This window comes from Venturia canescens, chromosome 5, assembly GCF_019457755.1.
Source record: "Venturia canescens isolate UGA chromosome 5, ASM1945775v1, whole genome shotgun sequence".
Taxonomy (NCBI): domain Eukaryota; kingdom Metazoa; phylum Arthropoda; class Insecta; order Hymenoptera; family Ichneumonidae; genus Venturia; species Venturia canescens.
In genome coordinates, this window is record NC_057425.1 from 15,259,680 (window position 1) to 15,548,037 (window position 288,358).

Genomic DNA, 288,358 nt, shown 5'->3' on the forward strand with positions numbered 1-288,358 from the left:
CGTGTTGTGGGCCGTAATATGATTTTCGGCTTATAACGTTGGTTTCCACGAAATAAGATCTATTTTTCGTCAAAATTGTACTGGAAATATTTCGTCACAGGTCTGTCCTTGGACTTTGGTGATTCTTTCCCTTGTACTCTAATATGTTTCGTCTATTTGGAACCCAAGAGCATGGAGGAAAGCGTGTTGCGGGTCGAGATATGATTTTCGGTTAATAACGTTGGTTTCCACGAAAAACAACAAATTTCTCGTCAACATTGTACAGAAAATATTCCGTCACAGGTCTGTCCATGGATTTGGGCGATTTTTTCTCTTCTATTCTATCTAATATGCTATGCTTATTGGGAACCCAAGAGAACGGTAGAAAGCGGGTTGAGGGCCGAGATATGATTTTCGGCTTATAACGTTGGTTTCCCCGAAAAAAGACCGATTTTTCGTCAAAATTATACTGGAAATATTTCGGCACTGGTTTGTTCTTGCACGTCGGTAATATTCCCCCTTATTTTCTAATATGTTTTGTGTATTAGGAACCCAAGAGTGTGAAGAAATGCGTTTCATGGGCTGTAATATGATTTTCGGCTTATAACGTTGGTTTCCGTGAAAAAATATCTATTTTTCGTCAAAATTGTACTGGAAATATTTCGTCACCGGTCTGTCCGTGACCTTTGGCGATTTTTCTAAGTCTTCATACCAAGAAAGAACTGACGTAAAGATTTCCTTAATAGAACAGATTTTATTTATCCCTTTTCTTCAAAATTCAAATGAAAGATAGATCAAATTCAAGACACGAAAAATCCAACAGATTTGCCCACTTTAAATGTCGCTTTTGCATTCTGAATCTAGAGATTTCGTCTCATGCAAAACGTGCCCCCAATGAAATATATTTCCAAAGTTTGCAAGCGGCCGCTGAGGTTCAATTATCCACAGTTTGATAGTTGCTGAAAAAAAGTACCCGTAAACTTCTAACATTTATTATGCCAGAACTCAAAGCAGCAAAAAAAACTAAGCGAACTTTATTTAACAGAGCAACAGAATTCAAAGACGTTTAACGTACCTGCATTGGTTTTGAAGGAAAACCATTTCAGGAGAATTTAGAAATTAATTTAGAAATTCGAAAACTCAGGAAGGAATAGAAAAAGGAACATTGAAGTATTTAGAAAAGCTGAAGACTTTTGTAATGAATTTTCTAGATTACATGATATGGTTGGAGTAAATGATTTGAATGATTGGCACACATGCTGCAACACAGAAATATCAAAGTTTAGAAGTATTCGCTGTATATCAGTCATACAAACTTCAATACTATTTGAAAAGAAACACTTAAAAACTTGCTGAACCAAGTTCCATTACATATTACCATAATCAAAGATAAGGGGTGATCCGTAGCATATATATTTATCCACAGAAATTTCAGAGTTCGCAGGTATCTGCTGCGGTTCAATGTATCTACGCAATGAGCTTCGAAGACAGCAATTTCAAATCTATCCATAAATGAGCAACTGAAGACTTTTATAATCAATTTTTTACTTCATATATATGTTACGGTTAGAGTCAAAATGTAAAATGAATGGCACAGTATATAAATTGTATAGTTTGCAGATTTTCGCTGTATTTCAATGATCCGAATCTACAGCATTATAATGAAAAGTTGTCAAAAGTCATGATGTTGCATTAAAATGACATAGCGCACATTGCATTCAGAAATTCTGTAAGTTTCTGGGGATGTTGGTAGGCATTATATTTGATCACATCCAAAACTGAGCAACTGTAGACTTATCGGCATGAATTTTTTTTATAATAATTCCATATCTGTAGTTTGCAAAGTGGAAATACTCAACATACATGTCATTCCATAAGTTTTGTTATCAAAATTTGTGTTTGCACACCGCATTCCGAAGATACGACTTTTCATATCATCAGCAAAAAAAGCATCCAAAGGCTTTCTGGAACAAGTTTCCAAATTTATCACTCGACAGACCTAATGGGAAAAGAATAACTATCCAGTATACCAAGACCAGAAATTTTTTTGAAAATCTGATTTACAAAATGTGCAATTCAAGATTATGGTTAAAAACCTCTCGAATCATGTTACCACAATGTTATCATCATGAAGAAGGAGTAGAAAATCATAGGTCACATATTAGGGAACGAATTAATAATATGTATCGATCCGCTGCAAACTGATGGGGTGAAAACAAGGGGATCGGAGAGGGCAGAGCCAAACTGAATATCAAGCAAAATATGGGGATGTTTAAAAATAATGATGACACAAGAAATAAATTAGAAAACATTTATTCAAGTAAAGTTTCTAATATCATTCTAACAGTTCCGTGTGTTTTTGTTCTATTTATTCGTATGTATAACCTATTTACACATGATATATAACCACGCCAGTGACGATATATTCGCACTGGACAATATTTCTCGTAATCTGGTTTAATTGAAGGATTATTTCAGTCAACACTTATTTCCAATCGAACGAAATAATGAAATCTTGAAAAGTTTCGTTGACATATGCATCGCGCATTTTTTATATTCTTTTTCACACACACATCACAGACTACATTTACGCGGCCGCTTTGATACCGGTTTAATATATCACAAATTTTAACAAAATAAATAGTAATATGCACTTCTTTAGATGACGAAAATTATTTTTTTATTTATCCCGCACGCACTTCGTAATGTCGAAACTCTGTTCATGCGATCAAAAACTGACACATGGTTTGTACATATATATATGTATATCGATCGAATTTATGACTGCTGTTACCAGCTGTGCTGCGCCGTGTGCTACGTTATGAAGTTGACGTCAGATTTCCAATCGTCAACAACTAATTTCAACAACCATTCACAACGTCTAAAAATGGATGTCGTCAGATCCAACCAATCAGAAACTTGATAGCATCAAAGTGCCTTTGATGGTGTTATAATATAATATACAGACACATCCATTTTTGAATGTGTTGGTAACTTTTGCATAATCTTGAGCCCGTGCAAAGTTTTTTCTCAGCAATTACGCCACCAATAATGCTGATTTTGGGCTCATTCGATAGAGAATTTCTCAATTAGCTGAAAGTTCAATTTTCAAAGTCGTACATAACTCATAGGCTTCGCAATTAAAGAAAATCACATGCCAATTTTACCCCCACCACCGCGAATCGTTTTATTCAGAGAAAGTATAGTCTCGGCGAGAGCCTCGGGCCAGCAGACGACAGGGCTGTCAATGTACTTGTCCCGAGACTCTACCGAGTCTCTTGAAATTGGTTAAACACGTATTCCGAATAAAATATGTTTTAAAATCAAATCCATGGCTAAAAATAGCCAAAGTAAAATTATTTGTGGGGACGGAGAAAGAAAATTTTGTTCTGATTATAGACTACAGTTATATGAAGAGATTGAAGCGACAGGCGGTGACTTCTACTGGATATAATCGTCATAACCCAAGATTCCTCTGCGCGCGTTCGAATGTGATAATTTATTTATTTATGTTGGTATGCTCACGTGTAAACACGTACGCACGTTTATGTTCGCCAGTGAGTATGCTGGTAGTGTAAAATTGTCGGCGGAAAAGGCTCGTTACACGCTTAAACGAAGCAACCAATCGTTACTCAGCCAGTTTACGAACATTACACGCCGTTGCCTATCAGCGCGGGATTCTACGAGAGAGTTGGGAGATTTACTTCCAGAGCAGTAGACGTAGAACATTTGAAATCCTTTCCATTCTCCGTAACCTTCGAATCACTTTTGCTATTATCTGGTTGAGAATTTTGATTTCTTTAAAATTGAGGCAATAAAATATGGTTCTATCGAAGACAATCGTGGACTTCGTAATTTTTATGCGTTCGGCGAAACAAAAAAAAGCCAGAGCAAAGTCACCAATTCACTCAGATAGTCGGCAAATTCCAATATTTTTGTTCCGAACCATGACGCGAAAGGCTAACAGAAAAATGTAAGGTATAACAAAGAAAAGTGTAACATAGGAATGAGACGTACATGGGAAAGGTGAGAAGCCAAAAAAAGCACAACACCGAAAGTAAGGAAAGATGCTTTGATTTATGGCTTGAGGTCCCCAAGGCATTCGCAACAATGTGGACGGTCTTTGCTTTTTTGGCGTTTATCCACATATACTATGTGTACATAATCTTATGAACTATATTTGTATACGTATACACACCCCGTTTACTCTCTTGTTAAAGCCCATTCGTACCATTTCTACTCCACGGGTGGTTCAATTTCCAATGTCAGTTTCCAACCCTTCTGCGGCCCACAAACTATTCTCGATCGACCTCACTAATCATCGGAAAGTTTGGAACGAAGAATAGCCTGTTTTGCGGATCGATGAGCGGTAGCCGTCAGAGAGCGAGAAATAAAATAAAAAGAGAAAGAGAAAGATCGAGGAGGATGCGCGAGCAGAAGAAAAAAGAGAGAAAAGTTCCCGCGCGATTTTCTCCGGCGACATAAATCACGATGGGCGCTGAAGCGGATGGTGTGGGGCCACTGGAGGATTCTCTATACTCGGTCACCCATCGTTCTCTCTATCTCTCTCTCTCTCTCTCGCTCTTTACCAAAAGCTCAATGCGCCGTAAAGTATTCCAAGTTCCAAGAATCGAAGCTGCGCGTACATGCATTCATGCGCTCTATATATACATGTATAATTGTCGGGAGACGTCAGAGCAGTTCACACACATTGATCCGCGAATATATATTCGCTCATACTATATAATATAGACGAGAGGCGAGAAATTCTCTGAAATCTTGATTTTTAAATCGTCGTTACTCTTCACGGAAATATGTATAATAGAAGGTTTAGTGTGCTAGGGGTACGTGTGCTTGCTGACACATGAAATATGTTATACTGCTTGAAAGATTAGGAGAGTAAAAAAAAAATGGCTGGAATATCGTTTGAAGGATAAATTACATAGATTCAAGGAATAAACTATTTGAATCGATGAAACATAAATCAATTCTTGAAATTATTTTGGAAATAGATTGATTCACCACAAGACCGGGAAGGCTTGGACGTTCTGTAGGAATAGAACGGTGAAATTCAATTATATGATTAATTGTGTAGATTTGGAAAGAAATTCATCGGATCAGTGGACCATTGATTACTCTTATTACATTATTATTTTGAAAAAATATTGATATTCAATAATACGAAAGAGATTTGAACGTTCATCAGATTGTTCAGGTTCGCGAAAGACAATCAAAATATTGCTCTCTGCTAAACCTCATAAAAACGAAATACTGAACTTATTTTCTTCATATAATAAGTTAGACGAAATGAAATAAAAAGTTTTGCACACAGCAGAATGAGGAATTAGTGTGCCATCAAATGGGAATAGGCAAAATTGTGTTCGACAATGTCTGACACTGTGGAAGAACATTGTGCAAAGTCATGTAGAAAACATGTAGAGAAGATGACGTGATCCGAGAAGGACAACTGTAAGCGCAAACCTTTTTAGTATGGCCCTCACGTAACGTTCGCTCGCGCAGTTAATAACATCACAGGAGGTGTTCTCTATCCTTTTCACTCTCTCCTCCCTTTCTTCATCTCTCTCACCCCCCCCCCCCCCCTCCCTCATTCTCACGTCTTACCCCTTCGAATGTTCTTCCTTCCTTCCGGGTTTTCTCCCTGAACCGAAACCCGAGTATTTTGCATACCTCCGAACTGCTCTGGCGACGTTTCCTACCGAGTTTATACTATGTCGCGTACCTCAATCGAAATCCCTACTCATTCTCCCCTCACTACTATTCTTGCTTTCTCTATTCCAGCTATATTTCTCACTCTATTCCCATTTCTCAGTGGAGTTGAGAGTAGAACAACTAACTCGGGTGTTGAAACCATGCGAAGAAATCGAAATTAGTGAATTTTTTGTCCAAAAATTTTGATTTTTCTATTGTAATCTCTAATGCACTACAAAATCATGTAGATTGCTCGTACTTTCTACATAAATTTACTTCAACAAAAAAAACAGACCAATTAGGGGAGACCGGGGCAAAACGAGATACCGGGGCAAAACGGGATATCCAAAAAATGAGAGAAATTTTTTTGCCTTTTTTTTTCAATTTTTATACTTATCCGAAAAGAACATGAAACATATTTTTTCCAAAATATCTTGTTTTTTTTTGGATTTTGATTTTTTTTTTCAAAAAATTCGTTTTTTTACATCATTCCAAAGTGAAAACGTTTTTGCACAGACATACAAAAAGTATTTTTATATCTGCAATTACTGCCTCATAGATTACTGTCTACGACAGTAATCGCAGATATATGTTTATACGGACCATCATGTGTGGTTACGCCTGCATATGAATCATGTGTCCACTCCGCACAATTTTGGCATTGAATCCATGATTCAGTGGATAAAGAACACAAATTTTCACAAAATAAACATTGGCAATCTTCTTTATTATTCATATCATTAATTTTAAATTAAATTACAGTGGGTGCGTTCGACGTACGTTAGAGCGTTGTAAGCGCTGTAAGCGCTGAGATCGCTTTCAACGCTTACAGCGGTAAGTCGGAAGTACTCGGTTACGGGTGCAAAATGCACCGAAGGTGCATTGAATTAAAATCATAGTAAAAAAAAATTTCATGAAATTTTGAGAGGTACCCCTTTTTGCCTCGGAATTTTTTTTTTTTTGAAAATTGAAAAGAATTCCAGTACATTTCTTAGTTTTTGGGAGTAAAAAATAGACAGAGCTTCTCAAACTTCTGAAAAGTTCAATATTTCCTTAGGTATCCCGTTTTGCCCCGGTCTCCCCTATATGTGTGAACAGTCAAGTGGATTCTTGGAACACCTAAACAATTCGAAATATGAAATGTACCGAGGAAATGGAAAATAAATATTCGATGGTTTAACGATTTTTTGTGCGTTCCGGAAATTTCCCATATTAACGTTCCTGTGTGTGAGCCTTAAATAAAAAAATTTATAAACCCACGTAATATAATTCCGCGACCGCAGAAAATGTACGTAACGAAACATGGGAGATGCTATGAATGTGCATGTTCAGGTACGAATCACAAGTTCGAAGTGAGTATGAGAATGACCTTTGCGGACGACTCGTATTCGTGGTTATAGGAATCCAATGGCGCTGAATCAGTTCTATTGGATGGCTTAGCAGTGGTCTAGCTTTCCGCGTAAAAACGTGGCGGTTTCAATTTTTCGCCATCGTTGACACGTATATCAGAGTTATCAACGTGGATTTGCTTTCATTTCAACGATGAACTTGATACAAAGTTCGGGGTCGTCGGTATTGTTTTCTGTTATGCATTCTTTTCATCGATTTACTATAATCTTTCGATTTACTATTTTTTATAGATGAATTCCTTTTCCTCGGATCCCTCACTGTAATTAAATACAGTTTATCGAGCGAGTTTTCTATTGCCGTCTTGTTTCGTCTTCAGAGAAGTAGGAAAGTGAGGAAAGAAACGCTGAAACGTAAAAGGAAAACGAAAATAAAAATGATAATGGAACATACTTACAAATCACTGTGACTAAAATTGAATTGGAAAAAGTATGTAAATACTGAAAAAAATGTATAGCAAACTTCGTAACCATAAGGGAGTGTCGCTCATTTATTCTGTGTGTCTTTTTTAGCGAGGTATCGCAAATTGTTTTGCGGTTTGCGTTCGATTACTTGGGTAACAGTTGAATGGAATTTGAAGTTGGACACAGTTGAGAAAAGTTCTGATTATGATTTCCATATCGAGTAATTGCGTTGAGAAATTACGCTGATCGTGAAATCTGGAGAATTTGAATGACGGCGTGAAATGTTTGTAAAAGAAAAAGATAATTGGGTTGAAAGTATAATGATTGAATTAGCGGTTTGTTAGACGAAGTGCAAAATCCCTCCTTCTGGAGAAACGGGAAGAACTTTGTCACTCGGTGCACCATAACGCGGGAATAAGTTCTTTGAAGTTGTAAAACAATTTTGAAATGCATTTGAAATCGTTCTCAAGGATGTGGTAAGTATAAACAGCAATTGGAGTTGAAACTTGGGGAGTACAGATTGTTGAAGAGTGCGGTGAAAGTGAATAATCGAAAACGTGATAATCTCGAGATTATCTAGAAGGATATACGGAGGCGGTCGGTGATGGCCTTGAAAGTTATCAAGTGCAAGGTAAAGTCGGATGATTGCAGCTATAAAAAATGAATCGAAGTCTCTAACTTTGATTCGTTAACGGTGGAACGTCCATGAGGAGTCGATAAAAAAAAACCATTTGGTCTGTTAAATATTGAAACGATAATACTGGCGTTATTCAGATATTGTGTTGAAGTTCCATAAAAACTGTAACGCCGATACGTGATACGTTTTATATGAAAAGGTGTATGTGTCTCGTGTGTGTATGAATAATAAGCGTAGTTGGAATATCGTGGATGATGTATGTACGTGCGTGCCGGTACGCGGTGGCGGGTGAAGATAATCCGTGGAGGCGTGTGCGCCGCGCCACTGTCGCGACGCCGACGCCGGGAACCCGACAGACTACCGTACCTGAGACCTTCACAGCCCTCGCCTAGCTTTGCTTTACTTCAGTTCACGTTCAGTCGACCCCGTGCATCGCGGCATGTCAGCCGCCGCGCGACCATCCACGATTCTCATTTTCGTGATATCGAATGTGTGTCGTCCGTTCGTTCGTTATTTAAGATTGGAAATTATAAGATTTCTAAAATGACATCGATCGGAGCTTACACCAGTTCCATTTGAAATATCATGTTTTTGACAGGTGTTTTAAAATAATTTTCAAATCAAAGGATTTCATTGAAAAACGGAATCAACGATTGGTGGTTGGAAAAACTTTTCAACATAAAATATTTTGTTGATTTTAGAAGAACGATTAATAAGCTCTTATTGTTTTTATTTTCGAACTGTCTCTCACCGAGATCCGTTTTTTTCCTACTTCGTTCAACTTCGTTTTCGTCAGGATCCAGTCATCCGTTTTATTCATTTGAACATCCCCAGTGAGTGAGTGCGTCCAGCATCAGCAAAGAGAATAATGAATCTTCTCTGGTCATGCTTATTTTCACTTCGTGAAGTGCGCGTTCGTGAGCTTTTTTAAGCCGGAGCGTATGAGGGTGAACAACGGTACGGGAGAAATCGTTTTGTACACGCGATAACCAAAGAAACACCTGTGGAAACATCTGTGACCTTGAAAAAAAAGTTTAACTTTCAATGAAAGAAAGGCCGTGAAAGTGTGTACCGGAAGAGGGAAACCAGTGGATTTGTATTCTTGAATCGAATGATCTTTGTCACATTTCGTCGTTACAGAAAGACTTTTGAGCTAAAGAAATACAATGTTGATTGAGGGATAGGAATATCTGGGAACATCCAATTTATACAGGACCGGAACCATAGTGTTGGTCCGTAGTGACATTCAAATCCGGCGACCAGTTATATAACTTGTTGAATCGCCGGCTTTCTGAACCCGTGAGCTTCGTTGTTATCACTCCTCGAGGATGCACAATATTTCTGAAATATCTCTTTACAGAATCTTTAATCAACGAAAATCCACAGAATTTATAATTAAAAGTATCAAATCGATTTGAAGGTTGAGCAGAAATACGATCGACTTAACATTAGTCAAAAGATTTCAACGTGTTTCTCAGTTGTTTGGTATTCTACATTTGGTCACTAATGCTTCGATAAACTCTCGACAGGGAAAACTTTCAGCGGCAAAAACATTAAGAACGGAAAGGGGGAAAAGCCTTTGCAAGTCCAAGAAAAGTTTGCCCGGAAACCCTGTTATCGAGTTCCACAAATGGACTCGTCGAAAAGTGTGGGGAGCTCTCAGTGATCCTCTCAAGAATTTAATTCCTGATATCTTAACTATCTTTTCCTAAAAGTGAAAACAAGCCTAAAACTCTTAGTTAGGGTGAAAAGAGATATTTTGCAAAATTGCGTCAGAGACTCGAATTTAAGGTACAACGTCACGATGGGGGTTAAATTCGAACTAATTCTGTTGGTGAGCATAGTGAGTTTGGCTAATGCAGGGAGCCGAGTAACCCGGAGCGATCCTCTAATCGTCGAAACAACGTCAGGATTCGTGAGGGGTTTTTCGAGTAGCGTTCTTGATCGCGAGGTTCACGTTTTCTACGGCATACCATTTGCGAAGCCACCGATAGGGCCATTGAGATTTCGTAAACCGTTGCCGATCGAACGGTGGCACGGTGTTTTGAATGCGACGAAGTTGCCGAACAGTTGTTGGCAGGAGCGTTATGAGTATTTTCCTGGTTTTGAAGGTGAAGAGATGTGGAATCCTAATACAAATATCTCAGAGGATTGTCTTTACCTGAATATCTGGGTACCGCAGAAATTACGCCTTAGACACAAAGGTAGCGAACCACAGGTGTCAGAGAAGACTGGATTACCGATGTTAGTCTGGATATACGGAGGTGGTTATATGACCGGAACAGCAACGCTAGACGTCTATGACGGTGATTTAATGGCAGCGTCGAGCAACGTTATTATAGCCTCGATGCAGTATCGGGTCGGTGCATTCGGTTTTCTTTACCTGAACAAACATTTTGGCAACAGCGAGGAAGCACCCGGGAATATGGGACTTTGGGATCAAGCATTGGCGCTTAAATGGTTGCGCGATAACGCCGCTGCGTTTGGTGGTGATCCTGACGCAATCACTATTTTTGGCGAATCGGCTGGTGGCGGCTCAGTGTCAGTTCATCTCATTTCACCTGTCACAAGAGGCCTTGTCAAACGTGGAATATTGCAGAGCGGTACTTTTAATGCACCTTGGAGTTACATGACAGGTGAAAGAGCCCACGAAGTCGGTCGTGTTCTCGTTGACGATTGCGGTTGTAATTCAACGTTGTTGAGTGAAAACCCAGCTAGGGTTATGGCTTGTATGAGATCGGTTGATCCGAAAACCATTTCGGTACAACAGTGGAACAGTTATTCCGGTATTCTTGGCTCACCATCGGCCCCGACAATCGACGGTGTTTTTTTGCCTAAACATCCATTGGATATGCTGAAGGAAGGTGATTTCCAGGATACCGAAATACTTATTGGGAACAACCAAAATGAGGGTAAGTTTATATGAGAATTCAGTAATAGGAAATTATCACGAAAAGCACCGATTAATTTCACTCGCTAACGATACAGAGGTTACGCACATGTTTTTCTTGATTCGGAATCGGAGCAAGTTTTTCTAGTGATTTCCCTTCTGTGATACTGTGAAGACCGATTAGATTTGATAAAAACAACAAAAAAAAACCTAGTAACATCGTTTGGAATTTATACACTTTCGATGTACGTTGAAGAATTATTGCGAATTTTGCTGCTCACGTTTTCGAAATAATACTTTTGATAATCCAGTTGCTTACGACGATTAAAAATGAATTAATCAATTGGTCGACAAATAACTTACTTTTCCTTAGTCTTTTGGTGGACAGGAAAAAATCTTGTTTGCTGTGAGTAATTGTGCGGACAATCTATTAATTAATACTGCAACGAATCGAAATATTTATGTCAGCCAATGAGATAGACGACTCGAACCGAGATTACCGTGACCTTGAACTCTCTTTCTGGGCTGATCTTCGATATTTCGAGAGGTGCCATCGTTCTAGCTAATATAGACGAAACTAAACGATAGCTACATTCGTGCCATGCTAAGATATATAGCTCTATGTTTATACGAACAGTAGAAACCAGGTGGAAACGTGGTGAACGTCGAAAGACGGTTATATAGTTGAGTGGATGGATCCGCAATATGCCAAGGGCCATTAGTTTCCACGATGCTCCATTAAAATTAGCTTTCCCGTTGGAAATTAATTCCATGTGTTAGCACGGCCAGCTCGTAGGTGTTCGAACTTATGAATATTTCACAGTGTCACCTATTCTTTGTTTTGCTTACTTTTTATTCCTGGATTGCTAAATTAGCCGTAATTGCTCCTAACAATAAACTCAGACATTTTGGGCCCGGCTGGGCAATTACAATTTTCGACCCTCCCTACTTTTACTGCGATTATTTATCATAAACATTATTTTTTTCGTTCTTCTTTTATGAGAGATTTCTTTCAGTAACATAGAAATGGTGGTATTTTGCTCCACCAATCAAAAGATATGACGCAATGTCAACAACTACCTCAGAAATCCTTCGAATGTTGCCTTGTCACATTGTTAGGTTACCCTTATAGTTTTTTTTTCAAATTCATTCTTTCGAATCACACGCACGTTTCTTCAATCTTTGCGTGCTTTTCTTTCATGCTCTCCTATACGCTCGACGAAGGCACTGCCTCGTGTATGCCTTGCAGCAAAGCTTGTTTTGGTTTAGCTTGAGCTTACAAACAAAGCTTTCATGGCAAAATAATATGTCACACGTACACACTCACTTACGCACACCATTGGTTGGTGGAACGCATCAATAACAAGACTACCCAAGGACGTACAGGTTTGCGAGACGCAAAAGGCCGCCGACGAGTAAAGCTTTTGCGTCCCGCCTCGGGCCAATGCGGTGGATAATAACATCACATTGCTTCAGTTTTTCTCTGTGTCACATTTACTTCGATACGCCCTCGTGGAAAAGCTCACGCACTCGCGATACTCAATTTGCTGTTATGAGACATTTACAGAATTCTATGAACGTAATGCAACTTTAATTAATCGTATAGCTAAATGAAATTCTGTCGTGAGCTCGAAAGGTATCGTCGGGACTCACTTTCGGCGAGATGTGGTCGTATGGCGGTTGTTCACTCAGAGGCTTTATTATTTTCAAAGACGATGAATTCGCATACGATATATTGTCAACAATAGTTACCGAAATACTGTGCGTTGGCTAAATTTTTATTCTGGTAGGTTAGAGTAGACTAGAGTAGCGTGACTGCGGAAAATACATAATCCTCGAGGACCATCACGCGAAACGTCAATAAATTTTCCATATTCCTAACATCCGATATAATCGGTAATATTTACGCATTTTTGTGTCTACGTAATAACTACTTATTATTCAATTAATGAACATGAATCGTTCTCTGCTTTTTTACGATGAATTTTTATTTCTCTATCGAGTAACTCGGTCCTGTATGATTGTGCAGGTGACGGATTGTTTCACTTACGAACGAGGGTGATAAATTATTAAACCCCGAAATTGTAGGGGTTGAATGCAACCAGCCTATTGGATGAAAATAAATAAATTTCTTCCAATCTTAATTAACAGATCCATTAAATATTAGTTGCCTCGAGTTCTGGCATACGATCGAATTTGTGGACGGGTGAGATATGGTGGCTTCGAACTTCCGTTTGGATTTACATAATAGAGTTGAATAGATTCATCAAGGGTTCTCCTTGTTTTTGAGCAATTAACCGTGTCGCGTGCCACTATAAATTCCTATTTCAGCTACGATTCGTGCCAGCCGGTTGTTAATCGGCCACCCACCAACGAATAGTACATTTGCGTAATACATAATAGAACGAGCAATCAACGCCTGATACAGTTTCATTACTGTGCGTACTCCTTTTTCCCGGAGACATTCAGCTATGGATTTGATCTATGGATTTGAGAATAGCTTAACCGGGTTGACCCTGGTGGTATAGTTGATGAGCAAGAGAAACGTCTCGTATATGTAAACTATGAGTCTACACATGTATAACTGACATTGTTCCAACTGGGATGATACAAGCGCTTATAACTGTCCGTATAACTAACGCAGGAGAGTAGCGCTGTTTGGGGATCCAACAAGGATATTCTTCATTTTCTGGCTCAGTTTGTAAACTGTTTTTATCATTTCCGAGATTCGTTAGACCACACGCGAAATGAGAGTGCTTGAGGATAAACGAGTCTGGACTGTGGCAAAAATTGATGAAGTTGCAAACGACATTTCAAGTCGTTTATCCATAAAAAAGGAACGGAATTGTGAATTCATGGGACCCACACCTTTTCTCCCAATTCCGGTAATCTTCAATTCTTGACGATCGATCCTCCTTCTCTCAACTCCATCCAACCTTGATACTACTATCTGTTTTATCCCCCTCTTACTCCCTTCCTCCTTCTTCTCTTTTTAACATTCAATCACTCGGGAAACGACAAGCTTTTCTAGCGAGCTTCAGAGATCGAATGGCAAGAGTTTTTCACATCTTCCGGTTGCCTCTTGGCTCAACTTCCGCACTGTAACATAAGCTCTGTCCAGTAGTACACTATCTCTTTTTATCTTATCCCCTTTTCCCCTTTTTTCCACTCTTTCTCTATCCCTCTCTGTGTTTTCTCTATTTGCAGAATTTCCATTTCCTGCAGAATCCCAATCTGTTGAGCATGGAACATTTCCGCTGCATATATGCTAACCACTGCTCCTACCGGGGTACATCTTCTTTTGTAGCTTTTCTTTTTTCATTTGTTGTATACGCAGCGAGTCTCTTGAATTTTTTAAATATGGATTGGAGCGCGTTAACATCAAAGTCCCTAAATACTCACACGAATTTCCATTATTATTATTTCATTTTTTCTCGTGCGTTTTGATTAACGAATACTTTAAGTTTTCGAGCAATTAGGAATTTATTTTTGTCATTTATTGTTGCGATCAAAGAATCATGCTTAATGAGAAATTCCTGTAAAACATGAATGTCAAACGAAACTGCGTTACCGAAGCATCTCAATCGAAATGTATGTAAATATCTGTATCGAGAAGACGTTCTACTTAACCTCGACGTGCAGTATGAGCTTTCCACCAAGTGAAGGGGTTCGGCAGGTGGGTGGAGAATCGTAGAGTGCATTCCACGAAAGCAATTACGTACTTCGGGCGCTAGTTCACATTTCGATTGGCTCTACTCTCTCTCTTTCTCTCCTCTCTCTCTCTCTCTCTCTCTCTCTCTCTCTCTCTCACACTCTCCTGCTTTCTTGTTTTCTCTCTCTTCTTGATCGGCATCCTCGATGGAATGGAAAATTTGAGATCGCATTCCACCGTTCTGTATCCCCATTCCTCAATTCCATGCCTTGGATCCATACCTTGTTGCCACGCGCCACATCAACCAACTTTTTATTGCCGTCGTAATTAACACTGTTTTATGGACTTTCATTCTCACTTATTCGTTTTCATTCGATATTTTCATCGACATTCATCTCCCAGAAACAAGGATTTGTAAGTAAAAAAGTACACGTTTTTATTTAGGTTTATGTTGCCGTATGCGAATGCGAAAGCAAGCGTAATTTAATCATACGCACATTCATTGTGTAACTTTTTGGTAATAATGTATTTTGTTCCGTTGCAATGTAACGGATGGAAAATCCACGCGCCTTCTGCTAGACCCGAGCGTCTCGAAGCGGAAAATGTGATGAAACTCGATTCCCGAGCATAAGGAACATTTTACAATGTTTAGACTTTTTTTCATGCATCGTACAATTTTCTACATATGAGATAGAAAAGGAAAAAGAACAGAAACGTAGATCGTAGAAGGCCCTGAGACGGTAGTTCCCTTGAGTACGTATGCCATGAAAATTCACAAAGAAAGAATCGATCATGCAACAGATTCTATGATGTTGAGTAAAAAAAAAAAGAAGTTCTCATACGCTTCGAGCTCCGCGATGACGATATATCATGACTCACTTCGTGCCATTCAGTTTCTTACGGAATAAAAATGTGCTCGATATACCCTTTGATCGCATTCTTCTCCGCCTCCGTTTTTTCCGATTTTTTTTTTTGAGAAAACTCTCGCACGCTTCTGCACGTCATAAAGAATGGAGGATATTAAAGAAAAGGAGGAGATGAAAAAAGAGCGAAGCCTGCGATCGTCAAAGAAAATCTTCTTCAATTTCTATATGCATGCTGCCAATTTTAATATTCCTTCTCGTTTCATCATCTCACATTTTGCGAGAAAATATTCGGAGTTACCGAAATCTATGTCTTGAATATTTTAATATCTCAATCAAAGACAACCTCGTGAAAGATTAAAGATTAAACTTGATACTTGTATTCAGCCTCTGGTCGTCTCGATTGAACCTGTAGGTACAAGTAATTACAGCTTCTCTTGTTATGTTTTTCAAAAGTCATCCTGGAGATGGAGATTTCTCAAGTCGAATAATCAGCCCTGTGAATCTTTCATAAGCAGATTCGTCCCCTTGCGTTTTTTAGAACTTGCTTCGGCTTGTTTTTTTTCTACGTACAGAAGAACTCCTCCTCCGTGACAAGCGCCATCATAAATCACGAAAGTCTTTCTTTTCGGCATTATCTCAGTAGACACTTTATTCTTATTCTTTCACTTGTTCGCTCGCTTCTATTTTATTCATCTCAATTTGCAATGCACCGATATATTATGAACAATCTCCGAAATGTAACTTATGTTTGAGATTGGAAATTTTAAGTTTATTAAACCTTTACACGAGGTCACGAAGAGTTTTCGGAACTCGATAGTCTTGCGTAAAACGTGTAAAAGGTCTCACTCATTCCGGCAAGTCGAATTATGACGATAAGCACCAGACTGCAAAGATTCGTTTATATATATGCGTTTGTGGGTGCCTTTAGGCATAAACCCTTAGTGGTCACGTATGAATGTAATGGTTGATCGTTTAGCACGTCGCTGCGTGCATCACGTAGCCAGACATCTCGAATCGTCAACGTTTACACCGTTCGTTCACGCAAAGCATCTTCAGCTTTTGCTTAAAACTCCGTCTCTCATTTCAATCGTATATACGATTTTACTATCATCTCATTTTTCTTTTTCGCTCGTTAATCAAGCTTTCGACTAACGACGATAAATGTGCCAACTTAAACTCTGACACCTGCTAAAACTTTCGTTGTTGCAAATCTGAGAAATATGTCTCTTAATTGTGAGGCACATTCCAATACATTCCTGAATTTGTCTCGATTTCGAATTTACCTTGCGACGGATTGTTTTATCTTCTTTGTCGCAGTTACCAGTAACATTATTATTATAAGTTTCTTTATTATAATTATCATTATTATTATCGTTATTTATCGAGGTGGAACAATTTTATTTTTAGGGTTTCTGAATTCCAAAATTCATTCGAAGAAGTTAATGACCAACTTGCCAAGTTCTCAACACAAACATGTCCTCATTTTTTTACGCTATCAATAGCAAATCGGAAATGAATTAATAATCTATCGATTTACCGTAACAACCGCAACTAATTCGAGAAAAAAAATTAATTGATTCTTTCATGCGTTTGAGCTCAGCACACGTTGCGGGCAGTTTAGTTTCCCGCAGAATGGGCTTTTTTGTTCTCTTCTTTTATACTGACCTCGATCGGAAGACGAATGTGTCTGGTTCGCGCTAGGCCACTGATGAAAGGATAGTCTTCGTGTATGTGGTCTGAAGAAAGCTCCGAAGCCAATCCCTTCGCCAAATTGCGCGGACATGTCGTGCCCGTCTACTTCCCTTCATTCTCCATCTTTTTTTCCTCTTCATATATCACAGACTCTTCGTCTTCTTTCCCTTAGAGTGTGTGGCACAACAATGCTCCACAGAGCTGTTGTTTCGATAGGACCTTATTAAATCCTGCTCGTAGTTCACTTCGAAGTTTTACCAAGATTTGTTGCGAATCTGATTGAACTTATCGCGTTTTTAGGATTAATGGAATAGAACGAAGTTCTATAGTATTCGGTATATATTTTTGAGACGTTTCTAAAGCTCAAAAAGTATAATTAATGATTCGTGCATGAAATCCATTATTCGAAACAATTAGAGCATTGAAATTTTTGCATCGATTATTTTTTGACAGGGTGTCAACGCGTCATTGGGCAGTTGAATCCCACATTGTTTGCGTTATAAATATAGACATGCGTGAACAATGAGACCTTGCCAATTTTTCAACCCATTCCCAAGTCACCGCACCGTAATCGACGAAAGAAAAGTTGCAAAAAATAAATGAAACGGATATGATTCGAGAGAAAGTAAGCTTTACTTTGACTAGGAGTACAGATTTGTTTTCTCTAAAGACTCGATTAATCAGACTGACGGTCGAGCTCTCTCTATTCATGCGGTTTCGCTCTCTTCTCCTCTGTTGATAGTCCCTTTTTGGTCTGTACTATTTCAGCTGGGTAAGACCGAAAATCTGTCTTCTGCTTCCCCTTGATTGTTCGCATCTGTTGAATCTGGCTCTCCGCCAAGTCTCTCGCCTGAGTAACAACGTTTTGGTCTCGGTTGGATCACTTTCACGAACGGAACTAGCCAACCAGCTGGTTCTGGCGGTGAAAGACCTTTCCCTTAATTTATCACCATATGAAACCTAAATGTCTGTCGGTTTGAGCTTCGGTTGTGTCAGGAAAATGACAGGCTTCATTGAAAACACTAATTTTCACTTTTATTCCAAATAGTTCATTCTATAGACTCGTACGTCGACGGAATTAAAAACGGTAATGACAAACTTGAAACTCTTTTCCGTAAATTTCAGCAATTTATTAAAACTTTATTGAAGATTAATGTACAGTTTTTTCATCGTGCAAATGAACCTGATAGTCGATAAATGATTCTCACAGCTTTGTTTCCTCTCGACCGTGACTGCGATGTAACTTTTTCAAATATTTTTCATGAAATACGAAAACCATAGTTTTGCCTTCATATTCATAATCCCTCTTCATTCGTCTCCTGATATATTTGAATGAAAAACATAAGTTTGAGTACTGCATTTTTATTGTTTCCCGTATATTTGTCGCTTACGATCGTATATGTAAGCCATTAAGGGACCATCATTGTTTCATTACTCGGTATTGAGAACTCCGACGGGTTTGTTTTTCGGAATAACGCCGACATGTTGAACACGATGTCATGTGCACAAAAATTAGGGGAACGATGTCAGAGATGGAAAAAGAAACGATAAGATGAGGGTGAGCATGCATGGAAAAACGTCGAGGGGAGAGATTTCAAGAACGTCGAACGGCTAATTGGGCGTGAAATCAAGCGTGTATCCATCACACTGGAAATGATTGATTGTTCTTTCTTTGCGATCATAAAACTCCGTACGATTTTTTTATCGTCGATAACGGCGCGCTTGGTCCTGAATATTAGTAGACCCGATTGAATGTATATTTAAAGAATATAATCGTTAACTATTGTGGAGTTTTCATCAGAAAATCATGGCAATTTTTTTATTTCATTCATGCATTCAATGAGACGAAATTTGATCATTTTCTGATGGTTTCAATAAATCCTCACAGTCATGCCGATAATAATCGAGTGTCGTTTAGCATCATTTTCCGTCTCATAGACGTAAAGTGTTGCAAGTCATATATGGATTCAATCACTTTTTGTATTCTCAGAGCAATCACAAAAAAGGAACAAGATACTTCATCATCATACTCGATGTTCCGTTCGCTTTACCCCCAATTTGCATGTTCATTTGCATGGATAGAATGGAATCTGGATAGCTCGTTTATGTTATGTACACATGATATTATCTCTTTTAAACAGCCATTGCACGATTGAGAATAATTCAATGGCTGTCTCGCACGATTAGAGACTCAAGTAATTGAGACCAAACCTTTCGGATTATCTGTAGACATATGAAAACTGCTCCATCATTCAATGAAGAGCAAAAATAACAGGTATAAAGAAAAAAAGAACGATCGATTAATGTTGGTTTTGAAATGTTAGATGTCGCAAAAAAAATACATCTACACTATGAACCTTCGTGATAAAAAAATTTGACTGTCTTTTTTAGTGGTTTCATAAACAAAATTGGCTATGGGAGAAGGGGGGGGGGGGGCGGAATTCGCATGCTTTTCCTTCCACGTCTTATTCAAAATCTTAGCCTTTGAGTCGTTATAATGTCTAGTAGACACCCTTTGGCGGGCGAACTATGATGCGCCTAATACCCTCGACCTACAGCCCTCTTGCGTAACTACCCTAACTCCTCCCGCTCTTTGGTACTTATACATCGTTCTATGCTAAGGTTACTATAGCAGCAATCATCATCCCCTTTAACTGGCTTCCCTCTTCGTCCTTATCTTCATTTTACACATTACACCCTCTTCGTTTCTTCGTGTACTCTATAGACGTTTTACTTCGGTTCGATATTACACACGAACGAAGCTACTGAAAACGTACACCTGCAAACGTACACATGAAGAAACTACGATGTTGGTTCAGTGAGACCCGTTGCCCCAGTTGCGAGAGACTTGTATGTCGTTGCTACCTCTACTACGCTTCAACAACGTACAAGGCACTTTGTTTTCAAACACGTGCCCCCCCCCCTCTCTTTCCCTTCTTTTCTTTTCCACTTTCTTCACATACACCTTTCTATACGTATCTTCCTATCTGTCTATATATCCGACCACACGAATGTGTGCGATCGAATATATGTGGAAGCTCCTAGCTGCTCACTGGAATGTGTGATGAACCCTGCAACGCTTCCCTTCGACGTGTCTTTCACGCTGCAAAGTCTACGAACTTTTCATCCGCTCTAATACTCGACCCGTCTATACGCTTCGATACAGGCTTTTCCGAAATGAAATGTCAACACTTTCGACTCCGTGCTAGATGCAGGTTCTCCTGTGGAGACGAGTGTTTTATGTATAGCCCAGGTTCTTTTGTTGGCTCTCTTTTGAGATGATTAGACAAATCATTTTGTTTTAAAATTCCATGAAGATTATTATGACCGATAATCAAAATAATAAAAATAAATTATGCATGATGCATGCCTATTTCGTTTTCGCTACTGCCTTTAGATCTCTGATTTATATCTGTGGCTTTATTTCATTAATTATTCGGTTACTCGCATTACAATGTTTGAGCGAATATATTTTCGAGACTTTGTGCGAACAAGAAACTTCCTGCGACCGCAAAAGTCTGCATATAGAACACACGAGAAACACCTTACGAGGTATTAAAGTTCATTTAAAGAAACGTTTATGATATGATTATCCCAGATTCATCTATCATGGAAGGTTTCTCTTGTTTTAAGAAAAATTTAATTACATTTCTAAAATAGGGCGCAGTTCATTTATTTATAACATTTCTTCCCGGCCTCTGATGACTTAGTCTCTCTAAAATACTGAGAAGGAAAAGATAAAAAAATAACTATATGGATTCAACAAGATTCAGAGGCAATGCGTCATATCCCAATTCAGGAAGGGACGAACTTTCACATTTAGTCAAAGGAGGACGATTCTATTTTAGAGCATACGAAGTATAAATACGTTTTGTACAAGCCTTAGGGAACTTCCAGAGATGCTATGTGTAGAAGGATCGAATTTTATATGTATAAGGCGTGTAGGTGTGTGTGTATGTTTGATGAAACGGCATGATGAGGGATGAGGGATGAGGACGACAGAAAGACCGAAATATAGTCACTTAAAAATGGAGTACTGTGGCCTTTCACGAGCTGTCAACTCAGTCGTTCAAGTCTACGTACACAAGTCTAACGTCCAACCGAGATAAGTTAAATCCTAAATGACATGAAACGATAGGCATATTTCGAAAATTAAATTACAATCGATCAATCAATTTCAAATTTAAAACTTTCATGAGAAAACTCTGATACTTCGCGATCGATGGAGCTTTCAGATGAATTTTTTGTGTTTTTTTTTCTTTAGAATTAGGAAAGGTGATGGATCAGTTGGTAAGGCGCATTGAAATTTCGAAAGCTGATTTCTACCGCACCGTTCAACTGATTGTGTTGAAATTTCAACTGTGAATACAGTATTATGCCACAATTACGCTGACATGAGGGTTTTTTGAATTTTGATATTTTTTTGCATTTCGTATTATCATCTGAGTAATTGTAGAATAACTCATTGTCAGTAAATATCCATCGATTCAAAATGCGAAACACGCATTTTGAGTTTTGTTGCATCAAAATCGATCATGAAATGAAAGAGAAAGAAACTTTTAAAAATTTATTGAAAAAAATTATCGACATTAGTTTATCGAAATGTGCGCGATCATCACAGTTTCTGAAAAGACAAATGAAGAAGCATAATAGAATGTGACGTTTAGTATACGTAATGGATTTGACGGAAAGTCTTGTTGTGCTGTGATTTGCGACAAAGAGTGTAGTACTGCGGAACAAAACAAAAAATATACAAAGAAACTCGATGTCGAAATGTACGTCGGTGGACACGTCTAAGTCCTGGAATCCGGTGTATTTGGTGCGGATATTCTATATAGATTTAAGCTCGAATCCTGCGCTTCGAACAAATTGATCGTCTGTGCGAGGGTGTGGACGCCGAAATGGAAGAGAAGGTAGAGCGAGAGGGGGAAAAAAGCAGACGAAGATGGGAAATTTCCAATAATTTTGGTCAAAATTTTTTTATTTCTTAATTTGATTGTTTATCGGCGACTACCGCTTTTTCAAGCGAGAACCCAGCGGTTTTCACTGCTGGAGAGTTCAATTCACATTGAACTACCTATATTGATGAAAATCGTTAGAGATATACGCAACGACAATCGTTCTCCCGGATAAACGATATACATTGTTTACTCTATTTTATCGCTTTTTCAAGTGAAAACCTAGCAGTCTTTACTGCTCATCCATCGTATTCGCCTAGTGCGTAACGTTGAAACCCATTGGAAGACTTGCGCTGTGATATCTGTCGGTAGTCTGCAGTAGCTTGTTTCGAGTGCTGCAGTACCGGCAGGAGAAGAGGGGGCGGCAGCGAAGGCTGTCATCGTGTGATCTATCACCTTATACACGTAAAAATGAAAAGAAGGTCGTTAGGAAGTAAGGTGAAAAGTAACACTGACTATTTATTGTTACTATATTTAATGTTAAAATCTCAAACGGCATATTCTGTTAAGATTTGACAATTTTGTTACAATGCGATTAGAACTTTTGCCATTCGACTTCGATAAAGCTTTTAAAGTAGCCTTGTTGTAGAACTACAATTTAGTTCCAGATTGTTGGGTACCGAAGGGAAAGAGGAGACCGATGAAAGAACGAAAATGTCTTAAAACACTCGAGGGACTTGGGATATTTAGTTTGTTCAAGCTATAAAATAATAATGGTGCATCGAACAGTTTGTAGTAGTTGGGCGTCCGAGACAATTCTCCTTTTCCGTAGATAAGTTTCTCAGCTAGTGGGCGTGAGACTCACTCGATTGTCTCTGCGCCAAATCTGTTCTATTCACGTTCTGTGTTTTCTCCATTTGGTGCTCATCCATCACAAGACCTTATTGGATAAAACTACTATTTTCCTACTTTTTGATTTCAAGATATTTCACGGAGAAGTCAGCTAGTATGGAAGAACAATCTCTGGAAATGTTTCATTAGCTTTTGTCAAACCCCGTTAGTGAAAAAATAATATGAAAAATATTTCGAGACATGCTTATGAGACATGCCTTGAGAGAGTGTACTGGTTTTGTACATAGAGAACGTCTCGGATGTATATTTTCAATGGATTTGTTCGTGTTATATTAATGAACGAAGAATCGTAGTGTGTTTTTCATTCTTGTTACGGAAATTTCTTGTCCCCCCCCCCTCCCCTCCCACTCTTTTAACTAAAGAAAAACAACAGGAAAACATAGAAGCTCTTGTCGATCTCTTGACAAGAACGGCATACGGAGCGAAGTGCTCTTGAGGGAGAATCATCCTGAAGATACGATTAACGGGAAGATGTAGAAAGGAGCGTAAAGGGAAAAATAAGAGGGAAGAAAGAAAAAGAAAAGGTAAAAGCTGTTGTGTTTGTCTGAGACGCAACGGAGCACATCGGAGACTTGATAATTCGCATCTCTTCCATGTTCCTTCTAGACAGCCATAGCGGCTGCGACGAGGAACGCTATTCTTTCGATTCAAGTTTAACTCACCGTTAACCCGATAAACAGGTGAATATCGCAGGAACAAGTCCTCTCGTCAACATTTACGATTTCTACCAAGTGCATTCGGACGAAAGGCGTGAAAACGAGTTCGCGAGAGGAGTAAAATGAAGGAGATTCCAGAAGAACACTGAAAACTCCACACGTTGGATCTATGCCAACTGCTTTATGTTTTATTTCCTTTCCAAATATACGTAGATCAATCTCGCAAATTAACATTTACATTTCTATTTCAAAGTTTCGCTTTATGAATTTAGAAATATTAACAATCATGGCTATCAAAAACGTTAATAAACGGAAGACGTTATAGTGAATACCGTCAATTCTAAAGGCGTGGACCAGGTCCGTTGGTCGTATTTAATTTTTTTTGCGATTCATATTCCAACGATCAGAACATTCGCTATATCTCAACATTTTTTCCAGAACTCTCGAGACTATCTTATCCTCTGAGAAAAACAAATAAGTTGAAACTGTTCACCTTTTGTGTATAAATTGTGGACCCATGGTGTCGTTGGTTTTTCTTTCTGTATATATCGCAATAATCGTTCCGCTCTTGCTTACTTACTGTGAATTCTTGACTCGAAGCATTTTCCATTGTTTGTGTTTCTTCTTTTCCACTTTTCCACAAAAACAAGAGCATTTTATTTCACTTTCTTGGATATTCAAAGCAAGCACTTATCTTTTTTATAGTGAATATTGCAAATAAAATCCAGGATAAATATTCTCACTTGAACTTTTTATCTTATATACACTTTGTCAAGTGAGCACTGGCTTTTCATTAAAAGATAGTCTAACTTATTATTATGTGTTTACATTGGAAGAAAACTGTGCAAATGATTCTCCAGAAGTTCTATTTATTCGTGTACATGCGATGTAAAGGACTTTTTTAATTAGATAAGTTGTTATAACTCTGTTAATACCATTTTGAGAGGAATGGATTATTTTTCCGAATCGGTTGAAGCGAGATCTGTAACATTTATGTGTAAAAGTGTATATGAAATTTAGGGCATCCGAAGCATTCAGTATGAATCTCAACTTCTCGTTGGAGGATAATTATATTTCCTAGGATTTTCGTTAGAAGCACGTATTATGGGTGGGAATTTTGGATGAGAAATTGGGGCTACGAGGTCGAGACTAGAGCTTTTTGGGTTGAGATCTCATTAGTCAGGGAGTGGGACCAATGAGGACTTTTGGCTTCTACCGTCTTTGACCGGAATTGCTCGAATGTTCCATGAGGATAGGTAACCCGCCAGGGCTGGTAGCTTCTGCCAGTCGTGATGGGAACAATGGGAAGTAATTCCCCAAACCTCACTTGGGAATTCATCGCTCGTATTTACGGCAAGTAAGACAAAGACAGAAAGAAAATGAAGGATGGAAAGAGGCTAAGGGTAAGAGCGAGAGGTACAAATATTTCATGGTTGCCACCTACCGAATGCTCTGGATGAGACTCACCCGGTCACGGTTCTAAAATCGTTATTACAATACGTTGCGCCAGATGCGCGCACCGCTGCACGATGAAACAGCCAAAACTTGGTGCTCTTGTTCTTATACGTGGAAGTTCTAGGACGTGGGAAAAAAGTAAGTTTGAAATGAGGGCACAACATTTTGAGGGACGGATAGTAGACGAGAGATGAATTAGATAAAGAGTGGCTGAGCGGAAAGTATTCTGTATCTTTATTCGTTGCCCAGTTATATCGAAAAAAGTGATCGGTCACTTATACCCACTCTGGACTCCCTACTTCGAGTCAAGATCAAGTTACACTTGGAGTAGCATTTGAAACAATATTGCAGTTAAACGAGAACATCTTGTTTCGCTTTATTCAAAATCATTAGCAAGCTTAAACCGCTTCATTCAGGTAGATAAGAGTTGTAATTAATCGAAACCGAGAAGCATGCGAGTCACATGAAAACTTGAACGAAAGCGTGATCATTTGATCTCATTCGTGAATTCTCTTCGATCCTACTTTCCGATGCAATTGAGATTTTATGGCTTTAATCAAGACTTTGAAACTTTCATACGAGCAATGAGAATTTCCGAGAGCAGACTCCCAGCACCGGAACAAGTTTTTTATTGAGCATCACATTTCGGGTTTTACAATTTCCATTCAATTACTCGATTTTGCCCGTTATATAAAAAAGTGACGTTTATTTCGAACTATGAAGAAATTTTCAAAATGTTTCATAATTTTTTGATAGCAATTCTATATCAATTTTCATGACCACAAGGATTAGTTATAAAAAAATAAATGAAATTCCGCACCGATCAAAATGCCTTATCCGTTGTGTGGATCACACAATAACATGTTATCCGGGTGATGGATCACACGATAACATACGTTGTCGTACCCTCCCCTCCCCTGTCGGTACTGCAGAACTCGAAATGAGCTATTGCGCAGACTACCAACAGGTGTTGTGGCGTGAGGCTTCCATCAGGTTTCAATGAAGAACCCGATGAATGAGCAGTAAAAACTGCTGCTCGCTTAAAAAAGCGGTAAAATAGAATAAACAATTTGTACTGTACGAAGGAACGATTTTCGTTCCGTAAATCTTCAACAATTTTCGTCGTCGGTTAGTTCAGTGGGAATTGAACTCTCCAGCAGTGAAGATTATCGAGTTCTCGCTCGAAAAAGGGGTAGAATTCGATAAACAATTTATATTGTTTATCCGGGAGAACGTTAGTTCTTTCCGAATATATCCAACGATTTTCATCGATGGGTTGTTCGATGAGAATCGAACTCTCCAGCAGTGAAGACCGCTGGGTTCTCGCTTGAAAAAGCGGTAGACATCGAAAAACAGTCATATTGAAAAATAAGAAAATTTACCAGAATTATTGAAAATTTCGCATTTTCGTTCGCTGCATTTTTCTCCAGTTATTTTCTCCCTTTCGCTTTATCTTCTCCAAAATTTCGATATCCACATGCTCGCAGCGAGTCCCAGGGCTTCGCCACACCGGATTCTAAGGTTTTGACGTGTCCACTGATATACCTTTCGACATCGAGCACGTTCCTCTGCATATTTTGTCCTTTATTCTTCAGCACTACACTTTTTCCACAACAGTAAACTACACAAGAAGACTTTCTATCAAATCCATGATGTATACGTCACTTTCTCTTATGCTTCTTCGTTTGTCTTTTCAGAAGCTGATGGTCACGCACATTTCGATAAACCAATGTTGATAATTTTTTTCAATAAATTTTTAAAAGCTTTTTTCTCCTTCATTTCCTGATCGATTTGGATGTAATACAGCTCAAAATGTATGTTTTTTTATTGCGGTTGGGCTGACATTCGCCAAATGACGATTCGATGGATATTTACTGAATTATTCTATAATTATTCGGATGGTAATACGAAATGCAAAAAAATTCAAAATTTCAAAAAACCCTCATGTCAGTTCAATTGTGGCATAATACTGTATTCACAGTTTAAATTTCAACATCAGGTTTCGAAATTTCGATCTACAAATACCGACTGATCCATCACCTTGACTCTCGTTCGTCATGAGAACGGAAAGAGGGTAGCTAAGTTGCACTGGTACATGCGACGGAAAAAATGCATGTGCAATATACAAACGAGACTCTACCGAGTCTCTTGATTATATGTAGTAACGAATTTTTCTGTAAGGAAGTATATAACGGCAACATTGCGTATTGTGTAAATGTTGGGATGTTGTTTTTATTTCTTTTTTTCGTTCCAAATAAGGCATGGAGCTGCGAGCTACTCTGATGAGTAGCTCCGCAGGGCCGTCGGTTTCGAAAAACCCGAAAGAAAAGCGGATGTTATGTCAGAGACTAGAAACACAACGCGTGGTAATATTTTTTGCATAAATAGCGAAATCCCTTGACGCACATAAAAGCAAACTTATGTACATAAAACGAGCACGCATTATTTTTTTTTCTCATTTCTTTCTTCTTTTCATGGCTGCGTTCAAAGTATATGTATTCAGTTAGAGAAAAACGTTTCGTACGTACTACTGAGAACCAGCACGTGATGTGAAAAGGGAGGAGTGGCCGAGAACCTTCGCTCCACATAGGAGGGTCAACTCGTCTTGGTATTGGGGAGCCAGGTTGAGTTATGTTTTTGTCACGTTTAATTCAGGGTGTAGTAAACGAAGCTCAAGCAAAAAAAGAAAAATAAAATTTTATTGCCAACAAAAAATAACAGCGTAATGAATTTTGAGAAGGTTTTTCGGATTTCAAGTCTACTACTACAATTATGATTAGTGATTTTTGTTCTAGGGTTAATTGGTTGGTATTAAGGAATATTAATGCTATGAAGGGTAGATCGGTCGGTATCTCGTTAGTGTGAGTGAGAGATACGGTTACAAAATTTGATAGTAAAAGTTCTCTCGATCGTTCGTCCGATAGACGTAAAAAGTTTTAGCGCATTTTTGTCATTGTCGTAGGCTAATAGTCGTGGGATGAAAGTTTCAAAATCGAAAAATTTCAACTGAAAAATCGGGGTGCGTTAGGTGACTGATTGGTCGCGTGATAGGAACGAGGAAATTTCATTGTAAGCGACAAAAATAAAAAATTATGACTCAAGCTATTAATGACGGATAGACAAGCTGAATTTAAAAATTATATGAGCAGACGAATTAAACTCTGTAAAAAACCCACAAAACAAATGGGATACATACGAGTAAAAGTGTATAAGAAGAGTAGAGAAAAATGTAGGAAGAAAGTGGGGGAGAGAACGAGGAGGGAAAGGGGGGGGGGGGGTTGAACGTTGTCAGAACGTGTATAAAGAGAAATGTGGATGCAGAGATTCGAGGATACTGGGAAAGAGAAGCCTTTGTGGGGTCTGGAAAATGCGTGCATTTTCCACTCACAGGGGCGCGTGAGGATCGTGGGAAAATTGCACTAACGAACGGAACGAGAGTGAACGAAGAGCTGAGCTTTCGCATGGCTAGGCGTGACGGAAACGCTTGGACGCGTACCCAAAGTGATCAAAGTCGAGCAAGGCAAGTAAAGAGTTATGTAAACGTATATGCATACGCATACGCACACATTAATTTATTACGTGTAAAAACATAAGATAAAAAATTGTGAAGAGTATTTTCCAAATTAAGGCCTTTCCGAAATTCCATACTTTTTTATTGTTCTCCGCACTATTGTTGTCGTATATTTTATCAGTTCGGTACTTTCCACGAATTTCTTTCAATTAATTTTAATGGTTTCGTTTTGACGATGTATGTCCATTGTTTCAAGGAATACTCGTACCGTAATTAAATGATGTTCTTTTATAAACGTTGCAAGACAAGTTTTTTCCACATGATTTGTTGAACGCCAACGCATATATTATTTTTTGTTATTTCTATTATACTTTCGACCGTAATTAAAATATTTTCATTTTTTATATGATGTGTTTTTCGCGATTCTGATTGGTTCGTTATGATCTTATACGTAGTTCGCGACTCTTATTAGCAATTGACACATTAAATTGATCGTCCTGCTACATTTGTACCATGCTTTTGAGTAAAATTTTTTTTTGTTCATTTGAGTTTAACATTCATTGAGGAAAATTTCGATGTATTTAATAAATACGATCTAAGACGGTGATTTGGTCTGTCTTGTCCAGCCCGATGTGGATCCGATCTGTGTCGACATCAGATCGGATTACTAATAATTAAGTCACTTGAAAAATGCTGTAAAGGAAAAACGATGTTTGAAGAACTGTAAAAAAAAGCTGACTTCGTTATGCAGCTAGAACAATGGTGTAAATTTTCCTCGTATATTTCGCGTGCATTTGAATCACTTATTTCCAACCCTTTCAGTTCGTATTTATTTAGTTTCCAAGATGGCGAAAAAATTGAGGAATAAAGTCATAGGGAATAAGCAGATGAAAAACCGCTTTATGCCGAATATTTGAACTGAGAATTGCGATTAATATTGATTCGTTTTTCTAACGAACTAGCATACGCTTTGATCTCTTGTCCATTTTATTTTATATATGTTTTGACTACATTTATCATATCATTTATTTGTGAAGTTCCATTTCTCTCTTTTTTAATTCGTATATATACACAAATAATAGCGTTTGTTTATTTTATCATTTTCGCTCGGACTCCGATAGCCCCCAATATTTTTTATCAGACATTATAATTAATGTGTGCTTCTTATGTGGCTATTAAATACGTTTTCCCCACCGTATATATGGTGCCTTAATTCCCTAAAGTTATGGCTTCTATATAGGGTACAATTAACTGTGGTATCCGGAAATGAGCTCTTCTAAAGTTGCACGTGACGATACCGAGCTCGTTGCGCTACAGGTGCTCACCCTCTACCATTTCCTCTTCCCCATCGAGCTTCCATCGTGACACGCGTCTTTTCATTTTCTTTTCTCAGGCCTCGTCTCGCTCTTTTCCTTGGCCATTCGGTCTCCACGTACTTTTATAAATCGATGCTTTGCCAAAGTCGTTTGTCGAGCGCGAACACGGAGCAGTTTGTAACGACCATTCACGAGCATGAATATTTATTGCACCGAGAGAGCGTTTGAGATCAATTATAATAGAAAATGAGTGTATAAAAATAATGTGAAAGGGAAAAAATAAAGAAAATGTCGCTGGATAACGGTACAAAAATGTACTTTTTCCTGCGTCGTAATTTCACAGCGCAGCAGATTGATTTCCCCGTGAACTGTCACGCATATGTGGGTTAAGGGTGAAAAAGCTTGACCGATGGTGACAATTTAAAACGATCGTAAGCACGGAAACCTCTTTTAGGTTTAACATCATTTCAACTCTGCCGGAAATAACGCACACAACTGTTATGGCTATAGTTCCATGTCCTCTTAAATTTTCAACTCCTTTCTTTCCACATTTTTTCTTCCTCTTGTTTTTTTTGGACCCTTGCCTTGATGGGTTAACAAAAATCCTGAAATTATGAGAGCAAATCGTTGAATTCCAGATTTCACCACGAATTAGTCCGCAAAAGACACGCAAGAGAAATCCTGTTTTTCTTATCTCATTATTTCACCAATTGTAAAAGAATAACTTATAGGATCAAGGTCGTTTTTTTTTGTCACACTTGTAAATGTGTGAAAAAATCAGATATGCAAACACGATAAATCATATAAAGGAATGAGTGACATATTGAGAAAAAAATAAATACAAAATAAAACCGAACGCGTTTGAGACAGTTTTGACTTTTGTCGGAAAGTGTTATAAAACTTGAGCCCAATAAATAATCAAATGATGAAACAGTGACGATAGCATGGACAGTTCTGGATGAAAGATTTAACAGGCGAATTCATAGTGAACCATGCATGAAATTGGAGGTAAAACAGATATTTAATTGGAAGAGATTATAGCCGTGAAACCGTGTATTGTTTGCACATCCAACCAGTAACAAAGCGTTTCCACTTGTGCTCGTTGGTTGGCTCTGATTACAGGGTAATATCAGAGATAAAAAAGTAGGAGTTGAGGTGGAAGTAGAAAAAAAGTAACGGGGAAGGCGAGAGTGAATGAAGGAGGGCTTATGTAGGCTACGGAAGTGTTCTCTCGGGTGTTCAGTGAGCGTAAAATTTTTGCAATAAAAAAAGATACTTCTATCCCACGCGATTATTCTTGGTTCACTTACTACATATGTAACGACTAGAGCGTTAAGCGAGGGTGGCTCCTACTACTGTACTAGGACATACACTATTTTATAAACCTGAAAATAGATATAATTTTTACGATAATCACTGCGGTTTTTCTTTACAGTAGAAACTTAAAACTTTGAGTAGAGCCTTTGGGCAGTGTACCAATGCATCATTGATTAGTCATCAAACATCATTATTCCATGCATCTCAATCATATTTTTTCCATTCGCTTAATAGTCTTTCATTTTCATGTTTACTGAACTTGGAAATGTTTTTTCAAAACGCTTATCACCGCACAGAGTGATTATTACCGCCGATCGATTCTTGGCATCAGCGGGGGAAATAATTATTTCATACCGAAATTTGTCTTCCGGAATGTATTTGCAATTCATTACAACTGAGAGAATAATTTCTGCAGATCTATTATTGAAGCTATGAAATTACCACCCATATTTGTTCATTTAATTGATTCTCAACGAGTTCACCCTCATTTATCAAGGTGTCTGATCATCAACGAACTGTAATTTCGTTCTGTCGTCATTTCATTGAAATTTAATGATGAATAATCTCAAATTTTGATAAGGTCTTTTTTTTAACATTAATAAAAATGCAGGTTCCATCTGTGTCGTTTCCAGGGCCTATATAAAAATACGAAATTATTAGTGTCCCGACGTTAACGAGGATGAGAGTGGCCGATATTTCTATGTTATTGATTATGTCTTTGATTATGAATTTATTCAGTAAAAAATAACGCTAATTGAGTTTTGAGGCCCCATCTTTTTCGGCTTGATAAATGAGTCCCATAGATAAATGTAATTCTATGGGACTCGACCATACCTCGTCGATGGTACAGCAAAACCAAGTAAAAAGTCCCACCGCAGTGTCGTTGCAATTTTAATTTACAAACTCTTCCGCTTTACTGTTCTACGTAAACCAGGAAGAGTGAGCATGCACATACAGAGCCCCAAACCGTATAGAAAAAACTTGGCCCCATTAATAATTCAAACAATTTATCGCTCTTTCCCTCGCACCAAAAAAAAAAAACGTAACTTCAAAAGTTTTGTAATTGCGAATAAATCGAGCTTGAAATCGAATAGTCAATGTTTGTTCTCTCGTTTCCGGTTTCACAATAAATAAATAAAAAATTGGACGCGCCGGCCCTACACGTATTCCAGTCGTATTTTCAATCATTTCATTTCCCTTTTTATAACTTTACGTGTATCTGTAAGTTGATGAATGCAAAATGGCAGACCAATTATTTGTAATGCACTTTTCATTTGGAAGCAAAAATTATACACTTTTTCCAGTCATGTATTATTTCGTCGGATGTGAAATTTCTCCAGATGCCTTTTGGAGTAATAAGTTTTAAGGAAGAAAGAAATAAAACATCGATTTTCATTTCACAAGGCAGTTTAACATATTTGTACATTTGCCATTAAAGTGTTTTGAAAGTATTTTCGTTCCGAGTTTTTTCCCCCCATTCGTAACTTCGTGTTCATAGTACATTTTTTCATTGTTTTCTTTTCGTTTATTGTGGGGATAAAGACTTTTTACACGCGAGGCAAACGCCCTGTATGAAATTGTTACGAACGAGTTTTACAGGATCGAGCGATTCCTGGCCCGATTTCCGTTCTTTTCCTGTCCCTCGCACCACACCTCTCTTGACAAACCACCCTCATAAAACGTGATCCAAAGGGGTAAACAGTCACGAGGCACGCCAATCCAGCATAGCCAAGTTGGTGAACGAGTGATTTACTATGATAACGTTACTTTCTCTTTTTGTTCTTTCTCTCACTGTCTCTCTTGCCCTTTAAGAATACCCAAGTCTTACAGAGCAAGCTCCCCAACCATCAATTTCGTCTCAGGAGCTGTTCGATTCGCGATCACATTCAACGACACGAATCTCACGTTGCTTTCTTCTTAAGCTAAGAACTTTACGCGACATCTCCATTGGGATCACTCGTATGCCAGTCACGAAAAAATCCGCTTGTGAAAATTGTCGAAATATCTATCTGTCATGTAAAACAACTTTTACTCACTCTTACATCTCTCCTTGAACAATTTCATGGACGGAAAACATCCGACATGAAAAATAAAAAGCTACTTCATAGTTTTGAAATCTTCCTCAGGTCAATATATAAGAACGGTAAATAAATATTTGACCTTTGTCATTTATAGTCTAAAAACATATATTTGAGTTCACGATAGAAAATTCTTATATTTTTTGGTATGTACCTCAGTTTTTTTTCCTAATCGTGCATTATATAAGTATAGACTGCAACTTTTTCTATCGGATCGGGAGAAATGTTTCTATTAATTCAAGTCCAGCGATGCGGTTTCGAGTGGTTACTGAAGTTTCACGGGCAATCTAGCGAGAATACACTACGTTTTTTTTTTTTTATTATTATTACACACAATTTGATCCGGATATTGAACAAGTGGTTGATACCCCGTGATTCAATCTCGTGGCTCCATAGTTTATCTACCTCGTGTGTCGCAAGTTCTCGGTCATGGAGCGTATCACATTCAATTGAATAATCACCCTGTCCATTTTCGTCCTGCAAATGACTTGAGAAACTTTTTCACATGCTTATACAGTCCATGAATACAGATTACTTTCATCCAAAATATATTAACTCCGATTTCGTGCTGGGTCTTAACAATTTCCAATTACAGATCCGAGTCGTTTCGCTTTTCTGACAAACTCATGAATTTAGTTGTTTTGTTTTTCAGTCATGGAACTACGGAAATTGACGAAATGTGATAAATCTTCTCTCAAAGTTTCTGATATATAGTTATAAAAAATCATCGTTCGATCCAACGTTCCTTCTTCTTCTTCATTTCTTTTTATCAATATCGATGTGTCAATAATTGAGTTGTAATTAATCTTCTCAAAGTTTCCGAGAAAATCACTTGCCCGACGTTCCTCACAGCAGAGCTACTTCACCCTCGACTGATCCACGTGCCTTCGGCTAATTGGTTATCTATCCTCGAACATTTTTGTAAGCATGTTTGTGAGGCTTCCCGGATATTTGAGAATTCAAAGACTATAACGACCTCTAGACGATAAGTGCACTCAAGCCACTTTAGCCTGAATGAGATGTTAATCGAATTTGGATTTTTTATCGGTCTATCGACCGCAAGAATTTGTTTAAATAAAAAATTCAAATGTGCAATATTGGATTCTTATAAATTTTACGTTATTTTTTTTTCGGTAATTCACTGAAGAATTTTTTTCCCAAAAAAGTGAATTCTATTAAATGATTGATGGTATGTAATCAGAGTTCGGGGCGAAAAAATCAATAGATAAACGTCGTGTATAGAAAGACGTGAGCATAGTACTGACTCCTATATATACAGGTTCTTCCGATAATCGAATTGGCGTTGACCTTGCCACGGATTAAGTGATCTGGGCATACAAGAGTCTATTTTGCTCGATGGCTATACGGGGATGTATAGGATAACTTAGGCGTGTCATGTAGGACAAGGCAGAATCCTCTCTCTTCGAAATTTTTATCCTGCGCGACATCCCCAGGGACGAACCTGCCACGAATTCAACACACTCTCACTGTAAATTTCAGTCCACCATTTCAACGAAATTTTCACTCACTCGGCAGATTCTTTTCTTTTTTTTTTCATTTTTACTTCGGCCTCACAAGCTTTTTCGACCTCACATGAATTTCCCAATTGAAATTCCAACGTTGGGGAATTCTGGTTTCCGCTCATTTTCGGCCCGGCAGCTTAAATTATCGTGATTATATATATACCTCATTATTTCAACCACAATTCGGGAGAGCGTTCCGCTATAAAATTCCTTTCTAAATAATTTCGACGCACTCACGATTTTTATTCTCTGATTTGTGAATTTCCCAAATGGTTGAAATGAAAATACGATTTCATGAAATTACCAATGTTTTCTCACGATTATTCCGGAAGCAAATGCTTTGTTTTAAGATACCGTTTTACTTTTCATAAAGCGTTTAATTCGAAAGAAAAGATAAATAAAAATAATAATTGAAAAAAGGATCGATGAAGTCACGACTATATATTTGTCGAGTGTTAATTGCCTTGGGCGCTTGCACAGTTCGTAGTATATCGACTGAAATTTCCCGAGTAAATATCCAGTCGTTGTTTGCTATTGTTTCTGATTAAATCAACGAGGACCTCTCGCGCTCGCCAGCTCCTCCTACCGTTGCCCATTTTATCGTGTCCCATCGTTCCTTTTACCAAAATAAACACCCGCGTTACATTCAATCTGGTTATCTGGGTATCCGGCAAAAATCGGAGCTCTGAATAACGTTTTCCGTTTTCTGGGTCGACTATTTTATCTCCTTTCATGCTCACCCCTCAATCTCGATTTTATTTTATTTGCATTATTGAAATTTCACTCAAATTCAATTCGTATTTCAAAATTTCGAAAAGTTCGTGTATTTTTTCAACGAATCAATGGATTCGAAAAACAAAGTATAATGGTTGGTGTTGTTAAACGTCCCTTTTCAAAAGGTTGATCGGTATATATGTTTCGGGTGGGTATCAGAAGTTAGAACGACTAAAATTTTGAACAGGCATTCTGTTGGAAAAGGCTGTTCAAAAATTGAAATTCATTATTAGTGAACGGCGGACGAATATGAAAGAACGATAGAAAACATTAATTTTATCAGTCTGGTCATTTTATTTTTGGCCTTCGCATTGATTTTATCGGGAAGGATAAATGTATGTTATTCGTTCGGATTTGTAGCAATATAGTGCTGTTTTGAGAATAGTGCTTGAAAATAATATGACATTTCCATAAAATATTTCCGAATGAATAACATAACCTTATTCGTACGGTTTGCAGATGACCAGACACAACCTTTCAAAAAACACGCAGGCAATATCGATTCAAACGTCAAACGTCAAACGTCAAAAGTCTTATGTTGGAAATATCCATATTTTCAGTGATAATAACTATTTTTTTTTTCAACGGAAAAAGATGTTCTAAATTTTCGCGGGGGTGTTCCGCTTTGCCCTACTCTTTTCTATTATTTTTATTTCCTGATGTTCCGCTTAGGAATCGATTTTCCATCTGACCGGGCCAGAGATTATTCGTCATTGTAATCATTATAGTGTATGGTTGAAATCAGTTGCAATGATAGTGGAGAATTGGAAAATTCGGAATTATGACTTTTTTGGCATGTTTATCCTTTAAAAATATGGTAAATTTTAATACAACTCTCAGCTTTGTTAATTTTTTTTTCAGTTTTGTTCTAGCTCCGCCGGTCCTAATATCTTTATTTATTGAAACCTGGCTTGGCCTTTTCTCGAAATAATAAATGAGAATATTTCGACGGATTAAATATTCTTGAATTGAATAAATTTACTTCGAGAAGTTTCTTCGTTTATTTTTCATATTATGATGAAAAAGAACTTATTTCTACGCTGAATTTTTTGACTTACCTTTCAAATTTTTCGTCTTCGATTCCTTTTTTCCCCCGATCGTCAGTTTTGATCATTCTCAAGTTATTCGAATTAACTGAATCATTGTCGTTTCATTGAGTTTTTTTCAATGATAGACAATTTTCTTTTCCAATTCATTTTAACATTATCATTTAATGAGAAATCATTTGGCTTATTGGCCAATGGTAAAACAATTAGCCCACAGTTGCAAGGAATGCGACATAAAAATGAAAAATCAGCCGATCATGAGATCCGTCAAAAGTATGATCAATTAATTTCCATGTTCACGTCACACGAAGGACAAAAGCTTTGTGAGAGGGAAGTGAGACTTTGCCTGTTTCCAAAGCAAAAACAGTAAGATTCGCCTTCAATGTGCAAGTATAATCTGTCCTTGCGGCATCGCGTATCATTGAAGAAAGTGGTTTTCTTATTGGTTCGAAATATGCAAATGCTAATGCTTGCAATTTCAAAACTATTACTCTGAACAAAAAAATCTTTCTACGGTTTTTTTCGAAATCGCGTCCCGAATTGCAAACTGCAACGCATTATGAACAAGTGTATTCGGTTTATCTACGATCTTAGGCGTGATGTGCACATTACTCCTTTTAGACTTTGATCTAGCTCCGTCGAAGATCGACGCCTATACTTTCGGGCTATTATGATGCATAGCGTGGTCTATGGGCGAGCACCGAATTACATAATGGAACTATTTAATGAATTCGATTCAGGGATTAGACGATCGGATCGACGTCCTAGTGCTACTTTTCAGATCCTGGTATTTAGATTCATGTGGCGTATCGCAGTTTCTTTAGCGTCTCGGGCTGCTATCTTTGGGACTTCTTGCCTAGAGAGATTACATCGACGTCCTCTATAACTATTTTTAAAGCCAAGCTATTTGATTATTTGCTACAAACTGAAATTATCGAATATCGTCAACGCGTGAGCGTGAGGGAGCATACCAGTCAAAACTATTGCTTGAGTATACTGATGGCGTTGCAAATCATGTCGTCAATCAATCTATCAATGTAGTGTCGTAAATCGCTATATCATCATTGTACTCTATACACCCCTTGTACTCTAAAATTAAAATCCGAATTCTAATTTTAAGCATATCATTTGAATCGTGCGCAATTTGTTACAACTAGTAAACACATTAGTATAATGTAATGTTAGTATTAAGTAATCATAAAATTGTAAACTTTATAATTACGTATTGCCCCCATGGTCTCCAGGGGCATAAAAATAAATCAATCAATCAATCTCTCTATTCATCTCGCTATTTTTAATTTTACACAGAATATATGATGATGTGCGCAATTAGTGGTTCGAACTCTTCACCGAAGTGTTCATAGACATTGACTTCGTATTTCAGTGCGCGGTCGAGACTTTTCGTTGCATTATGCAACAAGTAATTCCGGGCTCTTCGGAGCTTCCAATGTCGTCTCTATTCTTCCTCTCGTTTAGGCAATTTCGTTCGCCCACGAGCGACAACTTTTACGAAAGTGAACGCGCGCACGAAGGGGAAAAGATGCTTTCTTCGCTTTTTACGTTTGCTTAATGTATATTTCACGACTTTCACTGAACTTTTCGACTTCGCAAAGCTACGATTTTTTACAAGTTCGTCAAATTAATAAAAAAAAATTATTGAACTTCCTTTTCCTACCTAGAATGTGATATATTTATGTGATTTTTAAACCGTGAGCATGTCGAAAAAATAATTCCAAGTCGTACTTGATATAAAAATATACCTGTTTTTATAATTGTGTGGTCATCAGGAATCCAGTTCATCGGGGTGAGCTCGTTAAAATGTCAATCTTGATCGAGCGGAATTCCATTCGGTTCTCTTCTCCTTCTATTATCCTTCTCCGCAACTCTTTTCTTATACACCTTTGAAAAGCGAGACGAGAGTCCTCTACTTGAGTATTCCTGAGTTGGATGAAACTCTCTGAGGGTTGGGAAACCCGAGCATGCAGCTCTAAACGATAATGAGGCACGAGGGGCTTCTCTCCTTTTTTGAAATACCGAAACTTTCCCTTTAATAATATAACCTTTTTAAATCTTTCTGATCTGGAGTCAATACCGCTGAATAAACTACTTATATTTCATATCAAAATTCAGACCTTCTGCATGGTTCAGGTAGAAATAATTGAATCTAAGTAAGCCTAAACGCACGTAGCCCCGGATTATCAGATCATCGTGAGGAACAATGGAAGCGCGAGTCTCCGAGGAGTTATTCTTGTACACGCCTCAGACGTAATGACGAGGATTTCAGATGCCCCGGAGTCTACCTCTTTTCTTTCTCTCTCATTCTCTCATCTCTACTCTATGTATCTCTCTCGTGCTCATTCCTTCCAGCAAATCCTTTCCGGTCCAGAATAGCTACCACATTAATTATACATACAACTGGCATCGATTTCCTTCGTGTTACCTCGAGAAGAAATTTCTATCCCTTCCCCACCCCCCGCCCTTCTCACCACCAGTCGTCGTTGTTATATTTATTTATGAATTTCACATTATGAGCCAAAATTAATTCAATTAAAGCAATCATTTCCATCGTTATTTATCCAGATGAAAATTGGTTTAAAATATTCGAATTATTTCGATTTTTTCGTCAAATTATTACTAAAAGATCGAGTCATTACTGATTTTTATTCATTATTTGCTTTTTAGTTGTATCCAACGATAATGAATATATCTTTAACTACGTTTTACGATATTCGTTGAATCGGAAATTCGTCTTCTTTTTGTAATCGTTCACTTTTACCACGAGGATTCGTTGAAATCCAAAGCGTTCCGACGTCGTCGAAGTATCTATACACAAATCATGCCTCGAAAACGTTATTTTCACAGCAAAAAGATTCAATATCAGTCGAGAATATTGGTATCCTTTGTGCTCGGAATAGAACGCATATCCATTAGATCTCGATAAAATTTTTATTTGACCACGATAATAGAGATAATTTCAAAGTTTTATTAACTGGGAGGGCTAATTTTTTTCAATGAACCTAGCTAATGCCACGAAGGGAACATGTAAAATTTGTTCGAGGACAGTATTCCCGGAATCAGATATATGCTTTCCATTTTCAACCATAACATTCGAGCTAAGTGTATCAAGAGACTCGGTAGAGTCTCGGGACAAGTACATTGACAGCCCTGTCGTCTGCTGGCCCGAGCTCGCCGAGACTACCTTTTCTCTGAATAAAACAATTCGCGGTGGTGGGGGTAAAATTGGCTTGTTATTTTGTTTAATTACGAAACTCCTGAGTCATCTGAGGATTTGAAAGTTGAACTGGAGATTAGTTAATAAATTCTATTTCGATTGCGCCCAAATCAGCATTATCGGTGGCGTAATTGCTGAGAAAAAACTTTGCACAGGCTCCAGATTATGCAAAAGTTACCAACGCATTCAAGAATTTATGTGTCTGTATTTACAACACCATCAAAGGCACTTTGATGCTCTCGAGTTTCTGATTGGCTGGATCTGACGACATCCATTTTTAGATGTTATGATTGGTTGTTGATGGTTGGAAATTTGACGACAACTTCAGAACGTAACACGGCAGCACAGCAGACATTTCAAAAAGACGTAGCACGGTAACAGCAGACATAATTTTAATCGAAAGGCGAGTGTCAGTGTATGACTAGCTGCGATTGCAAAAAAAGTATAGTTAATAACTGAGTGAATAAAAGAAAACACAGACGTTTCTCAGAAATTACAGTTCAAATCAGCCACTTCAAAACTTTTGGATTTTTGATTTGGTTCAAAATTTTTCAGGTTGTTATACCCATTGAAAGGAGCTCTCTTGATTTTTTCCAGAATTTTTAGTGGATTGGATAATAAGTTATGATTTTTGGAAAAAATAGAGATTTTTTTTTCCCCTATAACTTTCCAAAAAATGGGCCGAATTGAACTTTTTTTTTTAAACTTGAGTGTTTTTTTCTGTTCTTTTCAAAGATATTAAAAAAAAAATTATTGATGTAGATTTTAATCAATTTTTCGCAGTTTTAAGCAAAAAACCAATAATTTCAGGCAATAAGACACTTTCAATTTTTTTCGAAAAAATTCTCAAAAAAACTTCAACTAATCCAACGATTTTTAAAACTAGTTGCGTTATGGGATCTCGTTTGGTTATATTTTTTTCGTAATTTTGAAAAAAAAATTCACCAATAAAATCTTAGTTTTAGGCCTGGACATTCAACCAAAAGTGATGTTTCATACGTGCAATACCATTTTGAATTATCGATCTTATTTGACTACAAACGAAGTGTCGAATAGCAGTTCGACAAGTTTAATAGAGAAGGTAGTCATAAGCCATTGATGAGATGGAAACTATCGGTGGGACAATTCCGATCTGGCGAGATCAGTTGTTAGAATAAGGTAAGAAGAATGGGGCATCGGTTTCCAAAATGTTTTCAGGCGCGGTTTTCGGTTTTTTTATTTTTTACGTTTTATTTAATTTTTTTACACTGTGAAAAATAATTGCAGATTTGTAATTCTTTAAATATGATGTTTTTTCATGATTTGTGAATTCTTTTCGAATTTTTCTATTGATGTTATTTACAGTTGGTTTCATAATTCTTTTTATGGAATTTTTTTTACATTTTTCGTGATATGATCAGGCAACGAGGGACCATCAATGTACTTGTCCCAACCTTTTTTTCCCTAGAGGAATTTTTCAGATTTTATTTAATCCTCAAACTTAGGGTGAAAAGCCTCAGAATCTATCGGAACATGAACACTAAAGAAAATAAAAAGCCTTTTCGAATTTCAAGGTTGTTCTCAATGGTTGTAAAAAATGTGGAGCAAGATCGTTACACTCTGTTCGCTGGAAATTCTTTTCAAGACATACGACGATTCTCGTCATAAAGTACGTTTATTTGTTTACGTGAGAGAAATTACAATGGTGAACCCATGAGGGTTCATTTCAATTGAACTTCCTCTCAGGAAGTAGATCAAATAAACATGAGGGGCCTAATTTGCCTTCTCTTTGCGTTTGTTGGATTCAAGTGCGCTCGTAAAATTTGTCGGTGTTACCTTTATGTGTACATGGGTGTGTGCATGTATGCGCACGCATGCGCGGGGTAGGTACTTTTGTGGATAAGAACCAAAAGTTTTCAAAGAGATTTCAGCATCCTATTAGTTGTTGCATCGGAGTAGTAAATATGTGGTGGATTTCTTCGCTCAATGTTCATGCCATGTTCAAGGAAAAGAGTCAAAGGGATCAACGGTGCGAACGTTAGATGGGTGAGGAAATAAAAAGAAAAATAAAGGGAGAAAAGAAGAAAGGAAAGCAAGAAAAAAAAGCAGGGAGTCAAACGTCCGGGACTCGCTCAAGGCATTCAAAGAAAATCGCCTGGATTATATATATATATATATATATATATATATATATATATATATACATATACACGGATAAGAAAAGTTTCTTAACACTCGCGCGGGCAGACTCTTGCCCGGGTACAATTCCCAGGAGGCTGGGAGAACGACCAGACCGGAAAGAACCTGGACTCGTCTAATTTTCTTGTGGTCATGTTCACCTTCCGCCTCTTTCTTCATTCCCTTCTCGAAACCACACTGGAGCCGAGTACATACGGACCAAGAGTTAACGAGGTCACAATATCGCACGCGACGTTAGTAACCTTTTACGATATATCCTCTTTTTGAACACTTTTTTTACTTCATTATCTAGGAAAAAAAAGTGCTATTGAACTTCTTGATTAAAGAAAAATTTCCAACACCCTCTCTCATTTACCTTCCGAAGACGTTGCTGAAACTTGAGAAAGTCGGATTAAACTATGTACGCCAGTGATACTGTGAATAAAGTTACTTATCATCGCTATAATTTATCTATATATATATAATATTATATTAATCTTATATATATATGGTATTACCTTATCTATATACAATATACTATATTAATATCATCATCGCTAAAATTCAAGGCTTTAAATGAGTTCCATTAGTTTCTAGAACTACTCGAGTTTTGAAACGCGTAATTATTCTGATTTTCTGAAATTAGGTATCCCATCAATATTGACGAGAGTTTTGCAATTGAAATTATGTTTGCTCAAATTTAGACGTTTTTTTTCATTTTTTTTTTAAGTTTGAATATTTTTGTGGAAGGAACGAATTATTGGAATGGGGCAAACAAATTGGCGCGAGTTTTCTTCGCGATTTGCAGAAGCGACAATTCGAAAAATCAGAAGTGGAAAGTTTCGTCGTGAATATTAGAGTGATCCTGCTTGTCCCGTTTGAAAAAAGTTCTGCTGTGAGATTCACGAGCATCAATGAAAAGATGTTGGTACTGAAAGAAATCCCAGAAGGAAGGCGTCGATGGCTTCCGGAGTTTTATATCTTCAACTTTAGATTCTGCTCATTTTATCTTTTTCTTTCCCTTCGGTTTCCTCGTCTTCTACTCTTTTGTTTAAGAAATGGTACTTTTTGAATATCAGGAACGGAACGTAATGATAATCTTTTGCTATTTTGGGAGTTTTCGACAAACAAATGTTTTGCCGTTTCAAATCAATAGAAAAATAGGAATTACCTATATTCTTCACAAATTCGAAATTAATAAATATTTCCAAAAGAATTTCTCGTTCATTATATGAAATAAAAAAAAAAAAAAAAATCATGCAACTTTGTACTCAAACTATCTACCGAAGGTCGTGCATACGAGAAGATCAGCGTTGAAAAAAAAATATAGGTACCACAGGAATCCAAACAATTTATCTGGCATAGTCGAAAGCCATCAGGCTTTAGAGGAATATGCACCTATATCCTGTTTGTAAATCAGGCAAAAAAACGTCGAGTGGGTGCAAACGTATATATTTCGATTCGCTTCCGCGTTGAACTTCAAACGCGATCCGTAAAATCTGTCTTTGTGACAAACAACAGGATACATATCCGTTATTGGGATAAAGTATGGCGATGGAAAAAAAAAGAAATGGCGAATCGATCGTATCGAGTGGAATTGATGAGAAATCGCTTATATTCGGGATCTGAATTGTCGTGCATTAATATCGATCGGTATCGGATATGGTATAGGATAGAATGAATCTTTGAAAATCAATCAGTAGGAAATGAGGCTGAAATGAAAGAGACGTTAACGAAAAGCAATGGACGAGTTCAGATCAGTATTAAGTTGGTTGTCACACTGTGAAGGACGAAATAAAAAGAAAATTGGAAAAATTCAAGGAAAAAATCGGTCCCGTTGTATCCGAAGGAATCTGTGATTATTAGCTAAACACACGGAACTGGAGAGCGCGAGGTAAAAAGAGACGTGGAGAGGGTGGCGAAGGAGACGCGAACTCATAGACTGGGTGCGTGGGCGAATACGAGACAGATCGATGAAATACGAGCTCAGCGGCTGTAAATAATGTCCGACAGGGGAAGAGAGCTTTGCATAGCGTTGGAAAACACGCCGCAGAACCACGAGCAACTGAAACAACACCAAAATATATAACGTACGATGGGTTTGTGCTACTCGATATCCAATACAAAATGCTATACCGAAGCAAGGTGCATTGACTATTTTAAAAAATGGAGGCGTAACGATGCAAATTAATTCTGGATACAGTCCGGTTTCGATAACTTATTCACCCTAAAAATGCCGAAACCATATTTCCTGTTAATTTGAATTATCATCGATTCTTTTTAGTGTTTATTCGTTTCAAATAAAATTCTATTTGTTTTATTTCGATTTTGAGTACCTGGGCTGGAGCCCCTTCAAAAAAAGGCTTTCAAGCCAAATGAACTCATTGATCAATTGTCGATATTGATTTTTACAATAATTACTCGGTTAGTAAACATTAAAGTATACGAAAAAGTAGAAGTGTTTATAGAAATTATTTTATACGAAAAGTTCACTGATTTCGTGTTCTTACGATTTTCGTATAAAAATTCCAGTTGAAAATCTAATGTAAAATTTTCTATCGGAAATGTTACTTCAATTATTAGACATAAAAAATGAAATGAAATTCGTCTGAAATGAGATTGGAAGACGAATAAAAGTGATAAGTTCCGAAGGGCGCACCTATTTTCAATTTGACGTAGCACGAAAGTCGGGTTCACTGGGCGATTCTCCGAGCCCGATAACCCATAAGTGTGCAAACGCAAATCGGACAGTACTCTCACGAGACAAATGCAACCGTTACGGAATACGGAGCTTTGTACACGTATGCGATATGTTACCATAATCACGCTACTTTACCGCTTTACATACGCGTACAACGTGATAAGAACATGATAAACATAGCTCTTGTTATAAATCACGCTTGCATACATGTAATATTTGAAGCCTTAGAAACAATGACGTTCTTCTCTAGCGCTTATGAAACAAACGTAAGGGTTCAATGGTTTTTGACACTTTATTTCTTCATGGATTTTCAAGTAATCGAAAAACATTTCATTTTTGGGATTTCCATTCTGTTAATTTTAATGAAGAATTATAAATAATCGGAACATTAGTAGTAACCGTTACAATTTCGAAAGAAGATCCTTCAGTAGTATTATTGGTTGGTTCCCAATATATGATGAAACTCCATCATCGATTTGTTTTTTTTTTTCATCGCATCGTTTACCGAGTACAGTTCTCATACTTTATTCGCAATATGAAATAATAGTTCGTAATTACTTTTTTCTCCAGATACGAATGAAATTTCGACGATATCGCTCTAAAGCGGGGTTATAACTATGGTAAATAAGAAACGAGTTCGAAGGGAGTAGTAAGCTGTGGGGTCGTTAGACGGTTTTGACCTTTTCCTCGAAGTGGTTTTACCTCTTTCATCGCTTAGCTTTTTTATGTTTTTTAACGTTCGATACTAAATCGTTTGGATTTGTTCTCTTTCTTTCTTCATTTTCCATTTTGACGTGGTGCATTCGAGCACGACCGATGACCTCGAGACCTCGAGAGGGTTGCTCGAACTTTAGACCCCGCATTTACCCATAGAATATCGCTCGAATGGTGCGAGAGTTTTACTTTCTTTGTATATATATATATATATGTGAATGAACCTTTACGTAGTTAAAAAACTTTGCCCAGTTGGTATGTGAACTTTCCAACACGCCCACAGACATCGCATCTAATTACTAAAAATTTCGACTTTCATTTTTCTAATTAACTTTACTTATATGCATAAGTCGTGAGCGTAATATAAGGTCCGAAAAATTTGATTACACAAAGATTTTCGATACATCATTATTCACGTTAATATTTGCAATGGAGATGTATTGATTATACGGCATTTAAAATTGTTTGCAAATTGAGTCAACCAGTATGACTGTCTCACTTAAAATGCTATGAATCAAATTCATTCTTTTACTCAGCCTTGGGTGTTTACGGTATTTCTATGACTTCCATTTTTCGAACTTAGAAGCTTTCACGTATATACGTGGAAGAGCTCGAACTTTGGATGTGAGTAGTCTTGCTCGCATTCTCGGTCATCTACATGTCGATTTAACTATAAACGTTCTATATCGAATGGTTGACGTATCGAGTTTATGTAAGCTACCGCTTGCGACAAGCATTGCCAGGTACGAGGTCTTGCGAACCAGAACCCATAATTTCCTCATTAACCACTCAAACTCGTAGACACCAATATTGGCGTTTTAGGACTCTCGAAAAACAGAGAGAGAGAGAGAGAGAGAGAGAGAGAGAGAGAGAGAGAGAGAGAGAGAGAGAGCGTAAAGCACCATATTAGCATTGTAGGATGCCTCATTAGTATCGGTCGCGTTATTTCGAGGAAACTCCGTTTCTCCATCGTGAGTGTTATATTCATTTGATTAATTGCCCGGTGAAATGGGAACAATTTTTTTTGTTCCTATCATTAACTCAGCCATATATATGTATTTTTTAATACACTAGCTCAGGCACGCGCTACGCGCGCGTTTTAGTTGGTTTTTCTATGAATTAAATTCTAGATTAAATTAAATTCTATGAAAAATTCTATGGGTAAATACGGACACGACAGTATCTTTATATTCCGAAACCCCCACTTTCACGCACTTGAACTCATGCGATAGCTCTATCGATGTTTAGTGCGCTCACATTGTTCGAGGCGTGGAGTGATTTATTTTCTTCGAGGTAAGACCGATTATAAAATTTCGTACATTTTGATCTAATTTTCGCCTATATATTAAATTGAGGAAACTACGACATAAACGGTTTCAATGTTGTTAAAAAAATTAATTTAATATCCTTATTCCATATAAGAATCATTAACTCCGTTCAAACTTGGGCTTCCCAACTGTTTTTTAATTATTAATTAATTTGTGAAATTTCGCAGTGTGGGGTAATTCCGAACGGCTTGTTTGGAGGAATTTCTGACGTTCTGTTCTTACCCCATGTGGATTGATTTTTCCAAATTTCAGTAACGTCATAAATTCATATGAATGAAAACACCAACGTGTGATATTGAATGCATGAATGTAGCAGTGAACGATGTGAAAACAAAAAGTTATTTTTATTTTAGAAAATATGAAAATTCACCATTGGAAGACTTGATTATGTGAATCGAGTGTGAAATGTGAGCTCACAAAGTTGCACAAGCAAAAGTGCGAGTCGAAAATATGTTTTTGATATTTGTAGCAATTTCTAATGCAATTTCGATTCAGTCCAAGGGTCGTCCGAAATTAACCCGGAGGTTCAGGGTATATCCGAATTTTACGGAGTGCTGCTTCTTGCTAAATATCCAGTAAATTTTTACGAGGATTCTATTTCATCAATTTCTTACACAGTTTAATGTGATATCGGCTAGCCAGATTCAAATTCGCAAATTTTTTTCCTTTAAATCGTATTTGAAGTTAATGGAAACAAGCTACACTCACTTTCATTTTTTTCAAACTTGCATATTTGTTTCTAAGCTCGAATGGTGGTTAGGGAACCCCGTGGTTGGTTACATATATGGTATTTCTAAGCATAAAAATTATAATCCGACCAGAAATAATGTCATTTAGCGACTCATGACGGTATATCTGTCAGATACACTATGCCATTATTAGTATATGTGATCATCAAAAGTCAAAAGCTATATGAAAATAACTTTATATTCAGACGTATTAGAGGACAATTAGAATAGCACTAAAACGACAATAATAAAACTCGCAAAATTCGATATATTGTACACACGGATTTTTTTTAGTTAGGAATAAATTTCCTCCGATATTCTTGATATTTTCATGTTCAAACAGACATTAGATAACGTTTTTTGAATAAAAAAATAAATAAATAAAATGGATCAACTATCCTTGTCAAATCACATTTTCATTTTACCAGGGTGCATCCCATGCGCTGAAGTGCGCGAATGGTTTTGTAGTAGCGCTGTAGCGCTCCTTTTGTTGCGACAGCGTCTTGAAACCAACCTATTTCGGAGTAATTCAATAAGAATAAACGCGAGTACAGAGAGACGGCTTCATATTTTTCGATTTCTAGACATATTCCTCTACTTTTTTCGATACTGGGTCGACAGCTCCACAATTTGTCGAATTGTGTGAATAATACCAGAAGATCCTGACAATCTGAGAAGAATTGATTTTCTTATAAGTCTCTGCCATCATAGAGTAACAAATGACTAACTTTCATGTGACTTTTTTAGATTTAAAAACTTAGAACAATTTCATAATGTTAAAATTTGGAGTTACTAATAAAATACTTGTCCTGCGATTGATATCATAAATTTTAGTGCTGCACGTAACTCAAGTGGTAACTTTTTTCAATTCATTAGAAAATACTTGACCTCCAATTGATATCACAAATTTTAATGTTGCACGTAACTTAGATGGTTTTTTTTTTAAATTGATCTAGTTGTTACAGTAAGTGAAGAAGAACGGGGCATCGTTTTTCAAAATGTTTTCAAGCACGATATTTCGGTTTTTTATTTCTCATGTTTTATTTGATTTGTTTTCACTTTACAAAATAATTACAGATTTGTTTTTTTTTTAATGTAGGGGAGCATGGGGCAAAGTGGCCACCGACTTTTTGGGGGCATTTTTGAATTCTGGGGCAAAGTGGCCACTCACGGAATTCCGATTTCTGGGGCATAGGATCAGTGAGAATTCTATGTTTTCTGAGAAATTGATAGCTATTTGAGGCAGAGGGTGAGAATCATTTTGCGAATTACTGATAAATGTCTATTTTATTTTGATTGACAAAAATCGCACTTATAACGGACTTCATCTTCATCGACACCTGCACACAAGGTGTGTGCCCATTTTAGGCATGTTTCGCAGCGAATCCAGTCTTCCGAGGAATGCGAATAAAGTTGATCGCAGAAAATACAATCAACGTCCACCACAGACAAGAATTTTTCTTTTTTGATGATCTCTTTTTTCTTACTCACCAGATTTGCGCGATACGATGGACTCGTGATAATGGCGGTTTTCCCACGATTTGCCCGATAAGAACGGGGTTTTGCCATGGGTAATAGCAAAATTTATCCAAGTATTCCGACTAATTTTTTTTTCATCCCATCGAAGGAGGGTCAATACTATGCCTCGTTTGTTTTCGGTTTATCGCAGCCTTCAATGTTCCATGCGGGAACAGTTAATTACAACGCCTATTTAACGAGAAGTGACAATTATCGATTTTCACCGCATTTGAGGGGGTGGCCACTTTGCCCCAAAAATTTTTTTTTCAAAATTCGAAAAATAAGGTGGTGGAATCATTTTTGGGACAAAAAATAAGTAAATGACAATGTGCTAACCGACAAAACTCGTTAAATTCCTTAAGTGGGCCACTTTACCCCATACTCCCCTAATATTTTTTCAAGACTGAATTTATTTTTGAATTGTTCTGTTGAAATTATTTACAGTTGGTTTTATAATATTTTTTATGTAATTATCATTACATATTTATCTACATTTTGATACAGACAGAAAAAAATACCACAGATTCATTAAATTAATTATGCCAAAACTAAAAGTAAAAAAAAACAGCGTACAAAAGCGAACAGAACTCAAAATTGTTTCATGTATTTGTGCATTGGTTTTCGAAGACAACAATTCCAGACCTATTCAGAAATAAGCAGCTGAATTTCAGTAATGAATTTCTTCGTTTTCTATCATATATTACAGTCGGAACCAAGCAGTGAAAAGATTGGCGCACCTGTCCCTTCACAGAAATATCTAGAGTTGCGGCAGCGACTCTGAGACAAGTACATTTATGTTATGACGAGTCGTTGCCAGAGAGTCTTTACAGGAGCGATAGCGTTTCCAATTGTTTTCGAAAATTTTCAAAATTTTTAAAGTTTACAGGTACTCGTTGCATATCAGTAATGCAAACTTTGATACTATGGGGAAAAACATTTCAAAATTTCCTGAATCACATTTTCGAAACTTATTAAAAAAATAGTGAAAGACATGGTGCATGTTGAGGGAAGCAAAATGGTGTAATTTTGTATGTCTCCATGGTTATATATGCAGACCAAATACTTGATTGCATCCAAAAATGATCAGGCCTAGACTTACAAACATGAATTGTTCAAACCATAATGCCAATCGCAAACACGGCGTGGAAATACTCAATATACATATCGCTTCATCACGTTGTTCAACTTTAGAGGTGTCCATTGCATTTCGAAGATACAAATATTGATATTACAAGAAACAAAGCACCCCGTGACTTACTGAAATAAATTTCTAAATTCATCATGCAACATCTCAAGTGAATATCGATACATTTACATTGCCCAAAATTTTTTTCAAAACTTGGGTGTATTAAGAAGCACTCATGAACACTTTTTGTTATAAATTTTTCAAATTGTGTTGTTGAAATCAATGTGAGAAAATAGAAATACACACAATACACATATTGTCTAGAGAATGAACAGAAATTAGTATGGATACACTGTAAGCTAAGGAGGTGGGAAAAAGGGCCCGGAGGACACGACCAAACTAAATGAAAGAAAATATAACAACAATACATTGGATTGGACAGTTCTACTTGATCAAAATTTCCAAAATTTATTTGAATTCATTTACATACAACCACGTATGTTTTTCTTTAATGTAATTACACAACATAAAATTCCTGTTTGGAAAGAACGTTTGAGAGGTTATAATGAACGAACATTTTTTTTCTTGCAACTCCCGTTAAAAAATTTGAAAGAATAAGAACTGGCATTATAACAAAATCATGTCATAAATAAACGTAAAATCAAGATATTTGTACAAGGAGAAATTTCCTAATAGTAATATATATATTCTATATCAACAAACACTCGCGAACAGATTGCGATCGGAGTAAACTAACCCGCACTGTTTTTACAAAACTCACATAATACTGTAAATTTAATACATTTTTTTATTGTTGTATAAGAACTTTGAATCGAATTCATATATCTCGCACTATTTTTCCGAAATTTTATTATTAGATGGCTGTTGGTATTCGTTTGCTCATCATCAAAAACTGACAGATGGTTGTACAACCAGAATAGAAGCACCGTGTATAAAAGCACCATAATTCTGCTTTATTTAGTTATTTCTCGCACTTTGATTTAATAAAGGATTGTTGCCGTTTTATACACTTATCGAAACCTCAAAAAGTTTCGTTGACATGCACCGGGTTTCAGGTTAATCACGTTCACATCATCACATGATATCATATGATCTGTGTTGTGTTAGTACAGTCGGAACAATCAATGAGAGCCCAAAGGGTTTGAGTGGTCGTTTTTACAGACATGCATTCTTCAATGCGTTTCGGAAAACAACCAATGACAAACCTTAGAGAGCCGCGATGCCTTTGATGGTGTGTATAACGTGAAACATATTTTTCAACTGTGCAAAGTTTTTTCTCAACAATTACGGCTTTGATCGTGTTGGTTTAAGGGCTGCAAAATTCCAAAGTCGAGAGTGATGTGCTCCCCGAGTTATTTAAATGGGAAACAGAGTATCGCGATGAGCGACCTCTAAAATATATTTTAAAGGACTGAAATTTGGGCAGGCGTCATATTTTATGCTACTGGAACTATTGAAGGATGTTCTTTGAAGACAAAATAGTACATTACACACCTAGTGGAGTGTATACTATTTTTCATCACACATGCACCGAAAATTTAACCTTCCGATTTCGGAAAGTTGAACTTTCGGCGCAGGTGTGGTGAAAAAACTGTTTTCTTTGACTCACCCTAATGTCTATAAATCGAAAAATATGGAGCCGTTGACCTAGACATCGAAAACCATAGAAAACAATACTTAGACATCAAAAACAATGAGGCTGTCGACCTAGGCATCGAAAGCCATAGAAAAGTATGGCTAGACATCGAAAACTATGGAGAAATATACCTAGACACTAAAAACTATGAAGCTGTCGACCTAGACGTCCAGAACCGAAGAGAAATGTACCGAAATATCGAAAACTATGGAGAAATATACCTATACACATTAAAAACTATGAAGTCGTCGACCTAGACGTCCAGAACTGTAAAGAAATGTACCTATAGATATCAATCACCGTTAAGCGATCGACCTACGCATTGGAAATCATGAAGAAATATACCTAGACCGCTGTCGACGTACATAGCGAAAACTATGAATTTGTTGACCTAAAGATCCAAAACCATGGAGCTATCGAGTTAGACACCTAAAACTGTGGAAAAATATACTTGAACATTGAAAAGTATAAAGCTGTCGACCTCGAGAGTGAAATCTATGGAGCCGTCGACCTAGACAGCAAAAACTATGGAAACATCGTCCGAGACACCGAACGCCATGAAGTCGCTGACCTAGACAACGAAACCCTTGAACTTGTCCGAAGTGGATACTAAAAATCATCACAAACTCCACCTAGATTTTGACAAATAAGAGCCGTCGATGTATCATTGAATTGAGGAGAAATCAATCTGAACCACAAAATTTTGAGACCTACGAGATCGTCTCCCACTCTATGTATAGTTTCTCACATTCCATCCCGACGATTTATAATTCAATTCTTCGTAAAATCTGTGTATTTTTAGAACTATCCTACGATAAATCTATTATTATTCGTAATTGATACGAAATAAAATTCAATTCGCAGTTCAAGTGAATGCGAATAAAATAACAAGCATAATATTACATTTGAAGCTGAAATATATTTAAATGAAAAGTGATTTCTCGTTTTGAGGTAAAAAAAATGGAGACTGAAAAACCATATCATGGTTTTTTTGTCAAATATTTTTTTATTTTCCCGTGCTGCATGTCTCTTTGTTCGCATTTATAATTGGGTCGCATATCATTAAACGGCGTTGATACCAAAATACGTGATCTGATTCGTCTTGAAATTGTCCAACTTTTTGAATATATATCACTCCCATGCATATGAAAAAAGTGTTATCTGATAGAAACGCGTATTTATGCAACTGTCAAACCGAAAGCAGGACTATGAATTCGGGATCTCCAAACGACCAATCACAGCAAGAATAAAGAGGCAACATTTTTGAGAGACCATTCCGACTTACACCCACTGTTGAAAGTACCCGATGAAGGTGAGCTGAATGCACTCTTCGGTATTCGGGATCAACAATGAGAGGCAACGTGGTGAGAGTGAGTGAGCAATGCGGTTGTGAGGATTCGACCCAGCGATGTCCGTGCGAATCCAGCGAAGTCGTCTTCAGGAAGGTAAGTAGATAAGGTAAGTATATAACCCTTTGATTGATTGATTGTTTGATTGATTTTTTTTTAATTTTTTTTTAAATTTTTGCTTTTTAGGATTTTATGCCATGCCTCATTATGGCCAAAGTTTCTTTTTTTGTTGTTTTTTTCTTTTTGCTATTTTTAAATTTTTTCCCGGGTTTTCATAGTTTTTCCTTACTTAACCTTTTTCCCCCTTTTTTTTCTAGAGCTCAGGTATGTCGGAGATGAGATTCACGACTTCTCGATCTTGAGGGGTCAGTTGAGGGAATTCGTGGTTCGTCTCAGTGGCTGGTATTTCGACGAGTACCCGCGATGTCGGTGCCCGTTTTGATTCCTCTGCCTTGCGTCGTCGGATGAGCACCTGCGGAAGCTGAGAATCCGGGGAGAGCGTTATGTCGCTGATGATTTTTAAGGGTCTTGCCGGAGGAACTACGCCTTCTGGGGACAGAAAGGCGTCACGTTTTTGAGACGTGAGCGGGGGTGGAGCCGGGGTTAGTGGCGGAGCGGCTTCCGTGGAGAGAACCGAGGTGTCTAGCAGGTGTACGAATAAGGCATCGAAATCCTTTTTTGTCTCTACGGCCGTGATAAAATTTGGCGCAAGCGGTTTCGATGGTGGGTGTAGGAGAGGAGAAGGAAGTTTAAACTCGGAGTCGTTGTTGTTGTCGAGATTTTCTTTATTTGCGGATGGTTCTCTTACTCTGTCGAACTCGATTCGGAACACAGTGGGATTAGCCCGGAACTTATCAAACGATTCATGATGAATTCTTTCGCGTCACGGATCGGGTCCTGTATGGGTGATATTAACTATTGTAGGTAGTTGTAATTTTTGCTGCCGTAAGAATTTTCGCTTACGATAGCTATTATTGTTTTGCTTAGGCATGAGATTTTTGGGTGACTGATATATAGAATTAGAAATATGGCTATGGAAAGATATGCGAGAAAAAGAATTTTGGGATATGAAACTGAGGTTGAGTTGTAAATTTGCGATAAGGCTGAAATTAGCGTTGAATCTGGAAAAAAACTATAAAACGAAAATTCTTACGATCTGAGGTGGGGTGTGACAGAATGGGAGTTAAGTCCTATTATTACTATAGGCCCTTGGTGAGGGACTTCCTTTCGGGAGTATTGGGCTTTCTTTCGGTAGCTAGAATGCTTCCTTTCGGTAGCTTGGGGTTTTGCTTCCTTTCGGGAGCTGGGCTGTTTCACCATAACAGTGTGTGAGTGTGTACAATTGACGTGTCGCGATAACAGTGTGTGAGTGTGTACAATTGACGTGTCGCGATAACAGTGTGTGAGTGTGTACAATTGACGTGTCGCGATAACAGTGTGTGAGTGTGTATAATTGACGTGTCGCGATAATGGGCCTGCGGGTAAGTGTTTAAAACTATCGGCATGGTTATCGTAATGAATTAACATCGTTAATTTTCGAAGCTGAATGAATGGCAAAACAATTTATAACATGTATTTTTACTATTTGTTTTAGATCCAGCGGAGCTTTGAGTCAGTGGAGCGACAGCGGAGAGGATCTTCTCCGGATGGAATAATAGTGAGTATCTTACCAGTAGTTTTTTCGAAACACCGTTTATAATTAAGACTAGGATGCTAAAATACTGATACTGATTACTTTTAAGTTTTACTTTTTAATTATAGGCTAGCGGGGCCAGATGCGCCAACGGAGTCCTCGGAGACACCGGAGTCATTGGAGACAGCGGAGTCCCCTGTTCAACCAGACGCAGTAAAGGTAAGTGTGTGTAAGTGAACTTTAGTTACTTTAGCTTGTAGAATTATTAATAATTAAATGTTTGGTAGTTTTAAGGAATAAAATTAATTAATAGTAAAGGTTATTTGTATTTTTTACAGGTCAACGCACCCAGCGGAGAGGAACCTTCAGCCATGGGAGACTGCGAAGGAGCCCTATTTCCACTAGCGGAGTCTGCGGAGGGACAGCGGAGTTCACTTTTCAGTCAACGGAGCCTGTGCAGCAAGGGTGAGTTAAAAGTAAATAACTTTAAAGAATCAAATTCATCAATAACAAAAGTTTTTGTATTTACAGGTCAGCGCAGCCAGCGGAAAGGAATTTCCAGTTTGGGGGGGACTGCGGAGAGACCTTTTAGCCTGCGGAGGCTTTCAACAGTGTGCGCTATATTACTCCTTACTAATTCTAATGCTTATATTTTAATTTATTTTATTTACACTTACAATTGGGCCTTATATTAACTAATAAATGTTATTTGTTTTAGATGAAAAAAAAAAAAAATGATCGATGAAAAGAAAAGTTGTAGTCACGGAGTGACGTACAACACCACGGATCATTATATGAACAGTAAATCTCTGCCCCCGTATATCCCCCGTAACGGGAGACATTTACCCTTTTGGTTTATGCTAGCTCCTATACATTTTCGAGAATAACTCCACTTTCACGTTCTTTCCGCTTTATTCCTATATTTTTGGAAATCGAAGAAAAACTAACCCGCATTCGTTCGATAGCTTTCATGAAAATAATCTTCCATACCCCCCTCTTGTAAATCGTATCGCAAGGAGAAATTATCGGCTCGCCGAGCCTCTGTTCAGCAGACGATTGTCAAAGTACCTGTCCCGAAACTCTACCGGGTCATCTTTTGATATGCAACTCCATTTCTTTTTCAAATACACGTTTTTATTTCACGAAGTCCATACAATATATTACGGTCTTGAAAGGATGTATATTATTTTTTAATATTAATGGTTAAATTTTTATCATTTCGACAATTGATTATTCATTTTTGAATAATATGCATCATTCATTAGCTTTGATCCTTTTTTAGATTATTTTACGACCATAACACAATTGGATTGAAACGCTTACCATTTTGATTGTATTAACTCTTGTAATAATGAGAAAAAACAAAGATGGGGAACATTTCCATCATGATCCATATCGCCCTTCGTGCTTTTAATTTATTTCTTTTTTTGAATAAACGCTTGGTGTTCCGACGTGACACGAGAATATTTTTACACTTCGCTTAAACCAGATGTAAATTGCATTTCGCTTCCACGGTGGAGTTAAATTTAAAAAAAAAACCTATTTCCAACAAGAACTAATGTTTATAGCAACGACATTTGTAAGTGGTTCAGAGAATAATGTCTTTAATAGTGATTTTTGAAACGCTGCTGTTTCTTTCAAAACCAAATTATTAAATTTAAAATGTTCGTTTTCATTTTTCACAATATACTAAAATCGAATATTGCTATCCTCTATCCTTTTCCTATTCAAATAGGTATCTTTTCAAACTATGATTATCAATAGTTTAACATTATTTTCAGTCGGTAAGCTTCAATCTACACGATTATAATACGCTTATCCTCTTCTCATTCGAATTTTGAGTTGATCTAAAATTTTCATTATTATATTTCGTTATATCTCGTATGGGAGAAAAAGCAGTAGGGTTCTTCAAATTTTTACCAAATGTGAATGGTCTCGCTTTTTTTGACTCCATTATTGGTTGGGTCAATTAACGCTGTATGATGTTTACCACCCTGTCTGAATATACAGAACATACATCCGATATGCTCAACTGTATATATACGTCCATTTTCACTGAATGTAAGTTGGGTTAGGTCTTTTCGTGTGTGTGCGTGTGTGCGTACGCGGGTGTGTGCAATTCAGTTTCGTAAAATATACAGCCGTTCGATGAAAAACTCGTTAGCTATTGCAGAAAAAATTGATAAAGACATTTGAACTTTCACGAGCGTGTAGGCCGCCTTTGTTGATTCCAATGATTGCATTTTTTATAGAATTTTGATTTTTATCAAACAAAAATTGCTGCTATGACATTTCACTGAATTCGATGTCAAATTCACCGGAGAATTGTTCCCATTCATTGTTCAAAATTTTCATCCCACTAATTAAATCTATGAAATATCAACGAAATAACTGATTGCACGCTGGAATTTTCAGAAATATTCTTTACTATTATTATGGTTCTAATCGACAATACATTGAAAAACAGAAAATTCGTTCGATTTTTGTATCGATGAAGGAAATTTGTCAATTGAACAAGACTTGGAATAATAAAGTAAACTTATTCAAAAATGTTTTCATAATAACTCAAGGAGTGTTTATTGGAGCCAGCAAGTTGAGTGTTTGAATGAATAAAATATTTGCTTAAAAAAGTGCTGTCGAATCAGCAGTTTTTTTTTTATGTCGGGCTATGGAATTTTCAATGAAATCGGAGTCTTGTTGAAAAAAAAAATTAAAAATAAGAATGTTCAGTTCATCGAAAAATCATTTCTCTAATAGTTTAGGAATCTGAACTGTGCTTCAAAATACTTTCAACGTTTCCTTTGTCGCTCGTGAGGTTTTTTCGGCGGAAATTTTGATTGGTACAAGTCGTAAGTTGCGCGAAAGAAAAAGTTCGGAATTCTCACGATGTAGAATGAGAGATCGTGTCAATGACAAAAAGAAATTCAAGAGAGAGGGAGAGAGAGAAAGAGAAGGTGCATCAAAAACGTGAAAGAACGGTTTGTTCCCCTAGAATAAAATGATAAAAAGTATTGTTAGTATGAGAAAGCGAAAAGGAATGGATATATAAGAATGTGATTCGAGGGGGGTGGTGGGCTAGAAGAAAAAAGTTAAAGAGCGGAGGATGTAGGAACAAGGTTGGCAGTGGCTCGCAGTGAAATAGTCGGTTATGCGGGAACGCGAATGGGCGACCTCTCCCGTTTTACTAGTTCACCTAGGGTATAGAGCCAACAAGTTGTCGGTGTCGAATCGATAGAGGCCGGCGAGCCTGGGGCGCCTGTAGGCAGGTCAACTCGTGCTTTCTGCCCTCTCTATCTTACCCCTTCTTTAACGCCTTTATCCTTCTTTCCTCATTCGTTACTTCATCCTGTTCCTTTTGTTTTTTTTCTCTTTTTTATTCTTGTACCCACGCTTAAGGGTTGTCTCACAATGACTTTCCATTTTAGCTGTTTACAAATCTTGCACGAAGAATGAAAAGCATTTTTTCACCCATTACTAAAAATCATGTCTGTGATGCGTGTCTGGGTATTTAGTTTCCGAATCCACTGGTATATTCAATCAGAATACCAAAGTAGTCAACACATCGAGAACGTCAATTTTTGTAATAAATTTTGATTGGACTATACACTGCGATTCTATATCGACTATACTTTATTAACTCAATAATTTTAATTTACTTTACTCACTTCTCTTTTTCACCTGTATTCAAATGATTCAAACAACTTTCATATTGCTCGATGAATCAATTCATTCATCATTTTCATCGTTTAACTAACATTTATACGTTTTGGTCTATGCTGTTTTATTGAACACTTTAAAATTTGAAGTTTACCACTTTTTCGGTGAGTTGTTTTGATCTATAAAAAGGTAATTCGATATTGACGAAATTTCAGTAACTTCACGATTTTTTGTTTTTATTTGTATTCATAGCGTTCATTCTTTCATATTTACACACTGTTCACACTGTCATATATTTACTGTTTCGGTCACGGAAACATCAACTTTGTACTCTGTTTAATTGTGAATTTACCTTTAACCGTTCCTTCCTTTACTTCATTTGGTTCTTAACTCGCCAATCTTTCTTAGTTCTCTTCCATTGCAGCAATTTTACCAGTTTCTTCTCTCACTGTAAAAGTATTGCGCGTGTTACCGAAACTACTCGAGTCTCAAGCCTTGATGTCCAACCAAGCCTCGACTTTATCTACTACCGCGTGTCCTCCTAACCTAACTAAAGGATGACTACACTGGTCGATTGTGGTTTCTTCTGGTCTTATATATTTTCTTCCGCTTCCTAAAGTTGATATAATTCGCTACTATCTCCTACAGACATTCTTGCCGTTCAATCTATTTCAATTATTTATTAGATAGGAAGAGATATTTGTATGTATATACATTGGTAAGGTAAGGGCAACCGACGAAAACTCTAAGGAATAAATTCGTTTGTTAAAAGTTTTTTTTTTCATCTTCCTTTTTCACATTTAGGTTCATAAGAATGTACTTCAACCTCGTTATGCTTCGCTCATTCATTTTAAAGTTTTCCGTTCTGTTTTCATCCGTTTCTATTTTGCCATTTCGTAACCTCGACTCTATACGCTTTTATGTTTTCATTCATTTCTATCTCCGGTCTACTCCAGACGTTTCTCCAAAAGTCTTCAAGCGCCTTTTCCAGATCTCTATTTTATTCTACGCTCTTGGATCTGCATCAACCACAAGTGAACTCGGACTTCGTTGTGTTGTGAAATCCTTCTCTCTATTTCACTGAATATCTCGTCGTTATTCGTCGAGAGTTCATGGCCAAACGAGAGCTTGGTTCCAACACTACGACAGAATTCGATACGCTAGTGAAACCGTCATTTCCACATTTCTGTGAGTTTCCAAGGGATCTCTTGATTTTTTTAAGATATTGATAACTAAATTAAAAAAATTATCATAGGAAGCGCATTAATCGGATCCTCTTACGGGACTTTCATCATTTTTATCTGACCAATTTTCTACAAATAACAACCAGTTCAACTTCACAAATCAGACGAGAAATCGACCAATCTCGAGTAAAAATACACGGCCCGTCTTGACTTGTTTTGCCAAAATTTTTCTTTTTGATATTTGGCGATATTTGGCCTCCCGCGACAAAATTTTATATTGAAACATAGTATTTCCATTCGGCGGCGTCGGCAGATTGAATTTCTGTTGGAAAAACGTAACTATTATTCGACAACATAACAGACCCTCGTTTTCATGCTTTTCTTTTTCTTGTTGTCCTCTTTTTTTTAAGATCTTATACGCTCGAGACTTCGCCAAAGATGTTTCTAGACGGTGAACGAGAGCTTTCTCGACCTTTAGACGTTTATATAACGTCGACGCTTTTCATACAATCCTCCAGATCGTAAAAGCTTTATATCTAAAGTACGCTCTAACCGTTAAATTACGTGCATCGTTTTACTTAGAATTTCTTTCGAGAATATTAAACCTGTTAACATTATTTCATAAATTACAAAACCATTTTATGAAGAGCGATTTTTTCTTGTTCATTTATTACTAACCAAATGAACTATAAATTTCTATACAACAATATAATTTTGTCATATGTGCCTATAGTAATCCATTTGTTCGTAGGATGAAAAACGACAAAAGTTTCATTGATAACGCTTGGATGGAGATTCACGGGAAGATTTTTATTTACAATTGAGGGTAAAACTGGCTTAAGAATGGGATAGGAAAGAGGGAAGAGGCGAAGAGAGTTACGTAGTTCGATATTCAAGGTATGATCTCATCACGATCGCGCGTACCAGGCATGCACGACCCGCCTAATTGGACTGGCAGCCTTAATTGGGCCTCGAAATACATCGCACTCTATCCACGTGTAAAATTCATTTCTACCCTCAGCAAGTCACCTTCCTTCCTCTGCCTCTGACATGCATATACATACACGCCGCCGCGTACAGACAGATATACAACGAACGTACACAAATTCATCGAGTCACTCCGTCACGTGATTAATCTCTCTATGAAATAATAGATACCATTATTACGAACAGACACAAACTAGATTTGGGATCTTGGGATTCCATTCACCTCGATATTCCATACATTTAAAGATTGCCGTTTCCGATTAGCAATGCCTGACGATGAAATTTTTGCGATACGCGTCAAGCATAAATTAACTTATCGGCCCCATCCTGAGAACTTCTCATTAAAAACATGACCATCCGACAAACCAAATTTAAAAATAATCCTAATTTTTAAAAAACATGATTACGTCACGAGCCCAGAAAATTTGTCTATATTAAAATGTCATAGATACTTTCGAGAATTGAATCTGTCTGATTTTTGTGTGCAGTCATGCTCTATTACGGGATGTTCTGAATACTGAGACTGTTCATATTTTTTTGAAATTTAATATCTGAGGCACGATTTAACGAGAATTTATTTTGTTTTCATAGAAACTTGGTGTAAACACTACAATGGCTAAAAGTAACGACTTCGTTTTCATGCAGTGAAGATTAAAAAACTTTGCGAGTTTTCATACCTACAGACTCTGGTTTGTTTGGTTATTTAAGGATGTTCAATGATGCGTTGTATGACGTATCATTGAATGTATATTTTCTCACACTATGGAGTCGTTCGAGTATGAAAAACAGTGCTGCCAATATTTCGAAAATGGGAGCGTAATATTCGTTTCATTTAAATAAAAACTCATAATATGACAAGGAATATGTAGAATGGAATACTTGTACTTTACGATAATGATAAACATCGAAAAAACTTCTGATTTATATTACTCGCGTGCTTAAAGGTGTATGTGATGACGGAGGTTATCACGAAGTTTTAAAGTAAGTGCTTCGCATCCAGTTGCAACTGTTGTTTTTCTGTTGGAACGCGAGAGCGACGTTCAAAGATTATACGTAAAGAGCCGTTCTCACGTTATATATTATTGGATGTTAAGTATTGAGACTTGGCAAACCAAGCCCTTTCTTCTCTTAATCTTATATTTCACTTTACCATATGCAGCATGTTTTACTATGATTGTGAATTCCGGAAACTGTAAGAGACCTAAATATATTAAGATTCGATGTATCAAAATGTTTTGTTGATAGGAAAATAGGTATCCGTTTTTTCCGTTCCAACAATAGGAGCTGCAACTAGGAGATACATAGAAATGGAGAAGATTGCCCGGATAGGTCAAAAAGTTCGGTCCTCATATTTTTTTCAAGCCTTATCATTGCTGCGAATACATTAAACACAATTATTTTTTATTTACTTATTTGAATTTTTTTGGAAAAACGAGAGGGCTAGCAAGGAAGATTCGGTCTGTTACCTTTGTGTATGTTTATGAAAATTATTTCAGTTCAATACTTTTATTATAATAAAGAATGTTAAAAAAACGAAAATCGTGCCAAGAAGCGTAAGAAAAATGAGAATAAAGTCATTGTACATATTGTAACATTTATGACCTAAAGCATTTCGATAGATCAATGTAGGAGGCACAGTGTTTTCTGGAATTTGGGGCATGCCATTATCGATTTTAGATTTGACCAATTTGAGGATGCTGGTACGAGCTATCGGTAGTTGCTAATTATGAAAAATGTAAACGAGGTATTAATGACTCACACCGTTATGCTTTGAAACTATGAGGTGAAATTTCAACGAAAATCGAATGACGAGAGATAAGGGAATGCCGTTAAATTTCTACTGAGATCGATCTTTAGAAAACTTGAGAGAGTACTGAAAGCCCTTGAAGTACACTCGCGTTCAAAAGTTTGGGTTCACCTATCGAAATTTCCACCCACAGCAAAAATTTGATAGCTCAGTCAAAAATTAAGAAAATCTAATTTTATAAATGTCATTTTAAAGTGGAAGAATCGAGCTTCTTTATACCACCCTGTAATATTGTTTGTGATTTTTTTAAACTGAAATGCACTTTAGAACAGAGCGGTTTTCCGCCAAATCTTTGACTCTCGTAAACTGGCTATCTATTCGAGAAGAAACTTTTTTCTCCAGTTTCGTCCACAACAGCTTCTAGATATTGTAGCGTATTTCAAAGACTTTGGAGTTCAGAGAAAATAACAAGAAGACAAAAAGTTGTGTGAGTTCATAATACATTTTCTGTAATTATTCTAGAATTTTTCTTCGAAATTTTTTCTTCCCGACACTTTTGCCCAGGTCTCGGCTGAAAGAGACGGTATAACTGGAGAATTATTGGATTTGGGATAAAATTTCAAGATAGAAGAAAGTCTTAATTTATGATTTCGAATTCATTGACATTTTTTCAATTTTTTTTTCGATTTTTGAATAAAAAAACCCCACAAATTTTGAAAAATTATGGAGCTTTTGCTACTCTCCTAAAAAACTATTATAGTCGAAACTGGAGGAGAAAATTTCTATTAGATAAACAATTAGTTTACGAAGGTCAAAAATTTGTCAGAAAACGGCTGTATTTTGAAGCACGTAGCGTGTACTAGCTCAAAAAAAATCATAAGAAATATAATGAGGTGGCAAAAGGAAGCTTGATATATTTGACTGAGCTATCAAACTTTTACTGTGGACTGAAATTTCGACAGGTGAACCCAAACTTTTGAACGAGAATGTATGTCGAGGGTTCAATGGGTTTGGTAATCAATCGCGAATCTCATTCCCGAAAATATAAAATTGTATCGATGAATCGATTCTTTTCATTTTTTTCTCGTTTTTATGTGGTTTTTAATTATTCCCCGATGAATCGTAATTACTTTTTGGAGTTTAGTTTGAAAATAAAGTTCCGTGAGTCTTTAATTTTAAGGGAAAAAATCAGATTGATAAATCGAACGTCTGATAAAGCATTGATATGAAAAGTAAATACGGGGATCGAACAGAAAAATTTGAATGACATCGAGATGTCAGGGAAAAATGCATCAGCGAAAATCGATTGCAATAACACGTAGACAGTGCTGATGGAGGTTTCGTTGTTATACTATCATCGTTCATACAGTCCGCAGCCAGCCGCTTTATAGTGCATAAAGTGTGCGACGAATGGCAGCTGTGACGAGCTGAAAAACGTTCACATTCGTCCACATAACTATAACGCGAGACCGTCTGGCCGATAATCAATGTAACGTCCATTGGAACTAGAATGAGAGAAACGGAGAGGTAGCGAGAACGAGAAGAAACAGAAGGGGCTGAGAATTCTTCGTGTGAGTGAATCTTGGTGAAAGGGCAAAGGTGTCCACTAGTCAGGGACATACGTCGAGAATAACTATTCTTTTCCACCGATTTTCTTAACACCGATTTCTTCTGATTTTTTTCTTGTCTGTTTGGTCATTAAATAACCAAAGTATGCTGAAGGCAAAGCTGCACCGTCTCGAATCGAATTATCGATTCGGTTTTTGCATTCGTAGTTTACAATCTTCATCATATGACCGCTCGCTGCTAATTACAATAATTTACAATAATTAAAATAATCTACAAATTATTCTGATTGAAATCGTTTGAGATTTCAGTCTATTCAATGACTCGAATGACGAAAATAGAAAATAATGTCGCGTACACATATAAACTCGATGATTCATGTTTAAGGTGGTTCCTTCATGAGACAGTTAAATTAGGAAATTATTTGAATTTGGCACACGTATTGTTTAACATATGAACGACGCCTCTATAAAATTTGAACGAGTTTCACCATCCCGAACCCGAGATATATGTAATTGAAATTGACTCAATTAACAGGTAACATATGGAGCATGCATAGGCAAACAGCACATTATTAATTCTACCGCTAGTACTAAAATTAGGAAGTTTATAATAAACGAGGAGGAGCTAGAGCAGGATATCACAGATATTGTGAAAAAAAATCAAGGTGATTGACCATCTAGTTTGACAGATATAGTCTCGAGAAGTACGAAGGTTTAGGCTGCATACGATATATTTTGCAAGCGAACAAGCTAATGTCGTCTGTACAGGCAACCTTTTCTGTGTATTGAAGCGTAACCCGGATAGTTCCGTCAAAAAATTTACTCGTGATGTCAGATCAAAAATAGTATATTCCACACCTAGGGAGGGAAAATACACTTTAGGGCGGAAATACACACCTAGGGCTGAAAATACTATTTCTTCACAGTCGGTCGAAAGTACGTACTTTCGGCACCGATTTCAGTGCCGAAATTTCAGTACAATAATAGCACTATACTGCTACAAATCCGAACGAATAACATACATTTATCCTTCCAGATAAAGTCAATGCAATGGCCAAAAATAAAGTGACCAGACTGATAAAATGAATATAGTCGTTCAGAATCCCTTTTCATAAAGTAAGGTTGTGACGCGTGAATTAGCTGTTCATTGTCATCGCTTTTCCGCGATTCCGATGGGTTCTCGTAAAGGTCTATTTTTAGGTTCATAAGAATGCAAATATTCATATAAATTATCTTTGCTAATCTTGTTCTTTTGATGCCTGCCCCCCCGACCAGCAGCACTCGCTTCTCTCGTGCAGCAAATGTCGGGGCAGGCATCAAAACATCTTATATCGATAGATGCATATTTCGGAAGAAACGTACTTTCGACCGGCTGTGAAGAAAAATAGTATACACCACACGGGCAGAAGTTTGATAGCCCTGAACTGCGCGTCAAACTTTCTGCCCTTGTAGTGTAATATACTATTAGATTAAATTTTATGAAAGCAAATGATATTTGTACTATATCTGCTGGCACTGAGTACGTATATAGGGTCTTTACAAAGTTATTGATTATAATCCGAACAAATTGTCAACCCTTTTAAAATGCAGACGGTACATAACTTTTGGTTGGGGCTGTCGCAGAGGATCAACTTTAATGAGTAAGAAGTCCACGATATGGAAATATTATATTGAATTTAAGGTTTATCGGAAAAAAGTATAATTTTTAGTAAACTACAGCAAATTGAAATATTAAATAACTTTTACGTAATGCATTCAATATGCTCATTTCGAATATGCGATGAGAAGAAAAACGTAATACGGTGAACGCAAAATTTATATACACTTGAAATTGTATGTCAGGTCAATGAAAAAATTGAAAAACAAAATCATTTCCAATCTTCTGTTGGCCTTGAATGAGATCACGATAGGGATTAAGCTCACTGTGGTTGTGCCTATTTTCCCAAAAAATTTCGATAAAAGAAAACCGTGACTAAATCCGACCAGAGCAGGTTATGGAAAAAAGAAAAGAAAAATCCGTAAGAGAAATAAAAAGAAGTTTCGACCTCCAGAAAAGTTTGACGATAATTGGACGAGCTCTAAAAAAATATTGCCGTATTTACCGGAAATAAAAAGTTTCAACGGAATCTCGCCAGATTTTTCTAAATAATAAAATATGTTGAAATTTATCTTTCAAATATTTATCAGATTTTCATTTTTTTTTATCTCAATCAATATCTTGACGTCAGTAAATATAAGAAGGAGTACGATAAAAGTGGAATTTTTCTTTTTTACATCGGCGTATAATGAGTAAAATTTCATTCGAGTTAAATGCATTTTACGTAAAATTCATCGATACTATGAAATTAGTATCAGTTTATTCAATTTATTGTTAATATGAAAAGATTGACATATCTCGTTAAACGTACTTTTAGGTGCGCCAGATCATTGTAATTAATTCGTTCGTGATTGGTCTGTTTTTATTTATCTATCCTCGACAAAATTCTAGAGTCCCGCCATTTTTTATTATGACATTTCACCCTCAAAATCGACTTGAATGATAGCGTCCTTGCCTTCTTCAAACATCATTACGTAACCAGAGAACGGGCCGTTCACTCCCGGTGGTACCGAATCCGATGGAGGATCCCATTTTGAAATACCCCAGTCACCCTTTGGAGTGCATGGAAAATATGCGAATATAGTGAAATCGAATTTCGAATGAATTAATTGCTCTATACAATAATTGATTGGGCTAATTTTTCATTCGAAAGTTCAGTAAGTATTCGCTAAAAAAAAAAATTATTTACTCTTACGAATGAAAAACTAAAAGTCGTTGGGAAAGCGCATGTCATTCAAGATCAAAAATGGAATATACGGAATGACATTCTAAGACTTTCGATTATTTGCTCAAGTGTTTTGAAATATTGAGAAAATAAGATGTTACGAAACACAAATTTTTATGAGCAAATGAAATCTCATGCACTTTATCTACCATTGAAGGTCTCCCCTCCCTGCTACCAAGAAACTTAGTATTGACTTACAAAGTGAAAAGATTCAAAAATTATCGCAAGAGCTTATATACGATTCGGGTGCAATCACACTTTTACAAATTGATCTAGCTGTTAACCGTTTCATGTTTCGTACATGATATGGTTTTAGAATGCAAACTCACCGAAGTGAAGGGGCATTCTTTTGGGAATGTGCCATCAGGAGTGCCGGCATCGACGAAAGTCTTTCCGATTGTTTCATCACTCAAAGCTTCACAGAAAGATGTTACCTGTTCAATAGGATCTTGACCGTCCATTTGCAAAAAGAATTTGAACTGAAACAGAGCATTTTAGAACAGAACCGTTCTTTCAAAATTCACATATGAAAGTATATAATGATGAATCAATCCAGCTCTTGGTATTGAATTTGTACTATTTGTACGAATCAAAAACAAAATTCCATGAAAATATCAGAGTAAATTATCTGATAGTGCGATTCGTAAAGCAAGCGATTCGTAGGAGCACGGACACGTATTTTAAAATAAATAATGAATTAATGTTGGAAAAAATGCTCAAAAAACGTACTAGCATATTGTCTGGAACTTCTTTTTTCGTCGGCATTTTACCGTTTAGCTGAGAGTTCTTTTGTCCTCTACCAATCTCAAAGGACCACGGATCAAAGTAGTCATTGGCATTGTTCGTGACTTTGATGGTGTTCATAGTGATAACTGTGGCTGGCTGTGAAAGCAATAAGTTATCACCAATCTAAAATCCTTTAAGGATTACTTATTTTATTTGAATGGAAATGATACTTTTTCAGTTTTGAAAAATGTATTAAGCATTTTTTAATCATAGATTTGATAAAGTTGATAAAAATTTCCGTATTAATTGCGAGTTGGAAAAAATCGTACATCACCAGCTACGAGCGTATTTAACGCTACCACAGAGAATGAAACAGCCAAAACGGTAGAGACGAACATGATGCCCGTGACTTGGAATCAATAACTGAACGATTCTTCTTATTTGGATCACGCTTTTTATACATTTTTTTCCTTGTTCATATGAATTGGCGAGAGGTTGCGTGGATATCATCGTTGAACGAAAGAGGAAATGTAACATCCGATTACATTGTTGAACAGAATAGCTGAATCCGATAATACTCAAGTTTATGACAAAAGTTCACGTGACGAGTTGTGTACAATATTTTGATCGATGAGAACGGGATGAAATGTGGGAAACGAGAAATTACTCGCTTCGTTACTACAAACTAATATATCATGATCGCTATAACTAGCGATTATGTAATTTGAAATGATCCATACGATGCGAAAAATAACGTGAGAACTTTCAATTCAAAACGAAGGAAGTATCGCTCGCTGAGCTGTACATGTTCTCAATACAAATTGCAATACTATTGGACTGATTGACGATCAAACAGTTATGCGATTATATATTATGCTGATCGTGGTCGCGATCCTGATTGCTTATCGTGATGTTGAAGTGGTCGCCGTTTATAGAGAACTGGTTAGATAAAAAAAAATGAGAGTCCCATTATGTAATGGGATGAATGCGGTTCCGATGATCAATTTTTTAAATATTTTATATACACACAACTGTTGTACCAAATCTTTAATCCGCTTTTAAAGTTTAAACCGAAAGTTTCTATACATGTAAAATAAAGACATTCCGTCGCAATGAAAAATTCCAGCATTGTGTATATAATGTTAATAAAAAAATTGTTTTTGAATCCTCTTATGGATCACATATTTCATAAAATGGCTTTTTCACCACGACGTTAATCTGTACAAGATGAATAAGTTTCTCTTATCTCTTTCCCCGTTTCATTCATTCTGACTGTCGATAAACCATCCGCAATGATACCGGCAATGAGTTGCAAACTTTGAAATTAATATTCGTGCAGAAGATGAATTAAACGAAGTGAAATTAAAGTTTGAATCTGCACCCAACTGTTGCCTCATCTGTTCAGAAATAATTACCTCTGCCAAGCTTTCCCTCAACCTCCCAAGTTTCTCGTTTATTTCCATGTGTGAGTCAATCGTCAATTCTTCTCCGATGGATTTTCTTCATGATGAAGAACATTGGGATTCTTGTTCTTTCTCACTAAAGTTATTTCACGATCAAATCACTTGCGGTTTTGAAAATTATATTTATATACGAGAAAGCAAAAACAACTTTTCGTGGCTGATAAATGGACCGAACATTCCCGAACATTCTCCAACTAAGACTCAAATAAATTATATAAATAGTTGTGATTTTAAAAGAAAGTTGATGATGTAGAAGAGAGCTATGCGATTTCTATGGAATAAAGTCAAAGTCGATAAGCCGGTTTCTTTGATGAAAGAAGATCACATAGAGAAATGACTGAAAGTTTCTTCTTTGCCGTCTTTCTCAGTGTGCTGAATCACCGAGATATACCGATAGAACTGTGCACGTTCTCGGAAGAGCTTCAAAGCATTCCAGCTCTGAAGACATTTTATTTCAATTCCTCTTGCACGGTTCATTCGAAAAAAAATCGTTTCAACATGTCGCATAGCTCATCTCACCTTCTTTTTATTTCTTTTTACCGTTGGATTTTTTTTATCTTGAGAGTCATTGAAGTTTTACTTTTTTCCGGTTGCTTTGACTATAAAAATCGATAGAGAGAAGGGAAGAGAGAAACATTCAAATAGTTTCCTTGATTACCGATGGAAAGTTCGCTCTTCGGTAATTTGGATATTTTTGTAAATATTTTCATCACAAAATTGACACTATGCGAATTCGCATCAAGTACGAGTTACGGAGAACATCTTCTGAATCATATTTTCAATGAAGTAAGTATTATATATTGGAAATAATGAAAGTCTAATTATTTGTCAAAGTGGGTTAAATGTCGTTGGTCGTTCGATCTTTACCCTCAATTATTTCCAATTTCCCGCAGTAACGTTGTTTGGTCACCATACTCAGGTACAACATACTCGTGACAATGTTGGCATTTGGATCCGGTATTAATTCGGACCTGTGACGCGCGATAAGGAGGCCCAAATATATCGGTTAGTGGTGCTGATAAATTACAGACTCATTAACTATCAAGTGGAAGGAGTAAAAGAGAAGGAAAAACGAAAAAGTCAGGTAGGGGCGTGGTGTGCTATTGAGTTTCTCGAATGGTTGCCACTTGTGAATAGCTTATAAACATTGGACCGCAGTCGCAAATTACGATAATAAACAATTAACGATAATTGAATAATTCGAAGTCGGAGCAGGCTTGAATGGAAATGGTGGGACCGCTGGAATGAGGGATGGAATTTCAAGGGGTGGTTTCAGACTTGTCGACTCCAATCGACGTCTATAATCGCTTTTTTCTATAACCCCCATTCTTCCTTCCACTATCTTTGTCTCTCCGCTCCTTTTGTATTCTATTGATTAGCACTTTGAGTATTCTTCTATCCCCGTGGTTCATAGAAGAGGGTACAAAAAAGGCGTGAACTGGCATTTATAGATTCTCCGTATGAGAGAGATTGTACTTTTCGACCACTGATCTTGAACAATTTCAGGAATTTATTTTAGAAATATTTAACTTTTATTGCATCGATCTTTAAGATACTTTTGGCTTTTATTAACCGTATCCTCATAAAGTATCCCTCATTAAAGTAGAGATATTAATTTCATTATTCTTTCTTTTTATTCGTCCCATTCTCTATTATTTCTCGTTATTAAATTATTACTCACTAAATGGAGAAATTCTTTTGGAGTGAATTTTTTTTGAACAACTTTTGCATAAGACTCGACGTTATTTTATTTCGTAAATGTTTTACCATTTTTTATCTGTTCGTAAAACACCGTTAATTTGAGTCGCTCACGGCTGCCCTCGTAATTTTATCACGATAAAATTTTCACCGAAGTTCCTTCAGCTCTCCGACGATTTTCAGGCGAGTTTAGCTCCACTATTTTAAGCATTGGGGAATGACATCCGGGATGAGGAAACATTAATGGAAGGTCCCACATGTTTTGAAATAAACGCCGAACCGTTGGCATTTCATGGAGAATTCGTTAAATTTCATGATTTTGTATCTGAAAGCTTTTTGAGGAATTTGCTCAAATTTCAGCACCAACATTTGAAATAGTATATTACGTTACAAGTGTGAAAAAGAGGAATAACAATATGAGTGGGGTAATGTTTTTAGCGATAGTCTTAGGTCAAGCGTAGCCGAGTGACAGACGAAATGAGCCAAAAATTGAGGGAGCACGAGCTGAGCCGAAGGCGAGGCAAGTAATCCCTCGGTTTGGCTCATCTCGTCTAGCACGAGGCGGGGCGGAACCCACGACTGTTACTAAAAATATTAACACACAAGTTAATATTTCCTCTTTTTAACACGTGTAACGTACACTATTTTTTGACATTAGTGTGTGGAAAAGTCTTCTTTGGGAAAAAATTGAGTAAAATACGTGGGGTTTAAATTAAAATATTAAAAACACATATTTGAAAAACGATTATTTATTTATTTTCGTCTTACAAAAATGGTTTTTTTTTTAGTATTTCAAACGGTACAAAAAAACAAACATTTTTTTATTAACTCTTTCTTCCCTTGGTAACGCGATGACCGATGAATACATAATGACTACGTTTACACGGCGCTCTTGCTCCGGTTTAGTTATATCGATAAAAATATAAAAAATACATATCTATAGATATATATATATACCCTGTATATACAAAATCGGAATAAAATCCCCGTGTAGACGTATATTTATTCTGGTTTAGTTATACATCAATATCGATATACAAAATACATATCTATTGATTTAAAACAGATAAATGATCGATGCTTTTAGCTAGATAGGTATTGAGGAAAATAAAAACACCGGATTGGCTAAAACGTAACTAATGCGATACCGTTCAAACGATTGCGGAGAAATAAACCTGAAAGCGTAACTATAAAGTCAGCTATAATAAACGAAAAATAAATTTGTAAACAAAAAGGAACTTTTCGTTTAGAATCATAAAAGTTACAAAAATTGCCACTTTATGCTCAAAAATTTGTAACCAAAAAGCGACTTTTCCGAGCACGAATTTCAAAAAAGAATTTTTAACATTTTTCAAGCGATCACGATTGACCAAAATAGAATGAAAATTACTGATTAGAAAAGAGTACCAACAATTTGCAAGGGTAAAATAGAAAAGAATGTCTTTGAAATGCGCTTGAACCGTTAAATGGGACTCTTCATGCTGAAGATCTGTAAACGCTTGGTAGAGTGGGGAGGAAGAGTAGAGAAACCGCTACAATAACGTGGTTACGACTAATTGACGTCGGTGGTGTTCGATCGAACGTGGGTTAGTTTTGGGGGTGGAGTTGGCGACGTAACGACGCCAAGCCTACACCGAGTTTCAATTTGATAAATAGGCGTATACATACAGATAGTGTATGTGGGTCTCGCGATTATATGTAACATTTGCCACAGTGAAAAGGACTTGACTTGGCCACCTCTCGTTGTTTGTCGATTGATTCTGATTGTCCAATCCGATCAATCGGCACAAACGAGCACAGCTAAATGATCCAACTCCTCTTCATAGTTCTTGTTGATTTAATCCCCTCAGCGTTTGATCTGGCTATCTCCTGTCCGCAAAACCCTCAATCCATGCTCTCTCTATCTCTCTCTCTTTCTTTTTCTCACCCCCCCCCCCCCTTCCCCCTTGTTGTGACAATGCCAATAATGGAAAGAAAGACCAGCTGAGAGCATTGTCAGTTGGAAATAGCAGTGGTGGTACACCGTCAACTGCAGTTGTAAAAATAGATTGGGCAATTACGATCGTAAAAGAAAAGGACGGAATGGCATGTAAGAACGAAATTATAAAAATTATAGTGGAGATAGTTCGGGAAGAAATGCAAATCGTAAATAAGGAAATGAAAGAGCTTAAAGGAATTGACAAAGCAAAGATAAAAGACCTCGTAGGAGCAGCAAGGACAACATATAGTCAAGTTGTCAAAGACAGGAAGAAAGAAAAGGTTATAATTATTAGACCGAACAAATAACAAGAAAGTGAGGCTACGAAAAAAGCAATAAAAAAAAAGAGACAATGTCAGGAACATGGCTGTGGGTGCAAAATGATTGAAGAAAGATAGCCATGCAACGGTAATTCTGGGTTGTGAAACAGAAGAAGAAATTGAAACATTGAAAGTAACCATGCAAGATAAAATGGGCGATAATTTTAAAGTGACCGAGTCAACACAGACGAAACTAAAATTGAAGATTATAAATATCGACGAGAAAGAAATGAAATTGGAAGACCATCAACTCATTGATACAATCAAAATGAAAGACACGGTTGAGTCACTTAAAAGGTGTTAGATTCATGTCGTTAAAAGAATTCTCAAGAAAAGAGAGAGGGAGACTGATTCAGGGAAGAAAGAACAATCATAATTGTAGTTGATGATCAAACTCATAGTGCGTTATTGAGCAAAGAAAAAATCAATAAAGGTTGAAAAAAAATGCCGAGTTTTTAATCATGTGAATGTTAAGAGATTCTACAAGTGCTGGGGTTTCTACTATATAACAAAAAACTGTACAAGCGAAGAAAAATGTAATAAGTACAAGGGAAATCATAAGACGAATGAATGTACGGATTCGAAAATTCGATGTGTTAATTGCATGGAAAAAAATCAACAGTACGAACTGACAATACATGCATGAGGAAGATATAGAAGAAGAATTCTTGTGAACAGTAGTCTATGAAAAATATGATTTGGTGATCACTGTGGAAAATTTATTAAAAAGAGTGTAAAAAAAACGTTTGAATAGCATGTGTATGGTATATAAAGTAATGGTGCAAAATCGGGTAATGAGAGTCGTATTGCAATGCGGCAGGTATCCGAAGGAGAATGACATACGGCAGGTGCTATAGTTTATGCTGTAAACCAGATGCTAAATTGTAATCGAGCGATACGTTTCCGAAAAACAATGAGCGTGCAGGATAAAGCTTATTTCACATATGCACAGTAAAATTATGTCCAGATGTAAGAAATTTGTAAATTAATGTACTACAAAATAGCTGAGAAGTAAACAATCAATCAATCGATCAATCTCTCTCTCTATCTATCTCTTTATAAGAGAACACTCTCGAATCCAACTTTCACTTTGCAGTTTCATCACTCGAGTTGAAAGCCACAAACTGGTCTTATAAATTCACACTCTTTCATAATTGAATGTCAGTTTAAATGATTTTCATTTTATTAATTAATTTCCATACATAATGGAAGCAATAATCCACATTTTTCTCATCCCATGAAATAAATATTTTTTTGAATAAAACGTTGAAAAAATATTCACTGAATGTACAAGCGAATACACAAGCTTTTACAGTGAAATAAATATTCACATAAATTTTAGTGTATCAACGTCGATACTTCATTTATAATTCATACATTTTCCTATACACACAACGAAATGTGTCTTTGCGGCAGTGAACCCAGAATTTTTTAACGATATTGGAACTGACGTTTTTCAGGATAAAAAAATGCTTGCTTTCGAGTGTACGCAATAGATGCGAAATACAGATATTGTCTGTTTGTATATACTCGAATTTCCGGGTGAGACAGATCGATGGAGTATAGACACATGTATATATATATATATATATAAATATTCTTCGGAGATTTTCTGTATGTTTCAAGAAAAATGTCACCATTTCGTTTCATCCCTCGCAACAAGGACTCCGAGCGAGCAAGACACGAAATCCTTTTCCTACAAAGGTTGGCGTGCTCCTTGTCTTCATCCTTTTCTTCTTCTTCGAATTTTCTTCTTCCTGCTCTATTAATGCCTCTGCGTATCTCGTTTTTCCATGTTTCCGAGCGATTCCCGAAGCTCCATTCTTCCTCCGCTATTCTTTATTCCCCATTCTTCAACTATTTATACTTTTTTTTCACTTTCAGCTTTTCTCTCGGGCCGTGCACTTTTACATCTTATACGACGTTCAGCAGCTCGCTGAAATTCACACAACGACGGGCATTCGATGCCCGTCGCAAAAATCAAAATAAAAAATGAAAGGGAAAGAACGAAGTTGAGGTAGAAATTGTAGATGCATTTTCAAGCCACCAGCGAAGAAAGAACAAGAAAAAATATATATAAGTCGAGAAAGAGAGTGCTCGAGGACGTAAATCAAAAATGAAAAGAGCTACGATCCTGCTCGGATAAAGTCCTTCAACTTCCATGAAATTTTAATAAAAGCCCCATGAATGAAAAATCATCATATTTAATTTGTCAGCCGAAGTCCTCGAGAACAATCCTGCTTGAATAAAAATGAATGCATCCTCATAAAACGAATAAAAAACTAAATAGAAGTCTCATGCAGCAAACCGAGAGCTTTCATCCTAAAAGCTCTCTCATTAGAGTCTCTCAAAGAACACCAAAATAAATGGGAGTATTACAATTAAATCTTATTGTTTGTTTTTTATTTATTCTCATTCCAGGCACGTACTTCATTCTCTACGACTTTATTGACTACTTTGACAAGGATCAACCGGTATTGCTGACACGGGACAAGTTCCTTGGAATCATCAAGAATATATTCAAAAACATGTCGGATATCGAGCGCGAGGCGATCGCTTTCCAGGTAATATATATATATGATTCCTTTACTATATTCTAAATACTGAGAGTGTCTTTATGAAGGATATTATCGATGTTGGATAATATAGTGATTTCACCAAACGAACATTTCATACATTTTCATTGATTGAACAGTGATATTTACATTAAGAGAAACTAATTTTATCAGCAATCACAACACCTAATCATCCTCTGGTACAAACGTTATGAAAATAATAGCAATGATCTGTTGATAGAACATATCACCTCATTTTGTAGCGTACAATGGAATCTTCACTACTCTGGTAAACCACGAGTATATTACGCAGTCAAGAAATCCATCTACATAAATATATAAATAGATGCATTCATGCATAGAATCATGTTTCCAGAACCCCTTCGTACGATCACAAAGTGGTAGTGTACGTAACCGCATACATATGTATGTATGTTTTATATAGTCATCGTCTTAGGTGCGCATGCACCTCGTATATGCTGAATTTATACACTCGTAGATTTTCCGTACCAAGTCCATTTTCGCTTGGGGATATATGTCAGATACTTCTTCTGTTGTTGATTTACTAACAATTGTGGCACGAGTTTCAAAATTTTGGCTTGGATGTTCGTCATATACTTATTCCGCAATTTGCGATGCACCAACAATTATGCCAAGAGCAATGCTCGTGGAGGTTGTAAAGAGCCAAGAAAGTTATGAAAATTTCATAATTTTTCTAGTTTCATATACAAATACATAAATAACGTAATTTTTTGGAGGAAGTAAATAGAAAAATATTCAACATAGTGTGGAAGGTTTGAAAGAAACGTTTGCATGATAATAAGGCAAAGGATAAATTCAAATTCTCCTGTCCGTCGACAAGTTGAAAAGGGTTAACCCAACCGACAGTCGTTCCGCAAGTTTCTTCTTCGACGTAAATATCAGGGCGTAAATGGTAAACGACTCAAGTGTCTATAGGTCGGATCTATATATACATATATATATATATATTTGTGTGCGGTCGGAGAATTCAACGGAGCTTTAGACTCTTCGTATAGAGCGTGTGTATAGTTTCGATCCGAGAATGTTGGTAAAACTTTGGAAACTACTGGAGCTACCGCTCAGCAACCTCATTTCTTTCTGGTTTTCATACAGCAACAACTCTACAACATTTCCACCTCTCGCTAAGCAAAACTTTTACGAAGCGAGCTCACCGAAGCTTTTCACACTCGTTCGTGGTTCTGCATCGAAGCTTCAATCATTAAAAGGCCTACTGAAATTTCAATTGTACACGATTGACATCCCGTTCAATCGTGATGGATCGATCTGCTCAACAGGCTTTCAATATCTAAGTGTCTTCCACTATTATTCTCCTGATTATTTTCCATTTTTTGCACATAACCTTTTGTATCTGTTTTGATTTTATACTTTAATATTTGATCTTTTACTTGATTCTATACTGCTAAGCGCAGATAACTATTAAAATTATCATTTATATAATAGCTGACCCTATAGATGAACTCAATATATTTTTTTCCAAAATGTTCATCATATATTCGTCACACTAACGTATTTTTTTTTAAATTCTATCACGATTATACATTTTTTTTTGAAAATAGAATCAATAGGGAAAAAAGGTTGGGACAGGTACATTGATGTTCCCTTGTTTCCTGATCATATCGCGAAGATGTGAAAAAAATTCCACAAAATAAATTACCAACTGTAAATAATTTCCACACAAAAATTCGAAAAAAAATCATGAAAAAACATTACATAAAAAAAAATAAAATCTGTATTTATTTTTTAAATTGTCAAAAAATTCTAATAAAACGTAAGAATTCAAAAAAAAATCATAATGAACAATTTAAAAAAATCAATTGAAAAAAATTTCCATCTAAATTACGTCCAGCATTAAAATTTATGATATCAATTTGAGGCCAAGTATTTAATGATTATTCAAAATATTGATTCCTACGGGTACCATCAGGAACTTGAGAAAGTTCTTAGGAATCAAAAAAGTTCCCATTTGAGTTACGTGAATCATTAAAATTTATGATATTAATCGGAAAACAAGGGTTTTATTGGTAATTTCGAGTTTTAACATAATGGAATTGTTTCAAGAAGCGTTTAAATCCGAAAAAAAAACATCAAAGGTATAGTAATTTGTTACTCTATGGTGGCAGAGACTTGGAAGAAAATCGATTTTTCTCAGACTTTCAGGATCCTTGGTATTATTTACAATATTCGACATCGATTTTAGATCTGTACAAATTATGTTTAAATATGTGTTAAAAGTACTTGTCCGGCCCATCATTATTAATTAAAATTTTTAATTCAGATAAAAATCAGGGCCCTTCTAAAACTGATGCATCATAAGTATGCGCCCAGAGGAAATTGAGGAAGTTATTTTCAAGAATAAGTTGATTAAATAAAAAATTCAAACGAATTCTCCTGTATACATATACAAGGGATATTAATGTGCATGTATAAATGAAAAATATTTTCCACAATAAATATGTTCAAGCTTCTTAAATCCCCCCCCCCCTCTCCCTCCGTTTGTATTGCAATTACGGCAATTTCTACTTCTCATTTCTTCCAGCGAAGAAATTCTATTTGGTATAAGAACTAATCTATACTTTTATTGAGAATATTAAACTGATGATAAATCGCATTTGAATCAATTTTCAACCGGATTTTACCGTAGAATTTAGTTTTTTTTATGATTGATTTTTATTTGGATGAATAATGTTGTATTTCCAGATTCCAGGTTCATAGGAAAGCATATATTCATATAAATTGTCAAGTATAGCGGGAAATATTCATATATAGAAATTGTTAACTATCATGGGACTTTAAATCAGACATTTATCAACGAATTATTTATTTGTACTAATAATATTGTTGTATTATTGTGTAATATTTTTGTATGTTTTTTACTTTTTGCACCCAATGACTTATTGAAATAAATTTTCAAATTCATCATGTAACAACTCAAATGAATATCTATGCATTGACATGCCCAAAGATTGTTTATAACTCGGGTTTATAAACAAGCAATCACGAAGACTTTTTGTTATAAATTTTTCAATTTATGTTGTTGAAATCAATATGAGGAAATAGAAATACGAATGTCACTCGTATTGTCTAGAGAATGAATAGAAATTGGTATGGATACACTGTAAGCTGAGGAGGTGGGAAAAAGGACCCGGTGAATACAGCCAAACTAAATGGAAGAAAATATGACAACAATACATTGGATTTGTAGGAGTCGAAATAATTTAAATAATATGAATAAACTAATCGATGTTATTATAAATTTATTATTTTCACAGAAGTACAACGATCGTTTAACGTCTATTCGCTTCCGACTCTTTCCAACGAATGTGTTTATTTCATTATCAATCAATTATATGTAATTGATTATATAATTATTACATATTTATTATCATATAATATATAATATTACAATTATATAACATTATATAATATAACAATTTTATCAATTATATGTAACGAACTTCATAATTCTCTAACATAACATATAATATATATTTTATTACCTACAGATTAGACACTTTTACTTGACCAAAGTTTTTTAAAATTTATTTGAATTCATTTACATACAACCACGCATATTTTTTCTTCAATGTAATTACGCAACATAACATTTCTGTTTGGATAGAACGTTTGAGAGGTTATAAAGAACGAACGTTTTTTTTCTCACATAACTCGAGTTGAAAATTTTGAAAGAAATCAGAACTAGAATTGCAACAAATATATATGTTCTATATATCAAACGCTCGCGAACTGATTGCGATGAGAGTAAACTAACCCATACTGTTTTCACAAAACTCACATAAAATTTTTTTTTTTATAGTCATATAAGAACTTGGAATCGAATTCATACAGCTCGCACTGTTTCTCTGAAATTTTATCATTCAGATGGCTATTGCTATTTGTTTGTTCATGTCATCAAAAACTGACAGATGGTTGTACAATATATCACACCAAAGTCACTATATGTCTGGTTTTCGTAATAGTGTATGACACCACACCATTATTTTCAACACCACATACCACTATTTTTAATAAAATAAATGCATATTGAACACTTTATTAGATGATAAATATTTTTTTTATTTACCCCGCACTTCGTAATGTCGAAAATCCGTTTGTTTATAAGATTAAAAACGGACGGCTGACTGATGGCATTGTACATATAGGTATATATTCATAAATTTTATTCCGCTAGAACGGTACAGCGAGTGTCCTGACCAATCGCAACTCATTATTTCTGTTATCGGGATCGCCGGGATCCGAGCTTCCATAGAAATGGGTTATAGCTGGCATCAAGAGACCTTTGATAGTGTTCTATACAGACACGGTAAATCCATAAATGTATTAGTAACTTTTGCATAATCTTAAGTCTGTGCAAAGTTTTTTCTCAGCAATTACGCTACTGATCGTGTTGGTTTTGGGCTCATTCAAAAGGGATTTTGAAAATTAGTCTCCAAATTAATTTTCACTTTACAAAACATCTCCTGAGCTGCGCAATTCTAGAAAATTACATGCCAGTTTTACCCCCACTACCGCGAATCGTTTTATTCAGAGAAAAGATAGTCTTGGCGAGAGCCTCAGACCAGCAGACGACAGGTCTGTCAATGTACTTGTCCCGAGACTCTACCGAGTCTCTTGATTTCCTACGGAAATATGCTATACTTATTTGGCAATAATTTTTTTTCATTAGGTAAGCAAACTAAAAATAAAAAATAAAAAATTTTAATAAATTCTTCAACTTTTAACCCCGAATATCTTGTAAATATATCTTGTAAATGGTTAGGTTAATGACAAAAGTATGAGACTTTTTTAACAGAATTTTCGAACTATTGATTTTTTTTATTAGCCTAAAATATACTTTGAACCTTTTAGAATAAGGAGCGAAAAAGTTGAGGTCCTACCCCCCCCCCCCCCCCCATATTTCCCTAGCTGTGAGTGTCTAGGCTAAGTGTTTTTTAAATTTATTGTACGTCAACAATTGCACCAGATACGCTGCGTGTCACAGAGCGCCTCGAATTCAGCAAGCCTTACGGGATTAGTTCTGGTGTTGTGAGGATTCAATGTTTTGCGATCACAATTTTTTGTTGAAACAGTCAAATATATGCTTGATAATTGATTCTAAACCCATATATGTTAATAACTACGCCTTATTCTATGACCTTACTTTGCGTCCGAAAAAGTAGTTGGAAAATGGCATCTTACGAAGTCGTTACTATGGTTTTAACCCTTAAGAACCAAAATCAATATCAAGCTCACGTATATTTCTAACAAAAATATAATAATTTCAGACTGAATCTTAATAAGCTGCAGGAGGAATTTTTTCATGGGAAGACAAATAAATAACGGAAATAATGGTGGAGAACGTATTCGTGAAAAACGTAAATTTAAAAGGTACAATTATATCCACGAGAGGGGAATATATTAACGGGGGTCGAATTTCGTCAGAATATGCCATGTCCTACGTTCTGTTACTATGTTATTCTCTTTGCCCGTGTACATTTGAATGGAACGTATTCTCGCGTGTTTCTCGGGCAGGTCAATGCCATTTTACCCTGAAAAGTACTCCATATAAATCATCCTCCGTAACCTCCCGTATTACGAGAAAATTTATTCGGGATCCGAGTTGAGTCTAGGAACGGTTTGCGTTCCTTTTGAATCTTTTCCAGAGATTTTCGTGGTAAAGGCACTGCAAAAATATTCAGAGCACATTTGACGAGTTTCTTTCAGTCGGCATTGTCTCTCAAGTTGAGTTTCATACCAACGATTTTGTGTTTCATGGAAATTTGCAATTGAAAAGAATCATCATCATGATCCCTTTCTGTTTTTGCATCCTCTTGTCTCTTCAGAAAAAATTAGCGGAGATTTTGTCTTAATAATTTCATACCTTACATACATAATATTAATTCGTATGTGTTGATAGTGAGTTTTAGCTCCTATGCGTAACTACAATCTGACCTCGTTGGTGAACCACGAAACCCGAGAGTGTCCATTTCGCTTTCCATTATCGCGGGGATATGTCAAACACACGGACAAACCGACACTCGTAAGAGTGTAAGTGGAAGGAACGAGCGATGGTCAGACCGTTGTGGTCGCTCGGCCGTACGGAGCCAGTACAAACGTAATTGGCCTGGTACTGCAACTCTTCGTCCAGACTTTAACGGCTACACGTAGAGCGACTTTATCTCATGCTTTTCCAAGTACAAAGGCTGTCCTGTATTTCCTCCGTTACGCTTGATGATCACGAGCTTTCACTTCGACGTTTTAGCGTCTCTCACAAAAATGAACATACTTTCGTACTCGTGTGGAGTGCACTTATCTCAACCTTTTTCTTTTATTTTTCATCATGCATATATTTATACACAGTCTTCGAATATACCGCCGAATGTCTCTATGAGGACAACCTCGACATTGAAGCGTACCATAAATCTCTAAAAATAAATAAATTACGAGAGTTCGTTTAGCAATTCTCTAGGATTGAATTTTTATTATTCACCGAAAATAGTACAAATTTCATAAAATCTCAACTTATTTTTCCAACTATACGAATCGCATATTTGAGCCCTATGCAAATAATCATTTGCATAATTGACGCAGCAGGGAATATACGAATGGTGGAAAAAATCGTTCATACTTGTCTGCAATATAAACGTGACTATATTCACGTAGCATACCCTTAAATCTAATTCTTCTTTGTCTACATCACTCTCGCATTTTCTTCGACCAGTTGTCGCCTACAGGTGGCAGCCAAGAAGTTCTTCGTCGTATGTTTCCGACACTTTAACCGTGTCTCGGGACATTCGTAAAAAACAAAGAAGTGCAAACGCTTATACGCGAACTCGGGAATATGGTTGGTTGGTTGGAACCCTTGGAAAGGTCGTAAAATTGATTTCTCGACGAGCTTTAAAGCGGATCTGTCGTTTCTGCTTTCTCATACGTATGTATGGACGACCCCCGGGCCGTTGAATTCTCCTTATCGCGATATTACCACGACTTACAGCCATAGAAAGCTAAACTAACTTTTTAATTTATCGTGCTAACTTTTCGAACCTTGAAAATTCCTTTCTAGAATAGTTATATATAGTTGATTAATCAACTACTCTTTGATTTATCACTGACAAAAAAAACTAAAATTCTACTTCGGTTCAAGAATTTATTCAAAATTTTCTATGACAGTGCCATATCTCTTTCCCTGGTGACGACTGTGGGAAGCAAATAAAGTGACACTCGAAACATTTTTGCTGAGAATCCACTAGAGAAAACTAATCACGTCCAAGCAGACGGTACAAAGGAATCAAATCCTGAGAGACAAACCTTGTACAGGAACTCCTCTCTCCTAAATCTCAGTCATTACTGAAAGAACTACAGACTTTCCGGTCCTTTCGTTTTCGAGCGTTCTCTTCCCTTTTAGTGTCTACTTTGCTTTATGTGCTTTTACACCCTTTCCTATTTTTTCTCATTGTATACAACTCTTTTCCTCGCAGTCTTTTGTCTTTCGTAGGAAAATTCAATATACCATGTAAAGTGCTCAAGGATACGTGTTTAATTAAAAAGAGAATAGAAATTTTGGGGTTTCCTTCTACAAAGATGAGCTTTTCATTGTGCCTGAGCTGAGCCACCGCCAGAGGCCAGCCTTCTCAACAACTAGCTTAGGAAATGGTCAAAATAAAAGAAACAAAACTATATACACGGATGAAATTGTCCAAACGTCTCGCCTTGGAAACAACAGGGATCACAGACCGCTGGAACAAGAAAAAATCTCGAGGATATTATTTTTTGTTATATTTCGGTCTGTCTAGAGCTGGAATAAAGAATAACCCCACTGTAACTTGAAAAAATGTTCGTCTGATTCATTACTCTATTGCTTCAGTTTTTTCACGTTTATTTTAACAATGCCTGAACGATGTTTTGTTCATAGTGGGACCTAAATTCATTTTACATAATCGTCGGTAACCGTTAATCTTAATATATTTTATTAAATTTTACTGTATTGGCAAATATTCGATGTATTGAGGATTTTATTGGATTCAATGGTTTTTCATTATTCAATTTCGGAAAATATTGACTCTTGTGACGAATCGACATCATCGCTACATCAATTATTACTTCCATGGCCCAGATATGTCTTTCCTTTTGAGCTCCCACTACTCTCTTGTTTTACCGTCTTCTTTCTCCATTTCTCTTATGTTTTCTACTCTCAATTTTCGATATGCGCGACTGCAGCTGACTCATTTTTCCGTATATCGCATTTCCCGACGGCAAAGAGATAATGTGGAAACCTTCACTGGTACGGCTGGTATATGCAACTAAATTGTATCGTGCATCATACGCAGAAAGGTGTTTTTGGTAAGAATTGGGTGGGGGTCAAAACAGCGAACGATCAAAATAGTGAACAGGCTTTCTGTATATCTATATATGCATATATAGATATACTGAATGCCCTGTTCGCTATTTTGTCGTTCGTTGTTTTGACCCCCACCCGTAAGAATTTATAAAAGTGGGCTAGTACGTCGAATTGCAGCAGAAACGCTTGGAAAAATGTTAATTTTTGTTGGTGTTTTCGGTGGGAATTGAACCCTCCTGGGAGACTGCACCCTTCGAGCCCCAGCCGTGTTAACTATACCGAGATAACGGCTCACCCTGCTTCAGCATATGCATATCAGCTTGTAAAAATTTAGTGCGAGAATGAAAATTGATATTTCGCACTTCTTACAGCAAAATAGAGAAAAAAAATTAGTGAGAACCATAACAGAGGTCGTTGGGTGTGAGCATTTTATTTTTCAAGCAGTCTCTATTGGAATTGTCTCTCACACGTAACATTTCAACTTCCGGTTTTTTTATTTTCTAAGCTTCGCGATGGAATAACAAAAAGAATGGAGGTGCAGAACCGAAACGAGTTAGTAACTTTGCTAGTAATATTTTCCTAACTAATTGAAAATTTTGGTTGGACGAGAGGAAATCTCGGGCTTTGCGTCGTGCCATACTCTAAACTCGAACTTGGACCGAACGCGATGGAAAGTTTATAAGATAGTTCATAGTGAAATGGAATTTGAGATCATAATTTATAAGAGTGATATAAAAATTTTATTTACGGGATGAGACATAACGCGTCATTGAAAAGAAACCAATATTTTCTCAAGTATATCTGAAATTCCATTCACCAGCTCTTGTCATTTTCAATACCGTGACTGAAAAGCTCATTTATAGCCAAAATATTTGCATATTCCGGAAAACAATTGCATGCACATAGAAAGATAAGATTTTGATCATAGTGAGCTTTAATCCGAGCATTGGTCCAATTACCTTATAAAAATCATGATATTTAACGTTTTATTGAGATGACAGTAATGTTTTAAAGAGACACATTTCAACCACGTCATCGTCAAGAATATGCCTTGATCAAACTCATTAAACCTTCGAAGGCAACGTAGGTATACTTGACGAGGAGATGAAACCGCGACAGCACAGCACTATTCACGATGTTGAACTTTTTTCATTAAAAGTTTAAGATTTTACGTTGGATCATTTTTTCTGACAACTAAGACGTGTAAATGCTGAATAATTTTGAGTTTGCAGTATGCAATAAAAACGGAGTTACGGAATGCAATAAAAATCTTCTGTCGCGTAGAATATACGTTTTATGTCATCAATATACCAAAAAAAATGGATATACCGATATTGGCGAGCATGAAACAAAGCCATAATAACTTTTGGCTAATCGTTTTGTTATACGATAAATTGAATACGAATACATATGAAAATCCTCATTTATAAAAAAAAAAGATTGACAAATTTCAGATTAAATTTGAATTGGTAAATACTAGAAATTCAGCACATTCCTTAATACATGGCAGAATAGAAAAATGATGTAGAAAATTTACATGACGCTAAAACAAATTTCTAAAAAAAAAATAGAAAACCAGGTTGTACTAGAGCCATTTGCTCTGGAGCATGATGGAAATATGAGTCAGGTGAGAAAGAAACGTGAGAAGAAATTGGAGACTGGGAGAAAGATTCCACGTGGGAGTTGGAGAAAACCAGAATGATTTCCATAAAACTGTACCTCGTGTCTAAGATATACGCAATATCCTTCCTTTCATTTTCGTCCCTCCTCTTCAACCCCCCACCCTTTTATCTTTAGCCACTATTGCGAGATACACTCACACTTATTCATTCAAGCGAAAAACTGTAAGAATTTTGTAATATCTGCCACTATTCGCTTTAATTGTTTTATACATTTCTTTTATACTTTTCTCCCTCGGTTATGTATTTTCCGTTGATCCATCCGTCCATACTGATTGTACGAGACGCATTTATTCACAAATTAAGCCACAAACGCAGTTTTTAAGATGCACGAGTCTTTCGACCTTCTTTATCTCCAGAAACTCCAATTTACTTAAGTGCCACTTAAGTAATTACACCAAGTCGAGTGAAGTGACGTTACGTTGTGAATATTTCATATAAATGTTCCTAAAAAATGACTGATCTCAACATTTCACCAAGTTTTGATAAATGATTATTTTCCAAATTTTTTGTTGCTTCATCTTTAAGGATCTCCATTACCACGACAATTTAACAATAACATTTTTGAAGTTTGCAATCAATTAATCAGTTGACGATTAGTGACGTAATTTCTCTCACCGTCATAATAAATGATCCTCGTCCGCCACGTTATAAATTTTATTGTTGGTCAATTACGTGAACCAACGAATTGCGCAGTAATCGTGAATCTATAAGCAATGCGTCAATATTTGAAGTCAGATGAAATGAAAAACAAATTGACCGAGAATCAAATGGGATCAGAAGTTTACGGAAACTCGAGTCCAATCATCTTTATTCACGGTAGTACACGAGATCTTATTCTAGTTAGTATTCTGTTATGAGTCTATGAAAGACGGCTGACCAAAATACCGCGGTGGATCATCAAATCTCAATTTACAAACCCTCTTTGTGTCTCCATTACTGACAACGTCTGTGCCACTTTTGGTCTCTCTCGCTTTATACGTTTCTAATAACTATAACTGTATGTCTTTCCTCTGTTCCTGACTGTTTCCATTAATCCCTCTGTGTTAGTCCTTCCTATGTCAATCCACCTGTGCTCGTGCCAAATTCAAGCTGCTCTTGAATGTGTAACTAACACGAAATGCGTGTGTAGGTCAATACCTGAATAGCTGAACGCTAACGATGCTACTGACTAGTTATGCATATGCATTCGCGAACATGTGCATCTCTGACCTTCTCCCCTCATCCTATCGCATCTTGTTCATTATTTTGCTAGGTTAATGAAGCAGAGATTCAGATGGTTCGACCGTACTGTCCCGATTTCCACGTTTGTCATTCAAGTTTCGTTTTCTGATATTCCACGGAATTGATACAGTCATTTTGTAAAAGACAAATTTGGAATCACGGACAGGCTATTGATTATATTTCAACTCTTTATTCGACCCGCATGAAAATTTCATTCCTTGATGACGCTACCGAACTTTGATATACTCGACCTCGTTTTCTACTTGACCCCACTACCTCAACAAATCTGCGAATTTTTCAACTATTTCCATTGGCATATGACCAAGGTTCTAGTGTCAACAAAAAACTTCTTGTACACCTTTCTACTTCGTTGATTAAAATCCATTAGAGTCATCTCGATTTGATTCGTTAAAATTCTAGAGGTGATCATAACATAACAAATAAGTGTTAATTGCTTGTGATTTTTTATCAACATATTAAAAGAAATATATTTTTGCAAAAAATACCAATGCAGTAGACTCAAATTTTGCTTGAATTCAACGCGGTCCGTGCTCTTAGTGGTTATGAAAATTAATTGATATTCGTTAGGACGTCGGATATTAAATGGTCAGTAATAATTCGCAAACAACTGCATACTCAAAATTTATTATGAAATTAATCAATCAAACATGCAAGCTTTATTTTATTTTTTTACGGCAGATTTTTTTTTAAATTCTGCGCGTTCAAAGTAAATTGGCCTGTAAAATAACGGCACGCTCGATTTGCTTCAGGAAAAAAATCGAACGCGTTTTATTTACAGAAGAATTGTCCGGCACAGTCAATTTTTTCCTGTACTTCGAACACCAGGTTTTTTTTCTCTTTTTCACCTATCGATACAACAGACACCCGATACAAATAGGTTTTTATATTACGTGCCTAGTATATAGTCAAAGCTTGAATACAGAAAAGAGAGAGGAAGAGAGTGAGAGAGAAAGAGAGAGGAGAAGGATAGAAAATTTTGTCACGACCCTTTTACTATCAACAGTTGGACTTGGTCCATCGGCCGAACGACATTCCCACGGTTTAAATGTACACCACCATCTGGTGTATTCGTAAACAAGATCAAATAACCTCTATTCTCTGCTCTCCACTCTCTTTGACATCTGCAACAATTTCGTATTTGCTTTGTGTCAAATGAATATCTTCTGATATTCGATCATTATGTCGCGGGAATAAGGGATGAAAAGAAAAAAAAAACAAATAAACTCAACCTTACAGAAAATCGATAGTTATTTGACTTTATTTGAAGTCTGAATTTTTGATAAAAATATTGTTTATATTCTGAAGAAGGAAGACTTCTTTAATTACTTTATTCGTAAATGAATTTCTATTTTTATACATTTCTTTTACCATACAGTGGAATGTAAAAGTTTCGAGCCACTTATTGATAAACTTTTCATTGAAAAGTAGTCTACAACTTTTGAACGCCGCTGTATGTTTTCTGATAATGTTTTGCAAGAGAATATGGGATTTTGGGGAAAAAATGGAAAAGTAGATAAGGATGATGAGAAACGTAACTATAATTTGTAATTTAATTTTAATCCTGCAGTACACGGACTGGGAACGTGCTAAGGATGGCTACATGTATGAAGAAGCTATCGGCGACATCGTTGGTGATTACTTTTTCATCTGTCCATCAACACAGTTTGCTCAATTGTTCGCTGATCGTGGAATGAAGGTTTACTATTATTTCTTCACTCAGGTGAGTCTTCTTCTGAACTAGCTTGTCTTCGCTCAATATTCAACGATTCAGTCGAAAATGATAGAAATAGACAAATAAAAATTTACCTATTTTTAATTCATGATGTAGCGAATATTTCTATTTAACTGTCTTTTCAATTGAACAAACTTGCTTTTCCACATATCTAAATAACCGCTGAGATCTAAACTCATTCAATTTATTTTGTACTTCAAGAACAATTGAGAACAGAACTTCTAGCTATTCATATTTGCACCGATACAGCAATGCATCATTAAATCCAACTCATTATCCTACTAATAGGTTACATTGAGGGAGATCCTTATTTATTATTTTGTTGCGCGAAACAGCAAGCGCTATTAAAGTCTTCGTCAAGAAGTACTTTAGCATACTAAGTAATTACTGAATCGTTTCACAATTTTAATAACATGTTTTCGTAGAAACGTTTAGTTGTCATCTCAAATTGAAAATCTATCCGTAAGCTCCAAGTGTAGTGTTTACAAACAGTGTTTACAAAAAAAAATTTAATCAAAATGCCGTGCATATGGAACCTGATTTTAATCATTGGATAGTTCAATAAGAACTAATCTCTCCAGCGGTATGAAACCGCTGGGTTCTCGCTCGAAAAAGCGGTTAATATAAATAGGGGAGACCGGGGCAAAACGGGATACCCGAAAAATGAGAGAAATTTTTTTGTCTTTTTTTCAATTTCTATACTTGTCCGAAAAAAGCATGAAACATATTTTTTCCAAACTATCTTGTTTTTTTGTGGATTTTGATTTTTTTCAAAAAATTCGTTTTTTTCAAATTCTTTTTTTTACATTACTTCCAAAGTTAAAACGTTTTTGCACAGACATACAAAAAGTATTTGTATATCTGCAATTACTGCCTCGCAGATTACTGTCGTAGACAGTAATCGCAGATATATGTTTCCGAACCATCATGTGTGGTTACACCTGCACATGAATCATGTGCTCACTCCGCACAATTTTGGCACTGAATCCATGATTCAGTGGATAAAGAATACAATTTTTTACAAAATAAACATTGGCAATCTTCGTTATTATCCATATCATTAATTTTGAATTGAATTACAGAGGGTGCGTTCGACGTACGTTAGAGCGTTGTAAGCGCTGAGATCGCTTCCAACGCTTACAGCGGTAAGTTGGAAGCACTCGGTTACGGGTGCAAAATGCATCCAAGGTGCATTGAATTAAAATCATAGTAAAAAAATTTAATGAGTTTTTGAGAGGCACCCCTTTTTGCCTTGGAATTTTTTTTTGTTTTTGAAAATTGAAAAGAATTACAGTACATTTCTTAGTTTTTCGGAGTAAAAAATAGACAGAGCTTCCCAAACTTTTGAAAAGTTCAATATTTCCTTAGGGATCCCGTTTTGCTCTGGTCTCCCCTATACATCCAATTAGACAGTCTTCTGATCTCTCTTCATAGTTTTCAATCCTAACAATAAGAGTCATCACGAATAACGTCTCGCAAAGTTGAGCACTTGTCGGAAAAAAGGTACCGCGATAACCTGACGAATCGCGACACCCGAAAATTAGGTGTCAAATATCCGATTTAAGATCAAATTTTTCAGTGTCAACACTTACTTCGATTGGAATGGTAAATATTCGGAAGTGGGGTTCTGCTATAATCGGGCTGAAAATTTTTTTTATGAATTCCCATAGAAAAAAACATTGTACCTCGTGTTGTTATGGTGTTCCGAATATTTACCTAACTACCAAATTGAGAGGTCGAAACCTACATTTACTGAATCTAAAATTTGCATATTGTGACACCTGGTTTGAGTGTGTTGAAACCCAAATTTTCAAACCACAAATTTTTGTATTGGCTCCCGAAGTTAAGGAGTTAATATGGTATTTTAAAGGGTTTGTGACTTTTTTTCGAGCCACGAATTTTTGGTGTGTACTGAAACGTAACGCCCGCGGAGCGGCCCGAACTCGCTCAAACAATCGAAATATTACGCGAACCGAAAACATCTTAAAGCGATGGACAGACGTGCGTCCCAACCGGCGGCCATCTTGGTTACTGGCACAAAGGCCCGAGCGAGCCGGTGGGCAACGCTCTGAACAGCGCCACTCGACGAAATTTCAAACTATATTTTTTCATTCTAATTATTTTCAATCTTTTTATTGATCATATGAGCGTAATTAGGCTCAAAATGACCGTAAAAATGGCCGCTATCCAGGAAAATTAATAAGGAGATTAAAGCTTGTAGGAAATTTGTGTAATTTCAAATATAGCGAGATGCGTGTTTACGGCGCATGCGCGGGGGAAAGCGTTCATGGGCTATAGGAACCCGAACGTGACTTTTCCCGATTTTCCGAATAAAATTAAATTTAACAATATTAAATAAAACAATGAAGCCAAATGCTATAAATAATTAAATAAAGGCAATTTTGATTAAAATTTTATTATTTAAAAGTCACGCTGAGCTGGAAATCATGAGAAGCGGAATTCGGCGCATCGGGCAAAATAGCGATCAGCCAATAACAATGCGCGAATTATGGAAGCGAGCCAATAGAGAAGCCCGTTACAAAAGAATGCGCAGAACGCGTCCAAAACAGGGAAATTCGGGGTTTGAGAGATTTTAGAGTGGGGAACCGGGTATAAAAGTCGGTGCACGGCTCATTCGGCAGGCAGTTCACTCTACCTCTGGAACCAACTCGGATCTCCTAGAAGAACTCAACTAGCCTAGACTAGAACAATACACTGTATTCTGGTATAACCTAAAAATCTTTTTTTCTATTATTCCTTTGGATGCCTGGGATATTGGTGAGACTCGGCGACGTATCGATCCCGTGGTCCGTGGGCGAAAATTACCTAACCTAGTGAATGCTCAAGACATTGACGAAACTCGGCGACGTATCGAGCCCGTGGTCTGGGGTTCACATGCTAACTCGTCGTGTGTTTTTGAACATTGGCGCCAATCGGCGACGTTTGAGGCCCGTGGTCAAGCGCAAACTCTCAAAATTTCATATTTTTGGGTTTATTGAGAATAGAGGCGGTAAATGATTGATTTTATGATTTATTTATTATTATTAAATTCGAGATTGTTTTGTAATTTATCCGATTTGGTTGGGTTGAACGAATTAATTAGCTTTAGAATCAATTATTAATTGAATAATTCAATAATCCGTTGTCCATTTGGGCCACGTACGACACTAAATTCGAAATAAATCGTTTAAATAGATTGTATTTAAATAGAACCGAATAAAAATAAAGAACAAGCGAATAAAAGCATCGATTCAAGAGGCTGCGGTAAGAATAGAGTTTGTGTAGCTTCAAAGCGATTAAAGAAACAAAATTGTAAAAGAAAAAGCGTGCGACACTCTTGAATTGGCTGGAAGCGTAAAAAATTCAGGTTCACGCGGTTAGGCATCCAGGACATCTTTGTGATTGTCAATCAATTAATTTGCAAACCACATTTTTTATAAATCACATGCAAAGCAGGAAAGGAAATTGGAATAAGCGGAAACACGATAAATCATAAAGCGTTTTTTTTATTGCACAAATAAAAATAAAACAAATTTGGAAATTCAGTCAAAGATTTTCATACAGAAAAACGCTCCGTTTTTCCGGGTCTTTCGAGTTCTCTCTCGCTTGGTTCGGTTAAACAACGCGGACAGATAAAATAAAAATCAAAAACGCGATTGCGATCATTTGTTTTTGTAAAAACGCAAAATTATTGTTTAATAAATTCATTTTGTTATTTTGTCAAACACAATCCTCATCTCTCGTCTCGTTTATACCTGCTCCTTTTAAAATAAGGTAGCTCGAACCGACGCGTGGCAGCGTTCAGGTCGGGTCGGCAAGAGCATTACGTTACAATACATATTACCCTTTCGAATACAGTATTTTAAAATGAAAATAAATAAAAAATGACAAATATAATATCCGAATCCCAAGAGAAATAACATTTTGAATTGTGCTCATGGGATCGTGGCGGTATAACGTACCCATGATACCTTTTCTTTTAAAAAATGATTGGACAATTTCATATAATCTTTACATATGTTGTAAATTTTATGCGTTTGTATTAATTTTTCAATATTATAATTAAATAATGAGATACATCAATAAGTTAAAAAGCGTGTCAAACGATCCCACGAAAATGTCGATATCAAAAAGTCAGATGTCAAAACCAAATTTCAGTTCGAGTATCGTGGGCCCCTTACAAATGGGTGTCGAAACCTTCAATCCCCATGTCGACGAGCAAACGCAGGTTCAAAAAATTTCTGTATCAACATCGAAAAGTTCTGTAACAACACCTCAGGTCAAGCAGTCGAAATAGGTGTTGACACAATGTTGGTGGAAGTAAAGCAAACGACGATTGAGAAATTGACGATCGCACTGTGAGATGGAGCTCCGATAAATAAAAATTTTGACCCATTCATTTTTTCGGAATAATTGTAAAATACTCCGAGGGTAACGAAAAAAATATTTTTTTTTTTTTAATTTCGCAAAACCGCTCTGTCAGCAGATTTGTACTATATTACTGTATACTGTAACAATATTTTCCCGGGGAAGGTACGATCTGTCCTTTCTCGGCTCACTCACCTCGTCCCGTGCGACTCTCCGGCTACGAGAATAAACTGGGCGCCAGGTACAGAGTATCGTCGAATTAATCGACTTGATTTTGTCAATTGTCGTGAAGGTAACACAACGCAAAATTATCGTTCAGAGTGTACGAGGGAAACGAGTGACCGCGAGGATGGCCCGACTACTATAAGCTCATCTGAGATACTAAAGGTAGAGGGGGGGATCCTTGGGGCAAAGTAGCAGTTACGAAACGTACACAAGAAACAGCCAACAACAAAATATAGAATTCAGAACAATATTTGCCATTTATTAACAAATTATTCAGAAGTTCGTCAAATAAACAAAAATTACAGGAAAAGATAAATAATTCCGATACGTGATTTTATGTAAAATAAGAGTTTGAAAGGAAAGAAAATTTATATTTAGTTCGCTAAAATCGCATGGCCCCTCTTCATCGAACGGTAACGCGGTATTCCGTATGCGGCTTATTCGAATTCGTCAGGTGATTAAGGTAATAGGTAATCGAATGTTACTCGGTACTCGAAGACAGCGTGAGAGGAATGATTCTCGCAAGCGAGATCGGTTCGAACAACAGGAAGGTATCGCCAAAATAATAATGGTTGCGGGGCTAAATGTGGTGAAGGCAACCCCAAGTCTCGTAAAAATCACACAAAATAGTCAAAAGGAAACTTCATTACGACTCAAAATTAGGCAATCTAAAATTCTCTCTCTTCCTGACAAACGGAAGGTACAAGGTAAAACAAAGGTAATTGTCGCTCGAAAGGTAATATACGCGATCCTTAAAATAAACCTTATAGTTACGTGACGATGAGTCTCGTTCCGACCAACACCCGACGAGTCGAAAGGGCGTCACAATGGGCCGTAAACCCCGTCCACTGGTCGATACGATTCGTACGAATGGCGGGGCAAAATGTCACGTTACAATACACAATTCATTTTTGAAGTAAAACTTCTATAGGCGCGCTGGGCTTGGGGGGTAAACTGGTGAAAATCTTGTTACGGAAGCGTGTAATGGAAATGCCAAGAAAAGTGTGAATGCGCATGCACATATACATTTTCGTTCTCTCTCACGCTCATCGCCATGGGCTTGTGTGTGATTGGGCGAGGCGAACGATAATTGAGAGGGCGAACGATAACGTTTTTAGAGACAGAAATACCTAATACACAGATATAGGCCCATCGTCCCCATTCTTACATTTAGTCTTGAGCCCTGACTTCGAAGTATTGTAGGAGCAAGAGAGAAAGAGAATGATGCGCACGCATATTTTCTTTCTCTCTTTCTCTCATTTGTTACGTCCCGAGAGGGAGGATTAGATGGGGACGCACAGTCGCCGATTTAGAGAGGCAGGGTGTACTTTTGAGTAGCGCTGCCGGTGAGTCTTCCTTGGGACTAGTGCGGCGCCCGAGGACACACGTTATATTTTCAGGTATGCGTGACCTGTGTGTTGAGGTTGTGCTCGCGAATTGGAAGGGTTTTCCAATTCTGAAGCGGTGTCGAAGGCTTCTCAAATAAGTGCTGGTCACAATATTTTGTTTACTACAAAATATACCGATGAGTTTATTGATAAACTTATACACTTATTTACACTGTTAGAGTTGGTAAAATTATTACTTGTATGAGTTAGCGATTCGACTGACGAGTTTAAGTTTATGAGATTGGGCTTCAGTCTTAATGTTGTGAAGGTTCGCTGCTAACTGACTAACAACTAAGATTCTTAGCCCAGTTAGAGTTCGAGAAGAGGATGTGTTTTTGGGGGTAGGATGCTGTGGAGGGGGTTTGTTCTCTGTAGTTTTTTAGTTTGGATTGGGTAAAAAGTATCGTCTCATTTGCTGATTGGATTCGAATATGGGGGAGACTTTTCTGGAGATATGATTGGAGGAAAAGTCGTTCGAGATTTCTTAGAATTAGGGAAAGTGTGTTGAGCGGAGTTCTGAGATGTGCACGTATTGTCCTTGAGATACGAGCATCTGTTTTCGGGACTCGTGGGAAACACGAGTTTCGAAACGCGGATCTGGAATTTTCTGTGGATTTAGGAAATGTTGCATTCATAATAAATTCAAGGATAGGAAATCGGTCTTGGAGTGTTTACTTACGGTTTTCCGTGCTCGTCTTGTAGGATTATTTATGGCGCCGGAACATCGGGGAGAGTCTAGGGCGCGCGTTGTAAGTGTTTAAAGAATGGACAGTTGAGGAAAAAAATATGTGCGAGCGCCGAGTGTCTCGCAGGATGTATTTGTTATGGATGGTCTGGATACGCTCTGTGTTTAAATATATTCTTAGATAAGAACTATGTATCGACAAATGATGATAAAGGTTAGAAATATACTTGTGATAGCGTTTGAGTTGAAGAGAAAAAGTGAGGGGCGTTTAGCGTAATGCTAGGACGTAACACATTCACGCAGCGTTAGTGCGTTAGCCTGCTTTACACGACATTGATAGAAGCCCTTGGATAGAAGCAAGTGATGGAAATTTCGCGCATATATTTTCTTTCTCTCTTTTTCTCATTGCCAGTTCATGAAATATATACATCTCAGTAAAGCGTGTGTGAGTTTTGAGTTCAGTAGCTTTAAACGAACGATATGAAAACTAAGCACGAAACAATAAAAATAAGTGATTTTATAAAAATTTTTAAATTACAATAATTGTAACACTTTTTTTACTAAAGAAAGTAATCCTCTACGAAAAACCACAAGAATTTCATGTTTTTTATAAACATATTCAAGTACACAGCTACTGAATATAATGTTATATGTCGAGATCTTTGAATTTCAACCCATAAATGACGTGACGGCCGTTGCTGCAGTACGGCACACACCGATAATTCATGACGTATCATTCAACTTGATTGTTTTATACTTGATTTTTTAAAAATCTCAAAATAAAATAGCACTGTTTCTTTGTAAAAAAAATGGTATATTAGGAGAAAAAGCAATTTTAAAATTATAATTTCATTTTCAGGATTTATCTGATCCCTGAGAATATTTAAAATATTTTTATCGAAAAGCTGAGGATTTTTCACTTAAAAATGACTACGTTTAGTGTTCCGAAAAAAAATTCAGGGGTTCGATATTTTCAACACGAGAAGTTAACAATTGCAAATTTTCAAATTTTCAAACCTCTAAAACTTAGAAACGGCTAGATAAAAAAAATTGAAAAAAATCATGAAAGCTCACAGTGACACGTACTTTTGAAAAGCAATGACCATTATGCATAATTCAGACCCTCTAGCACAAATTAACTTCATAATTGGTGGAATGACCCAAATATTGAAATAAAAAATTCGAAGTGCGACCGATGCATCGCCTTAAATATGGATCGAACGAGTCTTATAGAGTTGAAATGTTCATATTAGAATTCAAAGAACCGAGATATACTTCGGAGACGAGGCTATTAGGTACAAGAGAAAAGTGGTCTAGATATTCATGTCAGTATCAAGAACTTGCAATAATGTCGAGAGGGGCAGTCACGAGACTTGAGAACTGAGATAGAGCTCTGGGGGGGGGGGGGGGGGGATAAGAGAGAGTTAGTGAAGCGCGCAATAACGTTTAGACGGGTTTTCTCAACGAGACATGCACTGAACACGGTCAAAATTGAGTTGAACCTCATCGTAACCGGATTCTCCTCGTTCATTTCCGACACCCTCCGTTTACATTTCTCTTGGTGAACATTAATTTTTTTTATAATGTATTTCTATGTATTTTTTTTACATTTAATTCTTCCAGTATTCACTTATATTCGTCTTTATATATTACATTTATTCAAATTGTAAAAATTCGAGCATTACGAATTCTCACGTTTCTTTATTACGCGACAGCGATCCCTTCAATTTTATCAGGTAATATCTCTAATTACTTTCACGCTTGTTGAATGAAAAAACATAAATTCTCGATTCTAATTATGTATTCTCTGGTATTATCCTTTCGGCTAATAGTCTAATCATTTGGAAGTTTTACCTGGAAAGTATATTCTGGGAGTTTTGAAAATTGGTGACATAAATTTCGACCTCCTCTTTTCGAATTTTCATTTTACCACCGCGTATCTTTGCCACTCGCACCGGCATTTTGAAAAAATGGCGCTCGAAATCAGTTTTTTGGGAATATCTCCTTTCCGATACATTTTACCGTAAAAATAGTTATTTAATAAAATAAACTAGAAAAAATTTCCTACAATTTATATTTAAATCATTTTTTTCGTAAAGTCAATAGTTTCGGCGTGAGAGAGAGAGATAAAAGAGATCGGATAAAAATTGCTCGAGTTCTGTTGCGTGCCGCACTCAAAAAAGTGGTTTTGAGAAAAACGCGTTCAAAGTTTGAAGTTTGTTAATTTATGTGATAAATTGGAAAAAAAATTTTTACCCTTAATCGGCGATTCCGGCATCATATAGCTGGCCTTCAAGAAGCAAATCAAGGTCCCCAGCATCTTTTCTCGAACTTGTAGAGGCTCTTCTTGCCTTTTTTGCAGCATCCGTGAGCAAGCGCTCCGTCTACTCGATCCGCGCTGCGTCGGTTTCAACGCAAAAATTGAAACAATTTGGGCCGATGGTTACCCCCAACGTCTCCATAACTTTCATGAGGCTTCTCAGGCCATCGTTGAATAATAATACCGCGATATCAGCGGCAATATCGACGATTTTTTTGCTCCCGGACTGACACTTGGGGGCTATTGCCCAAACTGATTTGTTGTAGCTTTCGTTGTTATTTTGGGTAAAGTCGCCCAAACAACCCTGCAGCAAATAGTCTCTGCTCAAATTTTCGTACGCTGGCGTAATTGCCTCCGATACTTGCTTAGGAAGAGGCGGCTTATGGCGATATTCAGAATTATTACGGGTTGCGACCGCTCGCTGCCACGAACACCACGACTCGGCTCCCTTTGGGCATTCGTTATGTTGTGGCTCACTATCTGTGGATATTTTATGCTTGATAGTTGCCCAAATTTTCTTCCTCATTTTTTTAACATCGTCGCTGTTCCTCGGAACAGCCAAGCCGTAATATGTGCTCAACTCGTCGATCAATTTTCCAGCGAGCTTTCCTCTGCCAGACAATCCTTTTTGTTTTTTCACGATTTCGCGGAGGCACATCCCCATACGTTTTTGGACATGATCGATGCACTCTTTTTTTTTTATTTCGAAACCGTCGTATGGATCGCTATTTGATATGCCTAGAACCGTTTTAGAATCGCCGTCACCAATATAATATTTATATTTTATGCCATAGAGCTCTTCAGACCGTTGAAACATTTCGACGGCTGAGTCGACTTCCATTTTTCCAGAGGAGCCGCTATGGTTCGCCTGGCACTCATCGTCGTGGGTACTTTTCCATTCCCAGTACTCCGCGGTGCTTTCTTTTACTTCCCAATGCTGGCAAGCTTTGCAATATTTTGATTTCACCATAACGTCGATCACTTTTTTAGTGTACCAGCCGATAGGCGATGTTATGCCGAATAGCGAACTGAAACCGCGCTTTCGGTTGAGACGCGCACCTGGCTGAGGCGGCGCGGGACCCTGAGCGTCACGGAGCGCTGCACCGCTCCACAAAATATTTAATATCTCCGAAAATAATTATTTTTTCGACCTGGGACCAACGGCATTCTATTCTTAAATGTATTTTAGATTTTTCTAGATGGTTTTCGAAAAATCGATTTTTCGAATCCCTTAATCATTCTCTTAGGATCAATTTTTTGAATTGATTTTCATTTGAATAACAGTCTTGAGATTCCAACTTTAATACTACATGATAAGACAAATCACGCAAGTTTATTATTTAAAGTTAATTATCGAAGTTTTTCTTCAATCGTTTATATTCGTTAATGTTGATTCCGTGGTTAATCAGCATTACACTTTTTAACATCGGCCAGCGACTCCACATCGGAGATGGCTTGATTTTCTTCGATAGTTCATTAAAATAAATGAAAAAAACATTCGTTGGAAAAAAATGACATCAACAAATTTCGTTGCCAGACTACAGTTTTCAGTGAAATAAGGCTGCATTCGTTGTGCGCATGCTTCAACAAATCTAGAAGGATGAAAAGCGTCACTTTCCCCCCGCAAAACAGGGAAGAAAACCAAATTTTCCGCGGAGGGGTGGTAAAAAAAGTATATTACGCATCTAGGGAGGGAAAGAATCCTCGCCTTCGGCTCTCGTGACAAGCAAGCGGTTTGAGGTAGTTTAATTTCACTCCCGTGAAGTGTATACTATTTTTCACAACACATGCGCCGAAAGTTCAACTTTCCGAAATCGGAAGGTTGAATTTTCGGTGCATATGTGGTGAACAATATTTAGCGATCCCTGAAACGATTTTTCTATGTTTTTTCCTATTAAAAAAAAAACATCGTGGAAGGAACTATTTCACGGCTCGGAGGGGGGGGGGGCGCTTTGCCTGGCTGTTTCACTTTGCCTTACTCTTCTATCAAACTTCTATTAAAGAAAGAAATTGCATTTCATATTTGCATACTTTCATGACTTTTCTAGAATTTTTTCATGATGATTTTCCTTAAAATAGGAAAAAAACAAAAGTCGTTTGAGGGACCACTAAATATTTTTTTTACTATCTAGAGTCGCGGTAGCGACTCTGAGACAAGTACATTTATGTATGACGAGTCGCTTCCAGAGAGTCTTTACCGGAGCGAGAGTGTTTTTCAGCTGTTTTCGATAACACTCAAAATTTATTTCTTTAATAACTGAATAATTACAGTATTCCAAAGAATCCTGCAAGATGACGTATTTTTTATTTTTTTTTATCTTTCGATCGCGACCTCTACGAACTCTGTAGCTTAACGCATTGAAAAGATATTAATTATTTATTTTTTAATTTCATCAAAAAATGTTGCATTTTTTCGCACACATTTTTGATGTTTATTTGTTTTTTCTTTAGTGACAAATCTGGTGCCATAATACATTTTATATATCTATATATTTTTTTCTGGTGTCATAATACAAATTGTATACCTATATATTTCCATGAATCTGTTCATGCTTCAAAAATTTGGAAAGTGACAGTTCCCCGTTGTATTCAAAATTTAAGCTGTCAATTTCACGAAATGTTATCGAATCATTCAGAGATTAAAGGATACCACATGTTCGTTTTACCAAGAAATCTGAGTCACGTATTGTGGCCGAATCTTTTTTTTAATGTTCTTTTAGTCGGTGTGATGCTATCGTTTAATGTTCTTTTAGTAGGTATGATGCTATCGAGTAAATCGTTGGATTGGGCTTTTTTTTACTCGTGTTTATCGTTGATGATAAGCATTGGAGTGAATTTAAGTGAAGAATGCGCCAAATGTACATTCGTACATTCTTTATTTTTTGTATGAGCAAAACTTGCAGGAAAAAAATAATTACGCGCGTCATCGTACGAGGTTAGAATGATGTGTCGGTGCATACGCAGTAGAGAAACGATCTCGACCCCTTTTCACCAAGGGCACAAGCAAAATCCATCTCTCGTAGGTGGCTTGATAGTTTTCGATTTCTAGGTCGACGGCTCCATGGTTTTCGATGTCTAGATAGATTTCTCCCAGGTTTTCGAAGTCTAGGTCGACAGCTCCATGGTTTTCGATGTCTAGATAGATTTCTCCCAGATTTTCGAAGTCTAGGTATATTTCTCCATGGTTTTCGATGTCTAAGTATATTTCTCCACGATTCTCAATGTCTAGGTCGACGGCTCCAAGAATTTCGATGTCTAGGTCGATGGGTCCGTAGTTTCCGATGTCTAGGTATATTTCCTCATGGTTTTCGATGTCCAGGTATGATTCATGATAGTCGTTGCCATTCACATCGACGGCTTCATAGATTTCGACCCTAGGTATATTTCTTAACGGCTTTTGATGTCTAGGTCGACAGCTCTATGGTTTTCGATGTCTAGGTCGAAGGCTCCATGGTTTTTTATGTCTAGGTCGACGGTTCCATGGTTTTTGATGTCCAGATCGACGGCTCCATAGTTTTCGATATCTAGGTCGACGACTGCAAGGTTTTCGAGATTTAAGTCGGCGCCTCCATAGTTTTCGATGTCCAGATATATTTCTTCATGGTTTTCAATGTCTAGGTATATTTTTTTCCACTGTTTCCGTTATCCAGGTCGTCGGCGCTATAGTTTTTAATGTCTAGGTATACTTCTCCATGTTTTTCGATGCCTAGGCATATTTCTCCATGGTTTTTCATGTCCAGGTATAGTTCTCCATAGTTTTCGCTATCCCGGTCGACAGTTCCATAATTTTCCATGTCTAGCTATGTTTCTCTACGGTTTGCGATGTCTAGGTTGATGGATCCATGGTTTTCAAAGTTTGGGTCGATAGCTCTATAGTTTTCGATGTCCAGGTCGACGGCTCCACAGTTTTTGATGTCTAGGTATTTTCCCCGTAGCTTTCGATGTCGAGGTCGATGACTCAATGGTTTGCGATGTCTGGATATATTTCATCATGGTTATCGATATCCTGATCGAAGACTCCATGGTCTTCAATAACAGGGGAGATTTCAAGAACCCAGAATATCGTGAATAAATATCACCGGACACTGATAAACATGAAACTGTCAATCTAGATACTGCAACCTAATGAAACATGATACGAGATGAAAAAGATAATGAAACATGGAAACGTCCTCTCAAACATCGAAAAACAATGACAATAACAGTGTTAACATGGTAATCATTGAGAGATTGTTCTCGACCCCATAAACTACAGCGACTTAAATATCGAAAACTATGGTGCCGTTGACCTCGCCATCGAAAGCCGTAGAGAAATATACCTAGACATCAAAAACTCTTGAGAAATATACCTGGACATCGAAAACTATGGAGCCATCCCCCTGTACTCCTGTTTATTCTTATTGAACTGCTTCAAGATTGGTGGGCTTGAAGACGCTGTTGCAATAAAAGTAGCGCTGCAGCGCTACAAGAAAACTATTCACACGCTTAATCGCACGGAATGCACCCTAGTTCGGAATAAATTTTCAAATAAAATGTATTGTGTATGATATAAATATTGAATCCAAACGGAAATGTGTAGAATTGAATTGAATATTATAGATGGGTATATTTGTTGAATATATCTATTTTTACAATAATTCAATTTAACACATTACATTTTTGATTCTTTATTCAATTTTCATGGAAAACATTTTATTTAATAACAAATGAAGAATTTATATTCGTCTACGATATTTGTTTGATTATATACTCAGATTTCAATTCCCTACACATTCCATTTTCGTTTCATTTGTTATATCATATGGAAAACATTTTATTCAATAATTCACGAGAAATTGGTTTTTAAATATCCTTTTACATTTTAAAGGAGATTTAAATAAATAAATAAATCCATGCCTCTGCATCTTTGTCATGGCGACAATTTTCATCAACTCTCCAAAATTGAATATTATCAGATTTGTAGATGATCATTATCATTTTCATTATGCTATTTTATCAAAAATTGGATAGATTCCATTGAAAAATATAAATAAAATAACCCAAGATAGGAGTGACGAATAAGATCAAGGACTACAAAAATATCTACCGAAGAAGCAAACCCATTGTATGGAAAAACATTAAGAAAGTTTAATTCTAGTCAAGGGCTCGACGCATTGAGAAAATTTCTGGTGGTCTGAAAAGAAAATGATGATAGAGATCTTGCGATTGTAATTGCATACGTACAAGCTGGTGACAATGGTTTTGAAATTCTCAGACTTTTGGATACTTCTATAAAAAAATGTTAATAATGCCTGTGCTGTGTGTTCTGCCGTGTAGTTTATGGTTGTCAAGTAAGCAGAAAAATGTTCATTATTGACTTGAATTTAAAGAGAACTTTTAAAAGTCTTACGACTATTGGATGGAATCAAATCATTTGAAATGTCATTTATGATTAAAAGATTTTCTGATAAACGTTTTTCCAAAGTAAAACAGTAATTGCATGTTTTCGATTGCAGAATCTTGTAACAATACGAGCCGCTACCGCGTCCCTTGATCCCCAGTGCAGATAAATGTGGAAGAGGCTTGTCGCAGCTTCACTATTTCTCATTCGTCATTTATTCATGGTATGCTATCGAGTCAGAGCAATGTCAGATGGTTCCGCTTGGTGGTATTTTTCATTTCACACAGAAGTTTTGGAGACTTTGTCGTAACGAACCAAGCTCATGGATTCCCAAAGTATTAGAACTTGTTACGTACACTTTATACTCGCTTTTCTTGTGGAAGGTCATTCCTCGGTCATTCGAGCTTTACTCGACGGACAGGGAATTATTTCTTGTATTTTCCTCGAGTTGACATATTATTTTCACACCACCGTTCATTTCGTCCTCGACACCGCGAAATCTTGGGTTTTTGAAAATTCAGCCATAGCAAAACTAATGCGTGTTTTTTTTTTCGTTTCCGGTCTTGCAGAGTCTTGTTTCGCGGTACAATAATAGGAAGGGACCCGGAAATTTGCCTGGTTCAAAAGCAAAACAGGCAAACGAACCGGCAAACATTTTGTTAATCCGAAAGAAGGAGTGATAAAAACGTTGTATTCATCATTTTTAATCATTACCTTTTGATAAAACATCCTAAAACAGAATATAAACTGCACAACTGATAAACTCGTTTAGCGTCATGTTCAATTTTAATTAAAATTCTACAGTCAATTGATTTCTGAAGTAATATTCAAGTTTCAATTCGATTTTTTGACGTCGATAGATTTTGCAGTGGAAAGGGTGCACAATTTCCTAATAATACTTTTAACTTCAAACCGATACGGAGTGATTTTCTACGATCGCAATATTGGTACATCTGTTCGGAAGAACAAAATCAATTGGTCAACATGGTTTTACAAAGTCTCGGGTGCCTCATGGAAATATTCCAAGCTTTTGGACCTCATAATAAAAATTCTCATCGCTTGTCCAGATTGTGTGAAATCTCAACTGATTCATACCAAGACATTCCTTGAGCCAGGGGCTTCAAATATATAAGTGGATACTGACAATGAGATTCATGGGTCACTTGTGAGAATCGAAAAATCCGAAATATTGTCTGAAACCTTGTTTATCAGAACTTTCGAAAAACACGAGAAACATTCTAGATTTAGGTCAACAAAATTTTGCTCAACGACCATTTTTCGCAATTTTCACCTATTTTCACGGTATTTTGGAATTCGGCTTCAGCATGTCAAAATAAATATATAGAGAGAGATGGGTGTAGGTGAATATATAAACTGCTTTATTGGGTGATCAGATGTTTCAATTTTATGATCATTATTTCAATTTTTCAATGTATCCCATAAAATTTCAGATTTCGAGTACACAAAAAGTCGTCAAATAAACCTGCAATACAGCACGAATGCTGTAAAAAAACTAGAGACAAGTACATTTATGCCCTCTGGGAAGTCATCTGTAAAATCATGGAAATCAATGGTCGTAAGACTTTAAATCCAAGAAACAAAACGTTGTTAAATAAATGCAGAAGTTGCCGAGTACATCGCACTACGAACAAAAGAATTACAAAAGAAGAAAAATAGGACACAACAAATTACAACCACAAAGAATACAAAGACAAAACATTACAAAAACAAATTGCGACTAAAATAAATTAAGATCATAAAAATTTTAAATAAATTACCCACGGAAAAAAATTATATACCAAAAAATTGAAACAAAAAAAATTTGGCCGTTGTACTTGGCGTTTTACTCGACTTTCGAATTTGTGAGTATAAGGTACAGGTAAATTAGATAATATTAGCTAGAAAAAAAACGCCAAGTACAACGGCCAAATTTTTTTTGTTTCAATTTTTTGGTATATAATTTTTTTCCGTGGGTAATTTATTTAAAATTTTTATGATCTTAATTTATTTTAGTCGCAATTTGTTTTTGTAATGTTTTGTCTTTGTATTCTTTGTGGTTGTAATTTGTTGTGTCCTATTTTTCTTCTTTTGTAATTCTTTTGTTCGTAGTGCGATGTACTCGGCAACTTCTGCATTTATTTAACAACGTTTTGTTTCTTGGATTTAAAGTCTTACGACCATTGATTTCCATGATTTTACAGATGACTTCCCAGAGGGCATAAATGTACTTGTCTCTAGTTTTTTTACAGCATTCGTGCTGTATTGCAGGTTTTAAATTTTCGGAAAGTCACTTTTTTTACATAGACCTTCTTAGACCTACGAAAAAAAAATTCGATTTTTTTTGTAGGGAAAAGCGGAACGCCCCCCCCCCCCCCCCCCCCCAATACAGAACATTTTTTTTGGGCGGGATTGAAATTCCGAACTGCGAGAAATCAGAAGGCTCAAAATTCCGAAAATCTAGCTGGGGCTCGAAATAAATAGATATATCACACTAGCGAGATTTTCGGACTTTGAGCCTTCTGACTTCTCACAGTTCGGAATTTCAATCCCGCCCCAAAAAAATAACATTTATATTGTGTGACCGAAATTTGCCCGACTTGTTACAATGTCAAATTCTTCCGTTCATACTGCTTTATATTTTTGAGAAAAAGGTCTTATTCTCATGGGCGCCAGTCACCGGGGTGACACAGTATGATCGGAGGAAAATGATGATTTGCCGGCTTGGCTTGCAGCGGTATGGGCGGGGTGAGCTGGAGAATAACTGGCGAAACCAAAAACTATTAAATGGATGATATCTTATTTGTTATTTTAACAATCACTTTTCAACATTACAATAATCCAATCTCGATGAGAATTTTACCGGGAGAACCGCAAAATAAAGACAGGAAAAAAAGTCGCGAACTCACACTACAATCTTCACACACAATCGATCGGGATCCTACACTCACAGTTAAATCATACCGAGCTCGTTCTTTCTGTCACGGATCTACTCGTGGTCAGACAATTATTTAAGATGGAAAATTCGATGACAAATAATTACGGGATGATTACTGAGCCCCCGATATTCGGTTACTCAGCCGAGCTATTACCCGTCACACGCGTTCGCAATCCCGATCCACTCATTCTTTCTCACTCACACTTCCACACTGTTTCCCGACTCTTTCTCACGACTTTTCTCGAATAAAACAGTTATTAACCAAATTTGAGATTTTCGAGTCGGCCACGCAATTAGCCCGAACAATAATCCTTCTCGGAAGATTTATGAGATCGGAACACGAGCAAAATACTACTGGCTGAATCGCACATGTCGGAATCGCCACCGTGACCGCGTTTTTCTCGAGTTTCCATTTCATATCGGGATCGATCGTGAAAAACTTCTCCCGTTTCCAAAAGATCACGAAATTTGTCAAAAAGGATAATAATTTCCAGGATGATCATTCCCCGAGAGTTCGCTGAACAAGACGGACAATGAATAGAGTAAGACTCACGGTATTACGCGCTCTCGAGATCACACGTCTCACCCGCTCGATACTTCACGAAAATCTGTCAAAGTCTCACCCCGTTACGCGGCGCGTAATCGTTACTCTCCCCTATTTGTCCAGCGACAGGTCCGGCATGTCAATTTTCTAATCTGGGCGTTAGACGGGGCCTCGAATTTTCGCGGGATTAATTCATTCAATTTACGATGTTAATAATAACCCCTAGCCCAAATATAGCGATGATAACGACAAATAACGACGGGAAGAGAAAACATTCTGATTAATTAACTCAGATTTCGGCCAACGGCTCGGAAATTTCAAAAAGGTACGACGCCCCTATTAACGGGACTGTGATTTCGATGTAGCGGTGTTGATGACTTCTTCCAAATTTCAAATTCTCGATCTTCTCGAACTTTCGAGAATACTCCGTGGCGAGTGATCTGTAATTGTGTGTGTTGGTGTGACGTGATTGTATTTTGCGTACGAGCTCTGCTCGAAGTACGCCGATGTTTCAAATGTTCTGTCCTTCAATTCGTGAACTCCTGACCAAACTCCGATCCATCTTTTCAATTTTACGGGACGACTCGCATGAAAATAAAATAAAATAAATCGCGTGGCGTAAATTAGATGTTTTCCATAGTTTTTATTCTTCAAAAGATCTGCGTAGTCGATGCGTGGCCGAAGTAACGAGCTAGCGAGACAGGAAATTGTCTCCTCAGCCCTATTTTCTCACATTCTTTATTTGTGACAACCGTGAAAAATAAAAATTGTTACAATTGAAAATTTAAATGTTTTTTTCAATCAATAAATTGACCTTTCGACACAGGATGAGGCGTGAAATAGTTACTATATATATCATTGAAATTATAGATATTTCAAACATGTGTAATATTTATACGATTTTATCTCGTTCACGATGACTTCATACTGCTCTTTTATTTTTGACGATACACACCTGAAAGTGAGGAAAATCACAGCTCTTTTGGTAATACCACAGAAAATCAATATAACATGAATTCAATGAAACAGCTCCAGGCGTTTTAAAAGCCGAAGACAATCCTAATGAACTATTAATTACATAACCAAGCCGGAGCTTGAAACAAAATTTATCATTGAAATCGAAAAAAAAAAACAGAACTATCTTTTAAAGAAAATAATTCAGATTTAAATTTAAATGAATATTCACGACTGAATTCTTCCATCGAATTCAAAATGGAACCGGGTTATTCGTACGCTAGAACAGCGTTTTGAGTGCCACCGCAAGACATTTTACCTATCCCAACCGTCGACAATGTTGATTTTCGGAAGCGATGTCATCGGGAAATAACTGCGATTTTAATGAATTCACCATATCGCCATAAGTTTGGAGGCCCAACATTGTCCACGGATGTGATACGTAAATTGTCTTGTGGTGGTACTAAAAATGCTGTTCTAGCTTTCAAAAAGCAGTACCATTTCGATCTCCATGAAAAAGCTCAGTCGTGAATTTCACTTCAAATTTGAATCTGAATTATTTCCGACTGTTCAGGAATTAGCGAGGTTTCGGTGCCGGCGAGCGCTCTCGGGTCAAGCGCTCGCCCCACCGCGGGCGTCGCTAGCTCGCGGGCTCGGGAATTTGGGAAACGCGAGACAATAGGCTTTTCGTGCTCAAGGGGCGCGTTCAGGGAGTCGCTATTTGCGCTAAAAATACAAGATATAGTAATATCATTCAATGATAACGTTAGCGTTTGTAGCGCAAATAGCGACTCCCCGAACGCGCCCTAGTTCTCACGCTCTCGCAGGGGGTCAGCACGTACTGGACACGCAATTCGGGCGCGATCGACGAGACGTGAGGCGCTTGCCCACGGCGCGTCTTCATCGATCTCCATATTGATTGGGAGTCTTCGATCCGGTCGTACAGCGTGCTGACGTGCTCCGTGTTCTTCACTCTTTCTTTTGGCAACATTTTCACAGATTTCGGGTGCCATTCTAAAAATATTATGCTCAACGCATTCGGGACATTATCTGCTACAATTTGACACGTTTTCCGGGACCTATAAACGCGGGATTACTCATATATTTCGGGATTATCGTTCGGGCAAGCGCGAGCACGCGTCGGCTATCCTTTCGGCCTCGTCGAACGTGTGGACGACGATGACCGGGTCACTTCTCACGTGTTCCTTCTCATCGGGCTAATCTTTCGGGCCTATCATTCATTGTCGGGACATTCGTTTATTGTTATTTTACTATCGACATTAAATAAAGCATCATCTTTTCACACATTTTACACCGACCTGCATTGCGTCATTTATTTTCCCACCAACACCAGATCTTCACGCAATACCGACATAAGAAGGTTTTTTTCTCGATTCGAGTGAAAATGGGCGTGATGAAAAAGGTGCGTTTGTTTTTCTTTCATTGATAAATTGCATTTCAAGCTCTGGTTTGATTATGTAATTGATAGCTCATCAGGATCGTCTTCGTTTTATAAAACGCCTGGAACTGCCATTGCTTTATTAAACTAGGGTCACCGCGCGCGCATGCGTGTTCTTGTCTTTAATTGTTTTAATACTTTTTAAATAAAAATATTACTTAGGTCTATTGTTTCGAATAGTTCATTGCAAAAATCACGGTACTTCACAATCAAATAGTAATTGCGTAAGGTCACTCTTACTAAATTCCTCCATCATTTCACTCTTATGTCGCTAAATAAATTTATCTGACACGATCGCAATCAAATGTCTTGCAATTGTTTCCTCCTTTTTTCTACGATTTGAAATACGCACATGAATGAACTTCGAGCACGACATTGACAACCAATAAAAATACATCTATAGCAGCTTCAGAAATAACTCGCCCTTCGAGATTTCGTAACAACTCTTCTTTTATGAGAGGATTTATGTTATATTCATTTTATGTGGTGTTACCAAAAACGCAAAAGAGCTGTGATTTTCCTCACTTTTAGGTGTGTATCCCCAAAAATAAAAGAGTAGTATGAAGTTACCGTGAACGAGATAAAATTGTATAAGTACAAATCTCATATGTTTGAAATATCTATATTTTCAATCATAGTAACTATATTTCACACCTCATCCTGTACCGAAAAGGTCAATTTATTGATTGAAAAAAGCAGTTCAATTTTCAATAAAAATATTATTTTTTATTTAATATTAAGTTTTCGGAGCATGTTCTCAGCCGAAAGACGAAATTTTGCAAATTTCTAATGTAGAAAAATGTTCTATATGTGGGGGGGAGGGGGGGGGAGTTCCGCTTTACCCTACTCTTCCCTCTATATATACGTGAACTGCTCGATGACGAACTAAGACCCTACCTAACAGCGGAAGACCCGATTTTCAATGTTCGATGAAATATTCTCGGGCGCGTGTTGCTGTAAAAGTACCTTGGTTTGCGGCTCTCGTACGCCGAAACTATTGATTGACTTTACGAAAAAAATGGTGCGGATAAAAATTGTAGAAAATTTCTTCTCGTTTATTTCATTACATAACTATTTTGTCGGTAAAATAAGTTGGAAAGGAGATATTGCCGAAAAACTGATTTCGGGCGCCATTTTTTTCAAAATGGCGGCGGAAGCGGCAAAGATACGAGGTGGCAAAGTGAAAATTCAAAAAGAGGAGGTCGAAATCTATGAAGTCACCAATTTTCAAAACTCCCGGAAAACTTTCTAGATGAACCGCCTTTTTGAGCCCCAAATGACTGGACTATAAAGGTTCTCAAATAATCAAATTTAATAATAATGCAATTAATGAAAACCTGAGCGATAGAAATCGTGATCGTGTCAAACATTCTCATATCATTGTTTATTTTGGTACTATATTTCATATCAACGAATTTTGTTTTTAAACGCAAAAACTTTATTGACTCTACGGGACTATCTAAAAAAAAAGTAGTTGCAATATATTTCGAACTCCGTGTAATCAGAAAGTTTCCGATTGGGGTACGATCAGACAATCATGATCAGTGGTTCGCAAATCTTGCAAAACTTGCAATCTCACTGGGCAGGTGGCCTCAGTTCACATTATGGTTTTTCCTACCCTTGTATGCTTTCATTTGCATTTTGATTCAAAACCATCCGACCACAAGCAATGGTTTAGCTCTAACGACCACAGATCTGATTATTTATCAATGCACTTCGCCAAGGCTTTGAATGAAAGTTTTGAAATTAATAAAAACTTTATCAAAAATAATAATAAAAAAAAAATTAATGAAATGTTGACAAGGCTTTCAAGACAACGAAACCCTTGATATGTCAGCAGGTCCTTTTTGTTGTGTGAGAAGGAAACGTTTCGATATTCGTTTGGGTACAGAAACTCCAATTTTGTGCGGTAATTTGATAACAAATGTATTGACAGCTGTTTTTCAGGTGAAATTTTCTTCGATAACAAACTTATTTATGCTGCAATATTATTTCCATTCATTCATTTCTATTGTATTCGTTTTGATTAATTTAACCTAAGAAAAAAAAGGTTGGGACAAGTACATTGATGGTCCCTCGTTTGCTGATACTTCCATCCATTAAAAAAACTTTGAAAAAAATTGTAAAAAAAATATTTTATAAAAAAAACACAGAACAATTCGAAAAAAATTTCACAAATCTTGAAAAAACATTATATTTAAAAAAAACTAATCTGTATCTATTTTTTAAAGTATCAAAAGAATCAAATAACAAGTAAAAAATAAAAAACCGAAAAATCGCGCTTGAAATCATTTTGGAAACCGATGCCTCATTCTTCTTATTTGATTCGAACAGCTAAATCAATTGAAAAAAATTTCATCTAATTTACGTGCAGCATTAAAATTTATTATATCAATTCAAGGCAAAGTATTTTCTAATCAATTGAAAAAAGTTACCACTTGAATAACGTGCAACACTAAAATTTATGATATCAATCGGTGGACAAGTATTTTATTAGTAACTCCAAATTTTGACATTATTAAATTGTTCTAAGAAGCTTTAAAATCGAAAAAAATCACATGAAAGCTAGTCATTTGTTTCTCCATGGTGGCAGAGACTTATAAGAAAATCGATTCTTCTCAGACTTTCAGGATCCTCTGGTATTATTCACAAAATTCGACGTCGATTGGATCGATACAAATTATGTTTAAATATGTGTTAAAAGTACTTGTCCGGCCCATCACTATTCATTCAATAAAAAAACAATCATAAAAAAACGAAATTGTACTGCAGAATCTGGTTAAAAATTTGTTGAAATGCAATTCATTATTAGTTTAATGTTCTTAATAATGGTATAGGTTAGTTCTTATTCCGAATGGAATTCGTTCGCTGGAAGAATAAATGGGAAGTAAAAATTGCCGTCATTGAATATAAACTGGAGAGTTATTTTGGAAGCTTGAGCACATATATTATGTACAATTTTTTTCATTATTTATCAATGCACAATAATATCCCTTGTACATTGCATAACAATTTGTTTCCGTTTTTTATTAAATTAGTGCAATTAAGTAAAAATTACTTGAAGATAATTCTCTCAATTCCCTCTGCATGAATACTTGTGATCCATCAGTTCTAGACAAGCCCTGATTTTTATTTGGATAAACAATTTTAACAGAAAGTGATGGGCCGGACAAGTACTTTTAACACATATTTAAACATAATTCAAGACACAACAAATCCAACAGAATTTGCCATTTTTAAATGTCGCTTTTGCATTCTGAATCTAGACCTTTTGTGTCATCCAAAACGTGCCCCCGATGCAAAAAAAAACTGAGCGTACTTAATTCAACAGAGCAACGGAATTCAAAGACGTTTAAGGTACCTGCATTGGTTGTGGAGGAAAACTATTTAATTTCAGGATAATTTAGAAATAAATTTAGAAATTCGGAAATTTAGCATAGAATTTAGAAAAAGGAAAATTAAGTTAATTAGTAAAGCTGAAGACTTTTGTGATGAATTTTAGAGATTACATGTTACGGTTGGAGTAAAAAATTTAAATGATTGGCACACATGCTGCGATACAAAAATATGAAAGTATGAACGTATTCGCTCCATACCGCAGTAATACAAACTTCAATACTATTTGAAAAGAAACACTTTAAAACTTGCTGAATCAAGTTCCATTACATATTACCATAATCAAAGATAGGGGGTGATACTTAGCACATATATTTATCTACAGAAATTCCAAAGTTTGCAGGTATCTGTGCGATTCAATGTATCTGCGTAATGAGTTTGGAAGACAGCAATTTCAAATCCATTCATGAGTGAGCAACTGAAGACGTTTGTAATGAATTTTTCACTTCATATTTATGTTACAGTGAGAGTCAAAAAGTAAAATGAATGGCACAGTATATAAATTTTATAGTTTGTAGATTTTGCTGTAATTATATGATCCAAATCTATAGTATTATAGTGAACAGTTCTTAAAAGTCATGATGTTACATTAAAATGACATAGCGCACATAACATTCAGAAATTCTGTAGGTTTGTGTTATACTTATCGGTTTCAAAATTGAGCAACTGTAAACCTATCGTAATGAATGTTTTCACTAATAATTCCACATTTGCAGTTTGCAGAATAGAAATACTCAACATACACGTCGTTTCATAAAAATTGTTGTAAAAATTTGTGTTTGCCGACCACAATCCGAAGACTCAACTTTTCATATTATCAGCAAAAAAAAGCATCCAAAGACTTTTTGGAACAAGTTTCACAATTTATTACTCGACAAACCATGTGGAAGAAGAATACACTTATATCAAGACCCGAAACTGTTTTGAAAATCTGATGTATAAAATGTGCGATTGATGATCATAGTTAAAAACCTCTTATATCACGTTACCACAATCAGCATGAAGAAGTAGTGTAAAATCATAGGACATATATTAGGCAACGAATTAATAATATGCACCGATCCGCTGCAAACTGATGGAAGGAAAACAAGGATCGGGAAGAGCAGAGCCAAACTGAATAGGAAGCGAAATATGGGAATATTCAAAAATAATGATGACACAAGAAATAAATTAGAAAACTTTTATTCAATGAGAGTTTCTCACATTATACTAACAGTTCCGTGTGTTCTTGTTTTATTAATTACACCGGCACACAAAAAAAAAGTGGTAAGTACCTAGAACCGGACCCACCAATCTCTACATATTTTGGCCCACTGAATCCGAATCCGGGGTCAGATTGGCCAATATACCTCCGAAATTTTGAGTAAATTCCAAAAAACCGCAAAAATTGCGGAAAATCACTGTTAAGAGCATAATAAAAGTTCTCTTCGCCTTACGCGGGGGTGTTTTTCATGTAATTTGATGCGCTGAATCTGAATCGACGGTTAGATTGACGGATACATCCCCAAAATTTTTAGTAAATTCCAAAAAACTACTAAAATTGCGGAAAATTGCTGTTAAAAGCATGATAAACGTTGTCTTCGACCTTACGCGGGGCTGTTTTTAATGTAATTTGATACGCTGATTCTGAATCGAAGGTTAGATTGATTGATACATCTCCAAAATTTTTAGTAAATTTCAAAAAACCGCAAAAATGACGTAAAATTGCTGTTTAAAGCATGATAAAAGTTGTCTTCAACCTTAATCGGGGGTGTTTTTTTATGTAATTTGATGCGCTGAATCTAAATCTGGAGTCAGATCGGCTGATATACCCGCAAAATGTTGAGTAACTGCATAAATCTCTAAAAATGGGTCAAAATCGCTAGCATGAGTAGAAGAAGAGTTTTATTGATCTAGATCGAGTACGCTCCTTTTGTATTTTGATGCGCTGAAACTGAAACCGGGCGTCTATTTAACTCGTTCGTCTCTAAAATTTTGCTTCCATGGAAAAAACCGGTTAAATTTGTTCTTTATGAATTTCGAGCAGCTCAATGCGAATCCAGTAGCTAGTAGTTGCGATCATACATACTTCGGTCGAAGATCGAAAATAACAAAAAATAGCAATAAAAACGTCAAAAATAGTTTTTTAAATGTTTTACATATGCATGATTCATCTTAAACTGTACACAAATAAAAAGATCTATATATTCTGTATGCAATAAACTAGAAACTGGGGAAAATTGTATAAAAAACTTGAATATAAAACTATCGCAGGCATGATTGTTCTTTCAATTCTGCTTAATTGATTTTTTTTTCACTTTCTACAATAATATGAGAAGAAAAAATCTTCATCTATCTTAAACCGTCGTTCTCTCGTAACGGATTCTTTTCTCTTCGAACGACCTATGCAGTGGGTTTCTCTTCCTCTTTCTATCTTCTCTTCCTCTTTCTCTCTTTAGCATCCAGCAAAAATCTGCCATCATATTGATATTCCACCTTCCTTGATACCGATTTTCTATTTCGCTGATGTCTTGATGAAATCTTTCTCCTTGTTCTTCACTTAGATCTCCAAGGTTTTCAGGAAAGTAGTCGAGGTGGAAGTCGAGTAGAAAGTGCAGTTTGAGATTCATCAAGTAAACCAAGTTTTTAAAATTTTCCAAAAACTCTTCAACTAAATCCTGGTAATTGTCAATTTTCTCATTTCCCAAAAAGTTCTGAGAAACGTTTTTGAAACTTTGCTATGCTGCCTTTTCAGTATCGTTCATTTTTTTAATGAAATTTTCGTCGCCAAATAAACTACGAATTTGTGGTCCATCAAATATACCCTCCTTTAATTTCGCATCACTCATCGTGGGAAGCTTTTCTCCCATATACTGGAAACAATCGCCATCTTTGTCCAGAGCTTTGACATTACTGCTTTATAAAACCAAGCTTAATGTGGAGTGGTGGTAGCAGATATTTCGAAAGATCGATCAATGATGTTCGTATGATGTTCTTACGGACTAGATCGAAGTTTGTTCTTGTTGGCCACTCTTTCTGAACGTAGTGTTTTTTTCTGTCTCTACTATCCCATAAACATAAAAAAAAGGTTTTAAAAAAAGTTTATGTTATAAAAAACAACTTTGTAAAAAAATGTTAAAAAAAAATTTGTGGTAGAAAAAACAACTTTGTAAAAATAATGTTTTAAAAAAACATTTAAAAAACTCCCGACTGCAAAATTGTATAGCGAATTTAAAATAAAACGAAGTCGAGAAAAAAATGAATGTTAGAAAAAAACAATATTGTAAAAAAAGGATATGCGTTTCCAGAAAATGATTTTAAACTCTTTTTCTTAAGAAAGTTGCAGTAAACTTTGAAAAGACTGAAATAAAAATAGATTAATAATAAGGTAGATAAGAAACCATTTAATACAACTCTTTCGAGATTCGATTTTTATAGTTAATATCGATTGATGGCAGTTAAGTCATTTATATATGAAAATAAAAATTTTAATATAGTAATTGTCGAAGTTGAATTATTGTACAAAGAATGAAGGTGATAATAAAACAAAAAATGTTATCACACAAACAACTAAAATATGTTATAATCATAATGGAGTTTAATATTTGTCAGGAGAAGTCTCTAATCAAATCATTGAGTAAGTGTACTGTATATTTTGAACAGTACTTCGAGAAAAAATGTCCAAAAATGTAACATCACTGTGATCTGAATATCCGACAATTCAGTGTCCTGAATTCAGCCTTTCTTTTGTCAAGTTTCCCAATTTGTTTATTAGCTTCGCATCAGCTTGCATTCTCCGTTTCACATGCAGTGTCCACAACAAACAGCAGACTTCTCGATTCATGGGTCGAGTAATAGAAAAATAAAAAAAATTGGAAGAGTAACAAATCAGTGGTGCATTTTTTTTGCATTCGTGTCGTTAATTCCAGAAATAATTTAGGAAAAAAAAACTAATAAAAATCATGCATAATTGTTGTCAAAATTGCACTTGAGTATAGCGTAAATATCAATTAAAAAGGAAAATATTCAATAGATTTTGATTAAATTTGCTTTAGAACACTCTCTGCCACTCACAGAAGGACAAGCGAAAAATTGGTTAAGACAACTATCACCGTTTTCGAGAAAACTGGCGACAAAGGAATATCCCCCCACTCACTGATCGCAGTGAAACGCATAACTCCCGTCTTTTGGCCCTGCGGGCAGTCGGGAGTTAAAAAACAGGGATTTTCTGTGAACCCCGATTGTTGACCTAAAAGCAGTGTTGCAATTTTAAGATCACCAAAAATTTGCAATTGATGTTCCGAATACTTTATTTTCTCCAATACCAATTGTAAATTTTCGTAAGTTTCTTTCAGCTTGGTCGAGTGAGCTATTGGAATAGGAGCATATGTGTTTCCCTTGTGGAGTAGAACGGCTTTGAAACTTCTTTTTGACGAATCAATGAAGAGTCTCCACTCGACGTTTTTGTACATGTTAGGTTTGAATTTATCCATTAAGCCTTTCACATCTGAACAGAACACAGAACACCAATGAATTCTCTTCGTCGTTTGAGAATTGCTGAAACTCTTTCTCCCTGTCACGATAAAAATAAGCCGATGTTCCTTTTGATAGCAAGTTTTTCTTTTTCAATGCTGCCGCCAAGTATTCAGCTCCGTCCTTCGGCAGTCCTAAATCTCGTATGAGATCATTCAATTCTTCTTGGTTGAAGGTTTGGGGAGCTTTTCTTTCATCATCTGGGAGGGAATCGTCATCTTCGGAACTTTCTGCTTGATAGATCTCGGCAACATCCATGACTATCTCTTCATAAGAAAGCTCCACATCCATCGGTTCGGTAGTTCTGATTTCATCCACGCCCACTATTTTTGCTGGTTTCTGCACTGATGAAACATTGGCATACACAATTTTACTTCTGGAATTTTTAGTGAAACTAGTGATGTTGGTCATACAAACATAGCAATTCCCTTGACCTATCAGTGCAGATAGTATGATAGGTTTTGTGAATTGCAAGGACTCTTGCTTTCCGGACTTATTCCATCGTATCAACATTGCTTACACCGACCACAAACTGTATGTGGTATCCAATTCGCACTCCAGTCTACTATTTTAATACCGAAGCAAACCTCATAAAAGAATTTTATTCATGCCTGCGATAGTTTTATATTCAAGTTTTTTATACAATTTTCCCCAGTTTCTAGTTTATTGCATACCGAATATATAGATCTTTATAGTTTAAGATGAATCATGCATATGTAAAACATTTAAAAAACCATTTTTGACGTTTTTATTGCTATTTTTTGTTATTTTCGATCTTCGACCGAAGTATGTATGATCGCGACTACTAGCTACTGGATTCGCATTGAGCTGCTCGAAATTCATAAAGAACAAATTTAGCCGGTTTTTTCCATGGAAGCAAAATTTTAGAGACGTACGAGTTAAATAGACGCCCGATTTCGGTTTCAGCGCATCAAAATACAAAAGGAGCGTACTCGATCTAGATCAATAAAACTCTTCTTCTACCCATGCTAGCGATTTTGACCCATTTTTAGAGATTTTTGCAGTTACTTAAAATTTTGCGGGTATATCAGCCGATCTGACTCCAGATTTAGATTCAGCGCATCAAATTACATAAAAAAACACCCCCGATTAAGGTTGAAGACAACTTTTATCATGCTTTAAACAGCAATTTTACGTCATTTTTGCGGTTTTTTGAAATTTACTAAAAATTTTGGAGATGTATCAATCAATCTAACCTTCGATTCAGAATCAGCGTATCAAATTACATTAAAAACAGCCCCGCGTAAGGTCGAAGACAACGTTTATCATGCTTTTAACAACAATTTTCCGCAATTTTAGTAGTTTTTTGGAATTTATTAAAAATTTTGGGGATATATCAGTCAATCTAACCGTCAATTCAGATTCAGCGCATCAAATTACATGAAAAACACCCCCGTGTAAGGCGAAGAGAACTTTTATTATGCTCTTAACAGTGATTTTCCGCAATTTTTGCGGTTTTTTGGAATTTACTCAAAATTTTGGAGGTATATTGGCCAATCTGACCCCGGATTCGGATTCAGTGGGCCAAAATACGTAGAGATTGGTGGGTCCGGTTCTAGGTACTTACCATTTTTTTTTGTGTGCCGGTATTATCAACCATAATATTTCACATCGCAAAAAGAAAATTTGACGTTATAGGTTGACGAACGTTTTTCCTCACAACTTCGAGACCTATTTTTGATAAACTAATTTGCCTTCTTTATATTATTCACTAACTATGCGAACGTTTGTTACATTTCTCCCGCACTTTGTAACGTCAAACTCCGGCCGGTTCGTTACCACACAGCTATATCAAAGGGAACTCGTATATATAACCTACAATATTACACATGATATATAATCACGCAACTGACGATATATTTACACTGGACAATATTCCGCGCACTCTGGTTTAATTGAAAGATTATCTCAGTTGACACTTATTTCCAATCGAACGAAATAATGAAATCTTGAAAAGTTTCGTTGACATATGCATCGCGCATTTTTTATATTCTTTTTCACATACAGATCACAGACTCCATTTACGCGGCCGCTTTTATACCGGTTTAGTATACTACAAGTTTTAACAAAATGAATACTAATATGCACTCCGTCAGATGACGCGAAAATTATTTTTATTTTCCCGCACGCACTTCATAACATCATAACCCCAAACGTCAACATGATGTGAAACTTCGGCTGGTGACTTTCGAGCTCTCGAGCTCCTCAGCTTTCCGCCAATCTTCCTTGCTCTTTTTATTGAATGTCATTGGCCCAGAAATTTTCTCACCCTTCATTGATTGCAACAAAATTTCTCTCACCGGGGATTGGTGATCGTGGGGGCCAAGTAACTTTTGCATAATCTTAAGCCCGTGCAAAGTTTTTTCTCAGAAATTACGACACCGATCTTGCTGTTTTTGGGCTCATTCGACAGAGAACTTCTTAATTAGCTGAAAGTTCAATTTTCAAAGCCGTACATAACTCATGAGCTTCGCAATTAATGAAAATGACATGCCAATTTTACCCCCACCACCGCGAATCGTTTTATTCAGAGAAAGTATAGTCTCGGCGAGAGCCTCAGGCCAGCAGACGACAGGGCTGTCAATGTACTTGTCCCGAGACTCTACCGAGTCTTTTGATAACTTAACTGTCAGTTTAATTTTTTGAATCTGTATTCTGTCTTGATCGATCTTACAAGCTACATATTTTATATCTACCTAGTATTCGGGGACGCGTTGAGACATTTGAAAGGTAAAAAATATGGACTCTGAAATCGAACTGGAAAATGTCGAGATGTAGAAAAAATGCAAAATGATGATCGCAATAGAGGAAGAGCTTGGAAGAATAGATCTGGAGGAGATTGAGCCACAGGTCAGCCGTCGCCCCGATGTCACTATCGAAATGAGAAAAGTTTTCATCGAGGTGACCTCCAGTCGATATTTCAAGCCATTTTTCAACACTTTCTGTACCAACGTCTCTGACTGCCTCTCTTTTTTCGAACTGAATTTTGGGCAATCCCATAGATTTTTCCGTCTGATTGATTGCTTTAGTTTATCCCGATTGTTTAAAGAAGTTCATTTTTATTTGGAAATCCATGATTTTATCGGTTATATAAAGAATTATTATTACAATAGTTGTTCACAAATTCAACATTGAAATACACTGAGTGAGTCAAGGAATATCTAACTTGAAGAAATATTGTGTCCGTGGAGTATTAAATTATCGGCAGAAACGACGAAAGTTATGAAAACCCAAAGTCATATTTTCAGGGTGTTCGTTAAACCATTTTAATGCAGATAAAATGATAAATACATATTCTTGAGAAAAAGTATGACTTATGTTAGAGGAAAGCGTGAAATTGGAATATCACGTTGAACGCGCCAGACTACGATTTACAAGTTGAGAAAAAAGCATGAGAGAGGTAAATTTCTCGTGGGGATATTCCCCTTAGGTCTTTATTTTCTACGCTCCCGTTCTCGTTGATTATGCCGTACCAAACGTAATCTAATTAGCAAGAAGGTAAAAAGTGTCGTAAGCCAAAGGGAAGCGTCGTGACACTCGGGTTCTTTTTCTTTTTTTTTCACTCACTTTCTTTCGTTTGTCTTTTCATTTCTGGGTCAAAGAATATCGTTGCCAATCGAGAAACGTTTCGTCAGTAGTCTCATCGTTTCCTCATTCCTCATGACATAACATTTGAGATTTCTCGCTTGTGAGAAATCTTCTCGCTATTAATTTTGTTCCTTTACTCATTCGACACACTCACGTCTTATTTCAGATCTTTCATACTTCGAAATTTTCACAATTTCCATGATTTCTTGAACGAAACTATTTTTTTTGTAGATTGTTTATTGAATAAACTTTAAGAAGCCGGATTCTGAACTACATCAGGTCACAGCTCAATTCGATTTACTATTTCGAGTATTGTTTCAACTGCGATGAGAATACTCGTAAAGTTATTTTGTAATCCGGGGATCAGTGAATACCAAACGTTCCTTCAATGAATGGAAATGAAGGTCGTCTTCTTCACGATTTCAAAAGAAAGAAAAATAATTGTGGAGTTAAAAAGACTCGATTTTTTTTAATGGTTTTGTAGAATAAGAGCTTTCTGTGCAATCTGAGATAATTGGACATCTCCAATAGCCGGCAAAGTACATTAAGAAGAAAGTAAGTGTGTTTATAGATACGTTTGTTAGTGAGCAGACCTTTGAAGAAGAATAAAACCCTGTCATTGCGCAAGAAGTTATGTCGACATGAGATTCGTTGAGGGTTAATTAGGTACTGAGATTTTGAGTTAAGCTTTGATTCGATTGAAATTCTCAAGTGTAGAATAATAATGAGACTTAAGATGGATTATTCAATTTTTGAACCCTTGTTAAAGGAATTCTATGAATTCAAACCAAGTATGATGGAGGAATGAACGAAATTTCGTTCGCTTTGATCACATTTCGAATCATTTACGCTTGAGAAAATTAATTGGAATAATCAGATTAAAGCTTTTAATGAAATAAAAAATATCGTTGCGATCTGAATTTATTCCTCTTGTAAATATGTGATTCAGGGACATTCGCTTTGCAAATAAGTGGAAAATCTCCTCGGTTATTTTATGAATAAGAAGCCTAGCAAGTTTTGAATTTACCAAGATTTCAAATGTAAGACTTATTACGATGAAGAGAGATAGAGAGAAATCCTGTGAAAGAAAGGTGGGACGTTTTAAGTGACCACGAACATGTTAACCGATGTTAACACTGTACATGGTTAATGTACAAGCTAGTTTATCATTCGTTTCTCATTGTGAAAGCAAACGGCTTCGCTTTCGTTAAACGATTGCCCCGTTATCTTTTTCCACTTCGGCTACCCCCAGGTGTTATCAAAATACACGTGGTCATCTTCCCCACTACCGAAAATGTATCTTCCGCTGTTTTTTTTTTTTTGATACATTACAGATATATATATGTGTATTTTTATTTTCAAAGACAACCGAGCAGCTCGTATCTTTCGCGTATCTTGAAATGATCATGAAGAAAAGAACCCCAGGCAAAAGACAATATCGCTCTTTACGCTCTCGTCCAACACTTTCAAATACTTTCATAAATTTTGAAAAAATAATTTGCAATTCAAATTTTATCCTATCTTAGGTTATTCCATTTGATAGTTTATTGTCTATCACAGATATCTCCTAATGAGGGAAAAATATTCTATTTAGAGATTAATCAGTTAATTTTGAAAAGTTTCTTGCCAGCTAAACATTGTATAATGATATTGGAGAGGACTCGATTCGCGTCTAATTTCTTTCCGCGAGAGAAGAACTTCGAAAGAGAGCGGCCAAAAAAGGCTTTGGGAGTTCCGCATTTTCTCTGTTTTTTTTCTGTTAATTTCATCTCGTACTTGAGTAACGAGAGTTTAACGAGCCGAACAGCATTTCATCTCTCACTGCACGAGGCTTCAACGATTTACGGTATCATCTTTCAACTACAAATAACTCTACATTTTTTATCTGCTTCCCTCCTCTTCACTAAGGTCTCTTTCCTTTCACTATATTCCTTCTTCCGTAGTCTCGAAAACTTTCGACCAGCATACACCGGAAAAAGCTCTAAAGAAGAAAAGTTCACAGTTACATGATTTTCTCACGTGAAAACGTAAAGTTTCCGTCAACTTCTCATTCTCATTACCGTGAACGCAGCTGCAAAAAAGAACGTGTACTCTAACACTTCTTTTTCCATTTTCCTCTCGCGTCCTATATTTTTCTTGCACCCTCATTTCTACTTTTTTGAGTTTCGAAAAATCAACTTCATTTGGCAGTTTGTTTTCTTCGGTCGAAATCCCCTCTCACTGATCATTTTGTTGATTTTCACTAAACGACTTTACTTGTAAAATTTTTTAGTTTCAATAACTCTCGCAAAAATTGAATAAATTGTGCACGATTAAAAAATTCTTTCATACGTATTTATTTCAATAATCTTTAAGCTTCTTTCAAAATCTAAGGTATTTTTTTAGTTCACCCGGAAGATTTACAACTATTACAAATTTGTAGTAAAAATGCTTTATTGAGATATCATTAAAAACTTAAAGGTTGTTCATATTCTTTCGCATTAGACTAATACCTTCTAAGCGCATGCAAGTAAAGACAGGAAACTTTATAAATTGTAAGGTCGTATATCATTGCAGCGTATGAAGAGGAAAGTGGTATAGGGATGAAAGATTTCCGGTTCTGGTAGTTCCATCTGTAGCCAAAAGTGTTTTGTGAGAGCATCATCGGGGAACTGCAACCTGGTTCTTCCGGCACAGGCTCTTTCCTCTCGACTTTTTTATAGACTTTCATTGTTCCTCTCAATTTTCCACTGGCGAGCAAATTATGCAGCTTATCTTGGAGATGGTCGAGATTACTTACGAAACATTTGATCTTGAACCGAGGGTCTCGTCTGTATATCTTTAAAATACTTCATAATGTTATTCATTATTCGCGATTAAATATTAAGTTGATAAAAATCGTTGACTCGGTTGAATATTGGACGGTGCAATTTATGTATGCAACGAACTAAATATTCAGTATAACCATGAAATAATTTATCGAATATCAATTCGAACTATAATCATTTAATAATGAATTTCGTTTCACATCTATACTCAGTCTATTTTTTTTACTATAATCGATATATTCTTCGGATTGCTAAGAATTGTTCTTTATGATCTTAGTTAGAAACCTACTCCGTGGTACAGCTTGTTGAGTGCGTAATTATTAATGTCGTCGACACTATTTGTACCGTTAACGATTGTTTTTCAAAATCATGTGTATTGGGGAAACTGTGTAACTTGTGTTATCGTGGGACAAAGATGTGTAGAGTTTTGGAATGTTATTGCACCAAAAGCAGAAGAGAGAGAGAGAGAGAGAGAGAGAGAGAGAGAGAGAGAGAGAAAGAGAGAGAGACGAAGGAGTGTAGTCGGAGAACTGTAGAAGGAAGGAGAGAGTAGTTTATATTGAAGTCAACTTGTGGGTGGAAGTCGACTCAAGGAAGTCGATAAGGCCCTGTAGCCTCGGGCATGGGCTATCTCTCTCTCTCTTTATTACTCTTTCTATTACAGCCCTAAACTCTATTAAAGATATATTTGATATTATATTTAGTAAAATCTTGTATAGCATAAGGCCGGAAATATGTGGAAGAGATTACAGAAATGATATAGTCTCCTAGATCGAAAATGGTGATACGTTGCCCCGGCGTATAAACGTTGGAAAAATATATTCCTCATGAATATCTAATAAGTTAAATAATAATTCGAGCAAATCAAATTTCGTCGCAATTTCAACGAAAAATCATACTCATTGATAACTTTGATAATTCGTAATCATTCTTTTCTCTTCTTTCCAGTCGACTATTCTATTTTGTATAGTTTTCTTAAAATGAAGCTCTTCTTAAGGTTTTTCGAGTTTGTTTTTTGTTAGCGAAATGGAGCAAGGGATTTTTGAGTTAGCAATAATAATTAGTGTATTGCTCACCACTGGTTCGACCTTGTTGTTCAGAGTCAATTTATGAATTATAAATTATAGCATACAAAAGGGAAATTTAGTAATCAGATTAAACGTCACCACGATTCTCCAAATTAGTCCTATAAGGTCCCTATCATCGGTATACGACGAATTATTCGAGCGAAAACTAATACGAGCCCTTATACTATACCCACCCTCCTCAGTTTCTCCCGCTATCTTTCTCGTTTCCTATTTCTCCATCTCTCTCACTTTCTGTCGGGCGTTATTCTCACCTCGGATTCTGATTAATTGCTTCCTCCGCTAATTAACCACCGAGGCCACGTACTACTCTCTCTCTCGCTCTTCTTCCTCTCTTTCCAAGTTGCTCTGCTCGCTCAAGCACTCGAAATTTCGTTTACGCGCGCATTTCACGTTCTAGTTACTTGAGAGGGTGAGAAAATTCGGATGAAGAGATCCGCAGGTGACACGAGGGAAATAGAATAAAAATATGGCTGAGCCTAGCTTCATTTTCACATTACTCTGCGAAGTACAATTAATTACCGATCATAAATTTTCTCCAAGACATTCTTTAAACAGAAAATTCATTGAAAAAATTTCCATCAATTCAAAAAAGTTATTTGTCAATTTCAAAATTCTCCATTTTTTTTTGTAAAAGATAAATTAACAAAGTGTTTAAAGGCCATAGGACGATAAGCATGATCCACAAAAATATCTAGATCATATTTTGCGTAGTTATTTCGGTACCAATTCATCCTACAAATTTCAAACTTCTATCCAATTTGCTTTTTGAATAAGTCTAGAAAATCATAGAAATAAAAAAAAATTACAACTCAGAAACTTGAACTAAAGAATTAACGTCAATTTAGGAATTTCAGAGACAACGCCACATGGGAAAAGCCATTGAGATAGTTAGTTTCAAATGTTGTTCGGGAACTCTATTATAGAGAAAAGAAAAATTTTGAAAAAAATATAGTCTTATTCTAACGGTTATTATGAACATTATCGAGTATTTTTTTCCTGAGCATGACTTTTATACATCTCTTTAACGTGGACAATTTATATTCAAATCGTGTTAACTATTTTTGAGGTATTTTTTTTATTTTTTGAATTTTCTCGACTTATTCAATAACCAAATGAAATAGAAATTTGAAACTTGCAGGATCTTATTTTTGCATCGGTACTTACATCCCTTCAAAATATGATTCAAATACCTTTTTGGAATCGAATTGCTATGCTTATCGTCCTAGTACCTTTGGAGCATTTTTACAGTCTTCCAAAATTATTCACACGGTTTTAATTTTAAAATACTGAAACAATAACGACGCACTCAAACCGAATAATTCTGTAATTTAAAGTACCCATGATAATTCTTTTTTTTCTATAACGAAGAATAAGATAAATCCTTGATGAGAAATCATCTTTTTTTCTTATTTTTATAAGTAGATCAAAATCTTTATTCCCTCGAAGACAGCCCGAGGGAGCGAATTTCGAGCTACCCGATTATAACGCGAGATTTGGGTTGAAATTCAGTGAGAAAGTCTGCAGTGTGTATATGAGCAATTAACCACCGAATACATTCCCGTATCGTATATTCGAGGTCTAACACACGAGAGCACGCACACATGAGTATAACCGGCGAATACCCTGAGAAAGCACAATACGCGCGTGACAGCGCACATGCAGTCCGCAGCAACGTTCGTGATGTGCTATCCGGGCATTTTGCTCACGTGTCTGAGCTTTACGATATCGCGTCCCGGAGTGTGGATCAGTCCTGCCAACAGAGTTTCTCTACATTCGTATCCAGCAGCCTACATATTCCCAATAGAAATACATTAAAAAGCGGAAAAAATATGATACCGTAAGAAGAATGGATGAGTGGAATGAAATAACAAAAAAAAGGAACAAAAAAATAGTATAGACTACAAAAAATAAACAAAGGTAAACAAAAAGCGATGATATGTTTGTTACAAAATAACGTGATGAACTGGGAACCTGATCATCCCCGACTAGTATTTCACGACGATAGACTAGGACCTAACGGAAACCTGATCAGGTCGAAATGAGATTCAGAAAAAGTTTTTACTATCGATGAGGACTGTAATGTAAGCATTACACTTTCCTGGTTCTGATGAAGATTTTCTCATCAGATTTGGTTAAGGATTCCCTTATCTAGTCCTGGTTGTCTTCTGTTTTGCCTTTCATTAATTCGTTTTTCACCACACGTGCGCCGAAAGTTGAACTTTTCGAAATCGGAAGGTTGAATTTTCGGTGCATGTGTGGTCAAAAATAGTATACTCTCCACGGGAGTGAAATTAGACCACCTCGAACCGCGTGCTTGTCCCCACACATTCTGTCCGCGGTTAGAAGTAGTCTACTTTCTCTCTCTAGGTGCGTAATATACTATTTCGTGGTTGTTGATCGCTTATAACATTTTTGTTTCTAACGTGAGTCCGATTAACCAAAAAATAATTTTAATTACGGGGAGAGAGGTTGGTCCGATCAACAAGGACCTCGGGCCCGCAATCTGCAGGCCCCAGGTTCAAATCCCGGCTCATAGACACCAACAGAAAATTGGACATTTTTCAAGTGTTTCTGCTATAACCCGGGTGGTTCGGACCAACCTCCCATAAATCCATGGCCAAAGCACCTCTCTGTGATACGTGTGCGTACGGTGTGCGGCTTCGGAGGCCAGGGAGGCCTCCCGTGGATGGTTCTCATCCTGCGGATGGTGGCCCCTCTATAGTCGTGTACTGGCAGGCACAATGCATCACAGTAGAGGAGATGCATGTTTGAGTACCTCTGGCGGCCGCGCTTAAACGTACTCGCTCTACCACCCGAGGGGATCAACTAGGTACCGGCTGTATTGGCAAGGTTTTCTGCAGTTTCCCTTTGCCCTCGGCAAATGCAATACAGTGGAGAGTAAGTCAGCTGCAGCTGCAAAATAGGAAGGGGATTAAAATGGAAATAAGGGGGGGGGGCAGATCTTAAAAACCTAAAAGGTTATCGAGGTGGTAGACCAAATAAAATCATATCACTGATTATTTGACCAATTCAAAGTTGAGAAATGTTCCATATGTTACCAGTTTAAAAAAAGTAGAGAGGAAGTAGAGAAAACAATAAAAATTGATTACCAATATTCAGTATTTTCGACCTACATATCGGTCATACAGGGGTATTCAGTTCTCAATAAATAAATTTATAATTGCAATTGATATACAGGGTGACTCATTTTGACTATGACATTTTAATATTTAAGATAAAATTGATAAAATTGACAGGGTAACTTTTGTCTGACAAAATTTTTGCAAAAATCTCAAATTTATATAGAAAATTGATATTCTAAGTTTTGGAGAATAGTATTACCCACTTGCTTGGCTAACGTAGTTTCAATTGTTGATTACTGTCTAAGCTATCACTCTTCACCGTCAGCATTGGCGTTACCCAGTATGTATTTTTTTTTTTTTTACAAGGAGTTGCGGAAATCCTTTTTATGAATTCCTTGTAGTCTTACGGACTACATGGATATGTGGGACTCCCAAAAAAACAGGCCTACCCACTAAAACCGCCACCTCCTTGTTGTCTTTCCCCCCAGCCAGGGACTATGTTGATATTACTTCTGACTGCGGGTTCTGTCCGTGTTCGTCCGTCCGTGTTGTCCCTCCGTATTTCGTTACGTCGTGTCACTCCGTCTGCTCAGTCATCTGTCAAGCAACCGTCCGCGTTCTTCCATCTCAGTATGGTTTCAGTGTAGGTGGCGACTAAGTGCCACCATTCCGGTTCGTGCAGCATCACCTCCACGATGTTAACGGGAGAGATGCTGCCGACCGTTGTCTCTAAGTCTCGTCTAAGTCTTGTGCAGCGGTCACACGCAAAAAACGTGTGTTCCGCGTCGTCTCGTTCGTGTCCACAGTACTTACAGTCGGGTGTCCGTACTCTGTTCATTCTGTAAAGGTAGCGTCGGAAATAACCAAGACCCGTCAGCAGGAGGGTAACGTAAAAATTTACGTCGCCAAACTTCCTTCCGAGCCACGGCCTCAGGTCCCGTATAAGTCGTCTCGTCCAGTTACCATCGTGTTCATTTGTCTACTGTACTTGCCGTTCGTCGACGTCCTTTCGCGCTCGGCGATTGCCGCGTTCTTCCGTCTTATGTCCGCGCTGCTCCCGTAGATCCTCGTGCGCTCAAAGGCAAGGAGATCCACGGGTATCACGTCGCTCTTACCTTTTGGGATAAGGACGAGCCTTGCCTCTTTCCACCGATCGCTGAACGTCCCTGTCGTCAAGCACGTGTTGTACAGGTCGAGAAGTATCTCTGGTCGTAGGCGAGCCACGAGCCGGAGGATCTCGGCCGGTACTCCGTCTGGTCTCGGCGCCTTGCCAGTCTTCATCGCGTTCGTTGCTCTGGTGAGCTCCTCAGCGGCAAAGACAACGCGCCGGCACGTCAGCGTTGTCCGTCACGTTGGTCCGAATTGGGTGCGTCGGAAACAATCCGTCCTGCTGTTTCGGCTTCTTTGAGTTCCGGTGGAACTCGGGCCCCTAGTTTGCCGGTCACAATCTTGTAACAGGTTCCTCAGAGATCCTCGTTCACCTCCTCGCAGAGCTTCCTCCAGCGTCGCGTCTTGCTGTCTCGTATTGCTTTCGTCAGCGTCTTCCATGCTGTTTTGTAAATGGCCTGGAGGTTTTCCCTTTCGGGTCCGCCCCCAGCCCTCGTCACTCGTCGCCGATTTGCCAGGCATATCCTGCGCAATTCGGCTATCTCGTCCGTCCACCAGTATTGTGGTCGTCTTTTTTGTGTCTGTCGTCGTTTCGGCATTGTGCTGTTGCACAAGCCGTTTATAAGTTTGGCCGTCTCGTCTGTTAGTCTTTCCGCCCTTTGCCGGCCAGTCAGCTCAGGGGGAATTTTCGTCACAGGAGCTGATGCTGCTATCAGCTCCTCAGAAAATTTTTGTTCGTCGAGTTTGTCGAGGTTCCACCGCGGGGGTCGGTTGGGTCTCGTCCGTCTCGTTTCTGTCCGTCCCGTCACTTCGAAGACGATGGTGGTCGCTGGCTGTGTAGTCCTCGACCACCCGCCACCGCCTCAGTTGCGGCAGGATTCTGTCCGACGTCGTCGTCACGTCAGGGATGGAGTCTCCGAACCCTGGTCGTCTGTACGTCGGGGTGTTTCCCGTGTTTACCACTACCAGGTCCAACCTTGCGGCCATTTCCAGTAGCAGTCGTCCGCGTCTGTTCGTTTCTATCATTACCCACTCGATCGCCCTCGCATTGAGATCCCCCGCAACGATGACATTCCCGGGCAGGTCCCTGATTCCGTCTTCTAGGAGCGCCATCTTCCTCTCGAATTCCGCCGCAGTGCAGTTGGGCGTCAGGTAGACGCTGACGTAAGTGACAGCGCCCACCCTGGCCCAGACGAAATCGTCCCCTACTCCACGGTCGGAGACTCGCGATTGGGCGGCACCCCTTACTCAGATAGTGGTAGTCTCTGTCGCGTTCGTGATATACGTCTGGGTCGTCCTTCTCGTGTATGGTTCACACAGGATCAGGATGTCCGCGTCATGTTCGTCGGCTATCTGTGGTAGGAGCATGTCTGCGGTCCTACTTCGGTTCAGGTTTCCCTGAACTATTCTGTCCGTCTTCCAGCCTGCCTCCTGCACTTCTCCAGCGCGGCCCGAAACATGGCGCACCTTCCAGTGCCGGCGAGGTGCGCTACGTCCTTGTGCCCCGTCTCGGAGCACAGTGGATAGACCGGTTTGTTCTTACAGTCCGTTGCGTTGTGTCCGAATGCGCCGCACTTGCGGCAGCATTTCGTCCTGTCCACGTCCTTGCAGTCGGCCTTTACGTGGCCGAAGCCAAGGCACCTGTAGCATTTCGTCACCGTCAGTCATTTTCGAACGCAGCAATGCACCCAGCCTATTCCGATCCTCCCACGCCGAAGCAGCGCATCGGCTTTCCGCGAATCAAGTTCGCAGACCGCCATGTACTGCTCGGCACGGTTCGGACCGAAAATGTGAACTCGGAAGTCCACGTCTCGTCCCGTCTCTCGTCTCAGAGCGTCCGTCACGTCATCCGGAGTCGCAACGCAGTCCAGGTCCATGATCTCCAGTTGAACCTTGGAGGTCAGAGCCCTGACGCTGCCCGCTTCCCCTATTGCGTCCTGTATTTGTCGCTCAAATTCGTCGCGTTTGTCCGGCCTGCTTGCGTCCGCTTGTAGCTTCAGCAGGCACAAACCGTTTTTGGTCTTCTTCAGAGTCGTCACCTGCACGTGACTCTTCTTCGGAACCACCGTCACCATATCTTCCGTACTATGTCCGAGTACGTCATGTCCGTTCCCGGTTTGAAAAGAACAGCCGTTCCCCTATGCCGGGGGGCCGGGCCGCTCCCGTCAGCTTGGGTTGTCTCGTCTGTTTTCTTTGTTGTTACTTTGTTTCTGTCCTTCCGTGTAACTGTCTGACAGTCCGTGGCCGGTTCCGTCGTCCGTGGCCTCTTTTGAGAGGACTCCGGCGTGGTCCCAGTCGGCGATCGTTTCCGTTTCGTCCGTGGCGTCTCTTTGTCGTTCGTATTGCCCGTCGATGTCTTGTCACTGTCTACAAGACGGCCCTTTGTGGCTGCTTCCATCTGCGTATGCAGCGCGATGTCAACAGTCTCCAGGATCGTCTTGATTCCTGTCTTTACCGTCATATACATGTTTTTTTGTGCGTTAGCTGCTTCGGCCATTTTCGTCGCAGTCTCGTGGATGAGCCGCAGTAGTTCCGTCAAGTCATGTTTGTCGCCCGTTGTTGTTGCTGTTCGTTTCATCGTCTGTATCGTGTTGTCAACGGCGGAAGCGTAGCTCACCGCGCTGCTTCCGCTGGAGACACTGTCCGTCCTGTTCCGTCTCGGTAGATTTAGTATTTAGCCTTGTCGGTATTGTTAGTCCGTGTCGTCCTCCTCGTCACCGTGCACAAGTTGCGGCCCTCAAAATCCGTGCCGCTGCCCGTGGCCACCAGGGCTTTCACCCGATCGGAACCCGGGGTGGATTTCCCCTGAGAAAGGGTTACCACTTGAGGTATGTCACTGTTTTTATTGTGCATGTCCATTTGTGTCTGTCCCATTTTGCTACCGGTTCCTCGTGGTCGCGACTCCCCGAACCGCGCTGGGACAACGCACGGCCCCTGAGCCCCCCCCCCCCCCCCCAACATGTGTGTTCAGTGTTCCCCCCTGCAGTGTGTGTGCGAATGTGAGTGTCTGTAATGACAAACCGGGCTTCATTCACGGGGAGAGCCCGTTTATAGGGATCCCCTTCATTCGCTTTCGGGCGACTCCGTTTATAGGAGTCCCCGGACATACGCTTTTCGGTAGGACCCGTTTATAGGGTCCCCGAGCATTCACGTCCCCGGTTTGTCGGAAGGCCTGTGCGTATGAGTGTTTGTGTTGAGTGTGAGTGTGGGTGTGTGTATGTGTGACCAGAGCTCTGTTAGCCATATGCAAAACACACGTTGCCCGCCCTGCACGTGAGAGATCTCGGACGTAGGGTTGGATTTTGCAGAGCTACCCAGTGTGTATTACTTTCACTGTTATTCCTATCGATACATGTGCGATAACCCTTTTTGCATTCGCGTGAATGTTGTTTTAAGCTAGTGTTAAGCCAAACTTTCAAAAGTTAGTGGTAAGATTCAACCAATAGCCATTACGATCCTAATGAAGTAGTCGATATTTTACTGACGCTTGCTGAAGGTTGTAGGAATTGTCGACAAGCTGTAATACTTTACATTTAGCGCTATCATGGCCGCCATTACCCTTCTTATAAAATAATCATAAATATTGAGAAATGATCTCATAGCACTGCATTTATTCATCAGAGACGAAGAAATCGAAACGTGAGTCCCCAATGGAGACTGACGAGGTTAACTTTACCAAACATCAATCATTTTTTTTTCTCAGGTTATTCCGATGTGATTCTATAAATGGAGCACATGATCGGTATGGTCTCACCACACTCAAATACATTATATCTCTGGTTGTCCTGTGCTGATTCTAAATAAATCTTTATTAAGTGAACCTAGCTATACTTGAATGATTTTTAACTGCGGTAATCTTGGCTAGGATTGTCTGGCTCGGGCATATCTGAATTTAATCTGCTCGAGACCTAAGATATACTCAAGTAGAAGTAATGCACGAATGAGGTGTTCAACAATCCAATTTGCATTTTTTGAATCACTCACAACCTCTATCGGTACGTTTCGCAATTTTTCTTGCACTACAAATTTTTGTGTATTTTTACGTTAAACCTAATTAATTTATGGAACACAGTGAGAAGCCACATATCTTTTCATGAAAGAGGAGTCTCCTTTCGAGCGACTGAACTGTGCTATTCGTCCCGGGTAAAACAACGACGAAGTCGATGAACGTGGGTAGAGGGTAATAATGCATGGCTACGAGAGTTTCACTCTTTTCGCTCTTCCCTCATTGCATTTTCATCCTTTTCCTCGCTTAATTTTTCGAACATTTTTGTTCTTCTTTTTGCTCCATCTCCCTTTTTTTGCTTCTCGTCGCTGCTTTCGTTCTATCCTCAAGAGCAAAAACCTTTAGTTCACGGCCGAGTTTTCGTTCCAACAATTCGAATTCACTGTTCCGTCACGAATCACAATTACGTTTCCATCTAAAAATAAAATGCTATTTCGTAACCGGCATAAAAAAAAACTCATCCGCCTCATCATGGCTAAATTACGAAAATTAGGTATTTAAAAATCCGGTTCACTGTGCAAATGTCAACGTATTAATAGCATATAATTATAATTATAAGTATAATTGAAATTCATGACAATTAAGGTTATCTTGTTTTATTTTGATAAAGAACTCTAATGATGTTTATGATAAACGGAAGACAATTATTCGAAATTCGTCGTGTTCTGAGAAACGAGGATTAAGATTCAAGTTCGCAATTACGGTTATCTGAGACATCTGAAGTCAGTAATACGTTTCAATTTGCTTCCCACACGAGCACTAGATAGTTATTCTATCACCACCGAATCTCGCTAGCGATTTCCGCCGACGAGAACTTTCATCTCAGTCTTCGTTTCTATAATTATGAATCCCTGATTATATGTCTGTATGTAGTACATATTGAGATCGAGGAATGGCGAAACAGTGGCTTCCTGTCGCCTGCGATGACGACGGAACTTACAGTAGATTATCGCAACTAGTACACATTAGTTGCTAACCGATGTTATGTCGTGAAAACCTTACAAATTTTGAGAACTGATGAGATTCAAATTATCGGCTCATGGTGGGAGTTTTGGTTCACCACCGACTTGTTGGAAGTTCCAAGAGGTTTGGTGTAGGGATGGGGTGGCGCATGCGGAGCTCAACCGAGAAGGCTAAAGCTTTATCCAATAGTACAGGGAGAAAATCTCTTCAAACGTCGAGCCATCAGATCCTATCCTATTATCTCAACGACCCCTTTCAAATCCCCTACGAAAATTACCTGCATGAACTACGATCGTTCACACGTGTATTTTTCTATTAAATAGTATTCCTTCAATTATGAAATACGCATTTTATATTTTAACTGCCTCGTTACGAGCAGCGACTGTTCTAGTATTTGTTTTTTTGTTGCTTTCATTCGACTACAGTACCGATAATTACAATATTTATTCTAAGAACGCACATTAATAATTTACAGGATTACATGTGTTCGTAATGACAATTGTTGACGTTAGTAATATCCATGGAAGCAACATAAAGCATCAGAATCGGAGTAAAAAGAATATATTCTTTTACTTTTCGTGCATAAATATATAATGATCCAAGAAATGGAGATGTGCTAGATGGTTCGAGGGCGGAATGTTTCTGGAACGCTTTTCTAGGTTGAGTGGTGATATTATTTTCACGAAACTACCCCTCTCCCCTGCCGCCGCTTTTCCATCGCTCTACCTGCACACACACACTGTCTCCGGGTATCGCCATACGACTTTTTAGCGAACATTTATATTTTATAACCTTGCTAGCTGTAGCTTCAACCTGAAATCTCCAAAGAGCTACGTCATAATACAATTCATCGTATAACACTTGCAACGCAAAGCTCCAAAATCTTTCTCCGGCATTCTTCATTATCATTCTTTATATTTTGCTGTGATAAACTTCTTCGTAAAAAAGATTAAAACATAAACGTAGGCGTAACCTGATGGCGATACAAATGTTTTCAAGTTTACTAATATTTTTCATTCCTTTGTTATTCTTTGGAAATATTCGAATAATCATCAGGATGATCAATGAATAAATATCTGCGGTCAAAATAAATAGTCAATTTTCAGATGTACATTTTTATCTGAACTGAATATATGAAGACAAATACAAAAATTCATCGATTTCCGCTGAAAATATCAGTTATAAAACGATTTGTTGGGAAACCTAAACAATAGAGTACGTATGTTTTTTATATACAGCTGTAGGGCATGAAAACGACACCCAAAGTAATCGGATCGCCATGTCAAAATTCTATTACAGTTGCGCAAGTCACTGTCATCGATATTTCAGTTCGCTTCTTCCTCCCCTCATGGCCCTCTCTCTCGACTAGCGTATTTCTCCCTAGTTCGCTCATCTCACGTCTAACATAAGAAGTATAAAAATTCTGCACCTGCTTTTGTCCCACTTTGTGATAAAAAAAGCGTCAATACTGCGACCCTTTTTGAAATATCAACAAATAAAAAACCAATTCTATTCGAGTATCTTTGTTTGTATCCTTGTTCTATAGTTTCATTAAATCATAAATCGACTATTTTATGTGACAATGGTCCATGAAGCGATAAAAACTTCTGGCATTCGGTCGAATCATGATAGTTATTTATGATTCATTTTAATTTCAATCACCTTCAGCTTCTAGTCCGTAATTTCTAAAAGTTTTTGATAATCACAAATAATATTTTATGTGTGTGGAATGCAAAACATTTTAACCGATTACAGAAGTTTAAGACTCCCATATGGATTCTATCTAGTGTTCCACCTATTTTTTTTTTATTATTATTTCTATTGGTTACCCATTATTTCAAGTATAAGCAACATTTCACAAACGTTACAATTTTCATTATCGGGCCTGAGAGCTCCTACACTGAAGTTTCTCGGTCTCTGGTAGTTCTTATATACTGTAACGTTCCATTTCTATAATTTGTGTAAACTAGGAAACTAAAAAGTTGAACAATTTTTCCAAGCAGTAAACTCTCATGCGTAGAATTGATGTTATTCGTTCATGAATAAAGTCAATACGTACCCTCTTTGATATAATTATATGTTTCAATGTGTTTTTCATTTCCAAAATTAGTTATTTGTCCCTTGCAGACTGTGCTCCTTTTCATTCTCGGGTCATTAGTACTGCTGGGTTGAACCGGAGTTGAGCGAAATTCAGTGTCACCTTCAAGCAGCATCAGGCATCAATGAGCTCGAGAAGTTGTTTCGGACATCCAGCGTTTTCATCTAGTCCTTTTTTACAGAGCAGTGAATGTAGATAACTGAGAACGAACAGAAAAAAAATGATTTTTTTTAAAGACTCAAGATGTTATTGTTCAACGAGGAATTCGCTAAAATTGGGTTGTACAAAATGAGGTAAAAAAACATTCATTCTTTCATGATCACACACGTATTCCCATGTTTCTTAGAGTGAACAAAAAATAATGGTATTTTATTAAAAAGGACACAAAACTGTAGAACAAATGTCACAGAAAATGATTACATGTGACGAAACAAAGAAGTAATTAAACTCTCGTAAATAGAAGAATGTCGAGTCTGACCCACTACCCTTTCCATTACGCTGCTTAACATCGCGGTCAAATGATTTATTAACGTAAAGCCTCTATTGTTGAAAATCAAAGAAAACTGTAGAGAACACAGAACCTTCATAATAAACGAGAATTCTGGGGGTTATTATATTATATAATTCACGATTTCAAAAAGGAATGGTGACTGGATTTTATGCTTTTGACTTACGTATACATCATGCACGCATGCGTTTATTTATATTCGAGGTACAAAAGCGATGTGCCTGTCAGGGCATTTCACCCTCGGCAATATGCCGTAATGAAAGGGCAGTGTGCGTCTGACTTAACGCGTATCCAATCTACTCAAGAATTTCTCGGTTTACTTAATCTACAACACAAAGCCTCGTGTACCCAGGCATTCATATCTATATATTGAAAGCTAGATCACGAAAATTTCGCCTGCAACATATTTTGACGTGGAAACCTCATCAGGAACATTATTATCGAGATAGCATCGTTCCATAATTTATCTAGAATTATATCTGGAGTCGCGGCAGCGACTCTGAGACAAGTACATTTATTTATGTTATGACGAGTTGCTGCCAGAGACTCTTTATCAGAACAATAGCGTTTTTCAGTTTCTCTTTATGGAAAACAATTAAATTCAGTAATCCATAGTATTATTTACAATCCGGAGTCACTGAATTTTTTTTTTCGCAAAGTTTCGAAAATAATATCGATTTTTTACAATGCTTTTCATAATAGATTTTTCTAGACCAAAATGAGCTTTCGTATTTATAGAGATTTATGCGATTTATAATACAGAGATATGCTCATAGAAGAGACCGTTCGACCTTGACGCGATACCACATTGTATCGAGGGGTCTAAAAGAACTTTTCTTCCGTGCGGAATTTCAATCTCGTGGCTTTCATGTACCAAGTTTTCATACGTTTTTTATACGACTTTACACTTAACTGTTCGCAACCCCCGAGGTCACAAGACTCCCTCTTTTTCCATCTCTGCTACATACTTGTTCCAGATTTTTTTTCGGCGCCGAAAAATAAACGACGTAATAGCCACACCCGAAGTGTACGAATACTACGGTACGACGATGGTTTGGAAATAGAGTGAAAATAAGATTCAATCTCATCCGTTATAAAAGAGGCTAATAAAGTAGTGTTGAAACAATCTGATCGTTACGAAATAACCAAGAAACTCAATGATATAAAATAAGAAAAGATCCCTTATAAAAGTGGAACATCGTATGCTTGAAAACCTGTAACACTAATACGTGTCTTCAGCAATCGATTAACACGACGCGAAACGCGACGGAGACTCGACGATCAGGGATTCTCCTTGACACGAAAGTTTGTAGGAAATTGAATCCTCGTTTCCTTTATTGTTAAATGGAATTTACAATAGGACGAGGCATTTAATGTCGTCTGAATATTGCATCCTTGTAATACTCAATGAACTAATGTCCTAAAGACGTGATTAATATAGAAACTGGATATCATAAAATCATAATCTTCACGAAAATATGTAATATAACAATTCCTCTGATATATTTTATCTCCGCAGTTGCTGCATCGTAAATAACACATATCCCAATGAAATATAATGCACTGAACCAAAAATCTTCTATAATCCGTTCCATCCTATTGAATAAATGATCATTTACCGTTACCCCGTATGAGAAAAACTGATCAGCTTAAATATAATTAAAGTTACGATGAGTTATTGTATTTTCGTTACGCTTCTCTTTTCCATGTGACAGGTAATCCGCAACGTTATAGAGTTGTAAATATATGTTGGGGAATTCTGATAAAAGTGATATGTCTGCCATTTCCACCTGATCGCCGACCTATGATAATTTGATGCATGTGTTCATGCACACACATTCACATATGTACATAGTAATATATACTCACGGCCACACACGTTTCTATATACAATATAAATTTATATACGTACTATATATTTGTGTATACAATAATTTACAATGATTTGGAGCCCAATCGAAATTGCGTCACGTACGCGTATAACGGGTGCATACTCCGTGACTGAGGCAGCAACAGTCCCTGAGGCAGCTGGATATCCAACACCAGCCTCTATGACTTTTGACTGTCTACCGACAGTCGTAAATTCTATGGTATATCTTTACCAGCAGACTGTTGAGTCCCTCGTCGTGTTTCTGCTCATGCTCTCCTCTCCTTCTTTCTTTCTTTCTTTCTCCCTCACTTTTCATTTTCTCTCTGGTTTATTCTAGTAAAAGATTCTGACCCATATGTTCACCCAAGCATATAGTTATAACATACAAAATTATCCAACTTACTTTATAGCATTTATACTATTTCCACTCTTCCTTCTTCACCGTTTAATGTCGTGTACTTTAGCTGATTAGTCTACTTTTTATGGTATTGTCATTTCTTTAATCCAAATGATGAAGAAGACCTTAATTAAGAGTTATATACATATATGGTGCTACATTGTTAGTCAAAGGTACAGCATGAAAAATAGCATTGAAGGAAAGTCCAAGGAAAATCGTTGATGGAATAAAAAGGAGGACAGCACGAAACTAATTTTTGTTTAAAATTTCAACGTATATCCGAAAAAGCACTTTTCCGAGGGGTAAAAACATACGTATCGTGGCTTAAAATACTGGAAAGAGAGAGAGAGAGAAAGTGTTGGATAAAGAGAACATTTGTTTGCAACCAATATTCCAATATCAAAGGAATCGCCGGATCGTATACGTCATCGCACATCGCAATACCTATAATGAGAAATTCTACGTTCAATAATTTTGGCGTTTATCATGTTCTTTTTCTACTTGAAATATACTCGAATTTTTTTTTGTTGAAAATTCTCCATAGATGAGCCAAGAGTAGAATGAAGGATGAGACTTTTTCAATGGAAGCATTTCCTTGATATTGACAAGTATGAAAGATCGTCGAGATATAGACGGATGAAACTACGTGGAATTAATTCACTCGCACGAACAGTTAATACTGCGAATGAATATTATCCGATTTTCCTTGGGTAGTACTCCAGCAAAAATACGAGTGCCTGAACCTGAGATATCACGAGGGAAGAATGATGATTTTTTCTTCCTTCTGCCACCTGACTCAGAAGATGTAAAAAGCACAAAAAAATTGTGATAAAAGCCTCCTCATATTTTTTCTGCTTCACGCTCTTTCCTGAAAAGAATAAGGGACGAAGTATACTCCTGTGAATTTGCATAGATAAACCGAATGCAATCGAGGAGGAGCTTCGGTTTCATCGAGGAGCTGGCTATTTCGTCGTCGACGACGGTAACGGTGACAACAACGACAATCTGATAATCCCCTGACGATTTCTTCACCACCCTGAAACCGACGTATATTCAGGCTTCTTATAAACCTCTCATATTTCACGCGAGGGATAAAAATGATGAAAAGAAGCTCGCTTCTCTCCTTTTACTTCTCTCTTATTTTAATTTATTTATTTTTATCCAGAAGAGAAAAAAAATGACGAGGAGAACTTCATGTTTTGATTTAAATGATTAATAATCGTGACTCAACAAGTCATCAATTTCAGTCAATTTAGAAGAGAAAATTCGCTCGAAATGTTCATCGTTTGAGTTGATAATTCAGTCTCTCTAATTCCGTGAAAAAATTTTATTTAAAGAATGAAATAAATGTCGGAATTACGGGTGAAGAAGGCATACGTGAACTAACGTCCACGGGCTATGTTCTTGGAGCGAAAAGCACGTTCCTATCTCTTGCTCGCTTTCGTGAATGACAGCTAGTATCTATAAGTACAAACAACGAACCGAACAAGGTGGTGAAGGAGAATGAGGCGTTACACTCCGAAGGGAAAACAGCGATTAATTTGCTGATAAGGTGCGGTGCAAGCGCCGAGACGAGGCCTCCGCGTGTCTGTGTGTTTTATTGTAGACGAAGTATGTATATAACAAAACATTGATGAAACTAACGTGCCTTGAGAGATGAGTTTGTATTTCGTATGTTTTGCATTAGGGGAAAATGTTATTCGACAGAAGCTCATCGGAGCGTTACGCTCTTCTTTTCACTACCGAACTCCGTAATCTTCAAATCTCCCGACTATTTATAAGCCGTTTTATGGGGTCAATTATTCATAACCATTTTCAAATTCTATTTCCCTCTTAATGGAGTTCATGAAATCGCTGTCACAATTATGATTTCAAAAGGATTTTTACCAACAATTTGATATTAATGAGAAAAATCCCATCGATCTTGCTGAGTTTGATCAATTGGATTTATCATGAATGCAAATGTTCCCGTTCGATTGCCATTTCGATCAAGTTTATAAACGAGAAGAAATTAAATGTTTTTACATTAGTGACCAAAAACCGTTCAGTGCTTATACCGTGGTATGAAAAATAGCTCTCGTATCCGGATTACACAGAATAAAAATGATGAAGAACGAACAAATAAAAGCAGTAGCAACAGCAGCAGCATCCGAAAGAAAAATGGGTGATGAAAAAAGGAGAAAAAAAATAGTATAACTGGATAATGTTATAGCTATTTTACACACCAGGCTTTTGCGGTTCGGATAGGAGCTCACAGAGTTGTTAGTTACATTTCACAACGTGTGCAAACTCTCCGTTATTTCTCACAAACTCCCTCTCTCCAGTTCATATTACTCTTATATTTTTTCCTCCCCTCAAGTTTGTTTATATACTTATATATTTAAGTGTATATATCTCTACAAGCCCGGCGACCGGGTTATCAGAGGAAAGGGTAAACGTGTGTGAATCCGTATACGACGGGATGTTCGTTGCCCGGAGCTATTGTATTTTGCACTCGCGAGCTTGAAAAAGCTCTCCCTCAAGCTCCCAAGAGCTTTGAGCTTATTTCGAGGGCACGTTACTGCACTGATGGAAACGAGCCAGTGACGAAAAATTTGCCGGAGGCAATTTTCGCACCCCTTTCCCAGCATTGAGTCTGCTTCATTCCCTCGCTCCTGAAATTCACCCTCGCCTCGAAGCATCCCGCTCTCCCTTTTTCCTTAAATCTTTTCATTATTCTTATTATTCTCATGTAGATGACCGCATTCGCTCGGTTTCCTTTCTCGAGCCCTGATTTCTAGTCTTTTTCCGTTATGATTCTTCCCTTCGCTTAAATGACTTTCAGCCCATTTCTAAAAACTCGACGAACGTTTTCCATACTAATTGCGCAATTTAGTGGAAAGTCGGACAAAAATTTCAGGCGAATTATGAAGATAACTGTAAAAATTGAGCTTACCCAAATGGTCCGCCATACGCATGGAAATCGCTACTAATTATGCAATATGCAAAAAAGAATTTATTTTCAATGCTGCGTCAACTAACAACGAATCTTTTTTCGTGTAATCAGGAACGTTTGTTTTCGGAGCTCCGTCCTTCAGAATGGTCTCAGCAGATGTATTTACAAGGAGATACATAACCGAATGTTTATTGAGATATTATACAAACGATTAAGACAAACAACCTCGGGCTTTCGCTTGTCTTATAATAAACCAATTGTATACACGAAGTAAGCAAAACATATTAGCCCGTGCTATATCGATATTTCTTAGGGAAATACCTGAAAATTATAATGAACCCGTCCCTTAACACAGGATTTTCAGTTCAAATATGAGTACAGGATAATGATGTTACGTGATTTGACATGACTATCCAAAAACATCGTTTAATGGATTCGATAAACGGACTAGTGGTTGGAGCTTCCCAATCAAAACGAGCATATTATTTCTGGAAATAAAAATTCCATTGATCTTATCTAATATCTAATCTAATGTATTATATAGAAGGCAAGGGGTGTTTTGTATATGCCATTTTATCTCAACAACCACCACCACATTAAGAAAGATCCAGTTCTTTCTAGAAAGTTTCACAATTTTCTGAGACGTTCCCCAATGTTCAAGAACATTCTTTTATAAATCCCTTGGGGTCTCATCTCCCTCTTATCCCACCCCTTACCCCCCACACATTCGTACTCGTAACCGCCGCCCTTTGACGGAATTTTCATCGAAATATTCTAAAATTTCAAAAATATCATTGTTTACAATTTTGGATGTACTTCTGAAAGCCGATATCTGAATGTCGAGTTGAAATTTGATACACAGCTTCGTTTTGATACAAGAAAACTTAAGGATTTTTAGCGTGTTCTCCAAGGTATTGAATTTTGAAAGTCGTTTTTTAGCATTGAGGAGAATATTTATAATATAGTCTCTTTTCCCTACGCGTCAAAATGGTCTACTTCTATAAATACAAATATAGAAATAAATGAATACAAAAATACTACAAATACGTACACATTAGAAGATGTTCCGGACCTACCCAACGATTCCGCACACAAATCGAAAGATGTCTCGGGCCCACCCAACCATGTCTATACGTATTGAAGATACCGCTTTGCAGTGTGTGCGTCCAAAGGGCAAAATAGACTACGTTTACACGGCGTTCTCATTCCGGTTGAGGGATATGAATATAGATACCCCTAGGAAAAAAAGGTGGGGACAAGTACATTGATGGTCTCTCGTTTGCTGATAATTCCATCCATAAAAAAAACTTAAAAAAAAATTTTTTTTTTAAATTATCAAAAAAATTATTTTATAAAAAAAAATACAGAACAATTCGAAAAAAATTTCACAAATCTTGAAAAAACATTATCTTTAACAAAAAACTAATCTGTACCTATTTTTTAAAGTGTCAAAAGAATCAAATAACAAGTAAAAAATAAAAAACCGAAAAATCGTGCTTGAAATTATTTTGGAAACCGATGTCTCATTCTTCTTATTTGATTCGAACAGCTAAATCAATTAAAACAAATTCCATCTAATTTACGTGCAGCATTAAAATTTATTATATTAATTCAAGGCCAAGTATTTTCTAATAAATTGAAAAAAGTTACCATTTGAGTTACATGCAGGACGAAAATTTATGATATCAATCGAAGGACAAGTAATTTATGAGTAACTCCAAATTTCAACATTATGGAATTGTTCTAAGAAGCTTTTAAATCCAAAAAAATCACATGCAAGCTAGTCATTTCTTACTCTATGGTGGTAGAGACTTATAAGAAAATCGATTCTTTTCAGACTTTCAGGAGCTTCTGATATTATTCACAATATTCGACGTCAATTGGATCGATACAAATTATGTTTAAATATGAATTAAAAGTATTTGTCCGGCTCATCACTTTCCATAAAAATTGTTTATTCAAATAAAAATCAGGGCTTTTCTAGAACTGACGGAGCACAAATATTCATGCAGAGGGAATTTAGAGAGTTATCTTCAAGTAATTTTCCCTTAATTGCACTAATTTAATAAGAAAGTTCTGAAAAAATCGACAAAAAAATTTGAAAAAATCTCAGTAAGTTCAAAACTACAAATTGAAACTTTCTTCCCTCCTGAAACTTTATCTCAAATGCCGTATTTTTCGAGTTATTGTCAGTCAAGACGTGACCAAAAAGATGAAAAAAAAAATTCAAAAACGAAATATGAAATAATTAGAACAAGTTCATTATAAATCGACACTACTTCTTACGCTCTTGACATTTCCTTGAAACCCCCAAAGTTTTCGAAATACGCTACAATTTTTGAAACTCCTCTCATTTTTTGCTGAAATAAAGATAACCGTGAGAAAAAAAATCGTACGATATTTTTTAAAAAACAAAAATGAAGTTTTTTCTATCCTCTTCAAAGCCATCATGAAGAAAAGTAGCGAAAAAAATGTCTACTGCATTGGCAGCCAGTTTACGAAGGCCAAAAATTTGTCGAAAAACGGCGCTGTTCTAAAACGAGTGCCAGCTAAAAAAAATCGTAAAAAAATTTAAGAAGCGGAAAATTGAAGCTTAATTTATCCCCTTCAAAATAACGTTTATCAAATTCGATTCCGTTGATTTTTGACCGAGCTATCGAACTTTTAGTGTGGGCAAAAATTTCGATCAGTGAATCGAAATTTTTGAACGGGAGTGTACCTGACCATGTTGAAAACGATGTTTGAAATTTTATATCTCGGAAAATATTTAACCGCGCTAAAAACTACCCTTTGAAGAAAAGTTTTATATCGCAAAAAGAAAATGCGTGCACAATTTCAGTTAGAAATTCGGTTATTAACCTTTGGAAAATTATCCCCAATTTTTTTCTAAGTTCGCAATCCACTCTCAGTCACTATCGACATAAGAGAAACGCCTGATGTTTTGGCTAATACATCAATAAAAATTGTTTATTGTTTTTGGATCTTGGTTGTAAAGAAGATGAAAAAAAAATCTTGTGCACGAGTGCAGTGAAATGGAAATGCGAAAATGGTTTTTCGAAGAATTCCTTCAATTGAATTCCTCAGAATACGGTAGCTACATTATACTTTACGCTACCGGGAAAAATCTCCCGTGATTTTTTTGACTTCTGGCAGGCAAGGAACGTGAGTAATAAAAGAGCAATGTGCAAGACTGATTCTTATCTCCGGCTCTTTCTTCCTCTGTTCAATAGCACAATGACCTCAGGTTGCCATTCCATCTAGTACTGGCATCGCAAGAACTTCCCCAAGATTTCCTTACACCTAAAAACATGTGAAATCAAACTCCAGAGCCTGCGGATCAGGCACAAATCGAGAGAATCATTTTATTCAAAGTTGATTGTTTGATTTCATGCTCAAAATAACTTCTTGTATATTTTCCTAATAGTGGAATAGTATTGACCGGAAGATGAATTTTGTCCGAATACAAAAAAAAACGGGAATGAATATAATTCAAAGGTTGATATAGACACCCGACTATCGATTTTGTTTCGCAAGCCATTGTGACCTGAAAATGAATTAAAAAAAAAAACTGAATCTAGTATACAAGCCTTCCATTTCCCAGATCCTTAGCAGCTAGTCAACTACGGGATCCTCGTTGAGCTCGAACATTGGAAAAAGAAAACAAACATGTATATTAGGGTGGCCCTTAATATGGGTAAAAAAAAAAATAGATCGCGCCGCCCCCCAAAACGGTTCCAAATGATAAAAAAAAAAATCTACGCAAAGCCGTAGCTATGTCTGGTAAGAGGAAGACGTGCCTGTAAGCATGAACTTGGTTTTAAATATCAATTTTTCTGCATGATTTAGTTATTTTTAAAAATGGTGTATTTCAGTGAAAAATGGTCGTATCGAGGTCTAAAAAAACGCATTTTGAAGCTTCACGTTTCTAATTTGAAGATCTTATGACGAAAAAAATGCAGAGCTACATGTTCTGCGCAATTTTGAGAAAAAGTGCGAGAAAAAAAAAGCAAATTTTTATCCTTTTTTATCAATTCCATAAGCGTAGATTTATTTTTTTCAACTAAGCCATGGTATGGACTGGATAACTGGTTTATTAAGCTTCAATTTTCTTTTTTTAAAACTTGGGTAGGACGATTTTTTGCTGAGATGTTGAACTTTGAATGAAGAACTCTCTTGTCTTTGATCGACGATATCTCAGCAACCAATGGTCGCACAGGAAATTCAAGGGCAGTTCTGAAAACTGGAATGAATGTCCTACAAGGTTCCGTTGCAATCTTGAAGATGAATTTTTTATTCCATCCTTATCGTGAATTTAAAAAAATATGAAAAAAAGGGTAATTCATGGTTTTTCAGAAGCTCTCAATGTTGGAAGCCTTACGAAAAAATAATATATTACGACCCTAGGCCCGAAAGTTGGATTTCCTGGCCGCGTGTGATATAAAGGCCGAGACGAAGCCGAGGCCCTTATATCACACGCGGCCTTCTCCGATCTTATGTTTTCCTATGGCTGTTCGAAAACATTCGCCTTCTGCGTACTTGATAAAAAACCTGTCGCTGAATTTGTCTGATGGTCTCAACGAAATGTATTTCTTGACTGTGTCGTAGAAAAGATTTCCAATAATAAATTGTCCAGCGTAATCATTCTTGTTATAATTTATTGAGACAAGATATTTATCAGTTAGGTCTTCCACATCTTCGACCTTCATATTTGTGATTTCGTCACAACGTAGGCAACCGCAGACTCCAAATATTAGTATAACCTGTAGAAATTGGAGCAAACAAAATTGAATGGCTGTAACAAAAAAAAGTATAGTTTGAGGTGAGCATATGTAAATGATTTTTTACCTTCATAGCTAAATACGTGTGATTTGGAGCCTCGTCCATAAATTTTGTGATATGATTCCATCTTAAAACGCAAGCTTTCTTCGGTTTGTAGCCTTTGGCATTCGTTTTTATCAGACTTTTTAATTTCAGAAAATGATGAATATTAATATTTTTTAAGCATGCTCCATATGCTCCACAAAGTTGGCGGTTTCAGTTTTTCTTTTAAGGTTCGGAAATAAATTATCAGGTTGTTTTCTTCTGAGCTGGAGAGAGATTTTTTATTTTCTTCTCGCCATGTCTTGTAGGTGTTGTAGACGAGAAGATACCGATCGGAAGATTTCCTCGATATCATTTCGGCTTGCACAATAACGTTGGCCTCTTCATCGAAATTCCTCAATATTTCTTCCTCGTCTGCGGAACCTTCTGATGACGATTGCTCCATTTTTTTTACGCACGACTTCGAGGATGTAGAAACAATTCACGCGTTTGAAAAACGACCGTTTGACACGAGCAAGCACAGAACAAATGAATAGAGCATAATGCGTACATATGTTCATATCACCGGCCGCAAAAATCCCGTCAGAGCGCGCTGTCATAAGCCGGCCACAAAAATTGCTCTTCCCGGTCTGAAATGCGGCCCGAAAGTGCGTACTTTCGGCTAGGGGAGCAAGAAATAGTATATTACACACCTAGGGAGGGAAAGTAGACTACTTCAAACCGCGGGCAGAATTGTCACCCGAGCCGAAGGCGAGGGTGATAAGCACGCGGTTTGAGGTGGTCTAATTTCACTCCCGTGGAGTGTACACTATTTTTCACCACACATGCACCGAAAATTCAACCTTCCGATTTCGGAAAGTTGAACTTTCGGCGCAGGTGTGGTGAAAAATCAATTTTTCTGTCCTCCAGGCCGAAAGTGGCAACTTTCGGCCCGCTGCGCAGGCCGAAGTTGCCGCATTCCGCCTGCGTCGGACAGAAAAATCGTATACACACCTCGGGCAGGAAAAAGTAAAACCTCAGACCACATGTTTGTCAGCCTCGGCTTCGCCTCGGTCGACAATTACATGTGATCTGAGACTTTCCTTATTTTCCTGCCCTAGGTGTGTAATATACTAATTCTTGCTCCCCTAGCCGAAAGTACGCACTTTCCGCCGCATTTCAAGCCGGGAAGAGCATTTTTCGTGGCCGGCTGACTCGGCTAACTTCAGTGCGCTCTGACGATATTTTTGCGGCCGGTGATCCTTTCTTAAAAAAAGACATTTCAATATATGAATGCGAAGCCTGTATTCGTTGCCGTGATTTTGTTTATTCGTTGCCAAGCATCATTATTTGCTTCAAGCGGGCGCGTATAGCGTATCTTTCATCATTCATGTTATGCGCTATACTGCCATGAACCCGGACGAATAACACACATTTGTTCGTCCAGATGCGAAAACAGAAAATAATGTAACCGGACTAATAAAATGAATATGGTCGTTCGAAATAATGTTGTATTTCCAGATGCCAGGTTCATAGGAAAGCACATATTCATATAAATTGTCAAGTTAAATCAAAAAGAAATTGTTAACTATCATGGGACTTTGACTTTAAATCAGACATTTATCAACTAATCATTTATTTGTACTAATAATATTGTCGTATCATTGTGTAATATTTTGTGTGTATGTTTTTTTACTTTTTGTTTATGTTTTTAATGCTCGCCCCGACCAGCAAAACCTCGGCTTCGCCTCGGTCCTGCAAAAGTCGGGCGGGCGCCTCCCCCCGCCCCCTCCCCCCCCTCCCCCCCTCGCGATTGCTAGTAATTATTGAACGTACTTTCGGCTACGGGATCAAGAAAAATAGTATCCAACCCACGGCCCAAATGTTGGATGCCAGGAAATCCAACTTTCGGACCTAGGGTCGTAATATACTATTCATCAAAAACTTTCGGAATTTTTTTTTGTATATTTCAACTTTATTTATGGGAAAAATGTAGAAAAAACTTAGAAATTTTTTATTTTTTTCATTTTTGTCACGATCATTACTCGTTTATCGTAAAAAACGTGACCCTTAAATTTGATTAATGTTTGATCGGTTGCAACGAAGAAACGATTAGTTAGATCAAATTGTAACTTCGCAAGGTTTTTGGGGGTATATTCAGCTGTAAATGGCATACTCAACATCAGTCATTTCATGATTATTTGAAATTTGGCTATTGTTTTTCTGAAAAACCATAAATTACTTTTTTATCCTATTTTTTTTTATTCATGACAAGAATGAAAGAAAAATTTCATCTTCAAGATCGCAACGGAATCTTATAGGACATTCATTCCAGTTTTCAGAACTGCCCTTGAATTTCCTGTGCGACCATTGGTTGCCGAGATATCGTCGATCAAAGACAAAAGAGCTCTTCATTCAAAGTTCAACATCTCAGCAAAAAATGGTCCTACCAAAGTTTTTAAAAAAGCAAATTGAAGCTTAATAAACCAGCTATCCGGTCCATACCATGGCTTAGTTGAAAAAATAAATCTGGGCTTATGGGATCGATAAAAAAGCATAAAAATTTGCTGTTTTTTCTCGCACTTTTTCTCAAAATTGCGCAGAACATGTACCTCTGCATTTTTTTCGTCATAAGATCTTGGAAATAGAAACTTGGAGCTCCAAAATGCGTTTTTTTAGACCTCGATACGACCATTTTTCACTGAAATACAACATTTTTAAAAATTACTAAATCATGCAGAACAATTGATAATTAAATCCAAGTTCATGCTTACAGGCACGTCTTCCTCTTACCGAACATAGCTACGACTTTGCGTAGATTTTTTTTTATCATTTGGAACCGTTTTGGGGGGCGGCGCGATAATTTTTTTTTTTACCCATATTAAGGGCCACCCTAATGATCAGAGCTTCGGATTGTCAAACGTAGATTTACGAAGTATATGTTATCAATGCAACCGGATCTGTGCGTTGTGTTGAGTCTAATTGAGTAAACCAAAAGTCCGACAAAATCCAACTGGAGATCGTCAAAATCGTGATATTAGAAAACTTGAAGAAATCATTTCTATAAATTATTCGGCTGGGTGAATCACGAAAGAGGAAACGGCGATAGAGGAAAAATAATGTAATGGAGCTCGTCGAATTTCGAAATTCTGCAGTATTAGTCTCACATTGACTGAATCTTTCTTTTTATGAGGTCTAAAAAATGTCGATCGAAAAGTTTGATGAAAATTTAATTGAGCCATCAATTTTGATTGAATGTTTCGTTCCCCACAGTTGAAAAATAAGGATGGAAGAACCTATGTGAAAATATTGTTGACGAGAACGAGTAAAGTATCTCTCCGAAAAATGTTCCAATTTTATATCTTCTAGAATGTTCGAAAACCACGAGAAACTCGAGAGAAAAGCGGGAGGAAGAGGAGGGTAAAACCCGAGAAAAGTTAGTCGTGAATCGCAATACCTCGGAGGACACTTTGACCGATCTATCTTAGTGAAGAAAAATCCTTGAGCCTGAAATACTCTTTATGGGCCTCTTACATAGTGTCTTTGCACTTTTTCATTTTTCAGTTTCGTTGACTTGGTACACACATATGTATAGAGCAAGGAAACAGTATAAGATCGAAGTAGCTTGAAAAAAAAACGTAAGCCAAAAGGCACATCAGAAAATTCACTTTCCGATAAGGCTTCCCCTTGCTTCTTGACCTGTGCGCATGCTTCTTTGTCCCAACGGACTCGATTCATTCTCGTTTGCGTCAATGTTATTCTACCATGGCCTCTTATCTCATGAAAACTCGATGAAAACATTGGCTTTTCTACGTTCCTCGAGCCTCTTTACGTTTTTTTTTTTTACTTAGTCTCGTACAATCTTTTCGTTTCTCCTTCTCCCATTTTTCATCATCTTTCGCTCGTTCCCACACTATTCTCTGGTCAAACTTTTCATGCAAAAGTCTCTAGAATACGATAATGAATACAAAAACTCTATGAGATTGTTTGTTGTCATATTGGCACTTCGAGATTTTTGTGCTTTTCAATTTCATCGATTTTTCATTTCAAATTTTCATTTTCAAATTTTTTATTGCTTTAGCGACTGCAGCTGTACACCTCTGAACCTCTGTAAGCCCGAACAATTTTTAAATGATCTCTTCTAGAGAATTCATGCACCTCTTTGAGGTGTAAAAACGCAACGTTCTTCTGAAACTTTCTTTTTATTTTCGCCATGATTTCGTTTCACATCCTGCCACGGTATTCCACTTTAATTCACTTTTTTCATTCTCCTTCTCATTTTCCTTCAATTTTCTCTCGCGCATGGTTGACTCAATTCCGCAGCTTGAATCGCGTTCCCAAGGGGTGCATGTCGAGAAGAACACCGAGAGAAGCAGTCTGATATGCTCCTGCTCTCGAACAGCAACGGGAAATAATGAGTATGCAAATGACAAAGTCGTCCGTCCACAAGCGGGCGAGTGTCTGGTAGTCGAACGTTTCAGCCAACCATCATCCCGCTCTAGAAATATATTTCTTTCTCTCAATACATTTTTCATGGGCTCTTGGTCGTTGTAACTTTTATAAATACGAAATATTCTGAAATAACATAAACGATGGTGGAAATTGATCTTGACCAAAGCTGATTTAGGTTTTCGAAAGAGTGAATTGGAATAAGTTTCCCCTTATCAATTTCACGTCTTTCGACACTACTTCATAAAAACTTCTTAAAGATTAAGGTTCACGATTAAATGACTACTGTCGTATATGGGATTAGGTTGAATGCAAAATATTTCAAACGTCGCCAAAAAATTATGTTATGTTCGATTGATCGAATAAACACACGAGACTAAAACTTCGAAGCTTTATCTCCTTGAATTTCTGAATATTCTTGTCAAAAGACTTTGTTAAAATGTTTGCGAAGCATGGTAATCATCGAAAGTATTGAATGAGAATTAATTAGCCACAAGGTTACTAGTAAGAATATCTAGGAAAATCTCTTTAACTATTACTTTCCGAAAAATATTTAAAATAATGTTTGGATTTGTTTTAATTTTGGGATTTCAGAGGACGAGTACAAATTTATGGGGCAAGTGGATGGGCGTCGTTCACGGTGATGAAGTCGAATATGTTTTTGGTCGACCTCTAAACATGTCACTGAAATACTCTGCGAGCGAGCGTATACTTTCGACGAAAATGATTCAAGCTTACTCACGTTTCGCATTTTTGGGGTAAGTTTTTAAAATAGAAAAAATAATATATTAACACTTGCTACATTTTGATGATGCCATCCGACCTAGACTAAGATGAAATAGAAAGAAAATAGTAAACACAGAATAAGGCCCTATTGAATTTAGTAAGGTATTCGAGACGAATTTATAAAGACTCTATAGAAGATTCTGTAAAGAAAGATTTCAGTGAAGGAAAAATGATGTAAGACAATCAATGTGACAAATTCCACAAATATAGAAAAAACGAGAATGAGTTACCCCACACCGGAAGTGGATTCATCTCCATTCTTGAGAAATCGAGATTTTTCTGAATTGGGTGAAGCGATCTTTATTCATAAGTTGAATATCAAGATTTTATGGTATTGAGCCCTAGTTAATAATGCAAAAAGATGAATTCAACTGTTTTGGCTCGATCTACTGGAAAAACATGTCAAAGACTGCATGGAGAAACTTCATCTTGCATTGTATTGATTTCCTTTCTGAAAAAATCGTGATTTTTCCATTTGTAGTCGAACGATCTCCGTGCTCAAGTTTGATAGCGAGTTTCGAGGCCATTAAGCTACCGTCAATAATGCCAAGAGATAAATCCGACTGTTTCGGTCCGATCTACCGCAAAATGATGTGAAAGACTACACCGAGAAACCACATTTTGCTATGGATTTATCTGCATTCAAAAACCATCAACTGTTCAGGATTGAGCGAGGCCTCGACGGTAGCGCGAGAGAATTCGGGCCGGGCTCTCGCGCTCCGCCGCTGGCGTCGCCAGTTCTCGGGTTCGGACATTTTGGGCGCGTGAAATTAGAGCAGCCGGGTGCTTATTTCACGCACTCACGGGGGCGTCGCCACCTCCTGGGTAGCAATTATCACGGGACCGGGGAAGCGCACCGCGCATGCGCGCGGGGCTTCTTCATCGATCTCTATGATCGATCAGTCAGTGTCTCAATCCGGGCGCCGGAGCGTGCAGGCGCATCGATTCATTTGCAAACCATATCTTCACCTTTTCGGTATCAATGGCGGGAGTTTTACATCTCATTTCGGGCTAAATTAACCTCAGCACGGTTCTTCGCATTCAGAACATAACATCGGGACATTGCAATGGGTTTATCGCACATAACCAGGGGTTTTCGGGCTCATCATCGGCATGCACGCTTCGGTCGGCCATCTTGTTTATTGCGCACGGGCGTGATGAACACCGGGTCACCTCATCTTCTCACCCGTTCTTCGCACCACGGACAAACTTGGCGTGCTCATATGCACTAATTATGTACATTCTCATCGGGAAGTTACCACCAATAAATCATTTATTAATTTTTCCTCTACTCTCCGGCGTACTTATTATTTCGCCACCTACACCAGACTCCTTGCACAAACATCAACATATTTCCGAATTCAGTGGAGAGTTCTCCGTGCTCTTGTCGAATAGTGAGTTTCGAGATCATTGGGACTTCGTTATTCATGGGGAAGATTAATCCAACTGCTTTGGCTTTAATCTCGAAACTTTTTTATTTTCGAGTTCAAAATAGATGATCTAGAAATTTATAACAACAACGTTATTTGAGTATAATAGTAACAATAATAATAATATCATTATTTTCAATCAGCATTTCATATGATGTCACTTTCGCAGACTGTCACCTGAAATTAAGAAGCATTTCCGTCCGAGTGGTATGACGTCAGGGGGGCTATTCTCGACGTTTGAGAATAGTATTTGTGCACGAAAATAATGTTTTTCCTAAAGAGCGCTGCGTCCACGAAATTGTTTCCCATACGAAACTTTTTCGTTAACGAATCGACGCTACAAAACGTGACTCTTCGAAGGAACTTTCAATCCGTCAACGGAAGTGATACACGGAACTTTACGTCCGTTCACGGAAAACGTTTTCCGTGAGTCCAGAATAGACCCCCAGGTGCCTAACCCTATCGGGAACACAGCTGACAGCCAAGTGTCAAATGTCACTTGGAATGAAATAGTCTTTCGCGTGAACATAGCCTCCGCGTGAAGTTGACTCTCAAACAAACGATATCGCTGTGGGCTGATCGTTGCTGGCCTCAGCCACGTTCGCACCCGACTTTTACGCCCTCGTTTACGCCCCTGAAGCGTCGCCTATCATGGCGGCAAGCGACCTTCCCATTCGTTGAGAAATGCAAAATTCTATTGCTTCTCATTTAAAAACTATTGCACTCACAAAAAAACACTTTTGTAGTTTTGCTTAAAAATGCGTCCCGAACACGTCAGTAACGGGTTTATAGTTTATTGGTTATGGAGCAAAATGGACACTTAAGGATTTAATCAAGTTTCATTGATGCGCATATGGTCTTTCAACTATCTTTGAGTTCCAAAATTGATGCCCAGTCCTTGTTTCCCGAATTTTGTAAAAAAAAAAATTCGGGGCAAAACGGACACAGCCCCTCAGAGGCATAAAAATCGAAAAACCAACATTTTTTGAAATATAGCCGTTCCATGCGACTGTTCCCAAATAGAATGTCAATTCGGTAATATGGGAAAAGAAATGGGACCACTCAGGCTCTACTTCTTGGATGTAAATGAAAAGAAATGAATCAAATTTTATATCCCATTTCTATCTTGTTTTTGAGGAATGCAAAAAATCAACTTTGGGTCCATCGTGCTAGGGTATATTTCGTGATCGCACTGTATCGGAGTCCCACCATTGATTCATGGTCCTAGTTTCCAGAATTTCTTCAAAAAAATTTTCCGAGGCACAACCTCCAAGAGGCATAAAAATCGAAATATCGACATTTTTCGAAATGTAGTAGTTGAGCACACAGAAAAAGCTCACCAAGACAGTCAAATCCTCGTCTTCTGAAGACGTTTCTTGCATTTTTTGCGAAGGGTTATATTCGTCGTCCTCCAAAGATTGGATTTACTGTGTAACATACAAAAAATGAGTACACACATAGTGTACAGGTGTTGAAGACGAAGATGTCAGCTATGAGTGCGATTTTTGTAAAAAATGAATGAAAAACCTTTTTTCCTTATTCGTACTTTGATTACTATTGTGGTTTTTAAAAATAAGTCAAAAAAGCGAATAGATAGGGAGAAAGTAGTTTGGGATCTATTTTGCTCTGAAACTTGAATTTTTTGGGGATGTCACCGTGGAATTCAACAATTTACCACGATTTATGGTCAGGACATGATTTGGAACCGAAAAAAAATGTTATGCATTTTATGAAATTTCAGTTTTGAGAAAGTCCGTTTTACTCCATGTGTCCATTTTGCCCAGTATTACCCTATATATGGGTCATTCCATGACAATTCAACCACGTTGCGACGGTGATCCTTTTCCATTTTTTTGATTTTTTAATATGTTTTTATAAATGTAAAAAGAAGTCTTCAGCTAAATTTTTAGCTCTTTATCTCCACCCATTCCGGAGTTATCGATTATTGCTTAAAAAATGTATATCTCTGATTATAATTATCATAATGTCACTTAATACGGATCATTTTTAAACATTTTTAACGCTCTTTCTAAACAAAAATTAAAAAACAGAAAAATAATTTTTTTTAATGCTTTTCGGTTATTTTTAGTCAAAAAATTGGTTTTTTTCAATGGGACACTTTCGATTTTTTTCAAAAAAATTCACAAAATATTACGTTAGAAAACGAAATTTTTGAGCCACGATTGCAAGATGGGCTTCAAATAACTTCCTCTAAAAAAATTTTTAAAATGCTGCAAATTAAAATTTGCAAATTTCTTCCTCAAGATAGTCAAGATGCACGGTGCTCAAGATGCACGATGCTCAAAGCTTCCTCTATGAGGAATTTGTTCATCACGAATGAACGTTGTTTTTTCCGTATGAATTTAGCCTCAGAATGGTCGTGTTTCAAGGACCAATCGGAATCACGGAAAAGCGATGACAATGAACAGCTTATTCACGCGTCACAACCTTACTTTATAAAAAGGGATTTTACAAAACACTTTCATTGAATCGGCTGCAAGAAATTTCTTATTCCACGAGACAACTCTCGACAGCGTTATCCTAATATTATCGAAGTTGTTCAATTCACTTAATAATTTTTTTTGTTAGTGAATCGCGAACCAGTATTGAATATGAAAATTTGAATGAACACATAGTTTTGTAACCGTGGAAAAACGTCACAGAAATGTTCTTCAAAAACATAATTAAAGATTTCGATGTTCGCTTCGAATATTTGATCCAAAAATTATGAGATCACATTGTGTAAGAGCAAAATATGAAGCTGGAATAGTTTATTTCAAAAGCTCGTTTATTAAATTAACTTACGATAGTTTTTCTTTGCGATATTCGAATTTTTATCCGTCGAGAAAACTAACAAGGTGCTAAATACTTGTGGCCAAGCCTGTATATCTCAATATATGTGTGTGAGTATCAAATAAGCAACTTCAGGGTTGTGCTGTTGAGTTACCTTATCAAACAAAAAATTCTCTGCAGCATATTTAATGTAAGTTTTGATAATTTTTTGATGATGAAAATAAATAATTAAGCTTGGATTATAGATAACGAGTATACAAATCAGTAAGTAGGTCCATTGTCAAATAGGTATTTGGTCTAAGGAATTTTTGTAGAGAATTTTATTGATGACAAAATATGTTTGCAGCATATATATGAGAGTTTTTTTTTCAGCTGGAAAGTATATTCACTAGAATATTTGCTGCACGTGTATAGAAAAACGAAGTATAGCTTTGTTTTTTTGGCATGACACGACGATGAATGCTTGCGTAACCCGTACCAAAAAATATATCGATTTTTTCTATACACCCTAATATATATTCATGAGAGTAGGTGTCTCTTCCGTTCTATTTGGCCATTTTTCTTCGAGCTTCCATTTGTGTAAAACTAAATGCGCATAAACCAGACAGGGATAAAGTATAGATCCACGTTTGCCGAGTTATCATTTTTCAATGTTCGGTAAACTTTTCCCACGAGTGCACGTCACGTGGTAAACGTATTCAAGTACACGAGATCAGCGTACATCGAAAAACAGTGAGACCCCTTGTGTATTTCGTGGAGCAAGGGGAATAAACACTTGTGCGTATCTCCTGAGACAACATGCTCCACCATTGATATATTTTCCTCGTTTTCACTTATAAGATCTCTGAGTGAGACTCGTTCATTTCACGAAGAGGGTTGGAAAAGGAGCAGGAGCAAAAAAATAGAGGCTCCTACAATGTTGATGGAATCTCGATCGCAAAGGCCGAGGGTAAAAGGTATAAGTGAACAAGAACATGTTTTATTTGTATCTTGTTGGTGAAACTTGATTGATCTATTATTTTCAAACTTCCTACAATTGAAAACGAACAGAATTTTCATACACATTTTACGAGTAATTATAATGGAAGTTATGGGAAATGACAACTGAGCCGAGAACATTGTTTTTGTCCCTTTGTTGAGATTAAAATCTTTTGGTTGTTTTCTTGTTTCTCTGGATAGGTACACGTTGCGGTTCACACCCTCTGCGCGTTCTCGCCTGCAACATACTCGTGCTTCACTCCATTCTATTTTAATGTACGACAGAGGGTTTTACGAGGGATTCGCGATGAAGGATGTAAAATATCCAAGTGTATTTGGAAATACATGAGAGACCTGGTTTTTTCCTTTCCTTCTTCAAACTCACCCCTATTCCCACACCTTATGTTTTATTTATGTCATTTGTGGTCTTCTCAGAATTCTCCTGCGCTCTTCTGTTCGTATATCGGGTCATTAATATATATAACTAACACATGTATATTCATTATTCGAAAGATGGACGACTTTTAGCCTCATTTACATTTTTGCAACTATTCAAAATCGACTTTCCTGCAGAAATTTACATTACCATCGAGTTTTAATACCGAAAAAATGAGACATATTATAAAAATGTTGAAATCGTGGATCATATATCGCTGTTATATTTATGACATCCTTGAAGGTTTTTTAAAACTTTTCCGAATTAGTGCATTTGTTAAGTTTCTACAAATCAATGAATGAAGTTATGTTCAATGATTTTATATAAATTGATAATTGAAAACAGTCAAAAAGATCGTTTAATGCAATTGTTTCGATTGAATAACATTGGGGCAATCGAAATTCTACATATACTAGCGTAGGGTGGCCGTAATTCGGGTCACTTTTTTTTTGCAAATTCCTTCGCGGAAACATCATCAACATAAAAAAAAAATGTGCACCAAATTTGAATGCGCTAGGAGAATTTAAACAGGTGCCACCGAAGAGTTGAAATTTTAAATGCAAAACACGTGTATTTATCAAACTTATTACTTAAATATTATCTGCCTCCCATAATAATGACGATAGAAATCTGAACTTTGGTACACTTGTTGTTCATATTAAAAGGTTTAGAACGGATTTTTTCAGATTTTTCCGAAGATTATTTCCGTGATTTTTACCGTTACAAAGATAACCTTATTTTGAATTTTTTTAGTACTTTGATCACGGTCAATCGAAGCACTTTTGAACGTTACTTTGATACATTTAGACAAAGTCTGAGCCGTAATCAACAGTCGTAATCAACACTTGACAATAACTCATACAAATTGGAATTTACGGGAGATTTCGTCGGCGAAGCGGTCGAAGCAAAGTCTACTTGTTGGCATCTGGATACATTTTATGGTAATCTCCGACGACTTCCGAAAGGAATTGTTTTTGTTCCTTATCGTTAGTAAGTCTGCTGTCGTACTCTGTAATGAGTTTGATTCCTCTTTCGGCAACGTCGTCGACAACAGTAATATTTTTCACGATTTGGGCACCAAATTGATAGCTCGTACTCAAACACCATTGGGAGACATCACGATTGAGGAAGCTGGTGTCAATATGAAACCATTCAAAGAAAACCATTGATTCTGGGGTTATAAAAAAATCAATGTACTTATCAAGCAAAGACATAACGTCAGATTGAAAAGAAGAATATCTTCAAATTCGTAGAAAGCTACCCAAAAAAAAATCAAAATTTACTTCCTTCTTGTAAATTACATGCCCTCGTGCCCTTATTCTTGAATGACAGAATTAAAGTCATAACTATAAGTAGAAACGAACTATTCATTCCTGCATTCAAAAATGAACAAGGCTCAACACTAGTAAGTGCCATCACTATGCACAATTTATAGAAAAAAATCATAATAATCGCACAACATGATCCATAAAATGATACTTCATGTCTGCTACATTTATATCACGTTACGCTTACTTTAATATTTTTAAAAAAGTAAAAAAATAATTCTACCCATTGATTTGAAAAAAAAAATTGTTTTCCATGTAACTTAACAGGTTCTTCAAAAGTGGGAATAAAAGACTCACTAATGATGAGAAACGAAATTTAATCATGAAGCAAGTAGTCGGAAATTTAAAAAAAGCGTATCCAAACGTTGGCAGAGGGACTTGTTGAAGCGCTTCATCGATGAATTCTCACAGAATTTCAGACTTTTATGAGTTTGGTGAGTATTGGTAAGTTTACACTATTGATTACGGCTCAAACTTTGTCTAAATGTTTCAAAGTGACGTTTAAAAGTGCTTCAAATGACCGTGATCAAAGTACTAAAAAAATTCAAAGTATGGTTATCTTTGTAACGGTAAAAAGCACGGAAATAATCTTCGAAAAAATCTGAAAAAATTCCGTTTTGTACCTTTTAATATGAACAATAAGTGTGCCAAATTTCAGATTTCTATCATCATTATTATGGGAGGCAGATAATAATTAAGTAACAAGTTTGTAAATACATGTGTTTTGCATTTAAAACTTCAACTCTTCGGTGGCACCTGTTTAAATTCTCCTAGCGCATTCAAATTTAGGGCACATTTTTTTTTTTGATGTTGATAATGTTTCCGCGAAGGAATTTGCAAAAAAAAGTGACCTAATACAAGCGTAACCTGAAAATGGATTGGGTTAAGTTTCAACTGGGTGCGGGCTGTTTCAACCGGTCGAAGTGATGATAGAAAATAGATGAATTGAACGAACACGCAGGTTAACCAGGTTGTGAAATACTCGTAGATTTCCGTACGTGGTAAACATCGCGTATATATATATATATATATATACGATATATCGATGACGATTATAAATTATTCTGAATCGCGTACGAATGTGAAACCCACAAACCAACGGACTAAAGCCATTCTTCGAACGCAAATCATCCTTTTACGCCAATGCTATAGCTATACATTTGTTATGGACCGGATGTGTTAATGTTATCGGTTTACAGTTAACCAATAGAGCACGTACAACGTATATATATATGAGTTTCGAATTTTCCTTCCGAATTTCCCTTGGCATTAGTGTGTTCCTCATTTTATTGAATTAAAATATATACCTAGAAAATATTTATAATCGGCTCAACATTGGTCAACTCTGAGCCACACTCGGTCAATTTCGAGCCGATTGTGAATGTTTTCGAGACCCACCCAACGATTCTGCACATATATAAAAAGTGTGTTCTGAACCGACCCAACGATTTTGCACACCCGTCGCGCATGTGTGTCCGGAACATTTTTCGATATCTGTGCGGTATCGTTGGGCGGGCTTAGAGCACGTTTGATGTGTGTGCGGAACCATCGGATGGGTTTCGAACATCTTTCAGTGTGTGTGTGTGTGTGTGTATGTGTGTGTGTGCGCGCGTACTTGTCGCAATACGCTTTAGGAAGGCTAATCCCGATCGCGCAGCTCCTTGCATTGCAAGATGGTGAAATCAGAAGGCTTTACCCGCTCAGACAAAATCCGCCGGTCAGTGCACGACCCTTCTATACATGAGAGAAGAGGATCTAAAAAAAATCTTAAGTTCTGATATTTGGGAAATTGAACATCCCCGAATATCGAAACGGTTTAGTACATTAGATTTATAATTTACAAAATGTATAAGTTTGTATTTTTCACTGCTACAGTAGATATTTACAGTAATATCAAGTGACGCGGTAGCGGCTTGATTTCTAATGAATCGTATGTATCTATGATTTGAAATTTCTTTAAACCATCTTGAATCTTGAATTTTTGCTATTTTCACTTTTGATTAAACGGAAAGAGAGAGGAAAGTCGAGTTAAAATTATTGTCGAAATCGTTCTAAAAATCGGTGTCGCGCTAAGAAACAGTCAAATGTCAGCATCCTAATCCCGATCCTAAAAACCCGTGAGTGCCTGAGTGCAATACTCTTGTAAAGTTATGTTTTTTCGTCCGCCATCTTAAATTTCAAAAATCTGACCTCAGATTCTTAACCAGTAACGACAAAAACCCAATTTAATTAAATTTCAAGCCATTGTTGCCTCGGATAGATTCTTGGAAAATTAATTATTCTGAAAAAAACGTCTCTCTTTTAGTTTGATTATAATAAATATTTACAAAACAATTATGTTAATTAGACTGCATTTTTTTGTCATTAAAGTCACTAAAATATAAAAAGTTAAAAAATACGGATCTGTATATGATAAAATGTGAATGAATTGAAAAAATTCAATAAAATTGAGTTGACAACGTGAGTTAACACCATTCAGAGGGTTAAAATGGTGTTTTCTCTACTTGTCACAACACATAAATCACATAATGAGCTCTAATCTCATACAATTTCATTTTAATATATAAATGTAATACTCGTACATCACTCGTACGAAGTTAGCTAACCTTGAGTCTAATCTGTCATGTCTCCCGTACATGCACATCAGCTACATGGCGCCGAATTTCTCTTGCCTCTTGTACAAGTTAATTGGGCTCATATACAGTTTGATTTGCCTCTCATGCAGACCCGTAGTAAATAGTATATTACACACCTAGGGCAGAAAAATAAGGAAAGTCTCAGATCACATGTAATTGTCGGCCGAGGCGAAGCCGAGGCTGACAAACATGTGGCCTAGGTGTGTAATATACTATTTGCTCATATACATGTGCCTTAGGCTGGGCCAAAAAAAATCAATATTTTTTTTCTAAAAAACATATCGAGCATATCATTCAGAATGATGAAAAAAAAATTTGGTGAAAGTTAGAGCCCTTAATATTAATCTTAAGAGCCGTTTTAATTTTTATGCATGATCCGATTTTTTACGTCAAAACTGCTAGAAGATTGAAGTGCAAAGAATTTTTTTCCACTAATTTTTATATAAAATTGAATTCCCTACAAAAAGGGTCTGATTGAAAATTTTCTTCAGACGAACCGTTTCCGAGTTATTAGCTTTTTAATCGATATGTTTTTTCGATTTGACTGTTTTACTTTGGAATTTTCTATCTAACGAATCAATGAATATAAAAATAAAACCAAGACAAATTCTTTAAGTAAATTTGATGCTCTACAAAAAAGGTCTTATAGTATTTTTCCCTAAATTTACTTCTTCAAGAGTTATTCACGATTGAAATTGAAATCTCAAGTGTTTTTTCCTTTACTCAATTTTTTTCATTTCACGGACCAAATTGACTTTTTCGATCATCATTTATCATTTTTCATCAAAAATCTCTCAATATTTATCCTTATTCTAACAATATTATCACAAAAGTATCTAATTTTAAAAATAAATATAAATTTATTCTTGCTTAATTGATATTTTTTCAACAAAAAACGTAATTTTATTTTCTCAGAGTAATATTTTAGTAAAAAATTATTTAGTTTCACCATTAAAAATTATTTATTTTTAATATTTTATGTATTTATAAGTTACTATATTTACTAATTCTTAAGAATTGGCATCAATAAATAATTTTTTTCCCTTAACCGTCGATTTCTTTTTTTTTAATAATTTTATAATATTTTTATAAATCTATTTTATATAACAAAATAAAACAATTTTATAATCTGTTACTTAAATTGCCATAATCTAATTTTTCATTCATATAAATGTATAAAATATTAAAAATAAATAATTTTTAATAGTGAAACTAAATAATTTTTTACTGAAATATTACTCTGAGAAAATAAAATTACGTTTTTTGTTGAGAAAATATCAACTAAGCAAGAATAAATTTATATTTATTTTTAAAATTAGATACTTTTGTGATAATATTGTTAGAATAAGGATAAATATTGATAATTGTTAGAATAAGAATAAATATTGAGAGACCTCTTGATGAAAAATGATAAATGTTGATCGAAAAAGTCAATTTGGTCCGTAAAGTGAAAAAAATTTAAAGGACAAAAAACTTAAGATTTTAATTTTTTTTTCAATTTCAATCGTGAATAACTTCTGAAGAAGTAAAATTAGGGAAAAATACTAAGAGACCTTTTTTGTAGACGCTCAAATTTGCTTTAAGAATCTGTCGTGGTTTCATTTTTATATTCATTGATTCGTTAGTTAGAAAATTCCAAAGTAAAACAGTCAAATCGAAAAAACATCAATTTAAAAAGCTTAATAACTCGGAAACGGTTCGTCTGAAGAAAATTTTCAATCGGACCTTTTTTGACGTAAAACATCGAATCATGCATAAAAATCAAAAACGGCAATGATAGACCTCTTAAAAATAATATTAAGGGCTCTAACTTTCACCATATTTTTTTTGTCATTCTGAATAATATTCTCGATATATTATTTTAAAAAAAAAATATTGATTTTTTTTGGCCCAGTCTAATGTGCCGATTATTAAATTCAATCCTTTGACAATGAGTCCCCATTGATATCATCGTGGCCTGACTGTCCACTATACGATGCCTCGGCTGTTAAATCCTGTTGTTCTGTGAGATTCGTTCTGCGTTTACGTTTCGGTCTAATTGTTTTTTAATTTTCACCCTTCATATTTTACTATTTCATTCTATACGTTGTGATCTCGACAATCACTACGTAATTGTAATCTCGAGAACGAAGCGGGGAATATAATTCGTATTTATCCCGATTTATGACCGTGCCTCTGTAAAAATTTGTTACGTTCAAGAGTTGAAAAGAAAACAAAGGGAATTAAGCGGAAGAGTCAATATATTTGTTTGAATCTCTTTCGTGGGAATTTCGGACGAATTCCAATTTTGATATTCCAATCAATGTATAAACTTATTCTTCGCCGAAAATACTCAGTCCACACGTACATAACCCGCTTTCACACACATCCATACTTCCACACTTGACGCTCAATTTTATATAAATACGAAAATGAAATATTCGGTCGTCGGTCCAACTCCCGTAAATATTGAACAAAAGAACTTATCTTGGAATATGTTGGGAATCCCTCGTTAGCTCTTGCTCGAGGACTGGAGGGCGTAAATGGTCGATACGGCGAAAGAACGACGGGCTTCTCGAGTTTGGTGGCCAGCCGATGCGGAACGATTTTTGAATATTTTGGAGAATCCCTTTGTGTTGAACCTGCCTTGTTGACGTCCTCAAGTGAAGAGAGTGAGATTTTGGGCACACGCAAATTCGCAATTGATTTTGGAGTAGGGATAACAACGAAGGGGGGATCAAATTTTTGGCTTCTCGGCTTACTCCGGGAGAAGTTCGATTCGAGATATGAATTGCGGGAATTTCGAATTCATTAGCTCACACTCTGACAAATGATATATTATGAAGAATGAAGCCCGTAGGCTGACCAACGGTATTTGCGAAATTTTCATTCAAATTATTTCAACAATGTAAGCAATTGATGGATTTTCACATGTGTAAGATTTAAGTTTCGTTAAATTAACATTTTTTGAAGTTTTAGATTTTTTAAAAATCATTGAAAGTATAAATGTAAAACAATATGAATTAATCCACTCTCTGACGATCTCCTTATATAAAATAAACTTCGGGGTGCTCATTTGTCTACATATGCAAATTGATCGAAGGAATCTTTAAAATTCTTGTTTTGTCGTCCTTAACCACCTCGACCAACAACCCTCATATCGTATTTTTGTCAACTGCAGGAGAGACTCGAACACGTAACGCTATGTGCATGCGGGCAGTCGTTTTACATAAATTATGATGGCTCAGCCTGCGGCTTGGATCAAGTTTCTTTACGAAAGTAATTATAATAGCGAAATAACGCGAAATTTCAGTAAAAGCTTAGTTAACATAGACTGAAATATCAGAGTGATATTAGCGCTGTACATAGTCAAAATCTACGAAAATCCTTTTCAAAATCCTAATATCAAATTGAGGGCCTTTTGACATTCAAGCTGTTGTGTATATATTAAAACCTCCGACAAAATGAATGCAAAAAATTCTCGATAACCATAACGATGACATCAAGGACTCGGTATCGTCAGCGCTTATCGATATATCAATACGGAGTGTTAACCTCGTGGAATATTTTGATTGTGTTCCAACATCGATTTCGAACTTCCTCGCAGTTTTTTTCATTCATTCAAGCCATATCTCGAAATGAAAAAAAAAAAAAAAAAAACAGTGTATTCTCTTGGTATCTTTTCATCAAAATACTACGTGGGAATAATTTGTTAAAAAGAATATTCAACATTAAAAGAAATTCGATTATTTGGCCACTGATTTTATTTTGGATTTGCAATACTATCGAGTGCTCATCCGAAGGGCATTCAAATCCTTATAAAAAATGGTCACGTGTCTATAGTAAACCGATATGAAATGCTTCATGTGTGCCTATGTTTATTGGCATCTACATATACATGGACAAGTCAGCTCAAACGCTAAGTCCCACGAGAATCTAGTCCACATGGAAATCTCAATTCTGAATTGCGAACTATAATTTCTAGGAAGCGATACGAACCAGAGATACGACGTATACAGAGGCAAACTAACTCGATAAAATAATCCTGTTCATAATCAATATATTTATGCATGTTTGATAACTTCTCGCAAAAACAGAGGGTCTGAAATCTCATGAATATTCGAAATGTATTAAATTTTGATAATCCAACTGAAAACTATGAAGTCGACTTGCCAGTTGGTGTTTGTAATTTTTTCATGTTTTGGACTCAACAGTGAAAAGCTCAAACAAATGCATTTGACAATGACAACTAAAAAAGAATACGATTGTGATGTAAAAACAGAACATTTTTTTTTTAATTTCTCTTCTCTCGTATTTCATCGGTGCATAACGAGTGTCAAGATTTTATGTTGGCAGCTATTTATTCGATTGCATTTACGACGTTCGCCGCGAATTTGATGCAGACGAAATGAAAGTTTGAGGTGGAAAAAGCTTGTTTCACAGTGAAATCAAAATGAAAGGTTCAATCGCTTGTGACGTGACATCTTTGCCCCGCCACTCGTACGAATCGTGTCGACTAGTGGACCGAGTTTACGGCCCATTTTGACGCCGTTCGACTCGTCTGGTGTTAGTCGGAATGAGACTCACCGTCACGTAATTATAAGTTTTATTTTAAGAATCGCGTATAGTACCTTTCGAGCGACAATTTACTAAGTCTAATAACCGTTACCTTTTACCTCCGTGTGCAACGAGAAGAGAGAATTTTGGATCGTTTAATTTTGAGTTTTAATGAAGTTTCCTTTTGACTATTTCGTTTGTGTTTGAGAGATTTGGTGTTACCGTCACCACATTTGGCCCCGCAAGCATTATTCATTCGGCGTTACTTTCCTGCTGTTCGAACTGATCTCGCTCGTGAGAATCATTCCTCTCACGCCGTCTTCGAGTACCGAAGAACATTCTCGACCTGCAGGCGGTTGAAAGAGCACGCTGGCATAGGTCATTTATTGAACGCCGCTCGTGTCTTTCCCGCCGTAGCAACCCAGAGTTGCACCGCCCGCAATACCGTGAATTCGGATGTCACAGTCCGTGTAAACCGGCGCCTCGTCAGGTGGGGCCTGGGGGAGTTTTCTGGAGGCGAGGTGCTGTTCTTGCCTGGTGGCTTATCGTTGTGGGCCCACCGCGACATCCGGAATCATGAGGGAGGCCTCCCCTCGGCCTTTCAGAGCTGCCCACCGGATCCTCAAGAAGAGAGACACCCGGATCATGGTCATCTAGTCGAGAGGAGTGTTTCGAGTGAGTGGGAGAGGTGAGAGCAGCAGAAGGGTAATTATTGCGATATTGTGTAAAGAAGCGTGACAGGAATTATCCTCCGTACACGCTCCATTGTTTTGAGTTTCCCGCGAAAGCGCGAGCAAAGAGTCCGTACTCTAGTTCGCGCCTAGTGCGTGAGCGCTGTCGTGCATGGGCCTATAGTGGTGGGGAGAACGCCGCATCTGGAGGACCGCTCATTCGCACCTATCAGTCTTCTTCCGATCACCTCACCGGCGAGTCACCAATACCTCCCGATCAACGAGGTTCCTTTTTCTTTCGGCGTGCGACGAGCTGGTTCCTCGGTAAGCCCTATCTCTTGCTCCATGAATGACTGTTGTAGTTGAACCTTTTGTAGAGTTTTGGAATTCAGTTCCGGTTTATTTGTGTTATTTGGCGTTTAATTAAGTTTGAGTTTTGTAATGTGGAATTTTGATATCGAATTTTGGTAGTACGCGCTGGAATATTCCACGCAGCTACGTTTCTCTCTCTCCCTGCACGCGTTGAGACTCTAGCGAGCACGGTCGTTCGCGCAATGTTTTCGCTCCGTCTCTCTCGCACTTATTGTATCGCGTCGTCTATACGGCGATTTATTCTGTCTTTTGTATTGCGTATTTTTCAGCCGTTCCTTTTGCGTTCGTATTTATTTCCTTTTCTCTATTTCGTGACGATCGTATCATTTTGCGTTTCTTTATGGCGAATTATCTTACGGCACTCTTCCGTTACCTATGTTACCTTTTCAAAAATTATCTTGCTATTAGTTTTTATGATTTATTTTATCGTATCACGCCGCTACCTTCGTATTACTGTACTGATCGTTCGGGAATTTCGGTGTTACCTCGCGCTTAGCCGAAATTCGCGTCACTATTACCTTCGATTACCTTTCGTAGCGTATCTTCGAGTTTTTCTTGCGGCCGGGAACTCATGTAGGGAATTACCTAGCGTCAATTACCTTGCCTATGTTGCCTATGACGCTCTCGCGAATTACTTTAGGGTTACCTAGCGTCAATTACCTTGCCTATGTTGCCTATGACGCCCCGCGAATTACTTTAGGGTTACCTGGTATCGATTACCTTTTACCTGATTTTATCTAAGACACCGGTTGTTCTGGCGTTGGTTACCTTTTACTTGTTACCTAACGAGCCGTAAATTGAATTTCCTTCCCAACTCTTATTTTATATCGAATCCAATCTCGCGAGTATTCATCTTTTCTTGTACTTTTGTTTAGTTGACGAACTTGTGAATAAATGGTTAATCTTTTCTGAATCTTCTGTCTGTGTCGCTTATTTGCTTTGCGTTGTGAATTACTACTTTTCCCCAAGGATCCCCCCCTCTACCTTTTGTATCTCAGATGAGCTGAGTAGTCGGACCGTCCTCGGTCATTCGTTCCCCTCATGTACTCTAAATTCTAGTTTTGCGTTGCGTTACGATCGCGAAAATCGACGAAAATAAAATCGATTAATTCGACGGTACTTTAAACCTGGCGCCCAGTTCATTCTCGCAGCCGGAGAGTCATACGGGAAGGAGTGGGTGAGCCGAAAAGGGACTGGATCGTACCCTTGCGGGGAAAATCTACGTTACACGCTTCAGGCACTCATGGTGCTTGACTTTGCATGATAAGCGTGAAGGGTTATCATAGACACTCGTCGAGGGTTTTATGGCGGAAAAAGCAGCGCAAATATTTCCTAGTAGTTTGAAGGTAAATAGCGAAGAATAAGGAATAAAAGATGAAGAATAAAGACGGAAAAGCTGTATAAAAAATGGTTGTGTTAGTTTATCTATGCACGTCAAAATGTATACACATCTATATACATCACGCATCGTCTAGGTCATGAGATGACACGAAGAGGATGGGATGAAAATCGATCCCCTGAGTCTTTCATAAGAACTTACATTTTCCTCCTGAACTTCGATATCTACTCTTTTTATGACAATTTTATACATCACATCTTCCGATCGCAAGGTCTTTCTTCATATATGGTTTTTCTTTTCTCGTTACTCCGATATCGATATCGGCTCTAGTAGACCATGAAAAATGCCTGATTTCGGTCGTGGTTTACTTATATCTCATAAATATCTATTTGGTCGAAAGATTCAGGAAGTTATGAAGGTCGAAATTCATGAGTTTTTGTCTCCTTCTATGTTAAGATTGTTTTTCAATTTTTCGTTAAGACCGTTATTATTATCGTTGTTACTATTATTATTATTATTATTATTATTATCATATCGATCTGCAAACAAATGGGATAGAGTTTCATCGATGTTGTTGAGTAAACCGATACAAAGCAATTTCATAATCTGTTGAAAACTTTTCGTTTTGGCTGATTATCTTCCGGGATTTTCTGTTCCCAAATATACTATTAATTAACATTTCGGAGGAATTGTAGCAATTCTAACGTAAATCAATTTTCGTGTCGTACGTAGGGGTGGATATCGATGAAACTATAATAACGGTATTAATACTAATAGTCCACGATAACAAATCAATGAAACACACGCGCGTATGGCACATAAGTGTATGTACATGTGTATATTTGTTTATGATGTAACCACAATTGCAGCCAAGCTTACAAAGAGTACTCGTCTATTGTTGGTTAATCTCGAATCTAAACTATCCGTTCTGATCGTATAGCTTTCCCAAATGAACGCAAGGGACATCGAAATGACCTTGGCACATTGCAATTATTATGGAATGATTGGCGACCAGCACGAGTATCACTAATATTAATAAGCATTCGAATGGCACGACGAAATCCAGCTATTATCTTATCAATGTATAAATTCGATGGGTCGAATCATATACTATATTTATGGATGAATTATATATTTTGGCAGAATAAATGAATATTGCACTATATTGGCACAGTTAATCATTAGTACTCATTGTTAAAGTTTTTTTTTATTGCAACTGAGGTCCATACATCTCTCACTCTTGTCTCTCCCTCTGGTTCCCCTACTTTTTCTTATTCCAATCTCTTTGTATTACTCTCAGTAATTTTGTTATAAAAAATTAGCTATTATATCGAGGTCGAATCACTTTACGTCAGAGAACCGATGAAAAAATGTCGATTTTTATTCCTCCACTTTGTAAGAACATCACTGAAGGGATGTTCGTTGTAGAAACGAGGGAATGTGACGCTGGAAAGTGGCCCTTGTCGAGAGTCTACCAACTGCTCGTTTATTCTCTACGCCCACTGTGTGATGCCTGTGGGGCCTATAACCCTCGAGGCGTGCTTCGAACGAACCATAGAACGCGGATAAGACATGTAGAACTGAAGCCACTGCAGGGGTGAGAGTCCAGAAAAGAAAGAGAGAAGAGTCACGCTACGTGACGAGCCGAGCTTTCGGATGGTTCTCGTTTTCGCTGTAGTGTAGGAACAATAGTAAAAAATCCTTTTCTTCGTAACCATCTGTTCCCTTTTCTCTTTCCTCTTTTCATCTCTTTTTACTCGTTTCTTTATTCCTTCTTATTTTGTCTCGCCTTTTTTGGCACTCTCCTTACTTTTCTCCTTTCTTTCATTCCTTTCTTTTTACCTTCGATTCTCCGAGAACCATGATGGAAAATCTTCGAGATATTTTGCAGCCAACCACCGAAAGTGTTCTCAAGGGACTTTACGACCCCTTGACTTTCCTTGTCACCTTCGAGACCCTTCCTTTTCATTCACATACACGCACACGCATACATGCACGCACACGCATACTCCTTCTCCCATAAAATTATCACCGATGTCCTCTTTTTTACCTATATCCGAGCTCGAAAGCTTGCGGGAAATGTTGCAATATTTTGTGTACGTAGCTGTGCTTTCTCTTTCCCCTCCCTGTCCAAGTTGATGACCCTATTCTGAATGAAAAATCTTGAGAGCTCTCTGTGGCGTTATCCATCCTTCGTTCTAGGAAATGCAGCTTTTGTGATGGAAAGGAGGAATTAGAAATATTGAGTCTGGTCGTAATGCTAGTGCAAACATTTATTCATTTGCGGCGTGTCCTCGATAATTTTCGTTTATTAATATTTATATTGTAACTACTGTTCATAGCTGTACTGATTCTATATTTTTATAGGGAAACGTTATTCTCTAGAATTTCCCCAGTCATCCATATCTGAATTTTATGACCTCATGTAAGCCTTTTATTACTTACAAATCTCCCTCAAATATTCAGTTTTGCCAACACGTTCAAGCAGAAGGAAAAAAGGAGGAATAGAATGTTTATTCTATTTTTACCCTACGATCTTGGCGGATTTAAGCACTGCTTGTTTCGATTAGGCTCCTTTTTATGCTCCTCCATATGTACGTACATATACGTATATAACCCATAGTTTTACCGGTCAGGGAGAGTCAACGTTATTTCGACTCAAACAGTCTGCTAAATACCAGCGGCAGTGTGCCCTCTTTGCAATCTCATAGGACTCGTAAAAATAGCACGAACAACAAAGCTTTTTCTACTTCCAACATTCCGACCCTTCTATTTTATTCAAAGAATCCGTTTCTTCTTTGTGTTTCAGTTTTTTCCTTCACTCCGAGTGCGATCGTTGCGTAAATAATTCGCCACAATGATTTTCGTAAACGAGCTACAAATATTCTGGATTTTATGAAATTCAATTGGTCAGCACAAAAGATAACTAAAATGACGTAGGCAATAGTGCTTCAAAATCGAGTGCCATAACAAATGAGCTGCGTTTTGTTCTTATCATTTTGTTATTTTTCTGCTTATGTTTCTGCATCTAAAGTAGGAAAGAATTAAATGATTAAACGAACTTACCAAGTGAAGTTCTATCATAATTGTATGCAGCGCCTCTTCCGAGATGATCAACTAGTACTTCTATTTCACACCGATTATGCCACAAATTTTAAAGTTCAACTTGAAAATGTTGATGATATACATCCTGAATGTGCATCCTTCGTATCGAGTCATTCTTTTTAAAGCGTTGCTGTTATGTATGAGGGTTTTTTCTTTTTTTTTTATAAAAAAAAATGGGAATTATTTGGGTGGGAGTTGATCATCTCGGAAGAGGCGCTGCATGCAATTATGATTGGTAAGTTCGTTTAATCATTTAATTATATTTCGCGCCTCTTCCTCGAGATCAACTAGTAGTTGTTTAAAGCTTATAACGGCAACAGTAATATCTGAAATGTTTTGATGATATTTTTATTTTATTAACCAATTTAACATAATGAAATAACATAGGATAATCATTGTGAGCTCAGAATTGCTCGGGCATATATATTTTTTTCGTTACCAACATTTAAATGGTAAACATTTGCGAAAGTCGATGATCCAGCTGTCCATTCTGCTGTTTTTCTAATGGTTTTAATATCCACACAATTTATTTTAGCTGCTGATGTTGAGGCATGTCGTGTGCTGTATGCAGAAAATATTTCTGTATTCACTCCACTATTTTTTAATGTAATCTTTACCCAGCGACTTAAAGTCCGTGATGAGACAGCTCGAAACGGCTTTTTAAACAATATAAAGAGAGATTGTATATTATTCCTCAATTGTTTGGTTCTGTCTAAATAACATTTCAATGTTGAAGCAGCACAGAGTTTTGAATCTTTGTCAAAAAAAGGAATAACTAGAAGTAGTTGTTTACGTTTAAGACCACTAGTTTTAATGCGATCTGGAATTCTTATCTCCACTGAATCTTGATTTTCCTGAATATTTTTTATATTAATTAAGGAATATGTTTGCATCCTGTGTCTTGATAAGAGAGCTAATAGAGTTATTCGTTTCATAACCAGATCTTTGTTTGTAAGTTCCTCATGTTTGGGTAACATTTTAAAATAGTCCAAAACTACTTTTGGATCCCAAATAAAATCATATTTTGGTCGAGATGGTTTCAGGTTATGTATTGCCTTGAAAAATCTTCTGATTTGGTGATCTTGACCAATTTCCGGTCCGATGATTAACGAAATAGCTGATCTAAGCGTATTCAATGAACCATGTGAGGCTCCTGTTTCGTATTCCTTTACAAGGTATTTGAGTATTTCAGAGATCGTTGTTGAATATGGAGATATGGAATTTTCAACACAATATGACCACCAACGCTTTAATGCTCCATCATATTGTTTTATTGAGGCTTTACTCAATGATGAAATCATAATATCAATCGCGTTCGTTGGTGCGTATTTCTTAATTCAAAATGCTCGCCTGATAATAGTCCGGCCACCAGGGTAATGTTCTGTCAAATTGAGTGAGTCTCCCTGTGATGAAAAATTAGTAGATAAGGGTCTGATCCAAAAACGATGGGTTCTTTAATCGGTTGACTGGTGAGCTTTTTTCCAGTTTTTGTGCCAAAACTGGTACGAGCCAATATGTTACCGAAAATCACGATAATTTATTTCTGAGGGTTTTCGAGGTTGCTGATTCCATTTTCATGTGATAAAGCATGAAATTTCCGCAGTCAAAAATTAACAAATTTCACCCTGAACCCTTATTTTTCACATTTTTGGGGGTAGCGACTTTTGTTTGATTGCGATGAAAGAGTCCAGTGTGCTAAAAAACTAAAAATTTTCATGTCATATAGCATGAAAATCCATTGAAAAAACGAAAAATTTCATCCTCAACCTTCAATTTTCCCCATTTCCAAGGGTAGTGAGGTGAAAATTAAGTTCAAATCAGTTGAAAATTGAAAAAGTTATTTCAATATGTACACATATGATACAAAACCAGAATGGGCCCGACTTTTTTTTGTACATATATGATCCAATACCAGTCAACCGGTTAACAAGCATTGCTTGGAATACTGGATACCAGAAAAAATATTTTTTTCCACGAAACTGTGAACGCATTTATTGCTATGAAACCTGGGTCTCGCAGCCAGGAAACATATTTCGCGCATTTTTTATTTTTCCTGCTGGCAAATAAATCTATGTCAGGTTTTCCGAATTCGCTAACGATTTTTCGGAAAGCTGAGTCTTGCAATTCGAACTCGGTTTCTGGTTCGAGTTTTCAAGATTCTTCATCGGTTTCTATGTTCATTTTTGAACTAATATACGATACGAATACCCACAACTTTTATTCTCGCACCAATTCCAGATTTCTCTCGATATATTCCCGTGAAAAAATTGCCGATGCTTACCATATGGCCGATGCTTGGCTCGATACTGGGTAAACGACCGTTGGGACTCAGCGTTGGGCCCGAGTACGGGCCAGCATGTTTGCCCACGTTTAGTCAATGCTAAACTTGGGCATTGGGACCCGACAACCAGCCAACCCTCGGCCGGTGTCGGTTTATAACTGGCAGCCAACCGTTGGGACTCGACGTTGGGCCCGAGCATGGGCCAGCATATTTACCCACGCTTATAGCCAATGAAGAATTTGAGCATTGGGACTCGACAATCGCCCACGCTTGGGCCGGTGTCGGTTCATGACTGGCAGCCAACCGTTGGAGGCCATCATTGTCCCATACCTCGGGTTAATACTGCTCGCCTTATTTTTTAAAATCTGTACCTGCTATATTGTTAGATATACAATCGGTATCCGCTCATCAGCCTAGGCTCAGCCAGCACTGTCTTGCAACGACAGCAATTGATGATCAACTTCTGGTCATCCATTAGTTGTTCATCATGTTGTGTTATCTTCATTTTTTTGATATTGCAAATGAATTAAGATTTCTTGTATAACAATAATAATAACGACAATAATATCAATAATAATAACAATAATAATCTAGAGACGCGGCAGCGTCTTGACGCTAAGTATTGAGGTAAAGTGTAGGCAGAAAGATTCAAGACGGGCCGTGTATCTTTTAATAATATACAGATTAGTCATTTAATTTTTTCGACTTTATTAATTAATCGGCTGAAGGATAAACTTTTTTGAATTTTCTTATCAAAACTCGCACGAGCTAATAAGTTATCGAATTACATGAAAATTTGTTTCCGGGTATTTTACAGTTGTGTACCAAATTTGGTCTAAATCGGTTGAGAATTAAAAAAGTGATTTCAATATGTACACATATGATACAATACCAGAATGGGCCCAATATTTTATTTTGAGAATGTTGATACAAAAATAGGAAGTAGTCGATAGTGTAGTGGTTAGCGTCTCGGACAAACTAGGTAGGCATTAGGTAGGAAAGTTGTAGGTAGGCAGTTCAAATCCCCTCTGAAAAATTTCAACTCTAAAGAAAATATAAAGAACTGTTTTTTTTTTAACTAATTAAAATTTCCACAATGACGGATAATTGTATAGGGTGATAAAATAAGCATGATTGAAAATAAATATTATTTAATTAAATAATCGATAACAGGCATTCGCTGGGGAATGACGCTGGGTGAATGTGGGGCTAGCATTGGGCAAACACCGGCCCAGCGTTGGGCCATTGTCCAAACTAACGCTGGGCCGATACTGGTCCCAAGCGCTAGCCTACCGTAGGACCGTAGCTATCACTCCAACCGTGGTGCTACGGTTGGCCGAGTTATATTGCCAACGGTCGTCCAACCATCGCGTATAGTTGGCGCGGTACTGCACCAAGCTTGGGCCAATGGTGCCGTTTTTCACGGGTTGTTTAAATGATGAAATCGAATTTGTCCTTCTCGATTGATATACGAAATTGCTGATGTGTTGTCAAACCGGAGGATAATTTGACAATTCTTTAAATTCCTTGCGAAACACAAAAGGTCAAAAAATGCTGCTAATAACTCAAGATAGTTTATATGTAAATTACGCTCGGATTCATTCCAATAACCATGTGTCTTCTCACCATTACAGCATGCTCCCCATCCAGTCAAAGATGCATCGGAAAAAATTTCTAACAAGAAATTAGAATCACGGATTGGAACGCAGACAAAATATTCGACTCCTACCATGAAAGATCACCCAAAAGATTTTTAGATATTTTCACATGTTCTTCATAATTTCCTTCATGTTCTCTAAGCGCCATGTATTTTTCTCGTTCGAAACTTTTGGTATAACCCCAGCTATAATTAATCGCAAAACAAGAGGAAACTAAGGTTCCAAGAAATTGTGCGAAATCCCGAATTTTGCATGTTTTCCTCTTTTTCATCTGAACAACTTTATTTTTAATACTCTCTTTTTTATCATTTGTTAATTCAACTACCCAGCGTTTCGAGTCGAAATAAAATCCGAGGTATTTACATCTTTTAGACGGTATCAGTTGACTTTTCTTTTCATTAATTATAAACCCTAGTTCCTTTAATAGCGTGCACATATCATCTGTAAAAAAAATTGCACAGATATTCTACTGACGTATTTTTGAAGAAAATTGAATTCCCTACAAAAAAAGTCCTTAGAGTCATTGGCATAGAACCAATCGTTCAACGATTACAGCAGTTTGAAGTTTCTAACGTCACCTAGCCAGATTTCGCATGTATCATTCCCTATTTTCAAGGTCGCTCCTTTTAATGGTACTGTTTAAATTGGACTGAAAACTATTTTTAAGTACAGTTTTTCAAAAATAGCTTCTAGGATCGTTATCTAGGCAAAAATATCGGGTACATACTGTTCTCATTTGTTTGAACGAGCGACATAAATTGTTTGTCATTCCACTATTTGTTTGAATAAATAATGAAATTCAATTAACCAAACCAAATGCACAGATACAAATATACATAGGAAGAGAGAGAGAGAGAGAGAGAGAGAGAACAGTTCAATTTATTTCCCGTGCTTACAATTGAATTGATTAACTTATTATAATTACATGTTGGCGTAATACCGAACCGTTTGAGCGCTGTAAGCACACACGTTGGCGTAATGCCGAACTGCTTCAGTCTTAATTTTTTTTAAATATAAAAAAACATAGGCTTTAGCCCAATTTAAACAGCACCGTTAAAGGGAGCGACCTCGAAAATAGGAAATGATACATGCGAAATCTGGCTAGGTGACGTTAGAAACTTCAAACTGCTGTAATCGTTGAACGATTGGTTCTAGGCCAATTACTCTAAGGACTTTTTTTGTAGGGAATTCAATTCTCTACAAAAATACGTAAGTAGAATATCTGTGCATTTTTTTAAAAATGATATGGAACAATGTTCACCGAAGTTTTTTTTTCACGTGTTATTCTTATGGAAAATTGAAGTATGCGAAGAAAAATTTTCGGTACCACCATTCCCTTGAGCAGTACTGATAAAGCTTTGCCTTGTGCAGAAAGACAAGCGCCAATTTTTTCTTGTTTCGAAATTATTCGATTATCTCGTTTCAGAACTGCTTCTGTAGCCGTTACCTTTAGCTCTGGGTTCAATTTTGGGGGATCGATAAAGAGGCAATTACTTGGTGTAGGATATTTTTTGACAATCTCCAATTTTTCTTCCGACGGAAGACCTCGTTGTATAATATCTTCCCATCTTATCGCAAATGGTTTCGGTACTTCTGGTGCTAGCATTCTATTAGGCGCGATGCGCTTACCTATGGTCTGCAGAATATTCTCAGCCAAACCACCGAAGTCATCCACATCCAGTATTTTAATCGTTTCTATTTCCGGAACAGCAGTCACATTTTTATTTGTATTCGATACATCAACTATCGATATGTCATTATCTTGCGATGTTCCAGTTTCATCTGTATAACGAAACATAGATATTGTTGAAATAATACAATATTTATTTAATTATTTCAGTTTCCAAAACCAATTCGTTTTTGGTTATATTTTTGTACCAAAAATTCTCAGACATTAATATTGCCATAGCTACAGCTTTCTCAATTAAGTAACTACTTAACGAGCGACATAAACCATTTTTAATCCAGAGGAGGCTGAGTTACAACTCCTCTAACAGGTAAGAGCCCGTTTAGAGTGCCTATTTCGCTAAAGCGAATTTTTCTTTGATAGATACAATATGTGTATGTTTCCGTTGTCATGGAGATGACGTAGCCTGAAAACCTAAGGACTTAGTATTTACTGCGTTATCTTTTGATTCTAAATTTTCCCACTCCGAATTATTTGTTGTAGGATATTCATGTACCCGTCTCCTCTTATTTCCATGTTCATAATTTGGATATCCACTACGATGTGAACGAGAGTTCGGAGACCATGAATCATGACTGAGATGACGATGTTTCTTTTTTGCTTTCTTTTTCTCTAATTTTCGTTCCAATCTGTGTAAACGTCTTTCTAACTGTTTTTCCTTATTTTCCATGCTTGAATCTTCATTTTCACTTTTATTTTTATTCATTTTCCGTATTTTTATTGCATTTAGCTCATGCAAATTAACGTAGCATGTCGGCACAAAACAGAAGAATGACTCGATACAAAGGATGCACATTCATGATGTATATATCATCAACATTTTAAAGTTGAACTTTAAAATTTGTGGCATAATCGGTGTGAAATAGAGGTACTAGTTGATCTTAAGGAAGAGGCGCGAAATACAATCTCTTCTCACCCCGTAAATTTCACTCTTTATACTTCGTTCAAGATTGATCAAGTTCCTCTAGAGCTTTGCAGTTCTACCGGTTATACATATATTCGGACAATCATCAATCTGGATAAAGTCCATCTGCAGGCTAGTTTTCTATTTATAAACAAGTCTATCGATTAAAATACACATGGTAAATTTGTCGTCTCATTCTTCCCCCCAAAAACGCCGCTAGAAATTTCCAGTATTTATAACCCTCAAAATGATGATTTAAAATTCTTTCATTTCATCAAGAAATCGTAGCGAACGGAATAAAATTCGTTATCCCGAAAATATTCGGATGATTCTAACACTTCATTCGTTGGTTGTTGGTTCCAATAAATATTTTTCACTAATGTGAGACAAAATTATCAGTAAATCAAAAAAAAGTTTTATTGGACGAACAGTATATTTGCATGTGTTCGCCGCGATTTTTGGATCGAAAATAAATTCCGTTAAATCAGCAAATTTTATTTCTCAGTGTATGTATTGTAACGTGTTTTTTTGTTTTTACCTTCTTCCCGTACTAGAAGAGATGTAGGTAAAACGGCGTTTATAAGGGAATATTGTACTTCTCATGTAAAAGTTTAAATAGCTTTATATAAAGTATTCCATGTGAGACCGGCGGACTTTCTCTGATCCTCACCAATTTCGTTAATTACTTTTTTTACGATTCAGAAAAAAAACTTTATAGCAAAATGGAGTATGTATGGATGTATGTATGTATGTATGTATGTATGTATGTATGTATGTATGTATGTATGTATGTATGTATGTATGTATGTATGTATGTATGTATGTATGTATGTATGTATGTATGTATGTATGTATGTATGTATGTATGTATGTATTATGTATGTATGTATGTATGTATGTATGTATGTATGTATGTATGTATGTATGTATGTATGTATGTATGTATGTATGTATGTATGTATGTATGTATATAAGTACGTTTAATGGTTGATTTGAAGGCTACATGGATGGCAAACGTTGCGCTCCTTGGCTGGGCTACTCCGGGGATTTTTTCCTAAAAATTCCGTCTCCCCGGCGCGAAACGAAATAACGAAAAGCGAGTAACGAGACTTATCAAAAAGAATGTTCATGAAACGGTGTTCGGTGCCGTTTAATCGCATTTGTTAACGAAAGTTAGGCTGACGGATTCCAAGCGGCTTCTTCGATTCGCGATGGCACGAGGCATCGCGTAGTAACCGAATCAAGAGCGTTTTAGCAGTTTTAATAAGAGAAATATATTAACTTTGAGAGGAAGCGTCGTCAAGTCTCACGTTACCTGACGCGTGGAATTATCCTCGCGTCAGAAAATGATAACTAAACACGGGACGGGACAAAATTAACCTATTTTTCGAATTTTCGTTCGCCATTATGGACCTGCCATTTAGAATTTTATAAATCCGATTTCCAATTCGAACTCGACGATCCCAAAAACCACGAGGTACTCACTTTCGTCGAAATCAAGCCATTTTTCGAATTCTCGTCCACCACATCGGATCTGCCATTTTGAATTTTGGAAATCTGATGTCGAATTTGAATTCAGCTATCCCAAAAATCATGGAAGTATCAAATTATAATCGAATCGATGCAGTAGAAATATGTTATTTTCCAAATGCGTGTCATGGCACAAAAATGGCACGACTTTTTTTTACCCCTATGCGTGTCTCTGATAGTGAAGGGGTTTGTTTTGGTTTGGGAAAAAAGCATCTTAACTGCTTTTTTTACTCAGAATTAAGAAATGAATCATAAGTGATTCGGATATATTAAGTGATATTTCGTCGGGGGATGTTGACATTTCCCATAAAAACCATAAAACTATGAAAACTGTGTATCGATTTTCGGAAAAGTAATCAAACTGCGTAATTACTAAAAAAATGCCTTTTTTAACATTTTAAATACTGTGTGCATGCTTTCAGCACTCTAATTGCTCGACTTATACGCTAAGGCATAAAAAACTTAGGAAGATCTTAGGTGGCAAGGAATCCTAAACAAAGTTTGTTACTATGAAAATACCAATCGCCGTAAATGTAAAAAAACTCAATGGTGAATGCAATAAAATTGGTTATTGAAGGACGACCTATGCTACTAAAAGTAAGAAACACCCAATCATTATGGTTTGTCGAAAACTTACTTGGACCATCAAGTAGCTACTTATCGGTTGAATCCAGATAATAATATGACATTAGCTGCTGAACAAAATTATTTTCCCTTGTTATTTACTCAGTAATACCTATTTCATTAAATTATTATTTGTGAATTCTCTTTTAGTCATGTTCATGATAAATTTCATACAGAAACAAAGTCAAACTAGTTGAATGCATGCATCTTCCGAAGCTCGGTATTTTTCATAACCGTAATCCGGGAGGTTTATATACCGATGACGAGAAGTGATCAATGACTGGATCAATTTATTGATGTAGAACTCTTCTACATTTCATGTAAATATGAAGAAGAGGCTTGTAATAATAACATCATTTATAAAATGATATGTCAGAATATCTGTATCCATTGTAACAGGACAGCCTTACCCTCGGGCACGATTTCTGGTTTCACCGAAGTCTGTCAGAGGGCTACGGACGAAGCGCTCTCGCGTCAGCGGAGCACCGCCCGTTGACAATAAGAGTCCCAACCTCTACGTATTCCTCCTCCGTATTCATATCAAAATTGTACGTAAACAAAGTAATAATGGAGCATATTATTCCTCGACATACAAGAAGATTGTTTTATAGCAGTACGCTTTAGCGAGGCTATGTCCGTTCGCCTAGTGATAAAGTAATGTTGAGCACTAGATACTCCCACATCGAAAAGCTTTTTTTAATGAATAACATCGAAAAATATTGAATTATGAAATTCGATTCAGAATTTGTGATTGATACTAAAAAAATCACTCATTTCACCGCGAATAAGGGATGGAAACGTTATATTCATGAAAAACATGAATGTTTAACGCAAATTTGATAATTATACGACTTTATTAATTATATTATAAAATCGAAGCTTCGCTTACACTTTAAACAACTAAGATAGAGCCACGTTTGATGAATCTAGTATTTCTAATTAACAAATTAAATTTGTTTATTATTGCAACACTTTTGTGATTTCATGAAACACATTATTGTTTATCCTGAGTCGAATTTTCAAATTCGTCTTTCATAAAAAAAATGATTCCACTTTAAAAAAGGGGGGGGGGGGTGTTCCGCTTTTCTTGGGTACTCCACCCTGTCCGACTTTCTTTTATTTACTCTGAGCTTTCATTTATTTTCACTGAAAAAATGCAACTCTATTTCGGAAATGAGAAAATCACTTTTCGGATACCTCGGTGCTTCGTTCGTCGAAGGTTTCATCTTTGAACATATATTCAAATGATATTCGCATCAAGTAAAGTTTGTTCACGCGATCGAACTTCCTGTCATCGAAACGTGAAAAGTCACTCTCGTATTCCTTGCTATGTCCCCGCTGTATCGTAGCTCGTATTATCATCAGGATCGTTGCGGCAGGTGTAGCTTTAGGCACGTATGTGTAGTTTGCCCATCTCGATAATCCATCGCTTCTCCTGTGGTCTCGCTCGCTTCCTGCTCGAGCGAATGTCGATTGGTCACTCTATTAACAGTTTGTGACTAGCACAGGCCACATCTACTTTCATTAAACGTGCACTCGTCGTGCAGTTGACGTTTAACTTTCTTAACTTTGTACGTAATACTCTTATCCACTACAGGTTGTCATCTTTGTATCTTCAAAGGCTGCGTTGACCATCTAATAATTGATTCATCAATATTTTCATTAAAATATTGATTAAAGAAAAATTTTACGTTGAGAAAGCGATTTTTATTGACGAAACCGTTGAATTGCAAAACTATTGAGGCATTTCTTAGTACCATAAAAATGAAGAAAATGTAAACCACTGAAGTTCCGATAATAGAAGCCCACTGGGCTGATAAAAATGTCGGAAAGAAAGAGTAAACAAGAGTTATCGTACGATTAAAATATCTTTGGGATTGGGTTCAAACTTCGTGAAGTGGAGGTCGTGCAGATTAAAAAACTTAAGTATAAAAATGGGAAATGAGTCGGTTTTTGTAATTTGCAAACTAGATCAAATTTAAAATTAAACAATGTTAAAAAATAACCATACATTTTGGTAATAGGCAAGGAATAATCAATTGGAAAAATCGGTAATAAAAATGTCTCCGGTATATATATGTTTCAGGAAACCAACGGATGACGACAATTGGCCAGCATATACAAGAGACGAGCCTCAGTATTACATTTTCAATGCTGAAACAAACGGTCTTGGCAAGGGACCGCGAACGACATCGTGTGCATTTTGGAACGAGTTTTTGCCACGGCTTGAAGGAATTCCCGGTGAGAATGAAGATTTGTTGTCTCCAATTGAATCCTCGACTTATATCGATTTCTAATTTTAACCCTTCTATTCGGCAAACTTCGTTTTTTTTCAAATACATATAAATATTATGGATATATAAAAAAGCCAATTTCGCGATATTTATTTTCGATTGTTTCTCCAGTCTTAAAGTCTGGTGATTCCATGGGATATCAATCCAATATGATAGATGAGAAAAAGTTTATAATATATTGAGGCATCGTTATTCTTGTATCGAATCCAATTTCATTGTCAGGACTTTCGGCCGAGTTGATTCGACGTAATAAATAATTCAGAGATCTATCGTTTTTAGTCCGATCCCCTACTTCCAATTTGACCCTCTCGATTTCATCAGAAATACGGCTCGAGAGGAAGTGAGCTGTCATCTTTGTCTAGGAAAACGCAAACTGAATCGATGGGTAGGACGACGATCCTGGTTCACTTTATCATCCACTCGAAGTATTAGTTCTTCTCATCTTTATCTCTTCTCTTCCTTCTCCGAATTTTCCTTTTTACCGTAATCCTGATGCCTACATAACCTTCTCCTGATCTTTCTCCTTTTCACCTTTCTTGTCGGGTCTCCTTCTCACCTCGTCGTTCTTGAAGTTCCCTACGAACCCTCTTGCTGACTCAGCTCTCTTCAACAATTTCATATATTTGCAAAAAAAAGGTTATATCCCAACCTCCGGTAGAATCTTGATCGACTTTCAATCTCGTGTTCTCATGTACGTGACATGTACGTGTTATACGTTCGAACGATCGAAAATAAAATAAGAAGCGGTAAAATATGAAAAAAGAAGATCAAATTCAATACTTAGATCGTGTATAACATCCAACGGATGTCAAATGGAAGTTTACTGGATCATCAAAAATTCGATAAAACGCACTCAGACAGAAATGCATTTTCGATAAGAGAAAATGAAAGAGTTTTATTGTTCCTTGTTTCATACTTGAACTGCTTCGGAAATAAAACTGTTGCAACAAACATTGTAATAAGAAATTCGAAACAGGTAATGCTGCGATTGTAGAACTTATTTTTCTTTTTTTTTTTTACTTTTATTATTGATAGAGTTAATGGTTTGGATTCAAGAATTTAAACTCTATAAATGAAACACCAAAAGCTGCTTCTCATTCTAGTTCTTTCTATACATTTTTAGTGAATATTTTTTTAACCTTCACGTGGCAGTACCGGAGCATCATTTGAAGTGATGTACAGGCTTACCCTGCAGCACTATCTCAGACACTCGGTGTAAAAAAAAGAAATAACGAGCTTCCCTCGTCCTAATTAATGTTGGGTCTCTGTGATCTCCTCCCTGAAGGAGTTTCGTAACGAGCTTCTTCCGACATCTCTCATTACTTCAGTCTGTCCGCCGCAAGACATGACACTTTTTCCAACAATTTTAAGTATTTATGAAATTTCGAATACATGACCTACAACTAAACCTTCAATTTAGTATCATTTTCAAACTTTTTTCTTCATCGTGTATGGGATTTTCAGACACAAATTGATATTTAGGAGACGTTATTTCATAGAATGAATAAAACGACGAACAATTTCCGTACGTGCGATTTTCAATGGATCTACAGTTTTTTTTATTGAGGTGCATTTTTTTTCGTTATTTTTCCGACGACTATTTTTGCTCGTCCAATTTGATTGTTTTCTTCTACTTGCAGATCCTCCGGCCGAAGCTTGTAACGGTGCGGTTGCGTCAAGTGTTTCAGCAGGTGCTGATGACCTTCGTAGTGCATTGACGGCCCTCATACTTCCGGTTCTCATATTCACCGAGATTATCTAGACATGAATAAATATGTGTTATTTAGATGGTTTCCTAGAGTGATCCTCGTAAACCGTTTCGATCCATCCATCTCAGAATCACGCGATTTTGTCCTCAAATGACCTGGTGAAGATATGGGAAGAACGAACTGCGGTGGATACACAAAAAAAAAGAAAAAAAAATTAAATAACACAAAAAGAGCGAGTAGGCAAGAAAAAAATGCAAAATTTCGACACAGTAGTTTAAAACTGAGAACCTTTTCTGCGATTATCGGAAAAAAATGTCAAAAGAAAAAACGCTCGCTTCAAGGCGAAATTGGATTTTTTGGACTGTAGACAAATTAAAAAAGTTTGAATTTGTTTACAGTTGATTCTCAGTTCGAATGACCTCGATGAAAATAATTTTCATCATCACAAATTTCTATGCGAGTGTTATCCGATAATTATGAAAATCGGTTGTCCCATGTTGTGGGTATGAAAATGTATCAGAAATTAACAGGATAAATTTTTCACTCTCTTTCGCGTGAGTAAAAACTGTTACGACTTCTTGTGATCAAGAACTTGAGATGAAAGACAGAACTGAAAATGTACAAGGAAAAAAATTGATGAGCTGAACCGAATCTTAGTTCAAGTCCCAATCGTTCATGCGATATTTGTTTTTTGGAGCAGTCGTGAAAAATGAAATAAAAAAACAGCTGAATTAGAATGACAGTCGATAGTTAGAGATTTTTTTTTTTTTCATTAGCAACTCAATATGGACGGTAACATTGAAGAATCATTTACATTGAAAAATCAGTGTCGCATATTTAGGGAATATGCGATATGAAACAATACGAAAAAATGTATAGAAGTCAGCTACAAAGAGAGACAAGTGCGATGATAATCGACAGTTTAGAGATTATTCGTAAAAATGTTAAAAAAAAAGGAAATTGCGTCATTTTCGAAGACGAAAAAAGTCGTAACGAAAAAAGTGGAAAGATACAAAAAAAATGAAATTCAAAAGAAAATGAAAACGACTTAAACTTGTATCGGCACGGTGCAAAGGGACAATTTTGCTTATAAACCCAGTACGGTTAGGAGGAAATATATGGCTGCGGGTCGCAGATGAGACCCACTCCAAAAAGGTATTCTTAAGGGACGCCTATCGTAAATAATAATTAAGAAGGAAATAACCCAAAGAATAAGACGCAAGAACGGAAAAAAATGCAAACAAGTGAGAGAAAAAATTGGAATAACGACAGGTTTTTTCGATTTCCGGGACGTGGCGCGTTACTCCTAGGAAAACAGATTGAAAAAGTGCTTATCTGAATGTCGAATACCAGTCTATCATTCTTGTATCCCTCGCTGATTCGAAGGGACTATATTGAGAAAAGAAAAAAACAACCCGATTGAATCCGATCAATTAAAAATCGCTTGGATCGGAGTAATCAAATAAACGACAAAAGAAGGATGGAAATCAATCGTGAAAAATATAAATGAGAATAGCGAAAAAAATGATAAATATGTTGACAAGAACAAAAGGGTCGGAGAACTACATGAAACGCGTCCAACGTGAATCTTCCATTTGGTACATATCACCTATACATACACGATACATATAGAAATATCTATATATATATATATATATATATATTAATCAATAATGAAAGAATTAATTCATGAGACGAAAATGAAAAGGGCGAAAAATATATATATATATATATATAACTATGTATAGATATGAATGAATATATAGATATATCTGAATCAACAAATATGAAAAATGAATATTAATATCAATGCATACACATATATATGTAATAATACAGCAATACGTATAAATTAATTAGAGTATATGAATCGGTGTATGAACTAATAAACTAAAGAATAATTTAATTAGATTCATGCCACGAAGATACGAGACACTCTGCAATGAATTTATTTTTTTTCCATGATTTTTATATATTCATGTGATTCAAATCGATTTTTCAATGTTAGTTCAGTCCCAGTTCCAACGTTGAAAGAACCACTTGAACAAACGACATATTTGAGGATTAATTATTTTACAAAACCATCTACTGGATCTCGTAAATAAAATCAATGTTTTGATTCATGTTCAGCCAAGTACATGAGTTGAATATACTTGTTTCCACGGTTTGTGCAACAAAACGATTGATATGCGATCGTCTTTGAATTAAATGCATACAGATAGAAGAATGATTTTGAGAAAGAAACAAAATAAATAAATGCCTGAAGTTTCAACCAAAAATTACATAGTTTTAGAGACTCTGGCAAAACCAGAAGGTTGTAGGGGAATGAGATTTTTGTTGGTTCATCGAGATTTTCGATTTGAGCGCTTAGTTATTAGCATGAAAAAAATGAGGAAAGGGAGAAAGAGAGAATCCACTACCACCATTATCGTCACGTACCTACACGCAATTTTCCTTAAATCACATATCATTAATCATTAATTAATAAAATTGTTAGTTAGCGGCCGAACCGGCATCGACGTTTTTAGTGCCTCAAGGTAAGAACAACCGAATAAAACTCATACAAATAGAGACAAAAGAGAGGGTGAGAGAGAGAGAGAGAGAGAAAAAATCAGGAATTTAAAAGAGAAGCTTTCATGCACAGCACTTTGAGAATCGATTAAATCAAAGACTCCCATAAATGTTTCCCAATGGAGAATCTTTCGGAGAAAATATCATAAACAGTAGAGCGAAATCTACTCACAAAAAATTGTATTGTTCGAACTCTCAAACTTTCGAGAACTATCTTTAATTTTTTGAGATGTCAAATTTTCAAAACTAAGATAGTTCCTATTGAGAACTTTATCATTTAACATTGGATGAATTGATGTCATCATTTCCTTTAACCTAATTGTTTTTTTCCATAAGATATCATTTATTAACTCACTCGGTTTACTTCTCTTTTCCCAATTATTATTTATCGGTAACTCTATTGACCTAAGGATATTTATTTTGTCTCATTAATTTCGTACACACAATCGAAATGTCAGTTTTATGCTTTAGTTCATTCGCGCGATTAATGTTTATTCAAATCTTTTCATTCTCAGCCCGGAATGCTCAAAAAAAACTACCACTCGTGTGACCAAGCTGGACATTATTTTTATATCTCACAACCGATGATCGCACGTGAATGTTAATCATCTCATTTTTTTATTCTTCATCTATCTTTTCCATTGCTATGCTCGTTCTCATGCTGCGATATCTCTAGAAGTTCGCGAATTGTCAATCATGTCTCAGTCAAAAGTAGTCGAGTCATAGTGATTGTTTCAAGGTAAAATAAAAACGAGTATATAAGACAACAATAAAACACGTAAATTCTTAATCTTTGAAGTCACAACAAATAGCGTACACGACACCGGCGATCAACATGAAGTGAGATTTTTTCTCATCCTTTAATAAATGTCTTTTTCATCTGATAAAAAACATTTGCCCTAAAGTTGCCTGCATTCCTTGCACGTACACCAAAACTATCCTCAAAGGACAATCATGGGTCTGTATTTGCTTGTAGAATTTCATTCGTTCCGAGTGCTCGTGGCGATAGAAGATAAAAAAAAGTCCGGGAAAAAGTTTGCTTTTTCTTCTGTGAAAGAAAAAATTTAGAGAGTTGTCGGAGATAAGTGAATTTTTTAGCAAATTCCCTTCATTTTTCCGTTTGTTTTCAATAGATTCAATAAATCAACGAAATAGAGAGCTCAATTTACTTTTGAATAAACAAAATCAGGCCTACAAACTTGTCAATAATCGATACCGTAGGGAGATCGGAAGGGAGAAGAAACATTATTCATCTCGAAATAATAAATACGGATAAAAACGAATAAATGAAGATTCAAAAAAAAACAATATTGAAAACCACGAGCGTCTCAACGATTACGGAAATACTTGAAAAAACACAGCGATCGTCACCTGAAATCCCTTTTACACCTGAAAGATTAGAACGAAAGGTGAAAGAAGAGAAATATTATTTTTCGAATATTATCAAACAAATCGAGACACGTACACAAGGTTAAAAAAATGATTCCATTATAATATATGTCAATAATAAATTCAGTGATTAAATATATTGTTTGATAAAGTTGAAGGAAGATATGAAGAAGAATAAAGTAACGAAGGATACGTAACGCAGAAGGGTACCAGTTGACGATCTTTCGTATTCTTATACAATTCTTAAATGCATCGAGCTTGTGAACTTGGCACCTCTAAAATACAAAAAAAAAGATAAAACTTATCGAAAAAAAAAACAAAAAAATAGAACGGAGGAGCACACATCCTCAATATACACATACGCAAACGAGAATGCACACTCGTAAATTAAAAAGTATTGGAGAAACACATGAAGATATGAGACGAATAATGGAGGAGAAATCTCTATATAAATTTTGTATTTTCGTGTAGTTCGATAAAGGCCGTTTGAAATACGGCTGTTTAGCGATTAACGACGAGGAAGTTGAGCGAAATATGTCAAGGAATATTAAAATTCAAAAGAATGGGAAAAATGAGTAAATAGACGAATAATCGTATAAGGCATGATCGCGACAATGGATGGTTAATAATCGCTTTCGATTCTGTGTGATTCCCTTAAAAATGTTTCATTTAAAAAACTCTATAAGATTATTGATTGACTTGTATTGAGTCAGAAAATTTATTCGATTTCATGGTTCTTCGTTTGATTGAATCTTTATTAATTAAATATAACTTCACTTTCTTTTTCTTATTTAAAATGGATTTGGAATAATTCCTGAAAAAATTGAATTCTTCCCAAAAATCTGAATATTTGATAAAAGTTGAACGAAATGTTACGGTCGACTTATCATCTTGCCAAATTTTTCTTTTTCAATGGTTTCATTAAGAGAATCACCCCGGGGGACAACCGAATTTTTCGGGGTATTTTGCGGCAAAGAAAAAAGACATAAAATGTACCCGAGAAATCGGAGTTAAAAATTCTGCCATAGAGATGGACCCTCAGTAAATAAACCCTCCATATTTAAAAAATCTATGTTTTTTTCCTTTGTGGCAAAAAAATTACGGAAAAACCTCGAAAAATCTGGCTGCTCCACGGGATGACCCCCTTTAATACTAAAAACGAATGTTCGAGAGATTTTCAAAACTCGAGTATCTATACAATTACGTAGACCGCAATTGAAACTAAATAAAACTTTTAGCTGGGAACGCCTTTTTGTGAAACATTTTCAAATCGGTTCGTAGTCGCCGTTAACGACCATTCGAGACCGCCGGGATTGTCGACAATTTACGCGTCCTTCAAAAAACATTTCCTCCATTCTGTTGCAAAAGGAAAATTGGGATGTAACGATTGAACGGTCGCATTGGAAAATAAATATCAAAAGTACAATTGATTTCGCAATTTCAAGCACAAAAGTTATGTGACTATTTGTCCGAGTGTGTGAATACCTACACCGACATGCAAACACAGAAACAGATCAGTAATTACCACGAATTTTGAATGTTTTCGACATTATTTCAATCAATAAAATTTAGAAGCTTACAAAAGGATTGAACCATAGAATTTTAGCCCACGAAAGACTGGACAAGGCAAATGAAGAAACCAATGAATGAATGGAGAAAAACAGATAAAAAAGGAACGACAAATTATCTACAACAAGGATGCGTGAGCTGAAGCGTATGAATATTTGAGAGTGATGCAGTGTCTAGTGTTCCTCACGACTCCTTCTGTACGAAGTCAATGTAGCTCGTAGCCGTTTATTCTTTAATGTTAAATGATAAGTAGAACGGCAAGATGAAGAAAATCGAAAAAAAAGAATTATGTATTTCAAGAAGGAAACAAACAAAGAGAGCGTGGTTAAGACTTTATGGTTGTAAATAAAAATATGTTATTAATAATGACCTACGACTATAAATTGACAATGTACGACTATCTCGTAGTGCATAAACTTATTATATATATATATATATATTTGGAGTTCCACGCCAAATCGGACGGCTCAAAAAATGTTTATTTTTGATTTTTTCAATTTTTTAATATATTTTAGTATCCCTGAAAAAGGCTTTTTCGTTAAATTTTGTGATTTTTTAAATAACTCGTTTAAAAATGATCGAATTTTCCAAGAAATCGTTCTTCTTTCGGTTTTTCGTGCATAACGTTCTTAAGGAGGGTGCATTATGAAATCAAAATAATCAGAATGTAATAAAATTTGGTGATAAAATTCTTTGGCATCAAGTATACAAATATAATTTTTTTTCAAATTTTTTTACCATATGGTTATCGCATAATTGAGCGTTAAATCGAAGTTCTAATGCACGAGATGTATAACTGTGCTTATACACGTGAACTTTAGTGTTTAACCATTTAGTGTCCACACCGAGAGCGGTGTGGTAGAAAAATCTAAAAAAATTTATGTTGTCTTATATTTTTAAAGAATACATTTACCAAATTTTATGAAATTCTTAATATTTTTAACATGGTTTAGCATCGCAACATTGTATATCGTCGCGATCCACCCTCCTTAATAATGATCCAAATTAAAGCTTTTTTCAAAATCTTATTTTTTAAATAGCTTTCACAGAAAAAGTGGCCGAAATTTTTTTGATTCAAATTTTTAAGTTAAAAATATTAAATGTATTATTCAAAGCAAAAATATTAAATTTTTGCTTTGAAGTATCGCGACACTAACTGTAACCGGCTTGTAAATTTTTTTACAACTTCTTTAAAATCGAAATTTTTTCCTATAAATCATTATAGGTACCGATCTTGTCACCTCATACTTCCACTCACTTTCAATCAATTTGAATACTTTTGAATCATTAATAGTTATTTAAAATCGATAAGTAAACGATGAGTTAGTTACTTTTATGTGTTTGTGTATGGAATTTAATAATAAATTCTTCAATATGGAATCTAACTTTCGGCTTCATACATTTCGCAATCCATTGAAATTGGGCAACCATGTTGCAAGGAAGGGATTAAAACTTTCCTCCAGAAGATTTCAACATTTATGGAATTTCATCTGTTTTGAATATTTGTGCTCATCATGTAGAAAGACAATGGGATCCTCAAATTTATGACCTTCTATAACAAACTATGTTTTCGAATTTCGATGAGTTGCACCATCTATGAAGCCGAGATTTAAACTTCATATTTAAGACTATACTATTGAGTTCCAACTGAAAACATACAAAACTAATAACTGAATTGAGCTTCCAATAGTGAGTTCTATATAACAGAGGTTATGATACAAATAAACAAATTACGTACCTGTTCATAGAAACAAACAGTTAATAACGTCACCACATTAGAAAGTCATTCATTAAGATGTTTTTTTGAGATTGAATAGCAATTCATAAAGGTATTATATTAAAAATGAAAAAAATACTTTGCAACAAAAAATAATATTGTTGATATAATTTTTAAACGATTTTCCAAAGAACACGAATAAATACGTTTGTTATAACTGTTTATAAATAGACTTCAAGTTTTCTAATTGATCTGATACACTTAATCAATATACAAGTATTAAAATTAATTGAAAATAAGTGAAAAAAAAATATATGGTGGCAAAATTAAAAGTTGTTGAAAGAATAGTAATTTGAAATGAAAAATTTTGAAAAAAATTAAAAAATACGCTCATTTTCAGAACCAGCATTTAGTATTTCAAACTTAAAAAGAGCAATTTTTTTTTTATCCCAAAATTTAACGGAAGGCTCTTCTGAGGTGTACTAAAATTGAGGATATCAGAAATAAAAATTTGTCGAACCGTCAGATTTAGCGTGGAATGCTTTATATAAATTTACTGTTACATGTGTCCTCGTGCGTTATACTTCACAATTATAGTATATGGAATATGATGTTAAGATTTCTGGGCGTGCATTACTGTCGAGCTTGCATCCTCACGTGCTCTATATATATTGAATAATGTGCGTTTCCTATCATCATCCCATCATCTTCATAATCTCCGTTAATAAAAAACTATCAAGACCCTCCTCTCTCGCGTTTCGCGGCTTACGGCGCCCCCTTCAATTCAATTACCAAGCCACGATCATTCAATTTCCAACAATTTTAACCAAATCGTCACAGTGCTGTACAAGAATTTATTCAATTAAACCCGCACTCAAGAAACCATTTTTATTTTTTTTTACAATGATAAATAAATGGATTTTCTCCTTCCTTTCCTTTTTCTGTTTTGTTGCTCAAACTTGGCAACATTTTCCTGATTTTTTTGGTTCACAACGGGAGTTTATAGTAAATTTAAATGAGTTTCTACATAGTAAAAAATCGAGCAGCCGTTCTAACGTTTCACAACATTTCTATTCAAACAACTTGAAACGTATCTCGTTCATTTTAAATTATAGTTGTGAATATTTCTAGAGAAATCCATTTTTTTCGAATTGATTGTTAATAGATCAATGCAATGACCAGAAAAACGTATTGATTAAATCGTGGGTAAAAAAAACAGCTGAATATATATGTTCGGATTGACCTTTCGCAAAAATCTATTCGGTGACCATACCGTTTCTTTTGGGCAAGTGATGCACTATTTAAAGATTCTTCCTCATTGAGAATTGGAGAATCAAAACAGTTTCGTGTCAAGCGCAAATGACCATCGAATTAGAGGGTTTGGGTAAAACAAAATGGGTAAAAGAACAGAAACCGAGATATAACAGTTGAGAGCCATTTGATAGAATGGTTGCTCGAATCTGAGACGACAGAAGGAGAGAGAAAACAGATAGATACTCGACCTATCGATTTGACAATCCGTTGTTCCGTGTGGAAATAGATATTCCATTGGATAATTTATACCATTATATATATTTTTGTGACCGACACGATCTAAAGCCACGATTGACTTATTTGCCTCGTTTTTTATTTCTATATATCCATCCTCTCTCGTCCAGCATTCGCTCGACTCTCGAGTCGATATCTAGCAGTCGGTTTTCGTCCATATCCATGCTGAATGTAGGTCGATACAATCTTTTTTACCTCGAATTTCTCGGAAGCCCCGTTTGCCTCCCCCAAAAAAGAAACTCACGAAAAGCAGCAAGTCGTCCTACTAAGAAAAAGTAAAAAGAAAGACGAAACGGCTGATGAGAATTTTTCAATTTCGGACAGATGGAATGAGAACAATACAATTGAATATCGAAAGAATCGTTAATTTCGTCGCATACGAACGAGATCGTCTGATCCTCGGTTATTTGTCCACAGAATTAGTCAAATTTCTCATGAAATAAAATGAATTCATAAAAGCGTTAAATGTCGCGCATTTATATATTATATGAGACAAACGTTCGGGACCATAATTCTTCCTCGCGTCACTCACGCCTACGTACAATATATACTTAGTCAATTAATGATAACGACCCTCTCGTTATCATTTCGTGGCCCATGACAGAATAATTCAAGCTAAAGAAAGAAAAATCTCGCTTTCGCAATTATTTTGATCCGATTCCACTTTCCTCGCCCCTTACTGTCGTTCTTCTTTGCAAAAATACTCCATTTGCTTCTGGACCACCTTTCCAAATTTGCATCTTACAATAATGCCTCCCCCTCCCCACCTCCCCCCCCCCCCCTCACCAGTCATTAGCACGCATCGCGAGACTCTAAAGCGTTCAAATAAACAAATGTTTGGCTCACTAACTTTCTCAAGGAGACGAGGCAACGCTTAATATCCATTATTTTGTGTGATTGAAAGAAGTGATAATAGAGGATTGACAATAAATAAGGATTATCCTTCGGATTTTAATCGAATATTGAATATTATTAAAATATAAGTCTATATGCTGACGATTGTTCGATTAGATATTATATAAATATTGTCGGTCCTCGAGCGATATTTATAAGGTATATGTGTCAGTTGAGCACGCCTCGTCGTGCTTACTACTTCACGAAAGAAAAAGGTCTCACGTATCATTCTCACTCGAAAAACTGCTTTGTATCAACATTGTCGATTGTTTATTATTTTTTTAACAATATTTTCATTATTTTGCCTTCAACCAAAACCGACGAGACATGCGACGGATATTATGTTTCACGGTTCGGTTATGGATAAAAATTTATGAATGTTAACGTTATATGTAATTATTATACATGCATATATAGAAATATGTATATATGTGTGTATAAACATTATATATGTATATAGATATCTATACATACAAATGAATCTATGTAACGGAATATTAATGTAGTTAATAAAGATAAACGAACTACACGAGATATTAAGTCGGATGTTATTTATGTTCTTTTCAAATTACGATCCAATATTGTTAATCGATACTGATCTGATACTTCACTACGAAATTTAAATGCAGTGAATCTATTATTGTTATGTGATCTTTTAGCTCCGTATAGTGGCGTACTTTTTTTAGCTGCATTCGGACTAGCAGTTAGCAGTTGAAGGTGTCATGCATAAGTGGCATAGGTTAATGAGTCGTTTCACTCGAAAATAGTTCTTTAGATATTGTTCCATTTTTACGTAAAATGTATTAAAAAATTATTTAGTCCCATTCTTTCTATTTTATTTTTTCATTTGATATTTAACATTTTCTCATTTATAAAATTAATGGCATACATTTCTCCGATAAACTGAATAAAAAAAGAAAAAAATCACAAGTATTTGAATAATGGATTTTCTTCGGGCTGTGTTCCGGTCAGCTTACTGAAGAATTTCTTCCACACGCACCGATGATTCATTCACTTTGGAATGAATAACTGAAAAGTCTTCTATCGATCTTTCAAGTTCCGAGAAATACGTTAGAAGAATATTATTGACTTGAGAAAGTATACGGTCTCTCGAGACGCTGTTTCAACGCTCGATTTGCCGGTGAATTTTGATCCATTATTAACGACGTTTCAAAGTCTTTGAAATCTTTCATTTAAGACTAGTTAACTACAAAATAAATTACAGATACAAAGACGGCTTTAGGGGAAAAAAAATGTGGTAAGAATAAAATTTGTTTTCGTAAGATAATCGTTCCGCTGGCGGCCTTTGTACTCGAACGTTTTTATGATTGAACGCAAATCACCGCGTCGAGAATACATCGCGGATAATCTCAGCTGGTGGATATTTTTGCGAAAGCCGTTTTTTTATTATTTGTTTTCTCTGCGCCGTTATTTAATACCAAATCATCGTTACTGTTTTTCGCATCTTCTTTCTGCTGACTTTTTTGCTGTTTACAGTAGCTCCTCTTACTTTATGCTATTTGTTGATTCTTCGGTACGAATCAGCGATCAACAGCACCTACGCTTTGTCTAGAGATAACAAGTATCGTGAATAATGATGAGAGGATTTCCGATGTATTTAAAACAGGTATGCCATCGATCCGGACGTTGAATTCTTTATTCCGTCGGTGTTGTTTCATTAGTATTAATCATTTCCTGCGAAGCCGGGAGCTTTGAAACTATTGGTTATATCAATCATCGCGCAAAAATTATTAGTCAATTACAGGATTATATAATTTAATTCAAGTTGCGATTTCTTTTCATTCGATTACAACTGGAATATTTTTGAGGTAAAATTTATATTTGCCCTTCTTGACGATTTTACGAAGGATGTATAAGCACTAGGCTCCATTTCAGATTTCACTCTAATTTTTTTGACGATTGTTTAATCGAAATATTTTTAGTCAAAAAAAAGCACAGTTTTACGTGTCATATATAGCCACAATGACTTCGAAGACTGTATAAACTCAAAATTGGATGTATTTTTATATCAGATGGTAATCATAAAAAAAGTGAGTGTGTTTAGACCACACAACTGAAGTAAAACTTTTTTCGCAACTTACAGATGTATGAGTCATTCCACCAATTATGGAATTAATTTGTGCTGGAGGGTCAGAATTATGCATAATGATCATTGTTTTTCAAAAGTACGTATCACTGTGAGCTTTCATGATTTTTTTCAATTTTTTTTAACTAGCCGTTTCTAAGTCATAGAGGTTTGAAAATTTGCAATTGTTAACTTCTCGTGTTGAAAATATCGAACCCCTGAATTATTTTTCGGTACACTAAACATAGTCATTTTTATGTGAAAAAAACCTCAGCTTTTCGTCATTGTTTCGTCTACTCCGCTTTTGATGAAAATTGGTATTTAAAAGTTTTTGGGGTCGCTGATTACGAATTTGATCGTGGCGGATTTAATGTAACAGACGATTAAAAAAAAAAAATCGATCCAATTGGTATGGGACTTGTTACTCAGGGATTTTAGGATCGCTGATGAAGAATTCAATGTTGGATTTAAAAAATTCAAAATAGCAGATGATTTTTTAAAAATCAACCCAATTGACCTGAAATGTGTTTCTGCGGGTTTTGGGATCGCTGATAACGAACCCAATATCCGATTTTTTTAATTCGAATCGACAGATCTAAAATGGTGGACAAAAATTGGATAAATTTATTACAGAAAATTACCACTCAAATGATTATGGAGTAACTGTTCACAAATCTGGTATAAATAGCTTTTTTATTTAAGAAAAAGAAACAAATTAAATAAAAAAATTGCATCAGTTTTCTGTAAACTCTCTGTGGTTCAAAAATCTTGAGAGTAATAATTTTTATGCCACTTTCTTCTTTTTTTGTCCGCCATCTAACATATAACCGCACACCATAAATGCTGGTAATGCACTTCAACAAAATACTTTAGTATATTGGTTATCACGTGCAGAGTATGAGTTTCGAAAAAAATTGATTTTATAACAATCGAAACGTGATTGGATTGAAAAAATATGAAGTAATTTATTAATAGAATGATGTAGTTACTTTAACCAAATCGGTTTTATTAGATCAATTATTGCGTATTCAAGTTAAACTAAATTTGATCAATTTTAACACATTTTCGTTGATCGCATTAGGTGAGTCAAATTTACCAATCCTTTTTTTCAGTGATAAGTAAAATTTCCGTCTAATAAATTCAATGCATCGTTAAAAAACACCCAAAACCTCAATCTATACATGCTTATATTTCATTATTTTCAAAAATTCGTGAATTCCAAATTCGTTATTCCCAAAATCGCAGATTTTATATTCTATATATGCTAATCGGTCAATGTCATAATTGGTATTTCAAAATCATATGAGTTATAAAATAGAGTTGGTGAGTGAAAAAAATGGAATAAAATGAAATGAAAACACAAGCGCAAGGAAAACGTGTAGGCGGAAGCTGGATCGATCGAACTCCATTTCCGGCATGCGCAAGAGATTCTCCCGCTCGCCAAGCTCTTTCGTTCCCTCGCTACGATGTTTCGTATGTATATTACTTACTATACGTATACTTCATGAGGATAGGAGAAGGAGGAGGAGAACGAGCAACTGCTAGAGCGGGAGTTTAATCCATTTGTTCAATGATCTCCCAAGTGTATACTTCAAACGTACTCGCACGAATTCATTCAGAACGTTCTTCTTCTGTCTCGCGTTCCTTTTTTTGTTTTGTTTTTGAATTAAAAGGAAACGCCATTGCATGAAAAGAGTAATTTGAATCTACGGAATAATAAGTTTGAGCTGTCTGAAGATTAAGTTCAAAATATACACCCGTTGACACGATCATGGAAATGTGATTAACGCGTAATAACCGTCATTACTATATTTCGATCGACAGGCTTTTAAAGGTAAACAATACCTACAAGAGTAGCTTTTTTAAACCATTGTTATAAAAAAGTATCGATAGGAAATATTGTAACCGAGTCAACGTCATGGCACCATAACTATCCTACTCCGCTAAATTCTCCGAGGAAAAAAAGCTGAGTCCTATGAATATTGAGAATCTCTCGCGTTACAAATCGATCTACAATAGAACTTTTTTTATTTCTTAATGCAAATTTCAGTTGCTGTGTATTGCCATCAGATTCATTGTGGCAAAATTTAAAGTTTGTCATTGTAAATTTTCGTATAACGGAAAAGATAAACATTTTTCGCATTTGTTCCGAATTTTTTTTTTTCATATTTATGCTAAAATTGACGTTTCATGATTTTCCTGGAGTTGCACTTAAGAGTATGGATCAGTCGACTAACCTCACTTGGAATTTTCGAAATCAAAATTCTTTGACACAGTTTGATCGATTAAAAAAAGGCTCTGTCAGCCTACGCAGAACGATAGCAAAAATCGACTGATAGAGCCTTTTTTTAATCGGTAAAACTGTGTCAAAGAATTTCGATTTCGAAATTTGCAACTATCTCTCTCGCACTCATGGTTGCAATATAAAGACTGATCCATCCTCTTTCCCATCAAAGATTAGATTGTATAACCACTTGGCTTTTGCAAAAGCATTGGGAAGACATCATTATCAATTTGAAACGCCAATTAACGATGTATGGTACGAAATTCTAAATAATTAGAAATTGATCAAATTTGGTGATAATGTTCTTTAACATCAAGTGCGAAAACACAATTTTTTTCAAAATTTTCTTCTGCTTAGTTATCGAGTAATTACGCATTAAAGCAGATTTCTTATGTCCGAAATGTATATCTATATATATGGAAACGCTATGCTTATACACGTGAACTTTAGTGATCAATTACTCGATAACTGTACAGAAGAAAAATCTTAAAATGGGTATTGTCAAATTTGGCACTAAAGATTATGTTCACCAATTTATAAAATTCTGATAATTTTGCAATTTTTTATGATTTTAGCATGATTTAGCATGGCAACATTGTAAGCCTGTACCAAATATCCTTAACGAAAAAACCCACATTTATTTCGGTATGAGCGTCAAAAGAACGTGCGAAATAGGGCAATCGAAATGTTCTGAAAAAGCTACGAGCTGCCTTGTCGAAAATAGAGTCATGTAACATGGATAACGACCCGAATCTATGCAGCTGTTAATAGCTCTATTAGTTGAATCCCTTTCTTCAAATTTATAGATTGTTCGATCGATTCCGTGTATAAATGTACCCGTACATATGTTTTTCCAGGTGGTTTTATCAGCTACGGGTATGTAGGTTGCATATTCGTGCTACTGAAAATGTGATATTATTTTCGATACATTCATCCATCAAATTGCTCCCCATTAAGATAGAGATACACTAATTATTATACGAAAAGGAAGACGAAAATTCTCAAAGAGAGAACAATTCAAAGGGAGCAAATCATGAAGAAAGATAAACCTAAAAGAAGGTTAACGCTAAATGATTTGAAAAAAACTCGGAGTGTTAATGAAAGAGAGATTTCAATTATGCCCTAATTAAAAGTTTATCACGAAAGAGCGCGGGAATTATTTGTTTTATTCAAAAAGTTTCTCGGAGGCTCGTACTCTCGAGATGCTTTTCCTGGACTGTTAAAGTCGAGAAACGTACGAAGATTTTGCGGTAGCTCAAGAGGGCTCGACGCCTGATTCGGGTTGCGATAGTAAGTATATAGAGAACGTATTCGTACACAACTTCAGAGAGAAAACTTTTACGAAATCGGAGTGTCGAGCGAGATCGACACGGTAAGACGAAAAGGGAAAAGGTGTATGAGGATAGAAATGGAAGTTTAACACTCTCGGGAAACTTTAGACGCGATTCTCCGTCAAAAGTTTATCGTTCAAACATACGTGTTAGTGTGCTTATCCCCTTTCTATAGGCTTAGTTACATATATGGACGAATATATCTATCTTTGTACAGGTAAATAAAGTTTGACTCTATGAGATCGTGTTTTACTTGTGCTGACAAGTTCAAACGTGACGATCCGATACAAGGTTTATTCATCATTAATAAATAATCGTTCTGCATTTTGAAGTCTCATCTTCATATCCGCATAGTAGAATATGGAATTACCCATTAATCACGCTGAAAAAAATATATCAATATGAAAAACAACAAGTCTCTTGAGAGGTATAAACCTAAAAGAGATATCTGTATCAGAGATGTCACCGTAAATAAGCCGAAATCTCTAAGAAAACAATTTGCAAAATTGGAATCGTTTTTTCCTGCATCCATCGGTATCTTTTTATGTGTTTTGATGTGTGATTCATACTAAAATTAACGTTTCCTGAAACAGCTTCGATACCCATTTCGTTAATTCTGCAAAAAAACACAAAGAGCTGGTAGGGGAAATGCGGAGGAAAAACGTAAAAATGCTTGGAAAGAAGCTCTTTTTTCAAGGATGTGGCCCTACTGATATTTTTTTGTTCTCGCTATGAATATGTTCGTGTCTCGAATACCTCAACCGCAGTCATAATGTCTGTAGAAAAAAATTCTACGAAAGATCGAAGATATACATTTTCCAAAATATATGCCATGTTTTTCGGTCATCCATCCCATTGTCGTTATTAAGTTTTGTACTGTATGCAAAAATCCTGACTCGAAATAGAATTATATTCATCTGCATGCTGGCATATTTGTTTTCTCATTGCAGAACAATTTCATTTTCATAAATATAATTAAGTAGTGTGCAGAAGATGCGGAGTTATTTCATAGATTTCATGCATTATTTTTCAATATGCTATGCAATATGTAAAGCTTAAAAAAATTCATCGTTATACCGCAATTTTCTATTTCTTTATTTTTAACAAGGAGGAAGATATGACGAAAAAATCGCGAGAGAAATAGTGCGAATATGCTACTTGAAAACTGAAGCGACTGATAAAGTCACGTGAATATTGAATTTCGAGATTCATCCGAGGCATAATGCTTCGCATTCTCATCGATGATTCTTCTTTTTCACATCCACTTTCGTCCCGGCGGTCGTCCCGCCAAGGCCACACCGATTATTCGCCTCGCAATAATTAAGTTCAATTTATTACAGAGCAGTCTGGTATCGGCTGCTGTTTCCGCGCATATGTGCCATTCCTTTTTTTTCATATTACACTTTTATCGCCATATATTCGCAGTCATTTTTCTCGTTCTCGATAATTTTTCAACGCAATGCAATTCGAAGTTGTATTATGTATGAATATGGAGAAGTTAATAAATTCATTAATCGATTGATTTCATCCTCTTCAGGTTCAGTGGCCAAGTTCAATGATTAATGAACACTTGTATCCATTTCTTTTAATGGCAACGATTGCAATAAGCGTCGAGTTACATTGATTATGCTTCACTCGCGATTTCACACATCGCACGAATTTTAACAGCGTTGACACTTTTATGTGTTTCATTCATTAATCACGGACTATTATAATAACGATTGACATATCGACATAGTTTCGATTCTCAACCACATATTTTCACTGTGCCGTTTCTAAAAGAGCCACAATTTTAATATTCCCTCATGAGTCAATCAACAGTTGGTTTTGGAATTCATCTCCCGTGCGATTATTCAAATTATTTGGACGTAATTTGTTCCACGTTTTGTCGTGACAAATCTGGATTCAATAGAATCCAATTCGACCGGGCTTGTGTGATTTTTCAAAGAGAAAAATTCTGTCACTGATATATTCAACCCAAAGGAACACGAAAAATTTATTTTTCTAATTGTTCCATTTGTTTCTTGGAATTAAATGGCTCAAACTCATATGCAAAATTTGGTAATCCTGATAAGATTAAGCACCTAAAATCTTTTGCATTAATTCAAACTACTTACGATTTGTAACGTAACATCAATAAATTCTCGCCATGTTTGTCGGAATTTATTATATATAAAACTTTTTAAGTCAGTGAATACGGAATTGAAGCGAAATGCTAATGTAAAGAGTAGCAAAATTTGCGTACGTATTACTACTTTTAAACATTTTTGTGTTATATTTTTAAAAGAAAAAAAAATCAACTGAATAAATTGATGTTATCACGCGTCCCATGATGAATAAAGATTTTTTTATTCATAATATTTGGAGATCAGAAAGACCAGATTTTACATGATAAACCTGTGATTTCTGTAGGACGTAACCATTTTGTACGAGTGTGTGTGCGTGTCAAGCGGCGTTGCCTTTTGCTTTTTTTCTGAGAGAGTGCGTGCGAGTCGCGACGGGATCAGGAAGGGAGTAGAAAATAAGACGTTGACGAGTGACAATGTGTGCAGCATCAATGTTTTTGTTGTCTCTTTTACAATTTAATAATTAAAATATTTTTTATACGTTAATTCGTCCCTTTCATCCGATTCCTCGTTAACCCAAATCATTGGCATTGTTTCATCATCTACAACGGCCGTCCCTACATTTGTGTAATATTTTTATTCACGATACTCCTCCACTGAAGTCGTTACCTCTGAGTCTATTCAAAGATTACCATTTCCTTATTCTGTAACTTGGAGTCTCTTATTGTACTAAAATTTGGTAGGTAATTGGCCAGCTTTAATTAACAAGAGTAACGACATTATGGTAGCGGCGACACGTAGTTAAGGTTGCATCGAGCTAAGTTTTCATCTTACAAACTCGTTTCAACGTCCCCACCTTTCTCAGTCGTTCGACTCGTTTTTTTATTAATACCGGATACGGACGCATGTATCAATAATTCCACAAGAATTTTTGGTCTATGAAATCATCGGAAAAATGGAATTCAATTGCGAAAATTTGATTCTATTTGCTTTGCAAAATGTAAAATATCATATAGACCAAAACAATATTTAATTTGATATCCAAACGAGCATGGAATCAAGAAATTGTTATTCTATGTGTATTTCACATTCCTATTCCCCATGAAATTTTAGGAATATTATCTTGTATAAACTAAAGATAAACTTTTAAGAAAGTTAGTCACTTTTGAAAATACATTTTGTCTTAATGGTCAAAAACAAGCGGTCGAAAAGATTGAATTGAGCTTTTTGACAAATTAAGGAAGCAGGAAAATGAGCAAAATAGCGCCCATAGTTATTGAAAAATAAGTTGTCTTAGGGATTAAGAGGATGGATCAGTCGGTTTATCGCAACCGTGAGTGCGAGAGAGATAGCTGCAAATTTCGAAATCGAAATTCTTTGACACAGTTTAAACGATTAAAAAAAGGCTTTGTCAGCCGATTTTTGCCAACTTCTTGCGTAGGCTGACAGCCTTTTTTCAATCGGTCAAACTGTGTCAAAGAATTTCGATTTCGAAAATTCTAAGTGGAGTTAGTCGACTGATTCATACTCTTAAAGCAATAGCGATCAACGTCGGAACCATTTTTAGTAAATGAAATTTAATTTTTTTACAATCGAATACCAAGTCATGGGTATTGAATCCTTCGAATTGCTCGGTGGATGTGGCTACTGATATTAGACAATATTATGCTGGTCATCACGACCATTATGGCTGGCATCGTCATTGCCTTATAGCCAAATTATATGGTTTATATTTTTATGATTATTAGCAACTCTTACGTTGATAACATTATGATAAAAGAGGTCGTAAAGAAATACTTTAATTTCCCATGGGCTTATTTAACATCAGGTAGAAATTTTGAAAGTATGAATTGGTAGAGCCGAAAGGTAGAGGAGGATGTAAATCTCGTGGAAAGGGGTGCGTAAACATCCTATGGAAAGAAGAAAGTTATGTATATGACCGCGTGGCTCACGCCAATGGAATACGTTATTAAAAGCCAAGAATGGCGTTCACCCACGTCTGCACACTTTTTATTCTATAGGAATAGCATACAGCTCTATCCCCAAAGAGTAACGAATATATTATATTCTTCCGGATTCGTAGATTTATGAAACTAAGGTCCATCACACTTTTACCGTATTAAGATGATGGATCAGTCGGTAATCACAACTCGAATTTTTGAAATTGAAACTCTATGACATCGTTCGTCCGATTAAAATAATAAAAATGTCATCGTAAGCAGCACGATTGCAAAAATCCGATGACATTTTTATTTTTTCGATCAGATGAACGATGTGGAAAAATTTCCTTTTCAAAATTTGCAGCTATCTCTCTCGCACTCAGGGTTGTGATTAGCGACTGATCCATCATCTTAAGGCATGATATTATGTTGCTTGTTTGTTTAACGATGTTTGTATGCAAAAAAGTTTTAATATTTTAGGTCAGTAAACTGCACGTTTCGCACCGTAACTCGCCTCGATTTTTTTCCACGTGCTTTATCTACTCCAAATTCTTCTTAACTCAATCGATAAGAGCGATGGCAAGAACCATCTAATTGATTATATTATAATCGGCAACATTCAACGTTCTCAAAACACGGTATATCACGAGGAATGGTACATTATAACACTAGGACGAAAAAGTTTTTCGTACGCGTGTTAAACGAAATTTTATATTACGAGGCGCGGAAATGGGGGTTTTGTGTACGTGAAGCGTACGCAAAAGCGTCCATTTAAATATATAGTAATAAATATATATAATAATAATAATAATAATAATAATATATAATAAATATATTTTTCTGTAACGATTGACGTCGTAATGATAATACTTATGGATTCGAGAAGTCACATAATATTCAGCCCAATGCCAAATATTAAATGAAAAATTTGGAAAGAAAAACCACAAAATATTTTCCAGAACTTGGTTGCGCTCTCACATTTTCAAAGGTAAAGGTAAGATTTTTTCATTTGTAATCTCATCATCGAAAATCCGCATCAACCCCATTTCTAAAAAATTCGGATATCAGTTTATTGATGTGCATTCTATTTTTTACGTACACAAATTTTATTACACAAATATCTTCTTTTTTTATAATCAAAAAGAACATTGAAAAATAATACAAGGAAAGAATCAGTCAGGATTTTGTAATGAAACTTTTGTATGGAATGTGTAAATTACTTTTAGCATAAAATAATATATATGAAAAAAGGAATTATAAAAAAGAAAGAAAAAAATTGACCGGGCGGATATTTTGAAGAATTTTTGAAACGAAAATCATTTTTCCATAGTATCGAGCCACGAGTTTGATCAAACAGGAGAGGGGCTTTCTCAGGTAGCGGGCTCTTTTTAAAACGCTCACTCGCGCTTGATTGACTCGATGATGGTATGCGTGTGACACAGCCCCGGGAATATATAAAATCATGGAAGTCTGGCGTGACCGACTATTAGTTCGCGTCGATCTCATCGTTCCTGGTCGTTTACTCTTCCCTGTTGTCAATAAAAATAATTGGGAAAGAAAAAAAACCAGCGGTATTTGATTATCGAATTCTGCCGAATCTCCATTTAATCTAGTGAAGAATCTGTTTGAAAATTGTCGAAAAAAATCCATTTTTGTAAGATACAAATTTCTGTTAAAAGCGTGATTCCCTTATTCAGTGTCCTAATTCTCTAGAAAAGAACAGTTGAAAGAGAAAAAAGTCATTATGGAGTCGTACGCAAGAAGCGGAAACGGACTTCCCTCTATTTTTCTATTGGTATTTTTATGCTCGAGCCTTCCCGTTCAAATATCGTCGGACTGCTATGGAAAAACTATACTCCGTAAGTACTATTTTATTCTTTCTCTCGTAAACGTTTTTTTATCGGAGACTCGTGGAACTATCGTCGGAAATCTTGGGAAATAAGCGATACGGTTGTGTACGAAGATAACAATTTAATATGAAATTCCTACTAGAATTATATTCCTTGATCTTTCTCGCTCTCTCTCTCTTTAAGTTATTTGCTCTGAAGAAACTCAAAAGCAGGTTCTGTTATTCGCAAAAGGCCCAGCAATGAAAACGTTAGATATGGACGAACGCTTATGCATTCGCTCAACGAGAGTTTCCCCGCTCATCATAATATATTCGCTTTTTCTGAAACCTCCACTAAGCAACATCTATAAAACAAAATTCTGCGGATTATCATTATATTTAAATGTGTTTTATGCCCCAATAACCCCAGCTCTGACTACACTCCTTATCACTATTAGGAATGAAAATGCGAAGTGCTTTTAATCCGTCAATGATAGAAAAATGTTTAGGGACAAATCGAGGTAGTCCATCTTGACGATACGGGTTTCTTCTCTCTTCCTAGTCTATTTCCGTTTCACATAATCACCCATATATATGCGAATATGAATTTTTTCCGAAAATTACAGTTTTTTGTCAATACAATTACCGGTTTCTTGTCCGAAAAAAGTTAATATTCTGGTTAGCATTGCAACGAGGAGGAAAAGTTCGTCATGAAATTCATTAAGTCAACGATTCAATCATCGATTTCTTTATTATTATACTGGGCAAGAGAAAAAGTCAATCAAAATTTCGTAGAATTTAAAAAAATATAAAAAATTATTGTGATGGAATTTAAAATTTGTGATGTTAAATATAGTTGATCAAGCGTATTATTATCTGACCCGAAAACCGAGAAGCGATGCAAGATCGTTTCAGGCTAAATTATGGTCTATAATGAACGACTTCTAAAATACAATAATAATGCAGGTAATTCTGATGGATAACACTACATACAATAATGAACGATCAAATATTTATTAAAATATCAATAGAATCAACGAAAAATGCAGCACAAAAGATCGAACAGGCGTATATGTTACATGTATAATAAAAAGGGAATGTTGCTGGTGTTAGAGGCATCTTGGGAGCTGGGTCGCGTCATTAGTTTGAGGTACTTTGTTCTAGTCGTATACAATTCATTTTCCTCGTCCGGAAAGCGTGGAATCCCGAGGGCAGTTCCGAAGAGGTTTGTGCAGCAACCTCACTGTAGGGGGTACGAGGTCAAGGGGATCTTGAAGAGTTTTTTTTGTGCCCCTAGCACCACGCCGAATGTAAAAGAAAGGTTACGAAAACCCCCACGTGCATCTCGTTCTTGTCCAATGTTTTCTCTTCACTTTGCTATTTCTGTCTCACCTTCTATATGCAGTGATATGCACTTTTGAGTCTTCGTTTTTAGTGCAATTCTATGGTTACATAAAGCAAAACAGTTTGTATCTATTTATCGATTTTTCGTTTTTGTTAACGTCCAAATATTGTCTACTTTCTAAATAATTCATTTATTTATATTTATCGCTTTTATGCGTTTTTTTCTTGTCGAAATGAATACTGTTTGTCGTCAAATCAACGATTGCAGTGGTAATAGAACCAACAGACATGCTTGATGGACATAGTCCATATAAAAATTATCGTTCAACTACACTCGTGGCTCTCGTACGAGTTGTCGAGTAATAACAACAAATGCTGACGAGACAATCTTGCTATGTCTCTCGATGAACATTCCAAATTTGATTGATATACCGATCCCTCCACTGTCATTAACAGATCCTATAGTTCTAGTTTGATGTATTCTCGTCTAACCGAGTGAGTATGTGAGCAAAAGCGCTTGTATGGCGTCGCATGAATAAACGTGACCCTATATATGAACTACCCAATGACTCGGAAGCACATGGTGCAATGTTTGATTTGTAGTAATTTCATTGACGTATACCGTATGACCTTGGAATGAAAATCCCCTCTGGGTGGAATTTTGGAAATTAAAAACCACACGAAATGATAGGATAACGAATTTTTACGAACATTTCGATAACACTAAATGAATCACAAAAGTTCGGGATTTAAACTCTTGGGCAAAGACCGGAAATGAGAAGGCTCGGCTCACTATAATACATTTTTAAGCCTCTTTTTGTCCATTCGACCATTCGTTGCGATTTTGTCTACACCAACATCGAAAATACACATATGCTTGAATAAATGTTTAAGCGTTTGAATTGATCGATCGTCCATGCTATTTTGTTGAAACGAGGCTAATCATCTCGTGGGAAAGAAACGCTTGAGCGATTCGTCGAGTTTAATAGGATGGCATTGATTTGATCTAATCGCACGTACAATTTCTTTGATATATTTTGAGGCTATTAAGCAGAAACAAACGGCGATTCGACGATTTTCTTTTTCCTGCCTTTTCATTAAATAGAAAATTTTTATTGATTAACGATTAATTAAAAGAAATATATAACTAATTGTTTGACCAGAAGGATCCAAGTGCCTGAGCCACGGTTGAGGAACCGGTGGACCTGATTACATAGTATCCATGATAAATTTTCAAATTATTTATTCGCAGATACAAGTGGAACTCGAATGAGGGAGTGAAAATATTAAAAAGACAATAAAAGTAATTGCACCTTCAAGTAATTTCTTTGCCATTAATGAATCAAATCTAATTTTCCGTTTTTCTCTTTCACTCTGTATGATAACGAAACTCGCTGACCAGATTTCGTGTGTAATAAAAAAAGAGATAGCAAAAATATTGATAAACAAGTAAGCGTTGGTGATTTTCAAAAGTCTTTTGACATATTTTCCTCGATCAATGTACATTTGCATTCGACTATGAGTATATTAAGCTTTCAATTAACATATTCAAATACGAGAACAAAACTAGCCCCGCATTGGAGAATAAAAAAGGTGAAATAAAGAAATTGTCTAACCAACTATCGAAGCATGAATATAGTGACGAATATTGATTTACCTCTGTTCCAAGGTAAACCAATATGAATTCGTAGATTTTATGAGCGAAAAACAGGTGAGTAAGTCACTGGTACAAACGTTCTTCGTGTTCGCACATCTTATATATACATGAGCATCCGATCATAATCTATGTTATCCGCACGAGAAACATATTTTTTCCTCAACTATAATGACTGACGATTTACGCCCAACAGCATAACAACTTTTCCAGGAGTCGTAAGACGGGCTATGATTTTTAATATCGAATCGAAATTCGAGCTCTATGTCGATTCCATAATTTCTTCATTAATCTCAATTAATATAATTTTGATACGTAGTTTAAACAACAGAATTTGCTGTAATTTTCAACTTTTCGTCTCTCGTGAAATTCTGATTAAAACTACATTAAAAAATAGCATAAAAGAAAGAACATTAAAAAAAGACATGATTCCGTGTGAAAAATACTAAACGCTTGAACACTTGTGTGTAGCAAAAATCATAGCGATTCAAAGCCTACAGGCTGAAAGATCGGTGAGTTTAAGAGAATAAGTCTCGAACTTGGCCTCCAAAACGAGGATCAAAAGTGAATAATTAATTCGCGGTCGAGAGTCGGTGGACTCGTTTCACACGCTGCGCCGTCTGCTGAACCGATTTTTCGTCTCGGATCTCCTCGCCATGTATTAACTGTGGAATAATCATAATCAACTCTGTGGAATCCTTCGCTGCGCATATGTATTCAAGTATCTTAAAAGAGCAAGTGAAAGACTAAAACGAAATAAGAAAATAAAATTTCGAGATTTTAATCCTTCGCTCGAGAGAATGCAAAATGATAAATCAATTGTTCCTTGAAGTACAAGGCAAATTTGCACGCTGGTACATGAATTTTTATTTACGATACAGACTTACAAGTTCGAGACTTGTTTCAAACGTCCTTCCGAGTGAAAGCTAGTACGCTAGAATGATGATCGCGATAAAATAAAAATCCTTTTGAAATTCACTTTCCAAATTGATAGAAGAGCAATATCTAAGCATACAATTTAGTACTATAAATTAATTTTGCTTCCTCATCGAGGAAGCTTTGTGACGATGGAAAATTTTTTTTTCCAGTTTTCAATGTCAATGTGCTCAAAATGTTCCAAAACATCGAAAAATCATATCTAGAAAAAATGTCCGGATGTGCGTGCGTGCGTGCGTGCGTGTGTGCGTGCATGTGTGTGTGTGTGTGTGTGTGTGTGTGTGTGTGTGTGTGTGTGTGTGTGTGTGTGTGTGTGTGTGTGTGTGTGTGTGTGTGTGTGTGTGTGTGTGTGTGTGTGTGTGTGTGTGTGTGTTATAGCACTGCAAAATTCAAACGCTTATAACTCGGAAACGGTTTGAGATACAGAGCTACCGTTTTACACAGATGTTAATCTATACAAGCTCTTCACTCTCTGATAATTTTGTAGTAGAAAGGTTGGTATTGAATTTGGGGAATATCGGTTGAGTGGTTCAAATTTTATGACATTTTGAATTTTACGAAAATATGAATTTTTCAAAAAATCGTCCAACCGCTTCAATTTTTGGAAATCTTGTAAGATATTATGTATAAGTCTGTACTTCCTCTATACTTTTCATCAAAGTTGTCAGAATTATTTAATTTCAGTGTAAATAGAAAAACAATGAAAATTGAAAGTTGCAAACTGTTTTTTTCTGATGGCTCGTCATTCAGTTGTTTTTTATGGATTTAAACAAAGAGATAAATTAAAGTTCGTAAAAGAAGGCAGAGAAAATAATGTATTTACATTATTTTTTTTTATTTGTATCGTCAGATAAAATATATTTTTGAATCTATAACGAATCAAATCAAATAAATAATAACCGAATAATAATGCAAATGTGTTATTAAAGAGAAAAAAAAATTATTGTATGCACAGGAGGTCCTCCAGGTGTGTCCTGCCAAGATAAACAGACAATTCTCGATGAACATAATCGTCTACGTCAGTTGGTTGCCCTTGGCCGAGTTCCCGGCCAGCCTGGAGCGGCAAATATGATGGAAATGGTGAGATTTTTTCAATGAATAATGAGCTCGTTCAAATAAGGATTCGTGAAAAAGTCTTATGCATCTAATGTTCCGTGAAAGCGGTAAAAAAATATACATATATTTTTTAACTCATTCGAACGAAGTAGCTCCTCCTATTTTTTTTTCACGGATCATGGATTTTTTAATGTTCATCAACAATGTGTCAGTGAAAAATGTTTGGTCAGAACCGCGAGTGATTTCCTTCTAACTTCCTTCTTTCGTCAATATTCGTGACTTTTACTCTTCATGCTTGCTTAAATTTTTGTTCCCTAATAGTTTGTGTGAAATCTAAAGAGATGAGAATCTGTGTTGAAAACTGAACATGCTGAAAAGCTACCCTATCGTCGAAGTTATAGGAGCAATCAGAGTTATTAATCAATGTTTTTCGATTGCACTGTCCATCGGAGGAAAATCCTATCTTTTTATACTTCCATACGTTTCAATTTTAATATCAACGGAGAGTACATAGAAAATTAAATAGAGAGATCGTTAAAACAGTTCAATTTTCAATTAATCTTCTTGCGTTAATTCGAAAGCCATATTCGACTAGTATGATTAACATTTCCGAAGTCTTGAACACGAGATTTATTCCCACTATGATTTTGAGGAAAATTTCGGAACGTTTACGATCGAATTGAATTGCGATGAAAATCGAACGGAAAAGGGCAAGGGATTTATTTGAAACGTAAAACGACGTCCATCCGAGCTCATGGAGACGCTAATGGATTCTCGTGTAATCCACGTGGAAAGCCGAACGGATCAATGAAAAGAGGAGAACACGCTTCAATCGTTTCAGTAGACACGACGAGAAAAAAGAAAAAAAAAACGAAACTACACTGTCCGCTCTGTCACTGATCCTTACTATTTTGTGATCCTCTTAGGTATGGGACGACGAGCTTGCAGCAATAGCTCAAAGATGGGCAGACAAGTGTGCAGAGTCACACGACAATTCGAGGAATGTCCGTAAGTGAAATAAGTCAAACGTTGACAATACTAAGCTCGAGATATAATTGGATCGAATGAATGAAATTATTAGATCGAACGCAAGAAATATTTTGATGAAGTTTCGAAATTATAATTAAAATTAGCACTAGCTTCTTATACTAGACGAAATTCGATCGAATAACAATGTTGCGCATTGGTATATACTGTGTTTTAATACTTAAGAATAAATCAGGCGGTCACCAAAATCGATCGAGAAACTTTGATCAATAAACCAAAAGTTTAGTATGAGCTTAAATTTTTTGCGAAGTTTTAATTAATGTTTTTCTTTCAAGCAAAATGTATTCTTTCGTCTTTTTCTATTTATATCGCACTCGTTATAATTCACTCGAGAATATCTGAACGATCCGCACTGCTCCGGTAATTCTTTTTCACTCTGTTTTTACTCCTCAGGGCGTAAAATTTTTATCGGATTGTCAAATTTTTTGCCGAATTAAAACGCGACTAACGAGGACCCAACGGAAGAGGAGATAGAAAGCAGCTTTTTATTTCGATAGCTCTCGTTGAAATTTAGGTATTCACGCGTAAAAATTATATTCATCTCGGAACGAGAGACTATAACCCATATATAGCTAAATTAAATACAACATTTTTTATTTTCCGATAAACCCTTAAAACTGCTCACGTCTTTTTAAAGGTGCTTATGATAATAAAAAATTACTCAGCTTTGATGGCGTAATAAAAAAATTAAAAAATACTCTCCCTAGCTTGCCATGCAAAATAAAGTTGAATAATCATTTTGAGAAACAAAATGTTTGATTATTATTTACATGAAATAAACTTTGCAAAGGCGCAAACCGTTAGTTCTCTATAAACAAAAAAAACTTCATAATTCACTTCTCAAAAAAGTGAATTATGAAGTTTTAAATAAACGAGCTTAGAGCATTTCATTTTTATTATTCGTCATAACCACACTGAGGCAACTACAAGTACTCTGTTCGTTGCGGTTATACGCACGTGCTCGTTACCGAGTTATACAAACTCAACTACAGTAAAACTCGTTCTGTATGTGCTTCGGGAAGAGAAACAAGCAATAACAAACGTTGCACAAATTCGGAAATAAAAGAGCCATCAGTGTTATCTCTGGAAACGATTCACTACACGCGGCCGGATATTCTTCAATTAAAAATACATCACGTGTGACGTATGAATATTACGTAATTTTCGCAAATACAGCAACGCAGCACAGCGGTACTGAAAACATGATGAAATGTAAATACTTCTTTGAGTATTTATCACGCATGAGTTATGAAAATTTCCTGTTTTCATGAAAAATATATTGATCAATGATCGATTTTATTATACTATATTCCAAAATGCGTTTAAGTATTCAAAGCCTAATAAAAATTTTCGGACTGAAATTATCATTGCAAAACTATCGTCAGAACATTAATTTTCTGAAGCAAGAAAGTAATTGGTGTGTTTTTTCGTCGTTCAATCACGTTGACTGCTGAGTTATTATGATATTGGCAGTAGAAAAGTCGTTAACGAATGAATATCCAAAGTAAAGGAACGGTTGTTATTCTGTTTGAATCCGTAGGGAGATTTTCAGTGGGACAGAACATAGCTCGAACGTGGACGACGAGACCCCCGGGGCCTTACGACTCTGAACCCAATTGGAGGCGACAAATTTTCGGTTGGTTCAACGAGGTACAACACTATCAAACTGGCTACAGCAGAACCACGGGTCATTACACTCAGGTACGTAATTTCTGACTCCTTTAGCTCTCCTCTTTCTCTATTTCTATCTTTCTCTTTCTGTTCCTCTTTTACGAATGCGAATCGGGTATTATTCCACGTGAACGATTCTTCCTTCGAGAAACATCACAGTTCGAAAATTTCAAGTCAACCAGGAAATCCTGAAGTTTTCATTCTTTTCTTTTCTAAGAAGTTAGCGAAAGAGTTCAATATCGAATTTCCATTCGTTTTTTTACTTCCGATAACCCAAAACTCAATCATCCGCATATTCGGTTAGATCAAATCTGCAAATCCCATTGGAACTGAAAAAATGGCATCTTCAGTAACTAGAAATAAAAAGTTCTTAATATAAATTCTCATAATTGGTGAATTTATTTGATTTGGATTAATGGTGAGTCAAGTGACAACTACATTTCTTCTTCAACTCGAACGAATTTCAACAAAACCTATGCATCCGTTTAATTTTTATAAGAATAATTTTCTTTCGTTCAACTTGACATGTTTCTCCCGCTTTCTCTCTTCTCCAAATCTTTTATTCATCCATAACTGCGATTCAATGAAAAGCTACGTTTTTTCCATTTATAAATTTATTATTTTTTTAACTTTCAGCTTGTCTGGGGTGACACTTATCTCGTGGGCTGCGGCTACTCGTTCTACTACAATCCTGCTGAGGGATATACAAAGAATTACGTCTGCAACTATGGACCAGCGTACGTATTAAAATCCATGACCCGAGGAGAGAAATGAAAAAAATAAAAGTCGCAAAGTACAACTTTGCTTTTTTTCTTATTCGGTTCCCTACTTTTCTTTTTTCTCCAACCGCTATATGACCCCAATGAATCCCACGGTACAATCGTTCTCGATTACTCGTAATCGACCATTCGAGCTGATATCACGTCTCTCGTTTCTCACAGTGGAAACGTGCTTGGCTATCAGCCCTATCAATCCGGCCAACCTTCGTGCAACAGCTATGGGATGTCTTACTCCAACAGATATTCTGGACTATGTTGTAAGTTCCTTCAAAAATTGTTTACATATGCCGGCTCGCTAATTCTTGCAAACAGATTCACAAATATTTTTTACGTAAATTCGATTGGAACATAACTTGCATGTTATTCAAGAAAATCGATTGTCATTTGGATGGCTTAGGAAGCCAGGGAAGCCATTATTATTACTGATATCTGAACTGTTTGACTTCACAATTGTTCAAAATTCCAAAAAAAGTCCTGAAAGACCAATGTGGAAAAACCCAATGGTATTTGAATATGATCCGTATAAATTATGGGGACCAATAAAAGCGATAAATTGATATTCAAGCTGATCTATCAAAGTTTAAAATGAAATGGGCACTGCCGGAATGAAAGAAAAATTCCACCTCGTCGATTCACCGTTAAAAGACATCATTCGATTTTATGGACTTGTTGTATTTGAATAGAATTCTCCGTAATAATGACGTAACGCTCGATTGAAAATTGTCAAATTCAATCGAGCGTTGCTATTGGAGAGCAGCTTGTGCGGTTGGGTGTGGTGTCTTGTTCCCTCTATCCATTTTATGCTCAGAATTTCAGAAAGAACGATAAAAAAAACAAAGCCGGCTTTTTTTTATACATTTTTTTCTCGTAAAAACAGTAAATAAAATAAAAATTTTAAGAGGGGTCTGACGTTTTCTTTGCTTTTTCTCGATTTGGCGAAAAAATTCTGTTATTGAAAATATAGACGGTTCTCGATCTACTAAGATATTATACATAGAAAAATCGCAATTTTCCAATTTTGTAAATCTAATTTTTTTTCAATGCTTATTTGACGAAGAAAATTTCTTTATTTATTGTTTGTTACAGCCTCTGATGGCTACCATCATCTAGGAGCACTTTGCGCATATGGTTAATCAATTGCAAGACTTCAGTTGGCCGTACTCTTAAAAGGATTCAGCATTAGCAGTGAAGCAGCTTGGAGTCACAAACCACGCCCAAGTTTACGATCGAATTCACTCAATGTTCACCCACATCTGACACTTTCAGTTTCTAAGATCATACATTTAAAGAAAATTGACGATACACAGCCTTTGAATTGTGTTATTCGATGATACGGATCTAATGAACAATTTGTTAGAAAATTTATTAGAAGATAACTTGTCTAAGAATCTCAGCAATCATATTTCGAGTCTTTGATCAATGTAAACCTAATTTCCGCTCAAGTGATTGAAGCTCGGAAGATTTTTGGGTTTTCTCGAATACTTGAGACTCGGATTTTATCAAAAGCCGCGAAGCTCTCTGCGAAGCACTCAAATAATGTTTTTTCATTGTCCTAATTATTATATATTCAATTAGCTAAAAGTAATGAAATTATAGGATTTGGCAGATATGAAAATAACAAATATTAGCTTCGATTAATTGTTTACCTGGAAATGTGTTCTCAACTTAACGTCTATACGGATGTAACCAGAGATTACGTTGCAGAAAACTGATGGAGAAAGGGTTTGAGAGTTTAGGATCGTGTTCGAAGCCACGTCGTTTAACTTGACGCGGTTGTTGGGGGTGTTACACTTGCATAGACTAGACATAATCTACTGTATAGAGTAAACGCTTCTAGTCCATTAGCTTAGTATCCGGCATCTCGTTAGGTTATTGTCAAACGTTTACTTAACGATATTTTGATTATACAGTCATGTTCGAAACTTGAACAACGTTTCATCTCTATTTTGCCTTAATTATACAGTACTAAAAAAATTTTAAACGGAACACTGCATCTAGCGACCGAATCCAACGTGATTAGTTGATCGAGGCAGTAATGAAAACGAATTTTTTGACAAGACTGTGCGTCCTTAATAGCTTTGATCGAATTTATTATAGATTCATAATTTCGCAATCGTCAAAAGGGTGTATGTAGCATTTTTATCGATTTGTTATCGACATTGAAGATTCAACGTGCACTTTTTGCAACATATTTCATAGTAAATGTAATAGCGCACATTTGGATTCTAGTTATTCGACCTAACATAATTTAGTTTACGGATATTTTATTTTAAATACAAGCAATAATTTTTCTACATTACATTAGCAAGGAATTATCACATGTACTGACAAATAGTCATTCATTTAAATCTCCAAAAAAACTTTTTAATAGTGGAAACAGAACGCTGAGTATTAAAAAATCGCAACTTCCTGTAGAAAATTACCACTCCAAATTGTTATCATTACTTATCAATAAAAACTGTTCACTAAATCTTTTCTTTTTTTAAACCTCAGATTACACCAATCAAGCCAAGTACGGATAATAATTACTTATCAATTTTTTTCTTGAAACGTTTACAAAAAAGTTTTAAATTATAGAACAAAAACTTGGCGTGCATGATTTTTCAAAATAAGGCAAAGCACTTCGGCGAAAGCACATTTCATTACGTATCTAACTTAATCTTTGTACTGTTCGGAATTAGAGAACTTATTAGTACGGTGTTCGAATTATTCGACTTTGAATTTTATTTTTAAGAATTTTATGTTTTTTTTTTCACATGCAGAATTCGAGATTCCTAGGAGCTTTTGTGCTGTTAGAAATCAGGAAGTTCACTAATACGTCGATCACAATGAGTTTCGTTACGTTCGTTTTACTATTATTACTTTTACTTATTATTTTCGCCATTTGGTGTTTCATGATAAGAATTGAAATCTTCTAAAAGCCTTGGTAAATATTTACAATATTCTTTTACAATTTTCCTATTTACAAAAATACAAGAAACTGAAATTTCAATCGGATTAAGAAAAAAAATTATTTTTAGTTGTGAATATTGCAGAAATGAATATTGTAAATATTTATCAAAGTTTTTGCTGGGGATATCATTTCGTTTTGGAAAAGACCATAGAAATCTTTTTCTCTCTCTCCCACTCTCTGCACTTGGGTATTTTTACGATTTCGCATTTCTTCGTGGGTTCACGATTTTCGCTCATTTTTAGGATCGGCAGTTTCGCTGGTCAGGAGATCTCTCGGAGTTTTTATTTTTGCGTCTTTTCTTGATTTCGCGATTTTCCACGGATTTTCGTAGCTCCGCTATTCTCTGTATTCGTAGGGTCCATCGTTTCATGGTCCATTGAATCTTGCAAAATCTCCGTGCTGTATCGTTATACAATTCCACATTTTTTGGTGGTTCCGCGATTTTTTACGGTCTCGAGGTTTCCCGCGGATTCACGGGGTCCCTAATATCGCGGTCCATGGCAGCTCGTAGAGTCGTCGTTTCTGCGTCTTTTTCGTAATTCCGCGTTTTTTCGCGTGCTTTACCTTCCGCAGGATACAAGATGTGATTTGATACTCATGATGATTTACTTGAAATTTTAATTGTCACTTTCAGGGAGGGAAGGAAAGGTTCATCGCTGCGACTCCCGTCGCTCGGGTATAATTTTTATATACCTAATACCAATAATTATTCTGTGTGAGGGGAATACATGCTTTTGCCTTGTCAAACTTTTTCTTTTTAATGTTTGGCGGCAAGACAGTGTCGCGTCTGTAAATGTGATGACCATAAATTGCGATGGGTGTATGCATTTCGAATAATCATGTATATTTGACTTAATTGTATATAAACATATCAAAAAAATAGAAATTTATGACTTACATACTCCGGGAACCAAATGAATGCATAAACATTATGCAAAAGTAACAGCTTATTGAGTGTTTCTCTAAGAATATATTCGAATAGTGACATTAAGAATTTACGTTAAATATCCTGACAAAAAGATGAATACCAAAGTGAAAAATGACGAATTTGCAAATGTCGGCTAGGTTGGCCCTTAATATGGGTAAAAAAAAATTTGATCGCGCCGCCCCCCAAAACGATTCCAAATGATAAAAAAAAAATCTACGCAAAGCCGCAGCTATGTCCGGTAAGAGGAACCTCTGGGAAGTCATCTGTAAAATCATGGAAATCAATGGTCGTAAGACTTTAAATCCAAGAAACAAAACGTTGTTAAATAAATGCAGAAGTTGCCGAGTACATCGCACTACGAACAAAAGAATTACAAAAGAAGAAAAATAGGACACAACAAATTACAACCACAAAGAATACAAAGACAAAACATTACAAAAACAAATTGCGACTAAAATAAATTAAGATCATAAAAATTTTAAATAAATTACCCACGGAAAAAAATTATATACCAAAAAATTGAAACAAAAAAAATTTGGCCGTTGTACTTGGCGTTTTTTTTCTAGCTAATATTATCTAATTTACCTGTACCTTATACTCACAAATTCGAAAGTCGAGTAAAACGCCAAGTACAACGGCCAAATTTTTTTTGTTTCAATTTTTTGGTATATAATTTTTTTCCGTGGGTAATTTATTTAAAATTTTTATGATCTTAATTTATTTTAGTCGCAATTTGTTTTTGTAATGTTTTGTCTTTGTATTCTTTGTGGTTGTAATTTGTTGTGTCCTATTTTTCTTCTTTTGTAATTCTTTTGTTCGTAGTGCGATGTACTCGGCAACTTCTGCATTTATTTAACAACGTTTTGTTTCTTGGATTTAAAGTCTTACGACCATTGATTTCCATGATTTTACAGATGACTTCCCAGAGGGCATAAATGTACTTGTCTCTAGTTTTTTTACAGCATTCGTGCTGTATTGCAGGTTTATTTGACGACTTTTTGTGTACTCGAAATCTAAAATTTTATGGGATACATTGAAAAATTGAAATAATGATCATAAAATTGAAACATCTGATCACCCAATAAAGCAGTTTATATATTCACCTACACCCATCTCTCTCTATATATTTATTTTGACATGCTGAAGCCGAATTCCAAAATACCGTGAAAATAGGTGAAAATTGCGAAAAATGGTCGTTGAGCAAAATTTTGTTGACCTAAATCTAGAATGTTTCTCGTGTTTTTCGAAAGTTCTGATAAACAAGGTTTCAGACAATATTTCGGATTTTTCGATTCTCACAAGTGACCCATGAATCTCATTGTCAGTATCCACTTATATATTTGAAGCCCCTGGCTCAAGGAATGTCTTGGTATGAATCAGTTGAGATTTCACACAATCTGGACAAGCGATGAGAATTTTTATTATGAGGTCCAAAAGCTTGGAATATTTCCATGAGGCACCCGAGACTTTGTAAAACCATGTTGACCAATTGATTTTGTTCTTCCGAACAGATGTACCAATATTGCGATCGTAGAAAATCACTCCGTATCGGTTTGAAGTTAAAAGTATTATTAGGAAATTGTGCACCCTTTCCACTGCAAAATCTATCGACGTCAAAAAATCGAATTGAAACTTGAATATTACTTCAGAAATCAATTGACTGTAGAATTTTAATTAAAATTGAACATGACGCTAAACGAGTTTATCAGTTGTGCAGTTTATATTCTGTTTTAGGATGTTTTATCAAAAGGTAATGATTAAAAATGATGAATACAACGTTTTTATCACTCCTTCTTTCGGATTAACAAAATGTTTGCCGGTTCGTTTGCCTGTTTTGCTTTTGAACCAGGCAAATTTCCGGGTCCCTTCCTATTATTGTACCGCGAAACAAGACTCTGCAAGACCGGAAACGAAAAAAAAACACGCATTAGTTTTGCTATGGCTGAATTTTCAAAAACCCAAGATTTCGCGGTGTCGAGGACGAAATGAACGGTGGTGTGAAAATAATATGTCAACTCGAGGAAAATACAAGAAATAATTCCCTGTCCGTCGAGTAAAGCTCGAATGACCGAGGAATGACCTTCCACAAGAAAAGCGAGTATAAAGTGTACGTAACAAGTTCTAATACTTTGGGAATCCATGAGCTTGGTTCGTTACGACAAAGTCTCCAAAACTTCTGTGTGAAATGAAAAATACCACCAAGCGGAACCATCTGACATTGCTCTGACTCGATAGCATACCATGAATAAATGACGAATGAGAAATAGTGAAGCTGCGACAAGCCTCTTCCACATTTATCTGCACTGGGGATCAAGGGACGCGGTAGCGGCTCGTATTGTTACAAGATTCTGCAATCGAAAACATGCAATTACTGTTTTACTTTGGAAAAACGTTTATCAGAAAATCTTTTAATCATAAATGACATTTCAAATGATTTGATTCCATCCAATAGTCGTAAGACTTTTAAAAGTTCTCTTTAAATTCAAGTCAATAATGAACATTTTTCTGCTTACTTGACAACCATAAACTACACGGCAGAACACACAGCACAGGCATTATTAACATTTTTTTATAGAAGTATCCAAAAGTCTGAGAATTTCAAAACCATTGTCACCAGCTTGTACGTATGCAATTACAATCGCAAGATCTCTATCATCATTTTCTTTTCAGACCACCAGAAATTTTCTCAATGCGTCGAGCCCTTGACTAGAATTAAACTTTCTTAATGTTTTTCCATACAATGGGTTTGCTTCTTCGGTAGATATTTTTGTAGTCCTTGATCTTATTCGTCACTCCTATCTTGGGTTATTTTATTTATATTTTTCAATGGAATCTATCCAATTTTTGATAAAATAGCATACTGAAAATGATAATGATCATCTACAAATCTGATAATATTCAATTTTGGAGAGCTGATGAAAATTGTCGCCATGACAAAGATGCAGAGGCATGGATTTATTTATTTATTTAAATCTCCTTTAAAATGTAAAAGGATATTTAAAAACCAATTTCTCGTGAATTATTGAATAAAATGTTTTCCATATGATATAACAAATGAAACGAAAATGGAATGTGTAGGGAATTGAAATCTGAGTATATAATCAAACAAATATCGTAGACGAATATAAATTCTTCATTTGTTATTAAATAAAATGTTTTCCATGAAAATTGAATAAAGAATCAAAAATGTAATGTGTTAAATTGAATTATTGTAAAAATAGATATATTCAACAAATATACCCATCTATAATATTCAATTCAATTCTACACATTTCCGTTTGGATTCAATATTTATATCATACACAATACATTTTATTTGAAAATTTATTCCGAACTAGGGTGCATTCCGTGCGATTAAGCGTGTCAATAGTTTTCTTGTAGCGCTGCAGCGCTACTTTTATTGCAACAGCGTCTTCAAGCCCACCAATCTTGAAGCAGTTCAATAAGAATAAACAGGAGTACAGGGGGATGGCTCCATAGTTTTCGATGTCCAGGTATATTTCTCAAGAGTTTTTGATGTCTAGGTATATTTCTCTACGGCTTTCGATGGCGAGGTCAACGGCTCCATAGTTTTCGATATTTAAGTCGCTGTAGTTTATGGGGTCGAGAACAATCTCTCAATGATTACCATGTTAACACTGTTATTGTCATTGTTTTTCGATGTTTGAGAGGACGTTTCCATGTTTCATTATCTTTTTCATCTTGTATCATGTTTCATTAGGTTCCAGTATCTAGATTGACAGTTTCATGTTTATCAGTGTCCGGTGATATTTATTCACGATATTCTGGGTTCTTGAAATCTCCCCTGTTATTGAAGACCATGGAGTCTTCGATCAGGATATCGATAACCATGATGAAATATATCCAGACATCGCAAACCATTGAGTCATCGACCTCGACATCGAAAGCTACGGGGAAAATACCTAGACATCAAAAACTGTGGAGCCGTCGACCTGGACATCGAAAACTATAGAGCTATCGACCCAAACTTTGAAAACCATGGATCCATCAACCTAGACATCGCAAACCGTAGAGAAACATAGCTAGACATGGAAAATTATGGAACTGTCGACCGGGATAGCGAAAACTATGGAGAACTATACCTGGACATGAAAAACCATGGAGAAATATGCCTAGGCATCGAAAAACATGGAGAAGTATACCTAGACATTAAAAACTATAGCGCCGACGACCTGGATAACGGAAACAGTGGAAAAAAATATACCTAGACATTGAAAACCATGAAGAAATATATCTGGACATCGAAAACTATGGAGGCGCCGACTTAAATCTCGAAAACCTTGCAGTCGTCGACCTAGATATCGAAAACTATGGAGCCGTCGATCTGGACATCAAAAACCATGGAACCGTCGACCTAGACATAAAAAACCATGGAGCCTTCGACCTAGACATCGAAAACCATAGAGCTGTCGACCTAGACATCAAAAGCCGTTAAGAAATATACCTAGGGTCGAAATCTATGAAGCCGTCGATGTGAATGGCAACGACTATCATGAATCATACCTAGACATCGAAAACCATGAAGAAATATACCTAGACATCGAAAACTATGGAGAAATATACGTAGACATCGAAGACTATGGACAAATATACCTGGACATCGAAAACCATGAGGAAATATACCTAGACATCGGAAACTACGGACCCATCGACCTAGACATCGAAATTCTTGGAGCCGTCGACCTAGACATTGAGAATCGTGGAGAAATATACTTAGACATCGAAAACCATGGAGAAATATACCTAGACTTCGAAAATCTGGGAGAAATCTATCTAGACATCGAAAACCATGGAGCTGTCGACCTAGACTTCGAAAACCTGGGAGAAATCTATCTAGACATCGAAAACCATGGAGCCGTCGACCTAGAAATCGAAAACTATCAAGCCACCTACGAGAGATGGATTTTGCTTGTGCCCTTGGTGAAAAGGGGTCGAGATCGTTTCTCTACTGCGTATGCACCGACACATCATTCTAACCTCGTACGATGACGCGCGTAATTATTTTTTTCCTGCAAGTTTTGCTCATACAAAAAATAAAGAATGTACGAATGTACATTTGGCGCATTCTTCACTTAAATTCACTCCAATGCTTATCATCAACGATAAACACGAGTAAAAAAAAGCCCAATCCAACGATTTACTCGATAGCATCATACCTACTAAAAGAACATTAAACGATAGCATCACACCGACTAAAAGAACATTAAAAAAAAGATTCGGCCACAATACGTGACTCAGATTTCTTGGTAAAACGAACATGTGGTATCCTTTAATCTCTGAATGATTCGATAACATTTCGTGAAATTGACAGCTTAAATTTTGAATACAACGGGGAACTGTCACTTTCCAAATTTTTGAAGCATGAACAGATTCATGGAAATATATAGGTATACAATTTGTATTATGACACCAGAAAAAAATATATAGATATATAAAATGTATTATGGCACCAGATTTGTCACTAAAGAAAAAACAAATAAACATCAAAAATGTGTGCGAAAAAATGCAACATTTTTTGATGAAATTAAAAAATAAATAATTAATATCTTTTCAATGCGTTAAGCTACAGAGTTCGTAGAGGTCGCGATCGAAAGATAAAAAAAAATAAAAAATACGTCATCTTGCAGGATTCTTTGGAATACTGTAATTATTCAGTTATTAAAGAAATAAATTTTGAGTGTTATCGAAAACAGCTGAAAAACACTCTCGCTCCGGTAAAGACTCTCTGGAAGCGACTCGTCATACATAAATGTACTTGTCTCAGAGTCGCTACCGCGACTCTAGATACGTGCCTGTGAGCATGAACTTGGATTCAAATATCAATTTTTCTGCATGATTGGAGAAATTTCGGTTTTTTAAATCTGGTTTATGTGTAAATTTTTTTTTCCTTCTTTCCAAAGCTATTGTATATTAGTATTCAATATCCAGATCAAATAATAAGGTCTTCCATACTACACTAACGAAAAAAATTAACGGATCAAAAGATTTTTCCGAATTTTTAGTGATTTTTCAAAATGTTGTATTTCAGTGAAAAATGGTCGTATAGAGGTCTAAAAAAACGCATTTTGAAGCTTCAAGTTTCTAATTTCAAGATCTTATGACGAAAAAAATGCAGAGGTACATGTTCTGCGCAATTTTGAGAAAAAGTGCGAAAAAAAAACAGCAAATTTTTATGCTTTTTTATCAATCCCACAAGCCCAGATTTATTTTTTCAACTAAGCCATGGTATGGACCGGATAGCTGGTTTATTAAGCTTCAATTTGCTTTTTTAAAAACTTGGGTAGGACCATTTTTTGCTGAGATGTTGAACTTTGAATGAAGAACTCTTTTGTCTTTGATCGACGATATCTCGGCAACTATTGGTCGCACAGGAAATTCAAGGGCAGTTCTGAAAACTGGAATGAATGTCCTACAAGATTCCGTTGCGATCTTGAAGATGAAATTTTTCTTTCACCCTTGTCACGAATAAAAAAAAAATAGGATAAAAAAGTAATTTATGGTTTATCAGAAAATCAATAGCCAAATTTCAAATAATCATGAAATGACTGATGTTGAGTATGCCATTTACAGCTGAATATACCCCCAAAAACCCTGCGAAGTTACATATCGATCTAACCAATCGTTTCTTCGTTGCAACCGATCAAACATTAATCAAATTTAAGGGTCACGTTGTTTACGTTAAACGAGTCATGATCATGACAAAAATGAAAAAAAAAAATTTCCAAGTTTTTTCTACATTTTTCCCATAAATAAGGTTGAAATATACATACAAAAGAAAATTCCGAAAGTTTTTGATGAAAATTTATTTTTTTTCTTAAGGCTTCCAACATTGAGGGCTTCTGAAAAACCATAAATTACCTTTTTTTTCCTATTTTTTTAAATTCACGACAAGGACGGAATAAAAAATTCATCTTCAAGATCGTAACGGAACCTTGTAGGACATTCATTCCAGTTTTCAGAACTGCTCTTGAATTTCCTGTGCGACCATTGGTTGCCGAGATATCGTCGATCAAAGACAAAAGAGTTCTTGATCCAAAGTTCAACATCTCAGCAAAAAATGGTCCTACCCAAGTTTTAAAAAAAGCAAATTGACGCTTAATAAACCAGCTATCCGGTCCATACCATGGCTTAGTTGAAAAAAATAAATCTACGCTTGTGGAATTGATAAAAAAGCATAAAAATTTGCTGCTTTTTTCTCGCGTTTTTTCTCAAAATTGCGCAGAACATGTAGCTCTGTATTTTTTTCGTCATAAGATCTTGAAATTACAAACTTGAAGCTTTAAAATGCGTTTTTTTAGACCTCGATACGACCATTTTTCACTGGAATACAACATTTTAAAAAATTACTAAATCATGCAGAAAAATTTATCTCATGCAGAGATATTCAAATCCAAGTTCATGCTTACAGGCACGTCTTCCTCTTACTGGACACAGCTACGGCTTCGCGTAGATTTTTTTTTATCACTTCGAACCGTTTTGGGGGGCGGCGTGATCAATTCTTTATTTACCCATATTAAGGGCCACCCTAATGTCGGCGGATCGTAAAGTTTTCGTCAAGCTCGTTAGGCATAATTGGTCATACGAAGAATGGACAAACGAATTGGTTGTATTCTCATAATTACAAGTGTGATAACTCAGAGTTACCGTTTGGTGTAAAGCGATCGATAGAGAAGCCAAGTTTTATTCGTGTTTGGTAATTTATGAAAGGATGATTATTAGCATATGTCATGGAGGCCGAAAAAAAATTATGGGAATCGCATTATATTAAAATTCATGAGATTTTTTACACGATCGTGAAGATTTTCACCTGCCACTCATCAGTTGCCACTAATCCACGAACTGATATAGAAATAAATACCAAATAGGAATTATAACTTCCTCTCATCCGCGATTGCTTTCCAGATGAGATCACCGATTTCTAGTCTTCTACTAATTTATTATCCCGCGATGAAATACACAAGGATCCGATTTTTTCTCTCTGTGTAATAACCAATGACAATATAATCAAGTCATATTTAAAAAATCTTCGTCATCAAAATATTTGATTAAAATTGGTTTCTTCATTGCGATTACTCCTGATTATGGGTTAATAAACCCGTAGTTGTTTCTAACACCGTCCTGTAAATTAAACTCTGACTCATAGATCTAAAATTTTTTGTGAATCTTCGGTTGAAAAAAAAACCACTGATGGGAAATAAAGAATAACGAACATACACGATTAGATGCTATCCGTAGATTAGCTCATTCTGGCAGATTGAGATGACTCATCGACCGTGTGAATGACCGTTTTATCTTTTGAATTATCATCTTTCCTAAACTCGCGCGTTTCCGCTGTCTTTGTTTATCCTATGTGCCAAAACAAATGGTATAATTCAATCAAATTTAATCATGACCCGTCAATTGTGGGTGTTGGAAGAATCCACGTTTTTTTCACACTTTCAAGAGTTTTTAATGATTTGCATAATTACGTTTGGGACGCAGTATGATGCAAGACCATAATTCTTTTAGACTACATTTGGATTTTCTCTTCCGATTAAAAAAAAAAAAAAAACATTGATTAATTAATATTGTTCATGTTATAGTACCAATGTATTTTTAGTTATGCACGATTTTGTTCGAAATTCATACACATTTATTGGTTGAGTTGAACTTTATTAAAGTAAAGTACGGTTTTTGTACGTAACTAAAACAATGATAAAAATGAGTCCGAAATGAAGGGATTAAATAAAAATTTAATTCAACAATGAAGCCATGCTGGAGTATTAGCGAATTTTTTGAACTCGATTCCATAATGACAGATGGTTACGACCCCGGCAAGTACTTGAGCATATTGTTTTTTATTTTGGTGATTCATTTTCGTTCACGGCTTTCGCTTGATGGATCATTAATTTATATCAAATCACTACAGAACTTTCTAAACATAATCGTTTATTCACGTATTGAAAATTTTACTTCAGCTTGTTTCCAGAGTCCAATCATTACTATTTCACATTATCTCACTTGATTGAATTATTTTTATGTGACAGTCTCAACGATAAATTCTGTGACATTCTGAGGGATATTTTCATAAGAAAAAATTGCTAGTGACAACGATTTTTTATCAAGAATATATACTAAATCTTTGCGTACAGTTTGTACAATAGTTTTTCATATGGACGAATAGGTTGGTTATTCGAAAAAATTATTTATTAAATCCGTATTTGGTGCGTGAACTCGGGTGATAACATAAAATCATCATATTTTTCTGTTTATTCAGCATATATAAAAACATGTTAAAAAAAAAACTAGACATATAAAGTACGTTTGTATCCATCAGGCAGTTATCCCAGTAAAACTTGCCTTTAAATACTCTGCACAAAAATCCTTATCAAAAATTGATTCAACATGAGATATGAAAAACCGTTTAAAGCGAAAATGACATTTACAAAAACTATCCAAATAACAGAAAGTATTTATTGATATCTACAGTCTTACAAAGAACTATCATTCTCATTTGAAAAATGAAGACATGAATTTAAAAAAAACGCGACTTTGCAAGTATTAAACAGCAATATTAGCCAATCATGATGACATTTGATTGGATTTTGTAAGCAAGCATCTGAAATTCGGACCATTGATGGGTCTTCAGATCTACATGGATCGTGACGAATCATATAATCGATTCGAATTTCGTATCCCATGTAAAAGAGGAGTGGGAAAGCCGTCACCTGACTTTTTACTGACAGAGATTGCATGAAAGGATCGTTCATTACCATCTCAATCGTCATCGAAATTATATCAAAATATCCGCCAACAGAAGGGTAAAGAAAGATAGCCGAGATATGTAATTTTATTAATGATATGAGTAACGAACCTTGGTGAACTTCAATCATGATGGTATGAAGCGCCTCTTCCGAAGAGATAATAGATGTAGTAGCTTAAAGATAGTTACGGGAAAAATATTTATGGTACGTTTTTTGTTTCAATTTTGTTACGAAATTACAACGATGTTAGATTGAAAAAACAAACGAAATCTGAAAATGAATAAGAGTGTCATATTCGAAACCTAATCAATTAATGTTTACTGCTCAAGTTTCCAATACCGCTTTTGCAAATTCCAAGTTCCCTATGAAAACACATGGATAATAAAAACGAGCGAATGTCTCTGATTCTTTTGACCCACCAGAAATGAACAGTTTAACCTCTAAATCTCGTAAATTTTTGGTTTTTTCCAAATAAGTTAACAATACTGAGGCCACGCATATTGGTTTATCGTCAATAAAATACGGTAATCGTAAAACTGGCTGTGTTTTCTTCGATCCTGAAGTTTCAATTGAATCAGGAATTTTTATTTCTAATACGTTTTCGGCTACACGGTAAATATTTCTCGTATCAATAAGGGACAGAATTTGCATTCGATGTCCCGTAGATAATGCTTAGAAGGTCACTAGTTTCAACGTTACGTTTTCGAAACTGATTTCTTCGTTCGAACAGAAGGTCGATAAATGTCTTAGAACAACCCATGTCGAATCGTATCTGGGAGCTGCCGGTCTCAGCTTTGCTACGCCCTTAAAGAAACGTTGTATTTTATCGTTATTTCCCAACTTGGGTCCTTGAATTAGTGAAATCGCCGATCTATAACAATTTAGCGAACTGTATAAAGCTCTTCTTTCGAATTCTTACATAAGAAAAACTTTAAAAATCGTCAAAAAAATTATTTTATAAAAAAAAATACAGTACAATTCGAAAAAAATTTCACAAATCTAGAAAAAACATTATGTTTAAAAAAAAAATATTCTGTATCTATTTTTTAAAGTTCAAAAAAATCAAATAACAAGTAAAATATAAAAAACCGAAAAATCGCGTTTGAAATCATTATGCAAACCGATGCCTCATCCTTCTTATTTGATTCGAACAGCTAAATCAATTGAAAAAAATTCCATCTAATTTACGTGCAGCATTAAAATTTATTATATCAATTCGAGGCCAAGTATTTTCTAATGAATTGAAAAAAGTTACCACTTGAGTTACGTACAGCACTAAAATTTATGATATCAATCAGTGGACAAGTATTTTATTAGTAACTCCAAATTTTGACATTATTAAAATGTTCTAAGAAGCTTTTAAATCCAAAAAAAATCACATGAAAGCTAGTCATTCGTTACTCTATGGTGGCAAAGACTTATAAGAAAATCGATTTTTCTCAGACTTTCAGGATCCTTTGGTATTATTCACAAAATTCAACGTCGATTGGATCGATACAAATTATGTTTAAATATGTGTTAAAAGTACTTGTCCGGCCCATCACTTTCCGTTTAAATTGTTTATCCAAATAAAAATCAGGGCTTGTCTAGAACTGATGGTTCACAAGTCACAAGTATTCATGCAGAGGGAATTGAGAGAATTATCTTCACGTAATTTTTACTTAGTTGCACTAATTTAATAAAAAACGGAAACAAATTATTCCGCAATATACAAGGGATTTTATTCTGCATCGATAAATGAAACAAATTGTACATAATATATATGTTCAAGCTTCCAAAATAACTCTCCAGTTTATATTCAATGATGTCAATTTTTACTTCCTACTTATTCTTCCAGCGAACGAATTCCATACGGACTAAGAACTAACCTCTACTATTATTAAAAGCATTAAACTAATAATGAATCGCATTTCAACAAATTTTTAACCAGATTCTGCCGTACAATTTCATTTTTTTATGATTGATTTTTTATTGAATGAATAGTGATGGGCCGGACAAGTACTTTTAACACATATTTAAACATAATTTGTATCGATCCAATCGACGTTGAATTTTGTGAATAATACCAAAGGATCCTGAAAGTCTGAGAAAAATCGATTTTCTTATAAGTCTTTGCCACCATAGAGTAACGAATGACTAGCTTTCATGTGATTTTTTTTGGATTTAAAAGCTTCTTAGAACATTTTAATAATGTCAAAATTTGGAGTTACTAATAAAATACTTGTCCACTGATTGATATCATAAATTTTAGTGCTGTACGTAACTCAAGTGGTAACTTTTTTCAATTCATTAGAAAATACTTGGCCTCGAATTGATATAATAAATTTTAATGCTGCACGTAAATTAGATGGAATTTTTTTCAATTGATTTAGCTGTTCGAATCAAATAAGAAGGATGAGGCATCGGTTTGCATAATGATTTCAAACGCGATTTTTCGGTTTTTTATATTTTACTTGTTATTTGATTTTTTTGAACTTTAAAAAATAGATACAGAATATTTTTTTTTTAAACATAATGTTTTTTCTAGATTTGTGAAATTTTTTTCGAATTGTACTGTATTTTTTTTTATAAAATAATTTTTTTGACGATTTTTAAAGAAAATTTTTTATGGATTTATTAGCAAACGAGGGACCATCAATGTACTTGTCCCAACCTTTTTTTTCCTAGGGGAAGTTTATGGTTTCATATCACGTATTTTTTCTCTAAAGTTCCTTATTTATGTTCAGTTGACTATAGGATTTTAGTTTAAATTTCTACGAATTATTTATGATTTTCGGCTTATAACGTTGGTTTTCACGAAAAAAGACCTATTTTTCGTCAAAAATGTACTGCAAATATTTCGTCACAGGTCTGTTCTTGGACTTTGGCAATTTTTTTCCTTTAACTCTAATATGTTTTGTCAATTAGGAACCCAAGAGCACGGTGGAAAGCAGGTTGGAGGCCGAGATATGTTTTTCGGCTTGTAACTTTGGTTTCCACGAAAATAGACGTATTTTTCGTAAAAATTGTATTGGAACTATTTCGATAGAGGTTTGTTCTTGGACTTTGGTGATTTTTCTCCTTGTCTTCTAATATGTTTCGTCCATTGGGAACTCAAGAGTATGGAGCAATGCGTGTTGCGGCCCGAGATGTGATTTTCAGCTTATAACGTTAGAAAAAAGAAAAGAAAAGAGGAAAGATAGATCAAATTCAAGACTCAACAAATCCAACAGAATTGGCCATTTTTAAATGTCGCTTTTGCATTCTGCATCTAGACATTTTCGTGTCTTCCAAAACGTACCCTCGACGAAATATATTTCCAAAGTTTGCAAGTCGCCGCTGCGATCCAATTATCTACAATTTGATAGTTGCCGAAAAAAGGCACCTGGAAACATTTATTATGTTAGAACTCAAAGAAGCAAAAAAAACTGAGCGTACTTAATTCAACAGAGCAACGGAATTCAAAGACGTTTAAGGTACCTGCATTGGTTGTGGAGGTAAACAATTTAATTTCAGGATAATTTAGAAATAAATTTAGAAATTCAGAAATTCAGCATAGAATTTAGAAAAAGGAAAATTAAGTTAATTAGTAAAGCTGAAGACTTTTGGGATGAATTTTTGAGATTATATGTTACGGTTGGAGTAAAAAATTTAAATGATGGGCACACATGCTGCGACACAAACATATGAAAGTTTGCAGGTATTCGCTCCATACCGCAGTATTGGCACACATGCTGCGCCACAAAAATATGAAAGTTTGAAGGTTTTCGCTCCATACCACAGTAATACATTTTCAATACTATTTGAAAAGAAACACTTTAAAACTTGCTGAACAAAGTTCCATTACATATTACCATAATCAAAGATAGGGGGTGATACTTAGTACATATACTTATCCACAGAAATTTCCAAATTCGCAGGTATCGGCTGCAATTCAATGTATCTGCGCAATGAGTTTGGAAGACAGCAGTTTCAAATCCATTCATAAATGAGCAACTGAAGACTTTTGTAATGAATTTTTCACTTCATATTCATGTTACGGTGGGAGTCAAAAAATAAAATGAATGGCACAGTATATAAATTGTATAGTTTGCAGATTTTCGCTGTATTTCAATGATCCGAATCTACAGCATTATAGTGAAAAGTTGTCAAAAGTCATGATGTCCCATTAAAATGACATAGCGCACATTGCATTCAGAAATTCTGTAAGTTTCTGGGGATGTTGGTAGGCACTATATTTGATCACATCCAAAACTGAGCAACTGTAGACTTATCGGAATGAATTTTTTTTATAATAATTCCTTATTTGTAGTTAGTTTCCAAATTTATCACTCGACAGACCTAATGGGAAAAGAATAACTACCCAGTATACCAAGACCAGAAATTTTTTTGAAAATCTGATTTACAAAATGTGCAATTCAAGATTATGGTTAGAAACCTCTCGAATCATGTTACCACAATCATCATGAAGAAGGAGTAGAAAATCATAGGACACATATTAGGGAACGAATTAATAATATGTACTGATCCTCTGCAAACTGATGGAGTGAAAACAAGGATCGGAGAGGGCAGAGCCAAACTGAATATCAAGCAAAATATGGGAATGTTTATATATAATGTTGACACAAGAAATAAATTAGAAAACATTTATTCAAGTAAAGTTTCTAATGTATAATGTATTTACACATGATATATAACCACGCCAGTGACGATATATTCGCACTGGACAATATTTTGTAATCTGGTTTAATTGAAGGATTATTTCAGTCAACACTTATTTCCAATCGAACGAAATAATGAAATCTTGAAAAGTTTCGTTGACATATGCATCGCGCATTTTTTATATTCTTTTTCACACACACATCACAGACTACATTTACGCGGCCGCTTTGATACCGGTTTAATATATCACAAATTTTAACAAAATAAATAGTTATATGCACTTCTTTAGATGACGAAAATTATTTTTTTATTTATCCCGCACGCACTTCGTAATGTCGAAACTCTGTTCATGCGATCAAAAACTGACACACGGTTTGTATATATATATGTATATCGATCGAATTTATGACTGCTGTTACCAGCTGTGCTGCGTCGTGTGCTACGTTATGAAGTTGACGTCAGATTTCCAATCATCAACAACTAATTTCAACAACCAATCACAACGTCTAAAAATGGATGTCGTCAGATCCAACCAATCAGAAACTCGATAGCATCAAAGTGCCTTTGATGGTGTTATACTATAATATACAGACACATAAATTTTTGAATGTGTTGGTAACTTTTGCATAATCTTGAGCCCGTGCAAAGTTTTTTCTCAGCAATTACGCCACCAATAATGCTGATTTTGGGCTCATTCGATAGAGAATTTCTCAATTAGCTGAAAGTTCAATTTACAAAGTCGTACATAACTCATAGGCTTCGCAATTAAAGAAAATCACATGCCAATTTTACCCCCACCACCGCGAATCGTTTTATTCAGAGAAAGTATAGTCTCGGCGAGAGCCTCGGGCCAGCAGACGACAGGGCTGTCAATGTACTTGTCCCGAGACTCTACCGAGTCTCTTGATAAAGCCTTTTTTTCGGAGTTGCTAAACGGATCGATTTGTTTGTCAAAACAAAAGAGCCACCATTTTTTTAAACCGCAATCATATTGACGAAGTGACGATTTTGATAATGATGCTATTGAGATATCCATTGATTCCATTGAAATCTCTCTCCTGATGAACGCTTCCTGGACAATCTGGGGGTAACCAGAGTAAGGCGGCGCTACAAAGGGTGTGGTGGATATCTCTCTGCAGGAAGATTGAATCAAATTAATACTTGGTTTGAAAATAATTAGTTCGGTATCAAGCAAAGATAAGAATAAGTGGAACCACGTTTGAGCTTCCCAGTACGGTACAACTATTATTCCGCCAGATTTTTTACTCTCGATTTTTTTAAATGTTTTCAAAATAACAGAAAAGGGATGAAAAGCGTAGAAAAATCAACGTTTCCATCTGATCGTGAAAGCATCCATAGCTATAGATTCAGGATTTCTACGTCATGAGACGTAATCACAACATTTCTTATTCGCTCGCAACGCAAATAAATCAATTTCTGGTTTGCCAAAGGTTTTTACTGTACTTTGAAGTACTTTATCAGAAATCTCAAATTCTGTTTCAGGCTTTAATTTTCGCGATTCTCGATCAACCTCGACACTTTCACTAGATTGGTGGTAGCTGCCGAGGGCGCATATTTCGGTTAAAGTTTCAATTCAATTTTTACCATAGAAATAGACGTTCAAAAACCATTAGAAAACAACGAATTTTAATTCAACCGACCAATATTTCAAGCAGGTTGTGTCCTGATTTTCTTTGTTTTTACTCTAGTGAGGACTTATTTTTGGTCAAAAAAAAATCTTTCATACATTTCTTTATCATTAATAGTATATTACGTTACAAGTATGAAAAAGAGGGAATATTAATACGAGTGGGGTAATGTTTTTAGCGACAGTCGTAGGTCAAGCGTAGACAAGTGATAGATGAGACGAGCCAAATCGAGGAAGCACGAGCCGAGCCGAAGGCGAGGCGAGTTATCCCTCGGTTTGGCTCGTCTCGTCTAGCACGAGGCGGAGCGGGACCTACGACTGTCGCTAAAAATATTATCACACGAGTTAATATTCTCTCTTTTTTACACGTGTAACGTACACTATTTTTTGAAACTAGTGTGAGGAAAAGTCTTCTTCCGGGAAAAAATTAAGTGAAATACATGGAAAATTAAAATATTGGAAACACATATTTGAAAAACTATTATTTATTTGTTTTCGTCTTACAAAAATTGTTTTTTCTTTGGTATTTCAAAAGGTGCAAAAAACAACAACATTTCTTCATTAGTTTGAAGAAAGAAAAAAAGATTTCTCTAGTCACTTAAGAAAACAAAACAAAAATGAATATGGTTAATGATGGCGTTTCCTAAAATAAAAGTAAAATAAACTCTTTATTCATGAAGAATCTGATATTTTCAGATAAATCGATTTTATTACATTACCAATTTTTTTGAGAATAACTTGGAAGCGAAACGAGATAGGGTGATTTTGCCTCAACAATTACTCTATCTTGCTTAGTTTTTGAAATATTCCCACATAATTGAGGATGCAATAAAATTGATTTGATTTTAGGCATTTTTTTTTCCTCGATATGGAAGGTGCAATTTGTGCAATCATTGATGCTCAACGTGATCCCCGGACGAGCTGTCTGAAGTTCAATCGGTACAACGTTCTCTTTATCAGATACACTTGATACTATTTGTTTCCCCAGTGATATATTTCTTGAGCTCGAGCCAGCAATGGCCTCCATGCGTGGTGCTACTGGGGATGATCTAGACGAAGTCAGTTCAGAGTTAGAACCATTCGAAGCCTTCGTAAGAAGTGTTCTGGGTGAAGATCCACTCGGTTTCGATTCAAAACTTGTGCTAGGCAAAATTATTGCACTTGTGATTTTTTCGCAGATTTTTTCTTTACTAGATTTCGAGTGAGTGATGTATCCTGAGGCTGCAGTATCGCTCTTCCATCCACCAAGCCTTTTTAAATCTTCCATATTACCCCCGCCCTCAATAAATAGGGATGCTCCAGTGTGACGAATGGTATGACTCGTATAACGTTCAGGATTTGGTAGTCCCAAGAACTGAGCAATAATGAAGGGTACTTTTCCCATTTTATTGATACCAATAGCTTGCTTCGTGCATTTACCATTTTGGTAATTTATGAAGAACCGTTGGTGGGGAACATTGCTTGGACGAAGTTTGATGTAGCGTTGTACGATCTGATAGAATCCATCTTTTACCACAAAGGACCTGGTTTTTCCATTTTTCGAGAATGGAATCTGAATGAGCATCATGGGAATTTTTTTCTCTCGGTCTTTATCTGACAAGGAACATCACTTTGGTGTCCCCCTCCGATTTTCTTGAAACTGCTGTATGTGAAAGAGCATTCGAAAGTAAGAGACACGTATTTTTTTTTATCGGCGGAAAAACGGTTTTAAGGGGTGAAACCACCCTTGAAAGTAAGGCATGTCAGGGGGTGATTTTGCAGTTTCACCAGCAAGCACTCAACAGATTTTGATAAAACCAAAACCAAAATGTTTCTTATCTGAAGTGATGAAAAGTTCACCCTGTGCACGAAAAAAAAAAAAAAAAACAGGGGGTTAACCACCCTTACATTCTTATATTTCTCACGCCACAATGAAAAGGAACGAATATGATGGAATGAAACGGGTTCTATTTCCATGAAAACATGAAAATAAAGTTCACATGTTTTTGCATTTTTGCAAAATAGCAGTCTTAAGGGGGTAAACTACCCCTTTTTTGAATTTTCGTACTGTATGTGGCTTATTTCTGTTTTACATGTTTTTGCTGATTCGAAATATTATAATAATTTCGAATCAAGATTTTCTGAGGTATCAAAGTCAATACAAGACTCTGAAAGTGTGAATCTCCCCCACTCGATTTTCCTCTTTATTCGCTATTTCAAAATTTCTCCCTGCATTTCGTTCAATTTGGTTGCTCTGCATCGAAATTACGAATTCAATAATTTTAGGAACGTATAATGATCGTATTGACCTCAATCTTGGCGGGCAAGGGAAGGAGGAGGGGAGCCATTTGATATTTACTACGATTCAACTTTGAAGTCTGAATAAGTCTATGCTGTTGATCTTGTTTACTAACGAACATTTTTTAAATGAAACTTCAATACACATTAACAATTCATTAACCGTCTCATAGTATAGAATCGGATTTTATTAGATAAGTACATATATCGAAATAAAATATAATAAAACCTATCATTTCCAGCAATTATGGCTCATACGTTGTACAATAATGATATTCATCAAAAAAATGTTTCAAACACAAAGATTTTTTGCACCATGCACATTTTATAATCGCTATATTATTGCAACCAGGTATTTCACAGTGTGTTTTTGATTGACCGAACCCAAAATCAACAGGATTTTCGAAATATTCCGGTTTTTCCGTAATATAATTACTTTTAAACCATGAATATTTGAAAAGATTGATATAGCGTGGAGATGACAATTGATTGTGGGCCAAAGATTGCAGTTTGATTATATTATTCCTCAAATGTAAATTTATATCAGCATCCACTAATAGAACACTATCTGAAAAATGTCGTACAAAATTTTTCCATATCCTGAATCCAAATACATCAAGCGGTTGAATTTTTCCAGTTGTACCTTTTGGGATAATCATTGTGATGATTTTTTTATCATGAGGGGTGGCTTCACGTACAACTTTGGGGCAGTGTCCACTCCAGGAATCAATCAGTAATACATTGTCACTTCCAACATTCGGAAAAAAAACTTTTTCCATCCAAATTTTAAAATGATCTGTAAACATATAACAAATTATATATTTATAACTATATTTTGGAAAAAGTTGATGCACCCTTAACGATAATACGCACCGGAAGTAAGTTTCCCAGATTTCGATGCTGTTACTATGACGTTATCTGGCTTAAACAATTCGTTCGTTACTCTCGGTCCAAATTCACCTTTTGCCTCCTTTAATACTATGAAAAGTGGAGAAAGTAGTTTCCCGTTGGCATTTATTGTTGGCTGAATCGTGTAGCTATGGGTCGTTGAAGACACTGATTGTACAACGCATTCAACTTTTTTCGATCCTTCCATCGCTAAAGTTCGTGCTGAATGGATTTCCAGTTGAAAACCGCTTTGGTCCGAATTATATACATTACTTGACCCATACTTTTCTATTAGTAATTTAACATCTTGAACAAATTTGTCCGCATTTGTTTGCAGAAGCGCTTCTTCCTCCACAGTTTTTCTCGTTATAAATTTATTAATTTTTCTGGAAACAATGCGATGCGATTTCTTAAATTTCCATAGCCAGTTATGAGAAGCTTTGAATCGTATATCTTCATGGCCTATTTCTTTCTGTGCCTGTAGAGCCCACTTTCGAAGGTCAATATCATGAACAATGACACCCGCGTCTACAGCAGTTTTCATATTCCGTAATGTGTATTCAGAAATTCGAGCAAGTTTTTCTTTATATGTACCACCCTTGTTCAGTTGTTGTGCCCAGCGTCGTAACTGCCGTATGGATTTTACAGATTTGTATTTTTGTTTGACGGTTTCAACACTGTAATTCTTTTTTTTACCAGATCTCCAATATTCAACAGCTTTTTTTTTATAATCATAGCTCAGCTCATCGTCACCAGAACAAGCGTCGGAATCGACATCATCATCCTTTTGCCATATCATATCTTCAACAGCAATTGCTTCGAACTCTTTAAATGGTTCTTGAAAATCAAGAGTTTCTTCCTGTATCATCTCAATCCCGTTGTAATCTTGCATAGAATCGATTAAAATTTTTTCGAAATTCTCCTTCATCTCTATTTCTGCATTATTAACAGGAGTTTGTGCAATGTTCATAGCTTCAAATGTAGCCAGTAACAATTTGATAACGTTGATTGGGTTGACTTTCATGCTGGTAAAAGTAGTAGGCACAATACACCAAAAGCACAGAAAAAGCACGCACGATTTGGAGCTCACTCAAAAATGCACTAGTACAATGCTAATGGTTACCGCCTTCGAAAATAAGTATCGAAAGAAAAAAATATTTATTAATCTCACGATGCCTGATAACGTTTTTATCTGATGCATGACTCAAGAATATTCGGAATGACTAATGTTATTCGGTGTGTGAGAATGCCAAAAATATCAGGTGATCATAACTACTTGATAACATTTTTATCTAGCACAAACACCGGGATCATATGTCTACGCCTCTATTTTTCCGCCAAAGTTATGAAAGTGTTTTATAGAGGCATTTTTATCTGTAGCATGGTACCTATTCATTTACGTGCAGTTTACAAGCTTTCTATGATCACCGAAAAAGTAGTTGTGAGAACTTCCCCCCCCCCCCCCCCCCCCCCCCCCCCGCCAAACCGACACCATCCAGGTCAATACGAGTTTTATATGTTCCTAAAATTATTAAATTTGTAATTTCGATGCAGAGCAACCAAATTGAACGAAATGCAGGGAGAAATTTTGAAATAGCGAATAAAGAGGAAAATCGAGTGGGGGAGATTCACCCATTCAGAGTCTTGTATTGACTTCGATACGTCAGAAAATCTTGATTCGAAACTATTATAATATTTCGAATCAGCAAAAACATGTAAAACAGAAATAAACCACCTACGGTACGAAAATTCAAAAAAGGGGTAGTTCACCCCCTTAAGACTGCTATTTTGCAAAAATGCAAAAACACGTGAACTTTATTTTCATGTTTTCATGGAAATAGAACCCGTTTCATTCCTTCATATTCGTTCCTTTTTATTGTGGCGTGAGATATATAAGAATGTAAGGGTGGTTAACCCCCTGTTTTTTTTTTTTTTTTTTCGTGCACAGGGTGAACTTTTCATCACTTCAGATAAGAAACATTTTGGTTTTGGTTTTATCAAAATCAGTTGAGTGCTTGCTGGTGAAACTGCAAAATCACCCCCTGACATGCCTTACTTTCAAGGGTGGTTTCACCCCTTAAAACCGTTTTTTCCGCCGATAAAAAAAAATACGTGTCTCTTACTTTCGAATGCTCTTTCACATACAGCAGTTTCAAGAAAATCGGAGGGGGACACCAAAGTGATGTTCCTTGTCAGTAATTAGGCCACCGACCATGCTGATTTTGGGCGTAATCGAAAGAGAATTTATTAATTGGCTCAAACTTCAATTTTCAAGTTGCGAAATGACTCCTGAGTTTCATTGTTCTACAAAATAACATGTCGATTTTACCCCCACTACCACGAATCGTTTTATTCAGAGATAATATAGTCTCGGCGAGAGCCTCGGGCCAGCAGACGACAGGGCTGTCAATGTACTTGCCCGAGACTCTACCGAGTCTCTTGATTATCTAGAGTCGCGGCAGCGACTCTGAGACAAGTACATTTATAACAACAACATGACATGACGAGTTGCTGCCAGAGACTCTTTACGGGAGCGATAGCGTTTCCAATTGTTTTCTTTCGATCGCGACCTCTTCGAACTCTGTAGCTTAACGCGTTGAAGAGATATTAATCCAAAAAATAAATGCTCGATGATTTATAAGAAGTTGTTCGATCTATTCTCTGGAAACTTGCTTCAATAATGAGCAATTCATTACTAAAGGTTATAAAAAAAAACTATTTCAAACGTAATGAATAAAAAAAATGAATCTGTTAAATCTTGGTAATGTATGAAAAACATTTGGTTCAAAGGAACAAAAGGTTGTCAAATAAATGCAAAAGGGACGAGTACATCGGGTGACGAATAAACAAAATTTTTAACATAATGGTATGTAAAAAAAATTACGAAACCAACTGTGTTTGAATAAAACAATTAAGAAAAGCTTTCACAAATCATGAAAAAACATTATATTAAAAAAAATAAAAATCTGGAATTATTTTGTAAAGGAAAAAAAAAAATCAAATAGAACGTGAAAAATTCATTCTTACGGGAAGTATCCGGAACTTGAGAAAGTTCTAAAACTTGCTTCAAATGAGCAATTCATTACTAAAGGTTATAAAAAAACCATTTCAAACGTAATGAATAAAAAAAATGAATCTGCTAAATCCTGGTAATGTATGAAAAACGTTTGGTGTTCAAATGAACAAAACGTTGTCAAATAAATGCAAGTGACGAGTACATCGGATGGCGAATGAAAAAAATTAAAAACATAATGGTATGTAAAAAAAATTATGAAACCAACTGTAAATAATTTCAACAACACAATTAAGAAAAGCTTTCACAAATCGTGAAAAAAATATTATATTTAGAAGAAATACAAATCCGTAATTATATTGTAAAGGAAAAAAAAATTCAAATAGAACGTGAGAAATTCATTCCTACGGGAAGCATCCGGAACTTGAAAAAGTTCTAGTGAATCAAAAAGTTACCAAAAAATCGCATCAAAGGTAAAAGTCATTTGTTACTCTATGGTGACAGATACTTAGAAGAAAATCGATTCTTCTCAGACTTTCAGGATCCCTTGGTATTCACAATATTCGATGTCGATTTCGTATCGGTACAAATTATGTTTAAATATGTGCTAAAAGTACTTGTCCGGCCCATCACTTTTCATTCAAATTGCTCATTCAAATAAGAATCAAACTAGACCTTAATTAATGTATTATTTTTATGGAACTAGTATTAACGCTGCCGTTACACGCCCACCTGAATTCGAACATCATCTCATATATGCTCGGCGGCAACTATTTCTTCGCAACAATTCACTCATGTTTTTATGTTGATTTTAACAAAGTGCAATTGTGTATGTGATAATAAAAAAAAACGAGATTATACAGACGAATCCTCTCGAAAATTTATTAAAATGTGATTTCTTCTCCAACCCCATTGACTTCTGAATTAACGAGTCAGAGCAAATTTCAAAATTGACCATATTTTTTACCAAAATACATTAAGCAAACTCGTTTCTGAAAAACACGATGAACCAAGCCACAAGTCCTTAACTTCTTATCAGCAACAACGAGGAAAACTGCAAAAAACGTAAATATATATATATATATATAAGTGTTTCAAACCATGATTGCAATAATTTCCATCATCGACTAATTCGTAGCGTTAAACTTGGATACTGACTTACCTTGAGAAACACTTGAATCAATGGTTGTGTCTTGGCAAGAGCAACACGAAAAATGACCAAGCAGTTTGGACGGAATTCTCACAGCGAAAATCCAGAAATATTTTTTTTTTTAACTGAAATAGAATACAATTAATCACATAATGATGACTTCGTTTCTCATTCAATTTGATAGAAAACTACAAAAAAATGCATATAAATATACCTGAATCGAAATTTCATTCTCTGTAGTATCGCACCTTCCAGAACTGAAAAGTTCTAACATATTCCCAACGAGTCTGACCCAAGAATCTCATTCCCAGTATCCACTCATTTGAAGCCCTTGGCTCAAGGAATACCTCCATATCAATCACTTGAGATCACGAAATCTGGACAATCAAGACTTTGAGCCATATATTTTCATGGAACGCTTGAGACTGTAAAACCGTGTTGACCAACCAAACTGAGGTCATGGAAAAATCACACCGTGTCCATTTGAATCAAAAGAGTTTTATCAGGAAACACCGCTTCCACTGTAATAAAAAAAAAATTTTATTGCAATTTCATCTTCATCTATACTATTAAACTGAACGAGTTTATAGGGCTTGTGGTTTATATTCTGATTGAGGATCAAATTTTGATACCTTTATCTCAGATTTGCTGGTCCGTAACAAGTTCTGACACTTTAGGAACCTCTACGCTTGGACCATTGCGACAATCTTCAAAACCAAAAATGAAAAGGAACAGCAACAGACCGCTTCCACATTTCATTAACACTGGAGATAAAAGATTCTGTAATCAGAAAATTACTATTATATTGAAAAATTATTCTACTTACTCAAAAGCATTGTCACCGGAGCCTGCAAGTATACTCACCCGCACTTGATCTTTCTTCATTTTCTTTGCAGATCAACGTTGATTCAAACCTCAAGAAATCTCTATCCGAAAGGAACCAAAATTTTATCTCGGTCTTCTGACTGGCAGTCTTCTAGTATGAAACTTTAACGCTGTTGATTGCAATTTCATCGTCATCTCTACTATTAACTTGTGGTTTAAATTCTGATTGAGGATCAAATTTTGATACCTTTATCTCAGACAACAAAATTTTTGCTGGTCCGTAACAAATTCTGACACTTTAGGAACCCGTGGACTTGGACCATTGCGACAGTCTTCACAACCAAAAATGAAAAGGAACAGCAACAGACCGCTTCCACATTTCATTAGCACTGGAGATAAAAGATTCTGTAATCAGAAAATTACTATTATATTGAAAAATTATTCTACTTACTTAAAAGCATTGTCACCGGAGCCTGCAAGTATACTCACCCGCACTCTATCTTTCTTCATTTTCTTTGCGGATCCAAAAATTTTTGTTGATCCAAAAATTCAGAATACGGACCAACTCAAGAAATCTCTATCCGGAAGGAACCAAAATTTTATTTCGGTCTTCTGACTGGCAGTCTTCTGCGTATGAAACTTTAACTGTTGAAAACACAATCTTGGATTTCGACCTCTATTTCGCTTTTTTTCATCTTTACTTTTTTCACCATTTTCACTAAACATTGTCCTGCTTTTAAATAGTCGGTGAATAGTCGGTGAAAACTGTTACATTCGCGATCTTTCTTTTACATCACGGAAATATATAGATATATACTTGTACTACAGAGAACTGTCAAACGCGATCTTTATAACCTCATTCATTTAACAACACACCATACGTCATATCACGAAATATATATAAGTATATACTTGTATTATGGCACCAGAAAAAAAAATATAGGTATATAAAATGTATTATGGCACCAGATTTGTCACTAAAAAAAAACAAATAAACATCAAAAATGTGTGCGAAAATCCGACCCATTTTTTGATGCTATTAAAAAATAAATAATTAATATCTCTTCAACGCGTTAAACTACAGAGTTCGAAGAGGTCGCAATCGAAAGAAAAAAAAAAATAAAAAATACGTTAACTTATAATATTCTCTGGAATACTATAGTTAATTAATTATTAAAGAAACAAATTTTGAAAATTTTCGAAAACAATTGGAAACGCTATCGCTCCGGTAAAGAGTCTCTGGCAGCAACTCGTCATGTCATGTTGTTGTTATAAATGTACTTGTCTCAGAGTCGCTGCCGCGACTCTAGATTATTTATTTTTTAATAGCATCAAAAAATGGGTCGGATTGTTTTTTTTTAGTGACAAATCTGGTGCCATAATACATTTTATATACCTATATATTTTTTTTCTGGTGCCATAATACAAGTATATATCTATATATTTCCGTGATGTAAAAGAAAGATCGCGAATGTAACAGTTTTCACCGACTATTCACCGACTATTTAAAAGCAGGACAATGTTTAGTGAAAATGTAAAGTTTCATACGCAGAAGACTGCCAGTCAGAAGACCGAAATAAAATTTTGGCTCCTTCCGGATAGAGATTTCTTGAGTTGGTCCGTATTCTGAATTTTTGGATCAACAAAAATTTTTGGATCCGCAAAGAAAATGAAGAAAGATAGAGTGCGGGTGAGTATACTTGCAGGCTCCGGTGACAATGCTTTTAAGTAAGTAGAATAATTTTTCAATATAATAGTAATTTTCTGATTACAGAATCTTTTATCTCCAGCGCTAATGAAATGTGGAAGCGGTCTGTTGCTGTTCCTTTTCATTTTTGGTTGTGAAGACTGTCGCAATGGTCCAAGTCCACGGGTTCCTAAAGTGTCAGAATTTGTTACGGACCAGCAAAAATTTTGTTGTCTGAGATAAAGGTATCAAAATTTGATCCTCAATCAGAATTTAAACTACAAGTTAATAGTAGAGATGAAGATGAAATTGCAATCAACAGCGTTAAAGTTTCATACTAGAAGACTGCCAGTCAGAAGACCGAGATAAAATTTTGGTTCCTTTTGGATAGAGATTTCTTGAGGTTTGGATCAACGTTGATCTGCAAAGAAAATGAAGAAAGATCAAGTGCGGGTGAGTATACTTGCAGGCTCCGGTGACAATGCTTTTGAGTAAGTAGAATAATTTTTCAATATAATAGTAATTTTCTGATTACAGAATCTTTTATCTCCAGTGCTAATGAAATGTGGAAGCGGTCTGTTGCTGTTCCTTTTCATTTTTGGTTTTGAAGATTGTCGCAATGGTCCAAGCGTACAGGTTCCTAAAGTGTCAGAACTTGTTACGGACCAGCAAATCTGAGATAAAGGTATCAAAATTTGATCCTTAATCAGAATATAAACCACAAGCCCTATAAACTCGTTCAGTTTAATAGTATAGATGAAGATGAAATTGCAATAAAATTTTTTTTTTATTACAGTGGAAGCGGTGTTTCCTGATAAAACTCTTTTGATTCAAATGGACACGGTGTGATTGATTGCCCAGATTTCGTGATTTCAAGTGATTGATATGGAGGTACTCCTTGAGCCAAGGGCTTCAAATGAGTGGATACTGGGTGTAACCGTGTCCACTCGCTGCTTAACATAGGCTAGCTCGAACGCGAGGGATGGTCAAATTATACGCGGCTTAGAACGCTTTTTCAAAATCTGCGTTTGCGCGCGCTCGAGGGAAAGTCAGTGACCGTGAGTCCCATGTACCACACATGCAGGCACAATCACAGTTATTGCTCGAATTTTAATTGTTTAAAGCTTCCAAACTTACCCCTTTTTCTCGCTGTCGGAACGGCGGGAGTCCCTGCGCTCCAATTCAACTATCAAAATCGCGTTTGGTCGGAACCGGGATTCCAGGTGAAAGAATGGTACTCTGGATGTAAAAGCTCTTCTTCGGTTTTACTATGGTGGCGTGTAAAGTACGCTAGACTGTACAACGTAGTAAGCGCTCGCTGCGCTGCTGAATCCTTTGACAATGGTTTAATAGATTATCGTCTAACCGACGTTCTGCGCTAATATACTTCTCGTCTGACCGACGCTCAAAAGAAAATCTTTTAAATACAAAACTGTGCCTAACCGGCGTCTATAAACTTTTGCGTAAAGATAATACAATATATACGTCTTCCCGACGTCTCTACAAAATCCGTTCTGTGTTAGAAAATAATACGTCTACCCGACGTCTCGTCAAAAAAATCTCTTCTATCTAAGAAAAATAATACGTCTTCCCGACGTCTTTCCCAAATCGGTTCTCGCTGTGTTCTTCGCTTCCGCATTGATCGCGTATCAGGAGAAGTATCCCGGATCGATGAGTGGGGTCGAAGTGCGCGAACTCGTGCGCCCTGCGCTTAAAATCGATACGCCCTGTCGCTTCGCCCGGAGCGCTGCACGATCGCTGGCGCGACGTTCGATAGAGGTGCGTTTCTCGAGCGTATATGAAAAATATTGGAAAAAAAAAATGATTAGACATTGCCATTCTTTTCGACAATTGTCTAACCATGACCATATTTCCCTAGTGCGCTAGCGGCGCAGCAGCACGTTGTAGCAAAAAAGAGTGACAGTTCGTCACATGGGAATGAGATTCTTGGGTCAGACTCGTTAGGAATATGTTAGAACTTTTCAGTTCTGGAAGGTGCGATACTACAGAGAATGAAATTTCGATTCAGGTATATTTATATGCATTTTTTTGTAGTTTTCTATCAAATTGAATGAGAAACGAAGTCATCATTATGTGATTAATTGTATTCTATTTCAGTTAAAAAAAAAAATATTTCTGGATTTTCGCTGTGAGAATTCCGTCCAAACTGCTTGGTCATTTTTCGTGTTGCTCTTGCCAAGACACAACCATTGATTCAAGTGTTTCTCAATTGGACTTTGATGATTTTTCCCCTTGTCTTCTAATATTTTTTGTCCATTGGGAACTTAAGAGCATGGAGCAATGCTTGTTGCGGGCCGAGATCAAGAGACTCGGTAGAGTCTCGGAACAAGTACAATGACAGCCCTGTCGTCTGCTGGTCCGAGCTCGCCGAGACTATCTTTTCTCTGAATAAAACGATTCGTGGTGGTGGGGGTAAAATTGGCATGTCATTTTGTTCAATTACGAAACTCCTGAGTCATCTGAGGCTTAGAAAATTCAACTGGAGATTAATTAATAAATTCTCTTTCGATTCCACCCACAATCAACATAATCGGTGGCGTAATTGCTGAGAAAAAACTTTACACGGGCTCAAGATTATGCAAAAGTTACCAACACATTCTAGAATTTATGTGTCTGTATTTACAACATATAATGAAATTTTCTCGCGCGGTATGTACCGACGTTATATGGTCAATTATATTGCAAGTAATGATTATTTAATGAGTGGTTTGAGAGGCATATTCCACAGGTTCAATTCTCACCGGTGGCGAATTTCTAGGAACAACTGTACGATGCAACTCATCGACAATTTTATATAAATAGCGAAGGTAACAAAAAGTATAAAAAATGCCGTGGCGGGAAAGCGAACACATAAATGATACGACATTCTTGTTTGTTTGTACAGATACTATTCAAGAGATAAAGATACAGATTTCAAATTATTAAATATATCAGTCACACATAAAGACCGCTCAATAAACCCCTCGGGAATATACAAAGTTCTTGTGTCGGAAAAACAATCGTTCGCCCTGCATACGGCCAATAGTCAATAACGATCAATTAAACATAATGGAATTGCTGGAGAGATACAACCTCACCACCGAACTCCGCTTACGTCGTCCATAGATATATAACCCATAAAAAAACTTTAAACAAATTTTTTTTTTAATTGTAAAAAAAATTATTTCATAAAAAAAAATACAGAACAATTCGAAAAAAATTTTACAAATCTTGAAAAAACGTTATATTAAAAAAAAACTAATCTGCATCTATTTTTTAAAGTGTCAAAAGAATCAAATAACAAGTAAAAAATAATAAACCGAAAAATCGCCCTTGAAATCATTTTGGAAACCGATGCCTCATTCTTCTTATTTGATTCGAACAGCTAAATCAATTGAAAAAAATTCCATCTAATTTACGTGCAACATTAAAATTTATTATATCAATTCGAGACCAAGTATTTTCTAATAAGTTGAAAAAAGTTACCATTTGAGTTACGTGCAGCACTAAAATTTATGATATCAATCGAAGGACAAGTAATTTATGAGTAACTCCAAATTTCAACATTATGGAACTGTTTTAAGAAGCTTTTAAATCCAAAAAAATCACATGCAAGCTAGTCATTTCTTACTCTATGATGGCAGAGACAATCGATTTTTTTCAGACTTTCAGGAGCTACTGATATTATTCACAATATTCGACGTCGATTAGATCGATAGAAATTATGTTTAAATATGAGTTAAAAGTACTTGTCCGGCCCATCACTTTCCATTAAACTTATTATATTTAAATAAAAATCAGGGCTTTTTTAGAACTGTTGGAGCACAAATATTCATGCAGAGGGAATTTAGAGAGTTATCTTCAAGTAATTTTCTCTTAATTGCACTAATTTAATAAGAATGGAAACAAATTGTCCTGTAATATACAAAAGATGTTATTGTGCATCGAAAAATAAAAAACATTTTGCACATTAAATATGTGGAAGCTTCCAAAATAACTCCCCAGTTTGTATTGCTATGACGGCAGTGTTTACTTCTCACTTCTTCCAGCGAACGAATTTCATTCGGCATAACTAACCTAAATCGCATTTCAATAAATTTTTAACCGGATTCTCCCGTACAGTTTCGTTTTTTTATGATTGATTTTTATTTGATTTAAATGAAAAGTGATGGGCCGGGCAAGTACTTTTAACTCATATTTAAACATAATTTCTATCGATCCAATCGACGTCGAATATTGTGAATAATATCAGTAGCTCCTGAAAGTCTGAAAAAAATCGATTGTCTCTGCCATCATAGAGTAAGAAATGACTAGCTTGCATGTGATTTTTTTGGATTTAAAAGCTTCTTAAAACAGTTCCATAATGTTGAAATTTGGAGTTACTCATAAATTACTTGTCCTTCGATTGATATCATAAATTTTAGTGCTGCACGTAACTCAATTGGTAACTTTTTTCAACTTATTAGAAAATACTTGGCCTCGAATTGATATAATAAATTTTAATGGTGCACGTAAATTAGATGGAATTTTTTTTAGTTGATTTAGCCCTTCGAATCAAATAAGAAGAATGAGGCATCGGTTTCCAAAATGATTTCAAGCGCGATTTTTCGGTTTTTATTTTTTACTTGTTATTTGATTCTTTTAACACTTTAAAAAATAGATACAGATTAGTTTTTTTTACAGATAATGTTTTTTCAAGATTTGTGAAAATTTTTTCGAATTGTTCTGTATTTTTTTTTATAATATAATTTTGTTGACAATTTAAAAAGAAAATATTTTTAAAGTTTTTTTTATGGATGGAATTATCAGCAAACAAGGGACCATCAATGTACTTGTCCCAACCTTTTTTTTCCTAGGGGAAGTTTATGGTTTGATATCACGTCTTTTTTCTCAAAAGTTCCTTATTTATGTTCAGTTGACTATAGGATATTAGTTTAAATTTCTATGAATTATTTATGATTTTCGTCTTATAACGTTGGTTTTCACGAAAAAAGACCTATTTTTCGTCAAAATTGTACTGGACATATTTCGTCACAGGTCTGTCCTCGGACTTCGGCGATTTTTTCCCTTGTACTCTAATATGTTTTGTCAATTAGGAACCCAAGAGCACGGCCGCAAGCGGGTTGGAGGCCGGGATATGATTTTCGGCTTATAGCGTAGGTTTCCACGAAAAAAGACCTAAATTTCGTCAAATTTGAACTGGAAATATTTCGATAGAGGTTTGTTCTTGGACTTTGGTGATTTTTCTCCTTGTCTTCTAATATGTTTTGTCCATTGGAAACTCAAGAGCATGTAGCAATGCGTGTTGCGGGCTGAGATATGATTTCCGGCTTATAACGTTAGTGAAAAGAAAGGAAAAGAGGAAAGATAGATCAAATTCAAGACACAACGAATACAACAGAATTGGCAATTTTTAAATGTCGTTTTTGCATTCTGAATCTAGACATTTTCGTGTCATCCAAAACATGCCCCCGATGAAATATATTTCCAAAGTTTGCAAGTGGCCGCGGAGATCCAATTATCTACAGTTCGATAGTTGCAGAAAAAAGGCACCCGGAAACATTTATTATGTCAGAATTCAAAGAAGTAAAAAAAACTGAGCGTACTTGATTCAACAGAGCAACGGAATTCAAAGACGTTTAAGGTACCTGCATTGGTTGTGGAGGAAAACAATTTCATTTCAGGATAATTGAGAAATAAATTAGGAAATTCAGAAATTTAGCATAGAATTTAGAAAAAGGAAAATTACGATAATTAGTAAAGCTGAAAACTTTTGTGATGAATTTTTGAAATTACATGTTACGGTTGGAGTAAAAAATTTATATGATTGGCACACATGCTGCGACACAAAAATATCAAAGTTTGAAGGTATTCACTCCATACTGCAGTAATACAAACTTCAATACTATTTGAAAAGAAACACTTTAAAACTTGCTGAACAAAGTTCCATTACATATTACCATAATCAAAGATAGGGGGTGATACTTAGTACATATACTTATCCACAGAAATTTCCAAATTCGCAGGTATCGGCTGCAATTCAATGTATCTGCGCAATGAGTTTGGAAGACAGCAGTTTCAAATCCATTCATAAATGAGCAACTGAAGACTTTTGTAATGAATTTTTCACTTCATATTCATGTTACGGTGGGAGTCAAAAAATAAAATGAATGGCACAGTATATAAATTTTATAGTTTGCAGATTTTTGCTGTATTTCAATGATCCAAATCTATAGTATTAGAGTGGAAAGTTGTTAGAAGTTATGATGTTACATTAAAATCACATAGCGCACATAACATTCAGAAATTCTGTAGGTTTCCATGATGGTGGCAGGTATTATACTTAATTGTATCGAAAACTGAGCAACTGTACACTTATCGTAATGAATGTTTTCACCAATAATTCCACATTTGCAGTTTGCAGAATAGGAATACTCAACATACACGTCATTTCATAAGTATTGTTGTCAATATTTGTGTTTGCCTACCGCATTCCGAAGATTCAAATTTTCATATTATCAGCAAAAAAAGCATCCAAAGACTTTTTGGAACAAGTTTCAAAATTTATTACTCGACAGACCAGGTGGAAAAAGAATAACTACACTTATATCAAGACCAGAAACTGTTTTGAGAATCTGTTATACAAAATGTGCGATTGATGATCATAATTGGAAACCTCTTGAATCACGTTACCATAATCAGCATGAAGAAATAGTAGAAAATCATAGGACACATATTAGGCAACCAATTAATAATATGCATCGATCCGCTGCAAACCGATGGAGTCAAAACAAGGATCGGAAAGAGCAGAGCCATAGTTAAAAAGAAAAAAGACAGCGCAATTGAAAGAGAACAGAAATCAAAATTGTTTCATGTATCTGTGCATTAGTTTCTGAAGACAGTAATTTCAGATCTATTCAGAAATAAGTAGGTGAAGACTTTAGTAATGAATATCTTCGTTAATATATTCCAGTCGGAACCAAAAAGCTAAAAGATTGGCATACCTGCTATTTCACAGAAATATCAAAGTTCATAGGTACTTGCTACGTACCAGTTATACAGACTTTGGTGCTATAGGGCAAAACACTTCAAAATTACATGAACCACATTTTTGAAACTTATTATGACACATTCAAAAAAAAAGTGACAGATACGATGCATGTTGAAGCAAGCAAAATGCTGTAATTTTGTATGTCTCCATGGTTATCCGCAGACAAAATATTTGATCACATCCAAAAATGATCAGATGTAGACTTACAGACATGAATTTTTCAACCCACAATGCCAATCGCAAACATGGTCTGGAAATATTCAATATACATGTCGCTTCATCACTTTGTCGAACTTTAGAGGTGTTCATTGCATTTCGAAGATACAAATTTTGATATCATGAAAATTAAGCACCCAATGACTTATTGAAATAAATTTCCAAATTTATCATGTAACAACTCAAGTGAATATATCTATGCATTTACATGGCTCAAAGATTTTTCAAAACTTGGGTGTATGAACAAGCAATTATGAAGGCTTTTTGTTATAAATATTTCAAATTATCTTGTTGAAATTAATATAAAAAAAATAGAAATATGAATATCTCTCGTATTGTCTGGAGAACAAATAGAAATTGGTATGACAATACACTGTAAGCTAAGGAGGTGGAAAAAAGGGACCGGTGAACACAGCCAAACTAAATGAAAGAAATTATGACAACAATACATTGAATTACTTGACCAAAGTTTTTTAAAATTTATTTGAATTCGTTCACACACAACCATCCACCTCTTTCTTTAATGTAATTACACAACATAGAATTTCTGTTTGGATAAAGAACGTTTTAGAGGTTATAATGAACGAACGTTTTTTTTCTCATTGTTATTATTATTATTATTCAACACTAATTAGTCACGTCATTAATAATATCGATTCCTTCCACTTTTCAATAACCACTTTTATTTTTCTACACTCTGCACGCAACAGCACTCCGGTGGTCATAACCTCAAACGTCAACATGACGCGAAATCTCGCAAATTTGCTATCTATGTATATATTACGATATCGAAGTAGAACAGATAATTCTTAATTTTCACGACACACATTATTCACGTTTTCACTTCTCAATATTTTACTCACTCTCAGTACACTGTATGAGATCAATTAATCCACTTTTGAGGTTTTATTTATTATAGATATTATTGTCGTGAATTGGGCTCGAAACTTATTGAAACTTCTTTTATGAAAAAAATAAAATTGATTATATCCACTGCTATTTCCAATAATGTTTTATTTATTTAAACGAAATTTGCAAATCTTGCACCGTTGATCCACGGGGCTACGATCGCATAACAGACGATAACAGACGGTATACAAGAAAACATTGAGGACTATCAGAAACTTTCTCATCGGCGATTGGCCGAGACGAATAGATTCTCACCGGTGATTGGTTATGATGGGCATCAAGAAGCCCTTGTATGTATCGGTCTGAACCCATATACGGATACGTCAGCTGCGTAAATGTGTTGGTACTTTTTGCATAATCTTGAGCCCGTGCAAAGTTTTTTCTCAGCAATTACGCCACCGATCATGCTGATTTTGGGCGCAATCGAAAGAGAATTTCTTAATTAGCTGAAAGTTCAATTTTCAAATTGCGACATAACTCCTGAGCTTCGCAATTCAAGAAAATGACATGTCGATTTTACCCCCACCACCGCGAATCGTTTTATTCAGAGATAATATTCGCTCCGTGCAAGTCCTTGGAGGGGATAAGCGAATCTACCCCAGCGCCGGCGGTGGGGAAAAGGAACAATAATCCTGGAAGTTTTCCGTACGACTAGCATTGTGTTATTTAAGGTAATTCTATTGCCACGCTTAGTTCATAAAATTTTTAAAAAAATGTTGTATGCTACTGTACTTAAATCTTTAATAAAGGGCTGTGTAAAATTTCAGGGTCGGTTATCTACCTAATTTTAGAGAAATTAATTATTAAAATTGGTGGTTGTTGTGAAGGAATTTCAAAATGGCATATACAAAAACCTAACTTTCGGTTGCTATAAAAGGGTATATTTGCCTAGAAATCCATAAAATTCTGGAAAAAAACTGCAATTCGTATACTTAACACTTGTAGTAATCTAATACTCCCAAAAAAGTTGCCCTTATCGGCCTATTTTTTACGGAATATTAAGTTTAATTTGAACTTCCGGCATTGGATTTCCTTCAACTCGCTATGATAAAGAGATATGACGGTAAGGCAGCATCTGAGTGTAGTCCTAACTTCAATTTGACAGATCAACAGAAAAGAGGTGAAACACTTACGAATGGTCGAGTAGAAAAAGATGGAGAGAACCGGTGTTGCCAAAGTGAACCTGGGGATACTACGCGAATCGTTGGACTGACTTTTTTTTCATGTTTATAATTCAGTGCAAACATTCATTTAAAGGATTACATATGGGAACTTTCACTTATTAAAAATAATTTTTTTCCATATGTCAAAAATATTGATACTATAAATCTCAACTATTCGCAGTGGTATGACTAGACTGAAGCGATAGAATTACCTTAAAAATATGATTATTCTGAATTGTTTTTAAACATTTTATAACACCCATTCGTATAATTCATTTTGTTTGAATATGAGAATGATATATTCATATTCACTGACTATTCGTGGATAACCTAAAATGGATCGTACAAGTGTCATAACATATGTATCAATTATACTACACTTATTTATTTCATTTTGAAGATAATTTTCGATTAATGACTGTTGATAACTACATATGCTTCAAAAAAAAAAATTTATTTGAATCAACTCCAGTTTTTATAACATTTCCCAATGGCCCACAGCTAAAGTTTCCAGGTTTTTCGCGTTTTTGAGCTACCAGAGGTCGCCACCGCTGACTTGCACGGAGCGAATAGTCTCGGCGAGAGCCTCGGGCCAGCAGACGACAGGGCTGTCAATGTACTTGTCCCGAGACTCTACCGAGTCTCTTGATTCTCCGGAAATGGATTAAACATGACTCGGATGGAAGGATTATTGCTGAAGTACGTTTATTAATTTCAATTGTTTTTATACATATTGTACTTTTCAAAATGCATGTATTTTTTTTAAATACATGGAGTAATTTAATTTCTTTTGATTTACTACACTTTTATTATAGGCTGCGTATGCTCGACCTCGGCTGGATCCACTCGCTGTACCAACAATATTTAGTAGTACCGACAGTACAGCAGAACAATCAGCCACTCATAATGCTACTGAAGATTGTGCAATGGGAGAACCCTCTACTCCGGACACTACATTCAATTGCTCTCAAATTGATCCCACCGATACCTCCATGATTTATTGTCCCACTGATGTTGAAGTCTCCACTGATGATTCCTGTCTCTACGCACATGGTATGTTTCATACATTTTCTAATTATTTCAACGACTCAATTAAGATACTGAAAATAAAAACTCACCGACAACAGAAAACCCTGGCGCTCATCAAAATGGTTCTGCAGATTTTGTAATGGGAGAACCCTTGTCAGAACCTTTACTGGATGGTCACCCTTCAGTAAATTTGTCTCACATCGAGCCCACCGATACTTCCGTGATTGATTGTTCCGCTGAAGTTAAAGTGTTCAGTGATCTGCAAAACGAATCCTGTCTCTTCGCACATGGTATGTTTTATACATTTTTTAATCATTTCAATAACGCAAAGGAGATTATTATATCATAATTTCACCGATAGTAAATAGAGCTGTAAAAAAATATAAAAATTAAGAGCGGAAAAAAATAGTTCTTATTTACTTACCTCGATATATAACTTACTTTCTGAAAAATAGAGCTGGAAAAAAGTTATGAAAATTGAGAGCTGAAAAAAAAATAGTTCTTATTTACTTACCTCGATATATTACTTACTTGCACGAAACTTTTAATGATACAATGGCATTTTGGTAATGAACTACTTAAAATAACATTACAAATGAAAATGAAGAAAATTGTGTGAAAATATGATTTAGTTCTAATTATTACTTACCTTTTGTACTCACACCTATAGATATATATTATATCAAAATTTCACTGATAGTATTTTCAATTAATACTTAAATATGGTGAATTTGAGACTTGTTCATTTAAAATCTGGCAACAAAATATTGCATTCTTTGTATTTAATTATTCTAAATCAGTAATGGTAGAATTTCTTCTTTTATTTCTACAGAAAGAGGACTTTCAGCGTCTGATACATGCTTTAAAAATGTGGACATTTCTAAGGCTATTGTGAGTGGAACAACGACACTTGGCAAGGAGTTCTCTATCCTGATACCAAATCCGTGGAGTGTCAGCAAATCAATTACGGCAGAAGGAGAAATCCTTGTCTTCTCACACGTCGTTATGAAAACAGAAAACGGTACAAAACTTCCAGTAATGGAAAGGAGTGTAACCGTTAATCCTGACTATACTCTTCGCTATTACGTATATGGACGTGTTGTTGATACGAGAGCGTACAATCTCGCACAAATCTTTGACGAAGCACTTTTGTCAGAATCTCTCACAAGGTTCAAAAATATTGGGTTGTGCAATGGTCTAGGCGATATCGCTATGCATCACATATCGATTCAGAGCATTTTCCAAGATTACGTTGATCGATGGCATCACAAGGATTGTACGCTAATATCGAATAAAAAAAGATGTTCTTCCTGCATGAAGATGCGCGATCTCGTACGCAAAAAGGAAGCGAGAAATAACGGGAAAAAAACCTGGACTCGTATCCGTGGAACTTCAGCAAATCCAATTGATCAACGAAAGTTGATTGCGCTGCAGAAAAAAAATCTTCGTGAAAGGCGAGAGAAAATCCGTGCTCGTCATCGTGCTCAGCTATTAAAGCAATCCTTGGAAGAAAAACGCAAGGAAATTTCTTCAATCCGCACGGAAACATTGAACGAGCGATGTTCAAGCCTCGATATTTCATCAACCCAAAAAACATTGCTCCAAGAGATAGTTTCGGCTGCAGGCAAGAAAAATGCAAAAAATCGACGCTACGGAAAAGAATGGATAATGTTGTGCATTCTAATGAACATAAGGTTACCGTCATACTACAATTTTCTCCGTAAAAATAATGTCTTGCCGTTGCCTTGCACGAGGACAATTCGAAATTATTTTTCGCTCATTAATATGCGATGTGGTTTCGATGAAGGATTCGCGCAATTACTAACTAAACATTTTAAGGGAAAATCTTCTCTGCAGCGACACGGTGTACTGTTAGTAGATGAAATTAATTTGAGGAAATCTGTAGCTGTATGTGCAAAAAATCTAGCGTATGTTGGGTTGACCGACTTTGGGGATGATGAGCCGCAAACAACCAGCATAGAGGATCAAGCGACACATGGCCTCGTCATAATGTTTCAGCCTCTCGCTGACTCGTACATGCAACCCATTGCAGTTTTTGCCTCGAAAAATTCTGTTAAAGGTGACGAACTAACGAAATTAATAGTCAAAGCTATTATATACATGGAAAGATGTGGAGCAATGATTCACGGAGTCATTGGCGACGGCGCGTCTACAAATGCAAGGATGTGGTCACTTTTAGGTGTGTCTGGCTCAATTGACAGCACTAAGACGCATTTTGTGCATCCTGTGGATGATGAACGAAAAGTTTTCGTATTCTCCGATCCGCCGCACCTAATCAAGACAATTCGGAATCGATTATATAACAAAAGAAGATTAAGGGTAAGTTCAACGGCTTTATTAACTTTAAAAATTCAAGAAATGATCTGCATAATAAGTTCCTGAAAAAGAGAGTTGAAAAAAAGTTATGAAAATTAAAAACTGAAAAAAAAATTGTTTTTATTTACTTACCTCGATATACTACTTACTTCTTGAAAAATAGAGCCGGAAAAAAGTTAAGAAAATGAGAGCTGAAAGAAATATATGAAAATTAAGAGCTGAAAAAAAATATGAAAATTAAAAGCTGAAACTGAATGAAAATGAAGATAATTGTGTGAAAATATGATTTCGTTCTAATTATTACTTACCTGGACTTGCTTGTACTATATACATGCTTTAATATTTTTTCTCCTGTGTATTTAGATGAATTCATCAGAGAATTACATTTCCTGGGAATTCTTCGAAACTTTATTTAAACTGGACTCCCAACATCCAGGAAATGCAAAAGTTTGTCCAAAGTTAACACAGAGACATATTATTTTGGACAACACGTCAAAAATGCGAGTTCGACTAGCAACGCAGGTCATTTTCCTTTATATTTTTATTATTCTTTTTATGTGGTGAGTCATAAAATACATTAGACTTTTGAAATCTCAGATTTTCAGGAATTCTGTAGCACAGGGGTTAGATTTCTATGCCTCTCATTCGAAAGACGGCGCATTCCAAGGTTGCGAAGAAACCATCAAATTTTGCAAACGCATTAATGACATGTTCGATGCATGCAATCGCAAAATCCCAAATGAGGGCCTCACCCCGCATAACAAGGACTTTAAGGTATGCAATCGAAATTTCGGAAGCACATAATTTAATGTAACCTTTTTTAAGACAAATATAGCTTTATCTCATTGTACCTCTATGTTTCTAGACATTACAAGATTCACTGCAGTGGCTCAACGAGTGGGAAAAAGCTGTGCTAAAAGGAGACATTGCAGCTCATGAATTTCTATCGCCTGAAACGGCAAGATGATTGCGCATATCGCTCCAATCAACAATGGATATGTGCTGCTATTTAGTTGAAAAAATTGATTTTAAATATGTGTTGACGCGAAAAGTCAATTAAGATAGATTGGAAGTAATTTTTAATTCACTACGACACTCGAAATAACATAAACATTTCTTGTATATTGAATATACGAAAATATGTTTCAGAAATTCTTTGGTACCATCCGCCAAGCTGCAGGCTGTAACGACCACCCGAATAGCCCAACCTTTTTGCAGCTTTATAGGCTCCTGTCAGTTTACAGCATTATAAAGCCACCCAAAAATTTTGGTTTCTCTTCAAGAACTCAAAGAAATTTATGGGCAAATGTCAGAGTCCAAATTCGTCAAACGTCGACGAGAAATCGAAGAAAGACTGAACGAGATAGTGCGTTACGACGATTGGGAGGATAACAGCATGGAATATTTTGATCATGATTACGCCCTTCCCTCGATCCTTGACTGCATTATTTACTATGTCACAGATTAATTATTTTAACTTAATTTTTCTTTTCCAATTCTCTAACACCTTGTTAACACATGCAAAAATTGCAGGTAGACTAACATTTCTTTTTGTCTCATCTTAATTCTTCAAATTTTTTGATTCTTACAGCTTTTTTCATTTACAGATAATTGCTCTCATTCTTGCATGTTTGGGCCTGTGGGATGAATCTGTTTCTATTCTCTAACTCATTCATATTTTATTGCAGGCTATTTATCTAAGCAGATATTAAAGCTTTATGACAAATGCAGCACGTGTGTGAAAGCTGTGAGATCAGACTCTTCGGTTACAAACATAATGTCGCAATTGGTTGACATCAAAACAAGAGGAGGACTGATCCACGCACATTTAAAATTTTTTAAACTTATCAAGCACATTGAAGCATGTTTTGTAAAAAATATGAAAGATTCTAATGTGTTCGATTCTACTATTAATGACGTGCTATCGTCTTATTTATTCACTTTTCCTTGCACTAAGCATGCGTCTGAGATTTTATCGTACACGATTGTTTATTACGTTCGTTTGCGCATGAGGCATAATGTTCTTCAAGAGAACAAAAAACTACAACCCAAATTTGTAGTAAAATAAAAATGTCAAAATTGTTGAACCAATAAAAAATAACACCGTATTTATTCAAACTACATACGTTTATTTCCTTTATAACCTCCGGAAATACTCTTTTGCCTCTAATCTCCATGTACGTATCATTCATAATAATGAAATCATAATAATATTCATATTGCTACTTTTATTCATAGAGATTCAATACTTATAACAACAATAATAATAATATTTATTTTTATTAGGTTATTAGGGTTATTAACTGCATCGCGCATGCGTTGATTATCCATCCCTCGATCACAACGCCGACCTGGCGGCCATAAAGTGAAATAATTAACCACACGTTAAGAGAGCCACCCCCACTACCTTCGTTTCAAGACCTGTATGTAAGACCGTGGTCGCGTCGCGATATTTTTCGAGGTTAGGTTGGGGTTCTAGTTGATTCGGGTCGTTCAGGAGGGCGTTACGTTACACTACATTGATGGTCCCTTGTTTCCTGCTGATATCACAAAAAATGTAAAAAAAATTCATACAAAAAAAATGTCAACACAATAATTCAGAAAAAAAATTTCAAATCATGAAAAAACATTATATTAAAAAAATTTGGAAATGTGTAATTATTTTGTGAAGTGAAAAAAAAATCAAATAAAACGTGAGAAATGAAAAATCGCGCTTGAAAACATTTTGGGAACCGAAGCCTCATCTTATTTTTTAACATCTAAACCAATTGAAATAAATTGCCATTTAAGTGACGTGCAGTATTCAAATTTATGATATAAATTCAAGGACAAGTATTTAATGGTAATTCGGAATATTCAGTCCTACGGGAACCATCAGGCACTTGAAAAAGATCTAATAAATCAAAAACGTTACTATCTGAGTTACGTGAAACACTGAAATTAATGATATCAATTGGAGAACAAATATTTTATTAGTAATTCGCAATTTCGACATTATAACATTGTTTTAAAAAGCGTTCAAATCCAAAAAAATCACATCAAAGGTATAATAATTTGTTACACTATGGTGGCAGAGACTTGGAAAGTAGTAAGGCTATACCAGAGATCGGCAAAGAAAAATTTTTCATTTTTCATTTTTAAATTGATTAAAAATGCACATTGCAAAAATTGTTACCATAAACTTCCCTTAGGGAAAAAAGGTTGGGACAAGTACATTGATGGTCTCTTGTTTCTGGATGACATAGAAAAAAGATTCAGAACCAGGAAAAAAATTCTATAGAAATAATAAACGAAAAATTGAAAACTTCAAAAAAATTCAACAAAAATAAAAAACAATCGAAAAAATTCTGTACAGAAAAATAAAAAAATTTCAAAAAAATTCATAAATATTGAAGACATTGAAAAATGTACTATCCAAGTTACATGTAGTATAAAAATGTATGATATCAATTGGAGGCCAAGTTTTTATTGATAATTTGAAATATTTATCGAACAAATCGCAAACTTTAATTGAAATTCATGATAATTATTTTCAAGAAAAAAGTTAATGAAAAAAAAGTCATAACGGAAGTTACGTGCAGTACTAAAATGAATTATATCAATTCGAGGTCAAGTATTTATCAGTTATTCGAAATATAATCTCCGGCGACAAATGAGCGTTGAGAATCCTTGTCGGGCTCACAACGTTTTATCAAAATTACTAAAAAATTAATGGAAATAAAATCATTAAAAGTTCACATGAAAGTCATTCGTTACATCAACAAGATACACACTGTAAAGAATCGATTCCCCTCCGACTTTCAGGATCCCCTGGTATTATTCACAACATTCAACTTCGATTGGATCGGTACAAATTATGTTCAAATACGTCTTAAACGTACTTGTCCAACCCATCACTTTTTATTCAAATTGCTCATTCGAAAACAAATCAAAAACGAAGTTAATGCATGTGTTAATATTAAGGAACAGTAATTCCCGAGAAAATAATTTTCCTTCGAATCGCTCTTGTCAAAATGAAACGAAAATGAAAGATGAAGTTGATTAATCTATTTATATTATATGGAGTCATAATTCACAACAAAATCATTTTTCTTCAAATTCCAGGAATCCACGTGTCGTACTCGACTAGTGATATTTATCAAAATGTGTACGTGACTATAGAAAAAAAACATTGCATGGCTGAGTAGGTTCGAAAATTTCTAGTAATGCGCCTGATTATTTCTCATTTTCATTGGTTCTTACCGAATGGTTTGTGTTCACTGAAGAAAATCAGAAGTGGATATTGCTATACGAACTTGCGAACAATCAAGTTCAAATTACTTGGAGATATTATTTTTATTTCTATCCATTTTATTATATTTGTCATTATAGAACAGCCCTAATTTGTTTTCGAATGAGCAATTTGAATAAAAAGTGATGGGCCGGACAAGTACGTTTAAGACGTATTTGAACATAATTTGTACCGATCCAATCGAAGTTAAATGTTGTGAATAATACCAGGGGATCCTGAAAGTCGGAGGGGAATCGATTCTTTACAGTGTGTATCTTGTTGAAGTAACGAATGACTTTCATGTGAACTTTTAATGATTTTATTTCCATTAATTTTTTAGTAATTTTGATAAAACGTTGTGAGCCCGACAAGGATTCTCAACGCTCATTTGTCGCCGGAGATTATATTTCGAATAACTGATAAATACTTGACCTCGAATTGATATAATACATTTTAGTACTGCACGTAACTTCCGTTATGACTTTTTTTTCATTAACTTTTTTCTTGAAAATAATTATCATGAATTTCAATTAAAGTTTGCGATTTGTTCGATAAATATTTCAAATTATCAATAAAAACTTGGCCTCCAATTGATATCATACATTTTTATACTGCATGTAACTTGGATAGTTTATTTTTCAATTTGTCCAATATTTATGAATTTTTTTGAAAATTTTTTATTTTTATTTACAGAATTTTTTCGATTGTTTTTTATTTTTGTTGAATTTTTTTGAAGTTTTCAATTTTTCGTTTATTATTTCTATAGAATTTTTTTCCTGGTTCTGAATCTTTTTTCTATGTCATCCAGAAACAAGAGATCATCAATGTACTTGTCCCAACCTTTTTTTCCCTAGGGGAAGTTTATGGTTTGATATCACGCCTTTTTTCTCAAAAGTTCCTCATTTATGTTATGAAGGTTATAGGATTTTAGTATAAATTTCTATGAATTAATTGCTTAGTACATTTTTATAGATTCCATTCTCATACGAACATTTTTTATAGGATAATCTTTTTCATGAAATTATCAGCAAATAAGGGACCATCAATGTACTTTTCCCAATCTTATTTTCCCTGTGTATGATGTTCGGCTTATAAAGTTGGTTTCCACCATAAAAAACCAATTTTTCGTAAAAATTTTAGTGAAAATATTTCGTCACAAGTCTGCTCTTGAACTTTGGCGATTTTTTTCCTCATACTCTAATATGTTATGCCTATTAGGAACTCAACAGCATGGAGGAATCCGGGATGAGGCCCGAGAAATGAATTTCGGTTTATAATGTTGGTTTCCACGTAAAAGACCAATTTTTCTTCAAAATTGTACTGAAAATATTTCAGCACTGGTTTGGTCTTGGACTTTGGTGATTTTTCTCCTTGTCTTCTAATATGTTTTGTCTATTGGGAATCCAAGAGCATGAAGAAATACGTGTTGTGGGCCATAATATGATTTTCGGCTTATAACGTTGGTTTCCACGAAATAAGATCTATTTTTCGTCAAAATTGTACTGGAAATATTTCGTCACAGGTCTGTCTTTGCACTTTGGCTATTTTTTTTCTTCTACTCTAATATGCTATGCTTATTGGGAACCCAAGAGAATGGTAGAAAGCGGGTTGGGGGCCGAGATATGATTTTCAGCTTATAACGTTGGTTTCCACGAAAAAGGACCTATTTTTCGTCAAAATTGTACTGGAAATATTTCGGCACTGGTTTGTTTTTCCACGTTGGTGATTTTCCCCCTTATTTTCTAATATGTTTTGTATAATAGGAACCCAAGAGAGTGAAGAAATGCGTCTCGTGGGCTGTAATATGATTTTCGGCTTATAACGTTGGTTTCCGCGACAAAAGATCTATTTTTCGTCAAAATTGTACTGGAAATATTTCGTCTCCTGTCTGTCCTTGGCCTTTCGCGATTTTTTCCAAGTCTTCATACCAAGAAAGAACTGATGTAAAGATTTCCTTAATAGAACAGATTTTATTTATCCCTGTTCTTCAAAATTCAAATGAAAGATAGATCAAATTCATAACACGAAAAATCCAACAGATTTGCCCACTTTAAATGTCGCTTTTGCATTCTGAATCTAGAGATTTCATTTCATCCAAAACGTGCCCTCAATGAAATATATTTCCAAAGTTTGCAAGTGGCCGCTGAGGTCCAATTATCCACAGTTTGATAGTTGCTGAAAAAAAGTACCCGAAAACTTCTAACATTTATTATGCCATAACTCAAAGCAGCAAAAAAAACTAAGCGAACTTAATTCAACAGAGCAACAGAATTCAAAGACGTTTAAGGTACCTGCATTGGTTTTGGAGGAAAACCATTTCAGGACAATTCAGAAATGAATTTAGAAATTCGAAAACTCACAATGGAGTAGAAAAAGGAAAATTGAAGTATTTAGAAAAGCGGAAGACTTTTGTGATGAATTTTCTAGATTACATGATACGGTTGGAGTAAATGATTTGAATGATTGGCACACATGCTGCAACACAGAAATATCAAAGTTTGGAAGTATTCGCTGTATATCAGTCATACAAACTTCAATACTATTTGAAAAGGAACACTTAAAAACTTGCATTTACCTTACATATTACCATAATCAAAGATAAGGGGTGATCCGTCGCATATATATTTATCCACAGAAATTTCAGAGTTCGCAGGTATCTGCTGCGGTTCAATGTATCTGCGCAATGAGCTTCGAAGACAGCAATTTCAAATCTATCCATAAATGAGCAACTGAAGACTTTTATAATCAATTTTTTACTTCATATAGATGTTACAGTTAGAGTCAAAATGTAAAATGAATGGCACAGTATTTAAATTGTATAGTTTGCAGATTTTTGCAGTATTTTAATGATCCGAATCTACAGCATTATAATGAAAAGTTGTCAAAAGTCATGATGTTACATTAAAATGACATAGCGCACATTGCATTCAGCAATTCTGTAAGTTTCTGGGGATGTTGGTAGGCATCATATTTGATCGCATCCAAAACTGAGCAACAGTAGACTTATCGGAATGAATTTTTTTTATAATAATTCCATATTTGTAGTTTGCAAAGTGGAAATACTCAACATACATGTCATTCTATTGTTATCAAAATTTGTGTTTGCATACCGCATTCCTAAGATACGACTTTTCATATCATCAGCAAAAAAAGCATCCATAGGCTTTCTGGAAAAGTTTCCAAATTTATCACTCGTCAGACCTAATGGGAAAAGAATAACTACACACTATACCAAGACCAGATGTTTTTTTGAAAATCTGATTTACAAAATGTGTAATTCAAGATCATGGTTAGAAACCTCTCGAATCATGTTACCACAATCATCATGAAGGAGTAGAAAATCATAGGACACATATTAGGGAACGAATTAATAATATGAATCGATCCGCTGCAAACTGATGGGGTGGAAACAAGGATCGGAGAGGGCAGAGCCAAACTGAATATCAAGCAAAATATGGGGATGTTTAAAAATAATGACGACACAAGAAATAAATTAGAAAACATTTATTCAATTAAAGTTTCTAATATCATTCTAACAGTTGCGTGTATTTTTGTTCTATTTATTTGTATATATAACCTACGTACACATGATATATAATCATGCCACTGACAATATATTCGCACTGGACAATATTTCTCGTATTCTGGTTTAATTGAAGGATTATTTCAGTTAACACTTATTTCCAATCGAACGAAATGATGAAATCTTGAAAAGTTTCGTTGACATATGCATCGCGCATTTTTTATATTCTTTTTCACACACACATCACAGACTACATTTACGCGGCCGCTTTGATACCGGTTTAATATATCACAAATAACAAAATAAATAGTAATATGCACTTCTTTAGATGACGAAAATTATTTTTTTATTGATCCCGCACGTACTTCGTAATGTCGAAACTCTGTTCATACGATCAAAAACTGACACATGGTTTGTACATTATTATATGTATATCGATCGAATTTATGACTGCTGTTACCAGCTGTGCTGCGCCGTGTGCTACGTTCTGAAGTTGACGTCAGATTTCCAATCATCAACAACTAATTTCAACAACCAATGGCAACGTTTAAAAATGGATGTCGTCAGATCCAACCAATCAGAAACTCGAGAGCATCAAAGTCCCTTTGATTGTATTGTAAATATAGACGCATAAATTCTAGAATGTGTTGGTAACTTTTGCATAATCTTGAGCCTGTGCAAAGTTTTTTCTCAGCAATTACGCCACCGATCATGCTGATTGTGGGTGGAATCGAAAGAGAATTTATTAATTAATCTCCAGTTCAATTTTCAAAGCCTCAGATGACTCAGAAATTTCGTAATTGAACAAAATGACATGCCAATTTTACCCCCACCACCGCGAATCGTTTTATTCAGAGAAAAGATAGTCTCGGCGAGCTCGGGCCAGCAGACGACAGGGCTGTCAATGTACTTGTCCCGAGACTCTACCGAGTCTCTTGATTATCAATTGATTAAAAATCATTAATTATTACAAATTACATTGTCAATTGATCAACCAATTTCTAATTAATGAAGAAGATATTACCAATTGACGAAAAATTTCCAATTGATTGAGAAGATATTGTCAATTGACCGACCAATTTCCAATTGATCGAGGAGATATTACCAATTGACGAAAAATTTCCAATTGGTGGTGGAGATATTGCCAATTGACCAACAAATTTCCGTTGAATGGAGGAGATATTGCCGATTAAAAATTTTTCAATTGATCCAAAACGTTCAGTCAAATAACCATATAAAATTAAATTCTAGAAAAATGTTTGGGCAATTGGTGGAACATCCATTGGCGATCCGGGTGATACCAGCGCCTGATTTACGCATACATAGAATGCGATACATCCGTGGGCATCTTCTTCGATGCTTAGGTCGACGGCTCGATGGTTTTCTATATCTAGGTCGACGACGCCGTGGTTTTCGATGTCTAGGTCGACGGCTTCATGGTTATCGATGTCTGGGTCGACGACTCGATGGTTTTCGATGTCTGGGTCGACGACTCGATGGTTTTCGATGTCTGGGTCGACGACTCCATGGTTTTCGATGTCCAGATTTACGGCGCCATGATTTTCCATTTCTAGGTCGACGGCTCCATGGTTTTCGATGTCTAGGTCGACGGTGCCATGGTTTTCGATGCCTAGGTTGACGACTTCACGCTTTTCGATACCTAGGTCGACGACTCCATGGTTTTCGATGTCTGGGTCGACGACTCCATAGTTTTTGATGTCTAGGTCGACGACTCCATGGTTTTCGGTGTCTAGGGCGACGGCTCCATGGTTCTCGATGTCTAGGGCGACGGCTCCATGGTTTTCGATGTCTAGGTCGGCGGATCCATGATTTTCGGTGTCTAGGTATATTTCTCCGTGGTTTTCGATGTCTAGGTCGACGGCTCCATGGTTTTCGATGCCTTGGTTTACGGCGTCATGGTTTTCAATTTCTAGGTCGACGGCTCCATGGTTTTCGATGTCTAGGTTGACGGCTCCATGGTTTTCGATGTCTAGGTCGACAGCGCCATGGTTTTCGATGTCTAGGTCAACGGCGCCATGGTTTTCGATGTCTAGGTTGACGACTTCATGCTTTTCGATACCTAGGTCAACGACTCCATGGTTTTCGATGTCTGGGTCGACGACTCCATGGTTTCGGATGTCTAGGTCGACGACTCCATGATTTTCTATGGCTAGGTCAGGGGATCCATGGTTTTCGGTGTCTAAGTATATTTCTCCATGGTTTTCGATGTCTAGGTGGACGGCGCCATGGTTTTCGATGTCTAGGTCGACGACTTCATGGTTTTCGATGTCTAGGTCGACGACTCCATGGTTTTCGATGTCTGGGTCAACGACTCCATGGTTTTTGATGTCTAGGTCGACGACTCCATGGTTTTCGATGTCTAGGGCGACGGCGCCATGGTTTCCGATGTCTAGGTCGACGACTCCATGATTTTCGATGTCTAAGTATATTTCTCCATGGCTTTCGATGTCTTGGCATAGTTATCCATAGTTTTTGCTGATTAGGTTTATTTATCCACGGTTTGCGATGTCTAGGTCGACGGATCCATGGTTTGCAGTTTCTAAGTATATTTCTCCATGGTTTTTGACGTCTCGGTATATTCCTCCATGGTTTCCGATGTCGTGGCATAGTTCTCCATGGTTTTCGATAAAAAAGTATACCTAGACATCGAAAACCATGGAGCCGTCAACCGAGACATCAAAAACCATGAATAAATATATCTAGACATCGAAAACCATGAAGCAATATTCCTGGACATCGAAAACCATGGCGCCGTCGCCCTAGACATCCAAAACCACGGAGCCGTCGACCTAGACAACGAAAACCACGAAGCAATATGCCTGGACATCGAAAACCATGGAAAAATATACTTAGACATCGAAAACCATAGAGATATACCTAGAAATCGAAAACCATGAATAAACACACCTAGACATCGAAAATCATGGATAATCAGTCCTAGACATCGAAAACCATGGAGAAATATACCTAGACATCGAAAACCATGGAGAAATATATCTAGAGATGGAAAACCATGGATCCGTCGACCTAGATATCGAAAACCATGGAGCAATATGCCTGGGCATCGAAGAGCATGCAGTAATATACTTAGACATCGAAAACCATGGAGCAATATGCCTGGACATCGAAAACCATGGAGTTATATACCGAGACATCGAAGACCATGCAGAAATGTACCTAAATATCGAAAACCATAGATCCATCGACCTATACATCGAAAACCATGGGGCAAAATGCCTAGAAATCAAAAACCATTGAGAAATATACCTAGATATCGAAAACCATTCAGCCGTCGACCGAGACATCGAAAACCACGGGGCAAGATGCTTGGACATCGAAAACCATGGACAAATATGTCTGGACATCGAAAACCATGGAGCAATATGCCTGGACATCGAAAACCATGGAGAAATATGTCTGGACATCGAAAACCATAGAGAAATATTCTTAGACATCGAAAACCATGGAGAAGTATACCTAGTCATCGAAAACCATGAGGCATCGACCGAGACATCGAAAACCACGGGGCAATATGCTTGGACATCGAAAACCATGGATAAACACACCTAGACATCAAAAACCATGGATAAACACACCTAGACACCAAAAACCATGGATAAACAGACCTGGACATCGAAAACTATGGATCCGTCGACCTAGATATCGCAAACCATGGTGCCGTTGTCCTAGACATCGAAAACTATCGAGCCGTCGACCTAAGCGTCGTCGAAGATGCTCCCCGACGTTTCGCATATTATGCATGCGTAAATCAGGCGCTGGTATCGCCCGGATCGCCAATGGACGATCCACCAATTAGCCAAAAATTTTTCTAGAATTGGATTTTATATGGCTAATTGACAGAACATTCTGGATCAATTGAAAAATTTTCGTCAACTGGCAATATCTCCTCCATCAATTGGAAATTGGTTGGTCAATTGGCAATATCCCTTCCGTCCATTGGAAATTGGTTGGTCAATTGAGAATATCTTCTCCATCAATTGGAATTTTTTCGTCAATTGGTAATATCTCCTCCATCAATTAAAAAATGAATCGTCATTTGGCAATAAAGTTTCTATCAATTTCCAATTATTTGTTGAATTGATAATGTAATTTGAAATAATTACTGATTTTTAATCAATTGACAATAATTATAAAAATTAGTGGCAAAAAAATTATTGATGCCGATCTCTGGGCTATACCAGTTCTAACTCAGGGGGGTGGAGGGACGGGGGAGCGCTGGGACCGTTGCGGGGCTGCATGGTATGTGGAGTGGGTAGGTTCTCGGACAGCGGGGATGCGGCGGTACTTTGACGACAAAAGATTGCCACACTCCTCGAATGACTGATTTATGTTTCCGGTGTGATCATCAGATTACATTGGACGGAATTTTTTTTTGAAAAAGTGACCTGCTCTTTTCGAAAATGATCTGAATTATTGGACCAAAGCACTACTCTAATGACAAATTTATGTGTCCTACATATTTTTGCATTCCTGAGATGGTGTGAGTTTCCATGAGATTTCATTTGAGAATGCCCCTCCCCCGACTTTACACTTGAGACTTGTATCTTTGAACAAATATATTGTTATTCCGAGAATTGCACGTCACACGACGTCTAACGATAAATGTCCAGTGTTACATATCTCTACATTCCTGAGATGGCGCAAGATCCGACGAGATTTCTTTTTTAAAATGCACCTGCCCTTCCCCGAACTTTTGACTTGAGAGTTGTTTGAATGTTTTCCGAAAAAAAAAAATTCACATCGAACGCTTATTCTGGAAGTAAACGTCGCGATGGAAAGGTGTGCGAGTATGTATGCTATCCATCCAGCGAAAGATCCATCGACATTAACGGAAAATGAACTTGAGTCATTGCCGAAGGCTTTGCTTTTAAAGTACTATTCTATTCCTACGTTATGGGATCGTTTACCCAAGTATTTGCAGTGTGATGTGCAATCATATCAATTGTGTTTCGATCATTTCAATCAACCCTGGGTGCGAACTCATATTGATTCAGTTAGACCCAAGAAAAGTTACTTTAGTGTCCCCCTCCGATTTTCATAATTTTTTTATATGTTATAGTCCATCGAAAAATAAGAGACAGGTTTTTTTTTTATCGGCTGAAAGTGATTTTTAAGGGGTGAAATCGACCCCCAATGGGCATGTTTTGCACCTGGTAGAGTGTTTCATATAGAAGCACTCATCCGATCGAAACGAAACCAATTGCAAAATATTCTGCATGTCAAATAACCCATATGACATGTTCAACTTCTTATGCACCCCTATTACATGGGGATGATTTACCCCCGAATATCCAGAATTTTTTTGTATAAAAAAAATTTACTCTCCGATTCTAATAAAACAAACGCCATTTTGTAGAGCAAAAAAAAATAAAATCGACGTGTTTTCAAGAGACTCGGTAGAGTCTCGGGACAAGTACATTGACAGCTCTGTCGTCTGCTGGCCTGAGGCTCTCGCCGAGTATACTTTCTCTGAATAAAACGATTCGCCGTGGTGGGGGTAAAATTGGCATGTCATATTGTTCAAATACGAAACTCATAAGTCATCTGAGACTTTGAAAATTGAACTGGAGATTAATTAATAAATTCTCTTTCGATTCCGCCCAAAATGAGCATGATCGGTGGCGTAATTGTTGAGAAAAAACTTTGCACGGGCTCAAGATTATGCAAAAGTTACTGACACATTACGAGTTCGACGTATACGTATACGCGTTTTGACGTGAGTTAGTGGTAGTAGAGTTGTATCTCAACGCATTCTGATTGGCTCACTCCATCTGACAGACCACGTTTAAACTCCATAAACGTATCCACGGTCACACTCCATGAACGTAACCACGCTCAGACTTCGTCAACGTATATATGTACAACCATCTGTCAGTTTTTGATAGCATCATGAACAAACGTAGTTTCGACATAATAAAGTGCGGTCTAAATTCAATTTTAAAAAATGTTTGTTGTTTAGTAGAGTGCATAATATTTATTATTTCAGTAAAAATAGTGATGTGGTGTCATAATATTAAGAAAACCGGTCTTTTAGTGAATTAAACCGGTATAAAAGCGGCCGCGTAAATGTAGTCTGTGATCCGTGTGTTTTTGGGTGATGCAGATTTTATTATTTCGTTCGATTGGAAATAAGTATTAATTCCTTCAATTGAACCAGTGTGCGAGGGATATTGTCCAGTGTAAATATATCGTCAGTTAAAGCATGGTTATATGTCATGTGTGTAATTAGATTATGTATACGAGTTCGCTTTGATAGTTGTGTGTTAACGAATCAGCCGGCGTTTGACGTTACGAAGGCGCGACAAATGTAACGAACGTCCGTATAGTTGGTAAATAATATAAACTTTCTAAGTCAAATCAGTTAATCGAAAAGAGTTCTAAAAGTTCAAAGTTGTGAGGAAAAACGTGCGTCAACCTATAACCTCAAATTTTCTTTTTGATCTGAAATGACATGGTTGATAAATAATTAATAAAACAAAAACACACGGAACTGTTAGTATGATGTTAGAAACTTCAATTGAATAAATGTTTTCTAATTTATTTCTTGTGTCATCATTATTTTTGAATATTCCCATATTTTGCTTCCTGTTGAGTTTGGCTCTGCTCTATCCGATCCTTGTTTTGACTCCATCGGATTGCAGCGGATGGATACATATTATTAATTGGTTTCCTAATATGTGTCCTATGATTGTCTAATATTTCTTCATGCTGATTGTGGTAACGTAATTCAAGTGGTTTCCGATTATGATCATCAATCGCACATTTTGTATATCTGATTCTCAAAACAGTTTCTGGTGTTGATATAAGTGTAGTTATACTTTTTCCACCTGGTCTGTCGAGTAATAAATTTTGAAACTTGTTCCAAAAAGTCTTTGGATGTTTTTTTTGCTGATAGTATGAAAAGTTGAATCTTCGGAATGCGGTAGGCAAACACAAATTTTGACAACAATACTTATGAAATAACGTGTATGTTGAGTATTCCTACTCCGCAAACTGCAAATGTGGAATTATTGGTGAAAACATTCATTACGATATGTCTACAGTTGCTCAGTTTTGGATGCGATTGAGTATAATGCCTGCCAACATCATGGAAACCTACAGAATTTTTAAATGTTATATGCGCTATGTCATTTTAATGGAACATCATGACTTTGAACAACTTTTCACTATAATACTATATAGATTTGGATCATTGAAATACAGCAAAAATCTGCAAACTATAAAATTTATATAATTTGCCATTCATTTTACTTTTTGACTCTCATTGCAACATAAATATGAAGTGAAAAATTCATTAGAAAAGTCTTCAGTTGCTCATTTATGCTTTGAAATTTGATTTGAAATTGCTGTTTTCCAAACTCATTGCGCAGATACATTGAATTGCAGCAGATAGCTGCGAACTTTAAAATTTCTGTGGATAAATATATGTGCTAAGTATCACCTCCTATCTTTAATTATGGTAATATTGAGTATTCTCACTTTGCAAACTACAAATGTGGAATTATTAGTGAAAAGATTCATTACGCTAAGTCTACAGTTGCTCAGTTTTGGATGCGATCAAATATAATGCCTGCTAACATCCATGGGAACATACAGAATTTCTAAATACAAAATTCGCTATGTAATTTCAACATAACATCATGACTTTTACCAACTTTTCTCTATAATACCATAGATTTGGATTATTGAAATACAGCAAAAATCTGCGAATTCTAAAATTGATATACTGTGTCACGCATTTTACTTTTTAAAACTAACTGTAACATATATATGAAGTAAACACTCATCACAGAAGTCTTCAGTTGCTCATTTATGGATAGATTTTAAATTGTTGTCTTCAAAATTTATTGCGCAGATACATTGAATCGCAGCAGATACCTGCGAACTCTGAAATTTCTGTGCATAAATATGTGTGTTAAGTATCACCCCCTATCTTTGATTATGAGAATGAGTAATAGAACTTGGTTTAGTAAGTTTTAAAGTATTTCTTTTTAAATACTATTGAAGTTTGTATTACTGCGGTATGAAGCGAATACCTCCAAACTTTTATATTTTTGTGTCGCAGCATGTGTGCCAATCATTTAAATTCTTTACTCCAACCGTAACATGTAATCTCAAAAATTCATCACAAACGTCTTCAGCTTCTCTAAATTCCTAAATTTTCGGTTTTCTATTTTATTCTGAGTTTTTAAACTTTTAAATTCATTAATGAATTCTCCTGAAATTGTTTTTCGCCAAAACAAATGCAGATACCTTAAACGTCTTTGAATTCGGTTGCTCTGTTGAATTAAGTACGCTCAGTTTTTTTTGCTTCTTTGAGTTCTGACATAATAAATGTTTCCGGGTGCCTTTTTTCAGCAACTATCAAACTGGATAATTGGATCTCAGCGGCCACTTGCAAACTTTGGAAATATATTTCATCGGGGACACGTTTTGAATGACACGAAAATGTCTAGATTCAGAATGCAAAAGCAACATTTAAAAAGGGCCAATTCTGTTGGATTTGTTGTGTCTTGAATTTGATCTATCTTTCCTCTTTTCCTTTCTTTTTCCTAACGTTATCAGCCGAAAATCATATCTCGGCCCGCAACACGCATTGCTCCATGCTCCTGAGTTCCCAATGGACGAAACATATTAGAAGACAAGGAGAAAAATCACAAAAGTCCAAGACTAAACCTCTATCGAAATATTTTCAGTACAATTTCGACGAAAAATAGGTCTTTTTTCGTGAAAACCAACGTTATACGCCGAAAATTATAAACAATTCATAGAAATTTAAACTAAAATCTTACAGTCATCTGAACATAAATAAGGATCTTTTGAGAAAAAAGACGTGATATCAAACCATAAACTTCCCCTAGGGAAAAAAAAGGTTGGGACAAGTACATTGATGGTCCCTCGTTTGCTGGTAATTCCACGCATAAAAAAAACTTTAAAAAAAAATTTTTTTTAATTGTAAAAAAAATTATTTCATAAAAAAAAATACAGAACAATTCGAAAAAAATTTTACAAATCTTGAAAAAACATTATATTAAAGCAAAAACTAATCTGTATCTATTTTTCTAAGTGTCAAAAGAATCAAATAACAAGTAAAAAATAAAAAACCGAAAAATCGGTCTTGAAATCATTTTGGAAACCGATGCCTCATTCTTCTTATTAGATTCGGACAGCTAAATCAACTGAAAAAAATTTCATCTAATTTACGTGCGGCATTAAAATTTATTATATTAATTCGAGGCCAAGTATTTTCTAATGAATTGAAAAAAGTTACCACTTGAATTACGTGCAGCATTAAAATTTATGATATCAATCGGTGGACAAGTATTTTATTAGTAATTCCAAATTTTGACATTATTAAATTCTTCTAAGAAGCTTTTAAATCCAAAAAAATCACATTAAAGCTAGTCATTTCTTACTCTATGGTGGCAGAGACTGATAAGAAAATCGACTCTTCTCAGACTTTCAGGATCCTCTGGTATTATTCACAAAATTCGACGTCGATTGGATCGATACAAATTATGTTTAAATATGTGTTAAAAGTACTTGTCCGGCCCATCACTATTCATTCAATAAAGAATCAATCATAAAAAAACGAAATGGCACGGCAGAATCTCGTTAAAAGTTTGTTGAAATGCGATTCATTATTAATTTAATGTTCTTAATAATATTATAGGTTAGTTCTTATTCCGAATGGAACTCGTTCGCTGGAAGAATAAGTGGGAAGTAAAAATTGCCGTCATCGAATGTAAACTGCAGAGTTATTTTGGAAGCTTGAACATATACATTATGTACAATTTTTTTTCATTTATCGATGCACAATAATATTGCGGAATAATTTGTTTCCGTTTTTTATTAAATTAGTGCAATTAAGTAAAAATTACTTGAAGATAATTCTCTCAATTCCCTCTGCATGAATACTTGTGATCCATCAGTTCTAGACAAGCCCTGACTTTTATTTGGATAAACAATTTAAACGGAAAGTGATGGGCCGGACAAGTACTTTTAACACATATTTAAACATAATTTGTATCGATCCAATCGACGTCGAATTTTGTGAATAATACCAGAGGATCCTGAAAGTCTGAGAAGAGTCGATTTTCTTATCAGTCTCTGCCACCATAGAGTAAGAAATGACTAGCTTTAATGTGATTTTTTTGGATTTAAAAGCTTCTTAGAAGAATTTAATAATGTCAAAATTTGGAGTTACTAATAAAATACTTGTCCACCGATTGATATCATAAATTTTAATGCTGCACGTAATTCAAGTGGTAACTTTTTTCAATTCATTAGAAAATACTTGGCCTCGAATTAATATAATAAATTTTAATGCCGCACGTAAATTAGATGAAATTTTTTTCAGTTGATTTAGCTGTCCGAATCTAATAAGAAGAATGAGGCATCGGTTTCCAAAATGATTTCAAGACCGATTTTTCGGTTTTTTATTTTTTACTTGTTATTTGATTCTTTTGACACTTAGAAAAATAGATACAGATTAGTTTTTGCTTTAATATAATGTTTTTTCAAGATTTGTAAAATTTTTTTCGAATTGTTCTGTATTTTTTTTTATGAAATAATTTTTTTTACAATTAAAAAAAATTTTTTTTTAAAGTTTTTTTTATGCGTGGAATTACCAGCAAACGAGGGACCATCAATGTACTTGTCCCAACCTTTTTTTTCCCTAGGTTGGGTTTTCCTCAGATAAAAAAAATTGAGGGGGTAAAACACCCTTAAATCGTCAAATTTTATTTCGAGCACTGTCCCCTTCCGATTTCAATATTCTTTTTATAGAATGTAGGTTATCGAAAAATAACAGACACGTATTTGTTTTATCGGCTGAAAGTTATTTTTAAGGGGTGAAATCAACCCCCAAAGTTCGGTATGTTTTGCACCTGGTGAGTGTTTCATGTAGAAGCACTCAACCGATCGTAACGAAACCAATTGCAAAATAGTTATCACGTCAAATTACCTATATGACATGTCCAACTTCTTATGTACCCCTATTACATGGGGATGATTCACCCCCTGACATTCATAATTTTTTTGTAAAAAAAAAATTTTCCATTCGATTTTAATGGAACAGACAACATTTTGAAGAGTAAAAAGAATTCAAGTTGACGTGTCTTTTGATTTTACCAAGAAAACAGATTAAGGGGGTAAAACACCTCTACAATCTCAAATTTCATTTTGCGCATTGAAGCGATTAAATTGAATTCAAATGGTCTCATTATCATCGCCTATCGACTTATATGCTAAATATTATTTTTTTCGCATATACATTGGCTGCCATCATAAATATATAGAGAATTAAATATTCCGACATGCTTTATGTTTATACCGAAGTGTTGGTATCCGTTCTATTTATATAAGTTTCGGTTTTGAACGATTTACGATAACAAAAAAAGTCAATTGTCAAGAGTCGCATCAGCTATTCACTGCCCATAATGTAAACGAAGCTGGTTCAAACCTTGTCCTATTCTTATTCATATCAAGAACCGCTATAGTCGCTCGACGCCAAGTATTCTTGAAAAAGCCAGCTCGTTCAGGTTAATGCTTGAGGGATATCTGAATAACAAAAAAAATACTGTTTCCGTGGTGATGTTAGATTAAGCCTCCCACTCAAGATAAAAAAGCTAAAACTGCCTTCATATCACTCCAGAAGTCAAGTTGCTGTTCGACTGTTGATCAGTCATGATCGTGTCCGCCATCGTGAATTTCATATCGTTATTATCATGTCGATCAATCCAATGAACGTAATAAGATTGCTGTTTCTTACATTCGAAGTGATGAACATTCCTGACAGTCCTATTAACAGCAATGAAGTGGAATTGAAAGAAAGTTTCGCGAGAATTCTGAAGGCCTCTATGGCAGAGTTCAATTTGTTAGAAATCGTCGAAGATACGACATTAGATTTTCAAGAACCGTTTAGAGATGTCACAGTAGAACCTGTCGAAGATAATGACATCGAATGGGGTCTTGGAGAATCTCCATTAAGCCCTGAAACGTGTACTGACGATGAAGAAGATTTGAGCTACGACTACAAACAAAGAGCTGTTGAGTACTGGAGAAGTGCAAAAACAAAACAAAATAGGAAAATAGAAACAGTTCAAAGCCGATTTAAACTCGTTAAATATGTGCGCCAATTAAGGCGTTGTGCTCAACAAATTAATAAGGGCGGAACTTACAAGGAAAAATTGTCGCGCATTTCTGAATATACAATCGATAATCTAAAAAGTGCCATAGAAGCAGGTCTCATTGTACACGATATCGATCTTCGGAGGTGGGCATTGCAAACCCAAAAATTGATTGGGCATGAGGATTTGCGTTTCAGCGCTTCGCCAACATGGATAAAAAAATTTAAAAAAGTTCATCGAATAACAAGTAGAAAAATAAATAAATTCGTGACAAGAAAGACCCTCGAATCAAAAGACATATTACAAAACGATGCTAATAAATTTGTCTCCGCAGTTCAATTGAAAATTGCGGAATATGGCTTGGAAAATATTTATAATTCTGATCAAAGTGGTTTCCAATTAGAAATTCATTCAGGGCGAACGTTAACAGAAGAAGGTACAAAACAAGCAGAATGCCTTGTACAGTCCGTTTCAGCGACAACTCATAGCTACACAATCTAGCTAACAATATCAGCAGCAGGAAAATTGTTATCATCCCTTCTGATAATTTAAAAAGAGCCATCCGGTCGGTTGGGGCCAATCGTAGAACGAACCATTTTTCGACCTCCCAATGTCTTTATATGCGTTTCAAAATCTGGCAAGGCTACATCAGGTACGTTGGTATTTAATATTCAAATATAAAAAATAGATGTGCTATTAATTTTCACGTATTGATTTATAGAACATTTCAAAACTTGGCTTCAAAAAGTGTTTTTCCCAAACGTCGGTGAGAAAAGTGTGCTTTTAATAGACTCATGGAGTGGATATTGCCCCAGGGTTGTCACGGAAGTTACACCACGTACCAAAGAAATTGTTACAATGATCATACCAAAGGGAACAACGGGGAATATCCAACCACTCGATGTCTTCGGATTTAGAATTTGGAAAAATTATGTCAGACATTTTTCAGCCAGTGTCATGTTACTCGATTATGATTTGAAACTACATTTACGAAATAATATAATCAAATTGCAATCTCTAGTACATAATCAATTATCATCTCCGAGGTACGAAAATTTATTTCGATATGCCTGGTTCAAAAGTGGGTACATAGAAGAACGACTTGAGCATTTCGAAAATCCCGTTGAATTCGCTTTTGGTATGTCATCTCAAACACAATGTGAAATTGAAGGCTGTACAAATGTGGCTGTAGTAAGATGTTCATGGTGTGAAAAATCACTTTGTTTCAAACATTTCTTCGAAGAACATCATTACTGTTCGAAATATAATCAATAAGTTCAGGAATCATAATTGAAACGAAAATATGAATTCGAATCTTTTATTACTACATGAAAGATTTTAGCGCCTATGTATATCCCAGAGATCGGCATCAATAATTTTTTTGCCACTAATTTTTATAATTATTGTCAATTGATTAAAAATCAGTAATTATTTAAAATTACATTATCAATTCAACAAATAATTGGAAATTGATAGAAACTTTATTGCCAAATGACGATTCATTTTTTAATTGATGGAGGAGATATTACCAATTGACGAAAAAATTCCAATTGATGGAGAAGATATTCTCAATTGACCAACCAATTTCCAATTGACGGAAGGGATATTGCCAATTGACCAACCAATTTCCAATTGATGGAGGAGATATTGCCAGTTGACGAAAATTTTTCAATTGATCTAGAATGTTCTGTCAATTAGCCATATAAAATCAAATTCTAGAAAAATTTTTGGCTAATTGGTGGATCGTCCATTGGCGATCCGGGCGATACCAGCGCCTGATTTACGCATGCATAGAATGCGAAACGTCGGAGGAGCATCTTCTACGACGCTTAGGTCGACGGCTCGATGGTTTTCGATGTCTAGGACAACGGCACCATGGTTTTCGATATCTAGGTCGACGGATCCATAGTTTTCGATGTCCAGGTCTGTTTATCCATGGTTTTTGGTGTCTAGGTGTGTTTATCCATGGTTTTTGATGTCTAGGTGTGTTTATCCATGGTTTTCGATGTCCAAGCATATTGCCCCGTGGTTTTCGATGTCTCGGTCGATGCCTCATGGTTTTCGATGACTAGGTATACTTCTCCATGGTTTTCGATGTCTAAGAATATTTCTCTATGGTTTTCGATGTCTAAGAATATTTCTCTATGGTTTTCGATGTCCAGACATATTTCTCCATGGTTTTCGATGTCCAGGCATATTGCTCCATGGTTTTCGATGTCCAGACATATTTGTCCATGGTTTTCGATGTCCAAGCATCTTGCCCCGTGGTTTTCGATGTCTCGGTCGACGGCTGAATGGTTTTCGATGTCTAGGTATATTTCTCAACGGTTTTTGATTTCTAGGAATTTTGCCCCATGGTTTTCGATGTATAGGTCGATGGATCTATGGTTTTCGATATTTAGGTACATTTCTGCATGGTCTTCGATGTCTCGGTATATAACTCTATGGTTTTCGATGTCTAAGTATATTACTGCATGCTCTTCGATGCCCAGGCATATTGCTCCATGGTTTTCGATATCTAGGTCGACGGATCCATGGTTTTCCATCTCTAGATATATTTCTCCATGGTTTTCGAAGTCTAGGATTGATTATCCATGATTTTCGATGTCTAGGTGTGTGTATTCATGGTTTTCGATTTCTAGGTATATCTCTCTATGGTTTTCGATGTCTAAGTATAATTTTCAATGGTTTTCGATGTCCAGGCATATTGCCTCGTGGTTTTCGTTGTCTAGGTCGACGGCTCCATGGTTTTGGATGTCTAGGGCGACGGCGCCATGGTTTTCGATGTCCAGGAATATTGCTTCATGGTTTTCGATGTCTAGATATATTTATTCATGGTTTTCGATGTCTCGGTTGACGGCTCCATGGTTTCCGATGTCTAGGTATACTTTTTTATCGAAAACCATGGAGAACTATGCCACGACATCGGAAACCATGGAGGAATATACCGAGACGTCAAAAACCATGGAGAAATATACTTAGACACTGCAAACCATGGATCCGTCGACCTAGACATCGCAAACCGTGGATAAATAGACCTAATCAGCAAAAACTATGGATAACTATGCCAAGACATCGAAAGCCATGGAGAAATATACTTAGACATCGAAAATCATGGAGTCGTCGACCTAGACATCGGAAACCATGGCGCCGTCGCCCTAGACATCGAAAACCATGGAGTCGTCGACCTAGACATCGAAAACCATGGCGCCGTCCACCTAGACATCGAGAACCATGGAGAAATATACTTAGACACCGAAAACCATGGATCCCCTGACTTAGCCATCGAAAATCATGGAGTCGTCGACCTAGACATCCGAAACCATGGAGCCGTCCCCCTAGACATCGAAAACCATGGAGTCGTCGACCTAGACATCAAAAACCATGGAGTCGTCGACCCAGACATCGAAAACCATGGAGTCGTCGACCTAGGTATCGAAAAGCATGAAGTCGTCAACCTAGACATCGAAAACCATGGCGCTGTCGACCTAGACATCGAAAACCATGGAGCCGTCGACCTAGACATCAAAAACCATGGAGCCGTCGACCTAGAAATTGAAAACCATGACGCCGTACACCAAGGCATCGAAAACCATGGAGCCGTCGACCTAGACATCGAAAACCACGGAGAAATATACTTAGACACCGAAAACCATGGAGCCGTCGCCCTAGACATCGAGAACCATGGAGCCGTCGCCCTAGACATCGAAAACCATGAAGTCGTCGACCTAGACATCGAAAACCATGGAGTCGTCGACCTAGGTATCGAAAACCATGGAGTCGTCGACCTAGGTATCGAAAAGCGTGAAGTCGTCGACCTAGACATCGAAAACCATGGCACCGTCGACCTAGACATCGAAAACCATGGAGCCGTCGCCCTAGACATCGAGAACCATGGAGCCGTCGACCTAGAAATTGAAAACCATGACGCCGTAAACCAAGGCATCGAAAACCATGGAGCCGTCGACCTAGACATCGAAAACCACGGAGAAATATACTTAGACATCGAAAATCATGGATCCGCCGACCTAGACATCGAAATCCATGGCGCCGTCGACCTAGACATCGAAAACCATGGCGCTGTCGACCTAGACATCGAAAACCATGGAGCCGTCGACCTAGACATCGAAAACCATGGAGCCGTCGACCTAGAAATTGAAAACCATGACGCCGTAAATCAAGGCATCGAAAACCATGGAGCCGTCAACCTAGACATCGAAAACCACGGAGAAATATACTTAGACACCGAAAATCATGGATCCGCCGACCTAGATATCGAAAACCATGGAGCCGTCGCCCTAGACATCGAAAACCATGGAGTCGTCGACCTAGACATCGAAAACCATGGAGCCGTCGACCTAGAAATTGAAAACCATGACGCCGTAAACCAAGGCATCGAAAACCATGGAGCCGTCAACCTAGACATCGAAAACCACGGAGAAATATACTTAGACACCGAAAATCATGGATCCGCCGACCTAGATATCGAAAGCCATGGAGCCGTCGCCCTAGACATCGAAAACCATGGAGTCGTCGACCTAGACATCAAAAACTATGGAGTCGTCGACCCAGACATCGAAAACCATGGAGTCGTCGACCTAGGTATCGAAAAGCGTGAAGTCGTCGACCTAGACATCGAAAACCATGGCACCGTCGATCTAGACATCGAAAACCATGGAGCCGTCGACCTAGAAATGGAAAACCATGGCGCCGTAAATCTGGACATCGAAAACCATCGAGTCGTCGACCCAGACATCGATAATCATGAAGTCGTCGACCTAGACATCGAAAACCACGGCGTCGTCGACCTAGATATAGAAAACCGTCGAGCCGTCGACCTAAGCATCGAAGAAGATGCCCACGGATGTATCGCATTCTATGTATGCGTAAATCAGGCGCTGGTATCACCCGGATCGCCAATGGATGTTCCACCAATTGCCCAAACATTTTTCTAGAATTTAATTTTATATGGTTATTTGACTGAACGTTTTGGATCAATTGAAAAATTTTTAATCGGCAATATCTCCTCCATTCAATGGAAATTTGTTGGTCAATTGGCAATATCTCCACCACCAATTGGAAATTTTTCGTCAATTGGTAATATCTCCTCGATCAATTGGAAATTGTCGGTCAATTGACAATATCTTCTCAATCAATTGGAAATTTTTCGTCAATTGGTAATATCTTCTTCATTAATTAGAAATTGGTTGATCAATTGACAATGTAATTTGTAATAATTAATGATTTTTAATCAATTGATAATAACAATTTTTGCAATGTGCATTTTTAATCAATTTAAAAATGAAAAATGAAAAATTTTTCTTTGGCGATCTCTGGTATATCCTATATATGTGTATATCCTATATATATGTTTGTGTACAGCCCATGTGTATACGGAAATAAAAAATCATGAAGCTCGCGATCATGGATGATGTAAGAGTTATTAATTTTTCATATATCTGAAATAGCCGATGTATATGCGAAAAAAATATTATTTAGCATATAAGTCGATAGGCGATGATAATGAGATCATTTGAATTCAATTTAATCGCTTCAATGCGCAAAATGAAATTTTAGATTGTAGAGGTGTTTTACCCCCTTAATCTGTTTTCTTGGTAAAATCAAAAGACACGTCAACTTGAATTCTTTTTACTCTTCAAAATGTTGTCTGTTCCATTAAAATCGAATGGAAATTTTTTTTTTACAAAAAAATCATGAATGTCAGGGGGTGAATCATCCCCATGTAATAGGGGTACATAAGAAGTTGGACATGTCATATAGGTAATTTGACGTGATAACTATTTTGCAATTGGTTTCGTTACGATCGGTTGAGTGCTTCTACATGAAACACTCACCAGGTGCAAAACATACCGAACTTTGGGGGTTGATTTCACCCCTTAAAAATAACTTTCAGCCGATAAAACAAATACGTGTCTGTTATTTTTCGATAACCTACATTCTATAAAAAGAATATTGAAATCGGAAGGGGACAGTGCTCGAAATAAAATTTGACGATTTAAGGGTGTTTTACCCCCTCAATTTTTTTTATCTGAGGAAAACCCAAAAACACGTCGATTTTATTTTTTTTTGCTCTACAAAATGGCGTTTGTTTTATTAGAATCGGAGAGTAAATTTTTTTTATACAAAAAAATTCTGGATATTCGGGGGTAAATCATCCCCATGTAATAGGGGTGCATAAGAAGTTGGACATGTCATATGGGTTATTTGACATGCAGAATATTTTGCAATTGGTTTCGTTTCGATCGGATGAGTGCTTCTATATGAAACACTCTACCAGGTGCAAAACATGCCCATTGGGGGTCGATTTCACCCCTTAAAATTCACTTTCAGCCGATAAAAAAAAACCTGTCTCTTATTTTTCGATGGACTATAACATATAAAAAAATTATGAAAATCGGAGGGGGACACTAAAGTACCTTTCCTTGCCAAACGTAGAAATTGTGGAAAGTGCTCGATTATGGAACGACTTGTAAACATCTATGGGACTTTACGGATAAAAAATCCCGGTGAAATGACATCGGAGGAGCTCCAAATTATATCTCCAACTATCTTCAAGGAACACTTTGGTGAATATACAGATATTCTGTGGGATTGTTTACCCGAATATTACAAATCCGATAGTGAGATTGCATTATTACGTCGTTGCGTTGAACATTGGAATGTATCATCGATGGATGATCATATTGACGGTCCGGCTCCGCAACGTCGAAATTGTAGAAAATGCTGTGAACGTGTTTGAACAAGTTTAGAATGCACGTGTTCATAACGTCGACGGAATCAAAGGGATGACCCGTCTGAGCTTCTACAGAAAAAGAACCACTGGAGGAGACTGCATCGATCACAATATAGATCACGTTTGAACCTGTTTGAAAGCGTGTGGAAGGGGATGATTCAGTTTTGGGTGTAGGGATAGATGGAAAAACTACAAATAGCAGAGTCCAGAAGAAAAAAGCATCACTTCACGTCTTCGTAAAGTTGAGTCAAGACTTGCTCTTTGTGAAAAAAACTCAAAATCTGCATTCATAATGGAGTTCTCCGCCATCAACAATATCATCGCAAAGTCAGAGTATCTCCCCGCCAAGAAGCTGAAAGAACTCCAAGTCAACGAAGAATATCGCGTCTCGGCCGTGAGGACAGCAAATACCAAATGGGGAAAAAAGATACGTCGCCGAAATCAGGAATGAATTCACCGTATTCCTGCCATCGCGAGTTGTCAAGGCATTCGATCAGAATCCAGCGGTATTCGAGAAACTTCTGGAAACGGCTCATTGTGGACAACTATACATGAAATATCTCGGTGGTGATTGGAACGCTATTGAATTTGCTCAAAGAGATTTCTAATATTCTCAACGCAAAAATGTATATATCTGAATCACCGATGAAATGTATGTTGAAGGAGGAGGAGGAGGAGGAATATTGTATAAATAAAATTACACATTTATGAAAAAATTGTTTTGTTCATTCCAAGATCCCTCTATTACATAATGCATGATATACGTATAACCGGCTTTGCAAAGATTTTACATTCTTCGTTGCACAATTAAATTCCGATTCGTTGGTATGGTGGTGGTGGTCGCATTTCGATGGAATTTTCGGCAATCTTTTCAACGTTGGGCAGTCCAGAGTTTCCAAATCGACAATCTCCGTTGACAGATCCACAAAGTTCGTCAGCCATAAAGACTTTTCGCAGCCTTTTACGAAGATGGTATGAGCGCCGCGTAAGATAGTTTGAATTATTCCTCTTGCCGCATCGTATGGTATAACACCAAAATCCCATGATAATCCATGAAAATTACGTTCCAGCCATTTGTTTGTCGTTTTATACTTTATCGGCAGAGAATCCCATGCATACAGTGGTGCGAAGAAAAGTGTGAGAGGTTCAGCATTCTTCACGTCCGCACGAATGATTGAAATTTCTTTGAGTATAAACTCATTGATGGGTCCTTTGAAGCCTTGTAGATCGATGACAAAATCCATGATGACTGTTGGCCGAAGAAGTTGATGGTACGATTTTATACCAATTTTCTCACCCCACCACTCACAGGATTGTATTCAATGATGCGATCATGTAGAATGAGGCAGTATGCGCATGTTTGTGCTGGAATATTTGTGCTTGTTTCAAATTCGAGGCGCACATCAACAGGTCCAGACTTGAGAGAATCGTTCTGCTTCGAGCAGTCAATGACAATAAGAGGTGCAAATTTGAGAAAATCCGCTTTTGTAAGCCATGGTTCGGTCTCCTTATTGTAGTAAATCGGTTGAAAGTTTGTATACATATCGTACAGTACTGCATACTGATTTTGTTCTATATTCAAATTCATATTACCATAAGGATAACATTGTGAATTCAAGTATAATTTTACATCAGTAACGTTGCACTGATCAAAATTACTCGCATTTTGCCTCTTATTATTCTTTCGTCCTGTTCGGAATGCCAGGATCACATATCGAGGTTTTTCCAGCTGCGTTGATGTCTTGACTGACCACACGTGTTTCGATGTCGCTGGTAACATTGGATATTCATACAATTCCCACGTATGAAAACTCATTGGAATCGGAGTATCCTTGGCGATGAATTTCAACAGTTGAATTTTCCGTTTATCTGCCACGGTGACGTATGGACCGAGCCATTCAATTTTTCGTAGTGTATTTTTATAATCTTCAGCGGCTGGTTGAACTATTGCATTATCATCGGAACGTGATCTAGTCAAAATCAATTCGTGCTTTGCATTCACCACCATTTTTCGATAATCTTCAGCAAATCCCAGCAGCATGCTCAGTGGTATGCATACGTCAAAGTTGCCTGCTGCGTCCACAATCGGTTTCGTCTCATCGACATCGACCCAACCGGTGTTCTCAAGCATTGTACTTCTCGCCGACGAATGAGATGTATATCCTTTCATAAGAGACGTGATTCCCACATTCTTATTACGATCGATTTCAACGGCGTTAAGTTCATAACGCACTTCCTCGAATAAATGGCAAATGGCATTGTTAACGAAATTCGTTGCAGCTAACACTGCACCATCCGCCATTGTCAGTTTGCCGTAAATGTGAATTGAACTTTTATTCGGTAGAATTGATAAATCTTGATGCTGGATTGAAATACGTATTTCATCACTCTTGTTGTATGTTGACGATGCGTATAGTTGATGAGCATGAACCTCATAATGTATGATGGATTCATCAAACATGACGGGTGTTTGGATGTTTACGATTTCTTCCTCCATTGCAGGCAGCAGATGCACAACGAGCAAAGCAGATAATTTCTCACACGCGAACTCCACGAATTTTGAGACCCAAACTCTTCAATAGTAGAAGGTTTTAAGGTGTTAGCTCTTTGAGCGTTGATCGACGACTGCTTTCGCGATCCCATGTTGGCTTATTAATATTGCCAATACTGTAACGAAACGCTCTTGCCAACCCGGCCTGAACGTTGCTACGCGTCGGTTCGAGCAACCTTAAAAATAAGGAGCAGGTATGAAGGAAACGCGAAAACCGTGAATTTTAGTAAAAAATAAAATAATTAATTTTATTCAGATAATTTATCGAATTTTGACAAAACAAAAGAAATTTTGCCCTTTGGCTCGCTGATTTTAAAACAATTTTGTGTTTTTTGTTTTAAACTGTCTTGCTTTGTTTAATCGGATCTGGCGAGAAAAAGACCCGAAAGACCCGAAAACGTTGCAAATTCTCTGTCTGAGATAATTTTTAATTTCTCAATTTTCGGATTTTTAAATTGTGCAAAGAAAAATGATTAAAGAAAATCTCTTAAAAGTCTAATTATCGCTTTTGTTTTAATTTGGTGACACGCCTAATTATTAACTAACAAACTCTAGATTCAACGTTTCGTGCTATAGTTCGCTGATTCTAATTTTCGATGTCCTCTTTCGCTCGCTTTCTTAAAAGAAATTAATCCAAGGGTATTATTCGATTTTACAATTCTTTCTTTCATTTCTGATTCGATATAACTCAAATTTTATCTATTGCCTCTTGGATTCTAATTTTCGTAAGATCTCCTTGCCAGATTAATTCAGATAAATTTTACCCCAAATGTGAATTAAAAATTTTTAATTATCGAAAACAAAAGAATTCCAGCTCTGCTTTTTACAATCATAAAAATGAGAGAAAAAGACATAAATTTACGTGAATTAAAAGAAGGATAGCGCAGACCACAGGCTCTGGGATTAAAACGTCACCGAATCGCTCCGAGATCCAGTGTAACGGAAATTTGGAGAAAACTAAGAGTGGACCCTGGATTCTGGGATTGAAACGCCACCGAATCGCTCCGAGATTCCAGGCATCCAAGAAAATTTAGGAAAAATTAGAGGTTAGGTGCGGACCCTGGACTCAGGGATTGAAACGTCACCGAATCACTCCGAGATTCCAGGCATCCAGGATAATTTAGGAAAAAGGAGTTTATGATTATTTGAGCAGAGATTAAAGTCTAAACTGTTCAAGAGATCTGAGCTGGTCTTGTAGGCAGGGAGAACTGACTGACGAATGAGTCGCGCAGCGCTCCTTATACCCAGTTCCCCACCATAAAATTCTCGAGCGCCGAGAATGTCTGTTTTAGACTGGTTCTGCGCACCTTTCTGTAACGCCTTCTCTGATTGGCCCAATGCCATGATTCGCGCTCGCCCATTGGTCGAGCGGGCTAACATACGATGCGCGGACTACCGCTTTTTATGATTTTCAGCTTTGTTGCGTGAAGATCTGGTGTTGGTGGGAAAATAAATGACGCAATGCAGGGCGGCGTAAAAAATGTAACAAGATGGTACTTTATTTGATGTCGATGGTAAAATGACAATAAAGGAGTGTCCCGACAATGAATAATTGGCCCGAAATATTAGCCCGGTGAGAAGGAACACGTGAGAAGTGACCCAGTCGTCGTCCAACACACGTTCGACGAGGCCGAAAGGATAGCCGACGCGTGCTCGCGCTTGCCCGAACGATAATCTCGAAATATATGAGTAATCCCATATTTATAGGTGCCGGAAAACGTATCGAATTGTAGCAGTTAATGTCCCGAATGCGTTGAGCACATTTTTAGAAAGGAACACGAAATGTGTGAAATATTGCCAAAAGGAAAGGATGAAGAACACGGAGCGCGTCAGCACGCTGTACGATCGGATCAAAGACTATCAATCAATATGGAGATCGATGAAGACGCGCCGTGGGCATGCGCCACACGTCGCGTCGATCGCGCCCGAATTGCGTGTCCAGTATGTGCTGACCCCCCGCGAGAGCGTGAGAATTAGAGCACGAAAAGCCGATTGTCTCACGTTTCTTGAATTCCCGAGCCCGCGAGCTAGCGATGCCCGTGGTGGGGCGAGCACGCGATCCCGAGAGCGCTCACCGGCACCGAAGCCTCGCTAATTCCTGAACAAGCTTATTACGATGTTCAACAACAAAAACTTCAATTTGATCCGTTATTATTTAATTTTCTTCATTTTTTAACATTGTTAGTTGTTTTAATATGATTCGTAAAATTATAATCGCTAAAAGTCACCTACACGTCCTATAGCCCATTAACGCTCTCCCCGCGCATGCGTCGCAGTCGATTTTTACATTTTTCAATATTACTTTAATTTTGTTACATTGCTTTGACTTGTGATCATTTTTCTTAAACTCGTGTTATTTTTCTGATAATTCTGATCACAATTACGTGCTTGGGCGATTTAAATTAAGAAAATACAAAAAGAATTAATTTCCGAAAAATATAGCGCGGTGAAATTCAGGGCGGTGCCGGTTGCCCCACTCGGGCCCATGCACACCGGCCTAAGATGGCCGCCACCTGTCAACAACGACGAGTGTGGTCGCCGCGATGTTTTGTCCGCGATCTAAAGATCGCGAAGTTTCATTAGTTTCGACGGACTCGGGCCGTCGCGCGAGTGTATCGTTACAATACGATGATTGTAAATTATGCCCATTAAGATTTTATATGAAGTCTTATGGTAATGACTTCACCGCGGAAATTGATCAAATCTCCGACTTGATCGACAATACGAAGTTGTATATTGTCAATGTGACGAGTTGTGATTGGTAGATAAATGACGCTCGACGGTACTTCGATGATTTTATAGCCGGCCGGTAGAGATGGGGAAAATTCGTGAATTGTATGAACTTTTCGCCTGTTGATGTATGCACCAGTGGTTATGTTACACTCGACTCGAATAGCGTTCACTTTGAGAATGGACACGGGCAGATCAGACATATGTCTTTTATTGAGCTCCAATCGACGCGACGTAAAACCCAGCAAAGGTCCAATCGAATTTTTGGATGTAAAATCAATCTGTTGATTGCACTCAATTGTATTGCGCGCCTCCTCCTTAGGATCAGCAATTGTAGTACCCGCCTCTATGCCCTCAGCATCACAAGGTTCACAGTAAAAATAAAAATTAACGGATCTCTTACTTACCGATACTATCTACGTTCCCATGTTTTGTTTGGACATACGTCATTCCTTTTCTTTGTGCCTTGGCAGTCACAACTGTTTTCGAGGTAAAAAACGTAAAATTCGGAATTATCATGGGAAATAAACGTAAACGCAGTGAAAAGGACAAGGAGGACGACGTGGGAAAGCAATTGAAACA

The 288,358-nt window shown here is 36.3% G+C and overlaps 3 protein-coding genes across 4 annotated transcripts; 2 read left to right on the plus strand and 1 right to left on the minus strand.

The window, feature by feature from the left end:
• The first annotated feature begins 8,548 nt into the window (after positions 1-8,548).
• Positions 8,549-189,515, plus strand: LOC122410432 (acetylcholinesterase-like). The gene is made up of 6 exons (XM_043418554.1): positions 8,549-11,048; positions 75,437-75,579; positions 88,439-88,591; positions 151,084-151,247; positions 181,670-181,824; positions 183,518-189,515. Exons 1-6 carry the CDS (start codon positions 9,941-9,943, stop codon positions 183,637-183,639), a joined length of 1,845 nt encoding a protein of 614 aa, XP_043274489.1. The 5' UTR covers positions 8,549-9,940; the 3' UTR covers positions 183,640-189,515.
• On the minus strand, positions 66,320-68,020 carry LOC122410433 (uncharacterized). Its single transcript, XM_043418556.1, has 4 exons — positions 67,886-68,020; positions 67,560-67,712; positions 67,160-67,309; positions 66,320-66,657 (listed from the first exon to the last, which is right to left on the minus strand). Exons 1-4 carry the CDS (start codon positions 67,952-67,954, stop codon positions 66,514-66,516), a joined length of 516 nt encoding a protein of 171 aa, XP_043274491.1. The 5' UTR covers positions 67,955-68,020; the 3' UTR covers positions 66,320-66,513.
• Positions 189,516-196,941: 7,426 nt separating the features above from the next.
• Positions 196,942-215,766, plus strand: LOC122411080 (venom allergen 3-like). Of its 2 annotated transcripts, none has more exons than XM_043419606.1 (7): positions 196,942-197,194; positions 209,699-209,823; positions 210,726-210,807; positions 212,387-212,547; positions 213,154-213,254; positions 213,459-213,553; positions 214,383-215,766. In XM_043419606.1, exons 2-7 carry the CDS (start codon positions 209,812-209,814, stop codon positions 214,427-214,429), a joined length of 498 nt encoding a protein of 165 aa, XP_043275541.1. In that variant the 5' UTR covers positions 196,942-197,194; positions 209,699-209,811; the 3' UTR covers positions 214,430-215,766. The 2 variants fall into 2 exon arrangements, with proteins under 2 accessions (XP_043275541.1, XP_043275540.1); XM_043419605.1 differs by lacking the exon at positions 196,942-197,194 and adding an exon at positions 204,482-204,840.
• Positions 215,767-288,358: the final 72,592 nt, after the last annotated feature.

Bases quoted from the DNA above. Each gene is read 5' to 3' on its own strand.
- LOC122410432 (XM_043418554.1), top strand. From the start codon at position 9,941: ATGGGGGTTAAATTCGAACTAATTCTGTTGGTGAGCATAGTGAGTTTG. The intron at 11,049-75,436 runs GTAAGTTTATAT...TTCTCATTCCAG, and splicing joins TGGGAACAACCAAAATGAGG to GCACGTACTTCATTCTCTAC. The intron at 88,592-151,083 runs GTGAGTCTTCTT...TTGGGATTTCAG, and splicing joins ACTATTATTTCTTCACTCAG to AGGACGAGTACAAATTTATG.
- LOC122410433 (XM_043418556.1), bottom strand. From the start codon at position 67,954: ATGTTCGTCTCTACCGTTTTGGCTGTTTCATTCTCTGTGGTAGCGTTA. The intron at 67,310-67,559 runs GTACGTTTTTTG...GCTCTGTTTCAG, and splicing joins AAGTTCCAGACAATATGCTA to TTCAAATTCTTTTTGCAAAT. The intron at 66,658-67,159 runs GTGAGTTTGCAT...TGCACTCCAAAG, and splicing joins AAGAATGCCCCTTCACTTCG to GGTGACTGGGGTATTTCAAA.
- LOC122411080 (XM_043419605.1), top strand. From the start codon at position 204,726: ATGGAGTCGTACGCAAGAAGCGGAAACGGACTTCCCTCTATTTTTCTA. The intron at 204,841-209,698 runs GTAAGTACTATT...TTGTATGCACAG, and splicing joins CTATGGAAAAACTATACTCC to GAGGTCCTCCAGGTGTGTCC. The intron at 209,824-210,725 runs GTGAGATTTTTT...TGATCCTCTTAG, and splicing joins CGGCAAATATGATGGAAATG to GTATGGGACGACGAGCTTGC.